At 32.9% G+C, this 262,938-nt stretch overlaps 1 protein-coding gene and 1 pseudogene across 11 annotated transcripts; both read right to left on the reverse strand.

Annotated features, from left to right (window-relative positions):
• Positions 1-42,927: 42,927 nt before the first annotated feature.
• On the reverse strand, positions 42,928-230,846 carry LOC142323129 (unconventional myosin-XVIIIa-like). Of its 11 annotated transcripts, none has more exons than XR_012756028.1 (33): positions 230,476-230,846; positions 217,629-217,790; positions 209,415-210,341; positions 204,538-204,687; positions 203,646-203,837; positions 202,434-202,613; positions 198,816-199,019; positions 196,570-196,722; positions 190,904-191,071; positions 182,667-182,820; positions 180,361-180,604; positions 179,866-180,058; positions 163,729-163,975; positions 163,250-163,412; positions 162,877-163,003; positions 158,266-158,409; positions 157,255-157,482; positions 148,391-148,519; positions 147,263-147,406; positions 145,798-145,887; positions 93,558-93,677; positions 88,301-88,531; positions 81,619-81,773; positions 80,450-80,573; positions 75,250-75,399; positions 70,775-70,940; positions 66,532-66,785; positions 64,750-64,947; positions 62,488-62,748; positions 60,978-61,300; positions 58,062-58,160; positions 53,264-53,405; positions 42,928-44,499 (listed from the first exon to the last, which is right to left on the reverse strand). XR_012756028.1 is itself a non-coding variant. In XM_075362362.1 (32 exons), the coding sequence occupies exons 2-32, from the start codon at positions 217,770-217,772 to the stop codon at positions 44,415-44,417; spliced, it is 6,147 nt and encodes a 2,048-aa protein (XP_075218477.1). In that variant the 5' UTR covers positions 217,773-217,790; positions 230,608-230,846; the 3' UTR covers positions 42,928-44,414. The 11 variants fall into 11 exon arrangements, 9 of the variants coding, with proteins under 9 accessions (XP_075218477.1, XP_075218479.1, XP_075218473.1 ...); XR_012756027.1 differs by having other exon boundaries at positions 53,264-53,411; XM_075362362.1 differs by lacking the exon at positions 53,264-53,405 and having other exon boundaries at positions 230,608-230,846.
• Positions 76,501-77,437, reverse strand: LOC142323029 (uncharacterized; annotated as a pseudogene).
• Positions 230,847-262,938: the final 32,092 nt, after the last annotated feature.

The following is a 262,938-nucleotide window of genomic DNA, read 5'->3' on the forward strand; positions in this document are numbered from 1 at the left end:
GTATCGACTAAATTTTTTGAATTTATCTTGTTATGAAATTGCGACGTAGGATAACAATATTATGTAACCCATTAAATGTTAGTAAAATTAAAATATATATATATTGTATTTAATTGAATAATAAAGTAGAATTATTCTAAAAATGTAGGCAAAAGTAATTAAAATGAAATAAAATCAATGTCACCTTTTTGTACAAACCGGTTGAAATGAGAATATATCGGCTCACATCTAAAACATAAAACAGGAAAAAATTCTATAAATATAAAATTAATAAATTTATCTATCTACTAAAATGTAAAACCTGCAAACGTAACAGATATTAATAAACAAATATTTGGCTCAGATTATTTTACAGTTTTACTTTATATAGATCGCATCCCAGAGAATAGCTCCAAAACTGCACGGGTAAAAATAACTGGTACGATGATGATGAATTTCCCCTCAAATGTGCAAAAATTAAAATGTAATTCTCCAATTACTGAAATTTTTTATTAACGTTTAGATATTCTTTTTATTTATTTACATAGTTTTGCACGAAGTATAATTTATTAATTTCCAACACCCAGTTTAAAAATCATTATAGAAGAATATACAGGTGGAAAAAGCCGGGCGATACTGGAAGATATCAGATAGATTATATCATGTTGAAGCAAAGATTCAGAAATCAATTCGTCAACTCCAAAGCATAACCAGGAACATATATCGATAGCGACCATAATTTGGTGATAATGAAATGTAGATTGGCGTTTAAAAACCTGAAGAAAAGCTGTCAGATGAATTGGTGGAATTTAAAGAAGCTTGAGAAAAATGAGTTAATGAAGATTTTTAGAACTTCGCAAGAGGTCTCAGTAAAAAAGATAAGGTAGAAAATATAAAAGAAGCATGGGAGAATGTTAAAAAGAAAATTCTTAAATTAGCAGAAGCTAACTTAGGCGGAACAAAGAGAACTTGTAAAAACCTTACATAACAGAACATATATTGCAACTGACGGATGAGCGTAGAAAGTATAAGAATGCCAGTGATGAATAAGGTAAGCGGAACTATCGACAACTAAGAAATACTATAAACCAGAAGTGCAAATTAGGGAAAGAAGAGTGAATTAAAGAAAAGTGTTCAGAAGTGGAAAGAGAAATGATCATTGGTAAAATAAATGGAGCAAACAGGAAAGTTAAAGAGAATTTGTGGTACATAAGTTAAAATCTAATTATGTATTAAATAAAGATGATACTCCGATTCAGAAAAGGCTGATGGGTGGGTGGAATATATTGAAGAGACATACGGAGGAAATGAATGAGAAAATGGTGTTATAGAGGAAGAAGAGGAAGTCGAAAAGAATGAAAAGATGATACAACACAGATCTGAATTTAATAGAACATTAAAGGATTTGAACAGCAGAAAGGCTCCTGGGATTGACGGGATACCTGCAGAATTACTGCGCAGTGCAGGTGAAGAGGCGATGCATAGATTATACAAACTGGTGTGTACTATTTACGAAAAACTGGGAAGTTCCGTCAGTCTTCAAAAAGAGTGTTATTTTCATGATACCAAAGAAAGAAGGAGTAGATAAATGTGAAGAATGTAAAACAATTAGCTTAGCTACTCATGCATCCAAAATTTTAACTAGATTTCTGTACAGAATTGAGAGGAGAGTGATAAAAGTATTAGAAGAAGATATTTGGTTTCAGGAAAAGTAAAGGGACTAAAAGCAATTTTAGCGCTTAGATTAATAGACGAAGGAAGATTAAAGAAAAAAAACTGACACACATGGCATTTATAGACTTAGAAAGGCATTTGATAACGTAGACTAGAATAAAAAGTTCAGCATTTTAAAAAATTTAGGGTTCAAATATAGATAAATAGAATAACAAGTATTAAAATTATAAGGGTTCAAGTATAGGCAAGTAGAAAAACAATCGCTAACATTTTCTGGAATCAAACTGCAGCAGTAACAATCCAAGAGCATAAGAAAGAAGCAGTAATATAAAAGAAAGTCAAACAAGGATGTTCCCTATCCCCGTTATTTTTTAATCTTTATATAGAACTAGAAGTTAATGAGAGTAAAGGAAAATTAAGATTTGGAGTAAAAGTGCAAGGTGAAAATAAAAAGATGCTACGATTTGCTGATAATATAGTAATTCTAGCCGAGAGTAAAAAAGATTTAGAAGAATCAATTAACGGCATGGATGAAGACCTACGCAAAAACTACCACATGAAAATAAAAAAGAACAAAACGAAAGTAATGAAATGTCGTAGAAATAATGTAGATGGACCACTGGATATAAAAATAGAACGAGAATAGATTATGAAGGTAGAAGAAGTTTTTTATTTGGGAAGTAGAATTACAAAAGATGGACGAAGCAGGAACAATATAAAATGCCGAATAGCACAACCAAAGCGAGCTTTCCATCAGAAATATAATTTGCTAACATCAAAAATTAATTTAAACGTTAGGAAAACAATTTTGAAAGTATATGTTTGGAGCGCAGCTTCATATGGAAGTGAAACCTGAACGATCGGAGTACCTTTACATCTTACAACATCCTGGTATAATTGCTTTGATATTGGAGGGCAAGTAAATGGGATAAATTGAGCAGGCAGGCAACGTTTGGAATATGTAAAACAAATTGTTAAGGATGTAGGATGTAGGATGTACGAAATGAAACGACTAGCACTAGATAGGGAAGCTGGAGAGCTACATCAAATTAGTCAAATGACTGAAGACAAGAAAAAAATTATTTACATCTTTCCTTAAGAAATGAAAATCCCGTTTGGGAATGATTTTTAAAAAAGTAAAAATATTAAAGATTTTTTAAATTACCACTTCCCTCTTTTAGACCTTGCAGGGTTATGTGCTTCCTCCGGCTTATACATCACTTTTCATTAGGTACATCTACTTTAAAATATTTAAAAAATAAAATCCACAACAATGAGATCAATTTTTTTTTTTTTTTATTTGGAAGAAGGATTAATTTTGATTCGGTATTTGTTTAAGAATGAGAAAGATTTTCTCAAAAGTTTTTACATCAATAATGTCAAGTTTGTAAAAGTGTCCGTATAATTTTTTACCGAACCAAACGTGGATTAACATAGTATAATGAGTTCCAAACTGGTCACTGTTTAGTTTAAAAGTTTAGTATTTTTTTTTAATGTCTGGATAAGGGTGAAGGAGTTCAATAAATTTGAAAACTGTTACTGATTATTTAAAAAAATGTAAGAAACATATCTTGGGATTGTAGTCACGGGTTAAAAAAGAATGCCTTCATATCCGATTTTCATAAAAATTTAATATAATCACTGCTCCACATATACCAAATTTCACAATAACGCCATTACACATTCTAGAAATATTAAGAAAAATAGACAACAAACACACCTAAACGTTTAGCAAGTTTAATTATTATAAGTGAAAATTGTCAGCAGTAAATAAGGTGATGAACAACGGTCCTATTTTAGATTCTGTGGAACGCCAGAAGCGGCAGTATATTCGCTGAATATATCACCAGCACCTGTAACACAAAATTTTCTCCTTAAAAGCGACTTTTTTCACTCTAATATCATTCCCGATACTCCAAATCGATCTGTATGCTGTGAGGTATATCAAAGGCTTTCCGAAAAGAAAACATATGATATCAATACAACACAATAATTAAAGCTTCTTGCAGTATTATTAGCCGAGTAACTGTTGAAAAGAAAATGAAATCAGACAAAACTTTCTCTTAGTTGAAGGCGTTAGAAAAAAACGGGTTCGTTTCCCTAAACTGTAGCAGAACAATACAGTTTTGACCTCACCACCTACCTACTGGAATAAATGGTAACGAAAAAAGTAATGGGAAAGATGAAAATATACAGACAAAAGATAAAAGGGGTTAATAAGTCAAACCCTACGAAACGTAGGTCCTTTTAGCTACATTATTTGGAAAACCCCAGCAGCCTAACCCTACAATACGTTATCAAAACCGCAAAACGTTACCGGGTCCTTGAACAGCTGGGATAGCAGTCAGCCACTCATTTCAATTAACGAAGTAGGATACAAAGATCCTATGATGATGGTAAACAACATAAATGTTTTAAAAGTACAAAAAATAATTCGAAAAAATACATTATGAAGCGAAAGTAACTAAAGTAGAAAGTAATAATAATCTCTATTTCACACCGCATGTATATATATATATATATATATATATATATATATATATAAAATAAATAATGAAATTACCTGAAGATAGTTTTAAGTTTAAACGTATAAAGTTCAGTTTAAATTTAGCGTTTATTTTTAAAATACTAATAATGAAATGCAATAAATTCATACTTTTAATTATATTTAAATATTACATTCAATTTTATTGTAATAATTTTTTTAATGAAAAAAATAACCATAAAATAAACGTAATAAATAGTAAAATTAAAATTTATTACATTTCATCTTCTTGCAAATAATATGTAATTTATTACAATAATTTTATAAGAAAGCTGTTAAAACATCAACTCGAATGTAATTATGCCTTGTGAATTATATTAATCGCTAGGTGTTTACCATCTCTGGATATCAATATACGAGTATAATAAAATTGATTCAGTTTTCCTGGTATATACTGTAGTGATTTTTTAATTATCTAGTATTAGGGCGGTGTTATAAGTGTAGGAATAGAAAAAACAATCAAGGCCATTTTTTAATGTTTCACGTAATTATATTTTATTTTATTGTAAAGGAAATACATTTAAGAAAGAAATTACATAATACTATGTAATTACTGTTTATAACAGTAAAAAGTCACAACACAAGTATAACCTACAAATAAACACGATAATGTGAAACAATGACTCCCTCCAAAAGTTAGCCGTCTTCATGTAGTTGACAGGTCTACCGACATAATAACTTGTATGACCTAAAGGCATATAAATATTACACCAGCCCAGACCTACATATTAACTCATTTAAATCTAAGCTATCGTGAATAACAGCGATTCTGAACATAAACGCAAAGCGTGAGACAATATGATACGCACAGTCTGTGGAAAAGGTTTTCTGTGTATATCATTGATAGACATCGATCGGTGGAAAAACCTATGAAAAGCAATACGACTATAGGTATAAAAATATTATTTAAGATTGGCGCTGAAAGTGTTAAAGTACAACCGTCTCCACTCCTCCATCTCTGCAATGAGAAAGCAAATGCTAATCCTTTCCGCTATTTCGACATATATCGTAAAAGAATGTTGCAATAAAGTAAACCGGTTGGACTTAATAAAAATTTTACTTCTCCTATTGTTATATTTTAAAACTTTAATTCATATACCATTAATAAAAAATCATATTTTATTTACGAAACTAAAATCAGGTTTAAGTAATTTATTTTCTATACGTTAAAATTTCAATAAAAACAGTTCAGGGTAATTTTTATTTTTAATTCATGGATATCTTTAATTAGTATTTATAATTACAGGTACTGATATATTTAACTTGAATACAAAAATAAAAAATTCTTGTACAAAACTAAAATATATACTATCAAAACTTATATGAGAAGTAAAACCAGGTTTTCCGTGCATTTCATAACTCTAAATTCGAATAAATAATTCAATTAATACAAGAAAATAAAATGTAAAAAATCCTTCCGTATCAATTTCGCTAACAGTAGCGGAAGGGTTTCTGGTTTTAAATTCAAAATTAAATAACAAATTAGAAAAATAGAGCTAAAAAAGAAAATATTACAAAATGTAGAGTAGTTGTAATTGAGCGTTGGCCTACAATTAGAAAACTGATAAGTAAAAAATAAATTTAATTTGATTGGTAAACTTTATCTAACGGCTCACCGAACAAAATTTTATGATAAAACATTTTTAAAAGAATGTTTTTAATCGTTTGAAGTCAAAGTTAGTGACTGGTGCTACAGATTTCAAATTGGTGTGAGCTAATGTAATTACTGATGGATTCTTCTTAATAAGGGAGATACTAAGAATGTGGTTTAAAATATGATGGCAATTGAGTTTTTTCATTCATTGGAAATATTCAAAATGTGATCAAATTTAGTAATAAAAGTTAAAAATATGGTAATCATTAAATAATCTTTACGGTCAAAACTAGCTTATTGATTGATAACACTGATAAAAAATTTGATAACATGTTAAAAAAACTGGTTTTCTGTTATATACATTCAATACATTGTGTCTTATTCTATTTTTTAAACTGATTTTAAATGTGCAAACAAAAATCGAATTGGAGGCAGATTTTTTTAAAAACTTAGATTTAAATAATACCAAATCTTTTACGGTACCATATGGCCTATAATTTGATTACCTTATTTAATATATGCTTTTCTTTAAAAAAAAGTCCAGCTTCTTTGTTAATCTTTGAAGCTATATATGAATTCAGCTTTAAATGTTAAATTATCTCTTTAACAAAACCTTTGTACACTAGAGTAATTAACTTCCGTAATTACTGAAATTAATAAATTACTATCGGAAAAAGCCATTTTTAAATAAGCTCAAAATGAAGTAACATATACTTTTTCAGGATTTTACTGAATAAAATTCAGTTTTACTAAATAAAACGGAAATAAATTACTTAAAATTCAGAAAAAGCTGTCTTATGTAAAAAAAAAAACAGGGAAATTTACTTATTTTATGTTTTTGTTACGAAAAAATATTAGTGAACTATTTTTTAAGAATTGTAGAAAAGGAATCAGCTTCAAAAAAATGACGTTTTCTTAGGTTTGAGGTAATCTCATAAAAAAACTTTATTAGAACTTTTATTATTAGAATAATGCTAATTAACGAGTACATAAACGTGTAAAATTCCTTATATCTAGCACTAATCAATGCCGTTGTCATCTTATACCTAAAAAAGTGTAGCATTTATTGCAAATTCTTGTCAGTTTCTAATTTGAATCCATCGGAAAATTATATAATGTAAAACTTTTTCAAACATGTTATTTATATTTCCTTTAAACAGGTTCGCAAATATTAAAATAATATTGAATTATGCAATTTAATTTTTCACGAACTAATTAAAATAATTGACTTTAACGTTAATAAATTCGTGAATATTAAGTACATTAACTTACTTGATCAATAAAATAAATAATTTAGTAAATAAACAGATAAAATATGATAACGTAATAACACCGAATAATACAATTGATAATAAACACAAATTCGGAGATGATATAGTAAATACTACAGACATCAAATTCAGCGATAAAAATATTATTAAATACGCATATAAATTTAATTTTCCAACCTTAAATAAGAATGAAATTGTCAAAAAAACTATTATCGACATAGAAAGTAATTTATTAATAAAAATTTAAATGATAATAATAAGTATTCCAATAAAAATTATAACATACAAAAATATAAAAATAAATTAATAAATAATAATGCATTTATTGTTACATCAGATAAAACCCGATGCTCCTGTTGCCATTAACAATAATGTATATGTAGAAAAACAAATTTATAGAAAATAATAAATTCAAAGAAATAAAAGATCCAACTAATAAAATTAAAAAAGAAATCTCTGCTAATATTAAAAAATGCAAACCTATATTCCAGGATGAATACACTAAATGATATTTTAAACCAATACTAAAAGCATTACCAAATATACGTAAAGATAATATGCCCATACGACCCATGTATAATTTAAGAAAATGTTTATCCAATAGATTAATAGAATACATTAATATTGAGAATAAATATAATTTAAAAATTTTTACGATCTAATAAAGGTAATTAATAAATAAATATATATAATATAACCAAATTTATAAATCTGGATATAAAAAATTGACACCAATAAAACTATAAATATAATTAATAATAATCTAGCTAAATTAAAAATAGATACTAATATAATATATGTAATAATAAATTTATGTGTTAAATATAATTATTTTAAATTCAATAATAAATATTAGCAGCTGGACAAAGTTATAAGTATGGGATCTTAACTTTTTGCTATTATGGCCAACATATTTGTAAATAAATTGGAAACACCGTTTTACAGGATATAATTAATAAACATCAAATTATCTTATGCAAAAGCTATGCAGATGATATTCTAATAATATATGATCAACAATATAATAATGAGTAGGACATAAAATTGAAGAGATTAACTCTTTAGAAAATGATATTAAATTTACTTTAAGCAGGGTCTCACTTCGCCGTTAACCGCCAGTGTGCGGTGTTTGTAATAAAACACTGACAATCAAGCATCTAATAGAAGAGTGTACCATATATGACGACCTCAGAAAGAGGTTCCGTCTTAAAAATAATATTAGTGCTGATCTAGATAATGGAAATGAAGAAAATATAGTTGCATTTTTACACGCCAGTGGACTTCTTAAAAGTCTATAAAATGAAAGTTTAAAGCTGTGATAAAAGAATCTCTAAGCGGTAGTTTGTGGTATTGATAGGTTGAATTTTTTAATTTCATGGTCTTTTGAGAACCTTATCTCAAATTTTAATATCGGGGCCCTACACACCCCGTAAGTGTTTGTGATTGTCCTTGTCTTTTATGTCTTAATGTATATTGTGAAGTTTGTGTTTTTTAAATAAAATGTAAGGGCCCTTTACACTCTTACATATGACGATCCTGATGGAGATAATAATTTCTTTTAAAGAATGTGACGAGGGCTAATGACCTTAGCAGTCGATGGCCATAAAAATTCAGGAAAAAAACAATAAAATTGATGTTGGTATATATAGAAAAACAACCAAGCAAGATACTGTAATATATTTTAATCCTTTTCATCCGTGGAATCATAAAATAGCATCTTTTAATTCACTGATTTACAAAACAATAAAATACTTAAAACAGAACAATACAAAACTAAAGAATGAAATAGATAACATTAATCACATCGCATTTAATAACGGTTACGATGCAAACTTAATACATAAATTATAAACCTAAATAAAAAATAAAATACACGTTGTTACGTTTTCACCCCCTCTTGCAGTCAGGTGCTGAGACCTAGCGGCGACTAGGGTGCCCACAGCAAACTATGGTCACCAGACCATCACGCCACTTTACGTCACTAGCTACTCCCTCGGGCACGGTAAGTAGCGTCAAGTGACCAGTCTGGACTCATACCTGATCCAAGGCGGTTGTGTCCGGATGGACTCTCTTAATTCTTGCTCGGATGAACATTACTTTAAGTTTTACTTAGCTTATGTTTGCTATCTTTAACGTTAAGTTATAAGTTACAAGTGTTATGTTACAAAATTCATTTAAACCGCCAAGACGGCGTACAATTAAACAATTCTTCAGAAATCAACAAGGTGTTGTCTTCATTCATCCGCTATGAACAAATACAGTCCACCCTCGCTCTAAAATCTACCGCAACGCTGTTAATCAAGGGCATCCCGTCGACGTCGCAACACACGTAAAGGACAAAATAAAACCACCAAGTAATAATACTATAGAAGATTACGCTAAAATAGAATATAATATAAATTATAATAAGTTTAATAAAATATTTAAAACATTTAAGTTAAAAACAGCGTATACAACTAATAATAAAATAATAAATTAGATAAATAATAAGGATCCTTCTAAAACAATAAAATATCATAACAAATATGATCTAGAAAAATAAGGAGTATATAGACTTAAATGTGAAAATTGTGATTTGAAAAGTATTGGTATGACAAAATTAAATTTAAAGAATACATCGATTGTATAAATAAAAATAATAAAGATCGATCTAACTTTGCCTAACACTTTTTAGAAAATGGACATAATTATAATCCAAACGAATTTTTTTTAAACTTGGAACACACTAATAACATTCATAAAATTAGTATATTGAAGAAATTTCATATATATATATATATATATGTAATATAATAATAAACTTATAAATGAACAAATCTTATACAATAATTATTAATTATTAGGTCAGCTAAATGATTAAATGTATACTGCATAACAATTGTAAACACGTTACTGATAAGACGTTTTTCTTTTAACGTTGACTTATTTTAACTATTGACAATCAACTGTTATGATCATAATAATTTTAAATTTTATTCTCGTTTTAATTCCTTTTATAAAAATTTATGTGCACAACAATAAAATTCATAATTAATCAATAATACCTGATGGAGGAATAATCCGAAAGCGCTTGGCGAGTCAATACTCAGAATTGTTGGTAAGTGAATACTCTATTTTTATTAAAATATTAAAAGTTTTTGTCAGGTATTGACTGCGAAATGAAATAGCGGCTCAAATATTGAAAACATTATCATGTGTTGATTATAAAGTGAAACTTTTTAATTCGTTTATAATCTTGAATCAAGAGGAGTTTAAATCACGGAGACCACTATCGTTTTCGGTATTGATTCAATACTTACAAATAATGCTTTGTACAAGTACATAGGAATCACGTATAAATTATATTTAAAATATGTGTATATGAAATAACGAAATCGAACTGGTAATCTATTTAAAAAAGCAACATAGTGATTCATAATCAACGTCCAGAAAACTAGTTAAAAAATTGATGAAACTTTTATACAAAATCTTCTTACGGTGTAAGTGCACACTAAGAAAAGATTTTTTTTTTATTTTTGAGTTTAAAAGGTTAAATGGAGTAACAATGAAATTATTTATTTTTATTATTTATTATTATTTTTTTGAATTTCTCGGTAACAGATGAATTTATCAACTTGATTATTGGTGTGGTATTCTTCGTGTGATTATCTAAAAACAAATTATAGATTTTTAGAAATTCGACCTTGAAAGGGGTGAACAAAGGTAACAAACTCTGAACAACGGTTGCAAATTTTCCCCCTTTCCGACTGATTATACTAAACGAAATATTGAATAGATTTAGGCTTGCAAATACTTTTCAGATAAATATCAAAAAACCATTTTCGAGTTTTTTGAATTTAGATTTTTTAAGGGATGCGACTGTGTATGACGTGGCGGCTCAACCGACCCAGCCATTGCCACTGTTTCTGTGTGGGAGCTGCGACTGGCTGCATCTACCATCGGTTGCTTGAGTAAAAAATATAAAATAGAAAAAAAATTAACTACGACGGAAACGCAAGTAACCATATAGTGCGGACCAACCGCGATGAGGATGATGATATCGTAATAAGATTATAAGTGGAAAAGCCCTTAATCATTTGATCGGAATCTATTCTCAAAATTCTCAGACAGTTGTAAAATTCGGAAAGCTGACATTTTGAATATTTATTATGAAAAATATTTCTTAGAAAACGAAACCAAAATTTATTTTGATTGAAAACCCCGACGGGGTTTAAAGAAAAATAGGGACTTTAAAGAGGTCTCAAGGACGGAAAAACTGGAAAATTGAAACTTGGCAGTTATTTTTCCCTTTTGTCATAAAATATCACTCGAAATTTATGAGTTTTCCTTAAAACCACTCTCAACAAAAATAAACGGAATTATGGTGTAATTGCAATTTTTTAATATTTTTTATCGTAAGAGAAACTTTAGATTCAGCCAGATAGTATTTTCATTTAGATATACCATTGTAGAATATCGGAGAAAACTAATCTCCTGTGACTTTTTCAAATTCTCTATAAAAGTGAATTGTAGTCCTGACGACGTATTTTTCGGTTCAATCCAGACAGAATTTAGGATTTAACTATAAAAATGTATCTCTAATATATGTTAAATGATTGTAGGTGACCTGATACGAGTTCAAAAATTAATACACCTGTTCTCAAGAATAATAAACATTCCACGTTAGGCTTGCTGGGGAAAGCAAAGAATGAAGTGGTTTTTCTCAGCCTTCTTTACTGAGCAATATATATTGCTGCATATCAGCATATCAAACCTATCGCTATGCCGGTGACATTCTAACCTATAAGTAACACCTTTGCCCTGCTGACTTATATATTGAAACAATATATTTTAAACACTGCTTCAATTTCAGGGGAAAATTATACATGACAGTATTATTTTTCTTTTCTTATAACCATTTTATAAATGTGAAACAGGATAAGGACGTATTTCCTAATTACTGTGGAGTTTAAAACACGTACAGGAAATTTTCTGAAAACAGTTTTTAAATGTACAGAGGAAATTATTACTTCAATTTAGTGTGTGTGTGTGTGACGGAAGGAGACAGAGAGAAAAGTCTTTCATTGACTCATTGAAAATTAATTCTTCCATTTCCTGAATAGCTAGAGAACTGAGATTTGACATATCTATTCGTAAATTAATCTTTGGCGTAAGTAGTATAAAATTAGTTTCATTAAAAATCTGTAAAGTACTGAAAAAAGGATCTCTAAGCCTAAAAATTTAATACTTATCCATCCGAAGAATGGGCACTTCAACTACTAAATATATAATCTATAAAAATATTGTATCTTAAAATTACATTACGGAGTACTCCTCGTAGGGCATCAAAGCATTTTTCTCCTTCTTTCGTTCTTCTATTAAATACACTTGATGTATTTCTAGAAATATATTTTCCCTCTCAAAAAGTTCACGCGTTTTTATTTCTCATATGTTTAATGTGTTGTTAGCACGGATTCAATTAGCGTTAAAAATGTTTGGAGAAAAAATTGAATTACAAGTAGACTGAAAAATTTATCTTTATAAGTACATAATGTAATGTCCTAAAAGGGAAGACCACAAAAATGTATTTATGCTTTGATACTTTTAATTAACGGATAATTAAGGCGCAATTATAGAATATTTTAATTGTTTAGTATCATACATATTAAACTAAATATTACCAGCAGTGAAACTTGTCCAGCAGAACTCCCTATATTACGCGCATGATAAAACGATAGAACAAATAATAATACAGAAAGATTACGCTATAATACGATTCAAAATAACGCGGATATGGTTATAACCTGCTTAGAAGAATTTTCCCTCTCCCCAAAAAAGAGCTGTTATCAGATATAAAAAAAATGTTTTTCTTCTTTTTAGTTGGTATATAGAAACGAACGTCAACTAAGTATACGTATTTTCTAATAAACTGAACAGAATAGGTAACCACGCTAATGCATTTAGCTTTGTGAAATTACCGTATCTGTAAAAAAAAATTAACTCCAAGCAAACAAAAATAACTCCCTACTTTTCAAAAAATCCAAATATTAAGTAAGATATATTCAGATGTGTTGTGTTAATGTATTAATAGCTCTAATGTTGTAGTACTTCTATATTACGTTTTGGTATTTTGAATTCAAACCGGTTAGTACAGTACTGTGTTTTCAGTTAGACTACAAAGGAAAATGATTAAAAGACAGTACAACTACCGTAGTTCACCGTTAAAAAAAAATCAATGTGAAAATGAAATTCAAACACAATGTTACGTACTGAAAAATATATACTCGTTACTGATTTTTATTTTTCTACAATTTATTTTATCCCTTAATATTTTCGTATTTAACGTTAACATTCAGTAATATTTAAACTGTGTTACAGTATTAACTAAATTGGCCTTGTATTTTCGGTTATCGCTTTATCTTTGAAATAACGCGGTTAGCCTATAAAGCGTGTATAACAATTGTCCCCGGATAGCCGCGTTTTAGCGGGGTCGTATTGTTTTTACTATAGTAATTAATTTTTATATACGTCTATTTATGATATTACTGAATTCAAGATAAGATAAAACGTTATTGAGAATTACAATTTGCCAAAATAGTCTCTTTAAGATTTGTTCATCGTTATTTAAATTAAAAAACAAATAATAATTTTAACTTTTATCATTAATATTCTAACGAACGTCACGATCCATCTCTGTCGATAACCGTAAACACTAATGATAGAACATCATGTAGGTAAGAGCAGAAGTATTGCAGTGACAAGACGAAATCAATAAATAGAAAGAGATGGGGGAATAAGAGCCATATGAAAGCGGAATAGAGATGCACAGACGAAACGAGAGACCTGACCGAGTTGCAGCAGCGTAAGGTGCGCGCGCATAAACGTGCCGACTCGTGGCCAATCAAAATGGAGGGTGAGAGAGAGGTACGAGTGAGACAAGTAGACAAAGAGGGAGAGAAACGTCATTCACCGTGGAGTCTCGTATATAGATATTACGGTTAAAATTGAGAGGTTAGGAAGGGGTTACATTAGATTTCTATATTGTACAACTCAACCTCCATTATATATACTATTCTTCCAATAAAACTGTAAAAACTGTACCCGTACACTGAAAAATAATTCTTTTTATTCTTTGTTTTAAGTAAATTATTCTCAAATATAATTTTTAAGAACATTAAGAATCTTTATTATCTAAATAAACCCTTCTATTTTTCTGTATATCTGAAATGCTTTTACCAGATTAGCTTGAGATAAAACTTCTTTAAAATACTTTGAGGCCAAAACCCAAGAGTAGCGTTAAGTAAAATACGCGGTCAAATGAAACCCGAATATAGTTCGAGCTTGATATTTAATTTTATTTTAAAATCCAAACGGCGCACTCATATTCTTTCAGTTTTTTGGGTTATTGAGTATATTATTTTTATTTAACTCAGTCCTTATATGACATAAAGACTAAATTAAAACTAACTACAAAATACATATGTGTAACGGTTAGATTATTTAGGCTTACGTTGTTTTATATATATACAGAGAGAGAGAGAGAGTGACAGAGTAATAAAATGGTATTAAATATTCATTTATTTATTTTTTACAGGATAATATTTACGATTCTAAATCATTAAAATGAATTTGTTAATTTATCTAGTTTTCGTTCCAAAATACTACATCCAATGTATCACAGTTTTTCTTGTTCTATCTTGTCTCCTTTCCTCAATGCGTGGATTAAAATCCCGGTTTATGACCAATTATAATTTAGTATAAAGTTGAAAAAAGGTGTTCTTGAAAAAAAAAAAAGGTGTTCATGAAAAAGGTGTTCTTTTAAAGTAGTATATTGTTTTTTACATTACAAAAACAAAGTAAACAGGAAAGATAACAAGCTATTTCGAACAGTTCTAAAGCAGCTGACTTTACAAAATCATATCGATAACGAACTGGCTCCATAAGTTTTCATATCCAGAATATAACATTAAAATATACCTAATGGTATCGTTTATCAGACAGTTTTAAAAGACTTGACATAATACTACTACGAGTAAACTACGGTTTCTCGAGTTACCTGAACCGTAAGAGACCGGAATTTATCGTGAAGCACAATTATGCCTTTGCGCTGAGATCCACCTTCTTGTAACACTGCTGGCTTACCCAGTCGATAAATGAGTTACAGTAATATATTATCAGTTTAATGAAAATATTATCTTCTTGAAAATCGGTAAAAACCGAACCTTTTGCATTCAAATAAATCTCCATCATGATTTCTCTAACTGATGGTCGGGTTTAGAAAACTTTCTTGAAAGGTGAGCGCGGTGCTTCCACTTCATATTCTCTTTTTTCTGATTCCAGTTCATAATGATGAATCCATGACAAATTACAATTGGTAATATTGTCCAAAATGGCTCTTTATAACATATCCAAACGTAACGTTTCGCCCTGATATCCTAAACACAACGGTTCAGTAATCTACTGCTAAATTTTTCACTATAACATCACAACGATAATAAATGATAATGCTGATCGCAAATGCTACACATATAAATATAGCTATATAAATGCAGTAAATTTTACAGCTATAATTTCTAACCGTAAACTCGTGAAGAGATATAAATAAATATATGAAATATATTAAAAAAATTACTAAACGTTATACAAAAATATTAATATGGAATTTAAAAACTTTCAGTACAGTTCTGCTGGTGAAAATAAAGAAGAAAGTTCGTAAACATACGTTTAGAAACGTTTTGTTAGTGAGTGTCAACTGGCGAAAGACTTCACCCTGATTTAGTCTGTTCTCTTAGGTCAAATTATGCTGCGGATATGAAAATAGTTCTTCGGTTTGGTTTAGTAGAATTACATTTTGTTAAGTTAACATAATTCGTATTAATAATATGTGCTGATATGTGCTGAATAATATTGTGTGCTGAAAATTGATCTTGATTTTTTATTATTCTTAAAATATTACGCAAGTAGTATTTAAATAGGTGCCTCCCGTCACGAGCCAATCAGAGAGCAGAATTTTGGCCAAATGACACGAGTCGCCATCATGGAACTTCCCCTTTTTTCCTATAGAGAATTTCCTTTACCCTCGACCTGATGGACCGGGAGAATTAAATTACACAGGAATGCCAACGTCATTATTTTGTTCGCTATAAATATAAATAATTTATTTTATTTTATTTATATATTTCATAGGTTGTTAGCATTGGTAGCACCGACGTACAGCTGTTCTGTCGTCTGCTATCAGGTGCGACATCAGAGATGAGCGGGAGAATTAAATAAATACATAATATTTAAAGCAAAAAATTAATCTGGCTATGTTTCGAACCACGTGTCCACCGGTTGACTACGGAACGCGGCTGACTGACGTCTTAAACCAACCGGCGACAGCTGCTTCCTGATATACCGAGTGAAATTTATTCTACATATGCAGTGTGCGAAATTGCTTTTAGTACCTAACGCCATCTTGTAACGTCACAATCTCCCCTAACACTTACCAACCTCCACGTCACTAATTAAGAAAAACGTCTTAAGAAAATTATGTTAAGACATATGTAAAAAATAAAGTACGGACGTACCTCGAGAATGATTTTCGTCGTCGTGAGGCGTCGCCCTGACGAGTAAATCTCTCGCGTCGAGCGTTACACCTCAAAAGGTAGTGCATGCGCGTGCGTGCATAATGGAAGCTGCGCGGATGGTTACAGTGCGAAGTTTTCCAAGCGACTGAAGAACAGCTCATGAATATGGCCTAAAAGCGAGCATAGTTTGTTTTACCGCCGTTACAATAGTACACTTGAGAAGTGCCACGACCCGGCGCCCAATCGCAGCACTCGGATTCGAATCAAGACATGCGCAGAAGCCGGTCCATTACGGCAACACGCGTGTGCGTACATGCGACCTTGAACATCATTTAACTGAAACTATGGCTTTCACACATCCCAGTCTTATTTATCCCAATAAATGTGTTTAATAAAATAATTATTATCTAAAGACTGTGTTTATATTATTTCGTGTAAATCATCACAAAACCTACGCTCGTACAGTAACAAGTCGGTTACATCAATATGCGCGCAAAGTGCTACATTAAAGTTAATAATGAAAGTTTAAGAAAAGAAAAATATATCTACGTCCAACCTTTACCACATCTCACACACTTTCTTTATTGCAATGTATTTAAATAAAACGGTTAGTGCTGGAAAATCTGCTTAAAAATTAATAAAGAATTTCTTAAGAATAATACCTAAGAAAAACATATATATGTGTTAAACACGCTCCTTTCCATTTGTAACATAATTTTACAGTGGACGAATCTAGTATCACACTATATCACGGGCCTTGGAACCGTTTCATCCAATAATACTAATAACATTTATTTAAAATAAATAAAAACAATAGTCGTACATTACTGAATGGGGGCATACATTTTTTGTGTGTTTGTGTGTGTTGTATTTGTTAATGTGTTTTAGTCCTAAATAGGACTGTTTATTATTGTTATAGATAATTAATGAAATATTCTAATCGATGAAATTGAACATATTTCACGCTGTAAATAAGTCTTGTACATTATGAAATAGATCGATGTTAAGAAATCCCTTTTTTATATTGATCACTTTCACCATAATTTATATCGGAATCTTCTTCCGTATCATATGCAACGAACTATCGTTCCTTTTGTTGTGCATTATTGGAAAAGTAACTGTCTCATCCATCCATCGGTTGCAATACGAGAGGTGGTGATGAATCTCTTTTACTTTGTGGAATATACGTTAACAGCAACAACATTTTTTTAGACCAGATGCAGTTAGTCGGTTTAACGTAATCGTTTCCAACTGCATTTACAATGAATTGATTAGTTCAAAGCCTTTATCTGTATATTTTTCACACCTTGCAAACCAAAAAATACTTTTGTCCCTTACTCAATTCTTTCAATTATTTTATTTGCTACTACTTTCATAATAATTGGTAGGAATACATTAATGAAGATCGCTATACCGATCTTGTCACAATATATATTATCGCCGAATGGCTTCGACGGCGCACGTGACTCTTAATAATCTTACAGTAGCCATGAGAAGAGCTGTTGGGTCTGGAAGCTGTTTCCGGCAAAGTCGGGGAGCTTCAACTCGTCCATTGAAGTCAGACCGAGCTTCCTCTCAGCGCCAGTTGGTTCCCTACCAGAGCATGGCATTGGTGGCCCCCAGAGCCCAGCAGTGTTGGGTTGGTGTTGGTTGTTATTCGCAGGCGCGGCCGAGGTGGTTCTTCCCGAACAAACCCACGCTGGGCCGACTCTTGTTGCTGAGTCCGCCGGTCAGGGTGATTGAAGCCCGGCGAGCTGGAGCGGGAAGGTAGCGTCCGCGTCCAGCGGCTTCCTCAGCGGGCCAGCCAGGCCTGCTGCTTCGGCGAGGATGTTGGCATCCGCCAGGAGTTCCCACGTTGAGGTGGCCAAAGAACTTCTTCTGTCTTCTTCCATCTTCTTTTTCGTCTTCTCTAGATGGTGGTCAACGATGAATTGAAAATTCCCTCTCATGTACGCTCTTTTATTGGTGCCTCAGAGTGGTGGGGCCAAAGCGCTGCTATGGTGAGAGAACTGCGCGGCGGGAGTGATGTTTGTACCAGTACGTACGTATACTGTGCGGCAAATCACATCTGAATTGCTACCGTGTTCGTCCACCGATATTAAATTAGGCATATATGTAGTAACAATATATAACAATATATAATAATAATAATAATGCCCTGAGGTAGATAATGCACACGTCCGGAACACAACATCTATGTTCCACGTACAGGGCGGCAACAGCTGTACTTACGTACATTACATATAGCTGGCTAACGGGGTTCCGAGTAAATTCCTCGGTTATGCTTTTTAAAGTTTGACCTGTTTCCAACTTCAGGTCACTAAACGGACTGGATTTTTCGGCTACCTGCAGGAAATGGAATAATAAACGATTTTGGAAATGGATTCATACCACTCTTAGAGCTGGCGATGTGGCGGCCAGGGTCAATGATATTGCAGGTGTAACGGAGACCCTTCCGTTGTCCACATGCCCCCTGCGATGGCAAGCATGTAGCAATGGTGCCCATGTATGTCGGTGCATGGGAGCTCTGAAAGCTTCGGTGAGTAGGAGCCTGGAGTCAGTGCAGAGACTGCGCATCCGCTCTCTGCCAGGACATATGCCGGTTCCACCGGAGTACCGGATCGGACCTCCAAGGTTAGTAGCCCTGGAGTGGGGGTGTACCCCGGCGGCTAGTCTTGCTACAGAAGGGATTAATGTTCATGAATATTCTTGAACAAACTAACGTGGCAGAGGGTGCACGTAAACACCCTCGTTTAGAAACCTCCGATTCGCCACAAGCGAAGAGGAAAAAGAGCAAAGAGTGTGACAAAATCAAGAAAGATGCTGATAGAATCAGTAAAGACTTACGTGAAAGCTTATTTGGCTATAGTGTACCTAAGCCAAGATTTTTAATTGTTACAAAGGAGAATGGAAACTTTCAAAAAGTTAGTCCATTCTTAATCGCAAGAGAAATTAAAAATTGTGCTGGTGGTCCCGCTAAAGAAATTCGAAAGACTTTTAATGGATTGCACGTCGAAACTATCAACGACGTGCAAAGCCAGAAAGTCCAGGCGTTGAAGAAGATAGGTGAATTTGCGGTTTCTGTTCAACCGCATAGCACACTGAACTCATCCAGAGGAGTTGTTGTTTGTCGCGATCTTCTTAATTGTACAGAAGAAGAAATTGTACAAGAAATGTCGAGTCAGGGAGTGACTCAGTGTCGCAGACTAACCATGCGAAGAAATGGTGAAGTTATTCCTTCGGCCTCGCATGTTTTAACATTTAATAGGCCGAATCTTCCTGAAAAGGTACGAGCTGGCATCCATCGGCTTGATATACGAGCATTTATTCCGCAGCCGATGAGATGTTTTAAGTGTCAATGATTCGGACACACAGCAGCTAGATGTGAAGCGCAGGAAATATGCAAATGTGGATAGAAAACACATGAGCGGGTCCCATGTAAAGACCCTCCAACCTGCGTTAACTGCAAATGGCATTACAATTGTCGTTCAAGAAACTGCCCTACATATAAATTAGAAACAGCGATTCAGGAACTTAAAACGCTTCAGAAGGTCATCATCAGCCTAGCGGCTGATGAGTTGTGTGTCTGCGGGGAGGTCCAGTTGAACGAACACCTAATGTTCGACTGTCCTGCTCTTGGGGAGGCCAGAGACCGGGCCACCCTGGAACTTAGAGGTCAGCGGGAAAACTGGCCGCTCATAAACGGCGACTCAATGTGGCGTGAGCCGCATTGTCGGACCGTGTGGGAGTTCCTCGGTGAAGTTGCGATGTTCAACCGTCATCGTTAGATTGTTTAATTTAAATGGGATTTATTGATTCCTGTAGCGTGTCGGTGGGAAGTCTTCCTTGAAATAATGGCTGCCATCAGCCAGTAATAAGCTCCAAGCGCTTTAAATGGTGGACAGGCACTAGCTGGCAAACAGCGACCGAGGCGTGGCGGCTTAAATTGCCGTCTTTTTAACTTGTAACTTTTTTAGTTTTAATTTGTAACAAGGGGTGCGCCTCCCCGATCTAGTTTTAATGTGACAAGTGAGCGGTAGGGACACATAAAGCGGGTGCTGTACGGCACCCAGCTTAACCGCTCACGCAAGATAGGAGCTCACTAGGAGCATTAGGAATAACGAAGTCGCAAATCTGTTTTGAGGCACAGTAGCCGTTTTTTGGCACGGAACATTTGGTCTATGCTCTAGGGCGACCGAATGGAGTGGTGGCGGGAGAGATGCCAGCTAACCAAACAAAACGTACACCACGACCACCGACTTCTTCTGCAGAAGCAGCGGCTGCCCCTTCCACATCTAAAATTAATGTGGAGCAGTTGCTTAACACGATGGCACCAAGGCTTGCGACAATGATTGAAAGAATCATTGATTCAATGATTGAGTCGACTCATCAGAGAAAACAAAGTAAAGATGAGAAGGCTCATCCCCGGACTGACGCCGTTGACATGAGAGACGCACCAGCACAGTTTAAATCACCAGCTAAACCTGCGATTACTAAGCCACCAACTGAAGTAAGAATAAAAAATCTTGACTTATCTAGCAAAGAGAAACGGATCACTCCGTCGTCTAGTCACAAGCTTAAAGAAATTGCGAAAGAAAATCAGAATCTACGGAAATGGAGGTACACGTTATTATTGAGAAACCACCAGACGTAGAGAATATAAAACCTGTACCAATAGAGCCTCCAAAACCGCAAAGATCAGCTTCGGTGAGAGCATCTATTTCAGCTGGACCCAGTACTGCAGTAGAGATAGAGTCCGGCTCATCCACCGCGGAGATATCATCGCTTATTAGTTTAGATTCCTTAGCAAAGATGCTAACAGCACCGACGAAACTTTCATCAACTGACGTCAGCCGCAGAACGTCACTGGCATCCGAAATAGAGGAAGACGATGCCATGTCTGAGGTCTCAGATACGCTGTCATCAGAGGTTGAGGCCGTCAGAAGAATGGAGAAACGGTGCAAGAAAGGATGGCCGAAAGGAAAGCCTAGAAAGTAATATTCTGGATTCGAAGTTAGAAGAATGTAAATTTTTGAACATTTTTGATTCATAGAAATGTGAATAATTGAACCCTTTTTTCTTTCTTTTTTTTTGAAGTGGGATGGGGCTAATGACCAAAGTAGTCGATGCCCCTAAAAACCTCAAAAAAAAAAAAAATTATAATAATAATAATAATAGGCGCATAATTACGACCTGCAGACCCAGGGTAGCATAGGCAATGAAAGAAGAGGACGTGTACAAGTACCTAGGATGCGATCAAACTATGAAATTGGAACACAGACATTAAGGAAAAACGTATGAAAAGAGATTAAAATTAATTTTAAAATCGAAACTTAATAGGGGAAATAAAGTGAAGGCAGTGAACACATCAGTACCAGTACTGCCGTATGCGTTAGGTATAATAAAATACAGTGAAGCAGAGTTGGACGAATTGAACAGACTCTCTAGAAAAATATTCTACCAAGGAAAGTCCCACCACATCCATTCATCAAAAAGAAAGATTTACGCTCCCGAGAAGGGAAGGTGGAAGAGGAGTACTCGATATTAAAAATCTATGCTACTGCCAGAACGAAAACGTTAGGGATTACTTCCATAGCAGGTATCACTCCTTCTATCAAACCATCGTAGCCGCAGACCAAATCTATACGCTACTGAACTTAGCCAACAGGGCTAACAACGTAGAACACAAGAAAGAGAGCAATGCAGATAAAATTCTAGATCGGGGAAGAAAAGAGCTGCATGGGAGATATAGGTACCGTCTAGAGCAGGAAGGAATCGACAAAGCAGCTTCAAACAATTGGCTTGTGCAAGGAAAGTTACATTCTGAGACGAAGGGGTTTATATATAGCATACAGGATCAAGTAGTAGCAACAAGAAATTTTAAGAAAGTTATTCTTAAAGAAAATATCAACAACAAATGTAGGCTATGTATGCAACAAAATGAAACAATAGACCGTGTAATCACTGGTTGTCCGATTCTGGCTCCGACGGAGTACACCAGGAGACACAACAACGTGGAAAAAATTGTACACGTAGAACTCTGCGATAGATACAAGTTAGAGTTTCAAAAAAAGCCCTACTATACTTATGAGCCAGCCTCCTTTTTGGAGAACAACAACGCAAAAGTTTTCAGGAACCAGGGAATTGTAACAGCGGAAACCCATCAACTGTAATAAGCCAGATGTAGTAGCAGTTGATAAAATGGAAAAAGTAACTTTGAAAATGGAAATTGAAATTTAAAATGGAAATAGACGTAGCCATCCCATCAAGTAACAACATCAACACTAAACACAATGAGAAGCTGCAGAAATATACAGATTTTGCTTTTGAAATTAAAGAAATGTGGAAGAAAAAAGAAGTTTATATAATACCGATAATTATATATGCAGAGGGAATAATACCATCTACTTTGCACAACAGTCTTGAAAAACTGAAGATCCAGTGGAAGACCCACGCGCTAATGCAAAGGAGCGTGATAATTGACACCTACCATGTTGCCCGGAAGGCACTTAGTCAACAATAGCAAGCCTAATCTCGTTGGTATAAATTACTCCGAGTTTAAGGAATGTCACCGGCAAAAATAAAAGCTGTGAAAGTGTCGGATAATAATAATAGTCATTCCCTATATTGTCCATTAGTAATTTCTGTAAGAACATATAATTATTAAAATCAATTATTAAATCACTGGTAAATCAAACACGATTATAAATTTGTAGTATTTCATTCTGTACCCTGAATCTGGTCTTCAGCTGATTTCTTTATGTAGCATCCTAGGTTCATAATCCATTTAGTGAAAAAATATCATCCATAAACGTTTATACGATTGTATCAGTATTTTCAAGCAGTATAATACAGGAAACCTTACACTTTTTTTAAAAACAGGCATAGTGCCTCTTCATATAAGGAGCTATGAAAGGTCAGTGGCATAAAACAATACACTCTACTTTTTGTTACTATAACTGTATTCTACCACAAAAATAATAATAATTTATTTTTATTTTTAATAATAATAATTTCTCTATACCAGAAAAATAATAATTTTATGACTAAAAGGAATTTATAATGGTATTAAAAGAAAAGTTGTATGGGATAATTAAAAAAAAAAAAAACCGTACATGGAAAGTATTATAACACTATTTACAATAGCTTTCATTACTCCGTGTCATCTTACAATCCATTAGAGCTGTTTAAAAGTTCAGTTCAAGTCGTGTTAATACTTCGGTCTTTTCGTAAGTATATACTCTTTATGAAGGACTAAAACCTGCTAACTTAACAACGAACTTAACAACTAAGAAACTCTGTGTATGTATGTGTGACACGAACAACTAAAAGTGTTACTTATAGTAACACAACAGGATAACAGATAACCTTATATAAAATCCTAAGTCCGCAAATAGATATATATATATATATAAATATATATATACTCTAGTCTCAAATATCTTAAAGATATTTATTTCATGTTAATACTTACAGCATGATGCTTACTCTAATTTTCATTATGTAGGAAAACGATTAAAATGGAGGTGTTTCAAATAACTAAAGCTTTTTTACAAAGTTGACCGAAAATACATATGTATAGGTTTCAAATGCACAATGAAAGCGTTGTTTAAAGTTATTCTATATTGTCAATATAAAATAAAACTGACGTATTCAGACATATTATAGGTTCTTTCATAAAACTAATATACATAAAAACAATGATACGTTAATGGTATACTCTAATTTAATACCGAACAATAAGTTTTATATGTCAAATTTTTTGTAGATTATGAAACTTCTAGTTGGAATTTAAGTCATGACATAGCAAGATTTCAACCAAAGTTGAACACTCACCCAGTTCGCTTCTTTAAATTAATATGGACGTTCTTCAATGTTATAAGAAAGGACATAAACTGGATATTTGCTTTAATTTTTTGCTGATTATAAAAATTTCAAGAAAAATAGAAATTGATGCTCTCTAGCTGGTGTTGCTTTATCTCATATTACGATTTCTACATGTATAAATCGCATTTTCAAACCAAAAGCCATTTTTATCCTTTGTGGTTCTGTTTGCTTAGGTCGGATCTCGTAAAATCCATGCTAAAGATGCCACGCTAGTTGATGAATCTGAAACCAAAAATTTGTAGAATACATCCATGGTATCCTTGATATGACGAGATGGAGGACCAAACTTATTTTTAATTTTTTACCTTATTTTTCTGTATACCCGGAACGTATGTCTTATTCAGTGACTTGTTCAGAAGCGAAGTGGCTAAACTTCTTATCGGATAAAGACAAGCAGTCTTATGGTTTCTTTTAAAATATAAATTTTAAAAATAAATTGTATTGTGATCTATAAATCAATCCACCTTATAGAAATTGCTTTTTTTAATGGTTAGAAAATGATTTTTTCATACTGATGTTGAAATTCTATTTTTTACAATACAAAAAAAAGAAATTATATTTTTTATTACAATATATCAGGATGTATTCTGTCCTAACGGACGTCCATCTGCAAGTTGGACACCACGTGAACTGAAAAATGTTATATGAATATAACTTTAAAAAAAAACCAAGTAAACAACCGATTTTATGTAATAAACTGGAAACACTGTAGATTGTACCATGTTCCTTACACTGATAGATAATATACACTGATTCTTTCACTATAGACAGTAGTTTACATCCTGCATAACAATTCTTATGAATATTTCACTCGTAAAATATATACACCAAAGATTTAATCAAAGTTTCATATATATATTGTATAAAATGTGTTGTAAAACTTTATTGTAAGTGTAAAATATTTTGTGTTAAAAATACCGATTGCCCAACAAGTTAAAATAAAATTATTTTAATATTAATGTAAAATGATGTCAAAAGAGTAAGATTAATTTGTTGCCATTAATAGTATTTTTTATTATATAACGCTAGCGTGACATGTAAAAGAAGACTAAAACATTTTTAAAGTATATTTATAATTTTTTTTTGAAAAAACAAAAGCATATACACATTTGTCATTCGTACATGGTTTAGTGTACTTTCATACTCCATTTTGTTACGTAATATATTTTCAATTTAAACATGGTACTACATTTAGCACCTTTAACCGATTTCATGAATTATAATTGTCTTCCCCAAAAGAATTTTTTTCTTTTAGACATTTCCCTTTCATAAATTATTTAATCCTGAGGTTTTTAATATAATAATTTTTCTAATACTCTTAAAGTAATTTTTTCAAGTATTCTAAAAACCTTTTATGTCTCTATCAATGTTTGAGTCTAGAAAATCTCTTGCTGAATAAAATCAATTAATTCTTATAATAATTTACCTAAACATTTTCTTTACATTGGTGTTCTTCCTTTGTAAAATTAAACCTAAATAAGCAACTTTATTTCTAGTTCGCTAAAATCTACCCGATTCTTATTAAAATATTTTACCTCTAGTTTACTTGGTTTTAAAAATAAATCGCAATCCTATAAATAAATCTCCTACAGTATCTTTTTAATTTTATCTAGAATATGCAGTTTTCATAATCTTTCTATTTCTTTAAATATAGTAATACTATGAATTATAAAATTATAACGGTTAGTAGTATTTTTTAAATCGTCCCGTAATTTTTTTACATCGTTAGGATTTGGTTCACTATGTTTATAAGAATATACATTAAAATAGGACTGTTATTTTTTATTTATTTTTTTTATGTACATATAGGGAAAGATAAAAGAAGTAGAGTGATGAAGGAAAATAAAAGGTTAGAGAGAGAAAAAAAGATGTAGTAAAGTAAAGTAGAGATTGAGGTCTGTTGAAATGTGTTTTCACAAGTAAAGAAATCATTCCCTTATAAGAGAGATTGAACAGCAACCTTAAAAACGTAGTCAAAGTAGGCTACACTTTAAGTACTTCAACAGTTTACTTAAAACGTTTTCAATGTGTTGCTACTACTCAGGGGTTTAATATTCGAGTAACACTTGAAGCATATTACACTAAGTTATGACCGGTAAAATATTATAAAGTCTGTAAGTTATAAAATGAAGGTAAAGTTTTGATAATGCGCTCATGATCATTCCATATAATTACTGAAAAACAATACACCTGTTTTGTAGTTTCCATTGCTCGTTATTCACAAATTAAATGATGTTGCTAAAATTTCCCAGGATTTGTTTAACACCTTTTTCAGAGATAAATTGAAATTATCATTATTACACTTTTTACCAAATTTTTTTTTTATATATAATAATTAATATATATAATTTTTTATATATAATGTTCATTTTTATTATTTCATCAAATGCAAAACAATAAAAAGGATTATTAAATAGTAAAAATTGTACAAATTTACTTAACGTTAAGTTGCCCCTTTGTTATATATATATATATATATATATATATATATATATATATATAACAAAGGGGCAACTTAACGTTATATATATATATATATATATATATATATATATATATATATATATATATATAACAAAGGGGCATATATATACATATATACTAGAATCCCCGTCGCAGCTTTACCCGCACTATATGGTTACTTGAGTTTCCCATAGCGGTTAACGGAGACAAGTGCAGCCAGTCGCATCGCACATACAGCAACAGTGGTTGCCACTGTTGCTGTGTTGGTTGAGTCGCCGGGCTGTACACCGTTGCACCCCTTAAAAATTCAAAACCCCGAAAATGGTTTTCAGATATTTATCTGAAAAATATTTGCAAGCCTAAATCTACTCAATATCTCGTTAGTATAGTCGGAAATTGGGAAAATTTGCAAACATTGTTCAAAATATTTTACGTTTCTCATCCCTTTCAAGATCGAATTTAAAAAAAAGAAGAAATTTATTTTCAGATATTAACATGAAGATTACACACCAAAAATCAAATAGATATCTTCATTTGTTACAGAGAAATTAAAAAAATCGTAAATTTCATTATTACTCCATTTTAACCCTAAACTCGGAATTTCAAAAAATCCTTTCTTAGTGTGCACTTATACCGTAAGAAGAAAAGGAATGTAAAGTTTCATCAATTTATCCTCAGTAGTCTTTTGTTGGGCGTTGATTATGAATCACTCACGATATGTTGTTTTATACACACACACACACACACACACACACACACACACACACATATATATATATATGTGTGTGTGTGTGCGTGTGTGTGTATTTTTTTTTATATTAGAACAGAAACATATTTTTATTTATATCAGTGAGATAAAGGTTGAAATTTATTTTCACCCTGCATCATCTCATTTAAAGAAAATAAATGGACATTTTGTCAAATCATAAATATTTAGAAAATTTATAGAACTTATATTTTTAAGGGTATAGAGGATGCTTGTAACAGGATTGTAATACTCCGTAACCCTATGATAAAGTTATAAAGCTGTTCCCACATTGATAACGCTGCATCTAAAGGAAACTAATTCAAGTCTTAACACTTTCATTAAAAAAAAAATAATCGCAAATATGTATGCATATATATTATATATCTACATAAATCATGCCTTTAGTGGTAATTGATGAAATATTTAAGATGTTTATCATATATTTCATTTTTCAGTTTATTTGCATTGTTGGTATTACCATTGACTTTTAGTGATAGCTAAAAGTAACGTACGAGAAAAATGTTCAGTATGTACAATTCCCTACATAAAATTCATTCAGTGTTACTATATCGCACATATACATATTTTAGTTATTAATTTTTTACTACGGCTTCAATATTTTTGTATTCAAGGAGAATTTAAAATGTAGATAAAAATACATACAATAATACAATAATAACTAGTTCTTTTTTATGCACTAAAATAAACAGCACATTAAAAATTATTTTTCTCGTCTACGAATGATTATTTACCAAATATAGGATATTTATATTCTAATTACTGTTTAATATTTATAAGATAAAAAAAATAATAATAATAAAAATCGACATCGGCGTTGCTTAATTTTTCCATTAAATAAATTGAAAGATTTCTGATCCCCTTTCTGTCACACCACCACTTTGAAGAACAGATTTCAAAATTTAATAGCGTATCACTATCATAATAAAAAAGGTTACAATACCAAATTTGAAAATGTTTGGTCCAGCTAACTCTTACTAATAATCCAATAGATGCTAACACACAAATAATAATAATGATACAGAGAGACAATAATTTAAATAAATACCTTTATATTTCTAATAAACGATTTTTTATCTTATTTATTACATTCATAGACAAAAAAAAATTGTAACCTTTCTCTAAGTGTGATAGAATTATTGTAATTGCTTTTTTGCGTACATTACAGATCTGTAAATATTTAAGAGGATATTCAAAAAGTATATTTATAAACATGCACACCCAATTAGATCTGCTTAAAAAAATTGCTATATTGTAACTACGTGTGTCGGCCTAGAAACTGTACATCTAGCAACCGAAGGACCATTTGCAGAGTTTAAAACCAACGGAATAACTACCTTTAATGGACACTCGTTTAGTAAAGTCGGAAATTTAAAGTTTTATAAAGAGGACCAACAAGAATATGGAAAGGAGTTGACAACGCACACGCAAGAGGATGTAGAAAATGTAAATAGCATTTCTATGCAGGAAATAAAAGCCAAAGTTAAACTCCCAGAATGATCTCGGCTAGAAGAGCTGCGAGAAGGAACGGAACTAATTATTAAGGGGATAAAACAAGTGGTTTATAGAAAAAAACAGATACGTATTACAATTCGAGAACTTCGACTGGCCTCTTAAAAGGGCTACATCATCTTTAGCCTTTAGCACTATCTTGGCAAACTCCTCCATTTTGTTCCAATTGTCAGCGGATCGCAGCAGAAAAAGAAGCAGATTCTCCGGATTTAATTCTTGCAGCCCTGCACGTCGTCTATGTATAGTCCATCTATTACAGTGGAACAGAGTATGTTCGGCAGTATCCGAATCCTGGCAGAACATGCAAATAGGTGCTGGTCTTCTACCGAAACGATGTAAATAATATTCGAAACTACCATGCCCAGAAAGTATTTGAGTAAGATAATAACCAACCTCTCCATGTCCTCTATCAAGCCACATGCCCAAGTCGGGTATCTCCTGGTCCAGGTAGCTTTAGTGGAAAGATTCCATCTGTCCTGCTATATGCGCCTGATGTTGGCTTGGGCTTCTTGTTTTGGCATGCTACGATACCTAAGTGATCGCTCTTTAACTAAGAGGTCGATAGGGGGAACCGATGATAATACACAAGCCGCATCGTAAGAGATGGTGCGGTATGCAGAAGTGATGTTTATAAGTGCTTGCCTATGCAGAGTTCTAATTCTTACGACATTTCTTGGAACACAAAGTGCTTTTTCCCATATAGGTGCAGCATACAGTAATACAAAGTTGAGGCAATGACCCGCCGCCTAGATGCACGTGGAGCTTCATGTCCAGCCAACAATCTTGTTAAAGCCTTTGCGGTATTCTCGACCTCTTTACATTTCTGTGCGAGATGAGGACTAAACTTTAGAGCCGGGTCTATAATGACACCAAGATATTTTGTTACTGCCACACGGACTAGTCTGCGATCGCCCACGCGGAGATTTAGGTCTCTGAGTCGCCTTCTTCCAGCCAGAAAAATATAGTGACATTTATCTAAAGACAAAGATAGTTCTCGGTCCGAGAGCCAGTTATTAACCGATGTTAGCACTTCATTACCGGTAACTTCAAGGTCACGTTCAGTTTTGGCTTCAATTAATATAGCCAAATCATCGGCATAAGAAACTATTTCCGAGCCTTCAGGTAATCTCAGTCTGAGTATTCCATCAATTACTATTAGCCAAAGCAAGGGGCCTAACACAGACCCCTGCGGCACTCCTCCATGAAGCTGATATCTAAATTTACCTTCGAGCGCCTCGACCAAAGTCCACCTATAAGTCAGATATTCTCGTTCTTGTCTTTTGATATAGGAACTAATCTGTTTGTCCGTGAGAGCTGCCATAATCGTATCCCACCGGACCGATCCAAAGGCATTTTTGATATCTAACAGAATAAGCAACGGGATTCTTCTGGTACGCCACGTACCAGATCTGACAGACAATACCCAGTTGGTAATTTTTTCCAGAGCTTGCAGCGTGGATCTGTGTTTCCTGAACCCAAATTGGTTATCATGAAGCGCGTCTTTGGACTCTAATTCTTGGATAAGTCTGTTCGCTACCAAGCGCTCGGCAACCTTTCCCATATTATTGATGAGACTCAACGGCCGATAGCTAATGATTTCTTGATTGCCGGACTTCTTAGGCAGGAAAACAGTCCGTAACTCCTTCCAGCATGCAGGGAAAGTCTTGTTTTGTACTCCATAATTGGCCACGTCAGTGATTTTCCAGGGGATTATCCTCATTAATCCTTTGAGGAGGGCAGCCGGGATTCCATCCGGACCCGGACTTTTTTTATCCTTCAGACCAGAAACGGCAATAGCGACCTCGTTTTGTGTAAAGCGTTTAGCTTCACAGTCTATTATGTCCGTATGTCCCTCGTCTTGAACAGGGAAGAGGCTATGAAGATGCAGTCTGACCGTTTCTGTAACTAGGACAGGCAAGCGGCATCCTAGTCTCTTCATTACTATTTTGTATGCCCGTCCCCACGGGTCTGAATCCAAGTCAGCACACAGCTGTTTCCAACAGTTTCTTACTAGTCTTTATTAGATGATTCAAAGTACGCCTAGCTTGGACAAATCTTTCCTTCGCCTGGTCATATGGCGCACCGCAGCCTTTGCTTTTTCCTACGCCAAAATTGTAACACTCTTCGCTGATCTGCAATTTCAGACGTCCATCAATATACTGGGTGACGACCCCCCTCCAAACTGCGGGACTCTAGACAGTTCTGTAATAATTGAATCTTGAAGGACTTGCGGCGTTACTATTCTTCCATCAGATAGGGTCCTGGCAATCTTGTTAACCACCACCTCAACTTGTCTTGGACTAACTCTAAGTCGTGCAGTGGCTGGTGTTGAAGGTCTTGCGTCTTCCATAACAAGCAAAGTTGCTAGGTGATCGCTTCCGGTTTCAGATTCAAGAACGCTCCAACTAAAGACGGAAGGATTCCATCTGCCGTCCACCAGCGTAAGATCCAGCACTGATCTATAGCCTCTTGCCTCGTAGGTATAAGTGCAGTCATTCAGGCAGATCAGCCCTGTGGTCATCATCATGTCAATGAATATTCGTTCCCTTACATCGGTATAAGAGCTGCCAGTTAAAATGGACTTACAATTAAAGTCGCCTAAGAGTATAGGTCTACTAGGTGCCCGCTGTATGACTCGCTGCAAATCGTTGATGTACTGCGCAAAGTCCCCGATATTAATGTTTGGACTTACATAACCGGCTATAAGGACAAAGTCCGGGAGTGCTACTGCCAGAATTCCCTCACCTCTATGAAGTAGGTGCCAGCCAAGACGCCCGGAGACATTACTGATAACAACATCCCCAACCGCATCAGCCCACCAGTCACCTCTGGCCGCCGTTCTCAGGTTGGGCTCTGTGGTGACTATAAAGTCAACCTCAAGATCGTTCGCAGTCTCCCCCACCAGATCGTGGGAAAGAATGCTCCTGTTGGCGTTAGATAGTATTATTTTAGCCATTATTTAGGTATTCCACACTGAACTCCTCCCGTGCGATGGTCTGTGCCGTTGCAGTCAAGGCATTTAGTGGCCTCCTTGCAGTCTCTTATCACATGGCCTTTCTGACCGCAGTTGTAACAAAGGGTTGACCTATCCGGGCCCTTACATACCGTACTCGTGTGATCAGCGGCTCAGAATCTTTGACACCTCACATTATCAGTCCTGATATAAGCCCGGCAGTGAACCCAGCCGACCTTAATTCTACTGGAAATTAACTTAGTTGCAGCCCTCTGATTGGTTATTACTGTCGCATTTCGAGTATTTCCAAAAGCCTGCCGCAATGAGGTGATTCTGAAAGACTCAGTGTCTCCAATAACAGCCGTAATAGCCTCACTTAATTCTTGCGCTGTGGTACTCTTTTCCATGTCTTTAACGTGTACCACTGCGCGTCGGTCGCCCTTAGTACGAAAATTCACTTGAAGGTCAGAAGCCCTGTCTCTCAATGTTGCGGTAAACTGAGCCGCATCTTTAATTCTGACTTCCAAGTCTTCATTTCTACCCTTGCGAAGGGACAGGATTTCCCCTGCCTCGTCTTTAAAGATCTTATCCTTTACAGTCCGGAGTAGATCAGCATACGGCTTGCTCTGTGACCGGACAACCACCACTTTGGTGCCCTCCACAGGAGGTGTTGATCGCCGAGCAGAAGCGGATCTAGAACGCGTCCTACTCTCTTCAGTCTTTTTCGGCGCTACCATCAATGCAAGCGTCTCACTAGTCCTGAACAGATAGATAGCCATCTTCTTAATCATGACACCAATAGGACCACTTGGCAGAACGAACGCCGCATTAGGGGCCCTTAATAAGATCTTCTTGACCGCGCCTAGTATACACCCAGCAGAAGCCCTGTCGCCCTCTGTCGAGTCGTAAAAAACAATATACTTATTGGTCTGAGTGTCGTATTCGTCATCCATAATGACAGAAGTGTCTACAGCTATCATTCCAGGCTTCTTGCCCTCTGCCATTGCCCCTTTGGACTTAATGATATCAATAAATTGACAGGTATCTGTAACGACCTCTGCAGGCAAGGTAATTAATTTGGCTTTAGACATTGTCCAGGCAGACCATCTCTTAGCGGTCATATCCAGAAGTTCCTCATCAGTTAGTTCAAGACTTAATATGTCTTCCTGATCTGCACCAGGGGGCACATCGACGTAGACGTACGTATCGATTTTGATACTAAAAACAATATACCAGCCAATACGGTAGCCTATTATCTCATTACTCAGGAAACTATTGTCACGCACACACCGCTTACAGGAATAGTGAAAAAGGTTATGTAATGTGGAAAACCTTTTACGTTTGATCAACAAGAACAAAAAATTAATAAACATACAGCATCACGGTAGTGGCGGTGGTGGTTGGTAACCTTGGGGGTATTTAAAACAGGCTTTTTGATCGGATTATTGTATCAGTACTACTGAACATCTACTCAGAACCATGTCCGACGATGAAACCGATAATAGGTAAAGTTGTTATTTCTTCGTCACCGTCGGTTAACGTTCCGTTAATATGGTGTAATTCATCGGTGGTGGAAACGACGTCGATTTTCTACCATTCTTCGAACACTACCACCACGGCTAACAAACTACCTATGGTAAGAAAATGGTCGTTACCAATAACATCAACAACAACCACTGTTAGCAGTAGACCTACTTTAAAAGATAGAGTATTCAGTAGGACATCACCATCACCTCGGTCAAGACCAACGCTGTTACCAGTAACAATACCTACAACTATTGTAAATAGGACATCATCATTAACTTCAGCAACATCAATGACTTTGAAGACAACTACTGTAAGATGCACACTGAGATTACAAATTTTTCTTTACCAAAAAGAACGTTAGATATATGATATGAAAATTACCGAGGAAGAAAAAGTTCATCAAAAATGGTGGGGGTAACCCCCACCAACGCTACTGCTATATAAGACAGATGTGCAGTAATGGGGATAACCCCCACCACAAATACTGTGATATAAGGCAGTCGTACGTTGTTAGACCTCACATACGCAGCTGAGCAGTGATCATGGAAGGAGTTGTCCAGTATCACGGCTTTCTCGAGTACAGTGGTGAATTTGTAGTTAAAGAACTCGCTGTCGTCCGTAAAGGATGCCGATTCTTTATTTTCGTTCTCCTTACCCGAAGTATGAGTTGAAATCCAAATACAAGCGGATGGTCGCTTGGTTAGAGAGAAACTCAAAAAATAGATTGGGATTACGGTGACGCTGTTATGAAGACGTTGTGTTCGCAATTCTCTAAATTCACACAAAAGAACTGGAGAAAGTCTAATTCCTGCGTCGATTTCACACCGATGTTCGGAAGATACCGGAGGACACCACCGAAGCAGAGTTCGAATTACATAGTAAATTGCCCGTACCACAACGTCAACGCGAGTGGAAAATGCATTTTACAAACCGGTTGTTTCTACATGGGATGGTTAAGTTATGTAAAAAGCCGTTGGATCTGGTCGGAGAAGCAGATCGTTTGAAAACACAAACATAAAACAAAGAATTGGCCAAGAATGGTTTTTACTTTTCTTTCAATGAGTTGTGCATAAGATGGTGCAACGAACTGATTAACATGCACAATTTTCCACAATGTAAGAATTGTATAAAAAAAAACATTCCGCTTTCATTCGAGTCTATTGTACTCCGAAATAGACTACTGCTGTAGAGCTCAGTCTGCTGCAAGATGCTGATGAATCCATATCTTTGGTTACAAATCTCAATTATAGTTGTAGCCTTCCATCTTGGTTTAATGTCGGGAATATTATTTATACTTGCACTGGATCACTTACAAACATTTGCAAGAAAAGGATGTATAAGAAAAAAAGAAGGAAAACAGAAAATGATATAAAAAAAAATGAGTGTTTTATAGTAGGCCTCTGGGGGAGAGATTTCACTCATGTAAAAAGAAAATCTCAACGGGCTCCGGTTGCTATCTCCTGGGTGGTGTGAAAAGGTAACAAATCATAATAGTTTTTATTTTATAAAATAGGTCTGATGATCGAATATAGTCACAGTTTAGCGATGGATGTTGATATAGCCTCATCGATGTGGTTGGTTAAAGTTTTCCCTTACAGACATGTAAAGTTGTTAAGACATCTTAACGACCTTGAAGATTCCAACCAATGCTTTTCCACATGCTGTAAGTATAAATATTGATGTAGATAGTTTCAATACAGTTTGAGTAATTTTCAAGTATAATGCCATCTACGATGAAGTTCCCAGTTCATTGCATGAATATCTGAATAGTTTTAAAGATTGACACTATAGATGGAATGTGTTGTCATGTATTGATATTGGTGGTGGTGGGGGTAAGTTATATTAGATAACCACAAAGTATAGACAATCATTCAAGGTTAGACAATGGACTGTCCACATGGCTGGTGTCTTTCTTTTCGATTGGTCCGATAAAAGATCTGACCCATCTTAAAGATATACTAACCGTTCTGTTTCCGGCTTCAAAAATTCAAGAAACCATGACTTTACCAAATACTGTACTGTTGGGAATAGTGTATAAACCATACATACAAGATATCAAAGATCAGGTATCGGATATAATCGACTGGATTGTAGTGACCGTGTGATATCTTTATATTTTTGAACAAAAAGATAAAAAACTAAACGAAACAATCACAAAGAATAGTTCCTTGAATGATTACAAGGAGATAGTTTTTTTTTTGTAAAAAATTATTGGATTTGTAATTAGTGATGGTGAAGACATTTACTGATTTGGTTAATGAATTGAGGTTTATTGCACCATATATTTACAAATATTGTTTTATGAAGCTTGTCACCTACTCTGTTCACTGTGATGATAATGATGAAAGTCGTGCAATTGATTGTAAGAGATTCGACTATTGCGGACGTGGACTACCAAATTATTTGTGCTCGTGCGAATTGATTATTGAAAACGTGAAAAACCTGCACGCTATGGTATGTGCAAATGAATATGAATTGTTATGAGAAAGTCAGTTCGCCTGTACAGTTATCGATGAAAACGAACTCTACCGGTTATTCTGTAAAATTGCCAAGGGGAATGGTGGGAGAAATATAGAAGACACAAATATCTACACCAACTCGAGAGTCGTTCAAGTATGATGATGATATCATTTATGAACAACCATATCATTTATGTACACTTTCAACGATGAAGATTGTTTTCTAAAGAAGACGCCGTGGAAAAGGTTGACCGATCTTCATATCGGTATTGACTACATATTGTTAGATATGAGAAAAGTACACACTCAGTAGAGTGAGGTTCATATTTGTGCCAAATTGTATGACACCAAACCGGATGAAATGGGTTGATTTCAAACCTATTTACCAGACATACACAAATAGATTTACTGATGATGAAATGTCCGTTGTAAGAAATCATTTGATGAAATTAACTTATTAAGTAAAGAAAGATGACGAATTCACTGAGGATTTAAAGGAAGTTTGTGAAATCCTGCTGTCGAGTGTTTGTAGGCTTCTCGGGGAGAAATATCACTTGTTAAACATAAATCTCAACATGCCATGTTACATACCTCATGGGTGGTGTGGAAATTGTAACATTTTTGTTTTAAATAATTACTTTATTTCTTAGAAGTTACTGATAAACATGTTTAATCATGTTCAAAGTTAACCGGATGTTCGTGGTGCTGGGAGTTTACAGATAGGATGAAAGAGACTTACAGAGTTTGGAGTCTAGAAAGGAATAGAAGTGCTTGTTTTACCTCTTTGATGATTACAAAAGAAATGACTGCAAATGTCATAGAATGATGAGATTTAAATAATCTAACTCTTACTGTAAACTCAATGCATGTTTAAGAGACAATAAAAAATAATTACCGTATTTACAAGTTTAGAATAATGAGAGAAAAATGTAACCTTGTAAACAGTTCAACAGATACTTATAAACTACTAAAAGACCTAACAACCTCTGCTGTGAGTATGGCCGAACAATTATAGTTCACATGGACAGTTACACAAATTATATAATCAGAAGGTAAACACAGTTGTTCATTCAGAAGTCTTGTACTTGTTCTTGACTGGCTCCTTATTCCCAAGGAAAAGTAATTTTTTACAGCACATATTTAGTAAGTCAACATAAAATCACTAATCACTTATAGTGCTGTTTTCATCTGAGTAAAGATCTTCAGAGATTATGAGTAAACATGGGCACCTAATGCCTGAAAGGGATATTGAACTTCATAAGAGTGATGTAGTGTCATAATCCTGTCCTTCCAATGGTAGATCATCCTTTTCACGACCCACTCCATTTCCTAATTTTTGATCCCTTATTATCATCGTCATCGTTGTCACTGTCGTCATCACCATCTGTTCTGTAACTCTAATTCTACCTTGCTAGCTTCTACTCGTTAAAGATATCAGGACCTGCAGAGCCCGATAACTTGTGAACAGACTCAGGGCTTTCTTTTACTGTCTAGTGACTGCAAAACAAATGTAATAGCTGAAGTACCTGTTAGTAAATCTGAGCCTTCAAATATTTCCTAAAATGCAAAATATAGTTTACAATTGTTAACAGATTTCACACTACTGTGATGGTAAAAGGAATGAAAAATCTTCCCTATGATTAAAATCATAAAACATTTTTTAACAAGGTGCAAACCCGATACATTGTGACTTGAACACATTATAAAATAAATTAATCTTTAACGACACCAATAAAGTTCATTACAAAAATAATCAGAAGGGTTAAGATAATTTCTAAAAAAAAAAATTTCATGCAAACATATGTCCAAAAACACTTTGTTATCAATTTACAGCTAGTGAAAAATTTCACTATTACAGTTCCCCCCACAGGTGAAATGAGGTCATACTGAAATTTTTAAGGCATTGTATAAGGGGTAAACTTCATGGTTTCATAAGTTTTTTTAACCTAAAAAACCAAATTAAACAGGTCCAAGAACTGTATCTCCGTAGTTTTCATGATATTCCCATCAAATAGGAAAATTTGGTGACGATAAACAAGTTCTTTTTTTAGGTTTCAAATACACAATAACATTGTTAAAAAAACGAATAAATGCATAAATTTTATCACCAAAACTTGTAGAGAATTTAATTCTGAAAAAATTGATGTAATAGTCTATGAAAAACAATACATATATAAATGTAGTGGTCTCTGAATCTGTTACTCTTTTTCAAGCAAAAACAACAAAACCGATCGAGCGGAATTTTTGCATGAACATAGTTTTTATACCTGGGAAAAACATAGGACTATTGTAATTACAAAATTTTTCCATTGTTTCAAGATGGTGGCTGTCTTAATGGGTTGCAGTAAAAACCGAATTATCTTCTTTACCAATAATCAACTTTACTACAGCCATACCACTGATGAAATCAAATACGAAGACTACTCCGTATTTGAAATTAAATTTTCTACAAAAAAAGTCCCTGTCTTTTTAGATATCTTTCATTTATCAAGAAACAAACCTTTAAAGTGCAACAGTATACAGCATTCATTCCTTTTGACTTGCCCATCCCTTCAAGTTCCTCCAGTTTCTACTGAAAGTTTGATTTTTTGATGACAATAAATAAGTCACAAGAGCAGATGTTTGAAGTAGCTGCTCTCCACTTGGAGATTCAATGCTTATCGCATGGGAAATTGTTCATGGCTTGCTTCAGAGTCTTCTAAGGAAATAATCTGTACATATATATACCAGACAGAAAAGCTGTTAATACTGTAGACAGGTGCATTCCTTAGATTATGTTGTTCCCAAACTGTTCCACAAACACAAAAAAAAATTAAAAACAAAACAAGAGAAACAAAGTACAGCCACTTCCTCATGGTGTTCGTAGGGTAACACTAAAAACCATGCAAAATACTTTTTTACTTGAATGAAGCACAGATAAACAGCTATAACTACTACTTTTAAGATGAGAGCCAACTACTCTGAAACCCGCATACTTCAGATAACTCAAAATTCAAATGTTGTGCTACCAGACTGTTGCTCTGAATAAATTACAATACACTGACAGTTTTTATAAATTGAACAGACTTTAACCTATTTTATCAGGATTACTTTCAAAAGCATGAGGATAATGAACACGGTGATGGTCCAAATGGGAAGGGTGAGCGAAGCAAACAAAAGACCAGTTAGTTAATAAATAAAAACAATACGATTAAAAAAAAGAAAACTAAAAAGCAATTCGTTTAAAAATCTGGATTTAAAAAGCAGTTCCCAAAAAACCTTTATTATAAATAACAAACAAAGTAAATATATACTTTTAATAATACAGAAAATAACAGCATTTTACATTATAATATAAGAGAACAATATGTTATAAAATAATAAATACATTTGGCTTAATAATATATATATATTTTTTATGGAGTAATATATTCAATTTAATAATTTAAAACTTTATTATACCTGTACAATACCGCATAAATAAAAAGTGTATTTCCTTGTTGGCCTCTAGTACTATGTCTGCCTAGTCATCCATCTCCACCACAAAATAGAATCTATTCTACTTCTGGGAAGCTTACATGGATTATTGTAATCATAGATGCCGATTGTTACAGAACAGTATGATAACCTTAGTATACTGTACCTGGTACCTATCAGAAATTGGGGTAATATATTAAAGCTTAATATAAATTGCCAAACCGAAAACAAATTCATCAAAAGATCTTTCTAAATATTATAAATGATACCGTAAAAAATATGATTTCAAAAGAAATTTTATTTTGTTTATTAAACAAGCCATATAAATTTATTTTTTTCATAGAAAATACTTCAATTGCATTTTCTTCCAAGATCTTTACTTCCAACAAGTTCACATCAGTACAACTGGGAATTGTTACTACTGTTAAGTAAATGCAATAACAACCACGCATAATGAATAATTTATTTTTAAATAATCTTCAATAACCAATCAAGACTAATTATATTATTTAGTTTGTATAACTAATTATACTGTACAATATTTCTAAAAGTATTGTTATTATAATACACTGCTTTCGTAATTTTATATTAATAATAATAATATGTAAACTTTTAAAGTGATCTGCTATCATATTGTTTTTTATAACATAAGCCTCTTGGATTAATTTTAGATAAATTCAGTTTTTACTATTATGATAAAAGAATGAATCAAAACTATAAAATTAATAATCATGTAGTTTTTTTGTTGATAATTTAAAAACAATTTTTACCATCTTATGATAATGTTTATTTTAAACAAATATACTGATTAGGTATCAACAAAAAATAGTAAGTGTTTAGTTTCATTCTAAGATATTTAGACTCCTTCAGGTATTTACAAAATAGTTACAGACATTTACTTTTATATTGATTCGTTTTGTTTGCTTTTTTCTATATAAACTCCACCGATATTTAAAAGAAGATTTAGTCAATTTAATTGATTTTTTCATATCAACATAAAACAGTGCTGTTAATTAAATACTAAAAATCTATCTGCACTAGTAATACTGGAATTTATGAAGATTCATAGTCCCTCAATGGGTTAATCATCCCACCCTTCAGCTCTTTCATTAACCTTTGATCCCTTCAACCTTAGACCTTAGATCCTTTGATCAACTTCTTCTTCCTTAGATGGAAACCAAGAGCATCATGTCAACTACTATTCTGGCTCAATGTGGAAAGTTAAAGAGGCAGAAAGTGGAAATATGAAATGGCTGGCCACAGCCTCCCTAGTGTGTTTTTCCACCAATAAAACACTGATATACCATCTATGATAAATATGATATTCAAACGATTCAAATGTATATAAATACTAAATGCTTTTTCACATGCCGATTCAATTCCAATCTATCTTCACAAATATAATGATATTATTTTTCAATAAAACATATTAGGATCATCTGTTCATCGTCCTGACATTTTGCAAGTCATTTTTTTCTCACCTGAATTTACAATAAAAATTGTAGCACACCACATTTATACTTACCCAAATAAATGCATCTATCCTCTGTGAGTATTCTGTAATAAAATCTGACCCCACTGAAATCCATACAATAAATTACATACCCATAAGTAAACTAAAAGGATAAACACTAAACATGATTTACTATTACACATCTTTAGAAATTCTAATGGAAAAAGACTACTTCATTGAAAAAAGAATACTGTAATGAAAAAAACTGGTAAAAATTAGTAGATTCCTTGATTATAAATTCATAAATAAGATGAAACAAAAAAATAAAACAATAAGAAAAGCGTACTTGTAAGAACTCACTTTCCAATTTGGAAAAAACCAAATGGGTTTTTAAAAAAATTATTTTTTCATCTTAAACATAAAGAAATACTGAATACAATCTACTAACAGCTGGTTTACGAGACTTAAATCTAATTCAAAACAGTACGTTATAGATAAAACCCCATTTTATTACTACCAGTATCGAAAAAACCTTCAGAATGAAAAATCATAATGTAATTATATCTGTAATATCAGCTAATACCTGAGTACAGGAGCAATATAATTAATTTCTTTAACTCTAAGTGTAACTTCTGAAGCAGTTAACAACAAAAAAAATGATGAAAAGAAAGATTTTATAAACCAGAAACTTATTAAAAAAAATACAAATTTCTTTTAAGATAATCGTACACTTGTTGCACAGGAACTTTTAGTGAAAAAAATGGTTTGAGAAATGAGGAAGTAATCAGGAATTTTCCAGAATATTAAATGGTATAGCACCATAGTAATAGATTATAACAAAAATACAAATAATATATTACAATCAGAGTGATAAGAAGCTGTTTCAAGATACAAACAACTCTGCACAAAGAATTACAACTTCATCTTAAACAAAAAAGTGATTGTCGCAAACATGAAAGCCACAGTTCTGTCTAACATGATAAGCTTCAGTATAATGAAGTCATCCCAAGGTTGAACTCTGATTGCTTATCCTTTAAAATTAGGAAGAAAACAATCACAGATACTATGGGTAACAGTACATGCGTTATAATTCATCGTTTTCCAGCGTTCTATACTGCTCAAGAATGAACGGCTGCAATATAGAGATACAATTTTTCTTTTATTCTTTAATAAATCTGAGAAGATTTAGAGACTATACTGTATAACGTATGTATGACTCTTCTTTCATTAATGTAAATTTAAAAAATTATTATCATCTTTGAACTGATACCTGATACTGACACCAGTTATCAACACCCATTTAAAATTATGACCATAAGTGTCAGAAAGCGTGATGATAATAATACATGAGTTAATAACAATAATTATAATAATATTAATGTGTCTCTGACTCATTTTAATAATATATAAATAACATTAATAAGTATTATTTATATACTTTTAATGTTATTAAGATTCATAAAAATCTCCAGTTCTACTATAATAGCAACCCCAATACTTATCGATTAAAGCTTTTACTGCACTATTCTTTTCATCATTCTACTCACTAACACAATGATAATACAACAGTTCAACCCCACATACACATACACAAAACTGTACGAAAACATTCACTTCACCACTTAACCTTCTTTTGGCAATTTTAATAAGTAGCAATTACATTATACTTCAATCATTTCACAAATATATATTATAGTGATATTTAACTTAAAAATATATTTATTATATACTTTGGACTAAATTATGGTAAGTGTAAGTTACTAATTCTTTAAATGTACGACAGTTTAAAATACAATAATTTTAGATACAACTTGGCTATATATATATATATATATATATATATATATATATATATATATATATATGCACTTCTTTTTTTAATATATATAAATATACATATCACAAAACATAGTTATTTATAATTGTAAGAATAAATGAATAATTAATGCAATTAAAATAATAACTTTTCAAATTTAAATTTAAAATAAGGAAAAACAATGTATTCAACAATTACTCTACCTAAAATTTATAATATGTACATATATAAAATTATAAAACTGGTATTAATCAGCATCACATATAAATATAACTCATGCTATGTATGCAAATGAATATACAAATTCATACATAATAAATAATTGATACTATATAAAAATACTTCTTTTCTATTTATTAATAATATAAAATAATACTTGAAATTTTTTGGTATTTTGATTTCTTATTTGTACATAGATCACTAGAATGATTCTTTTTTAACTTATTTATATTTATTCATGCACTATTTATTTTATTTATAACGATTATCTGACTAACTTAACTGTATAAATTTATTATAATCAAAATAAGAAAAAACAGCAGTAAGCATACAAAAGATAAAAACAAGATAGATAGCTTAGAATGAAAACAAAAATATAAATTTCTCTTTGACAGTACTGAGGGTGACTATAATAAACTAATATCATATAATTCCCTACAAACAATATCAATGAACATCAGGCAATTTTAATGCAAAAGTCAAGCATTATATAATTGTATACTTAACTAACTGCAGTTATTTCCAAGCAATTTTTAGTTAACAAGGAAAAATATTTAAGCGTCAATATAGCTGATATGATTACATTGTTACTTCGTAAATAACTGTTACATAGTATATCAGATAATTTTAAAGCATAAAAATGTACATATATATCATACAAATATTTTCAAATTTTCAATTGCTGTAGTTAATTTAACTTTATAGTATGCTATCGTTTTCTTTTTACTTTCTTTACATATCATGTGAACTTAAATTATAATAATAAGAAAAATTTACTATACAAAACCCAGTATTTGAGAAAACATTTTCTGCAACCTTTACATTATTCTATTATTTTTTTTTAGCAAAAATCCAAACAATTTTCATTAATTGTTCACCAAGATCAGTTTAACGAATTCATGTACAATTACTTAATTTATTTAAAAAATAAATAGGATGAACATGCTCAGTTTGTCCAAACTAAACCAAGTACAGAACCAACTGTTCTAAAAGTATTAATACATCATATAATAGCTATGTATATTATTAAATAATCTAACAATCATCAGTAACTCAGAGATTCAAATAATATATTTTCTAAGCAAAATGATAATACTTCAATAATTGAGATTACATACAGATCTTAGCTTTACCTAACAATAAAGATTTTCTCTTTCAAATTTTATAATTCCATAAAGATGTAATAAGCCGTGGTTTATTACACTTAATATGTATTTATATTATAACAAATGAAAATAATTCAAGACAAACATGTTATAGAAATAATTAACATAAATATACCAATTTTATTTTTATGCACATGAGGAGTCTTTGGTAATAATTTCATTAATTCTCTTTACCTGCATTTCTGAAAGACTTCTTTCAGCAGACTGGTAACTGCAACAAACATAAATAAAACATTTTTTTGTCACTTGAGATGATAAGATAACACTGAAATACACAAACGCTAATTACAAATAATGAAATTATTGTCAATACACAAGAGAGTAAAAACACAATCTTCTTATTATGCAATGACCCTAATAAACCCGTGAAGCGTGCATTCTTGGGTTCCACGGATACAACAGTATGATACATGGACACAAAACAACTGTATCTGTCCCTAATTGAATTTAAATGGATCACATGCCCCGACTGTAGCCATCTCAATCACCTGCCTACTGTTTTATTGCAAACATTCACACCTCTGAGTAGTACTTGATGTATACAATGCTGAGTATCACTTTGGTAAACCACAGGATATTCTCCTGCTACCCTCAACACCACTGATTACAGAAAACAACCAAAAACTGTTCACCCATAGGCATTCCAGCAGAAAATCTAACTCTAGCAAGCTCACCTTAAAGATATGATTTAACCCTACCAATGGTACTATATTGGGAGCAATAAATATTTGCCAGGAAAGAGAGACCTTATCTTTTTGAATTTAACTAAGTTTCAGGCACAGCCGACTCAATCCTGAAACTAAGTGCAATCACCTAGCAACAGCTAAATCACTGCATGAGGTACAGCAGTTGCGAACCACCGACCACAGGTAAATCACTCATTCTAGTTGCATCCATTTTGTGGCATCAAGTCGCACCTGGTGACCAGGTGCGACTTGATAGTTGCGCTAGGTAAAAGTCAACTTCAGCAAGTCACACTGAGATACAAAACTCTGATACAGCAGAACCCACCTCTATGTATAAGATTACGGCTTCTGGCCTGCTTTAAATAATAAGGACCATTACCATCTAAAACTTCAGTCAGCTGATATAGTAGATGTTTCTACATTAACTCCTAGCAAGTTGACTAAAACCAGAATAAATGAAGTTTTACCATGAATAAAAATTAAATTCCAATGATTTAAGCCGTATTTCAACTTTTTACAACAAGAATTAAATAGCACAAGTCCATTCAGAGGCTGATGTTATTTCACAATTTTCAATCTTATTTAAAAGCAAAGATCAAAATGTGTATAAATATCTGTAAATTAACAAATAAAAAATACGGGGATAATAATATTAAATAAAATAATTTAATATTAATTTACATATACTTTTATTTGTTAATAACACAGTTTTAAATTTCTATGAAAAAATTCTAATTAATTTTAATTTTGATCACAGAATTTATTTTGTAAAATCCATGAAGCCCATAAATCTGATTCAACTCTGTACTGGTCCCAGAAATGTAAAAAGAATGAATACAAAATTTTAAAGGCAGGAGTGAGCAATAACATCCAACATCAGCTTCCCCTGATACGGAGTCTTATTCTTTAAGACTTTGGTGGTTGGTATCCCCACGGGCCTAGCCTCTGCAGCTTTTCTTCTCACTACACACTGAGCTGCAGGACACTTTACACTATACACATATACAACACCAAGAACCCTACACAAATTACAACATATACACTTGCATAACCGCACAACATCCTATACTAATATTTCTTACATTTACACTCAGTGTTGTTGCAACATCTTACGAAACGCAACCGTAACCCAAGGTGGGAACTATCATGCCAATGGGTGAATGGCTCTAGGTAGTGAGTCTCGAACGATGTCCTCTGGGCACCAGGCCGAACCCAGTTGTATTTAGCTGTAACTCCAGTACATGTGCGCTCTGCTGGAGTGGTCTATTTTTTTGCAGGTACTTGTGGGAACAAAATTTCAGTTCCAACAATAAATACTATGACGGTTGGTGGTCCATCTGAAAAAACCATCAAAACTAGTGTTGTGAAGAGTCCTCGGTCAGCTTGGTCTGACGAGGACAAAAGTCCAACCGAAGAGAACTGCAAATCATTAGATCTGAATTATAAAAATATCCGATTAGTTGTTCTCCGAAATAGTCCAGAAGATGGCTCTCTCCAAAAGGCGTTGCCTTTCTTGATAAACAAAGTTATAACAGGTCCAAGTGGTTCCCTGAAGAACATCAGAAAATTATGTGATGGATTGATTCTGACTGAAACATTCAATGATGAGTAGAGTCAATCTATCTTACGTCTCTGTAATATGGGCAATATAAATATAAGTGCAGAATACCACAAAACCCTAAATACAAGTCGCGGAGTAATTTTTTTCCGAGATCAGTGAAATAGCTGATGAGCTCCGTGCCCAAGATGTTGTAGAAATGAAGCGTATAATGAAAAGGCAAATCAGAATAGAAGAACCAACAGCTTCTCTTATAGTGACTTTCAACCTTCGAGTCCCACCTGAAAAAATAAAAATTGGTTATCTTTCAGTTCGAGTACGACCTTTCATTCCCAACCCTCGATGATGTTTTAAATGCCAAGGGTATGGTCACACTACAACATCTTGCTTGAAAACAGAGGTCTGTGGTAGATGTGCTAAGGAAGGTCACAATGATGCTAACTGCCAAGAAAATGAAAAATGTGCTGATTGCAGTGGTTCACATACGCTTGATCTCGAGACTGCCCAACTTTTAAGGAAGAAAAGGCAATTCTCAGAATCTCTATCGAGCAAAAACGATCTTTTCCGGTGGCACGCAGAGAATATAAAAAAACCATTAACTCAAGGAACCTGATTAGACGTATCTTTTGATACTGCTACATCAAAACAAGTTCCTACAAATTTAAATAATCAGACGTGCGGATCCTGCAATGAGCTAAAAAACTTGTTCAGATGTTATCTAATCAAATTGCCTCACTAACAGCCATTATTTCAGAACTGACAAAGATCAACAAAAAGTCTTCCATTGCAGTTAGTGAATCCAACAGTGGGATCCCTATGAAAGTTCCTGTTCCCAAAGTTTTACCGGTATGGGCAGGAATAATCACAACGGGTGTAAGCCATCAACTAAGCAGCCTGTTAAGGGAACCCACGTAACCGCTCCCTCTGGAATGTGGTCTGCGGCATCCTAATCTGCTAAATCTATTCCTCCATCACCCCGTATACTGGAGGATATGGTTGAAGAACCAGCGGACCCCAGGGCATCAGAGTTCTTTAAAATCAAAAATTCAAAAAGAAAAATCGAATCACGTACAACTAATTTTTGTATACTTTTCTGAATTTATTTATCTATTCTTATGAACATTATTCAGTGGAACGTTAGAGGTCTTCGGTCCCGCATTGAAGATGTTAGTGTTGATGCGTTCACATGAACCATTAATAATGTGCTTCCAAGAAACGCATCTATTACAGCAAGATGCTGTAACTCTCAGAGGCTACACAAGTGAGAGATATGATTGTCTTGTAGATAGAGTGGTGGTGTTGCTATTTTCATGTGGAATGAGGTGTCGGCTTCAAGGCTACCTCTAGCTACCCACATTCCTGCTGTTGCTGTAAAAATCTCAGTCCCGTTTCAATTGAATATTTGCAATTTGTATCTCTCCCCGAATTCTGAATTCAATGTTCTAGAAATTTCAAATCTCCTCACGCAAATTCCATTGCCATCATTAATAGTAGGAGACTTCAATGGCCACCATATTTCCTGGGGCTCATCTTTCTGCTCCTCTTGAGGAAATATGATAAACAGAGTCAGACCTTTGCCTTCTGAATGATGATTCATATACATTTATGTCTTCATCACCTGGTACACTGTCAAACATCGACCTTTCCTTATGTTCACCGAATTTACTCCCTTGTCTTAATTGGTCTGCTTGTGACAACCTTCATGGCAGTGACCACAGATCAATTATTATAAACATTGGTGTCAACTGCAAAACAAATAAAAGGCCATGGAGATGGAATGTTGAAAGGCAGATTGGAAAGGTTACCATAAAGCCTTCCTATCACAGTATGACGATGGTGCAGACGCCCTAGACGATCTTTCATCTCTTACATCTCTGATACTTGAAAATGCTAATAGATATATCCCACAAATATTGGGAAACCCAAGACATCTTTCTGTTCCTTGATGGCATGATGATTGCTGAAACGCTATTAGCAATCGACGACAGGCACTGCGCAAATTTAACCACAGGCCTACAAATGAACACTTAAATTTATACCGTAAGGCTAGAGCTTACGGTATAAATCGATAGAATAGAACATAAGCATAGAGCTTATGTTCAATGCTACAACAGCTATTATTTATTTATAATGGTCTATTCTCTTCTCAAGTTTTCCCTTCGGTCTGGTCAGAAGCCATTGTCATACCAGTGCTTAAGCCTGGGAAAGACAAAGAAAGCCCCTCAAGCTACTGCCCTATCTCCTTGACAAGCGTCCTATGGAAAATATTGAACAGAATGGTCAACTGCAGGCTTACATGGTATTTAGAGAGAAATGGCCTTTTATCTCCAGAGCAGTCCGACAAGAATATTCATCCACTGACCATTTAGTGTCATTGGAAACTGCTATTCAGAACGCTTTTCTGCTACACCAGCACCTCATTGCTGTCTTCTTTAATATCACAAGGGCGTTCGACACAGCCTGGCAATCTGGTATCCTAAATATCCTTAAAGAATGGGGAATAAATGGTAACATGCTGGCTTTTATCAGGGGTTTCTTAAACGAGTTCGTGTTGGAGATTCTCTGTCAGGTAGCCTCACTTTAGAGAATGGAGTCCCTCAAGAATGTGTATTAAGTGCCACCTTGTTCACTATAGCCATCATACTGACAGTGTACAACCTCCTGTTTCATGTTTGTTATTTGCTGATGACTTTGCAGTATATATTACGTCCTGTTCAACAGCCACAGCAGAGAGACTACTATAGAACACAATATCTCACTGGCTTCACATTTCACCTGAGAAAACAAAATACATATTTTCTCGCTTGCGGGACCCATCTATTCTGCAAGTTTTTCTCAACAGAGAGCAAATTTCTATTACTTCTGATATCAAGTTTTTAGGTTTGAATTTTGACAACTGTCTTACATAGGTCAATCGCATCAAAGAACTAAGAACAAAATGTTAGATATGCTGCGAGTTCTTAGTAACACCAAATAGGGAGCCGATAGGTCATGCAAGTTGTAATTTTATTACTCTTTAGTTCATTCTCGCTTAGATTACGGTTGTATTGCCTACTCTTCAGTGTGTAATACTGCGCTGAACATAGATGCTGTACATCACGCTTCTCTCAGTCTTGCTACAGGGGCTTTTATATCAAGCCCTGTCACTACTTGTTGAGTGTGGTGAACCATCACTTTGGGATAGACGTGATCAACTTTCAGCATCTTACCTTACCCATCTAAAAGGGCAACCCAATCACCTGGCTTTTACCACAGTTCTTGCGAATTCTACTTTACAAAGATATGAGGACCATCCATGATCCACTGTACCTATGAGTGTACGTATCTGGCAGTTACTACAGGTTTTAAATATAGACATAACTGCTATTCTTCCAACGTATCCCTGTTCGTATCCACCATGGAGAAGAATTAGCCTTATAAATTTTATTTTTGATCTCGTCTTTCAGCAAACATTTCACCATATCCTTTCTAGGATAAATCCAGATGCAATAGTATACACAGATGGATCGAAACAGGATGATACCGTTGGATGCACATTTATTGTTAATAGCAGAATCTATATGTTTGGTCTGCCTAATATTACAGGTATGTTTACTGCTGAACTGTATGCTATTAATAAAGCATTGAATATCGTTAACCCAAAATACCGTCATGTTCTTATTTTTAGTGACTCGTGTAGTGCACTCCATGCTTTAGAAGATTTTTACTCTCGTCATCCTTTGGTCACTGAAATTTATAACGCAATCGCCGAGTTGAACCATCAGAACACAAAAGTAAGTTTCTGTTCCTAGCCATGTGGAAATTGCAGATAATGAACATGCAGATCTTGCTGCTAAAGATGCATGCAATCAACCTCCTTTCACCATTAATGTTGCATCCTCTGACTTTGTTAATTGTATAAAACAGTCTCTTCGAACACAGTGGCAAGAGGATTGGACGGCTGCGGTTGACAACAAACTCCAGCACATAAAGGAGTCTGTGTTGCCATAGGAATCCTCACGCAGAAAAGCTTGTTGTGAGGAAGTGGTCCTCTGTCGATTGTGGATAGGACATACAAGAGCTACACATGGTTATCTAATGTCAGCAGTAAACGCACCAATATGCATACGATGTAACTGTCCCTTGACGGTGCGCCACATCCTTGTGGACTGTGTGTATTATGTGGCCTTGCATCATAAATTTAAATTGCCCAGGATCATTCATCCAATCCTGGGCAATAATAAGGAAGTTTTAGACCAGGTGTTTTTGTATCTTAGATATATTAATATTTTACATACGTTTTTATAGTGGTGTTCTTTTTTTTTTTGTTATGCGCTTGATTTTTAATTATATTTTCTTCTGTTATCTGAGAAGGAGTCTTTTACACTCCTCTCGGAGTTTCTTAAATTTATTTCAATTTTATTTTGTTTTTATATATATTAATATAGTTTTTATTTATTTTTCAGTTTTTTATCTGTGACAGTAGTTATATTTATTTTAGTGATATTAGTTTTAAGTTTTTGGTTTTACGTTTTTTAACATAGGTTTTGTTTTTTAGTTTTCCATTATCCAAGTTGGGGCTCTTTACAGCCCTCTTGGACTTTGTTAGATTCTTTTTAGTTTTAGTTTCATTTTACGGTTTTAATTTTACGCTTATTTCTAATTTTAGTTTTAAGACTGTGATACTAGTTTTAAGTCTTTTTTAAAAAAATAAAATTTAGCTGTGATATTAGTTGTAAGGTTTTTGTATTAATTTTTTAGTTTCAAAGCTGTAGTTTTTTAGCAATTTATTTTTTTTTTTGGTTTTTTTCAATTAAATTTATACCCAGGCGATGATAACGCCATGGTGCTTTTCACCCAAAAAAAACATCAGCTTCAAAACACTCATCCTTAAATCACAAAAAAAAAAATGGGTAAGCACAATTATCAGAGATGATAAATGTGTTATATGAAGGAAATTGGAATGCAGCAGGAAATCGGACTCGTACAGTTAAGATACAAATGTATGCTACCAGGTTTCTACATTTACTTTACTCATAACTAAAAAGCTTAATGATAAAACAACGTATCACAACAACTGCCTGAAAGATAAAAAAAATTAGGGGAGGCTATTCAGTGATATTTTAAGGGATTATAAAAACATGACTCATCATTTTGAATCTGAAACAAAAGGCCAGAATATGGAATGCCTTTACTTGAATTTGACAACAAAGAGAGGTGAAAAATAGTACCATTTGCAGCAAAAGTAATGGGGATGATATTTTTTGATTCACAAATATACATAAAGGTTCAGAAATAAAGAGAACAGAAATAAGTTGCTCTTTCAGTTAAACACTAATAAAACTCCACTCTTAAGCAACATAAATTTTATAAGGAAAGACATCACTCCATGGCAAACTAATTTTCACCACTGTGCCAATCATCTCACCACCAGTGAATAAAAAAAAAAAACAAGATGGTAATTCTTTCCCTATCATCCCCCCTACTATCACTCTGGCACCTTCAGACCATAATTTTTATGGAGGACCAGAAAAGAAGCAAATAGTATGTAAATGCAACAGCAGTTAAATAAGCATTCCATATATTTCTAGGGAACTGAGTTCTACTGCAAGTGCATTTTATACCTTACAGAGCAAAGGAAAAGCATGTTGGGTATTTTTCTGTATGTGCATGCATGTGGTGCAGGTTTGTGTGTATGGTGTAATGGGGAGTTCTCCCTCTCCCTTGTTCATGTGTTGCTCGTTCAGTTGGGATGGTGAAGTGGAGATGATGTTGGTTGGTTATATTTTTTATCACAAGTTTACTTTTAGTGTACTGGTATTCAATTATGATCAGTGTCAATCAAATATAATAAAGATATCATAATTTTTAGTTACATTCAAACTGTGTCAATTTATTATACAGCCCACTTAACCATTTTATAACCAGCATCCAAAATGTGTATAAAATAAACGGCTACATGGAAAAATAAATGAAATTGAGCAGCAAATATGTCTATTATAAGCAAGTATTATCATAAAATTTAAAAAAAATACTGCATAAAAATAAGCCAAAATTCTATCAAAATCCTATTCTCATATACTAATAAATATAATTATTAATAATTAACTGGAAAGCTAAGACAAGCTATTCATGTTTTCCTTATAAACTTCAACATACAGCAAACTGGATGTTCCAAAATATCATCACAAATTTAAAACATTTAATTAGTAAACCACATTACTTTTCAAATACAAATAACAATATTTATAAGCAAAACTTAAGCAAAGTTTATTAATTCTGCTTAGCATGAAAAATTAATAATAACAATAATAAAAAAACAATTACTCCAGCTAACACACAGCACTAATTCTATTATAAACATAATAGAAAATATCTAATCAGAAAAAATACAAAATAAGAAAACATATTAAATCCCTATAAAAGCAAAGCATATAAAACCCCTGCAAAAATAAAATGCTTCACACTACCTCACTGTCCACAAAAATTAGTTAAATTACAAGGCAAGACATGTGAACATTACATCTATTACCATCTATTTTAAAACATTTATTGTAATGAACTTGACCATTACAACTATTACAACATTCCCAAATTTGTAGGTCATACACAAAAGACTTAAATTTTTTTTTAATAATAAATAAGATTGAAGTTAGTATGAACATAATTAGTACAAAAAAAGCATTAATTTTCTGTAGTTTTGCAAATGGTACACAACGTAATAACAAACTGTATTATACATAATTGCTTACACCATGATTTTAATCTCAATCAATCCATTTTCAGCAAATGAAGTCAAGGTAATCTGTATTTATTCCCACAAAAACCTTAAACTATGCATCATACATAGCTCTGGCTAAGACATCGGTTTCCCAAATTGTTTTCAGTTTTCTTCTAAAACTACACTATATTTAATCAATACACATAATAAACACAACACACAAAAACAATTAAAAATAATATTTTAAATAATTTTCAAAAATTCACGAGTAATGATGATAATCTAAAATAGATAAATATTTTCATAAAACATCTAAATCCTTAAATATGTAATTGTCAATATACCAGAAACCAATAACAAAAGTCAACCAAAAATAATATGTAATCTCCCGAAAACACAATTAATGGGACTAAAAATCCTAACTTAGTAATCATTCAAAAAGTGGGATCAATGATTGAAAAACAGTAAATCAAACTTATGTGTAACTAACATAATGGGCACAGTAATGCTGTTAAGTTTTTTATGGAAACTATAGATAAGAATTTTTTGTAAGTCTTTTTTTTATTTTAATTAGTTTTTTGGCATTTTAAAATAAACATGTGCTTAAAGGAAGCTGTTTTTAGAATATTTATAATAAAAATTAAGCAATTCAATGAAAAAAATCAACTAAAGAAGATTTAGATGTTAATGGAAAAGACGTATCTCTCACCAGCAAACAAAATGAGTCAACGATCATCAAAATTGAAGAAATATGTATTAAAAAAATTAAGTACAAGTAGACATTGAAATTCCAATTAGAAATTGAAATAGTTTTGTAATTTTTTGAGTTCTAATATGTGCCAATCTGCTTTTTCAATATATTATCAGAAGCACTGATCTGATATGAATGAAACCCTGACCAAATGAAGAAGGAATAACAACTCATATGGAACCTAAAATATATATATATATATAAATGTCCTGAGGATAGGCCCCTGACTATCAACAATAGTTTTCTGCTATTTTCTTCTTTACTCTATACTCAGTCAAAAAATATATAGGAGAATGATTAAAGCATAAACAATTTTTATCTTAACTTGGATTAAGGAAACTTAGAAAGACGATTTTAGTTTTAGAATAATATTTCAAGTCATTTAAGCAGAAAGGGAACAAATATGCAACATTTATCGCTATTAAAATATTCACCTATTTATATATGTACTAGGCCAGTAGGCATATATAAAGTTACCACAGCGAATTTATTAATTATATTAAAATTTCTTACAAGCAATAAATTATTTTTATCCTCAAACACAAATAAAACAACTGATAAGTAATAAATTGTAAAAACAAATAAATTTCCGATTTTAATCTTATTTTTAGGTTTTATAAAAGTTTTAATTTAATGCTAGTAAAAATAAATTTAAAAATAATATGAAGAATAGAAGACTGTTTTCCTCACTAATTCTGAAAAACAAGGAAGTTTATGAAAACAGATTTTATAATAGTTAAATGAAGCTGGACAAAGACTGCTGAAAAACCAAACTGCTACAGCCTAATTGTCAAGTTAAAAATTAATCATTACTAATCCGAATATTAACTATTCTTTTATACAGATTAATAAAAAATAAATTAATTAAAAAATTAATACTAACCAACTAATTTTATTATTACTGTTAACATATTACCAATAATAATTTACATTTGCATATTTGTACGTCGATATTTACTTTAATCATATTTTAAAAAAATTACACTACCGGTTTTAATGCATCTGAATGTTTCACATTGAATAGATTAGCAACTACATATTTTGCATGGGGTTCAGTCTACCTGAATGATAATATTTTTAAATTGCAAAGAGGGAAGTTAAGATTTTTGCACAAGCAAATTCAGGAATTTTTGCAATAATTTAATCAAAAAAATTTGAATAAATTCCAAATTTCTATTTTTTATAAAAAAAAAAATATATATATTATTTTATTGAAATTAATCTTTTTAAGATTCATATTATTCCTCTGAACTGTTAAATTACAGATTTTAAATTCTACTAACAAAACCCACCTAGTACAGACTACTGAGATAAGACATTTCTTACCTTAATTTTATCATGATAGTATTTTTGTGGTGGGATCCCACATCCTCAGTAATGATTAAATTAATTTTATTATATAGCACATTATGTTCGTTACAGCATTGAACATTATACCACGTGCATGATTTTATTTTAATAATGCAGCATATTGTTAATTTTTAATATTCTTCTTTTTTTTTTTTGTCTTTAGTCATTTGACTGGTTTGATGCAGCTCTCCAAGATTCCCTATCTAGTGCTAGTCGTTTCATTTCAGTATACATATTCTTATTATTTTTAATATTTTTATTTTAATGTGCAATTTAATAAAATGATTTTAATGATGACTTAAAATCCAGGATCCTGTGAAAGTACTATCATGAAAAAATTAAGGTTAGAAATTTCTTATCTCAATTACCTATACTAGGTTGTTTATGTCAGCATAATTTAAAAATATATATATATAAATAGGGGGATCATTTTACTCAAAAAATAATTTAAATTTCTACAACACAAAAAAAAATAACAGACCTGCATTGCAATACCAAATACACAGACACTCCTTTTTCAAGAGTGTTCCATTGTATATGGGTCTAAAAATTTGTCCATATAAAAGATTTAAATTTGCATCCTTTTAAAAAGGAATTTAAAGAATTATAGCAATTAAAGTGTCCTAACAGCGTAACTGAAAATTTAAAGAAATATTAACCATTAATCATTTCAGTAACAAAAAGCTTTTATTAATAACTGACTTATGACATGATAACACACTAGGCATTAAAAATCAGTATTTAAGTAAATTCATGTGAGGCATGTACGATAAAATTAATAACAAAATAGTGACAAACTCAATAAGACGGTATTTTAATTAATGTTATTTTACTATCATTACTATTATTTAAAAAAAAAAAAAAAAAAACGATATATAATGCGTACAAATACCTTTTATTATATCATGTGCATAACAAAGAGAGATCCTTTTAACAGCCATAAATATTTATGTTTTCACGCAAATAACTTGAAACAGATAGACAAACTAAGAAGCCTCCTCTACATTACCTTAACTTCATATTATGATCATGGCTCAGTCCCCTTCTAATTAACTACCATTTTTCTTTATCATTCTATAATTTGTTTTGCATCCTAGCAAAACTTTATAACAAAAATTAAAGCATATACAAAATTTGTAATAAATTTTGGGTTGCAAAAAATTTTTTTATATCTTGGGCCAGATTCTACACATCCATCTTGTGTAAAATGGTTGTATCAATATCTTGCTTATTTTGTACTTGTACATAAACTTTACAAGAAGAAAATTTAAGGTCATATATTTTTTAATCAAATACAATTTTTAAGCCACAAGCTAGATATCAGTCTTTGGTAGAAAAAAATTCAGTAGTCAACAATAAACCATGTTTTTATAATCAATTTATCTATTTGATTTTTTCTGGAAAGGGAAAATATAAAAATAAACACCTATCCTTTCTACTACTATCAAAGATTTTTCTCCTTGAAATAATAATGGATACAAAGTTGCAGGTATGACTAGTTTAGGAGACAGATCTAACAAAACTGATAACAGAGTTCCAGTAAGATAGATAATGAAATGTATCTTTAAACCTGGTTTCACAACACTTCAAATGTCATAGCATTATAAAAACAAAATACTATAAAAAGGGTAGAATGGTAACACCCAAACCGAAGTTCAATAGAGCTGTTCCTCAACAACATGCTATAGATCATATAAGCACTAGAGGTAGTTTGAACGAAGCTATTAGCACTTAGAAATTGTAACAATCTATACCAATAAATACATTGATATACAATCTGTAAATATATATAAATGTAAACATACTTATTTACTGTGGAGGTCTTATAGTATGAGTGTATTTGTAATGGTTCTGCAGCTCAATTCTGTTCAGTTTGTTTGACCCACAACTCGAGTAAATTTGAACCAAATTAAACAAAACTTGACAAAAGCTTCCGTAATCCAATGAGGAAAAACATGTATCTATTAGCATTTTTTTAAACGAGTCCCTATTCAATAATTGTTTAGAAAAATAAATCCATTTTAATGTTAAGATGCATTTCATATATACATATACATATATATGATAAAATCACTGGTCTAATGTGAAAAATATTGGTGCACTCACCAAAGGAACTTTAAGAATAACCATTTTAAGAAATAAATTCATATTTCTTTTAAAATAGAATTGTAAAAGTTTTATTCCTAATTCATGGTTTTTCTTAAAATAAAATATCTCTATGACTGACAATAGTTTATAACAGAAGAATTCATGAAGAATAAATATATTTTACTTAGAAAAAAACATCTGAAAGTAAAAATCTAAAATATAAAGAAATAAAAAGATCAGACTCAAAAAAGTGAAGAAAAAGTTAAATTATAAACATACAAACTTTTATTCTTGAATAATCAGTTAACAAGAAATAACTTTTCTTGTGACAATTACATCTCAATATTACCACGAACAGAAAAAATCTGAAAAAAATCTTCTGGAAGCACAATTCCATATAAAGAACACTATTTTTAAATATTTTTGGGAAAATATTTCAATTATTTCTAGCAAAAATATCACAACAAAAATTTTAAGTTTTAGTTTGGTAAAAATCTGAGGTCTAAGAGGTGAATAGGACATTAGGACATGTCACCATAATGTTTAAAATTCAAACATCTTATCATAGAATAGATGTTCACAATACTTATTAATAATTCAACTTTAATTCATATTAAAAGAAACAGTAATATCAATTTACCTGTCAAGAGAACCGTGACTATTACTGGAACTATGTACGTTATGATTAGCTAAATATGTGCCTAATGAGTCATCTGAACTACCTCCAGATTCAAGGTCACTGGAAAAACAAAGAAACAGAACAGTATGATACATAAAAATTACAACATTTAAATCCAAACGTGTAGGTTAAATCCAAACATATATAACCCACACAAGTTAGGTACCACATAAAAACTGTAACCTGATATGACAGAAATAAGCAAACCAAACCATCCAATATGCAGATAATAATCTGCCCTACAAGTCTGTCAACAGGAACACTCCATTAAAGATCCAGAATAGACACCAATAGTTGCAGATATCGCAAAACCAAGATGGGTAGTCTTGAGAGGAAATTTGTGTTCAGAGTTAAAATATCTCCACAATCAGACCTCCGGGTGAAGACTGTAGTCTCTGTCTAGCAATGGTTGTGAAAGTACGTGTTTTTTAGTGCTCTGTGTTGTGTGTGTGTGTGTGTGTGTGTGTGTGTGTACCTGAACAACATTTCCAGTGTCATCACCAACATACCATTAGGACATCTAGTCCAGCCAGCGATAGTGTTATATCTTTTGTCTGACCTTCCGGTCAAACCGGATAAGTTTTAGCATAGTTTACTTTAGGCTTACGACAAAGTAATTTTATTACTTTCGAACTATTTTATAAATTAAGTAGTAATTAGTATTAAGTTAATGATTTTTAGTTAAATTTTATTTAGTCATTCACTGATAGAGACTTTTCCAGATTTAACCATCCCCTTGTATTAGTAATTTATGCTAATGTAAGCCGTTATTCACTTAATTTTAATTTTTTTATTAAGTTAATTTATTATTTTTGGCATTTTAAACTTATACTAGTGTTAAAATTTAAATATAATTTTTTTTTTATTAATTTAGGCTAACGGCAACTAATCGCCCACCACTTCCTCAATCTCCATCCCTGGAAATTTCCGGTGGAGAGTTTGTAACCTTGAGAGCCCGGAAAAGGGCCAAGCGCAAGGCATTGGTAGCCGTGGACAATGAGTCCATGAAGCCAACCATAACCAAGGGCGGTCCGGAAACAGCAGCCACCACCATGGAAGTTACAGGGGAAACCCCCTTACAACCACCAGTAGAGAAGTGTGAGAAAATTCAGCCCATAATGTTGGACTGCCCTAGGAAATGACCAATGTTGGTGAGAGCCACATCTGCCATAGTCCGCAGGCGCCTAGTCACAAAGAGCACCAGGCTCTCAATAAGGCTGCAATTAAGCAGCAAAGGCGATTTCTGGGAAGTGCGAGCTTACTACACTTGAAGCTTACTACACACTTACCAGCTCCCTAAGGAGAGAGACCTTAAAGTCATGGTCCGGGATATCCCCTTTGGGGCCACCTGCGAAGAAGTGGGAGAGGAGCTCTCCTCACTAAATTGCAAATGGTAAAATAGCTTTCAGTAAGTTTAGAAATCTGCTTAAAACCAAAAGTATACCTATTGATCTGAGAAATAGATTTGCAAGACGTTTTATTTGGAATGTGGTATTGTATGGTGCAGAAATATGGAATATAATGAAAACAGAGCTCAATATCTGGAAAGTTCTGAAATGTGGCTATGCAGAAAAATGCTAGGTATCAACTGGCAAGAGAATATAAGCAATGATCAGGTCTTGATAAATATAAATGAGAGTAGGGGTATGATTAAGACAAAATAAAGAAGAAAAGCCAATTGAATGGCCCCATACTAAGACATGACTATATTCAAAAAATAATAATTAAAGGAAAGATTCAGGATGTGAGAGGAAGAGAAAGAAGGAGGATAGGAATGTTGAATGATTTGAAAGAGAGACAAGGATACTATAATTCAGAAGAAAAAGCTCAGGACTACCCCATCATGGAAAATTCAGTTTCTTGACACCTGTCAATCGATAGTTCAACTAAAGAACAAGAAGTCTGTTGCTTCTGTTTATCTTCAGCCTGTTCACCAAGGGCCTGTTCACAGCCATAAAAAATACTACATAGACAATATAAAGTAGCAAATTAATGCACTTATTTCTATCAAGAAACAATGTAATATACACATACGCCTTATTCCATACTAAGTGGGTCATAAAAATATCTTGACAATATCTACCATTATTTTTAACAAAAATCTACAATTTATACGAATTTAATATTCACTTTAAGTTTTAGATAAATAACGTTATTCCTTAGCAACTTTGAGTTGCATGAAAACACATTGCTAGTGTTACGGACCATCACACAGGTTTTGTGAGTCACTGTACTATGAACAGCTATACTTCACACAAAGAAAGCTGTTTTACATGCATTTATATACACTAGTTACACATGCTCTGCAACTGAACAATAACTATCAAATACAAATAGCATATACCCATCAAGTTTTGGATGATGTTTGACAAATCTACAATTGATTTGTTCATACAATTTTGTTAAGCTTCTGGAACTCAAGCTTTTGGTTGAGCATACTTCAGTAATAATTGAACTTGATGGAAGATGATTCAAGAAGATCAAATAACATACCAAAGTAACTTAAAAAAAATTTGATGAATCATTTTTAAGAAATAATCCTTAAGTATTTAAGTGATGACAAGCCTGTTAATAGTAATTTAAAATAATTTTAACTTGCATTACTTAACTGCAAAGTTATTTTTTAGGGTCTTAACATCTGACCAGAAATTTAGTATCTCAATGTATGCCCACATAAACTACAAAATGGTAATCTGATTTTTATTTTCATGATCACTATAGTCACTATAGTGATTATATAGTCAAATCACTATAGTCCAATTTAATTGGACTACAGTTCCTTTTTTTGTTTTTGTATGAAAACATCAGCATATTCTACTAACCTTTTTCACTACAAACGATAAAAAGCTAATATTTCAAACGCATTTCATATTTTACCTGTCAGATCCAACAACATTGGCATCTTCCATATCTCCTTCCAGTGCACATTGAAGATCCTCAATTCTTTGCATCGCTAGTCGAAGATCAAATTTCGCAGCAGCAGTTTCAGCTTCTGATGTTTCAAGTTTTTTCTCAAGTTCTTGGCACTTTGAATTATAGTCAGCTTCTCGGACCATTAATAACTGTTGCTCTTCTTTAGCTTCTCTTAATGATCGTGACATTTTACGAGTCGCTTCATGTGCGGAGTTCTCACGCACTCTTGATGCAGTTATATCTGCTTGCAACCTTTCTGTCGTTTCTCGTAATCGAGCTATTTGAATCTATAGAAAATGAATTACCATTTTAAAAAAAAATTATTTGTAAATAATCTGTAGAATATATATTTTTACATGGATTATATATTTTTAACATATTAATTCTATTTGTTTAAGTTTATTAAGAGATAAAAAACCTATGAAAAAATTAATATAACTTAATTAAATTACAGTAACTTGATATGCCAGAAATAACTTTAAAAAACTTTGATCAGATTTTCATTACTAAATGCCTTCCATACTACACAATGAAGCATATTACACAGTGCTACAATGTTACCACAACATGTACAATACTTGATCCTGCCCATAACAGAACAGATAATTTTTAAAGTAAAAAGTTTTACAATTTCATAAATATAGAGCTGTTAAAAACCTAACAACATCTGAAAACTTTTGTAAAACATACTACTTTATTCCTAGCTAATAAATATATATTGTATTAATACATTTATAAATTTTTATACAACTTCAAATTATTATAAAAGAAGGAATCCAAAAACAACAATAACAGGTCTGAAACATCTTAATGAACTCATAATAAGACAATATATTTTTTAAAACTCTCTTGTTTGTTGAAAATAACTGAAATTTGTTCAGTTGTTACATAAAGTTGTAAGAGAAGAAAAAAAGATCAGAGCCCTGATGTAAGTACCTGCTTCATTTTCTCATCAATGATCAAAATTGCTTCAAACTAATAAAAGTGTTTTTAAAATTTAACACATTTGTCTGAACATACAATACATATTTAACACAATCAAAATAGAATAAACATATATTCCCATCAAACAGTAGCACAGGTGATACACAACATTACAAATAATTTGTTAAAAAATATTTTTTATCGTATTGTTCAAAACCAGTCAAAAGCTACAATGAATTGTGTTTCCATAGCCATGTCACAAGCATACTTTGGTTACTGGGTTAGTGACTTTTAACCAATAGTTCTGTTTTAGAAAATATAAGGATTAGACTGGGCAACACCAAGTTTGAATTGCAACTTGCACTAATAAAAATAATAATAATAATTATTACTATTATTATTATTATTATTATTATTATAATTATTATTACAATTATTATTATAATTATAGTTATTATTATTATTATTATTATTATTATAACGATTTTCATAAAAGGAAACAGGATTAAAAATATACCTACTTTTAAATAAAAATAAAATTATTACTCACCTCTAATCGTGATCTTGTGGTCTGTTCAAGGTCAAGCTTGGATTCTAGTTCTTTATTTTTAATTTGTAGCATTTTAGCTGTGAGAGAAGATGAAGGATCACTAAGTGTTTCCATATTCTCGAGTCTTGAATTTAGTTCAGCCAGTTGCTCACGTAAACTAGCTCTTTCACTTTCAAGTTGAGCAACATGACTTGCCTGTTCCTGCTGTGCCGCTTGCTCTGTGGAAAGTTGTTGTACAGCAGCTCTATATTTTTTTAAGACCTAATTAAATCAATTATAACAAATTGTACTATCACAATTTTATAACACAAATAAATCGAGTGATTCATAAAAGACTTCACAACTTTAAAAGCATATAAAAATTTACTTAGATAACTTACAGACTCAGTTGAGGACTCATTTCATTAAAAAAAAAAAACACATCAAGTTTTGACTAACATAGTTCATTAGTACCGAATTTGGCCACCAGCACTGTCACCAGTGTTGTTAAAAATTGATACATTTAATGGTGCGCTTGAGGCGTGTCAAACCTCATGAATAAAAAAAATAAAGCTAGCATTGTATCTTGTATGTAACTTATATTCAATTGTATTAGATTTAATATAAGTAACGTTTTTTAAAATTGTATCTTGTATGTAACTTATATTCAATTGTATTAGATTTAATATAAGTAACGTTTTTTTTTTTGACATTGTGTTAGTGTTTAAATGTTGATGTTCTCGCGCATGCGAGCTGAAACATAATAAGCTTTGTTGGAAGGGGAAAGTAATTATATTTTTTTCACCGGCCGGCTAGTAAGCGAGTAAAAAAAGCACTAGCACTCTCACTCAGGACTCGGAAGGAGCAGGATCCAGCCATTAATATCAGCGACTGGGGATGCTGTGAACGGCAGACAAGGAACTACGCAGTAGAGAGTCTAATACGTGGAAAGATGACTACCCTTCGTGATGTAGCGAGCGTCCGACCGGCATCAAAGGGTAAATGAATCCCAACATTAAAATTATTATTTTTAAGGCAAATTACATTAATAAAACTTAAATCTATTCAAACAATCAAATTTCTAAGCGTATTTCAGTTTATTTAATAATGATCATTCAAAAAACCTAACAACATTAAATTTCAGTAATCATTTTTAGAAAACATTTTCATTTTTTTTGTGTTGTTCTTGGCACATCATCGGAGCAGGGCGAAGCGAGATTGGCTGAGAACGGCGCACGCTGTGTGTACTCCAATCATCTGCAGTAAGCTAATCAACATCCAATTTTTCGCCGAATGATTTCTTAAAACAATATTGTTTCTCTCTTACCAACGAGAGAGCTGACCATCTCTTGGTTGAAATCATGAGCACCATATTTTTCTGCAAATTGTTTTGCTTTTACAATTAAGATTCAATCACTCATAGGCGCATTTAATGTTCTTCTTGCCTCAGTGAACTGCTTTAATAAAGCGTGCTCAACATTTTCATTCTTACCATCACGTTTCCTCTTTAGGTTCACATTATCATTTAGGAGATTGCAGCTTGAAATGAAGGCTGAGAAAGTCCCAGTGTCATTGCAGCTTCTTGCTGACTACATTAAGGAAGTTTATCATTTTTTTTTTTAAAACTACTAATTTTTCATGTAAATTTAAATCCTTACATTTACATGACATGGTTTTAAAATTCACAAAGATTTCAGTATAGTACACAAAAAGTAAACAACAGACAAAATCACAAATGATCACAATGAAAGAATAGTAACATAACATTAAACATTACCAAAAGTTAAAGCACATCCAAAAAGAAAACTAAAATATTTAAACAAATATACAAATCGAACCATATGTACAGTATACACAATGTAGAAAAACAAAACGCACTAAAAGACGAATGGCTTGAACTGTACTGCACTGCACATATGTGAATTTTGTTCGCCATCCTTTACCGACAAAAATCTAGCACAGTGCTGTTTATCTTTAGCCAGCTAGTAGCGACACCATGGTACAATACACCCATTTCTTCGGAGTAATCAACTTAAACATTAAATACAAGTACTACAATAAAATGAAAGCATAAAAAAAAAGACTAAATGTCGATTCAATAAACCAATTCTTGATTCTATTACAAGAAGAAATTTACACAAATTTTCTGTATTTTGGTTTGGATTTTAGAAAAATGATTCAATAATCCTGCTCATTCAATTACCCAGTGATTCTAATAAGTGGCATCTACCGTATTTCAAATAGTTTAAAATAATAATATTAATAAACTATTGGCTAAGATACCTCTGCAAGCTCTTCCTCATTTTCATCCAACTGTGATTGAATTTGAGCACGATCACGAGTAACAGCAACAAGTCTTTCTTCTAATTCTGTTCGAGCACGAGTAGCTTCTTCCATAGAAGCAACCGCTTCAGCAGCTTCAGCTTCAGCAGTCTGTCTACCTTTAACTGCAGCAGCACGTGCACATTCAGCATCTTCAACCTAATAAGATTTAATAAGCAACATCAAAAAAATAAATATAATATCACATATTATTTTATAACATGACTTTTAATTAATAACTTAAAACCAAACAAAATAATAAACTGAAATAACAGATTAACTAAAATACCAGATTTTGTTTACTACCGGCATACACTTGTCCAGGACTCCAAATTTTGAAATCAAACTATTTTTCTTATGCTGCAGCAGTGTTCTTGAAGAAGAGCTGTATTACCGACTGAGAAAGAGTAACCACATGCTACACATTAAACAATAATATTGTGTGTTGTCATTAAAAAACTTTATTATTTGGAAAAAGAGAATATGGCAGACAGATCAAACTAATAATATTAAAACAGCTTATCTTCCAACACTGGTGTAAGGCTGGGAGACTTGGTCTATGCTGGAAAAGTATGAAATAGGTTCCAGACTTCAGAGATAATCTACTTAAGGGAAATATGAGGAAAATTAGACAGGGCAGAATTCAAAATGTAACAGTTAGAGAAGAGTTGGAATAGATTCCTCTTGTTAAACAGTAGGAAAAATGGTAACACTTAATAAGAATGAATGATTGCCGAAAGCCACAGTAGATATTTGAAGCAAAGCCAGAAGAAGGGAATAAAAGGAAAGGTAGACCACAAGTAGAATAAAAAAAATATATCAGAAAACTAACAAGGGAGACAGGAATTAAGGATGCTGGAAAAAGAAGAAAGTGCTTAGAGGCAGAAGAGAGTGCTTAGAGGAAGTGGTTTGTTGTATCCCAACATTTGAGATGTCAATGTAAGCCGACTATCAAATCGAGGATTAGAGTGATGATGTGGACAGTTCTAACAACATTATTATTATTATTATGTTTAATTAATTCTTTATGTTTCAATTATTCATTATGTTATCATTAATAACTATTGTTCTACAATTTGAAAAACGCATGTGTTTATTTAATTAGAGACATAATATGGTTGGACAACTTGAAGCTGGAAGACAAAAAGGAAAAACGTAATGGTGGTGTAGCACGTATTTATATAAATATTATTCCAAATTTACAGCAAATAACCATATTTGCATGCCAAATTTCAAATCTTCAAGTTGAACAGTTTAGCACTAACATCAAACAAATGAGTACTGCCATAAGTACTACATTAGAAATTTAGAAAACTGGCAACATATTGCAAAACTTCCTAACTCTAGTTAACCCCATAATAAGTTAAAGAGGAACTATCCCATCTCCTTGTCTAATCTTCATAAAACTGTAATACCACTTTAACAAACAAAAGATTAAATGAAATAGATGCAGGCACATAGCACATGCACACCCAGTCATATAGAATTGCACCATAGCTTTCATAGTTGGACCCAAAGTACCTCAAAAATCCAAAAATAAAACAAAAAATTTAATCCAAATTATGATGCATAATAAAACCTTCCCTTACAATATTCCTCACTACAACAGCTGCGAAAGTAAAAAAAAAAAAACCAAAGGACAAAAAGTACAATTTATACAAAAATTATACATGTATAATACTGAGATTACTTATTTAGAGATCTAATGTAATTCCAGTCAATGAATTATTACTGAAAATTTACCTGATTCCTTAATTGCCTGACAACTGCTTTATTCGAGCCTTCACCCCTGGTTTGTTCAATTGTCATCTGTGCATCCCTTAATAATACCTTTGTTCTCTTCAAATCACGTCTCAATTTATGTAAAAGATCTTGATTAGAAGTGTTATTACTACGCAGTCTTTCTTCTGCTTCTGCTAGTCGTCTCTCTAATTCATGTCTTTCTCTTAACAACCCAGTACGTTCTTCATGCTCACTTTCAAGCTGGCATTCTAAAGCTATAAGTTAACAGAAATTATTAATTTTTATTCATATATACTTCTGTAGTTTTTATTTAAGCGGACAAATAAATCTAGAATTTTTCTGCATAGAACAATGGTACAACAATTTCCATACCATAATGAGTAAGTTATATACATATATATATATATAAGAGGTGTGTGAGAAAAGTAATGAGATTGGTAATACTGCGAGCGATCTGACAACGCTGTGTCTACCAGTCTGTGCTAGACCGGTTTGTTCATCCCTTCCACATGCTCAGTACGACTTTCAACTCCATTCAGCCAACACATTATTTTTTACAGCGCCATCAGTGAAGTTGTTTTTGTTGTGTGTTACAAAAATGGAGCATCAGAATTTAGAGCAATGTTTTAAAATCTAGTTTGAGTTAAACTTGGGAAATCCGCGAGTGTGACCTTTGAGAAGTTGAAATAGGCCTATGGGGAACATTGTTTATCAAGAGCACAAGTTTTCCACTGGCACAAATCACTTTTGGAAGGCTGAGAACACGTTGAAGATCAACCTCGCTCAGGGAGACCTTCAACTTAAAAATCTGACGAAAACGTTGAAAGTGCGAGGGTTCTGGTGAGATCAGACCGTCGTTTAACAATAAGGATAATGAGTGAACAGTTAAATTTAAACACATCACCATACATCAAATTTTGACAGATCAAATTGGACATGCGAAAGGTTTGTGTGAAATTGGTGCCGAAAAACTCACAACGGAACAGAAGGACAATCAAAGAAACGTGTGCGTTGATCTTCTTGAGAGGATTGACAATGACCAAGAATTCTTCAATCGTGTGATCACAAGTGATGAATCCTGTATATTTGAGTACGATCCTGAAATAAAGCAGCAAAGCGAAGAGTGGCATACTCCATCATCTCCTCGACCGGAAAAATGATGAATGAGCAAATCAGAGATAAAAACCATGCTGATTTGCTTTTTTGACAGTAGGGGTATCGTGCATAAAGAATTTGTTCCTTCAGGACAAACTGTCAACCAAGTGTTTTACAAAGGTGTCCTTCAAAGGCTCAGGAAAAGAGTGATTCGCGTGAGACCAGACATTGCAGACAAGTGGATGCTTCATCATGACAATGCCCCATGTCACACAGCCATTTTCTTCAGGGAATTTTTGACCTCAAAACACATTGCTACAGTTCCTCAAAATATTCACCTGATTTGAGTCCTTGTGACTTTTTCCTTTTCCCGAAATTGAAACATGTCTTAAAAGGACGTCATTTTGGAACTCTGGAGAACATTCAAAAGACTGTGACCAACCAGTTAAAGCCTTCCGGCGTTGCTACCAGGAGTGGGAACGACTCCACCAGTGTATTGCTGCCCAAGGGAACTACTTTGAAGGGGATAATATTGTTGTTTGAAAAAAATAAAACCTTTAGTGAGTAAAAAGTCAGTCTCATTACTTTTCTCACACATCTCATATATATATATATATATATATATATATATATATATATATATATATATATATATACAGTACTGTTAACATATTTCATCGCAGCTATTTTTAAAATAATATAAGGCAGCATTTCTCAACCTGAGGGTCACGGTGATATGAAAGGGGAGGTTGCAAAATTAGCCCACAACTTCATATGTAAACAATAATGAAAAAAAATTTTATTATGAATATTTTATTTACATTTAATTACACATGCAAAGAAAATAAATTAATGTGATGGTTGCGTTTCTTTTTCATTTAAAAGTTTCTCCATACGTGAATCTATGTTAGAAACACACAAAAGCAAATCGTTTTCAAATGATAAAAGACGATTTCTATATGTAGTTGTTACCACAAACATAGATGAAAGACCCTTGCCCAGAGGTAAGATGTGGCAAAAGCAATCAATATTTTCAATGCTTCTGCAACTAGATTTCCATATTCACTTCGACACACAAGCCAAAACGTACCTACATTTTCAGATGTGAATTGTAGTTGTAAAGTTTTATCGGCAGATATTTCGATGAGCAGGTTGTGAATCTCAATTGATAACTTAGCAGCTGCAACAATGTTTTCACTGTCCAACATTTTTATCTTCTAGGAAATACTTTGCCAACTGAATTTTAGTTCATGCAAATGCATCTTCATGCTATCCAAACTGTGGTGAATAATAGTATCTTCTTCATCCAAACTCTTTTCAATATAATCGAAAGTGAGTGAAAACATAACAAAATGTTTGCACTGAAGGTAAATAATCCTGATATCAAGCTTCTTAATAAAAGCATGAATTTCGTCTCCCATTAATAAAATAATTTTATCATGTCCTTGTAAATTAACTTCAAGTAGTTTAAATGCGAAAATACATCAGCTAAGTAAGCCAACAGCAACATATACTGATTATTCTGTAAAAAAAAATTAAGAATGGCATTTGTTCAGTCTGGAAAAATTTTATATATTCATCTCGCAATTCCAATAACCAATAACCGAGTTAAAACTTTCCTCTGCGATAACCACCTGAATTCTGTATGAAAAAGATTTTTTTCTTTTTCCCCATTTCATAGCATAGTTTAGCGAACAGCCTATTCTGTAAAGGTTGGCTTTTAATACAATTAACCATTTTTAAGCTTTACAAAGAATTTGTTTGAGATTTTCCAGCATATTTGTAGCAAGAGCATGTCTTTGAAGGAAGTTGTGCATCCATTTCACCCTAGGTATGAGGCGACCTTTTTATTTTTTCAGAAATCCACTGTCCTTTCCAGTTATCAACTTTACACCATCACTACATACAGCAATAAAAGTTGGAGGACTGCAAAATAGTCATTATATATTTTTTTCACTTTTTGGGCGTCGTAAAATTAAAAAGGTTGAGAATCACTTATATAACGTATATAAAAATAAAATATATTGCTGCTATTGGTGCGGAGTGGTCCACTCCGCACCAATAGCAGCAGCTGGACTGGCAAATAACATAACCTCACATCAACACACACTAGCCAACCCCCTTTTATCAAGATGGCTAACATTAAACATTATATTTCTATTAGAAACTATTAAATTCTATATCTACTCACTCCTTTAGCCAATTTTAATTACAAAAACACCAAAATATTAAGAAAAATATTTACTACACACTAAATATTTTTTAAAAATATTTTTTTCATAAATAAATCTGAACAATGAGGTATTGTAATAAATGGAAAAGATGTTGAAAGTTTACATCAACTGATACTACCATAAATAAAAAAAGATGATCACACACATTTATTCATCATAAGAAGCTTGTCTTTCTTACAGACTTAGACCATCCTGGAAAAACAAGGTCATTAAATTGCATACCTTTTTCAGTTATTTACAAACAAAGAGAAAATATTTAAATTGAGTCTTTAAATGATCATTACAAACAGTTGAAACAATTTAAATCAGAAAATATTTGTTGAAATGAGCATTAAAAATGAACAGTATTAGTGTAATACAATTTCCTTCTTACAGAAAATTCTGCTCTTTTGCTATTTTTAATAGATCAATATAGAAACAATTCCAAAAAAAACACAAAAGAAAATTTGACAGAAGAAAAAGAGGGAGGAATTTTTACCAAAGAAAAAAGTATATTTAAATAATTTCAGGGGAAATTAGTGCAGAAATTTTTTAAATAATTCAATTTTATTAATAATAAATGTTAGAACATTAAACATTTATAAAACACACAGACAAAAAGGCTATTTCCAACTTCCAAAAATGTAGTTAAATCTTTAAAAAATACAAAAAGCCTTTAATAAGGAAAACAAACTACAGAAATTAAACGCTGAATGTTTTATAATATATTATAAACCTTATTAAAAACCTAAAGCAATAAATAAAAACCCAACAACATATCATACCAAACCATTTGAACCAAAAGCAATAGGTTTCCATGAAGATCTGGATGGCAGAGAGGCAAATTAATCCTGCCTATTTTGCAGATCTACATGACCCAGCACAAATGTGTTAAGTATGCAACTATAACAAAGAAAATAAAAATTAACACATACACTTAGCCTTCTTGTAAGCATTACACCTGACTTCTTCAATTTCTTCATCTCTCTGTTGTAACTCACGTCGATGCTCTTTACGCATCTGTTCAATACTCATTTCAAGACGAAGTTTTGCTTGTTCAAGAAGTTGTACTTGTCCTGCCAAATCATCCAGTTCTTCTTCCTAAATAACATGAAAAACCACATCATTAGGTCTTAAAAATGAATTCTCGTGAGTAAATAAAGAAAATTACTTTCTAATGGAAATTTAGCTGCTACTAATTTTTTTTAAAAATATTTCCTATAAAACTGTTTCATTTTTTCCTGTCATTAACACAATGAATGGCAGCTATCATCATAATCAGCATTGTAATAAGTGCTGTTACAACTGTTACTACTACATATATTATGCAGCAGCATAATATTTTGAGTTTCCTAAACCCATAATGGCAAACGCATAAAATGTTGTCCAGATTTTATTAAAAAGCATGCAGAATGGTCTTTATTTTACTTAACATTTGTTTTTTGAATTTAAACATTTTTACATTTAACAATTTAAAAAAGCCAATAAGCAAATAAAAAATTTGTGGAATTGAAAGATGACTACTTTAAGGCAAAAAAAAAATTTTTTAAAGAAGACCATATAAAAACTCCAACAAGAAATTATAAAATTATTGTGCAATCAACTAACTCATTCTGAATGCTATTTTATTACAAACAAAAGAAACATTTTAACATAATTTACCCAACCATACTCAACAGAAAAGACATAATGTAAACAACACTTAACACAGTTGCAACTCTGCTTCAACAACATTCCTGACTACACCTGGCGGAACTATGGCCATAGGCACCTGACATGATCACAGCAGTCAATATGTAAAAACATTTTTCTAAGATCTCCTATCAACATATACAATTTAAATTAATAATACAAGAATAATTTAAAAGATTAAAAAGAAAAACAATTTTATCAAGAATAAAGTAGAGAATAATATTTCAAAAACTTATACCCTCAAACATTATCTCAAATTCTAAAATAAATAGTATCTTTTAAAAACATGTTTTTTTTTAAGTTAAAGAGGGTTGAGCCCTTTTCAAAATTGAATTTTTTTTGTTATAAAACTTCTATCAACTATTCAAACTTGTGATTTACCAATTTTTAAAATACATCCTGGGCAAGTCAATAAAAAAGATGTCAAAAGAGATGTAGCATTCAACAAATAATTTAAAAGAAAAAATAGGATAGAATTCAATCTGGGGTATCATAAATAGGAAAACCAAAATCCACTAGCTTTTGAGGAAAATCATTTCAGTTGTTACATGATTTATAAAGAAGCAATTAAATGGAAAAAACTCAAATCAAAATAGTACGAGAGTAATCTGCTTCAATACTTCATAAAATGTAATGAATGATTAACTGCATCAATTTACATACAAAACTTCAATTTTTCATAAACACATCTGATGAAATTAAATCCACACTTGTAAAATATTGTATTTTTATTAGTAGCAAGCACTTTTTTGTCAATGAAGCATTATTACACACATTATAAAAATTAGTAAGACTGCTTAATATTTGCATCTTAAAATATTTAACCAAACATGAGATAAATAACTTAAAATTGATGGAAACACCAAAATTTATGAAAAAACAATAAATAAATATTAAAAATAAAAAAAACTGCCAAAAAAACATTGCTGACAAACCTTGTTCTTTTTGTTCTGGTTTAGTTTCATCATGATTTTGTATTATACTTGCAAATATCTGATTTGAAATTTTAAAATTGGAAGACTGGTTATGAAGATATAATAACATTTCTGAATAACTGTGATCTGTTAGATCGAGAGTGTATCTGATGTATGCAAAAGTTAGCCTTCAACGTACTAACAAATATCCCATTTGAATTTTGACAATTGGGCATTTGAAGAGATATTATAAGAACACCTCACTGCACCTGCCAAAATAACACCCCAGAGGCACCCTGTTTGATACTAGTTGAAGATGATTGGATTGGTCTAGCCTCACACGAGGCACTTGCATCACCTCACAACTCTAGCCTAACACGCAGTCCCCATGGAAGTCCATTATTATTAAATAGAGATTTTTTAAACAGGAATATTTTTAATTTATTTAATATTATTTTATTTAACCTAAATCTAATTCTATTACTTTAATATTATTTATTAGATTGGTTCGAATCATTCAGTTCAAACCCAGCTGACACAGTGATAAAGGCTCACAGTTCATCAAGTTTGTGCTTCAACCAGCAAATCTTTATTACTATATATATATAGCCTATGACACTCCCAGTAACGCAAGTATTCCAACGCAGGGTCATATATTTAAATCGGTTCAGCCACTGAGATGCTATGGGACGGTGGAACAAGCATACACCCTAAATACATTACACACCTTTTTGGGTAGTCATGTAATAAAGAAATATTAGCTACAAAAATTGTAATTCTATTATTTATAAGAAAATTAAATTTGAATTAATCAAAATAAAATTAATTTGAGAATGACTTTAATAATCTATTATAAAAAATGTCCAAAATAGGCTCACTACAACATTGCCCTACTCTCCTACAGGCACCAAATACAGTATTATCTATTATCCGAAAGGGAATCCTCAGCCGATATTAAAAAAAAATCCCTACAAAAGTAAATTAGTTTCATTTATTTTAATTCTTGTCCCCTGAAATTTTTTATTAAAATTAATACCGAGTGTTATAAATCACATGCAAAGACTGATCTTATAAGATGAGAAAAGCAACTCTCATTTCAAATTTAATTACAGATTTAATTTAATTTCTAAGCATAGATTATTTTTACTAATATTTTATATTTGTATTTTTATTTACTTATTATTATTTATTAGTTTTATTTATTTAATTTTATTAATAAAAGAAAGCAATTATTAATTAATATTTAGCAATAAAATTGTGGTGCAGGGCGGAAAAAAAATGGTGCACCGAGTGGCTGCACACGGCTCCCTCCACACTAGAAGCAGTTTGTTGTCAATTAATTTACAGATTATTTAATTTAATGCGTAGATTATTTTTATTTATTTACTATTATTTATTAATTTTATTATTAGAAGAAAGGGATTATAAGTTAATATTTAGCAGTGAAAAAAGGAGTTTTTATTTAGGGGAGAGAGTCGTTGGCATGCATCCAGCTGGCGCACCAAGTGGTCCACTCCGCACCAATAGCAGCAGCTGGACTGGCAAATAACATAACCTCACATCAACACACACTAGCCAACCCCCTTTTATCAAGATGGCTAACATTAAACATTATATTTCTATTAGAAACTATTAAATTCTATATCTACTCACTCCTTGAGCCAATTTTAATTACAAAAACACCAAAATATTAAGAAAAATATTCACTACACACTAATATTTCTTTTCTTAAAATATTTCTGTAAAACGCTTAATATTCTCACAAACATGAGGATATGGATGCGTTAAGGGTTCAGGGGGCAGAGTCTCCTGACAAGATGGTTGGGCAAGTGACGTGAGCCCTCACAGTAGCTAGGCTAGTAATACATAAGTAAGATGAAGCAATGCCAACAAATAAGTGCAAAAATAAAGAACATGCTTACATGATCAAACATACTACCCGACAAAAAATCATGATTTTTTTTTCTTAAATGTTTACAAACAGTATGTAAGAAGAAGCAACACCAACAAATAAGAGCAAGAAGAAAGAATATGATTACATGATCAAACATACTTCCCATCAAATAATCACAAGATTTTTTCTTAAACGTTCGTAAACAATGAATAACAACAGTAGTAATAATTATAAAATAAATTAATAAATTTCACTACCATAATTCATTCATTCAATACCATAGCAGAACTTAAAACAACTACTTTCAATATAAATAAATCAGTACTGAAAATAATACTGATTATCGATTTAGAATCATATATATAATTTTTTGTGGCCTTCAGTTATAATTAAACGTACATATATACATATTTATGTAGATTATGATACTCCCCGTAATGTAAGGATTCAACAGGGCATTATATCGAAATCGGTTTGGCTGTTGATCTGCTATGGTGGAAAAAACATACATACATACGCCCTAAAAACATTACTCTCCTTTTAGGGCAATCCTGTAAAAAACTACTTTCAAACAACATATAATTGTCAAGATCATACATTCTGCTAAAATAACTATATTTAAACATCTGATACTTTTAATTACAAAGCAATAAATTACCCAAAAATTTAAATGAATCACTTCAGAGATAAAACTACAATGAAACATGGATCCAAATATCAGATATAACTAGCACATGAATTTCCTTTTTAACAAATCCCAGTTACGTCACTTCAGTAGGAGAAATATATTGAACATTTTTTTCAGTAAGTTTTTTTGAGATCTAAAGTAAAACTGACTTTATCAATAACAGTAGAATTTATCCCTATCTTTATTTCATTATTACTAGAGTACCACTACAAATTACTGCACCTGATCTTTGACTTTACTTTCAAGCTGATGTTTAACTTTCTTTAACTGAGCAACATCTTCTTCTGTATTACCACCAAACATCAATTCTTCATGTTCCTGGGTGAGATTCAATAGTTTCTGATCTTTAAGCTCTAATTCCAGTTTAAGAGACTGTAACACCAAAAAAACAAGATTTATATATAAATTCAGTAGCAATAAAACAATGAAATCTACACAACAGTCCAATATAATAGATCCACATATCATTATGCACCTTAGTGAAAAAGGTTTTTTGTATGTTCCTCTAATACTTCAAGCTCAATTTTTCCCTGAAATAGAAATAAAACTATCGCCCAAATCTTTGCCCAAGATAGATGAAAATAAAAAAATTGTATTTGTTTTATTTTGGAATCTCTTACAATCCAAGATTAAACCACTCAGTCCTAGAACACCTATTAAAACTCTGTAGCAATTTACTTCTGCTATGACAATAATAAACACTGGTTGAAAACAAGTCACAGTAGCAAGAAGCTGACTTGTAACAGCATACTCTAACTCTAATAGTGCAACTGTTCTCTGTGAAGGTTCTATTATGTTGATATTATTTAACATCCAGTGATTCTTCAATGGTGATACACTCAATGAAATGTTCAGTTGAGGCAATGGATTAGCATACACTATGACTTTCTCACAGAAGTTTATCTCACAATAAAAACATTCTATTCAGTTATCAGCAGTTCTTCATACCACCGTACAAGTTATCAATATAATTTCAATATGTTTTTTATAACACTTAATAAACTGTAATTTTCAAACGGTTAACAAATTTAAGTTGTGATAAAATATCTGAAATATTGCCAAATAATTTGTACAAACTTAGACTAATAGTGACATAAGGTTTCACTGAGTGCAGACTTACCTCATTCTTTTTTCATTTAGATTTAATTAATTAACTTTCCAAAAAAAACCTTCCAAGTGGCTATATTAATACAAGATTCTGAAAATTTTTTTCACTTTTCACGCATTTATATATCATTAGCACACAAACATTATACGCACTTTTATTCATTTACAGAATAAACTCACAGTAGAAATGTTACTTCAACTATGCTAAATAATTGCTATCCACTATATTTTTATTGTAATGGCATAATGCCTGAACACTCACTATCTGTATTACCATCATCATGACTTTGTTGTTCAGGTGAATTACTAAAGATTCTATATAGTCTTGCAGGTTGTCTGCTTGTCACATTTCATTTTCTACTTTTTTTATGTGACTGCAGTAATTTTTCCATTGTGAAACACTGTAGCAAATGCCCTGGTTATTAATGTTCGTGCATCAACCGTTTTAAATGTGTTGTTATATTTAGCCACAAACCTTTTAATCTGACTCCATATGAACTCAACAGGATTAAATTCACAGTGATTTGGTGATGAAGAACAATAATTTTTTTCTCCTTGGCCATTTCATCAATGTCACGAGTTTGAAATTTAAGTTTAACTCTGTTTACTTCAATAAAAAATTATTTTTTCAAAGCTTCTTCTGGATAATCGATTCCTTTTGATGTAAGCCACTCCTTAATTTAACCCTTCTTTAAAGCAGTAGCGGGAATGTTTTCTTTTTTCTCCGAGTGATACAGGCCATTATCCATAATGATAATGCTTCCTTTAGGAAGTACTACCATAATGTTATCATTATCCATTTTTCAAAAGTGAGCATTTCGTCATGATAGTCAGCACTTGACTTTTTGACCAGGAAAACTAAATTGCTGCCTTCAAGAAATTCTTCATTTTCTCCAGCATGGGTTAAAACAAATCGAGGTCCTTTGGAAACAGTTTTCATTTCAGTTGAAAAGCCTGCCAATAAGGCATCTTTCATTGTTTTAATCGTTACAGCTTGCCATAATTTATTGCAAGTATGACTTACATATACCAAAGTTTCATCCAAATATACTGTTCTTCTTCCCACCTCTATATTTTTAATGTCTCTTAAATACAAATGCCACCAGCAAATTATGTCATCGTGTTCAATAATCACAAATCTTTGATTTTTTTTTCCAAAAACAAATCCAGTATCTTTCACTAATCGATAGAAAGTCCTTAAACTGAAGTTAGGACGATTACTATCATTATTTACTACTGCTAGAACCTGTGAAATGGTTGGAGGTTGATTTTCCATAAAATATGTCCTACTTATGGCACTCATTACATTATATTTTGTATATTATATTAAATAAAAAATTTGTTAAAAAGAAATATATTTATCTCTGCAGTTAGTTTTATAAACAATATTTTTCCTTGTTTTTTGTGGTGTGATTATCTGTTTGTTTTTCATTCATTTAGAATTCTAAACACAGTAGCCTGGATAAATTTAGTCCCCTCACAAGTTTTTTCCAACTATACCATGAGAATTTATTTTAAAAAATAATCATACTATAAACATTAGCTACAGTTAAAGTTTCCCCACGCTTAACTCACTTTCCTTTTTTATGGGCACTTCTCCTGGCTGAAGTCACTTTGGGTAAAAATAAATTAAAAATCAAACTAAAATACAGCATAAATGGATTAAACAATTTTTAAAGAACAGTATACATGACAAACTTGTTGTGCAGTGTGCGAAATAATACAGTCATGAAATTAATAACGAATATGTAAATTTTATGATTGTCCAGTTTCAGCAAAATACAATATTTGACTAAATGTTATTAAGAAAATGATAAAGAAATGTATAAGATCAGCCACAGCTTATAAGATAGCTACAGTATAATAACAAAGTATAAAAATATTGATTAAGGAGATTTAAATGTAAAGGAAAAGATTTCTGTACGAATCAGAACATTATAATCAGTCATTAATCACAGTTGTCAAAACCTGTCAACTAATTTATAAATACATACGTATTAAAAAGAATGACATAATAACTTGAATGATAAAAATAAATATATATGGAAATGTTAAAAAATATGAGATATCAAATGTAAATATGAGATATCAAATGTAACAACTGCTTATTTAGATAAAAAATATTTTAAATCACAATCAGGATTCTGTTTATATAATAGTTTTATCTTATTTATAAGTAACTTACAATTTAATACAAGCACTAATATTTAGCAATCAATTACAAAACTTAATACATTTAAATATACTATAAAAAATGAAGAACCAAGAAAGTTTTACTTTCCTGCAATAGGTACATAGCTACTGTAGCACACATGAGAAAATATTGGTAAAGATTTTGGGAGCAGGAATTTTCACAAAATTCAGCATTTCATGACCCCCTCTAAGCAAAACACCCACAGAAAATTCCAGAAGGATTTATATATGCAGATAGATAAATATGGATGTTGGCCTGTATTTTAATAAATATTTGCAAGACCTGAACATTAAACCTGAACTTTACCTGAACATTAAAATTTGGCTCAAACATTTCTACATATGATGCAACTGATGCCATTAAATTTTGAATTTAATCAGATAAGGTGAGACCAACTTGCAGCCATTTTAAAATTTTACCTTTTTATGGGAGCACTGTAGGAACTAGAAATTCAGTACAGCAGTAGTAGTTATATGAGTTATTAACAATACTGAAATTTTAAGTCAATCAGACTTGGAGATGGAGATATAATTATTTTAATTGTTTTAGAATTATTGTTATATACCTCCAAAACAATTACTAAAAACTAAAATTTTGAAAAAATATTTGTTAATATAAGTTGACAAAAATTTAACTTTGTTAAATTTTCACTCCTACCAGACAAGGTATACAGCTTAAAGTAATTATTTTCAAATTCAAAGTATTTCTTTTGTTTTTTGATTTAGCTTAATATTTCTAAACCAACTTAACCTTGAAGACCAAATTAGGCCAAGTATTTCTGCATACGAGATCTTAAATATATTAAGTTTTAGGCCCTCAAGGCAAGAGGCTCAGGTGGAACCCAAATTCACATTTTATTAGTTTTCTTCTAATATTATTGAACAGATTTTATATTAAAGTGATTTAATATTGAACTTAATTAAAATGTTTTCTTATACCGGAATCATACAATGGAATATTAATTTTTACTTGAGATAAACATTGCTACATTTGACGCCCTCTACCACCTAGTGAAATGTTGCCAGAATATTTAGAAATATCCTGTAGAAATTGATTTCTAAAATCATTTACTAAATTCCTTGTTTAAAATTGTTATCTGAAATCAATTTCCAAAACCATTTAACAGTTTGTTGTTTACAATTTATCTGATCAATTTTACAAAGCAATAAAAAAGTCATTAATATTTAAAAACCCTATAGCATATTAGAAACAAAAATTTGTTAATGATGAAGCTAGAAAGATTATGCAACCCTCTTTCAGATTTTTTTTAATATCACTAACATCCAGTTTATCTTGTATATAAAATTATTTGATCAATTAAAACCTATTTTTAACACTAACAAATATTTTATTTTATTTAATCACTTTCATAGTGTACACTACCTCATCACCAATACTAAAATGCAAAAACTTTATAGAAAAACATTAACTATATTTCATAAAAAAATGTTATATACTATTACAACTGATTAGTTTACCAGGAGTAAACTTTTAATGTGCAATGCAAATTTTTTTATACTGCACTAACTTTAAATGTATTACAAAAGCTTTTGTACTGAAACTATAAAAGCCTTTCAACAAGAAAAAACATCAATCAGAAAAAAGGTACATTTTTAATTTATTTATCAAATTATTTTGGTTGTAGGATGCATGCATTTTAATAAAATATCTCCAATATATATAGAATATTTCTAACAATACATTCTTCCTCTACAATAACTAATATAATAAAAATTAAAATACTCTTTGACTAATAAATATATAATCCAGAAAGGTAAAAAAGAAGAAAAAAGCTTTACTAGAGTATTATTAACTAATCAAAATAACTAAGTTTTACGAATAATTAATAACTTTTAATTATTTAAAATTCCTGAATTAATTACTGAATTATTAACCAAAAATTTATAAATTTTTATTTTTAATATTCCATAAAAAATTTACATTTTTAATCATATAAACTTTTAATAGCTAATATAAATTATTTAAATAACCATCTTAATTGTGTTTTTAATAATTTTATCACAAAACTATTTTTTTATTTCCAATTTTTATTATAAGAAAAATTTTTAATAACTTCACTATCAAAACCAAAATTGTATAATAAAAAACTAAGTTTATTACATTAATGTTTTGCTCTAGTGCATATTTATCACCAAGAATAAGCTCCTTATCACGACATGAACGTTCTTTGTTAGCTTTCTCCTGCCGCAATTCATCAGTCAGAAGCTGGAATTCTGCATCAAACCTATACAAAAAAAAAGATTAAGAAGAATAAATATTAAGTAATCAAATGAGCAATTTTCATTCACAGTTTTAATATAGCATATTAAATATATAGCTTAAATAAAATTAAATCACACCACTACAATAAAATTCAAGTAGAGATGTGATGTAATAAGTCTAGCTACACATATTCTGATTTAACTTATCAAGAAATAAACAAAAAAGTCCTATCAAAAAACTATGATCTTACTTCATTTACCATTGATCAAATCTTTTTACAACAAAAATAATGAAAAAAATTTGCAGAACTATGGATTCAGAATAAATCCAGATTGAAAAACAGATTTTTTTTTAATATGATCAGGTAGGTAAATTTCCTTTTTTGGTCTCCAAGGTAGTGATGGTTTTTACTATTTTTTTTTTTTTTTTTTTTTTTAATTAATCAAGAACCCAGCAAATTTTTTTGTTGCATTTGTTAATGAAAAACCTTAGTTAACAAGTGTTCGGTTAAAATAGTCCTGACTTAATATTATTTCAAGTTACTTGGCATTTTTTCTGGTACTATGGTTTATTAAGGATAGGATACTTATTTTTTTATATAACGTAATTTTTTCTGTTACAACTTTGATCAAATTTTCCAGTGAGATATTTCAATTAAAATGTTATTTCAATACCTTTACTGAAAATATTTTTTTTTAAACTTGAGCAATATTTGTGCTATAAAAGTTATTTTAGGTTTAAAATGATTCATTGGTTAATAAAAGCTTTTTTTTCCAAAAATCAGCATGAGTAATTTTTCAAAGTAATGTTTCTAATATTATCTTCCACAAATCAGTAACAGGATATTGTACATCATTATGCGATTAAAGAATAGATTAATCAAATATACATTAATATACCATTCCAGCAGTTCACTGCAGTAGATTTTTAAATATGAGTTAAAATAGTTGCAGTTACTACATTCCACACAGCATTATATAGAGATTTTTCTTTAATTTATACTTTCAATCTTTCATGATACGTGCAGCCTAGTATTCACTAAATTATTAGTTAAATGTATTACTAACTTTCTCTGCTTCTTCTCGAGAAGATTATTACGAGAATTCTGTTCCTCCAAAAGAAGTCGTAAATCATTCGTCTCAGCACTCAATTTCTGGGCCTTTCTTTTCCACTGTGCAACAACCTGTCGTTGTTCTTCAACTTCTTCATATGCATCAGCTAACTAAAAAATTAAAAATAAATAATAAAATCTATATATAAAATTCTAACTGAAAGAGACAGCTATAGGGCAAAGGAACAGTAAGATTGTTTTTTTTTTTTTTTTTTTTTGAGGGCAAAAAACACCTACGCGTTATCATCGCCTGGATTAAAAAAAAAAAATAAAAGAATCAAACACTAGTCTAAAAAATAAATAAAACTTACAACTAATATCACTGATAAAATCTATAATAAAACCAAAAATAAATAAAATTTGACAAAATTTTCTCGTATAACAGAAAGTCTAAAAAGAAAACTAAAGAAAAAAATGTTAAACTAGGTTAAAAACTAAAATAACAAAAATGAAATAAAACTTAAAACTAAAACAAACTATATAATAAAAAATTAAAACTAAATTTAAAAAAATGAAATAAGACTTAAAACTAATATCATTGAAAACTTACAACTAATATCACAGACAGAGAGTCTTAAAATACAATAAATTTATTACAACAAAAAATCATAAAAGTAAAAATAATAAAAAACTATAAAATTTAACAAAGTCCAATAGGGAGTGTAAAAGGCTCCCTACTCGGATAACAGAATCAAAAAAGGCTGAACCACAAGGATTAAAAAAAAAAATAAACTTATTAAAAACTCTTCCAAATCAAAACGTATACGAAACAATATCAAATTTTTTGTATAAACCTAGCACTACGCAAAAATAGAAACATCCGGTTTAAAACTTCACTATCATAGCTCAAGACACCACGGATGATTCTGGGTAGTTTAAATTTATGACACAACACCGCATAACATATGCAATCTATGAGTATGTGGCGCACAGTCATGCGGCATTTGCATCGTGCGCACAGGGATGCATGTACTCCTGACATCAGGTACTTGTGTATGACTCTCGTATGTTCTCTCCGCAATCGACACAAGACTACTTCCTCACGAGTTTTTCTGCATGAGTCCCATGGCAACACAGAATCTTTAATCTGCCGGAGTTTATTATCAATGGCAGCTGTTGAGTTACCTTGCCACTTTGCTCTTAGAGATTGTTTTACGTAATTAATAAAATCAGAAGTAGCAACTCAGATGGTGAAAGAAGGTTAATTACATGCGTCTTTGGCTGTAGAATCTGCATGTTCATTACCCGAAATCACTACGTGATTACAGACACAGTAGAAACTTACTTCTGTGTTGCGATTATTCAACTCAGTGATAGCGTTGTAGATTTCGATGATGATAGGATGTCTGGAATAAGGGTTTTCTAAGGCTGAGAGAGCACTACACGAGTCACTGCAAATAAGGATTTTTCTATACTCAGGATTAATGATATTTAGAGCCTTATTTATAGTTTATAGTTCACCGGCAAACACACTTGTAATACCAGGTAGACCAAACATATAAGTTCTATCATTGACATCAAATGCACAACCAACAGTATCATACTGTTTCAATCCATCAGTGTATACCACCGCATCTGGGTTCATATTGGAGAGAACACACTGAAACATTTGCTGGAAGACAGTAGGTAGTGTTGATTGTTTATTGTATATCATAAGGTCAAACATAAAATTTATAAGGATTATTCCCCACGGAGGATATGGGCATGGATACATTGGAAAGAATGAAGGTGTCTCAACATTTATATTCTGCAGTAGACGTCAGGTACGGACACCTACAGGTGCAGTGCAACATGGATGGTCCTCATACCTTCCTAAATTAGGATTTCTAAGGACTGAGTCAAAAGCCAGGTGATTTGGCTGTCCTTTGAGACGAGCAAAATAAGATAATAAAAGTTGGTCTCGTCTAGCCCAAAGTGGTGGTTCATCACAGTCTACAACTAAGCTTACGACAGGGCTTCATCTAAATGTACCTGTGACAAGGCCAAGGAAAGCATGATGTACAGCATCCAGCATTTTAAGCACGGTATGACGAGCTGAAGAGTAGGTGACACAATCATAATCTAAATGGGAACGAACAAAGGAATAATATAAACGTATCATACATGACCAATCAGCTTCCCAATTGGTGTTACTAAGGACTCACATCATATCTAAAAGTTTGGGCCATTTTTTTTTTTAATTCTTTTATATGTTTGACCCAAGTAAGATGGCTATCAAAAAATAAAACTAAAAACTTGATGTAAGGTGAGATAGCAATAAGCTCTCCGTTCAGAAAAACTTGCAGAATAGAAGGGTTTTGTAGCCAAGAAAAGACTACACATTTTGTTTTTTCAGATGAAAACATGAAGCCAGTAACCCTGGATGAAGCTTCAAGGTGAGATATAGTGTTCTATAGAAGCCTCTCTGCTGTGGGTGTTGAATGGGTCGCAATGTAAGTAGCAAAATCATCAACAAATAGAGAACATGAGACAGGAGCCTGCACACATTTGGTAATACTGTTTATGGCTACAAAAAATAAGGTGGCACTTCATAAACTACCTTCAGACAATCAATTCTCCAAGATGTTACTCCCTGAAAGAGAATCGTCCACACGAACACAAAACATTCAGTGATTTAAGAAACCCTGGATAAAAGCATGCATATTGCCCTTGATTCCCCATTCTTTGAGGGTGTTAAGAATACCAAATCGCCAGGCCATGTCATACGCCTTTTTTATATCAAAGAAGATAGCGAAGAGGTGCTGGCGGTGCAGGAATGCGTTTTGTACAGCTGTTTCCATAGATACTAAATGGTCAATGGAAGATCATCCTTGTCGGTAACCACACTGTTCTGGAGATAAAAGGCATGTCTCTCCAAGTACCATATAAGCCTGCGGTTTACCATTCTCTCCATTACTTTGCACAAAACACTTTTTAAAGAAATAAGGCAGTAGCTTGAGGGGTTGGATTTGTCTTTACCTGGTTTAAGTACTTGTATAATAAATGCTTCTGATCAGCCGGGTGGGAAGACATGTTAGGATAATAAACCATTGCAAATATTCAAAAGATGTCGTAGTGCCGAAGTAGGAAGGTGTGAAAGCATACCAAGGTGAATGTTGTCTGGACCAGGGGAAGTGTCATGTGAGTTTTTAGGTGCGTGTGTCAATTCCTTGAATATGAATGGAGCGTTTAATTCACCAACCGAATCACCAATGTTTAACGATAATACTTCTATCTGTATCTTGTACCTTACAAAATTGTTATTATATGACGAAGTGAGAGACACCGAGCAGAAATATTTTGCTAAAGTATTTGCCACAGTCGAAGATGATGAAAGGTGTTCTCCTTCATCAAGAAGACCGAGAATAGATTGTTTCAGTGATCCGAAAATTGCACAGATCTTTTTCCACAATAGACGTGGGAGTACTGCGAGAGATAGTGTTCACATATTTCGTCCATGACTTCCTCTTAGCATCCGAGAATACTAGACGGCATACTGCTCTAGTCCTACAGTATAAATTTAGATGTTCAGTAGTAGGCCATCAATCAGTTGTATGATTAAATATCCATAGTGCCTGTCGTCGATTCCTAATAGCCTTTTGGCAATCATCATTCCACCATGGAACAGAAGGACATCTAGGGTTACCCGATGTTTGTGAGAGATATATCTATTAGCATTCGCAAGTATCATGGATGTAAAAGAAAAGTTTGTCAAGGATGTCTGCACCATCGTCATACTGTGACTGGAGGGCTTTATGGTATCCATACCAATCCGCCTTTTCAACAATCCATCTTCGTGGCCTTCTTTTAAACTCGTGGTCAACACCGAAACCAATAATGATTGGTCTGTGATCACTACTGTGAAAGTCATTACAAACAGAACAATTAAGATGAGGGAGTAAACTCGGTAAACATATGGAGAGATCAATGTTAGATACAGTACCAGATGATAAAGACATGAATGTGTGTGATCCATCATTCAGTAAACAAAGGTCTAAGTCTTTTCTCCCTCTGTTTATCATACTTCCTCGAGTGGAACAGAACGTTGAGCTCCAGGAAATATGGTGGGCATTGAAGTCTCCTACTATTAACAGTAGTAATGGTATTTGCATGAGGAGGTTTGAGATTTCTAGAGCACTGAACTCAGAATTCGGCGAGAGATACAAATTGCAGATATGCAATTTGAAGGGGATAGAGACCATTACTGCAACAGCAGGAATGAGGGTAGCTAGTTGAATCCTTGTAGTCGACACCTCATTCTTCATGAAAATAGCCACTCCACCACTCTCTCTACTGTCTACTAGACAGTCGTATCTCTCACAGAACTACCCTCTGAGTGTTATTGGATCTTGTTATAGAAGATGTGTTTCTTGGAAGCACATGATTAGTGGATCATATGTGTGTGCAAATACTCTAATATCTTTAATGCGGGACCAAAGACCTCTATGTTCCATGAATAATGTTCATAAGTATAGATAAATAAATTCAGGAAACTATATAAATTCTAGTTGTATGTGATTCGGTTTTTCTTTTTTGTATTTTTCATTTTAATGAACTCCAATGCTCTGGTGTCGAGTGGTTCTTCAACTACATCCTCTAGTATATGAGGTAATGGTGGAGGAGATTTAGTAAAATGGGATGCCGTAGATTACATCCCAGAGGTGATGGTTACATGGGTTCCCTTAACAAGGAGCTTATTAGGTGGCTTACCGCCTGCTGTGATTATCCCTGCCCATACCGGTAAAACTTAGGGAACAGGGACTTTCATAGGGATCACACTACCAGATTTACTAACTGCAACGAAAGACTTTTTGTTCATCTTTGTCAGCTTTGAAATAGTGGCTGTTAGTGATGCAACTTGATCTGATAAAATCTGCAAAAAGTTTTTTTTTTTTAGCTCACTGCAGGATCCACATGGCTGATTACTTAAATTTATAGGACCTTGTTGTGATGTAGCAGCAGCAAAAGGTACGTCTGGTTTAACCAGGTTCCAACCCCCAAAGTCTTAAAGAATAAGACTCCCCGTAAAGGAGTAAGAAGATAATGTCTGTCTGTATTTGCATTAGAGCCATCCTGAAATCCAAATATATTTAACTTTAAGTGTTGATAAATTCAATCGATAATGATAACTAAATTAATAAAGAACATGTGGTCTACAAAAATGGTCTCTACAACAAATCAAGCTTTTCAAACAAAACTATCATTTTCACCTTCCAAATATGCAACAAACTAAATATCTATCTAAAGAACTAGCAGTCTTGTAAACAGACCTCACACATTTTGCACAAATTTAACAAATGAGCTTTACAGAAAAAAATTAATAAAGTAAAAAAGAAAAAAGTACTTGACAATCATAAGTGATTGTGAAAGATGGCAAAAATCACCATCCTGCATTAACATATAAGTATATGAATATAACTGTATTTAGTATTTGGACTGTACTAAATGTACAGCAAAGTTATTTGTTGTACATTTACTGTACATTTTGCCGTTTTTTGTGTTATCTCTGAGAAGAGCTGTTTGGTCCTGAAGCTGGTCTCCGGCAAAGTTGGGGAGTTGCAGCTCGTCCATTGAAGTCAGACTGGGTTTTCCCTCAGCAGCAGTTGGGTCCACACTGCAGCATGGCAGTGGTGGCCCCCAGAGCCCCGCAGTATTGGGTCAGCATTGGTCATCCTTTCCCAGCACAGCCAAGGCGGTTCTCCCTGAGCGATCCCACGCTGGGCTGGCCCTTGCCGCTGAGTCTGCTGGCCAGGGCGATTGAAGCCTGGCGAGCTGGAGCGGGAAGGTAGCGTCCACATCCAGCGGCTCCCTCAGCAGGCCGGCTAAGCCTGCTGCCCTGGCAGGGATATTGGCATCTGCCTGAAGGTCCCACATTGTGCTGACTAGGGAAATTCTTCTGTCTTCTTCCATATTCTTCTTCTTCTTGGTCTTCTCCAGGTAGTGATCGATGAACTGAATTCATTCTTGTGGTGTACACTCTTTTATTGGAGCCTGAGAGTGGTGGGCTGCAGTGCCGCTATGGTGGGAGAACTGCACTGTCATCTGCGCGACGGTAGTGATGCTTGTTATCAGCACGTCCGTATACTGTGCGCCAGTTCTCATCTGAGTTGCTATTCCGTGTTCGGCCACGATATTAAATAGTACATGCTTTTGTTCTTGTTTTTTTCTTAAGAACAAATTGTTGACTGAACATAGTGAGATCCTATTTTAAATTGAACATTTTAGTGTTTCAATTCTCTGTTTTTTTGTGATTTAGTTATCACCAACAGAATTTTCTGATCTTTAGAGAAATGTTCAGTAAGGTTCCTTTTTACTAGGTGGGTTGGCTGTGTGTAATGATTGTTCATAAAATCTACAATTTCATTACCAAACATTTGACAGCCTAGTGTATTACTAGGCTAAGTATATATATATATATATATATATATATATATATATATATATATATATATTACTAAATAAGAAGTTAAATAACAAATGATAGAACTCCAAATTAAAAATGGCATGAATGCAATGTCAGTTTTAATACATATACACTAATAATAGATACTATACAAATGAGTTCAGAACAGATTAGCATTAAGTCACTAGTCGCCAAAATTTAGCAAAAGGCAATTGTAATTAATTAGGTGCAAAAAAAACATCATCATTATACTTACTTTCTTCTCAAGCTGCTTCTTTAGTCCAACAAGTTGTTCTAAATCATCTTGATGTTGCTGCTGTAGCCTCCGCCGAGTGAATTCAAGTTCACGTATTGCTTGTTTATAACGTTCTTTATAAGCTCCATCTTCAACTTCATCGCCACTTGGACCATTTAATTGTCCAGATCTTGAGCATAATAGTTCCATTTCCAAACTTTCACTATTTTCCATCAATTGTCTTTTCTCTTTCTATTAAACAAAATAAACACGACAAAAATTTTATCATGAAAATAGATTTAATCATACAGTTTTTAGATAAACACCCACTTTTACACAGTACAACTGTATTTTTAAATAATCAAGAAAAGTAATTGTATGTATTGTATTATTATTAATTCACTCTAAAAATTCTAATATTGTATGTCTTGCCAATTTGTAAGATAATAAGTTTGAAATTTCCAAGTTAAATCATTCAGTGACAAAATTTTTAGTTGAAATTGACCCTTCATAATTATTTTTATTATAGAATTATAAGTGTAGAATATAATTCAATTTTTTCTAAAACACTTTATCTCAATCACTGGTTTTTACTTTCTTTTTTTTAGTGAGACAACAGTCATTCTACTTGAATTATGTTATCCTACATTCCTTCAATGTTGTCCTTGACACAACAGTCAATTTATAGAAAATTAAATAAAACTAATGAGCCTTTTGCTTTCAATACATCACGTCAAGTAATTAAACAGCATTCTAACTACAGATGAAATCATAAATAAATTTATGGGATATTGTCATCAAGAACAATATATTAGGTAAATTTAAAGGAAAAAATAATAAAATTAAGCTTAAAGTTTAAAATAATCTAGCGCTGTAAATAAAATACAACCGCTCATAGATTTCTTTTCTAGATAAGAACAAAAATTTAATTTTTATGAGAATGAAATTTACTAACAGCGGTAAATAAATAGTTTAATAAATTCCATCCTAGCGGCAGAGTACCTTACTTTATTAATTAAACATTTTTTCACTCACTAGAAATCCTGCTTCTTCAGAATAATATTTTCTTTTAAATAATAAATTTAAAAATAAAAACAAAAAAAAATAAATGGATTGTTAAATTGTGAAATAGACGTTTACTACCTCAATCCTCATGATAAAATTAATCATTCTGCTATTAAAACCTACGGTAATTACTACTTTGATACCTGATACACACATTTTTAAATTTAAATTATTATTTTTGAATGATTTATATTAAATATACTGTTATCAATCATATGCTATTGCCAAACATCAATTTTTTTACTAATTCATTAATAATACTTTCTTACTATTTTTTTATAGTGTATTTTCTGGGGTGGGGGATTTAAATTTCTCATAATCGACTTCTAATATTGTCATCTTTTCTAGACCAGAAAATACAAGTTTATTTTCAATAATACAGTTTTCATAATTTGATTTTTGGTTATTATATTTATATGCTTGTGTAAGTTTATTAAAAGTTTCTATTTGTACATTTTTTTTATATTTTTCTCCGCATTCTACAGATATCTGCTTTATTTTAAACATTACACTACACTTATTTTTATTAATCGATGTATTAATTTTTTTATTATTAGACTATAAGCAAATTTATAGTTAACATTTTTTATTAAAGGGGTATAAAAATTATTTTTCATTTCTTTTAATATTGTGAATTTACTCATTTTATTTTCTGTTTTAAATGACATTTACTAATAAAAAAAGGAATATTAATTTATTAACAATATCAGTTTTAAAGCACTACCAATGACCACATTTTTACTTATTCGCATACCTACTTAATCTAAAAAATAAAATAAAAATTATGTACAATTAAATATTACCGCTTGGAATATTTTATAAGTTTTATCAAATCATAGAACAGTGATGATACTGACAATTTTTTTTTCAACAAATGAAAACAAAACAATTTTATTGTTGTGTTATTAGTTTAAAAATATTTTTATAAATTAATAATTACTCAGATAATTATTCGTATAGCCATTAAACTTTGCAATTAAGCATCAGTAGACAGATAATACAATGTAAAAACAGATTAGAAAGTTTAGTTACCTGAATAGTGAAAGAAAAGAGAAATAATGTTAATTATGTAATACTTGCTGTTAGTTATATATACTTCAATTTTTTTTATTATTATTATTGTTATTATTTTGATAGTTATTTTTTTTTTGTTCTTGATAAAAAATAATAATAAATATTACTTCCTTTTTCTGAATGTCCTCCAATAATAGAAGAGGAGAAACATGAGTTTTATTTTATTTTATTTTTTTTTTAAATCCATTATCCTATATAGATGAACAAAAAAAAATAACTGCTACTCCTATTAATAGTGAAAGAATGTTTCCTGATGTGGAAAATTTTCAGCAAGTATTAATTTTTTTCAGAAAATTAATCAAAATTCAATGAAACTGGAAAAAAATAAATGCTTAAGTAAGAAAATCAATAATGGAGCGGTTTCTTCTTAATATGATACATAATTTAAAAATATTTTAAAAAGTCCTACATTATAACACATTTATCAAGGACCTATGAAAAAAAAAACCATATAATTTAAGTTAAAAAAAATGTGTGTATGTGTATATATATATATATATATATATATATATATTTTTTTTTTTTTTTTTGAACACAGAGTGTTCCAAAAGTAACGAGAATTTTTGCTTCTATGAAAGAATTTTATTTATTCATCTACATTATTGTTATCCCCTTCAAAATAGTCCCCATTAGATATTGTTTGTGTATAGTGTTTAGCTCTTTCAGCTATTCGCTTTTAATCTCATCTATGCTTGTAAAACAACGGCCCTTTAAGGTTTTCTTTATTTTTGGGAATAAAAAAAAGGTCATACAGGGCGATGTTTGGTGAATATGGGAGCTGGGTTATCATTACAGTGTAGTCTTTGGCTAAAAATTGACGAACAAGCAATGAAGTGTGAGCAGGCACATTATCATGGTGCAAAAGCCATGAATTGTTTCGCCACAAATCTAGTTGTTTTTTCTGGATTGCTTCATGGAAACGGCGTTGGACTTGTAGGTAATAACCCTTATTGATTGTTTGACATTGTGGCAAGAACTCATGATGCACTATGCCGTTAAAATCGAAGAACACAGTGAGCATAACCTTCACATTCAACCATACTTATTGAGCTTTTTTCATTCTTGGTGATCCAGAATGCCTCCACTGGAACGATTGAGCCTTAGTTTTGACATCATATCCATAAACCCATGTTTCATTACCTGTTATGACACATTTCAACAGTTCTGCATCATTGTTGATTTCATTTAGCGACTCCTGAGCAACTTCCATTCACTGCTGTTTTAGTTTGAAATTCAACAATTTTGGAACAAATTTTGCTATCACATGTTTCATACCCAAAACGTTCGAAAAGATTTCATGGCATGAGCCAATTGATATCCCGTCATCAGCGACTTCTCTGATTGTGATTCAGCGATCATTCATATTCATTTCTTTCACTTTATCCATGTTTTCATTGGCTGTTGATGTGCTGGGGCGTACAGGACACTCGTCATCTTCACGACCTTCTTGGAAACGCTTATACCACTTGTAAACCCTTGCTTTACTCATACAGACTAACCAAAAGCAATATTTAACATTTCTAAAACAGAGCTACACTTTATTCCATTCTTATAGCAAAATTTAATACAAATTCTCTAATCCATTATTTATACAAATAAAAAATCACTGATCATACCAAAACATGTGTTATCCTTTTGACCGCTGACAACAGACTAAATATCCAATATGACTAAAAATGTACAGATACTTTTCAGACATGTTTACCAATACAACAACAAAAAAATCCCGACAATCAGACTAATATAACCCGTGAAATTTCAAAATCCTTGTTATTTTTTGAACACACCTTATATATATACAATATCTGTAAATAAAGTAATGAGACTGGTTCCCAAAAAGTTTTTATTTACAGTGCAATTATAAATGGACTCAATCACCTTCGAAATAATTCCCTTGGGAAGCCACCCAACACTTCAAATGGTTTTGGTTTTCCTACTCTTCAGAGCAGTGTTGGAACTCAGAAACCGGAATATCCTTCAAATGGTTGATTACGTTTTTTTAAATGTTTTCTACTGTTCCAAAATGGTGTCCTTTGAGGTGTTTTTTAAAGTCAGGAACAGGAAAAAGTCGCAGGGACTCAAGTCAGCTGAATAAGGTGGTTGAGGAACTACAGGAATGTTTTTTTTTTGCCAAAGACTCATTAATTGAGAGTGCAGTGTGACAAGGTGCACTGTCATAATGCAGCATCCAAATGTCTTTGATGGCTGGTCTAACGCGAGCTACTCTTTTCTGCAGTCTTACAGGAATTTCTCAGTAAATATATTGATTTACAGTCTGTCCTGTAGCCAAAAACTCCTTATGGACAATGTTATTACTATCAAAGAAACAAATTAGCATGGTTTTGATTTTTGATTTGCTCTTTTTGCTTTTTTGGGATGTGGTGAGTTTGAAGTGTGCCACTCCTTGCTCAGGCATTTTGTTTCTGGGTCATATTCAAATATCCAAGATTCATCACCAATAATAACATTTTTTTAGAAAATCAGGATCAGTTTCAATTCACCCTAGAAGATCACGGCACACTTCCACCTGTTGTTTTTCTGTTCAACAGTGAGGTTTTTTGGTACCAATTTTGCACAAACTTTTTTCGTGTCCAATTCGTTTGTAAACTTTTATGGATTGTGGTACGGTTCAAATTGTTCTGCAATCATTCTCACAGTTAATCGTCGGTCATACTGTATCAAGTTTCTGATTCACTCAACATTGTCATCACTTTTTATGTTAACAGTCTTCCAAAGCATGGATCGTCCGAAACTGATTTCCAGCCATCTGAAAATGCTTTAAACCACCTAAAAACTTGGGCTCGTGACAAAGTGTCATCTCCATAGCCGTTTTCAATTTTGAAAACGTTTCAGTAGCATTCTCACAGAGTTTAACACAATACTTGATTGCACAACATTGCTAATAATTAGTAACACTCATTTTTGTAAACCACAACAAAAACTCATTTCACAAAAATTTTGTTACGTCTTACATGGCAACAATACACTAAAAATATTAATACCTAATATAAATCAGCTGTTCATATAATCATAAGTTTACTAGTAACTTTACAGTGTTGCCACTTAGGCTGCCAAAAAAAAACTAGTCTCATTACTTTATTTACAGACCTCATATATATTAAATACATAAACAACAAACCTGCATTTCATGAACTTCTTTTTCTAATCTAATTCTTTCTGCAGTTTCTAACTCTAAATGATTTGATGCCAGTGTTGCACAAGATCTTTCTTCTGCTAAGTCAATCGCAATTTCATTCAGCTGCAAGAAAAATTAAATTTTTTAAATACAAAATACTCTGAACAGATACTTCAAATTCCTATGCTTAAGATTTGTTAGAAAATAATAAATTTACTTTAACACTATATCTATATAATTTTGTTACTACATTAAAAACATGTGCAACCCAAAACTTACCAAAATTCACTTCTTTCATGAAAACTGTATAATAAATTAACTTGTTAAACTAGATGACATTGTACATATCTACTGACAACCACTCTTCGGAAAATTATACCGATTCATATGAATCTGATGTCATTCTAGTACAATTCTTCTCATAACAATCAATAGTCTGTTTTATACATATTTGATTAAATAAAAAATAACATACATGAACACAACAAATAATTTTAAATGAAATATAGAGATTTTTATTTGTTATAATTATGGTAGTCTGTGAAGTACAGTAAAAAAGCAACTATACCACTTAAATCACATAAATCTACTTTTCTGTATCTCTTTATTATAAGTAATTGGAACTATTGCTCCTCACATCCAAATAAATAGTACGATCAGCCATTTTATAGAGCACAGCAGCATGCCATGATGTGGAGGTACACAAACTGTTGTATCTGATTTATGTGGGGATACTTTCATCATCATTTTTATATAGTAAATTTAATGAAAAGTGGAATATATTAAAAAAAACAACTAAATACAGCCGCATTTACTAACTAAACTAAACTAAATACCACATGTATTTGATAGATAATGTAGGTGTCAGAAACTTCTTACTCTTTTAAGTTTAATTATTTTACTATTATAAATCAGTTGAAAAATTAACAATCTACTTATTTTTAAGCACCTAAACAGCATAAAATATAACAAGTATATTAAAGACTTTATGAAAACATTTGTGATGTTTATTACAATATACTATCATTAAATTCTGAGATGAATTAACCCTAGAAGGATCTAAGTCAGTAAAAGTGGGATTTATTTCTAGTCATATAAACCAATGATTATAATTAGAGATTGACTACAACTATTCTGTGCTGCTCTCTATCAATTTTCTGTATAATAATTAAACAGAAGAAACAATTTTTTTTTCAACATAGAAATATATAAGCAGTGTCCTTATGTCAACTGTCAACTTGTGTCTTATGGTTGTTTAGTCAACTTTAATAAGAGTTATTTGATTATAACAAACTATAATTACCACATTTTGTTCTATATTTGGAGTCATGTTCAGCAAATACTGATCATTATTTTTTTTCAATGTAATCGTTCTGTATAGTTTAAATCCTGAATTTATTAAGAAAGAAAGAGAGTGTGGGAGGGTGAGATAGGGAGTGATGGAGAGGGGAGAGAGAGAGAGAGTGAGAGAGAGAGAGTTTGAACATTAATAATTACACTTGTCACATTTTGTATAACAAGATATTTTTATCAATTTCTATAAAAATTATGGTAAATAAAATTAATATTTTGAAAAAATTTATGTTGCAGACTCAGAAAATAAACAGTTTTGTTTTTATTATTTCAACAATTTATTTATAATATTTCAGTAAATCACACTTTCTGAATAAATCAATGTACTTGAATTAAATCAGGTTACTAAACAAATAATGAGCAGGAGTAATACACAGTCTGAAAAACTAATGAATCAAACCAACGGCACACAACACACAATCAGAGAGACTTACCGGAAGTAAATAATGTGAGGTAAAAATAGCCTGAAAAATATCACAAAACCATCAGGTATTTAACTAGGAGGATTCAACATGCTGTGACTGTTCTTCAGTCATTTTTTTAAACAAAAAACCGAATGTAATTCACTTGATTGACACCATAGAAACTTTACCTTCTTTCTTAAAAATGAAAATGAGATTTAATGAAGAAAAATTTGATGCAAATGAGAAAACACAAATTACAAGGAATTACTTATGTACTACAGAAGAAAATCCCATATATCTTCAAGTGAAATAAAAGAAACTGATGTTGGCATCCCTAAGCAAACTACTTGAAAGAATAAAAGTGATTAGGAATTTAATGAGCCATAATCTTTTTCTTTCAAATTTCAGGAGATTTGGATTAACTCATCCTATCACAATAAATACAGTCTGTACTGTACATTCATAGTTAGACTAAATGAAAGTGATTAGCATAACATTTACATCAGCACTACAAAAACAAAACAACTTTACAAAATTATAAATACAAATAGACAAAATTTCAATTCAAAAGCTACTGAAAGAATTATAATCACTTTGTAAAATCATCAAATAATAAGTGTAAATTTTTTTTTCTAATATAATTTCTTCCAGCAGAGACTACGGCATGTGCAACTTATTTTCTAGGGAACTACTGGCTCAATAGTTTATAGTTTGGGTGGATACTTCCACAAACAGCATAATTTTGAGATACATTTGGAAGCCTAACCTCTCTCAGATGGCTCTTCAAAATCTGGAAAAAAAATAATCTGCTGGACAGCAAAGTCAGGTATAACAAAATCATTTATCAGTAAGTAACATGTGCCCCCACATCTTGGGTAAAAGTATCCTCAACATCCCCAAGAATTTTAGACAGGATAGACATCTATCCCCTAAATGGGGTATTTAACCATTCCTTCATGTCAGGGTCATTTGACTTCTTTTAACACTCTTCTGTGAGCAAATCATCCTACTTTCACTAGCATCTGCTTTCCTTGCAGGGAAGAAATGTAGCAAAGAATAGATTGCACACATGACCACCGGTTTACGGTAGGTAGAGCTGCTTTGGACGAACAAAAGAATACATATTTGAATAAGCCCGGGGCCAGATGCTATCCTGGCAGCGATTGTGCAAGGATTTGTTGAGGCGCACCCATGGACAGTATTGGAAGTTATGAATGGCGTGCCGCTTCCCTGATTGTTGGAAGCATGCGCGGTTGGTGCTAATTCCAAAACCGATGCAGGAAAATCTGATGCAGGAAAAGAGCTTAAGTATAGACCGATTAGTTTGCTAAATGTGATGGGAAAGCTCCTGGAATGGCTGCTGGCTGAGACGATAAGGGCCGCAGTGGATGCGTCTGGTGGCTTCTCCTACAAGCAATTTGGATTCGTGCAGGGGAGATCAACCAGACACTGTTAAATGGGTCCTGAACTGGGCACAAGGCAAGGCAAGGGGGATCCTGGCAGATGAGGAGGACTCCCTTTGTAGTCCTCCTCGACGTAAAGGGGGCTTTTAACAGCCTACCATGGTCAGCTGCCATTAGCACATTGCGAGAAAGAAGTATAAGTAGGGTACCTTGTAGCTTGTGTTAATGATTACCCGCATGGGTGACATCTGGAGGTTATAACTGAAGAGGGTCAAAAGGAGTTGGAGGTATATAGGGGGTTCCACAGGGCTCTGTTTTAGGTCTGCTTCTGTGGAACCTGTCATACAAGAGCCTCCTGAATTTGGAGCTATAGGGAGATTCCCATATCCTCGCTTACGTGGATAATCTAACATTATTGGTGTCTGTAAAAACACAAGAAGAGGTACAAATCGTTGCTAATAGGACAGTGGTAATGATAAACAGATGGCTCTCTGACAGACATGATTCAGGAAGACGATGACACTGGCAAATGCAAAATCAGTGATATAGTTATATCCATGAATGGGGTCCGAGTAGACATGTTGAGGTGTGTTAAACACCTCGGCTTGTGGTTGGATCGCTCAAGGGTGTTTACCGCCCATCTGAAACAGGTTGTTGAGAGGGCTGAGTCTGCTATCAGTAACCTGAGCAGACTACTAGTAAGAAGGTCGGGCCCCAGACAGAAGAAGAGGCAGATGATTCTGTCAGTGGCTTTGTCAATCCTTCTCTACATGGTACTCCCTGGAGGGATGTGTTCAAGAGCAAATGGAATATGATAAAACTCTTCTCTTTCCAAACAAAGGTGGCTATAAAGGTTATCACCGCCTACTGCATGGTGTCTACCCTTGTGGTGGAGGTTTTCGTGGGAATTATGCCCATACACTTGAAGATAGCTCAAACAATAAGAACTTTTGAGGGCATGAATAAGATGCAAGCCAGAAGACTCACGATGAATGACTGTGGGAGTGGGATGCTGCGCCTCTGCAGAGGGCTAGATGGACCAGAAGGCTTATTACCGAAGTTGAACCATGGATCGGAGGGAGCATGGCAAGCTGGACTTCTACCTAGGCCAATTCCTCTTGGGCCACAGGGATTTTGCTGCTTATTTATTCCAATTCCGCAGAAGACAGTCTCTACAGTGCCTTTTAAACACGCTTTCTTCATATGCTGTAAGTGGCAGCAGGTCAGGAGGAGGCCAATGTGTTGGGACTGACCCCAGATAACTGTGTAAAATATATGCTTAGAGCCCGACAGGAATGACACACTGAGTTGAAGTTTGCAGCAAAAATACTTAAGAGGAAGGAAGCAGACTCCAGAACTTGGGGTGACATCTGAAGATGGCCGAAAATGGAAGCTCAGGAAGAACAGAGGACCCAGAATAAAGTTCTAGATTAACAGGTGAAGAAATAGACCAGATGGTGAGGGGTAAAGGACAACCCTCTGCGGAGCCGTGGTTCGTCAATCATGGATGGGCCACAGTGATGATGTACAGAGACTCTAGATTCCCAAAGCCCAAAGGTACCTCCTGCGGCCATGTAATGCTTAAATTGCATGGCTAGCCCCAGGGGGGAGTTGGTGAGGTGATTAAGTTTAGTTGGTAGGGTGCAGGTACACACATGCAGCCCACCGGGTTGGTAAAGTGGTAAACGCGTCTTCCCAAATCAGCTGATTTGGAAGTCGAGAGTTCCAGCGTTCAAGTCCTTGTAAAGCCTGTTATTTTTACACAGATTTGAATACTAGATCGTGGATACCGGTGTTCTTTGGTGGTTGGGATTCAATTAACTACACATCTCAGGAATGGACGAACTGAGAATGTACAAGACTACACTTCATTTACACTCATACATATCATCCTCATTCATCCTCTGAAGAATTATCTAAACGGTAGTTGCCAGAGGCTAAATAGGAAAAAAAAAGGAAAAAAAGGTACACACATGCAATTAAATAACATCTAGTAGAACCTGTTGTGAATCCGACACTGCCCCCTCAGGGGCGTATGTAAATGGTATTCCCGCACCTCACCGTTTAAAAAAAAAAATATTGTGTAAGGGTAACTGCTTATCAATCTATCCAGGAACCTTTTCCAATCCCAACGGCTAAATAAAAAATCTAGACCTAAGATCGAGCCACTAATAAAATAAAACTGGAGACCACTTTATCCCTTTTTATACGAGGGTTATTTATTTTTCAAGGTCCATTCGGTTGCGAAATAAAAACCCGCACAAAAATCGGATGAACCTTTGCGCATATGTGATGCGCAGCATCTCTAATATGGCTTCAATCCGCGTCACTTCGTTTAGTTCTGAACACACAGCTAACACGTAAACATGTCTACAACAATAGTGTCTCCCGCCAAGTGTGAAGTGCATGCGATAATTCGATTTCTTCAGGCTGAAGAGTGTAATGCAGCGTAAATTCATCAATGAATTAGTAATGTGTATGGTGAAACTTCAATGAGTGACAGCAAAGTGCAACAATGGTGCAGGAACTTTAAAGCAGGACGTGCAGATGTTCATGATGCAGGCGGTCAGGGAAGGAAGCGAGTGTCAACCGATGATCTCGTTGAGCAAGTGGATGAGGCAATTCGAGAAAATCGTCGTTTCACAATTTCTTTATTGAGTGATCAGTTTCCTGAAATTTCAAGGTCAGCTCTCTACATAGTGAGTGAGAGACTTCAGTACCGCAAACTTTGTGCGAGATGGGTTCCCAAGATACTGTCCGACCATCACAAAACAATGAGAATGGACGCCTCCCTAACGTTTCTCCAGTGCTACCACAATGTAGGAGAAAATTTTTTTAACAAAATTGTCACAGAGGACGAGACATGGGTCCATTTCGAAATTGAAGAAACAAAAGAACAACCCAAACAGTGGATATATTCTCATTCTCCCAGTAAACCAAAGAAGTTCAAGCGAACCTTCTCCAACAGAAAGTGAATGGCTACTGTGTTCTGAGACCAGAATGAAGTTCTCTTGGTGGAATTCTTGGAACGTGGCACAACCATCTGCAGCCTCATACTGCGTGATTCTTCAACGTCTATGAAGGGCAATTCAGAATAAGCGGATAGGAATGTTGTCATCAGGCATTGTCTTTCTCCATGACAATGCTCGGCCACACACTGCAGCTGTAACAAAGAAGCTCCTGCAGCGTTTTCGTTGGGAAGTGTTTGATCACCCACCATACAGCCTGGACTTGGCTCCATCCGACTTTCACCTCTTTGCTCACATGAAACGCTTGCTAGGAGGACAACATTTTGGCACAGACATCAAGCTGCAGACCAGCGTAGAAACATGGCTGAAAACACAGGCGGCTCCGTTCTATGACGAGGGTATTGGAAAGTTGGTACCATGCTACGACAAATGTCTAAATCGGAGTGGCGACTATGTAGAGAAATAGCGTAACTATGTAAGTACTTGTTACAAATAAAAAATTTTTTATTTTCACTGTTGTTTTAATTTCGTGACCAATCGGACCTTGAAAAAAAAATAACCCTCGTACATACATACTAAAGTACCCATTTTAAATTTCCAATAACTATTTAAAAAATAATAGTTAATAATATCAAAATAACTTTATAATTGAAATGCATATGTTCTTCACAAGCATGAAGCTGCATGGCACAGTGCCATAAACTACTCTGGTGGCTTCATATGCAGTTAACTCTAAAAAAATATTTATTAAATTTAGAATGAATTTTATGTTGAGACTCTGAGCAATAAACATTTTCAATAAACGAATTGTGTCAGACATGACTATTTTATAGCCATATAGTCATTTCATTGTTAATAATAAAATTGATAAACAATTTAACAAATCAAGATTAATAAAAATTGAAACGATAATAATTAATTAAAACTTGTTTATATATTGGCTCCTAATATCAATTTATTTTAAAACTACATTTCTATAATTTTTTTTTTATAATCATTCTACTTTTATCAATGTTATATAATTATATACAACTTTTTAAAAACCTATAATCAAGAATTATTTAAAAATTACAATATTTAGAGAGCACTACAATCTTTAACAAAATAACATCTGGCAACAACAAACAAATGTACTAACAAAAAGCCTATAAGGAATGTTTAAATTTTGTAATTGCCTTTAGGCCTTATTCAGTATTACACACACTTATAACAAACCATAACTTCTTTCCTGCAATATTTTTTGTTACTTGTTACAGTATCTAAACCCATTTACAGAAACTTTTCAATAGTAAAACATAAGACTTAATATAATAATAGCACATCATCAGAATTCATGTGTTTATACAAATTACATAATCACCCAAGGAAAACCCTCCAAAGTGATTCACTTCAACTAACTGCCCAAAAAAGAAATATCAAATTACCATTACATAATAATACAGAAATTTATCATTACATTTAACCAAAAAGAAAAGAAAAAAAATTGTGAAAAAAACAACAAAAAAAAATAATAAAAATAACTCATCTGACTTTTACATAAATGAAGAGGATAGAATTACCTTATACTCTATTTCGGTCAAAAATTAATACCGTAGAATCATGTGTTGTTAAAATTAAAAAATGTGGCAATTCATAATAAATTAAAAAACTTTAGTTAAAATTTGATGTAATCAATTAATTCAATTAAAAGAAAGTTCTAGCTCCTGAACATATTGACTTTTTTGTATGTACATAAATATATATACACACTAAAGTACATAGACTTTAGATATTTCAACTAACTTAAAGCGATTATTCCACAAATCTGAAGAAATTAACGTAAATGAAGAAAAGTAAACAAGACAGTCAGCATGCAGGTAATGGACTAAAAGGGAAAGAATAAGTGAGATAGAACTCTAAAAAGTTTATATTTTGTATTATTTGAGGTAATTTTATAGAAAATTCTACAATAATTTAGTAATGTATTTACAAAGATCCTACAATCCAAGTACAGTCAGTGAAACCAAGTAGGATCTTAATCTATGCATACTGTACAACAAAACATGAAAATTTCTAAGCAAAAAGGTGTTTCAAGGGTACTAAAAGGATGTTACTGAAAAGAGAATACAGTAACACATTTTATTAGGTAGAAAGCATTTAAGTCTAGTTAATTTGCTATAATATTATTATTTGAGTAATTACAACCTTTTTAAAGTTTTTATCTGTTTGGAAATATAAAATTGAAAGTAAATATTTGGTTAATTTTTTGTATACTGTTACTATGCAATATAATTCAGTAATTAAATTATATAGTTAAATATTAGTAATGCTATCGAATATATTTTTAAATGTTAAATTATTAAGCTTAATTTGTTAACATAATCAATCTATTAACTACTTAATTAAAATAGACTGTTAAATCCTTAAAGTCAAGTTTGTAAAGTTCTATGAAGTTCTATATCGATAACTGTAAAGCTGTATTAACACCTATAATCTACTCGGTTTAATTTGTACAGAAAGTAGGTACAAATAAGCTTTTAAATTGTTATAATAATAACTGTTAATAATAATCATTTTAATAAATAAAACTGTTGCAAATACAAAATTAATTAATATTTGTATCTTCAGACACAAAGAGTTCACAATTTATTAAATTCTCCAGAACCCAGTACACTCCACAATAATAAGTAAAAAACTTTTTTTTTATGGGAATTAAGAGGTCTGGCAGTCCTGCCTATACCAGATACCAAGATTCACTAACTCTTCAGGTTCTGACCTCAGCACAGTACAGAGAACACAGTGGGAACAGATCTAACTCCCCGTCCCACTAAAACTATTAGCAACCAAAACAAAACGGATTAAGGATAATGAAAAGTGCATTGTGAGAAAATTCAAACTATCACCCTAAAAGTTAAATTGGGGTTGTATACAATAATGCATATACATATATTTTAGGTTTAATTTTCTTAACATTTGGCACCATTTGTATTACACAATTTATATAAAAATAAAATATCCACTTACCCACAATTGTGAGTATTAATTATCCAAGTGCTTTCAGATTATTCCTCCATCATCAGGATTACTGATTAATTATGAATTTTACAGTTGTGCATATAATTTTTTATAAATAGGAATTAAAATGAAAATAAAATTTCAAATTATTATGTTCATAACGATTGATTGTCAATAGTTAAAATAAGTCAATGTTAAAAGAAAAATGTCTTGTCAGTAACGTGTTTATAACTGTTATGCCACATAATTTTAATTTTAAATTAAAAAATTTCATTGCCATTTTCTGTTGTTAATAGTTTAAGTTTAATTTTCTTAACAGTTGTCGGGCATAACAGTTGTAAACATCTTACTGACAAGACGTTTTTCTTTTAACGTTAACTTATTTTAACTATTGACAATCAATCTATGAACATAATAATTTAAAATTTTATTTTCATTTTAATTCCTATTTATAAAAATTTATATGCACAACTGTAAAATTCATAATTAATCAGTAATCCTGATGATGGAGGAATAATCTGAAAGCACTTGGATAATTAATACTCACAATTGTTGGTAAGTGGATACTCTATTTTTATATAATAAATATACATATATGCATTTATGTATATATTATTTAATGCGACCAGAACCAAACATTAACAATAAACTAAATCATAAGCATAAATAAATTATTTAGATTTAATGCAGGAACCGGTGGTTAATACCCAAAATATAACTCATCTTAAACTTATAACTGCACAGCATAAGCCACTCTGCCACCCATCCTAATGGAAATCATATTTAGTGCACTGTAACTTTAGTGAGCTACTACAGCAATTTTCAAACTTTTTTCACCTATGTAGTCCTCAGCAACATAATTTCTATATATTTTACTGATCTTATTAATTAAATTATCTATGATTAATATAACTGCTACTATTTCAAAATTATTTGTTTAAGCTGGAAATAAACAGGCCAGTAATGAGATTACACAACAAAAAAAAAAACATTTCCTGTAATTTACTTCTTTGTGTATTTAAGGAGCTATGTTTAATGTTTAACTGATTATTAAGGCATTAACCACTGCCGTTCCATCTTCATTTTGCTCTTTTTTTCTTACAAATACTAAGAAATATTTACAATGTTACAGAAACACTGTAAGAAATGAAATTAACTGTATACTTAACTTGGACGTACAAAATTACTTATAAATTTTTCAATTTAGGCAGGATATCTTTATATTGTTTATAAAGACAGTATAATTACAGTGTTTATATTATTCCAATGACAATAACCCTTCTAGATTAAACCCTTTTTTGTAAACCCTTTTGATACATTACTTAACAAAGAAATAAAACAAATGGAAGGTGAGGTTCCTGTTCGATATGTAAAATGCTTGGGCAATATGAACACTATGCAGTAAATTCATAAGTCAGTTATCTCTAGTGAAGTAACATCTAATACGTGGTATCTGTAAAACCCAATTCAAAACTTTCAATCGGCTGTTGAATTTTAATGATTTTGTTTATTCAATAAATTCATTTTCTTCAATATTTTAAAGGAGCCCTGCCACAAAAAAAATTTAATAGTATTCCATGGTGGAACAGTAGTGTATCTGCCTTTCACCCGTAAATTTTTTAATTCAAATTCAGTTAGGTAAGGCATTTTCACATGCTAAAAAAAATTGATCTATCATTACAGATAACTGCAATCGAATTAAATACATTTGATGACGAATAAATATTGACCCTTAGAAAATGATAAAAGTAAATTAATATCTTAATGTAAATGTCTGGCTAATGAAACAAACAATTACTGTAAGTTTCTAAAACAGACAAGAAATCACAATTTATTGTCCAAAGTCTTGACCGAAAAAGACCTCTCCGGTAATCTCTTGACTTTGTATAGTAACTGTTAGCAGTATTTAATAAGTCAAATTCACTATCCTGTTACCCGATCTTCATTAGGGGCTGTACATAATAAATAATTTAAAAAATTAATTTATGTTTTATTTAATAAATTAATTAAATAAATAAATAATTAGGGGGTGTACAAAATAAATTTAAAAAGCTAAACCATTGCCACTTAAATTACAATACGCACAATAATTTAAAATTATTAGAAATTATACAATTCAAGTGTTTAAGGTTACAGCACAAATAGGCCATTATGCCTAAGTCTGTTTTGAAAAATTATATAAAACACAAAATTCATATGTTTTACATAAGCAAATTATTAACAATGTAAAAAAAGCGTTCATAAAACAAGAAAAATATGGAAAGAGTAACTACCACTCTTACAATATTCAGAAAAAAATTATAAATAAAAACCTACACAAAAAATGTTATATATACCTCATTTCTGTACAACAACTGTGATGATGAACAACAATCATCCCTCGTATCAAATGCACTTGAACCACGCGAATAATATTTATTTGTTGTATGGTGATGATTTTTAAGGTAAGCATCACTGCTACAACTTGTACTTCTTTTCCAACGCTCATCGACATGATTAGTTTTTTGTAAAAATTCTGAAATACGAGCAGATAAAATCGAAGGTATCATTGATTTCCTCCATGAGTTATTTGATTTTGAATATGGAGATTCTGATTTTCCACCTTCAGACTGTCTTCTTGTTGATAACGGTTTATAAGACCATTTTAATTCAGATCTAGAAACGGATGCAACTCTATCTCTGTATACTGAAATCGCTCTACTTCTTGATTCGGTTGGAGAAAATAAAACGCTAGGGAGTTCTTCACTTCTCCTATACAAATGTAACATTGTTGATGATGATGGCAATAAAATCATATTTTCACTCGATCCACTCATATTTAACAATTTTTTTTTAGTTAATGATTTAATTCAGAAGTGATGCAAAATGATGATTATATATAATAAAATGCAAAGCATATGGTAATAACAAGAAGAAAATTTTAGCACTGTAAAATATTAAAAAATTTTATTAAAATGAAAGCAGAGATAACTCTATTTCACTTTAACTACAAATAAAAAAATTTCAGATAAAACATAATATCAAATAAACATTTATAGAACTGACTAAAGTGAAGAATTTCTATAGAACGAAAAAACGTTTGGCTGCCCACAGAATGGGAAATTACAAGAACTGATATCAATAATTATTTATAAAAAATATTCAGAATGATTGAGAACAATGAGAATTCAATATTAACAAATTTTATAAATTGTTACAACAAAAACTTAGGTATGATAAAATATCTAAAAAAATGAACTTTCCCTTAAATATAAGCATCTCTAGACATTCATCTTAAGATTTTACAATATAAGGGAAGTACACGGTAAGTTCAATGATTCTGATCTCGTACCGATTAAAGGCCAACAACACTATTTGTTAAATAAGCCTTTAGTCTATTGCAACTTGTTTTTAATATTTCTAAGATAAAAAGGAATATGAGAAAACATTTTCCTAAGTTTGATTAATCTATGGCCAACCGAAAAATCTCACACTGAAACAGAAAACATAGATAATAAAATTTTAAATGAAATAATACGACATAATACTCAAATATCTAATGGTAAGTATATGAAGTTTAATGCTGAATGAAAATAAATGAATTTAATATGGAATATGAATTTTTGAATGATGACAACATTTTCAAAATAGAAATAAAGCATAACACATGTTAACAGTCAACACAAAAAAATTTCTCAATGAACAGTTTAGAACAAAGATGAGAGGATTTGTTAAACTAATGTAAATAAAGGACTATACTTAACAGAAAACATTCAAAAGCCGATCTCTGTAGAATTATAGCAATGTAACAAATGCAATATGCTAATGAAAATACTATGAAAGTACACAGTAAGTAAATCCATATGATAAATTATTAATATTTTAATTGTTAAATAATCACGAAGTATTAAATTGATTCTTAAAATAGAAGAGGAGTATACATTTAAACAACATATAAGTGTTGTAAATACTTATTTTTAAGCTTTACAGCATTTTTTCTGCTCTATAATTCATCTATGTTTCATAGGCCCCAGACACGACAAATTAATGAAGTTACTTTACAAAATAATTTACAAAAAAAAAGTTTATTCCTATTAAAAAATATACATTTTCAATAAAAATAAAAAGTAACTACAAGAAGCATATTGCTGATTACTCTTAATTTAAAAATATAAGGTATTAATAATCAATAAATGAAATAATGACAATAACTCATGTGGCACAAAGTATGAACATGCTGTATTATTTTTACAATTTTTTTTGAAGAAAAGTATGGTATTACTTCAGTCACATGAAGGAGTGAGGATGAAAATGAATTTTTTTTAAGTTTTGTGTTATGAGGAGTACAAAAATACCATTCGCTTAAATTCTGGTTTCCTTATATATTTATTTATAGGCCTATGTGTAAAATTCTGTGGCAAGAAAATCTCCAAAACTATTAGATCAATCTCATTGAAATTTAGATATGCTGTAGTAGTGTACCTGACGTTGTACATGTGAGAATTTGATGAAGATTGATTGAGTCGTTCTTGAGTTATCCTCAATTTATTGTCAAAGAGATTTGAGCAGGGCAAGTTAGAAGCTGGTTCATTATGATATTGCAAGTGGAACGTGGAAACAAAATAAAATAATGAAAAGTCTGTCTTCTTTCACAGAACTGCGCAAGATTTTTTAACTACTTTTTTTTTTAAGTTATTGAAATTTCTTAATGTTATCCCTCTTACCACGGGCAGAACTATACAACAGTCAGAAAAATATACACAGAAATATAACTGTATAATAAAAAGCAACAAAATCTGTTTGTGTTGACCTCAGGAAATATATGGAAGAAAAGCAATCATCTGTTCTGTAAAACTAGAATACACTCTTTTACTTGATTAGACTGGCTACATAATCTCTGAAATATATAAATGAACAAATTTTGTAAATAGATAAACATGTCATCTAAACAATTTTTTTTTTGAAAATGAAAAAAATATGTAAAGTTAACCCAAAGGGAAAAAACAGATACTATTTTATAGTAAACAGAAATCAATAACAAAAAAGACAACAACAATTTTTAAAACGCTTTTTTAAAATAAATTTAAAATTAAAACCACCACTAAGTCAAAAAAAAATTAGTTTTATTATATCGTTTAAAAAAGTAATACATCTCTTGATAAAATGATTAATTAACTGTAAATGAACCCTTTCATAGATAGAGAAGTATGAATGAATGGGTGAAAACATGTGTCGATGTACAAGCATATGCATACAATTAATCCTGCTCATAAATGGTATAAATGTTTTTACATCCATCAAAATTAGACTAGAAACATGACAAAAATTTTAGAGCCTAAATATATGTTATTTTCAATGAATTATCAATTCTTGAAATGATCGATTAATAATAATAATATATAATTAACAATACTACCAATATATAATAAAATTATTTTACATAATCAAACAATAGTATAATTATTGTATAAATAATTCATTTTATTTTTATTACTGAAGGTAAATTTTTATATAAAATTTTTTAATAAATCTAAAATAATAAAACGATATCTGATACCGAAGTGTTTTATCAGATATAAAAAATTAAAATATATTAAGTATTTTTAATACTTAAATATAAAAAATATTTAAGTTAAAAAATTTATTTGAATACATGAAGAAAAGCAAAGACACGCATATTACACAGAAAAATAATACATTTTTAACTGGAATATAAACAATTACAAAATCCAAATATAAAAACAATCACCGGACTAAAAAACTAAGAAGCAGGCATGAAGAAGAAAGACAAAAAGCGACTGGCCCCAGTTGAGGCAAACCCCCTTCTTTTCTCCCTCTAGTTACATTCTGGCAAAATACCAGAGCATCAATCTACACACTTGAGCAGTGCAGCATTGTATTTATTGTTAGAAAGACTAAGAGAAATAACAAGGCTTTATCCCTTTTAACTGAAATACTGTCAGTCAATATAACTACATAAAGACATATTTAATGTGTCAAACATATGAAAATTAAAAAAAATAATAATAAATACTTTAAAAGTAAATACTTTAAAAGTAAATACTTTAAATAATAAATACTTTAATACTAATGTTAAAAGTAACATCTAAAAACGTCATACGGTTCCTACACACATAAATAACACACATGTCGGTGTAACCCATACTTAAAAAAAAATGATCGATGAACATTATGTAAAAAGAAAGATTGATGTCAAAAGAAATCTGTATTAAAGTAATACTTAAAAAAATACTATATAATTATGTTAAAATAATTTTTGATAATGTTAGTCAGATATTATTCAAAGATTTTTTGTTGGTGCAATGAGAAGTAAATATTACCCAAGAAAGCATTTATATTGAACTATATTACAAGATATATATATATATATATATATATATATATATATATATATTTATATAAATAATTAATAACAATCATCTTTAAAATAATAATTTTGTCTGCTAATATTAAAGAAAGTGCATTATAAAAAATATTTCTTATTTAAAAAATAATAACATCCTAATGAGAATAGTAAACTGTATCTTCTTACAACTTATATTCCACTCAACTTCTATCAACTTATCCTCTATATCGTACTTAACATGTCAGATATTAAGAAAATAAAAATGGGAGAGCATGAAATATGGATAAAATTTCAAACACTGGAAAAAGTTAAATAATAATAGGTCCAACTTTCCTCTACATGGGTGACCACACATGTTGTGATAATTTTAGTTGTGGCTAATGACCGTAGCACGGAGATGCAACATAAAATTAGAATACATCTAAAAACACGACAATAAGAATTGCTCAGATGCATTTAAAAATAACACCAAAATACTTTAAGAGCCGAACAAAAGATTTTCTTTTAAAATCTGAAGTAACACGACTCCTAATGCTTGTTTATTTAGACACTTATGCAATAAAACAAAAACAGCAGACAGTAATGTTTCCTAGCATTTGCAAAGTGATTAGAATTTAATCCCTCTACCAGAAATAAAGTTTAAACTATACACCTAAGAACTACCAATGTTAACTTCTTTCCTGAATTACTTACTTATTTCTTATATAAAGATAATATAAAACATTTTATATATTTATCAGTTAGAGCAGTAAAAAAAAGATAAAAATTCACACACACACACACACACACACACACACACACACACACACACACACACACACATATATATATATATATATATATACTATATGTACATTCACACATATCATAATGCCAACCCACTGTCATGTACATAGTATTAAGCCCTACAAGTAATGGATTAATTTTATTAATCACAGGGACTGTCTAGATAGTAAACATAATTACTTTAAGAGAAAGTATATCTTCACTTGTTCCTTTTGTACCTTATGTGCTTTACATGCTTCACAGCCATAAGAAATAATATTAACACCAAATTAATACACCCTTTCTATTAAGAAACAACACACTATTTACACCACCTCTATTGTATGCATAAAACTCTATCCTAACACATCAGAAAACATGGTTAATTTTAGACTTTTTATAACAACGTTTTAGACTGTTTGACAAAAAAATTAACTTTATAAAATACTAAAATTTACTTATAACTTCAGTTATAAAAACTGAAAAATATTTTCACCTTGATGACAACACTTTATTTTTTAAATCCTTTCAAATCAACACATACTTTTTAAAAATCTCTAATTTTTTGATTGATGTTACTATTGCCCATTCCAAACTAGTGATAAAAAACCAAGAATTATACCTATCTTAACAATGCCTCATTAGGAGCAAATAATTATGAAAATAAAAAAAGTAAAAAAAATAGTAACTTAACAAATAACTTGATGGTTCTGCAACACCTGTAATAAATCATGGCTCACCATCCCGGTATATGAAAGGTGTGAAGTAAATATATGTTATATAAACAATGAAGACAAAAAACTAGTGTTAAAGAACTAGTTCCTGGTTTTTAGATCACCAATTTAAACAATTAACATAGTTGCAAATCATTCTGTTTTCATTTCTTTTTGGCTATTGACTGTGACAGTCTGCCACTTAATTTTTTTTTAAATGAATGAACATACTTTTGTCTTATTTTCTTCAATCTGATAACACCTCATGTGAAAAAAATAATATAAATAAGTGTTTAATAAAAACATTAAAAAATCTTAATTTATAAAATATTATATATAGAGATGTGGTGAAGAGAACAATTTCTGTACATATTATAAATTAGAAACAACCTCACCATAATGATGCTTCCTTCATTAAAAAAGGGTTGCTTAATTTTGATTCAATATTGAAACACTCAACAATTCTTAAAACGTTGATTTTCGAGGTGATTTTTTTTTTAAATCGGTTAAAAAGTATAATGTTATAAATTCTTGTATTTTTGTTGGTATTATTTTGCAATATGCTAACAAATGCCCACGAGTAGAAATTGTACAAAGTTTAAATTTCCTTCAAGATATAGCTTATTTTTCTGCATCAAACCAGTCACTTGACTGGTTTGATACAGCTCTCCAAGATTCCCTATCTAGTGCCAGTCATTTCATTTTGGTATACCCCCTACATCCTACATCCCTAACAATTTGTTTTGCATATTCCAAACATTGCCTGCCTGCACAATTTTTCCCTTCTACCTTTCCCTCCAATATTAAAGCGACTATTCCAGGATACCTTAATATGTGGCCTGTAAGTCTGTCTCTTCTTTTAACTATATTTTTCCAAATGCTTCTTTCTTCATCAATTTGCCGCAAACCCTCTTCATTTGTCACTTTATCCACCCATCGGATTTTTAACATTCTTCTATAGCACCACATTTCAAAAGCTTCTAATCTTTTCTTCTCAGGTACTCGTCCAAGTTTCACTTCCATATAAAGCATGCTCCAAACATATACTTTCAAAAATGTTTTCCTGATGTTTAAATTAATTTTTGATGTAAGCAAATTATATTTCTGAATGAAGGCTCGTTTCGCCTGTGCTATTCAGCATTTTATATCACACCTGCTTCGTCTATCTTTAGTAATTCTACTTCCCAAATAACAAAATTCTTCTACCTCCACATTCTTTTCTACTCCTAATTTTACATTAAGTGGTCCATTTTCGTTATTTCTACTACATTTCATTACTTTCGTTTTGTTCTTGTTTATTTTCATGCGGTAGTTCTTGCATAGGACATCATCATCCTTCATTGTTCATTGTTTCTTCTAAATCTTTTTTACTCTCAGCTAGAATTATTATATCATCAGCAAATGGTAGCATCTTTATCTTTTCACCTTGTACTGTTACTCCGAATCTAAATTGTTCTTTAACATCATTAACTGCTAGTTCTATGTAAAGATTAAAAAGTAACGGGGATAGGGAATATCCTTGTTGGACTCCCTTTTTTATTACACCTTCTTTATTATGTTCTTCAATTATTACTGTTGCTGTTTCGATCCTGTAAATGTTAGCAATTGTTCTTCTATCTCTGTACTTGAACCCTAATATTTTTAAAATGTTCAACATTTTATTTCATTTTATTTCGCTTTGGTATCATGACTACAACATTCTTTTTGAAGTCTAAAGGAACTTCCCCTTTTTCGTGTATGCTCCATCTATTTTATCAATGATCATTTCTCTTTCCAGTTCTGAACACTTTTCTTTAGTCCACTCTTCTTTCGCTAGTTTGCACTTCCTGTTTACAGTATTTCATAACTGTCAATAGTTCCTTTTACTTTCTTCATTGTTAGCATTCTTACATTTTCTATCGATTAGCTGCAATATATCCTCTCATATCCAAGGTTTTCTACCAGTTCTCTTTGTTCTGCCTAAGTTCACTTCTGCTGATTTAAGAATTTCATTTTTAACATTCTCCCATTCTTCTTCTACATTTTCTACCTTATCTTTTTTACTCAGACCTCTTGCGATGTTCTCATCAAAAATCTTCTTTACCTCCTCTTCCTCAAGCTTCTCTAAATTCCACCGATTCATCTGACACCTTTTCTTCAGGGTTTTAAACCCCAATCTAAATTTCATTATCACTAAATTATGGTCACTATCAATGTCTGCTCCAGGGTAAGCTTTGCAGTCGACGAGTTGATTTCTAAATCTTTGCTTAACCATGATATAATCTATCTAATACCTTGCACTATCACCTGGTTTTTTCCATGTGTATATTCCTCTATTATGACTTTTAAACTGGGTGTTGGCAATTAATTACTTTGTGCAAAACTCTGTAAGTCAGTCCCCTCTTTCATTCCTTTTGCCCAGCCCATATTCACCCATAATATTTCCTTCCTTGCCTTTTCCAATGATTGCATTCCAATCACCAACTATTATTAAATTTTCATCCCCTTTTAGGTGTTTAATTGCTTCATCAATTTCTTTGTATACACACTCTACCTCATCATCATCATGGGCGCTTGTAGGCATATAGACATTAACAATCGTTGTCAGCTTAGGTTTTGATTTTATCCTTATTACAATGATTCAGTCGCTATGCATTTTGAATTACTCTACTCTCTTCCCTATCTTCTTGTTCATTACGAAATCTACTCCTGCCTGGCCATTATTTGAAGCTTAGTTAATTATTCTAAAATCACCTGACCAAAAGTCGTTTTCCTCTTCCTACTGAACCTCACTAATTCCTACTACATTTACATTTAATTTATCCATTTCCCTCTTTAAATTTTCTAACCTACCAACTTTTTTTTAGAGTTTTAACATTCTACGCTCCAACTTGAGGAATGTTATTTTTAATTTTCTGGTAACCCCTTCCTTAGTAGTCCCCACCCAGAGATCTGAACAGGGGACTAGTTTACCTCTGGAATATTTTACCAAGGAAGGCGCCTCCATCTTTGTTACCACAGGGAGTTACATTTTCTTGGAAAAAAAGCAGCTGTAGTTTTCCATTGCTTTCAGCTGCACAGTACTCAGAAGATTGAGCGATGCTGATATGGCCATTTAAGTCCTCCTGAACTACACCCCTAACAACTACTGAAAGAGCTGCTGCCCTCTTTCAGGAATCATTCCTTATTCTGGCTCTAAACAGATACTTCTCCAGTATGGCTGCTCGTTCAGTCCAGCTACACTGTATCACTGAGCATTCAAGCCACCTCACCATCAGCAGGTCTCATGATTCATAGAGGGATAAGATATAGCAACAAACCTTAATATCTCCTTGACCTGATACTTTTCTTTTTCTTAATTTAGTTGCACAAATCCTCTGATTGATAAGGCACCCTTTACTGATAAAATGACCATAGGTCTAAACTATCCTACAAAATAAAACCAAACTGATGTCAACTCATATAACACATACAGACATAAAAAATAGTTGCTCTGCTGGATTTCAGATTCCAGCATGTGAACCAAAGCAGCAGCTGAAACGAATTCCATGTCACTGTCCAAGGAGAAGGATTAAATATACAGAAAGGGTACAGAAGGGGTGGAGGGTAGATTAAACCACACACTTGATCTGGGATGATTGGGATAATGACAAATTTTAGATGATTAAAATACTATTGGAAAGTAATATTTTCTACCCCCTCCCTCAATGAAAGAGACTTTAAATTACAGCATTTTTACCCAGGATGATGATAACAATATGTTACTGAACAATGATTTTGTTTTAATCAGCTTAATATCTACTGCTAACAAAACTTATTGTTAATCCAGTAATTATCGAGGCACCTGTGAACAGGCTTATTTTTCAAATAGGAACACTCCCAACCACCCACAAAAGCGTGTAGCATATGAAACTCTACCTGATGGAATTAAAAGGTTTTTAATGGAGAATATAAAAACATAACTAAATGAAAATATTTCCTTTACAAAGAAATATTTTATACAAAAAGTTATCTAATGAAAAATAATGCTCTTTCCAAAATGTTTTATACAAAATTTTCCCAGATTTAATGATCTTTTCATGTGAAAATACATTAAATTGTTCAGATTTTTTGTCTATATATTATTTTAATCCAGCATAGTCTAGCAACGTTTATATAACCTTAGTCTTTTTAGATCTTTAAAAAAATATCACATCGATACTGATACAATTATGTTAAAAAAATTTTGTATAAATAAAGCCAACATTTTTATTTCAATACTATCATTTAAAAACATTTTAATCCATGATACACTAAATCAAATCTTCATTTTTTTTAATAACTTAGTCCTTAAATAATTTCATGTACTAAGTTAATTAAAATTCAATATTTAAAAGCATATAAATTAAAATGATAAAATGCAAAGTTACAAATATTATACAAAAGTATTAAAAATATTTAGAACGTTTAATATGATTTTAACAAAAATCAAAAAGAAACATTGTAAAATTAATTGCACTGATGTGCACATATGCACCTAGTTAAACCGATAAATCACACATATGAATGCTTATAAAAGGGACTAAATGTGTACATAGATAATTAGCCGTATAGTGAGGAGCAAACACACACGTATTACGTAGAATAATTTGTTTCAGTGTCAGAAGAAATGGCACCGATCTATTCACGGCTTTGGATCAGGAGTTAAAAGACAGAAATAGGTCAAGAGGTATGCCTAGATCAGCGAACCGGGATTGGACTGAGGAAAGACTGACAGTGAGCCTAGTCTATACCGGCTCCAGCGATTTATGTGGTCTGTCAATCATTTATGTGTTATGTGGTCAATCAGCCTGCATCTGGCAAGTGGCCAATCTAATATCAGATTATATATAGCATCCTGCCAATTAATTTTTGTGAGCTACAGCTGCGTACACTATTAAAATCTTTTCTGGACCACAGTTAAAAAAAAAAACACTTTATTTAAAATTCCACAATTTGAATACGTTAACACAGTGAAAATTTATTTAGTCAAAGAATATTATAATAAATAACTGTATAATTAAATTATAATTAAAATAATATATTAATTAAAATTACCATAATTAAGAAACCTTTCTTAAAAGATCACAAACTAAAAAAATATAAACAATTTTAAACATGTGCACACGTGCGCGCGCGCGCACGTGTGTGTGTGTGCGGGCGTGTGTGAGACGAGTATAGCTTTAAAAAAACTTAAAAAAAGAATCAGTAGTTTTTTAGGAATTGTAAGTTAGTTTTTTATCTTTTTCTAACAATCCTAGTTTTACAATGACGTAATCACAATTTAAAAATTAAGCATAAACAAGGCTATTACCCTGAACAAGAATAGTTTTATAAGTTAATTGAATCATACTGGGAATTTGTAACATCTCCTTTTTTCATTATTTTAATGATACTTGAATCTGCTATTTTTGTATCAGAAAAATTGAAAAAATATTTTTTTTTAATAGAGGGTTTTAATTTTGTAAAAATTGAAATTATAAAAAATAGTAAATACTTTAAAATCATTTTACAGATCATTAAAAAAATAGTAATAAAAATTATTAGTTTCGTTTCTAAAAATAAAAGTGTTTGCTATGTATGCATGTTAAATTTTATTTATATAAAACTGTACAAACAATCATATACAAACATACAGAAATTAAAATTAATTTTACTAATAAAACTTTGTTTTTAAATAATTGTTATTTTAATTTTATAATCTTTTATTTACTGAAACAGTTTTGTGTTGGTTTTTAAGATTGCCATTTATCACTTATTAAAACAAATACATCAAGAAATTAATAATAAACGAATAACTGTCCAGATATCAAAATACGTTTTGGCACAGGAATAAGGCTGACATGAATTATTTTCATATCATCCATCCCTCACAATAACTAAAAAATGGTAAAAGTGTTTTTTGAACTACAAATTAAAATTATTCCACAAAATATCCTTTACAGTATCAATAATACAATTTTTTTTTGTGGGCGAAAAACGCCATGGCGTTATCATCGCCCGGATATATAAAATTTTATTGAGAAAAACAAAAAAAATAAATAAATTGCTAAAACACTACAACTTTGAAACTAAAAAATTAAAACGAAAACCTTACAACTAATATCACAGCAAAATTTTATTTTTTAAGATACTTAAAACTAGTATCGCAGTTTAAAACTAAAATTAGAATTTTTTTTTTGCGAAAAATACTTTCGAGTTATCATCGTCCGGAATAAATGTTGCATAGAGAACTAAAATAAGCGTAATGTAAAACAAAAATAAACATATATAAAATTCAACAAAAAGTAAAACTTTACAAACTCCGAGAGGGGATGTAAAGGGCCCCTTCTCGGATAACAAAAAGATTAAGAAATAAAATTAAAACTAACTAAACTAAAAAAAAAAAAAAATATATATATATACCTAACATAGAAACAAAAATATTAAAAATGAAATAAAAACTTAAAACTGATATCACTAAAAACTTATATCTAATATCACAGTCAGAATTTTAAAATAGGACAAAATTTATTTAAAAAAATATAAATATAAAAAATAACAACAAAAAACAATATAAAATGTATATAAATATAGAATTTCGCAATATCCGAGAGGGGTGTAAAGGTCCCTCTCGGATAACAGAATAAAATAAAAAACACAGAAACATAAAAATAAAAAATAAATCAAACACTAAAAACTTTTATCAGAAACAAAAACTATACACCATAATATCAAATTTTAGATATAAGACTAACACGATGAAAAAACAGAAACACCCGGTCTAAAACTTCGTTATCATTGCCCAAAAATTGACGGATATTTCTGGGCAATTTAAATTTACGACGCAAAGCCCTTAACGAATGGAATCCACAAGAATGTGTGGTGCACGGTCATTCGGCAACTGCATCGTGCGCATAGTGGTGCATGACCTGCTGACATCAGGTGCTCGTGTGTGACTCTAGTATGACCTAATCGCAATCGACAGAGGACCACTTCTTCACGACCAATTTTTCTGCATGAGGAGTCCCAAGCCAACACAGAATCTTTAATGTGCCGGAGTTTGTTATCAACGGTGGTCGATCACCTTGCCACTTTGCTCGAAGAGACTGTTTTACATAATTAATAAAGTCCGAAGTAGCAACACGAGTTGTGAAGAGAAGGTTGATTACTAGCCTCTTTAGCAGCGGAATCTGCACTTTCATAACCTGGAATTCCCACGTGGCTAGGAATTCAACAGAAAGTCACTTGTGTGTTGCGATGATTCAACTCGGCGATTACATTATAGATTTCAGTGATTAACGGATGTCGATTAAAAATGTTGTAAAGTTTGGAGTGCATTACACGAGTCGCTACAAATAAGGATATGACGGTATTTTGGTTTAACGATATTCAATGCCTTATTAATAGCCTAAAATTCAGCAGTAAATATACCTGTAATATTAGGCAGACCAAGCATGTAGGTTCTGCTATTAAGAATAAATGCACTTCCAACGGTATCATTCTGTTTCGAACCATCTGTGTGTTACGTCTGGGTTTATTTTGGAGAGAATATGGTGAAACCTTTGTTGAAAAACGATAGGTGGTGTTGCTTGTTTCTAGTGTGCTAAAATCAAAAATAAAATTTATAAGGTTGATTTTCCACGGAGGATACAGACAGGGATACGTTGGAAAAATAGCAGATATGTCTACGTTTAAAAGCTGTAGTAACCGCCGGATACGTACACCCATAGGTGCAGTGGATCGTGGATGGTCCACATATATTTGTAAATTAGGATTCGCAAGAACTGCGGTAAAAGCCGGGTGATTCGGTTGCCCTTTAAGGCGGGCAAAGTAAGATGCTGATAGTTGGTAACGTCTATCCCTAAGTGATGGTCCACCGCACACAACAAGATAGTTGGTCACACCTATCCCAAAGTGATGGTTCACCGCAGTCAACAAGTATGCTAGTGACAAGGCTTAATCTAAAAGCCCCTGTAGCAAGACGGAGAGAAGCGTAATGTACAGCATCCAACATTTTCAGCGCGGTATTACGCGCTGAAGAGTAGGCGATACAACCGTAATCTAAGCAGGAACGAACTAAAGAGTAATAAAATCGCAACATACATGACCTATCGACTTCCCATTTGGTGTTGCTAAGAACTCGCAGCATATCTAAAATTTTGGAACATTTCGTTTTTAGTTCTTTGATGTGTCTGACCCATGTAAGACGATGGTCAAAAACCAAACCTAAAAACTTGATATCAGAAGTGATAGAAATTTGCTCTCCGTTGAGAAAAACTTGCGGAGTAGATGGGTCCCGCAATCGAGATAAACTACACATTTTGTTTCCTCAGGTGAAAATGTAAAGCCGGTCACCTTGGACCAAGCTTTAAGGCGAGATATTGTGTTCTGTAGTAGTCTCATAGCTGTGGCTGTTGAACGGGACGTAATATATACTGCAAAGTCATCAGCAAATAACGAACATGAAACAGGAGGGTGCAAAAAATCAGTAATACTGTTGATGACTACAGCGAACAACGAGGCACATAATAGACTTCCTTGAGGGACTCCATTCTCTAAAGTGACGCTACCCGATAGAGAACCTCCAACACGAACTCGGAAAGTTCGGTCATTTAAGAAACCTCTAATAAAAGTCAACATGTTGCCTTTGAGAGTGTTTAGGATACCACGTCGCCAGGCCGTGTCGAACGCCCTCGTTATATCAAAGAAGATAGCGATGAGGCGCTGGCGCAGCAGGTAAGTGTTTTGAATAGCAGTTTCCAATGACACTAAATGGTCAATGGATGATCGTGATCGACCTTGTCGGAAACCGCACTGCTCTGGAGATAAAGGGCCATTTCTCTCTAAATAACATGTAAGCCTGCGGCTGACCATTCCCTCCATTACTTTGTATAAGACGCTTTTCAAGGAGATTGGGCGGTAGCTTGAGGGGCTTTCATTGTCTGTACCAGGCTTAAGCACTGGTGTGACAATGGCTTCTGACCAGACCAAAGGGAAATTTTGGTTCTTCAACCATAAAGTTGAAGGTTTTCTCTCAACTTCAAATTTTTCATTATTAAATACTGGTACAAGAACCTTCTTTAATGTTAGAGATGGTTCTTCATCCTGCATGATTTAGCTTTTGCTAGCGCTGCTATAGCACATAAATTAGACTGGAAAGTAAATGAAGATTTACATGGAAGAGATAACTTTCCAATCGTGGTGTCATTAAATACACCCGTTAAATTATATGCCATACATAAGAGATGGTTTTTAGCAACGCTAATTGGATTAGCATCACTAGAGATGTCCATTTTCAAAACCGAACTGGAGACATCAATAACGATCTTGAACATGTGACAAATGTCATCACTGCTGCAGCATCACGGCACATCCCTCAAACTTCAGGAATGTTGCAACGTCCACCTGTTCCTTGGTAGACGGATGTTGTACGTGAAGCTATTAAGAAGAGAAGGGCTTTCAACATTTTTAAGAAAAGCCCTACGAAAGAAAATTTAATAACATTTTAAAAATGCAGGGCTAGCGCCAAAAATTATTTTAACTGAAAAAAGAACCGCCTGGCAAAAATACGTATTTTCGATAACAAAACAGACAACTTCGGCAGAGGTATGGAGCAAAGTCAAAGCGGTATCCGGTGGATCTACTTACCACCAGGTTACCTGTATCAAAGATGGAGCAAAGCTGCTTGACTCGCCCTCAGACATAGCCGAGAAATTTGCGAGTCACTATGAAGCTGTCAGTGCAACCGAAAATTATGTTGACTTTAAAAAACACAAAGCTGTAACTGAAAATGATACATTGTTTGATACTCAGACTAATTTATATTAAAATGAAGAATTCACTGAGAAAGAATTCAACCATGCTTTGAGCAAAACAGCGAACACTGCCGCTGGTCCAGACAACATCCGATATGAAATGATCAGAATGCTAGATGTCATTGCAAGGAAGAAAATACTAGAACTCTGTAAACAAATTTGGATTTTTGGTATATATCCACGATCGTGGAAAAAAACGATTATAACTCCTATTTTAAAGAAAGGGAAAAATCCCTTGGATGCACAAAGGTATCGACCTATCTAGTTTACTTACACTCTAGGAAAAATTTTACAACAAATAAACTTTCGACTCATGTGGATCCTTGAAAAAGAAGAATGGATTTCACCCCATTAAGCGGGCAATCGTAAATTTCACTCCACCACAAACCAGATGAATAACGTTGAAAATTTCATTATTGAATACTTTATAAATAAAAAGCATTGTGTTGCTGTATTTTTCGACTTAGAGAAAGCCTTTGACATGACTTGGAGATACAGTATTTTAAAACAGCTACAAGATTGGGGAATAAAAGGAATACCCCCGACCATTATTAGGAGTTATTTAGAGGAAAGATAATTTTGAGTTAGAATTGGAAACGAATACTCGTCGCTCACAAAGTTAGAAAATGGTGTACCACAAGGATCGCCGCTTAGCGGAACTTTGTTCACAATTGCAGTGAACAAGCTTATTCTCGCTATACCATCCGATATTGGAAGAAGTTTATATGTGGACAAACTTGCGATCTCCTATGCCAGCAGTAAAACCGCTGTGATTAAATACAAGCTACAGATGGCTATTAACAAACTTGTCGAAGTAGCAAATACGAATGGATTCCGGTTTTCAACTGAGAAGACTTGTGTGCACTTCACTAGGAAAAGAACGGCAAATAAAAGCCCAGTTTTGATAATGTACAGTACAAATAGTATTATCGAATATAAAGAAACAGTTTGTTTCCTAGGTCTCACTTTGGACAGATATCTTTCATGGAGTGTGCATATAACAGAGCTAGAAACTGAGTGTCAAAAAGCCCTAAATGTCATCAAGTGTTTGTCAAATCTGAATCGGGGCTCTGATAAAGAAGTATTGTAGAGACTTTACAAAGCAGCGGTCCAATCTAGAAAAAATTACGGATCAATAGTGTATAGCTCAGCCAAAAAGTCTCATCTTAAGAAACTCTACGCGATCCATAATAAAGGAATCAGGTTTACTACAGGAGCTTTCCGTACCGGTCCGATCGACAGAATATTGTCAGAAGCAGGAGTTATGCCGTTGAACTACAGAAGGGAAACAATCCTGCTAAGATATGCAGCTTACGTCTTGGCCTCCCCAGGACAAATAAATTTTGTTTCTTTTTATAAACAGTTTGGCTGAACAATATCGGAAAAGACCCACTTTTTGGAGATCGGCTGGAATAAGGAGAATGGAGATCTGTGGAGGCTACGGTATTGATCTGATCTGCTAGTTCTCCCGGTCTCCAGAAGAGAAGCCCCAGCCACCGTGGTTGATGTCTACGGTGGAGGGCCGTGAAGCAGGGATTGCCAGACGTTCATATTCCAAATGCTTTTCGACGACCGATTGCAGAATTTAAAAATGTTACCCGTGTATTCACCGATAGGTCGAAGACTGAGAACGTTGTCAGAAGCTTTAGTTATTAAGCATTAGTCATATATGACGAATCAAACTTTTGGGGCTTATACACAATAGCCAGCGACTACACAGCAGAGTTATACGCAATTCAGTAAGCTCTTCCTTATGTATTACATTACAACAAAGAGAGAGTGCTTCTCTGCTGTGATTCCTTAAGTGCCATCACTGCTTTAAGGAGTGGCTTCACGCAAGATGCACTTGTTCAGGATATATTGGCAGCATTTAGAAATCTTAAAGATAACTAAAAACAATGTATCTTGATATGGACACCTGGCCACGTCGGTATTCCTGGTAATGAAGCAGCTGATAAAGCAGCCAAACAGCAAACAAGTCGATATTCCATTAGTTCGACTGGATGAGCTTAAAATCTACAGTAAACAGGTCATAAGAAAGGAATGGATAAGGAGGTGGGGTGCGCTTACTACGAGGCTTAATTGCATTAAGAATACCCCGCTTCAAATTAAAACAAAAAACCATCTAACTCGTCCAGAACAAGTAGCCCTTACAAAACTTCGACTTATATGCTAACAGGAGAAAAGACTCCAATGTGTGAAAGCTGTGACGCATATCTCACAGTGAAACATATAATAGGAGAGTGCACGTTGAATAGAGACCATAGAATGAGGCTCAATCTAACGGCAAACTGGCCCACGATTTACCAAATAATGAGAAAAGAAAATGATCGAGTTTCTCAGAGGAAGCGGTTTATTGGAGCTATTAAGATTTATTCGTTATCATGAATAATTCGTTGAAACCAATTTGTGGTTGTGTCTTAACGTGATTTTATTTTCTCCAGTTTTGAGCTTTGAATATTTAGTTTTTTTTTTTTTTTTTGAGGGGGAAAAACGTCTACATAAATCTAAATCATCGCCCAGATTTTTTTTATAGAAAAAAAATAAAAGAAACTGTCTACTCTAAAAGATGAATAAAACTTACAACTAATATCACAGATAAAATCTAAAATAAAACCGAAAGTAAATAGAATTTAACAAAGTCCTAGATAGGTGTAAAGGGCCCATTCTCGGATAAAAAAAAGACTAAACACTCAAAAACATAAAAACTCTAACATAAAATTTAAAACTAGGTTAATATCCAACATAAATATAAAAAATAAAATAAGTTAAAAACAAAAATTAAAAAAATGAAATAAAACTTAGATATCATTAAAGACTTACAACTAATATCACTAAAAAATGATATCGCAGACTGAGTCTTAAAAATACAATAAATTTACTAAAAAAAAAAAAAAAAAAAAAATATTAAATTTTTTGTATGAACCCAGCACTACGCAAAAATAGAAACATCCGGTTTAAAATTACATTATCATTGATCAAGACAACACGGAATTTTCTGGGTAGTTTAATTTACGACGCAATGCCGCATAACATATGCAATCTACTAGTATGTGGCGCACAGTCATGCGGCAGTTTAATCATGCGCGTAGGAGTGCGTGCCCTCTGCTGATATCAGATGCTCGTGTGTGACTCTCGTATGTCCTATCCGCAATCGACAGAGAACCAACTCCTCACGATAAGATTTACTGCATGAGGAGTAAATCTCCGCTGATCTTAGCGTGTCTTGAGCCGTCATGACCCCTTCTTCCAGGGGGGTGGGGCGTCTGTGGAACGCAGACGGAGGCCCGGTAAGAAATGTTGGTCCTCTGACCTTAGCGTGCTGCGCGCAAGAGTGAGATCCGCGAGGATAAAGTACCAGCGCTGCCCCCTAACGGGGACCATCGTTAACCACGTGCGCGCTGAGCGTCTTCGGCTCTACCGGCGTGCCCGTAATGAATACGTTCACGCCATCAAGGAAGCCAAACTCAAGTTTTGGAAGGACTCCAGGAGCGAGTTGCAACGCGATCCCTGGCAACTTGCAAAGACTTGTTGCAAGCCATTTGCACGTGTTGTCCAGTGTTCGGTGCGGGTTTGGTGGTCGTCACCACACATTAACATCTGTGGCGACCTACCAGGCGATCCTGGATACTCTGTTTCCAGATGCTCCGGAGGGTGAAGCGGAAATCGGCGTTAGGGCGGGTGAAACACCATTCCCAGGCGTTCGGACCGTGGAACCCGAAGATACAGACCGAGTGGTTTCTCGAATGGCATTGAAGAAAGCACCGAGGATTGACCAACTTTACCCGGATATATTCTACCATCTGCTGCCTGTCATAAGAGAGCCGCTTGGCAGACTGTTGTCGGGGTGCCTAAGCTGGGGCTGCTTTCCGGCTTGCTGGAAGGTGGCTTTGGTGAGGGTGCTCTTAAAACCTGGAAAGGATCCTGGTGAGGTCAGCAGTTATCGGCCCATCAGCATCTTGCCGGTCCTCGGTAAGTTGCTGGAAAGGCTGGTTGTGGAACGGATCTGGGAAAACATGCTGCCATGCCTCGCGATGGAGGCATGGCACCTTGAATGGCACACCACGACTAAGGGAAGATCCTTGTATAGGTTTATACAGGATCTGTGGGGATGGTATGCCTCGAATTCATTTTTAAGGGCAGCGGGTGCCCAAGTGCTCACCAACCATGTGGATTTGAAGCAATATCTGTTTCGGTTTCGCCTAGCCGCTGATGAGTTTGAGTTGTGTGTCTGCGGGGAGGTCCAGTCGAACGAGCATATGATGTTCAACTGTCCTGCTCTTGGGGGGGGGGGGGCAGAGACCGGGCCACCCTGGTACTTAGAGATCAGGGGGAAAACTGGCCGCTCATAAACGGCGAGTCAGTGAGGCGAGAGCCGCATTGTCGGACCGTGTGGGAGTTCCTCGATGAGGTTGCGAAGTTCAACCGTCATCGCTAGAGTTTTTTAATTAATCTGGGTTATACTGATTCCTATAGAGCCACTGTGGGAAGTTTTCCTGAGATGATGGCTGGCCACCGGCCAGATACAAGCTCCAAGCGCTTTAAATGGTGTACAGGCACTAGCTGGCATACAGCGACCGTGGCGTGACAGCCTAAATTGCTGTCTTTTATTTTATTAACTTTAATGACTTTTAGTAATTAGTAACAAGGGGTGCGCTTCCCCGATCTAGATTTAGTTTGACAAGTGAGCGGTTGGGATACATAAGCGGGTGGTGAATAGCACCCTCTTTAATCCGCTCACGCTGATAGGTAGCTCACTAAGAGCTTTTAGGTAACGAGGTCGCTAAACTGTTTTAGAGGCACAGTAGCCGTATCTCGGCACTGACGTTTGGTCTATGCTCTAGGGCGACCAAATGGTGCCGGGAGAAATGCCAGTTAACCGATTACTGCATGAGGAGTCCCACGGCAACACAAAATCTTTAATGTGCCAGAGTTTCAACGGTAGCCGTCCAGTCACCTTGCCAGTTTACTCTTAGAGATTGTTTTACATAATTAATAAAACCAGAAGTAGCAACTCAGATAGTGAAAGGAGGTTGATTGCATGCGTCTTTGGCTGCGGATTCTGCATGTCCATTACCCGGAATCCCTACGTGGCTAGGAACTGATCAGAAAATTACTTTTGTGTTGCTATCATTCAACTCGGCGACTGCGTTGTAAATTTCGATGACGATAGGATGTTTGGAATAAAAGTATTCTAAGGCTTGGAGAGTACTACACGAGTCACTGCAAATAAAGAATTTTCTAAACTTAGGGTTAATGATATTTAGAGCCTTCTTTAAAGCGTATAGTTCAGCGGTAAACACACTATACCAGGAAGAGCAAAATATAACTTCATTCATTAACAAACGCGCAACCAACGGTATCGTTTTGTTTCGATCCATCAGTGTATACCACTGCGTCTGGGTTCATCTTGTAGGGAACACACTGAAAAAACTATTGGAAGACATTAGGCAGTGTTGATTGTTAATTAAAAATCGTAAGGTCTAAAATAAAATGTATAAGGTTTATTCCCCACGGATACATTAGAAAGAATGAAGGTGTCTCAACATTTATATGCAGCAATAGACGACTGGTACGGACACCTACAGGTGCAGAGCAACGTGGATGGTCCTCATACCTTCCTAAATTAGGATTCCTAAGGACTGAGTCAAAAGTCGGGTGATTTGGCTGTCCTTTGAGAAGAGAAAAATAAGATAATAAAAGATGGTCTGGACTATCCCAAACTGATGGCTCACCACAGTCTACAAGTAAGCTTGCGACAGGGCTTAATTTAAATGCACCTGTTGCAAGCCAAAGGAAAGCATGGTGTACACAATCCAGCATTTTAAGCACGGTTTGACGAGCTGAAGAGTAGGCGACACAACTATAATCTAAACGGGAACGAACAAAGGAATAATATAAACGTATCATACATGACCGATCAGCTTCCCAATTGGGTGTTACTAAGGACTCACATCATATCTAAAAGTTTGGGACATTTTTTTTTTAAATTCTTTTATGTTTGACCCAAGTAAGATGGCTATCAAAAAATAAAACTAAAAACTTGATGTAAGGAGAGATAGCAATAAGCTCTCCGTTCAAAAAAACTTGCAGAATAGAAGGATTTTGTAGCCAAGAAAAGACTACACATTTTGTTTTTTCAGATGAAAACATGAAGCCAGTAACCCTGGATGAAGCTTCAAGGTGAGATAGTGTACTGTAGAAGGCTCTCTGCTGTGGGTGTTGAACGGGTCGCAATGTAAATAGCAAAATCGTTAACAAATAGAGAACATGAGACAGGAGCCTGCACACATTTGGTACTACTGTTTATGGCAACAGAAAATAAGGTGGCACTTAATACACTACCTTGAGTGACTCTAATCTCTAAAATGTTACTACCTGAAAAAGAATCGTCCACAAAACATTCAGTGATTTAAGAAACCACGGAAAGCAAGCATACTGCCCTTGATTCCCCATTCTTTGAGGGTGTTAATAATACCACGACGCCAGGCCGTGTCCTCCGCCTTTTTTATATCAAAGAAGATGGCGACGAGGTGCTGGCGGTGTAGGTGTTTGTATGGCTGTTTCCATTGACACTAAATGGTCAATGGAAGATCGTCCTTGTCGGAAACCACACTGTTCTGGAGATAGAAGGCCATGTCTCTCCAAGTATCATGTAAGCCTGCGGTTTGCCATTGTCTCCATTACTTTGCACAAAACGCTTGATAAAGAGATAGGGCAGTAGCTTGAGGGGATGGCTTTATCTTTACAAAGTTTAAGTACTGATATAATAAAGGCTTCTGACCAGCCGGATGAAAAGAATTGTTCGGAGAATAAACCATTGTAGATATTCAAAAGATGTTGTAATAAGTAGTACGGAAATAAATATACGGCGTAAAATTCAAAAATGGCGTACGCCGCCATCTTCAATCAAGAATTCAAGATGGCGGTGGTCGGCCATTTTGGGTTTGACGTCAGTGACGCCATAACCTGTCGGTGTTGGCAACTTGTTTTTTTTTTTGTGTCAACCTGGTTATATAAGTGTATTAAATTATTAAAGTAATATTTTGAAGGATGGTGTAACAAGTAGTACGGAAATAGGGGTACGAGATCCAAATCCAAGATAGCGGACAGTCCGCCATCTTGGAATCCAATATGGCGGCGCCCGCTAACGTGGAATTTCCCTTTTCCGTTTCCCTGTGGGATTTTCCCTTTTTCCCTGTGTAAATTTACCTTTTCTCTTTTTCCCCGCGAAAATTTCCTTTTCCCCAGTGGAATTTCCCTTTTCCCTTTGTTCGGTTTCGAGATAAAAATGTTGGATATAAGTTGCGCGCATGAGAAAAATGTTGGATATAAGTTGCGCGCATGAGAAAAATGAAATATATATATATATATATATGTGTGTGTGTGTGTGTGTGTGTGTGTGTGTGTGTGTGTGTGTGTGTGTGTGTGTTGTGTGTTGTGTGTGTGTGTGGTGTGTGTGTGTGTGGGTGTGTGTGTGTGTGTGTGTGTGTGTGTGTGTGTGTGTGTGTGTGTGTGTGTGTGTGTAAGTGTAAATAAATAGTTGGACATACCACGAGGATGATCCTGATCGTCGTGGCCGTTGCCCGAAAAGCGTCACCCGCCACTCCAGAACCCGGCTTGTGAACCAGGAGGCGGTACTGCGTGTGTATGCGTGCGTGCGTTGACGTAGCAGCACAAGTTGTTGACAGTGCGAGGTGTGGCGCGCGACTGAAGAACAGCTGACAAACATGGCCCTAAGGTTGAGCTAGCGGCTGCGACACTAGCGCTCCTAGCGGCCACCGGTACAACTAGTGAAGCAGTATCAGTTGTGTGTGCGTGTATATGTGTGTGTTTCTGTGTGAGTGTGTGCGTGTGTGTGTGTGGGTGCGAGTGTACAGACTGACACCCTACCGACCAATCGCAGCGAATGATTCAAAGCGACCGCGCATGCACAATATGGATAAAAGCCCTTCGTATCCCCCTTCGTTGACCTTGACGTCACACACACGTCACGGCCAATAGGAACACAACCGCGTTAACGTTAACGTTGCATGTACATAATGATGATGTTACTACATTAACATAACGTTACATGTACATAACGATGATGATGATGACTGTTACTAAGTTAACGTAACGTAAACGTTACATGTACATAGTGATGATGATGACTATGATGGATTTGTAGAAGAAAAGGTAGAGGGGGTTACCCCCACCACGTCTACGATGATATAATAAAGAGATTAAGAAAGTTACATTTGACCTCGCTTTCGCAGTTGAGCAACGGTCATGGAAGGAGTTATCGATTATCACGGCTTCCTCAGCAACCGAGGTGAGTTTATAGTTAAACTCGCAGTTGTCAGTGACAGCGGATGCTATATGATCATACATTTTCGTTCACCGTACCCGCGCGCTGAATTGAAATCGAAATACTGGCGGATGGCCGGTTGGTTAGAAACTTTCACAAAATAGATTGGGAGTACAGTGACGCTGTATACAGCGAGAATGTTATGAAGAAATTTTGTTCAAAGTTCTCTACAATATACACAAAGAGGTTGGAGAAATCTGAATTTTTGCGTCGATATCATAACGATGTTCGAATGATACAAGAGGACGCACCAAAGCCGGATTCGAATTACATCGTAACCTGTCCGTACCATAAACTACATCCAAGCGGAAAATGTGCGTTACAAAGCTGATGTCTCTACATGGAGTGGTTGAAATTGTGTAAAAAGCCGTTTGATTTGGTTAGAGAAGCGGATCGTTTGATATCGTTTGAAAATACAAACGTAAACAACAAAGAAGAATTTGACAAGTACGGTTTTTACTATTCCTTCAACGATTTGTGCATAAGATGTTGGTGCAACGAACCGATTAACTCGCATAATTTACCACAATGTAGGAATTGCATCAAGCAAAACATACCGCTATCTTTAGTTTATCGTACCTTGAACAGGGCTGTCGCGTAGATCTCAGTCTGCTGAAAGATGTTGACGAAACCACATCGTTGGTTAGAAGTATTAATTATAGTTGTAGCCTTCCATCTTGGCTTAATGCCGGGAATATTATTTATGCTTGCTTTGTGGATCAGATACCATCATTCGCAAGAAAAAAATTTAAAAACAAAAAATCGATATAAAACCGGTTCGAGTGTTGTATAGTAGCCTCTAGGGAAAAGATTTCACTCATGTAAAAAAAAATCTCAACGCGCCGCGGTTGTTACCTCCGGGGAGATGTGGAAATGCAACTGGTAAATAGGTACAGTTTCAAGATGGATGTTAATATAGCCGCATCGGTGTGGTTAGTTCGTTATTTTTCCTATCGTCGTGTAAGGACTTTGCGACATCTGATTAAAATTGTAACTGCGGCGTTACCGCACGCTTTGAGTACTATTGATTTACAGTTCCAATACGGTTAGAGTGGTATTCACGTATAACGCGACCTATGATGAAATTCAGACGGTTGCAAGAATATCTCGATAGTTTGAAGACAAATACTGTTGATGGTATGTGTAGACGTCGTATTGGTTCTGGTGGTGGTGGGGATAGGGTATGTCAAAAAACAGGTAATGCAACAGACGTTCATTAAAGGTGAGATGACGGAAAGGTCCGCATGATGTCTTTCTTACCAGGGGGACCGATAGCGGACCTACCTCATATAAAAAATATTCTCGACGTACTGTTCCCGACATCAAAATGCATTAATATTGGTTTTACCATACAGGACTAACGTGGAGGATATCGAACGCGAGGTACCGGGCTTCATCGATTGGATTGTTGTGAGCGAGTGTGATACCCGTATGTTTTCGGATAAAAAGTTAAACAAGTTAGACGATAGAATCGCAAAGAAGAATGGCACGTTGGACAGTTACAAAGACGCATTGATTCTGTGCAAAAAGTTATCGGATTTATAGTAATGATTATCGGGAAGACGTTTACCGAATTGAAATCGGTTACAAGATACATGTGTAAACATTAATTTATGATGTTTATCGAACACTGTGATGATGACAAATATGTCATTAATGCAATCGATTGTTATAGATTCGACTATTGCAGTCGAGGGATACCCGAATACCTGTGCTACTGCGAATTAGTTATTGGACACATGATAAAAGGTAAAGCGCGATTACGCAAAAACAAATTTCAATTACTATGGGAAACCCAAACGTTGTCGTTATGTTGCCGAGTTATCGATGAAAACGAACTCTACCGGTTATTTTCTAAAACATTTACGGAAAGGAGTGGTGGTGGTGGTGGGGGAAAGGTAGATGACACAAGTATCTACCCGCAGTCGATCATTCGTGCGTGAGCTCTGCCAGTGTGATGTATGCCTTATCGTTTATTAACGTTTTCAACGATCAACTGTTTTCTCAAACGGTCACCACTGAAGAGGTTGACCGACCTTCACATCGGTATTGACTATGTATTATTGGACATGAGAAAGATATATACAACATACGATGAGGTTCGCATTTGTGTCATCTTATACGATTCTTTTTATTCTGTCAACGAATCGTATTGTTTTCAGCTATTATTACCAAGAAGCTATACAAACAAAGACTATACTACTTTACCGAAGACGAAATGACCGTTGTACGACGTCATTCGATGAAGTTAACTTATTACGGAGTAAAAGATGACAAAGACGACAACGGTGGTGGTGGTGTTACTGAAGATTTAAAATTAACTTTATAAGACACGGTATTATTTGATGAACTTTGTAACATGATATGTCGTTTCTTAGAATTACACGATTTACACTTTGTGTAACATGATATGCCGTTTCCGGTTACTTGCGCTATTAAACTGGTGAGCGAATGCATAGTCGTTTCTTAGAATTACACGATAAACACTGTTCAGATATGTTGAAGGTTACTCGTAACTGATACCACTTTATTGTAGACATTGTAAATTTATCTCATTACTAGTTAAGACCTTGAAGTGTTAACATCGTTGTAACAGCAGCAGTAGCGGTAGTGTTATGGAGGTAATTAAGATGTTGTGGTTGGTAAACCATAGTAGCGATGTGTTTCAAATTAAAATACAGTTATGTATACATTGTTGATCTTAGCCGTCATGTTTTTGATAAAAGACGGTGATAATGTAATTATAAAGATGTTCTTTGATGCGATGAATGATGATGTTGAGTTTTTTATGGTGACTTTGAATGTGGGGACAATTCGATTGGTCTTACCGGCAGTAACGAAATAGTATTTTCTGGTTTATACGGTGGTTAAAAAAATAAACAGGTAAAGGCCTTTAAGTTAAATGATTCCGTGATATGCAGTTGGATACGATTACTTTAAACCGACTATCTACGTCTTGTCTAAAAAATAATGTTGTTGCCGTTAACGTATATACCGCAAAGGAGCGAAGACGATTCACCACTTCTTGTATTGCGACCGACGGATGGAGCTGCTCGTGATGAAACTGATTATGTTACCGATAATGTACACCATTAACCTCAACAGAAACAACCGCTGCTTGTTACATGAGATACGGAAGAAGATTCTGAAATAAATTACCACGAGAGTGATCGGTTTGAAAAGGGACGGTTTTAGAATCGATTTATTTCATAATGCACAGACTATTTAAAACGTGAAGTACATTCACTTTCATCGAGGAGCAGGAAGAGGAGGATATTTCTTTAACAGTATAAATACTTAAATAAATAAATAAACAGTCCTTTTCAGGACTACAACAACAACATATTACACGTACAACATAAACTTCGAAACACACATTCAATTTATTATATACAAAACAAAAAAAAAACACTTTAAACCCCCATACAGGAAATATGTACGAACTATTGTTTTATTTAAATTGATAGTTTTAACAAATGCTATATGTAGTGGTTCCAAGGCTCGTTACATGATCTGGTAGTAGATTTATCTATCAGGTTATGTGACAAATGGTGAGGAGAGTTTAAGAAATTAGTTTGTTTTTTCAGGGAATACACAATCTTTAAAAATACAGAATTTTCTGATTTCTCTGAATTTCTGTTCAGAAATGTTCAAGGTTGCCCTAACTGATACCACTTTGTTACCAGACACCATGAACGTAGCTTCAACGTCGGTTTGGTGGTGCAATTTAGGCGGTTGTGTTCCTATTGGTCGTGACATGTGTGTGACGTCAAGGTCAAACAATAGATAGACTTTGGTTGTGTATGGCAGGAGGTTTTCTGCTTACTTATACTTTCTAAAAAAAATTGCATTTAACCGGTTACAACTGACTTGGTGAGTATTTTCACGGTAGACACGATTTTAACTCGTTGACAAAATTAAAAAAACAGTTGATCAATGTTTTATTAGAATTCGTATTCACACTCCAGTACGGATGCGCCGACTCGAATTCCAACGTCGCGATTGGTCGCGACAGAGCGTGGCACTTTTGGCGCGAAACGCCACCCCGACCTCAGACCGCGACGTTGAGACCAACGAAATATGGTGGGTATTGAAGTCTCCTACCATTAACGATGGTGATAGTATTTGCGTGAGATATGAGATTTCTAGAGCACAACTCAGAGTTCGGTGAGAGATACAAATTGCAGATATGCAATTTGAAGGGGATAAAGATATTTACTGCAACAGCAGCAATGAGGGTGGCTAGTTGAATCCTTGTAGCCGACACCTCATTGTTAATGAAAATAGCCATACCACCACTCTCCCTACCGTCTACTAGACAGTCGTTTCTCTCACAGAAATACCCTTCGAGTGTTATTCGATCTTGTTTCTTTGGGTGTGTCTAGATGTGTTTCTTGGAAGCACAAGATTAGTAGATCAGGTCCGTGCGCCAGTACTCTAATATCTTCAATACGGGACCGAAGACGTCTAACGTTCCACTGAATAATGTTCATAAGTATAAATAAATTCAGGAAGCTATATAAAAATTAGTTGTATGTGATTCGGTTTTACTTTTTTGTATTTTTGAATTTAAAGAACTCCGATGCTGTGTGATCGGGTGGTTCTTACACCATATCCTCCAGTATATGAAGTGATGGTGGAGGAGATTTGGCAGAATGGGATGCCGCAGATGACATCCTAGAGGAGACGGTTACGTGGGTTCCCTTAACAAGGAGCTTATTAGATTGTTTACCGCCAGCTGTAACTACTCCTGCCCGTACTGGCAAAACTTTGGGAACAGGAAATTTCATACGGATCCCACTGTTGGATTCACTAACTGCAACGGAAGACTTTTTTTTCATCTTTGTCAGTTGTGAAATAGTGGCTGTTGGTGATGCAACTTCATCAGATAACATCTGAACAAGGTTTTTAGCTCATTGCAGGATCCGCACGGCTGATTATTTAAATTTGTAGAAACTTGTTTCGATGCACCGGTAGCAAAAGATACGTCGGGTTTAATCAGGTTCCTTGAGTTAATAGTTTTTTATATTCCCTGCGTGCCGCCGGAAAAGACAATTTCTGCTCCGTAGAGATTTTGAGAATTGCCTTTTCTTCCTTAAAAGTTGGGCAATCTCGAGAGCGAGCAGTATGCGAACCAGTGCAATTAGCACATTTTTCATCTTCTTCGCAGTTGCGTCTTTGTTGCCTTCTTTAGCATATCTACCACAGACCTCTGTTTTTCAGCAAGATATTGTCGTGACCATACCGTGACATTTGAAACATCGTTATGGGTTGGGAATGAAAAATCGTACTCGAACTGAAAGATAACCAATTTTTATTTTGTCCGGTGGGGCTGGAAGGTTAAACGTCAGTACAAGAGAAGGTGTTGGTTCTTCCTTTCCGTTCTGCCTTTTCATTATACGCTTCACTTCTACAATACCTTGAGCATGAAGTTCATCAGCAATTTCGTTTATATACATTTCCTGAAGGTCAGGGCAAAAAATTACTCCCCAGCTGGTATTTAGGGTCTTGTGGCATGTCGCACTTATGTTTATGCCGCCCATATTTCTGAGACGTAACAGGGAGTGACTCTGCTCATCATTCAATGTTTCTATCAGAATCGTTCCGTTTTGTAGTTTTCAGATGTTCTTCAAGGAACCAATAAAACCGGTGACACACTTGTTAATCAGGAAAAGGTGAGATCTTTTAAAGGGAGCCACCCTCCCGATTATTCCGAAGAACAAAACAAACATTCTTATATTTGACATTAGAATTTATTATATTCTCTTATGCAGTAACATTATCCTCGTCAAACAAAGGTGACCGAATCCTTTTCACTAGACTAAAATTGGTGTTTTTTTCAGATGGACCACCAACCATCATAGGATTTATGGAACTGAAATTTTGGTCCCACAAGTACCGGCGATATAACGGACCACTCTAGCAGAGCACACGCGTACTGGAGCTGGAGCTAAATAAAACTGGGTTGGCCCTGGTGCCCAGAGGACATCGTTCGAGACTCACTACGTAGAGCCACTCATCTATCGGCACGACAGTTCCCACCTTGGGTTACTGTTGCGTTTCGTAAGATGTTGCAAGGCTGCGGTGCGTTGCACCTGCGCGAGCCGCTCCCAGTTTCTTGCAGCTCTTAATGCCTGGGCCCACACTTCCGACCCGTATAACAGGGTGGACTGCACCGTGGACATCAGCAATCGCCGTCTGCTGGCCTTCGGTCCGTCGACATTCGCCATGAGCCGGCTGAGAGCAGTTACAGCTCTAGCAGCTTTGTCGGCGGCTCTCCGAAGCTGCTTAGCAGAGCTGAGTTTCCAGTCAATCATCATACCGAGGTACTTTGTGGCCGGCTTCGTCTCGACAACCTCCACCCCGACCCGTAGAGGAGAAGGGTGTCGATACGCTTCTTCTACAAATCTCCGTTTTGCTGAGGGCTAGAGACAACCCATGGTCGTTCAGCCGGACACCGACTCTGTGCATGGCTCGGCTAAGCCTCAGTCGGGCGCGTTCCGTCACAGTCTACGACAAACAGCGCAACGTCGTCAACGTACCCAGCGAAGACAGAATCTTTAGGCATCTCCAGCCTCAACAAGCCATCATAGACGGCGTTCCAAAGATCGGGGCCGAGAATCGACCCCTACGCGCCACTGACGTGATCGCAGTTCTACGCCAGCCTGCCGCGGTTCCTCAGGTACGCGTCCACGATTCTGAGGAGGTATTGAGGCACATGGAACGAATGCTCCAGGGCCCGAATCATATCGCTCCAACGTGCGGAGTTGAAAATGATTTTAACGTACAACGTAACGAGAAGAACCACGTCGCGAAAAATTATTGTGGTCTCTGCTCGCCGCACTACCTCAAAAACCTCTGGAATTGCATCTAGAGTCGACCGACCCTACCGGAAACCGTATTGGTTGGGTGACAGGCCACTGCCTGAAACACCGCCGCAACCAGTCTTTACTTTAACAGCTTCTCCAATACCTTCCCAGCTGTGTCAAGCATACATAATGGCGGTAGGAGGACAGCGACTCTGGGTTTTCTTTGCCCTTCGTAATCAGCTAAAGACGCGCGGTCTTCCATCTAGAAGATCCAGCCTTCAGAGATGCATTATACATGTCTAGAAGACGGGGCCATCAGCGCCCCACACGTTTGAGCACCTCAGCCAGTATACCGTCAAGACCAGGGGAACTGGAGACGAAAAGAAACGTGTAGGTTTAAAACCAGGCATATTGGTTCAGTACCAAAATATTGGGTTATCAAGAGAGTAGACAGTGATTTTTAAAAAACAAGTTCTTTCATGATAGGTCGTTCCATCACGAAAGCTGATGGAGGACCGGTAAAAAAAACACGGAAAACTGCAGTAAGACCTTTTGTAAAAATCTGTTAATGATGTCCAATCATTACGATTATTAAAAGCAACGAAATTTGGAGTCATGGACTTTGAGTGATCTTTTCATGGTACTCTAAAAACCTAGAAAGGCGTTGTCGTGTGCAGGGATTTGTTAAACTGCACTGAAGAGGAGATTTTCGATGAATTTCACAATCAAGGTGTTGTTCCATGCTGTCGCCTAAACATGCGTCGGAATGGGAAAGTTCAATCCTCCGCATCATATGTGTTAACATTCAATAAACTTAAGTGTCCACAGAAAATGAAGGTTGGACATACGTCCATTTATACCAAAAACCTGTGCGTTGCTTTTGGTGTCAGTGATCCGGGCATACGGCCGCACGTTGTACAAGGAAACAGACTGGTGTGGTGAGCCGTTACACCCAGATGACCCATGCAGGGATCCTCCTACCTGTGTCAACTGCCACGGACACCATTCTGCGAGGTCTAGAAATTGTCCAACGTACAAACAGGAAGTAGCTTCCTTCGATGCAAGAAAAATTGTGCTTGCTATGACACATAAAACAGCTTTGTATGGGCAAGTTACGACTGCTCCTGCGGCTTCTACAGCTTCCATAAAATCAAACGATGTGCTTGAAGATTTGGCACCAGCCCTAGCTACGATGATCGAACGAATCATCGAGTATAAAATAATGAGACGCCCATCAAGAGAAATTAGTCCGAAGCCTATACAGAAGAAAGTAGATAGACCTGTTGAAAGTAGCACAGTAAAACAGAAATATGTTCTACAATTTAAACAGTAAGTGAAAAGAAAACTGAACCAACCAAAGGAAAGGTACAGAAAGTAAAATCCCCCACCGAGAGAACAGCAAATATAAGAGTTCTGATTTTGGAAAAGAAGGATTTTAAGAAACCGACAGTTGAACCTTCGAAACCACAGAGATCATTACCAGGAAGGGCGAGACAATCTACGGCCCCAAAAATTTTGGCTGTAAGTGCATGCAGTATGGACTGCGATGTACTTTTGTCTGCGCAATCGGACCTGGTGTCATCCGAAACCGAGAGCAGGAGATCCTCCAAAACTTTCGGCGGGGGAACAAAACACTCCATCTCAGAAGACAAGAACGTCATGGATGTCAACATTGAGGATGGAGAAAAGAACTAAAAAAGGATTGTCGAAGAGAAAACCGCGGCGATAAAATTAAAGGAAAACTTATTTTATATTCTATGGATAATTTATAGATATGTATTTTTAAATAAATCTTAGATACATTTACTTTTGATGCGAGATATGAAGTGACAAGAGCCCTTTACACTCTTTTCATAATTTATATATAATAATAAGATATTGACGTTTTAGAATGTTGTATTGAATAGTTTAAATTTACTGACGTTTTGAAAGAAATGGTTTTTTTTTTTAAGTGGCAAGGACTCATTACACCCTTGCCATTTTGTGTTCTTTTGTATTTTAGTCCTACGAAAATTCAATGTTTTAGATGATTGTTTTGACAAGACAAGTTTTTGACTATGATCCAAGTGTTTTATTACTGGGAGGGAATAGTACCCCCTTTTTTTTCTTTTTGTTATGGATGGGGCTAATCACCACCGTAATCGATGCCCCTTAAACTATTATTAATATTAAAAAATAATAATAATAATGCCCTGAGGTAGATCATCCCCACGTACGGAACACAACATCTGCATACCACGTCCAGGGTGGCAACAGCTGTACATACGTATATTACATATAGCTGGCTAACGGGGCACCAAGTATTTTCCTCGGAATGCGTTTCTTTTGTTTGACCTGTTTCTAATCTTCAGTTAGCTAAGATGGATTGGATTTTTTGGCCACCTGCAGATCATGGATAATTAAATGATTTGATATGGACTTACACCAGACATAGAGCTGGCGATGTGGCAGCCAGGGTCCATGTTATTGCCGGTGTAACAGACCCTTCCTTTGTCGACATCCCCCCTGCGATGGCATGCCGGCAGTAATGGTGCCCATCCATGTCGGTGCACAGGAGCTCTGAATGCTTCCGTCAGTAGGAGCCTGAAGTCAGTGCAGATTGCGCATCCGCTCTCTAACAGGACATATGCCGGTTCCACCGTAGTACCAGAACGAACCTCCACGGTTAGTAGCCCTGGAGTGGTGGTGTACCCTGGTGGCTAGCCTTGCTACAGAAGGGATCAACCGAAATGGAAACACTTGAACAATCAAACGTGGCAGAAAGTGCACGTAAACACCCTCGTTTAGAAACATCCAATGTGCCAGAAGTGAAGAGAAAACATAGTAAAGAATCAGATAAGATAACAAAAGAAAATGACAGAATAAGGTAAGACTTGCGTAAAGTTCAGTTCAGCAACAATGCACCAAAACCTAGACGGGTGATAACGGGATAGAATGGAAACTTTCAGAAAGTCAGTCCATTCTTGATTACCCAAGAAATTACGAATTGCGCTGGTCATCCCGTTAAGGATTCGCAATACTTTTAATAGTTTGTACGTTGAAACTGTAATTTATAGCCAAAGCCTAAAGGTTCAGGCTATAAAGAAGATCGGTGAGTTCCCTGTGAATGTTTAACTACACAGTACACTTAACTCATCAAAAGGAGTCGTTTGCCATGACCTTCTTATCTGCACGAAGAAGAAATAGTAGAGGAGATGTCGAGCCAAGGAGTGACTCATTGTCGCAGGTTAACCATGAGGAGAAATGCAGAAGTTCTTCCTTCAGCGTCGCATGTGTTATCCTTCAATCGACCAAATTTGCCTGAAAGAGTACCTGCTAGAATTCATTGTCTGGATGTTCGTGCATTTATTCCACAACCCATGCGTTGTTTCAAATGTCAGCGTTTCGGACACACTGCAGTCAGATGTGTAAGACAAGAAATCTGTGTGTGTGGAGCTGAAACTCATGAAGGCAAACCATGCAAAGATCTTCCTGTTTGCATTAACTGCAAAGGGCATCATATAGCTGTTCAAGAAACTGCCCTGTATATAAACTGGTGATGGCAATTCAGGAAGTTAAGATGCTGCAGAAAATAAGTTACCCTGAAGCTAGGAAAGTCATTAGTAATAGAACTCCTCGACCAACAACATATGCCGAAGCAGCTGCTGCCCCTCCGTTATCCAAAGTTAACGTAGAGCAGCTGCTTTCCACGCTTGCACCAAGTCTTGTAAATATGATAAAAAGAATATTCTAAACAAAAATTGATACTAGTCAGCAAAAGGAAATAATTACTCCTGCAAAAATTCATATGCAGATGGTTGTTGGTACTGAGCGCCCACTAAAGAAAGAAACAACAAAGCCCGTGATCATGGGACCACCAACTGATGTGCTTAAAGACAAAGTAACATCTGATAAAGCCAAATTCTTCACTCCTTCGACCAGCTATAGGGCGAGGGATGGTGGGATGATGGTGCAGAAAAAGCGTGAAAGTAGTCTGATGGAGGTACAAGTAACAATGGAGAATGTACCAGATCTAGAAGTTATTGAACAGGCACCTACGAAACCTCCAAAAGCCCAGAGGTCATCAAAGGACAGTACAAGTGCTTAGGCAAGCCAAGTATATCACTAGAGATTGAATTGAGTTTGGAATCAATAACATCCATGCTGACTGCTCTGTCTAAATTATCATCACCAGATGTCAGCCGCAGAATATCGTTGATATTCTGTCATTAACTATGACATTATATGTTCAGACATAAAAAGCATGTAAGTGACAAAAATAGGAGAAAAAATTAAATGTGTCACTACAAGTCGGCAATAGGAAGTTTGTTATATGCAGAAAATACCATCACTGATAGAAAAAATATTCACAGGCAAGAAATTTTTAAATTACATTTTTATGATTAACGGAAAAAATAAATTACTGAAACCGATACTGTTACATCCAGGTTTAACCACATTTCAAATTCTATATCACACTACTACATATAAAAGGAATGAAATGTTTCAATGATTCATATACTATAAAAATCGGTGAAGAAAGATAAATGTAGTCTTTTCAGCTATTGAATCTGAATTTAAAGAAAACTTTAAAAGCACTATAACAGGAATCAGTTGATATTAAAATTAGGGGCAGTAAGATGTGAATCTTTTACTCTTAAATTTACCACAATTTTTTTCAGTATTCAACTTAACAATAAGCAATTAAAGATAATCTAATCAATTTGCCCTTTTATAAACCATCACAAAGCCCCTGTGACTTACCAACACAATCAAATAAAGACTGTTAGTCTTATGTGGTAGCAGTATTTTAATTTTGTAGCACATCATTTATCTGGATACTCCATGCTAACTAGTAACTAATAAGTAATGAATGATTAGAGGAAAAAACTAGCTCATACCCACAAATTTTGGGTGAGGACCCTATAAGTGTTACTTAGGCTTTGTATAGCAGCTTATGTTTGCATCAGGTAGGTCAAGCTAATTTTCAAGCAAATAGCTATAAAATAGAAACAAGAAAAAATAATAAAAAAGAAAAGGCTATTTGTTTTTAAATTATGACGAGTATTTCAAAAATAAAATTGCATGGTACACAAGGTAAATCATGAAAACTTCTTTCATTAAAATAAATATTTTTAAATCGCACAGCATCTGTTTAATAATAAGTTAGATTTTATGAGCTCAGTCATAAAATTGTTACAGAGTACAGCACACACGTGTTATAAATAAACAGATGTACTATAAATAATACTCATACAACATTCCAACCAAATATTATAATGCATAAAGTATTTTTAAAAGAATGAAAAATAACACTGAGATTAATAATAAGAAACTATAACACATCATAATCTAACAATAATAACAGTCCCTATTGACAAATAAGTAAAATGACAGAAATCTCAAAAAAGAGATAAATGTTGAATGAACTTAATTACATTCTAATGGTTATTAACATGTTAATATTTCATCCTCCTGCTAGCCCAGGTATAGCTCTGATTTTTTAATAATGGCACGTAGAAGATATTTTTTCTTCTATAAATAAAAAACTATATACAAAATTTTGAACAAAAAAAAGTCATACAAACTTTCTTCTTTTATGACCATGAGAATGCCTACCGCTACGGTTTTAAAAGCAATTATTCCAGCTACTATTACAGACACAAACCATATATTAGCGAATGGCAGTGACAAGGCTGCCATTCACTAAGGTTCAATAAAGAAGCAGCTTCCTGATGGCTTACAGAACATGACAGCGTGGTACCACAAACAGAAACCTAAACCCCCAAGGACTTGTCCAATGAAGAAGGAATAAAGGATAACAAAAGGGAGGAATAATGAAGGGGACAATTAACTAACAGAAGGACCGTCAATCCTCAAGGTTGATAGAAAGCAATTTGCTCTTATCAAAAATACACATTTAACAATATCCCACAAACTATAATAACTATAACCTTCAGTCATTTACATATTAAACTTAAGACTATTCTTGGGTTTAATCTGATACGGGTAATCTGATTGGGTTTAAAAGTGATATGCATACCAAGTCATCCAAACAAGGAAAAAAGTACTGTAAGTTATTAATTTTATAATAAATTCTGCATTATGTTATTGGAAAAGCATGTGCTACAATATTATAGCAAAAATATATATATTATTTTACTGAGGTTAATCTTTTTAAGATTCATATTATTCCTCTGTAGTTATATTAAATTCTATAAAATAAACCACCTAATACAGAATATTGAGATAAGGCATATATTGAATTATTTTAATCATGACTGAGGATGTGAGATTCTGCTCAAGTACTTTCATGAAAAATTAAGGTAAGATATGTCTTAGCTTAATATTCTGTACTAGGTGGTTCATTTGAAAGAGTTTATATATATATATATATATATATATAGTTGTGAGCAAATTAATCAGAACACAGGGAATTTTTTGTTTATTTCTATGTTGTGGCTACACTGCTTGACCAAACCCATTCTTTAAGTTGTCTGTGTAATGTGACGTTATTGTTTTATGGTTATTATGTTATAAATAGTGTTTTGTGAAAGTTTATTAGATTTTTTATTACAAAATCATATTTTTGTATTTTTTGTTCTGTGTATGTCTTGAATATATAACAACAGACATAACTTAAAGAAAAGTGTTTAAAAATTGTTTATGAGTACATCAGTATGACACATCAACAAACAGCTTTTGAGTGTGGTGTTGAACTAGGGACAGTAAATGCTATTTTAAAACAATTTAAAGAAACTGGTTCCTTTTCACCTCAAAGGAAAGGTAAATGTGGTTGTAAAAGAAAAACTACTCCAACAAAGGATCGGTTATTAGTGAGAAAGAGTACACTAGAAACTATTTGCTATGGACTGAAAATTGAGAATTAGCAGCCAGCAGAATGGATTTACACGTGACAATTTACGATGCGAATTTCTTGCAGCTGGATGGAAAGCTTGTCGACCAAATAAAAAACAGCTTTTAACATCAGAAATGTGCTCTTGTGGACCAAAGCAATTGCTAACTGGACCAAAATAGACTGGAAAATGTTACGTTTTTCAGATGAGTCACATTTTTATGTTCAAGGGCAAAGGGTTCCATATGTTAGAAAAGCATCACTTGAAAATATATCACCAGCTAGTATCCAACAATCAGTTAAACATAACCAGAGAAAATTGTTTTGGGGTTGTTTCACATTTGAAGGCCTTTTTTCATTACTTGCAGAAGATGATATGTTGAAAAGTGATGGATATATCAAGATTCTAAGGAAAAGAGTTGTGACACAGCTTCAAAACAAATTCCCACTAGGCAACGGATTTCGGCAATAAGATTTGGTGTCATGCCATACTACCTAAAAAGTGGAAAAATATTTTGAAGAATGAAACATTAAAGTGTTCCCATAGCTAAGCAACTGCCCAGACTTAAACCCAATTGAAAATCTTTGGGCAATACTCAAAAAACAACTTTCAGAAATAGATTGTACCACAAAAATTGATCTCATTAAAGCAATAATATCAGTACGGTTCATAATGAAGAAATCAAAAAAGTGTAGTGCACTTGTTGAAGCAATACTAAATCGAATCAAGAAATGATTAAAAATAAAGGAAAACATATTAGTTAATAGGCATTCACAAATTGAACAGGTATGATTTTTTTTTTTGTAAATTAAGTTACTTTTAATTAAATAACATCTGTGTCTGGACTAATTTACAGGCAACTAATAAGTATATACATACTACAAGAACATACAGAAAAATGGTACTAGAATATTTTCTGTTTTGTGTTTTTTTACAGTTGTCTAGTTCTCTAGAAACCTGTTCCTGAATTATACAATATATATTATGCACAAAAATCATATTTAACCTAAAGCAAGCCAAAGAAGTCAAATTTACTTCATTTTCAATTTTATATAAACTTTAGAGTATTTACCCATTATGCGAGTGCCACCAGTATTTTTATAAATACTTCACTAATAATCAGCTCCATGTGAATTAAACTAATTTTTTACCTTCAAAATTAACATCAATTTCTTAATACATTGGGAGGCTTCACCCAACTCCAAACCAACCTAATTATTAATATCATGATATAATCACTCTTACCTAGATCCAATAAAATTAACTGATAAGGGCACTATTGAAGGGTGAAGACCCCTAATATAATAAACAAGTAAAATTAATTTTAAATAATAATAATAATGTTTGTATTTACAGTCTATTAATATATTCAATTTAGTATGAATATCAATGTATTTATCAAAATACTTATGGAACATGACTAATAATAGGAAATACACATTTAATAAACTTATTATATATTAAGTTTATTAATAAACTTTGCTCACATAAGAGCATAAACTCAGTTATCAACTAATATATAACATGTTTTTAAATCAGGCAGACAATAAAAGAAGAATATTGTACAATATGAGGGCTATCCAGAAAGTAACTTACATTTTTGTATAAAAAACAACAGCTGTTGGAAGAAGAGATTTATTACATACAATTTGAAAATACATCCTTAAACAACTTTTCTAACTAGTTGCCAAATAAACTGAGCTACTCATCAAATCTGCGGATGAGAGTGTTTTGTATCTCTTCATAAAAAATTCTGGCACCTGGTTTTTCAGCCACTCAGTGACATCTTCCTGCAGCCCCTTGGCATCATCAAAGCAATTACTTTGCAGCCAGTTTTTCTGATTAGGGAACAAATGGTAATTGCTCGATGTCACATCCGAGCTGTACAAGGACAATTGAAAATTTCCCATCTGAACTTTTCTAAAAGTTCTGAGTACAGTGAACTACGTGCAGAGAACATCATCACAGATGAAGAGAATCCCAGAAGTTAACATGCTGTGTTGCTTTTTGAATTGCTCTCAATAGCCTTATTAGGGTCTCACAATACACTTCTGCATTTATTGTAGCACCACGTTCCATGAATTCAACAAAAATTAGTCCTTTTCTGTCCTAGAAAACTCTTATTTGAAAGAGATTTTGGAAACCATAGAGTGCAAAACTACAGTATCCTAACTTTTTTGTCACAACTTCATGCAAAAAGTACATGAAATTTTCAGAAACTGAAATGAAAGCTCTGTAACGTTCTGTAAAGTGCTGATTAGCATGAATTTTTTCATAGACTTCTGCTATCGGTTTGTTAGAATGCTAGGCCAGCTGCATCATTTTTCATCCTGAACATTTGAGCAGCCATTTTTAAACACGAAACACCACTGCTTCACTGCACCTTCATTCATTAAATCTTTCTCCTAAACACCATATAGTTCCCAATAAATCATGTAGGTGGCTAACGACCAAGGCAGTAAATGGCACTTTAAATATGAGGGTTATTTTTTTTTCAAGGTCCGATTGGTCACGAAATTAAAACCACAGTGAAAATAAACAATTTTTTATTTGTAACAAGTACTACATAGTTACGCTATTTCTCTACATAGTCGCCATTCCAATTTAGACATTTGTCGTAGCGTGGTACCAACTTTCCAATACCATTGTAATAGAACGGAGCCGCCTGTGTTTTCAGCCACACAGTTCTGAAGTCTCTCACTCACAATGGTGTAGAGAGCTGACCGTGAAATTTCAGGAAACTAATCACTCAATACAGAAATTGTGAACCCACGATTTTCTCGAATTGCCTCATCCACTCGCTCAATGATATCATCGGTTGACACTCACTTCCTTCCCTGACCGCCTGCATCATGAACATCTGCACATCCTGCTTTAAAGTTCCTGCACCATTGTCGCATTTTGATGTCACTCATTGAAGTTTCACCGTACACATTACTTATTCGTCAATGAATTTCAGCTGCATTGCACCCCTCAGCCTGAAGAAATCGAATTACCGCACGCACTTCACACTTGGCAGGAGATGCTATTGTTGTAAACATGTTTATGTGCTAGCTGCGTGTTCAGAACTAAAGTGATGCGGCGTGATTGAAGGCCATACTAAAGACACTGCGCAAAGGTTCATCCAATTTTTGTGCGAGGTTTTATTTCGCGACCGATCGGACCTTGAAAAAAAAATAACCCTCGTATAATAACAAAGTATACATATCAATAACCAGAAGGGAATTTTTATTTCTATTTTAAGCAACACAACAATTTATTTATTCCAAATAATACAGTAATTTTATTTTTTCACTATTCTGATCAAGAACCCTTTTTTTTCAGTTACCTTTACTGGTAGCATTATAATTTTTTTGCAACTTTAGGTAAGATTAAAAATTAAGCAGATATTTATAAATGAATCGCTAAAAAGAAAGTAATAATTTAGAAACAAGCATTATTAAATTTTAATAATGATAATAAATATATTCTACGATATAACCACATGAATAAATAAGTGTAACTCACCTTTGTCTCCAACTTCATATTTTCTTCTTTTAATAATGCTCTTTCATGTTCAAGCTTTTCCACTTTAGAACGTAGATTTTCTACTTCCTCCTGAAAGAAAAAAAAAAAAATATATATATATATATATACATATATATATAATATAAAATGTATATCAGCAGATAAGAATTAAACAAAACAAAAAAATATGAATACAATTAAAAAACAAATGAGAATGAAGGAAATTTTTAAAGAATAAAACAAATGATTTACATATAAGGAGTAAACAAAAAACTGTAATAGTTTAAAAACATTCTAAAAAAATAAAATTTCTTCAATTAATTGAGCAACATAAAGTAATGTATAAAACATTACTTTACATTTAACAATCTATCTTTTAGAAGATGAGGTTTAGAGATTTTTTTAGCTTCATTTCTATTTTATAAGCACAATTTAAATGAAATTTTTTTTCTACTAAGAGCTTCAATCATAAAAATGAAGTGAACGGCACAAAAAACTTTATTACAATAAATTGTCATATGTGTATATATGTATATTATTTTTCCATAGTCATCGTTCACAGTAAGACACTTAATACACCATTCTACCAGCTGTATTATTACATCATAAAAAATAATTCCTCCAGTGATTTTAACTGATTAATTACATTTTCTTTCAGTTAATTGTTTACAGATTTCTGCAATGCAAGCCATTATTATAAATGGAAGAAAAAGGTGTAATAATCGCTAGGTTCAAGGTCAGGACTGTATATACAGTAGATATTTGAAGATCTCCCTACAAGGACACTTTAATTCTAAAACTATTTTTGTAATGGTATGTAGTTGAACATGGTCGTACAGAGAAAATATAATTTTGACAGAATCTCATAATTTTTGTTCTGAGTAGCAAATTAAAGTTGACAGCAGCGATAAACTTCTCATCTAAATGTTCCTGCTTAAACTTCTTGGGTCTTGGAGATCATGAATACAACCGTTGCATTGATCGCTGCTTTGTTTTAACATCAGCATACAATATCCAAGACTCATCTCACCAAAATTGTAGTTAAGCAGTTTATCTCCGTTTTGGTAGCACTACAAAAATGTTTTATCTGTAGCAAGACGATCTTTCTTATGTCCATCTATCAACACTTAACACTTTTGACACTCAGCTGGCACACACTGAAAATAAGCGATTCGACCTTTACCTTCAGACATAACATTTTTTTTTTTTTAACTGATAAATTAATCATCACATAAGATTACAAAACAGCTTCTATGCAGGAATATGAAAATAGAAATTTGTAGCGTATAAATGACATGCCTGACTGGGATTCGAACCCGAGACCTCCAGATGAAAGGCTGAGATGCTACCACTCCATTGCAGAGAGCAGAGATTTGGTTCATAACTTCAAAAGTTTCTTTATGGATTTCAAAAGCAAATTTGTTTCTCACAAGAGTAATAACAATAATCATAATAAAATGCTTACAGTCTTTTCTTGTAATTCCTCTTCTGTTCGATGAATATTTAACAGCGGAGTAATTTTAACAAGAAGTCTCCACCATGACCAATTTCGCACAGAAAGAAATTTTCTAACATTACGCTGAATACACTTGACAGCCAATTCTTGAACCTGATTTAACAAAAATTAATAACTATTATTTTCATTGAGAAAAAATGTATATAAAACAGCTTAATCTTATTAACCAAATAGCAAAATATATTACAATGAATAAGATGAAGGTTTTCCTTTAAATTGTAAATAGAACCCATGTTTCCATATTAGATTAAAAATATTACTTAGAATTATTTTTAAAACAAAGTTATTTGGTTTTTTACCATCTAACAGCCTTTCTTTTAGTTTTGTAAATGGTCGTGAATTATTTACTGCATATGTAAAAAAGAATATATTCTGCAACAGAACTTTAACTGCTCTTTTTAAGAAAAAATTGTAATGTTATTTTCTTATTCATCAGCAGTTTATATACCAGACTTCAATCTCACAATTATTTTACTGAAATTAATCTTTTTAAGATTCATATTATTCCTCTATACTGTTAAATTATATTTAAATTCTATTAATATAAGCCACCTAGTATAGAATATCGAGATAAGATATATGTTATCTTAATTTTATCGTAAAAGTACTTCCATGGGATCACACATCCTGTCATGATTGAATTATTTAATTATGCTGCATATTAAAAAGTTAAAAATTAAAAATACTAAAAGCATTACAGTAATATAACACCTAATTCAATCATGACAGAATGTGGAATCCCACAAAAGTACTTTCATAATCAAATTAAGTCTTAAAATATGTCTTATATCAATATTCTGTACTAGGTGGTTTATATTAATAGAATTTAAAATATAATAATCTCAAGATATCTATTTTTCATCTTTATATGTCTAAAATAGTTTCTAATGAACAATTGTTTTTAACATATTCAAGAGAAGAATAAATAAGTTTTAATTAAAATGTTAATACTTTCATGTTTAAATAATTGAACAGAAAATTGAAAATTAAATTTTTTTGACTTTAGCAACCCATACATGCGCTTGGTTATTAAAAATTACAAATACATAATAAATTCTTCTACCCAGTATATTTTACCTTCCTCTGCGCAAGCTGTTTGCGAGCCAGAAATCCACGACAATGAGATTGGAAATGCATAATTCTGCTAGTCAATTTTTCATCTCTTTGAGCTTCTATAAGTGGTAAAACACCATATCGAAAGAAAACCTGAAATTAAATCAATAAATGTACAATAATTTACAGTTAGTGATCATTCCGGTGCATCAATCATTTATACACACAACTAACAGTTATATACCAGACTTTAATGCCATTAGTCTCAAAATTATTTTACTGAACTTAATCTTATTCCTGTGTACAGTTAAATAAAGATTTATAACATATCATTTTAAAATAAAATTTTCAATCAACTTTTATTATGCAAAGGATTGGGAAATACTATCAACATTTTTTTTTAATTTTTCCTAGAAGTTATCAATTTTACGACCTTAAAGTATGTTTTACTAAAGTTTAAACATTATTATTCATCCTGAGCCATAAAAATAAAACAAAACATTATTCCTTCAAGAGGCAATCCTGTTTTTAATTAAAGTTTTTAACTAAATTTGAAAAATTTATAATTTAATTTTAATTTGACAGTTTTTTATTTTTAATAACATGTATTTTCAGAAGGTAAATGCCAAGAAAAAGTTTTTCTTTAAATATTTTAAATAAAGAATAACCTGAATTTTTAACAGGAATACGATAAATTAATCCTGAAACTTAAAAGACAATTAACTAAGCTATTCTTACACAATACCTTAAAATAATTTGTTTATCTGCTATTAACAAATGGAAATAAACAGTTTAGAAGACAAATTAGAACAGTTAATTGAATAGTAAAAATGCAAAGTAATGAGCTAAATACACTTTGATAATTTAATTTTTTTTTTTAAGTAAGAAATAATGCACATGAAAAAATATTAAAATTCATTACATTTGTCACTTTGTATGTATTCAAGACAACTCTTTTAAAATTTACTCTATTATTTAAATTCATACACTATTAAATTACATTTATTTACATTTTATACAATTCATTTATTTTTTTTTTATTTTTTTTTTGAGTTAACTCATTCATGGCTTGGAATATGATGGCCATCAAAATGGTTTCACTGGGATACAACAGCTGACTTTCATCATTATAGTTCATGCATTACTTGTTTCAGGACAGCTAGTAATGAATATCTAAATTATTTGTAGTAATTCACATTTACTTTACAAAATGCAATAACTTTGTTGTAGCTTTTATAGAAAGAACGGTTTTGCCAATCTTTTTTTCATTTTTCATGGCAAATGATGATATGATGCACTTAAACTTAGGTATCTTTATTAATCAATTAGTAAATAATAATAAGTAATTTTCATCAACAATTAACTCATTCTTACATTTATTCCTTAAAAAATAAAAAGAACGATATTTACTATTAGGTGCGATATCAGCTTTTTACTTTTCCCCTTATTAAAGGAGAAGTATGGAGATCATGTTAAAATGGGGTATTGGGTATTTTTTGCAAACCTTTACATTTAAGGGTCCAACTATTTCATATACACCAAAAAAACATACATACATATGTATGTATGTGTATACCTATGTAAATATGTGTCTTGTACTGCTTTTGGGCTTATACCTCAGGTTGACCAAATAGATTTTTCCAATTTGGCTCAAATATCTCTACATATGGGGCACTGACATTTTTTTTTCTCAAAATTCAATAAGGGGATGGGAGATATCACAAAAAAGCCAATATCGATCTTCTTCAGAGGCATTTTATAGAAAATTTTATGAAAGCTAACTTGTTAAGTAAAATGCACATATAAATAATAAAAAAAGTGTTTTCAAAGAATCAACCTCCATCTTTTAAAATTGAAATATATGTTTTTTTGTTCTTTTGCTCTACCTCCCTTAGGTTTAAATATTTTCAAAAGATTTTTTGTAAGTTCCTTCTATATACAGCCATCAAGAAATATCTACAATTTTTTTAAATTATAGACTCCAGACCTAAAATTCAGACCTTTTCTGCATTTTAATTTTGTATTTTTTAAACCATAAAAAATACAATAAAAAAAGGTTGAATTTTATTAATAGCTGCAGGGTGTGCCGTAGGCACGCCTCTGCAGCTACGCCCTTCGGATGGGTTGCCCTGGCGGGCGTAGCCTCAAAATGGGATTACTAGCTGTCTAAAATTGATTACCTCTTGTTCAAAAAAAAATTTTTTTTGAATGATGAAAATTGATATAACAAAAGTTAAATTAAAAATTTAACTCTACAAATTGATACTAACAAATTAGGATTTTCTGCTAGTGATTGGTACATTCCGGTGCCTACTTTTTGGTTATAGTTTATTATTTTACGAAGAAAAACAATCACAAAAATAAATACAAAATATGTAAAAAAAAAAAGACTAAGAAGTAGAAAATAAAAAAAGCTTTTTAAAAACCACTCTAAATTAAACACACTAAAAGGTAAAAAATAATTTTAGGATGGTATTTCAGAATGGATTTGACAAGCTTTGATGGTGATATGTAAGATTATGTGAAAGTCATAGCTTCAAATTAAAAATCTGATGTTTTTGCCAATTTTTTTCTTATGCATGTTTGCACCCAACTCTTTAAGCCATTCATCATGTATAAGAAAAAATTGGCAAAAACATCAAATTTTTAATTTGAAGCTATGACTTTCACATAATCTTACATAACAACATCAAAGTTTGTTGTCAAATCCATTCTGAGATACTGTCCTAAAATAATTTTTTACATTTTAGTGCATTTAATTTAAGAGTGGTGTTTTAAAAATGTTTTTTACATACTTTTTATTTTCTACTTTTTAGTTCATATAATATAAGAGTGATTTTTAAAAAGTATGTTTTTATATATTTTTTATATTCAACTTTTCAGTCTTCATAAGTTTATACTTTACAGCTGCACTAGTGCACAAGTTTGAGTGTATTTAGTGAAAGATCGGATCGGCATGTTTTAAGGTGGGTGAGTGCAAACAAAACATAAGGCTAAACAATTTAATTTCCAGATAACCAAGATCCAATTGATCAAGAGTGTACCCAATGCATTAAACAGTTAACGCTCAACCTGCTGATAGATATCGCCGTTTGAATTGTGAAAATTAGACAAGCAGTTGCCGAGATATTACGGTGGTACACCATTGCACCAATTCCCAAATTTCCGAACAACTCCCCAAGGGCACTTGAAAATATTATCATTCGATGGGTACCACTGGAAGCAGACAAAGTATTGTCAAGAGAGGTCAAAAAAAAATTTCAGAGCACTAGGACTGACCGTTTTCAAGATATTTGCGATTCTCAAAATTCAGATCCGGTTAAAAAGTACTAAATTTTCCCAAAACTTTGATATATATTTCCCATATATCATATATATATATGGTATATCGATATATAATAATATAACAACTATACAGCTGACCACCACCAGTCATGTACTAACAAATTGGGATTTTCTGCTAGTGATTGGTACATTCCATGCTAAGCTAAGGGGGTTGCGCACACAAGCACACATACAAATGTCTTAGTAGGGTAGAATAAAAACAAAAGTTAGACCCTTAATGTCTGATTTACAAAAACTTTCTGGCAAATCCAGAAAGATTTTACAATGAAAAACCTGTGCAACATATTGTATAGCTTAATCAGCACAGCCAGGAAACACACGTACTTTTCCAGTTTTTTATTTATTTTTTTTTTAAGTTATAAAACTTTATTTAGTAATTTACTAGTATATTTACTATGCCATAATTAACTTTGAATATTATTACCAGTTTATAATCACGTTATTAATTTTTTATCATTAAAATCATTATATAAATAAAAAAAAAAACTAAAAATAAATAAATAAAATTTAATTTAATTTCAACATTAAATTCATCATAACTACTTCATTAATTTTTATTAAATGTTATTTCATTCTATGGACAAACACTCATGAAAATAAATATCACATTTACGAAAATATTAATATAAAGCACTTCAAATGATACAAAAATCTATTTATTAAAATTGAAATATCTACCTCAATAAAAGAAAATCATTAGTTTTGGCAGCAGTGAAGCAATAAATTCACATTTATCAGCTCCCTAAAAAACAAGAAGCTGAAAGGTTGTCTACAGGGGACTCCCTTTTGGAGTAACCTGCGAAGAGGAGGGAGAGGAACTCTTCTACTTTGGTTATGAAAGTGACACTGGTCAAGAAAACTGACCAAGAGGGAATACAGGGAAACTCCTACCTGTCTCATCACTTTAAAGTGAATGTCAGAACCCAGGAAGATCTACGACCTGGACATTTATATTTTTGTAAGGTCAAGGTGACTGCTCCCCCAATATTGCAGGTGCTAAAAATGTGGGCTCTCATTGAAATACTGCCGCATAGGAAAATTCTTCATAAAATGTGGTAGGGTGCATGGCACAGCATCATGTGCCAAAACATGAGAAGAGCCTGCCTCAGGTGCAAATTGCAAGGGGGTCCACCCAGCCAATTACAGGGGCAGCTCTTATTATAAGGCACAGCTGGCCCAACAAAAGAGCACTTCGAAACCTGTTAGGACTGATGGGTGAAACTGGGCATGGGTCTCAGCGGGGTGAAAGCCACAGCCTGACCACAAGAGGCAAAGCCTGCCAAACTGAAGGTAGTGGAAAGTACTGCAGCAGCCCCCACACCACAAGAACCCCAACTACACCAGTTCAACCCATCCAGCTCCTGAAGCTGAAGCAGAAACATGCCCAAACACAGGGTTAGAGGATCGCTGAGCCAAGGAGATAGCCCAACAAGGTGAGAGAGGTTTCTACTCACTGGTAATCCTGGCAAAACAGCTGTAAAAGGCATTGCCAAAGGTCACAAGCCGCACCAGCAGGAAAAGGTTTAAAGTCACATTGACACCTGACCAAGGACCAACACCAGGACCAACTTTCTATCTCAAATGTCCCTCAGAGATGTAATGCTTGATATTCTGGCAGTCCTACCCCCCTCTTACAGGAGGAAAACCTCAAGGCCTCCTCCAGTCACCAACAGAATGCCTGATGGACCTACTACCCTGTTATGGCTAGGATGACTTTGCGTTTGCTGTAGTGGAACATCCACGTGGTCACAGGCAAGACCAAAGAACTATTTAGTCTTGCCGAAGACCTCCAAATTGATTTGATACTGCTAGCAGACATGGATCTGAAGCCAGACAAATCACTGACCCTTCAAAACCTTTTTTTATAGGAATGATCGGGCAATACCATGTGGATATCCTGCTAGCGTAGGAACTGCTATCCTCATCCACAGGCAAATAATGCACATGCAGGTTGAGATCCTAATCGTCAGAATGGAAACCTGCATAAATGTGCAGTATGTGGGCATGGTATACAGACTGATTTTGGCATAAAATAGGCTGAACTCGATGGTACCCAGTGACAAATCTTTGCTGTGCTGGAAAACTGGGATGGACGTGTAGTGCTCATGAGTAATCAACCAAGCCCATCTCCCATCTCCTCCAGCATTAGGGCTGTGAAATAAGGTACATGTAGAGAAAAAGTCAACTTACAGATGCAGTACCTCCCCTTCCTTTTATTTTGTTTCAGGTCTGTTACAGAAGCTAGCTGACTATAATGATCACACCAACACGGTACCTTTTTTGGCCTCATAATTCCCCCAAAACTCTTCCTAGATACACAAGCATCTAGAACAGATGTTGCATGTTTTCCTGCTGTATATGGAACATGCAAGGCAATCACTCCACCCTCACATATGAGAATGTTCTACTTATATAAATTGTAAGTCATCCCATAATCCTTTATCCTGTTTTGAGTACATATTGAAGACCACCAGAAGACAGCTACAATGATGGAAGAAGAAACCCAACCATCACCTGACGGAAGAGCAAAGAGATGTGCACTTTCTCCTGTGTTGCCCTTTTCAGGGCTCACAGGTCTTTCTAAGGTTACAGTTGTATTTATTTACAATCAAAATACAGAAAGGTCAGGCCAAAGAAGAAATAAGCAGGATCTACATCTCACAACAATCTCAGCTCAGCCCCAACTTGACTGATGTAAGACGAAGAAGATGGCAAGAGTGAAGAAGAGTCTATAAAACCTAAATTCACCAACCATCCTTCTATCCTTCAGCTTACAATTCTGGCCTACTGCTAGCAAATGTGACTTCCTCCCATGCGGCGAGTGCATTGCACCCTCCAATAATAACTAGGTCCCATCAGATGCATGCCTGCTAGACCAAAAGGCACTAACATTGAAAGGCCTTCAGAGGACAGACTGAAAGGGAATCACACCAGGAGAAAGATGCAATTACCTTGGCAATCTCCCAAGGATAAATTAAGCAATGATATTTCAAATTGATCTGTAAGGAACAGAATGCAATCCAAACTCTGTCCACAAGCAAAATAAATATATAACCACCATTAAACAAGCAAATATCCACCCAATATTAAGAATGACCTAGCAGCAAGGGACTGATATCCAGCCTATGCAATAAATAGCGGATATGTATCTTCTGTTTTCCATGTGTTGTGTTCGGTTCCATTCCAAAGAGTTGAACATTATCAAACTTTTTTTTATAATTTGTTCATAAATGTTTTATTTACCATAAATTTAATAGAATTTAAGATGTAAATAGAATATATTTGCTCTGTCAATCATTTTTCACAAATATATATACATATACATATAATTTTTCTAAAGTCAATCTTTTCAAGACCCATATCCCTTTGTACTAATATGTATTACATATATAATCCAACTTGATCCACCTAAATACACAAATTAAAAAATAAATAAGATGACACTTACTTTACTTTTTCATAACTTTACAATAGCGCTTTTGTGGCAACCCACATCTTCAGTTGTAATTTTTGTTTTATAATTTTTATATCAAACTACATGTTAAACTTGAAGACATTTAAAATATATATAAAACGTTTTTGATAATATGTATAATTTCATTTTTTCTATCAAATTAAGATTGAAAATTAAGATTTAAAATATAAAAATTTTTATTAAAACTCACAATTTAAAACTTTTTTTTTAAATATATAAAAACTTAAATTATATGAAATTAAAAACTACATATATAAAATATGACATCAGAATTGATAAAATTAAAATAAATAAATAGGATAAAATATATTATATGTCTTGGCTAGCCAATGTTATAGTAACTATATGGATTTAATGTAAATTAAATTAGATTTATGTACTACCATTATTTTTATCTGAATAAGTGCTGCCATCTACTGCGGCCCTTACAAGTGTGTCATCTTCATATTCTGTTTGCAAGTTGATCAAGTTGAATTTCCTCTTATATATATAATATTTCTCCAAAATGTCTAACCTTTTATTATTATTTATATTATATTTCTTAATTTACAAATTGGTTTGAATGTCAAAAATAGTATATTTATTGTTAATTAGGGTGTCAGCAACATTAGATAAACCCAATTTTCCATTTTTATAGTGTCTAATACATTCAAGAAATCTGGTTTTAAAAATCTACTAGTTTTACCTACAAAAATGTGGTCACAGTCATTACAATTTATTTTATAAATTCTACACAATTGCATAAATTATATGAATTAGTATGATTACTATTTTCTAAATGTTTTATTATATATTTGTTTTGTACGCACGTTTAACAGTTAACAGTTCATATCTCACCTGTAAAATTATACCATATGTATGTATAACACCCCTAACTAAAGTTTTTTTCAAAATTATTTAGATGCATTCAGTACTGATTGCTGACAAGTCATTTCCAATGGTATCACTTAATCTTATAGATGAAATAAACAGAAAAAGTATGAAATAATTCTGCATGTACATGTTAATATATTATTTACTTCTGTTACATTTTCTACTTTTAAGAATTAGCTATTATATCTACTTTATTAAACTAAACATATGTAGACATGTTGGTCAGATTTTACAAAATATTAGTTTACCTAATTATATATAATTTTTTACATTATAATAATTTTAATGTTCGATTTCACTTTTAAAGTAAATGTTTAAATATTTTTATTTTGAGAAATTATTACATCATTATAAATATGAATAAAAATTGAGAGTAAAAATGATCTAGAGGTTGAAAGATCAACAAGTTTTGCTCTAGCTATTTAGCGGTTCTTTGATTAATATTGATAATCAATAAAATAAGCTAGGGAAAATATATTTGAATTATTTTTTAAAATAGTATTATTTCTAATAATTAAATACAAACACACAGACACACATGTGCGTGCACATATACACAAAATATTAGTAACTATATGAACCCTTATCAATAGTAAAATATCCTTCTATTTTATAAAAATTGGATTGTCTCCTATCTAACCAAATAATTAAATGTAAATTAATCCTGTCAATATGATCAATATCCAATTACAATACAATTATACAATTATTCTAAAACATTTATACCTTACTTTATCACAATTTTCGTAATAATTAAGATTCACTGATTAGCTTGAAAAAACATCCATGGTTAAATCTAAACCAAAACAATTACTTCCTTGCTAAACTATAAACAAAGGTTTTTTTCTCTAATTTAAAACAAAACATTTTGTAAAACATCCATTTCTTTTGTTATTATTGCATTCTTCTAGTATTTACATACTGTAATTTATTTTTTTAATAATTGATTCTGTCATATTAATAAACTTACAATTACTATTTTTGGAACTGTTGAAGTGCTCCAAAAACATCTTTAACAACTATAACGTATAACATAATTACATTTCAATTTTTAATTAGTAAATAAACTATATAATATATGCACTGAAATTCAAAACAAACTTTACAACAAATTATACAAGAAATATATTTGTAAAGAACTTTTTCTGTGAGAATATTATGTTTAAAATCAATATAAAAAATAGAAATGTATTACTCTGCTCAATCCAAGTCGATAGGATGATGAATCAAGATCAAGGCTTTCTAGAATTTTTTCTACAGCAGACCTTTCCTCGGCAATAGTTGAAGGAGTTGGAGTGTTATTACTACTACTAGAATCACTAGTAAGAAGACTAAACCGACGTCGAAATTCTGATAGTGATAATGATTTTGGGAAGCCTAATTTATGAAGTCTAACAACAGCCAATATCTGAGAGCCTCGCAACTGAAAAAAAAATCATATACAACTCTTCCATTAACAAAATATTAATATTAATACAGATGTAATGAATAATTTAAACCTAAGTTTCCACCTGTAAACATCATATAATCTTTTATTAATGCTTCACTCATTCTTACTCAAAATTGATCACTAAACGTTGTCAATTTTATAAACACTGTAAATTTTATAAACATTAAACATAACTTACAAATAGCCTGTACGGTCACTTACTTAAGAAGCCAATTATCAATAATAAACAACATATCCAGCTGATCACCTAATCACTCAGGATTAAATTTTTCATTAAACTGACCAACAGTTCTTTTCATTTGATTAACTGCCAACAATGAAGAAAAAAGACAGATTATTTTATTACTATATACATTTCAGCACAAACAGACTACACATTGCCTGTGATTAGACCCATAGGAAACAGGCCTAAAATTAGTTTGAGACAAGTCAACCAATTTTTCCGATATCTAATCTAACCATTGGTAAGCAGTATAACTAAGTCATACCAATAGATTAACAGATTCTGAAACTCTGTACAAAGAAATATTCTGGTCATCCTCAAATTAAAATGGAAGTAGATATTAGTATACTCTGGAACTGATGCAGGGCAGAGAGAATTCAGGTCTTCTGAGTCAATAAGATAGATTCTGGATTAAAAATGTTCCACCCAATTTTAAATGAAACCTCCTAATAGTAGGTATAACAAATAGAAAAAAATCTTAACATGGTATTATAAATGTTTTACTATAATGTAAAAACATAATAGTAACATACCTGAGACCTAACTAAAGGTATATCCATTAGTAAATCAGATGATAAACCAGATCTTTGTTCTTCAGTTGATGTTAAATAACCATGTGGTAAGAAGCAATGAACAAATTTTAACTTAGTTTTACGAAGAGTTTCACATAATCCATCCTATAAAAATAACAAATTATCATTAATTTAAATTAATTAAAAAAAGTGAACTACCAAATAAATTAATTAATTAGATGAAACTATAGTATGATATAAAACATTAGTATAGAAGAATGCGCTTGATCAGAAAATAGATTAAGTAGCTTTCAAAGTTTACAGACAATTATTCTAGACACAGATAAAATGGTATGATAAATGTTTCTTAAACATAACTGTAAAGTTAGTTTTTAAAATACAGATAATCTGTAATTAACACAAGTAATTCTTCCTGAAAACTTTCTGAAATCAAACTCTGTAAACTACAAGACCATTGCATAAAAGTAAATTTAATTGAATGGCAATTGATTTCAAGATAGGAAATCTTACAGCAGGCAAGTTTATTAAGTAGAATTTTAATTATCTTGTTCTTACTACATAGTATACACGTCTAATTAATTCAAGTTTTTTTATTGGAATTTCTAGTTAAGAAAATTATGTTACTTTTCATATATCTATGCATATATATATATATAGTCGTGTATGGTGTGCGGTGTGCGTTCTGCGCAGCTCGATCAGGATATTGAGAGGTTGTTGACAATTTATAATGTTTATATAATTATAGCTTATTGATTAAACTTATTCAAACAACAACCAAGCAAATTAATAATAATGATGATAAATACAATAATGATAATAGTAATAATAATAATAAGTGACAATAATAAAACAGTTAATGAACACAAATATTAATACAGTAATTACAACCAAATAATAGTCAGGATAATAGTGGTAAACGATAATTACATGACATCAAACAAAATATAATAAAAACAGTAAGCATGACATAAAAATAGAGAAAAATACATAACGTAATCAACAAAGATAATAATCAAAATTATTGCATGTAATAACAACACATCAAATAGTAGCAGTAACGTCTATAGTAAGTGATAAATACAGATTATACGTAAGAGAGTTTAAAATAAATAATCGTTGGGAATTTATTCCAGGTATATAAACAGAAAACTAGTATTCAGGCCCATTAACAAAAAAACTGCTAGTTTTAACCCTTTTTAACCACTAATCTTACATTAACAAACAATCTTATAAAATTCACTTGCAAATCCCTTTTATTGTCTATCTTAGCAGTTTATATAAATGAAGTCTATTGCATTATTTATTTTGGATATACACTTATAGTTTTACTTTAACTCACCGATAGTACTTTCTTGGTTACTGAATTACTCATGGCGTTACCTTAATTGTATTGAACTGGATACTCTCCTCGCTGGACTGTCTCACACACTCGTCTAGCAGACTCACACCTATGACTCTCCACGCTGGACCATCATCGTATGTCTCGCAGACAGCTTCACAGAACTCTCTGCCAAACTCACGCAATTCACAGCCTCTCCTCGCTGAACTTCTTACAGAACTACCCTTGCGGGACCAACATCATAACACCTTGCAGACTGGTTCACGGATTTCCGCCAAACTGAACTCTTAGCTGGTCTTACTGCCCTATTTATACTGTTAGCCTCTTTACCTGTAGGATTGGACCCAAGTCAAAGCATGAGAAGAGTCGGCCAAGGCTTTGTTCCCATAAATTTCAAGATTTGTCTCTTCTCACTGTACAACAGGTGTGCATTGTGTGTTAAGGGGTAGTATAACAAAAGACAATTGTAAAACGGACCAATTCTTGACAAAGAGAGTTGTCCTTTTTGTTCTTTTCAGGATCCTCCCAATTAAATAATTTTCTATTACTTTTATACTTGGCAGGATCCATTATTCAGGCCTGCTATATCGGTCTTGTTACACTATATACATATATACACCAGCATGTATACCTATGCATATGTTCATCATTTGAAAAAAAATCAAACACTTGCTAAGCACAAATAAATAATCTCTAAACTTAGTTTAGCTGACATAAAATTATAAGTTCAAATTTCACTTGAATGTAATTGCAACTGCTACTTGTATATTCTTCTGCTCCAAATGTTACTTTTTCTTTGCAAGAATGTATTTAATAGTTATTAGACAAATAATGCAATTCAATGATTTACTCAAATATATAAAAGGCTGTCTAAAAAGTATTGAGCCTTCGGAGGCCAAAACTGAGAATATATTTATTGTTAATGAAAAATAACATTATGAAACCACATATGCATAATTTTTTTCAATGAACTTCTGCAATTTTTCTGGCAACACCATAATCCTGTTGCTATAAAACTTCTGTGGTTTCTGGTCAAAAAAATTGTGACACATGGTTTTCACAGGCCTCTTTTGAAACTAACTTAACACCATTCAGGGAATTCTACAGAGACCAAAACAAGTCTAACGGAGCAGGTCTGAGCTATACGGTGGATGCATTAAAACCTCCCATTCGTCAAGTTCTCTCAATTTCTGATGGGTCATTAAAGATGTATGCGGTCTGGTGTTGTCAGTGAGGTATACAACGCCCTTTTTGTTGACCAGTACAGGCCATTTCTTTTAGATTGGTAGATGCAATCACACTAATTGTTGACAGCACAAGTCTGAGTCTCCATTCTGCCTGACAACAGCAGCTCGTGATGCACGATGCCCTTCCAATCCCACCAAACGCACAGCATAACCTTCCTGGTCGTTGGTGTGGGCTTTGCCACAGACTCTGGAGCTTCTCTTCACTTTGACCTTGGTTTTTTTTTCACATTGTTGTCATAGGTTATCCACTTTTCATCAATTGTGAGCAACTGCTTCAGAAATGACATTTTTCCTTTATTGATTGCATGGACAAAAAAAAATTATCATGCAAAGTTTAATGGAGTTAATACAAACAGTGATCAGAATAGAGACGATCAAAAATTAATCACTATTTTCCTGTCACAGAAAAATGCTTCTGTTATAAAAAAAAAAGGAGGGGTAATCTAAATATTTTCAATTCTGACCAACCAAACTTCATTGTAAATGCATAAAAATTAGTAATGTGCAGAAGACAATGTTTTCAATGCATTACATATATCAAGATCCTAGGCAAGATAGAGATCTACAAGGATCATTCAAATATCAACTGAAATTTGGAGCATAGCTTTATTGATATTAAATAAAATTACAAATAAATTACCTTATTTTTCTAAATAGTTTCATTCAACAAAAATACATTTTCTCCAATGGATAGAATCCAATGGAATCTCCCTGATTCCATAAAAAAAAACACAAGATGGCTACCCCAACAACCAGCTGCGCACATAATGGTAGACTGTGGCATTATCTTTGAATTTTTCTCCTCCTAAAACTTCTTTTAGCAAACCAAACGTGACAAGTGTGGGCTGTATGGTAAGTGTTCAAGGGTGTCCATTGAACTTTAACAAGTTTATCGTGAGTCTCAGCTGCAGTATGCAGTCATATGTTATCATGAGTAGGATGTTGCAAATCAGTTGCCCTTCTCTTGCTTTCTAGGGTATAGTAATGGACCCACGTTTCATCACAGGTCACAATACAGTCCAAAAATGCCTCTCCTTCCTCAAAGTGATTCAGAAGTCACTGATAGATGTCTTTCTGGACATTTCTCTATGCCTCAGTGAGAAAACATGTTACCCACCTCGCCAATGCTTTGTTGTATCCAAGACTGTCTGACAACAATGTATGTACACACTCCCAACATTTATGCCTACCTCTGACACAATTTCAGGGGCAGTCACCTTCTGCTAGGACACAAATGACCTGAATGTTGTCATAATTGATGCTGGTCTGCAAATGACGTTTGTGACTTGTTCTTCACTGCATCACGACCACTTCATAATTTTATGGCCCGATCAAATACCCGAGTTTTTGAAAGGGTAGCATATTCTAACTGTGTCTGGAGTTGAGTCAAAATTTCAGAGGATTTCACACCTTCATTGACAAGAAATTGGATTATAATTCCTTGCGTAACAGACTATGGTTCCTCCTACTCAGACATTCTGCTACTGACCTATGGGCTTGGTTGGCCAGTTGCTTCGCTCCACACATATCCAACTAATTACCCACAGCATCCCACCACACTTTGTTGTGCTCTTCCTCAGTCTACATGGCAAAATTACGCTTTATAATTGAATGACCCTCGTAACTTAATCTACTTAAGTCCACCTGTGGTTTGATGACCTCCTTCCTCCATTATTGTCCTTTCATCACTCTTGATCCCATCTTCCTTCCATAAATAAGTAATGAAGGAATTAAATCATCAGTAATATTTGCTACATCTTCGGTATCACTAGCATCATCTGGCAGCCATTTTCTTATAGAACTTAATAAGAAAGAAACTTTCTATGTGGGCTTATTCCAAAACTCTGTTTCCTATATAGGAGTTATAAAGACTCAACTGAAGGGTCTTTTGAGTAAGGTCAAGGCCTCCTTCTCCTCTTATAATGTATGTTTTGTACATTACATTTCTATTTTATATTTAAACTAAGTCAATCTATAGCATAATCTAAAAACTAATAAATATTTAAATACAGAATGTAAACTCACCACTGCAAATTTAATTTGTAATGAGACTGACTTGCGCTTTATCCCAGCAGCAGTACCAGCTCCTGTAGCAATAGAACTATGTGATCTCTGTCTTGAACCTTCAACAAATAACTGTCTGACATCTTGCCTGAAAAAATATAAGCACAAACTGATTAAATAAATTTACTCAAAATATGCAACATTAATATTTTTAATGAGCCAACAGTAAACGTACTAAAAACCCTATACGAAAATTAAAGTATTCATGAAAAAAGTTTTTCCTTTTTATAGAAACACTTTGCATAAGTTTAAAAACTTTCTGTGTAGAACAAGTCTCAGAATGTTGAACCCCTAGCCCTTTGAAGAACATAAAATAACTTAATTAAGAAATTACCTGATCGATTCATGAAGCATAGTAGCAGATGATCTAGTAGCATAATTCTCTTGCGATTCCCTCAACCAGCCGACAGTTGAATAAACGACTGGGCTAGTACTGTGAAAATGATGAATTACTATTTCATGCTCATTAGGTCCACGTCCTAACAGTCTCTGGAATTCTGTTACAAAATAATCATTTTTTAATGAAAAAAGTGAAATTATTACAGTAAGACTGTCAAGTAAAAATAACTGCAAATATTTGTTAATCAGGAAGAAAACATAGTAAAAACTATGTAAGTATCGTCAGCAAAAGGTGATTAGGATATAAATTCTACAACTCCCATACCACTTTCTAAAGTAATAATTATTAATAAAATACTATAATTTATCATATATTCAAAAAACAACACATACAGTAATAATACAAAATGGACAAGTTAATAGATCAATGATAGATATTTGTAAGTAGTGTAGTATAATAATAATGAAACTAACCTCTATCACCATAGACTGAAAATATTTTTTCCACAAAGGTATTATCAGTAGATGATGGATTAGCAGCAACTTCATCTAATAACCACAGTATTCCAGTTCTATGATCAATCGCTTGACCTAAATCAGTTTGTGAGCAACGCATAACATTGACTGCACTTTGGGTAGACCTATTCTGATCAAATATTTGAACAATCTGTTTTGGTTTACAATCCTCAATTTCATCTAATGCTGGTATTTCAATCTGTTCCTGTAATAAAACAATTTTTTTAATAAATTCAACACGCTGCAGGTAATATAAAAAACTCATTTCTTAAATATTATAAAACATAAATACTTACATTTATTTACTAAGTACCCAATACACACATAATGAAGTTAAGTCACCCCACATTTTACATTGTCAGTATTAGTTATTAGATCAACAACACCATATTTAAATAAGCTCCAAGTAAAACATTACATTGAACATCTACTAAAATACAATACAAAAAAATAAATTATAAAAACAGGATCTTAAAATACTTTACAAACTTTTTGCAATTAGAATATGTTGCAGTCAAAATTTGAAACATAAAATTCAACTACTTAAGTCAAAATGGAACTTCAAAGTTGAACTCTATTCCAGTGATTCTCAATCTTTTTAGCTCCACAACTCCCAAAAAGTAAAAATATATATTGAATATTTTGCGATCCCCCAACCCCAACCCAATGAAATCTAGTTAAAACTATTTAGCTGCATTGATAGCAATGGGTATGAACATACACATATGAAGTATACAAACACGAGCAATTTACAGGTTCCAACTTGATGTGTACGTCCTCCTTATAATTTATCTACTTGTATAATATTCGCTGTGACAGCATCATGTTGGAAAATGCATACGATATGTTTGAACACATCATGCTCCCAGCAGTACAAAAGAGGCATAAGGGATTGCAGAACATCAGTTTAGTTTTGAATTCGTAGCATGTGTCTGGTGTCTTTATTTAAGTTTTTCAAAGCGTAGTTTCATTGAAAATAATAATAACTGAGGTTTCAGTTTTTTAGTGTGTGGTCAAACAGTGTAACTGGTTTTTTTTCTGAAAAAAATTCTTATGAAAAATGGATAATTTGCGAAAAAATAAAAAGAGACCTCAACATCCAGTGAATCAATCATTGTACACGATTGTACAACAGTTATTTAAATTATGGTTTTAACTCATTTGATGGAAAGCCACAGTACATTGTTTGTTTTCAAGTCCTCTCCAATGAAAGCATAAAGCCATCAAAATTAATTAGATTCTTGGAAACAAAACACCCATATCATAAAAGCAAACCTTTGGAATTTTTCAAAAGAAATTTACATACTTTAAGAAACCAACAAGCTTCTACTTGTAAATCAAGCCATACTGATAAAAGTACCCTTGAAGCATCTTATCTCGTAGCATTGTAACTAAGATGTCCAAACCCCACAATCACAAAAAATTCCATGTCAAGTGGACCAGGGGTCCCCAGTCAACCATCTCCATACTTCATAAAATTTTGTATGGACATTCGCTGTGGTCTTAAATGCCATTTTACCAAATTGTAGCTCTATATCTGTTATTGCTGATTTTCTGTGATCTCTTGAAAAAAGAGTACTTACTGGTAATTCACGCGTACATGCAAAAAATTCTAATTTATAATTAAATTCTGACTTATAATTTTGAAGGCAATAATAAAGCTATAGATTCGAGTTATAATTCTTTGGTAAACATTTTATGTTAAATTCAAATATGTTATTCACAAGTTTCTTTTAGCGCCTGGTTTTGAGATATAACAGCTGAAATTCAGCTAAAACATTGTGATATTTTCTAAGCCAAAGTCTGAGCTAATATAATTCTTTATCTAGTAGTTTAATCGGAACGAGACTTTGTAACCTGAAAAAGGAGATAATTATGTGTAACATCCTAGTTTCAAAGCAACTGGAGTCTTATGTCAGGAGATATTCATCATCAGATTTGGTCAAAAAGGTTTTAGCTCAATCTTTTACCTACCTTTGAGAACTTATATCTCTGGTATATCTTCTTAGATTTTGCTAGTGTTATAATAGAAAGAGACACTTTTAAACTACAAGATCCATGCAGTTTGTTTTTTGACCTGTAGTTTAAAAGTAGCAGAAAAAACAGTTGAAAGATAATGTATCTTTCACACAGGGAACAAATGTTTCATAATGTTTATAGATTAAATGAATACTCTATAGTAGAAAGTAATTTTTTATTAAGTAATATCATCCATTTTGCTACCTGTTAATACAAAGTTGTTAACTATTAGCTGAACCTTGCCTCCTAGTGAATGCAGATGAAACAGTTTCAACTAATTATATCTGCTATGGCAAGTACAAATTTTTTAAACATTTATTACACTAAAATCATAAACAAAATGAAATACAATTGTAGTAACAGTAGAGTGCAATAAAGTATTCCACTATATCATAGAACACAGTAGCTTCAAAATAAAATAAAAATATTAAATTAGTCAGAAACGTTTTAGCACAATACTTTTAATTCCACTTCCGCTTAAATTGTTTCTCAATCACAGACAGGATGTATTCTGGATGCATATATTGTCGACCTGATGATGTCGTTGATCGTGCTTCAAGAGTCGCAAAAATGTGCTATTTTGGAATCCAGCAAGTGTCCCTTCTAGGGAGCCAGTGATAAGAACAAGTTGCACCATGAGTGTGTGCATAAAACTAATGAGGGCATTATGTTCTTCAAAAGACATATCACATATATTTCCAATCCACCAAGCATTGTCATACATGCAAGCCACATATTGGCCTGGTTGCAAGCTGGTAAGTGATATGTGTTAACTAGGTTTATCAGTTTCATAAACATCAGCTTCAAATACTGAAGTATCATTTAAGACTGTTGACTCGGATTTTAGCTTTGCTAAGTGGCTTAAACTGGTGGTTTTCTCTTGTTCCAGCAATTGTGTGACCATTATTAAACCGGCTTTCCTGTTCAGGTTGGATTCTCTCAACTTCTCCTCTTAGAATAAAAACGAACCTGATTCTTAGTATATTTTCTTTATAAAATTCAAATAAGTTTCTTGGTGTGAATATCTGGTTTTCTATACGTCGCTGAAAACTGGCACATGCTGCTAATCTTTTTGTAGTACCTCCAATTCAATCACTAGGTGATTTTTTGTGGCTAGTACCAAAGAAGTTATCTCAAACTCTTCTTCATGGAGGCACAAATTGATAAAATTCTTGTATTGAGCAGCAGAACCATCACTGAAGTATTATATATGCTTTATTTCAGTCACTGTCTTCAAGTATTTGATCAGTTCAGTCAAAAATATATGAACAGCAATGATATCATGACACAGACAATTACTGACCATGCAAATACTAAGATTCTGAAGCTTGTTTTTAATGCAATAAACCATGAATGGATGCAGTGTAGCTTGGCTGTTTTTCCAATGGAATCCCTATGCAGCATCTAGCTAAACAAATGAATAGTTCCCAGCAAAACCCATCAGGATAATGGTATGATCATCATTTAAATTTTCCTTCAGTTGTTTTAAATATGAACTTTGATTTTTTGAAACAAAATGGTGACTAGTCAGGCAAAAAACCTTTAACGAAAGTTCTTCAACAAAATTTCCACAGTCACCTGTTACATCTCAACATGTCTCTGTCTGTATGAATCCACTGCTTATATTCTATTAGTTCCTCCAAGTCAAAATCTTTAAGTTTATCTAATAAATAAGTCTCCAATCCAGTTTTTCCAGGACACTGTTCACAATGTTGTAGCATGCAATCCTTAGATTCTAAGCTGCAGACAGTTTTCTCAATCAATACCTTGTAGTCATTCTTGATGGATGTTGCAGCTATCATGAGCTTAAAATTTTGATGAATGGTACAAACACAAACTGTAATGCACCACTTTGACCTAAGTTCACAAAATATTAGGAAGCCAATTTCACGGCGATAATGTGTGCAGCTATGAACATCTCTTTTAAATTTCACAGAAGTAATGTTTCTGCATGTGGACTTTTTCACCATTGATCCTAACTGAAACAAAATCCTTCTTTCCTGGACAGATTCGGGAAAATTCATCTTCTTCAAAACATTTGCGGACCCGTTGTCTAATATCATCCTTCAACTTTTTTCCTCCTTTTTTTTTCTAGTGTCGTCAAAATATCAACTTCAGATTTGAGCTTCCTGGCCTACCTCACCATTTACATTGAAACATGGAATTCATAAGCTGTTTTTTTTCAATACTCCAGCTACTGGATGCCAATGTCAAAATCTGAACTTGTTGTGGGCGAGCTGAGATCAAAAGTTTGGCTTTGAGCTCTTCAATCAGGATATTCAGATCTTTCATCCTTGACACTGCTTACTCTTTAATCTTTACATTACATCAGTACACTCAAACCAGCAGCAATTGCTGCTGTAGTAGCAATAGTATCTTGTGCTTTTCTTACCTTCTGCTTCAGGTAGCCTTATGAATCGCGTTTGCTGACATATTTAAGCTTCAAAGGAGATATTCCAAGTGGTGACAGTGAAGCACTCATTCTTCCAGAAGCCTCTAGCATTTCCACATCACTAAATTCTGATTCTGGTTGATCATCCTTTGGCTGAATCTCTCTTTTAATCAATTCTTGCCTACATCATTGGCATAACTTTTGACCTGGCTTGAAGTCATAATTTGTTAAAGTATTTAATCAGTCAGCAGAATCAATATCAATAGGCTATAATCCTTTTCTGGCTTTTTGCGACTCTTTTCCAAATGGATTACAGCAGTCCTGTAGAAATTCAAACTTCATCAGCAAAACAGCTTTATAATAGAAACATATGTCAGCATCTTCATTACAACTAATTCCAGATCGCCTTTGTAAAAGTTCTTTGTCTATTGCTGATAGTTCTTTCACAACCAACAAAAAAGCTTTTCCATTATTAAATGTTAAAGACTTGTGGCATTCAATCAGGCTTGCCAAAATTGCAGGAGCGAAGAACTTCACTCATTTTAAAGTAATTCAAAACACAGTTGGAGATAACAAAAAATGTCACAACTGATCACAGAAGTTACTCACTAACAACTATGCTAATTTACAAAAAGTTGATGTTTATATACCCCTTCTTCAAAAAGACCATTCTAGATTTTTAATTTTCCAGAATATTCCAGAAATTTCTAGAATGTTTTTGAGAATGAAGTTTTTCAGAATATTCCAGAACTTTCTATAATGTTCTGTAGAATGGAATTTTCCAGAACATTCCTGAAAGTGGATTTTTTCAGATCAACCTAGAAAGTTCTACAATAGTCCAAACTATTGTAGAATTTTCTACAGTTGCAAATAGATTTTCTGGAACAATTTTTTTTAACATATTGTAAAGAACATTCTTTTAAAAAATTTAATAATATTCTGAAGCATTGAATATTTTTCCATCTTCAGCTGTTTTAATTAACTAGAAATGTCCACAGATTAAAAATTTGTCACATGCAAAAGATTAATTATCTTTAAAAAGCTTTCTTACCTACTATAAGACATGGGTCAAAAAACAAAATGCATGGATTATGTTATTTAAAAGCTGCCCTTTCCACCTATTATATAAAACTAACAAAATCTGAGAAGGTACACCTGAGATATAAGCCTTCAAAGAGGGGACAAAAATCATGATAAAAAACTTTTGACCACATTTGGTGATGGATTTCTCCTGACATAAGATTCCAATTGCTTTGAAACTGCAGGATCCGACACATAATTATTCCCTTTTTCAGATTGCAGTCTCATTCCAATTAAAGAATTAGACAACAAAACATATACGCTCAAACTTTGACTTCCAAAATGTTGCAACAAATTTTTGACTGAATTTCAGCTGCTATTTCTCAAAATGAGATTCCAAAAGAAACTTGTGACTAACATATTCAGATATAGCATAAGAAATTAACCAACAATACCAAAATTCGAAACTGTATCTTTATTATTGTCATCAAAATTGTTAGTCAAAGGTAACAATTTTTACATGAGTCAACAAATTATAAGTACCCCTTTTTCAAGAGATCACAAAAAATCAGCCATAGCAAATAAAGAGTTACAATTTGGTAAAATGGCATTTCAGACCACAGGGAACTTCTACCAAAAATGATGATATTTGGAAAATGTAAACTGGACAATTTTCAAAACTAGACCACTTGACAATGAATGACCCAAAAGTACACTCGAAGCATCTTATCACATAGCAATAAGAGTAGCTAAGAGCCCAAAAACCAAACAATTGCACAAAACTTCATACTGCCTGCTGCAATCGATACGGTCAATGTTTAAATAGGTGTGGAGAAGCAAAACAATCAATAAAAATTCCACTTTCTAATGACACAGTATCAAGGTGAATCAATCATATGGCTGTTAATTTTTACAATCAGGTAATTCAGCAAGTGACTTCAAGTGAATTTTTTAGAATTCAATTTGATGAATCAACAGATGTGGCAAACATTTCACAGTTCTAATGTTATTGTGAGATATGAATGCGATAGGGACAGATCAATCACAGAAAATATGTTATTTTGGTCATGCATCAGGACAATGTCTTTTTGATGTTTTTTTATGAAGCTACAAAAACTATAACACAGACTGGACAAAATGTATTACAGTATGTAATGATAGTGCAAAGGCGTTAACAGGAAAGAACAGTGGATTTCTGAAAAATTAAAAGATCATGTTATACCAAGGGTAGAATGGATGCACTGCTTCCATGCTCAAGCCACAAAAAATAAGCCAGAAAATCTCAACAAATTTTTTGTAAAGCTGTAAAAATGGTTAATCTTATTAAAAGTTGACTTTTACAGAGTAGGCTGTTTGCTAAACTATGCGACGAATTGGGTAAAAGGAAAAACTCTCTTCTTTTCCACACAGAAGTCAGATGGTTATTGTGGAGGAAAGTGTTAACCAAGTTATTGGAAATGTGAGGAATTAATAATACTTTTCCACAATAAACAAATGCCATTCTCAATGTTTTTACAGAATAATGGGAATATATTGCTGTTGGCTTACTGAGCTGGTGTATTCTCACACTTAAATGACTTGAATGTGAATTTACAAGGGTGTGATAAAAACATTTTATTAATGACATACACAGTTCACGTTTTCATTAAGAAGCTTGATAACTGGATACTTTCCTTCAAAGCAAAAATTTTGATGTTTCCACTCACTTCCAATTGCATTGAGAAAAATTTAGATGAAGACACTATTATTCACTACAGTTTGGATAGCATGAAGATTCACTACATGAGCTAAAAATTCAGTTGGTAGAATATTTCCCAGAAGATAAAAATGATTTCTCAAAGAGATGGGTATTGAGTCCATTTAGTGAAAACCTTGTAGCAGTTTCTAAGTTACTGGTTGAAATTCACAACTAGCTCATCAAAATATCAGCCGATAAAACATTACAACTACAATTCACATCTGATGATTTAGATATGTTTTGGCTTTCTCGTTGAAGTGAATATGGAAATTTAGTTACAGAAGTATCAAAAATATTAATCCCTTTCACCAATCTTACTTTTGTGAAAAGTGTTTTGAGTCCATGATTGCGCTAACTAAATATAGGAATCGTTTTTTTATCACTTGAAAACTATTTACTTTGGTTGCAACCCCCCGGTTGAGAATGCTGCTCTATTCAATCAAAAACAAGAAAAAATAAAAATAATTATTTTATTATGTGAACAAAAATGTAAAACATTAAAATTCATAAAAATGATAATGAAAAAAAGGAATAAAAAATTCAACAAAATAAATGACATAATACAAAATAATTAAAGAAATAAGCAAAATTAGAAATACTACAAGAAGAAAATAATAATAATAAAGGGTCAGTAGAAAAATTATTTATTGAATAAATAAAATTACCACAAGTAAAGGACACCACAACTTTAGATAATAATAAAACACAATATAAATTATGTTAAATTAAAATTTAATAAAAACAGTAACAAAATTAATAATATACACAAAATGTCAACACTAAAACAAGTTACACTATCAATAACAATAGATTTAACTGGCAGTAATGTTAATGATAAACATGCAAAATAATTTTAAACATATTAAGTAAAACAAAAGCAATGGACATTTTAAAGAAGAAACACTGTAATATTAAATCTATAAGAATGATTAATTAAAATTATCATTTGATATCAGGACAAAGGACGCATAATAGCCATTAAATAATGAAATAGAAAATTCAAATTTTGTTAAATTATAAATAAGCACCAATATAACCCCAAAACGTTTATGGATACCTTACATGTATCAAATAATCATTTTCAAACTAAAAATCTAGAAAATTATTATATCCATTTTTTACAAATAATAATAAATAAACACAAGAAACAGCTTTAAGGTGATATCTATCATACAGGAAGGAGAAGAAATTGAGAGATTACTTTGGTTTAGCAATGTAGACATATTTGTAAAGTGGTAAAATTTAAAAGCTTGTTTATCATTTGACACTTGGATAAGGGTCCTGAACTCAATATATCATCAGTTATTTAATACCAATTAATAAACATGGAACAGTGCTCAGGTGTGCATCATGGTTTCTGTGTTACATCATTTTATAAAAATGGTGACTGAGACAAATGAACGAGTTTATTTTACAATTGGTTCAATATTCCATATCATGAACAAGTACTATCTGTTCATGCAATTAACTCATGAGATAAAGAGCTTGAGGAAAGTGGGTTTACATTAAATCTAAAACGTCAAGGAACAGCAAAACATGTTAGAATGCCAAGAATATTGGCAGTTCAAACTGCTATTACATGCAGTCCAAAACATCTGCAATTAAACATGCATTAGCAATGAATATCAGTGAACCATCAATCCACTGAATCTTACATAAGGACTTAAGTTTTCACCCCTACAAAATTTAAAGATGCTGATTTTGTTGCTTGCATGAATTTTTGTCAAGAAATGTAATACCATTTACATGATGATGAAAACTTAATCCACCATATACTTATGTCAGATGAAACTCATTTTCACCTGAATAGCTACATAAATAAGCAGAACTGTACATACATAAGCCACTTCAGCAGAAGCTGAAGATCTCAGTGTGGTGTACACTTTCATCATCTGGCATTAGTGGACCGTTTTTTTTCAAGACCATCAATGAAACGCTAGGCAAGAATTACAGTTCGATTTCAACAAATTATATGCTTCCAACAAGATGGTGCTATAAGTCATACTGCATGTGAGTCTATTACTGCTTTAAGAGAACTCTTTTTGAACCATACAAAATCAATAAATGGGGACACTGTTTATCCAGCTAGATCTCTTGATCTGTCCACATGTAACTTTTTTCTTGGGATTTGCTGAAGAGCAAGGTTATGACAAGTGACCACAAACATTAGTGGAACTAAAACTAAAAATTCAAGAAGTCGAATGCATTATACTGGCCATGTTACGACAGTAATGGAAAACTTCTGATTAATTCTCATAAAAGTGTGTAGATCACAATGAAGCCCACCTGTTCAATGTTATTTAGAAAAAATAAAATGGCAAGTCTTATTTAACAGAAAACTGTACAAACATTGATGTTAAAAGTATACTTATCTAAATACTAGTTTTAAATTTTCCCACTTCATTGATGTATCCTTTATAAGAGATTATGACTACTGAAAAAGGAACTTAAAATGGCAACAAGTAAAAGAGAGAGAGAACAGCCCCAAGTGATAAGGTTGGAAAATATTAAGTTCAAGATCAAGAATTTGGAAATCTAATGATTTTATACAAGAAGGGCTGACCCCAAACAAAGATAAAAGAAAGAAAAGAAGAGAAGAAGAAAAAAAGAATAAGTAGTTAAAATTTGAGAATTATATATATATATATATATATCCAATTAGTTTTATATATATATTATATATATATATATATATATATATAGCATATATATAATATATATATTAGTTTTATATATATATATTATATATAAAACTAATTGGAATTATACAAAATTATTTGAATCATTTTAATTTTCATGATGGTAGTTGTTTTATTTTCATTTTTATATTTTATCTTACTTTAAATCAAACCAACATCAATTTTTAATACAAAGAAATTGATATATTATAATTTACTGAAATTTGGTATAATTTAAAACAAGAATTCATCAATGTTTAATTCTTATGTTAACATCCTGATAACCTGAGTGTCAGATGTAATAGAATCATTTAATTAAATCTTCTGTAACGATAAGCTTTTCTACTACATCTAACATAAACAGTGAATAACAACATAATTTGAGGCTTCTACAACACCTTAAACATTCCAAGGGGAATTAAAATGCAGTATATTGTCTTCTCCAAAATCAAGTACATTCTGAGTTCCTTTTCTATGTAATAATTTAACTAAATCCTTCAAGAATCACACATTGAATAAAATATAACAAAAAATGAACAGCAAAATATATGTCCTTGCTTTTGCACAAGGACAATAATCACATTTCATCATATCCGCAATCAGTCAAGTATGTTTGAACCATAACTTGATCAAATGACTGTTCTATATGCTTATTCAAACAAAGAAACACAGACCTTCAAACGTCTACTAACATTTTGTTATATACTGCACCACAAATAACTAATACCTCCAGAAAAATAAGCTACTCTGTCTTGCTTATTGTCGCCAAATGGCTTTAACGGCACATGGCACTTACTAACCTTATGGTAGCCCTGAAAAGGGCTGTTTTTGTCTACGATTGGCTTCAACAGCTCGTTGTAATTGCTAACCTTATGGTAGCCCTGAGAAGGGCTGTTGTCATCGAATGGCTTCAACGGTTCATAATTCATAACCTTGTGTTGGCCCTGAAAAGGGCCATTTTTTGCATCAGCTCTGAGAAGAGCTGTTGGGTCCAGAAGCTGGTCTCCAGCAAAGTCGGGGAGTTGCAGTTCATCCATTGAAGTTTGACCAAGCTTTCCCTCAGCAACAGTTGGGTCCCCACTGCAGTGTGGCAGTGGTGGCCACCAGAGCCCCGCAGTGTCGGGTTGGCATCAGTCGTCCTTCGTCAGCACAGCCGAGGCAGTTCTCCCCAAGCAATCCCACGCTGGACCGGCTCCTGCGGCTAAGTCCACTGGCCAGGGCAATTGAGGCCCAACAAGCTGGAGCTGGAGCAGGAAGGTAGCATCCACATCCAGTAGCTTCCTTTGGCAGGTCAGCCAGGCCTGCTGCTCCAGCAGGGATTTTGGCATCCGCCAGGAGGTCCCACGTTCAGCCGACCAGGGAACTTCTTCTGTCTTCTTCTTCTTGGTCTTCTCCAGGTGGTGGTGGTCGACAATCAATTGAAAATTTACTCTCGTGCACACTGTTTTATTGGAGCCTGATAGTGATGGGGCTGCATGGTGGGAGAACTGCTCGGTCATCTGCCTGGTGAGAGTGATACTTGTATCAGCACGTACATATACTGTGAAATCACATCATTGCTACCATGTTTTCCCACCAATATTAAATCTTTATATATAAAAATGTTAAGTTCGTTTATGTACGCTTCAAAAACTCAAAATGTTCTGCACCGATTGAGCTCAAATTTTAGCACGATATATAACCCGCATCAAAGATTGTTTTTATCTATTTTTCGCATCAGTTACATACCTGTGATCGCAAGAAAACAGTTTTTTTAATGGTCAGCTGTGTACCAGTGACCGCGCCATCTGCCAGCAGCGAGGGGAACACTCGCCATACTGGCTAACAACAACCACAGTCACATGTGAAACAATACCTGTTCCCAATTACATTGTTTATTAACAAAAACAAAAAATGTATCCACTTGCATCTGATTCAGATTATTATACAATCTGAATTAAATATTCACTTTACTTTTGTACTTTTGTGTGATCGTGTCGTGATTGAGCTGCGTCTTTCACCAAATCGTAAGTAGAGGTTATGTTTTATATGAGAGATGGTCAGAAAAAATATTAATTTTTTATAATTATTATTTAACTATTTCATTTAACTAACATTTTACTTATTTATTTAAATTCATGTATTTAGTTAATATTATTAATTTTTTGCCACTTTTCAATACTGTCTATCTTGTGTCTCATTGTTGTCAAGCTGCAACTATGAGAACCATCAGAGATAGGTGAAAAAAGTTTAAATAAATTTTTTTGGCCTTTCCAAAATGAAAATTTTCATTATTAAACTTTTTGTCCTTTCTGTCACGGTTTTCAACCTAGAGCTGTGAGGGCCATAAGAGGTTATAATCTTATCCCTTCCTTCTAGTCCAGTGAAAACCGAAATAACGCCTCGCAGAAAATCGAATTTGGGCCGTCGCACTCGCCACACAAAAGGATCAAGAGGACGGCTTTCAAATATGACTGAGGAAGAGCGGGCATCTGTACGAGAGAGGAACAGACTAAGCACCATCCAGATATGTAACGTGGAATCAGCAGAAAGACGAGCAGCCAGGCTTGAGGATGCACGATTGCAAGCACGTCAGTCGCGTTCTGTAGCAACAGATTTGGTTCGTTCTCAACGGAATGAACGCGACAGGGTGAGGATAGCTGAAACACAAACCCAAAGAACAGCTGATCTGGATCTGCAATACAATCGTCTTGTGTTCCGATACAATCCAGCTGTTGATTATAGTTCAAGTCGGCATGTTGTCATGGGCCAAATGAGTCATGTCTGTACCTACTGCCAGGCTCTAAAGTTTAATAATGAAACAAAAGGGATGTGTTGCGCTGGCGGAAAAACCAAATTGCCTCAACTTGATGCACCACCAGAGCCATTGAAAACTCTACTTGCTGGATCTACCGCTGAATCGAAGCATTTCCTATCGAACATCAGGAAATATAACTCTTGCTTCCAAATGACGTCATTTGGTGCGGAAATCTTGACGACTCAATTCATGCCAACTTTTAAAATCAAAGGGCAAATAAATCACAAAGCTGGCTCCCTGCTCCCGTTCCCAGATAGTGACCATAAATTCCTTCAAATGAATTTCATTGGTGATGATAGAGATGAAGTCGATGCATGTTGTGGAATACATACCATGCTAAGAATATCCATTATTTCCCAGCTACAGAAGCTCCTTGACAAAAGGAACAATTTGGTGCGTTTGTTCAAAACGGCAATTGATATGATGCCATCAGATACCCACACGATTGTCATTCATGCAGACAGAACGGCCGCTGGAGAACATGTCTGGAGATATAATGCTCTAACTATAGACGAAGTAGCAATTGTCTTAGTCAGAGATCAGTTCCAACCTAGAGATATTGTTCTCCATCGAAGAAACGATCAATTGATGAACGTCGCACAAACTCACCGTTGTTACAATGCTTTACAATATCCAGTTATATTTTGGGATGGTGCCGATGGATATCATTTCAATGTGAAAATGATAAATCCTGTAAATGGTGCAGAAATCAATAAAAAGTGCAGCTCAATGAACTTTTACGCATACCGCTTAATGATTCGGAGGAACAAGGACAATTATATTTTGAAATGAATCAGTTGTTTCACCAATATATTGTGGATATGTATGCAAAAATTGAAATGGAACGTTTGCTATTCCTCCGTTTGAATCAGACTAAACTCCGCTCTGAAGAATACATTCATTTGCGAGATGCAGTTGTGAATGATGGTAATACAACCAACGTTGAAAAGCTAACTATGTTGCCATCTTCATACATAGGCACTCCACATCACATGCAAGAATACGCTCAAGATGCAATGTCATATGTTCGTCATTACGGGCGTCCAGATTTATTTATCACTTTCACATGCAATCCAGCTTGGGACGAGATACAACAGCTGTTACTTCCTGGGCAATCACACGTGGATAGGCATGACATCATAGCACGTGTTTTCAGACAAAAGCTTAAGTTGCTGATGGATTTCATTGTGAAACATGAAGTGTTTGGATATGTGCATTGCTGGATGTATTCAGTAGAATGGCTCTACGATAAAATAACTTAACGATAAAGTATTCGTACGACGCAGACGAGGGGAGCCAGTCGACGGTCAACCTGGCATTTTCAGAGAAAATACAATTGGTAGACTTTATACAGTGCATCCCAATCAAGATGAATGTTTTTTCCTTCGCATGCTATTGGTAAATGTGCCTGGTCCTAGATCTTTTCAGCAATTGAAAATTGTTGATGGCGTCACACATGCCACTTTCCGCGCTGCGTGTCAAGCTCTGAATTTATTAGAAAACGAACAACAGTGGGATATATGTATTAATGAGGCGTGCAACATTGCACATCCAAACCAAATTCGCACATTATTCGCAATTATATAAAGTTCTTAGTCAATTGGGAATGCCAGCACCCACCCAAGCTGCGATTGCTTCATTTGATGTGGATTTACGCCGTGAACAGAGTTACAACTTTGGTGATCTTCAGTCATATGTCCAACCAAACATTCACAAATTAACGCGTGAACAAAAAGGCATTTATGATCACATAATGCAAATGATAAATGACGGAGTTGGGGGGACCTTCTTCTTGGATGCGCCAGGAGGAACTGGGAAAACATTCCTCATTAGATTGATTCTAGCAACGATTCGATCAAAAAATGACATAGCCTTAGCTCTTGCTTCATCTGGAATAGCTACGACATTGTTACCAGGTGGAAGGACTGCGCATTCCGCTCTGAAGTTGCCATTAAACATGCAAATCATCGAGACTCCCACGTGCAATATTTCCAAAGCATCCGGTATGGGAAAAGTATTACAAAAATGTAAACTCATTGTTTGGGATGAATACACAATGGCACATAAAAAATCGCTTGAAGCTCTTGATCGATCGTTACGAGATTTGCGTAGAAACGTTCAACCATTCGGGAATGCTTTGATATTGCTCGCAGGAGATTTTAGCCAAACATTGCCTAATTTCTCGATCGACACCAGCAGACGAAATAAATGCTTGCCTGAAATATTCAACACTGTGGCAACACGTACATACATTGCAGTTGACTATGAATATGCGTGTCCAGTTGCAGAATGATCCATCAGCTGAGGTATTCTCACGACAGTTATTGGACATTGGAAACAGACAACTGCCAGTCGATGAGACATCTAGAAGAATATCATTTCCTGATAATTTTTGTAATTTAGTAACATTGAAAGAAGAACTGATCGAAAAAGTATTTCCTGATATTCAAATTAATCATAGAAATCACGATTGGCTCAGCGAACGAGCTATCCTTGCCGCAAAGAATAAAGATGTCTATCAACTTAATAATGTTATTCAATCCAGCATTCAAAGTGAGGAAATTACATATAAGTCGATAGACACTGTTGTGGAAGCAGATGAAGTAGTTAATTATCCAACGGAATTTTTAAACTCATTTGATCTGCCAGGGATGCCACCACACACATTAAAATTGAAAATAGGTGTGCCAATTATCCTGTTGCGGAATATTAATCAACCAAAACTCTGCAACGGCACACGACTTGCAGTTAAGAAATTGATGAATAACGTAGTGGAAGCAACGATTTTAACGGGGCCTTTCAAAGGTGAAGATGTCCTCATTCCTCGAATACCCATGATCCCGACCGATACAACATTTCAATTTGAAAGATTGCAATTCCCAATTCGATTGGCATTTGCAATCACAATCAATAAAGCTCAAGGTCAATCTTTAGAATTGTGTGGTTTAGATTTAGATGCGAATTGCTTCTCACATGGACAACTGTATGTTGCGTGTTCCCGAGTCGGCAAACCAGATAGCCTTTATATCTACGCAGACAGTGGAAAAACAAAAAATATTGTATATCCACAAGTATTGCAAAATTAAACTTCTATGAAACGTATGCTTTGTTTTGTTTCTCATTTCTCATCCATGCAACTACAATGTGCCACAGCGAAGCGTGGCAGGGTACAGCTAGTTAGGCATATATGTGGTAACATTACAAAATCATTACTGATGATTATATTTTTTTTTTTAAATAAAATCTTAAAAAATCTATTAACTTTAATCAGAAGGACATATAGAATTGGATTTATAAAACTGAAATCAGCTAGCAACAAAGATGAAGACCTTTACAGGAAAAAGGAACAAAATGCATAAATCAATAAAAAAATTAAATAATTTTACCAAAAGCACTATCATTTACAATATTACTCTTAATTTAATACTACTATTACAAACCAAAATCATACCTGACTATACCTATCCCTAGGTGCCAGTAAGCATGATTGATAAAAAAGGAGGTGAAGCCTTTCAGATAAATAATTATTACAAAAATCAAAAAGGCCTGCCGTCCCATTTACTCCATTCATACTAGCATTCTGAAAACCAGGATAATCCACAATCAACAGAGAACAAACAGAATGCACTGGTATAGAGATGCTCCTGCAATGAGTTACAAAAATACAAACATGTTACATACAAAAGAACAACGAAAACATACACATATTATCAACAAATGTGATTATTTAGTAAAGTTAAATGAAAATAAAGTTATTACTATTAAAAAAAAAACAAATCAGAATTACACAGCCAAAAAATTTCTACTTTTATTCTACTATACATTATGATGTATTATTTCATTAAAAAAAACTGTAATAAAAATACATAAAATAAATTGTCTACTAAAAATTCACTGTATCAAACTAATCATAAACAGATTGTGCAGTATGTAATATAAAAATTACCTGTTAATAAGAGCAGCCACTGTATTTAAAAGTTCTGAATAGAACCCAACCATAACTGCATGTAAAGAGTCAGTAACAGATGGTGTCTGTTGCTGCAGTTGTTGCTTCTGTTGCTGCTGATGTTGATTTTGTTTTTGCTGCTGCTGTAATATTCGACCGAGACCATCTACACTGATTCCAAGAAGCTGAGCTGCCCATTCTGCACTGCTTGGATTCTTAAAATGCCATCTACCACTTGAAATACCTTTTATATGAGTTAAAAGTAAAAAAAGATGATAATAAATAAATCATAAAAATTAGTTTCTCTTTTATTTTTAGAAATAATAACAATATCAATAAATTAATTATGAAATAAGGTAATTAAACAGGAATAACCAATAAAGACACATATTTCAGACCTTAGATTAATATCAGTCCTGATTTTTAACTACTTCTTATATAAATTATTTAAATAGTAATGACATTTCTCATATAAAAAAAAATTTGATCACTTCTGTATCAAAAAAAGGACTATTTTCACAAAATATTTTGAATTTTAACTTTTTTTTAAATTAACATAGAAGTTAAAAATGAGAGACTCAGGTTGGCTTTAAAATGAAAATATATCTCTTAAATTATAAATTAGTGGATTATGTTAAATTAGTTTATATGAAGATTCATTTATTTATTTTTTTTAAATATGTATATATGCATCAGAAAAACTGAAAAGCAGAGTGGCATAAATTTAACAACATTAATTCTGAAAATGATAAAACTTAACTTGAATTGACAAATACACGTAAAACATAAAAAAGAAACAGTAATAAGTATGCCTGCTGACACATTCTAAGGTATTTTACTATTAGTAGAATATGGTATGCAATGATATTCAATTATTCTATGATTTGCTATGTAGGATTAATTATGTAAGTCATCTATGATTTTTGCAATAAGAAAAATAAATACACCAGTAAATATATAAGAATAAATAAAAATCAATTTCTTCTATGAAAATCCAAGTAAAATTTTTAAATATAATTGATTTAGCAAAAAACTGAATCTGCTACATCAAAACTGTGAACAACAAAAGACAAAAATACAGTTATTGCCTTCGTTGTAATTTACTTTATATTAATTTTTTATATACCAATCCATATACATAATGTAATTAAATGAAATTAGGGCCATACAATAATAACAATATATATTTTAATTGAAAGTTATAAATGTGGTCGATGGAAAAGGGACTAACGAGATTACTTAGCATCAATCTAATATGTACAAAATATACTCATAAAAGTTGGAAACAAGAATTTCTTTAGTCCAAATAACATCCCTAGAAAACCACTTTGGAAACTAAATAGAAGGAAAACCCAGGTAGAAATTACTTTAGTAATCACATTCATAAGCAAGAAATTAATAATGCATGCCATTTTTTGTGTAAGATGATTTAAATTACAATACATTATTAGACACACAAGTATAGTATTTACAATACTCAGTTCAACAATTTTTTTTACATCATATGTAATTCAAAAACTTTCCCTTACAGCATCGCAAGCTTATATTTCAATGTCTATCAAAAGATTACAGATAAAATTTTTATTGATTATCACCTTTAATTTTTACTTTCACAAACTGACAGTGTTAATTGTTCCCATTTATAAAACACGAGTTGATAAAATAATTTTTCTTCTTATCCAGTATTTTGGATCTGATGAAGGATCATAGTCTACAAACTTGTTCTATTGCTTTACCACTTCTCCCTTAACAAATTCTATCTCTACTCCCCTATTTATAATACTCTTCCTAACTTTATCTAGCCACTTTTAATATATTTAGTGTTGCTACCATAACATATACAGCAAGAATGACTTGGCAACAGTCTGCCACCACATAGGCTACAGCACAAACAGTATTTTTGTAGATTATAATATGGAAATAAGCACGTTGGTATAAGAAATATATGGCATTATAGCATTCAAAACAGCCCAAAATTATGCAAGAGTATAACAAATAGAATAACATAACCAAATATACTTTCATAACCAAGTTATATAAGTATGTTAGGAATAGAGTAGCATGCACCCTACAATGATCTCATAAAAGAAATTGTGAAAACATTAAGGGGGTCAAGAAAAGAAAATAATATAGGCAAACATTCTAACTACAGGTTCTAATGTGCCTTGTTCAACTTAAGAAAATGAAAGAACCAAGCCACCAAACACTGATCTAGACATGCAATATTTATAAGAAATAAAATTTGAATTCTTTGAAATATTAAATGAGAGCATAAAAATAATGATGGCATATAAATAATTACTTACCTTTTATTGCACCAGCTGAAGACAGATGCATAACAGCAGCAACAACACACCAAATGGCTTTTGCTTCAGATTCTGATATACCTAACTCTTGTAATAATCCATTAAGAGAAATAAATCCCTGTCTCAACTTCTGTTTTTCTTCTGGTTCCAGTAACTAAAATAAATGTGGAATTAAATGGAATATTAGCAGGTCCAAATAGGGAATATGTTTTTTGAAGGAAATAAACCAATAAATTTGATACAGACTTCTGCAAAATAATCTATCTAAAAATGTACATCATAGATTAGTACTGTGTGGCACAAGGAAACTGGAAATTTTGAAGTAACTCTCACAAAAGTAAAAAAAAATGAATTTACAAGTTTTATTGTTGAAAACAAGTAAATTACATTTTACCATTTACAATTACCATTAAGTGTCCCCAGAACAAAAAATTTCAATTTCTAAAAACAATGTACATAAGATAATGACCACCTGAATATATGCATTCCTGGAAGTGAATGCTGAGATTTTACATGGCACTTTGAAACACTTCCATGGGAACTGCAGCGATTTCTTCTCGAATCCTCTTTTTCAACTCAGCAATTGTTGTTAAGCAAATGGTGTACACTTTACTTTTGAGATGGCTCCACAAGAAAAAAATCACACACTGACAAATCTGGTGATTTTGGGGGCCAACAAATGTCACCAAACTGTGAAATTACATGGTTACCAAAGAGCTGTCAAACAGCTGCCATTGACACTCTGGCAGTATGGGCCACGGCTCCAACTTGCTGAAACCAAGGATTATGAAGATCAGGAAAGTTTTGAAATTGTTCTGCTACAAAAGTTTCAAGCATATCAACATATCACTCAGACGTTATTGTCGTTGCATTCCCTCTCATCCTCAAAGGAAGGCCAATCACAACTCGCATTGATACAGTAACCTTCTGGCTGTGTAATGGTCGTTTATGCAATTGATGAGTCTTCCAGCTGCAAAATATCTACAATTCTGCTTGTTTACATTTCTGCTGATATGTCTGCTAAAATTGGGGTCATCATTAATCTTTTCAATCATTTTATCACAGAATTGTTGTGTCGCACCATGTAGTCTGATGACATCAGTTCCTGTACAACTTGAATTTTGTAAGGGTGAAACTTCAAATTACCGTGGAATAATCAGCAGACCATTGTTTGGTTTAGTTGCAATGTTGCTGTTTCCTTGCCGATCATCACAGGCTCCTTCCAATTAAGGCCTGAACTACTTCAATTTCTGAGGTTCATTCAGTTCGTTGATCTCCTGGTGGTTTTTTTTTACAGCTGAACCCGTCTCATCAAAATTTTCAACCCATGCATTGATAACGCGGCAAGATGGAACACGACCATGATATCCTAAATTGTATGACGTCAAATTTCCATTGCTCAGCAGTCACACTGTCACCATTCTTGTAAAATGCCTTCACAACAAATGCATGTTGCACACTAACCCACTAGCCACGATTAATAAATGGCAGATAGCTGTGTACAGAAGGATGCCACTCCCACCTTTCTAACAACTCCTCAAGGCTGTCACTACTACTTTCAAAATTTCCCGTTTCCCTGTGCCACCCTGTATATTTATTTATTTATTTATTTATAAGATTACAAAATATTTGGCTATAACACAAATAAGACCTCAAATAAATAAAACAAACAATAAAAAAATACATAATATTTATTTCCATAGAGATGGCAATTCTGGAATTCACATTAAAAGTGAAAAAGAGTTCAAAATGACACACTTAAGCCAAACATGTTCAATGGATTTACATTTCACCCTTTAACTTGAAGAATTCAACTGTTATTATGCATTAACAAACACCTAAAGATTGCTATTTATAAAACAGAATATTAAGCTAGTTCAGCAAAGGAATTTCTGATGTCCACGAAAGTGTTAGAATAAATTTTAAGAATTGAGAAAAAATTTACTAGAACTAAAATACAGAAAAGTAATGGATGGCTTCAAAAAAAAAAACTATAATAAATGCAAAACAGGAAAGTTTAGTAGAAATCCTTGGGTAACAAAAGATAAATTAAAACAGTGAATGTACACAAAAAATATAAAAAATACCAAGTAATGAAGACAGAAGATGTTACCATATAAAACTAAGCACAGTCATTTTTTTATTAACAGTAGAACTTTCCTTTCTGTTATGCCCAGGATAATACAAACAAAATATAATATGTGAAACAACATAAAAGGATTTGATGAAAGAAAGATATTTTGATGTAGAAAAAAATAAATAGGATGAAAGTATAAAAGTGATAAAAGAAAAATAAGTGAAAATTTTTAGAAATGAAGCCAAAGTGTATATCAGAGATACAGATGACAGATGAACGACTGCTCTTAGAAAGAGAAAGATAACACAGATAACAGATGGGATTACACAAAGGACAAAATTACATGATTAAATTGAGGTAGAGGAAATAGAAATAAATAATGGTTTTAAAAAAGGCTCTTAATCTAAATCTGATACAACTCTGACAGATTTAAACAAGAGTTTTTTTTTTTTTTGTCTTCAGTCATTTGACTGGTTTGATGCAGCTCTCCAAGATTGCCTATCTAGTGCTACTCGTTTCATTTCAGTATACCCTCTACATCCTACATCCCCAACAATTTGTTTTACATACTCCAAACGTGACCTGCCTACACAATTTTTCCCTTCTACCTGTCCTTCCAATATTAAAGCGACTATTCCAGGATGCCTTAGTATGTGGCCTATAAGTCTGTCTCTTCTTTTAACTATATTTTTCCAAATGCTTCTTTCTTCTTCTATTTGCCGCAATACCTCTTCATTTGTCACTTTATCCACCCATCTGATTTTTAACATTCTCCTATAGCACCACATTTCAAAAGCTTCTAACCTTTTCTTCTCAGATACTCCGATTGTCCAAGTTTCACTTCCATATAAAGCGACACTCCAAACATAGACTTTCAAAAATCTTTTCCTGACTTTTAAATTAATTTTTGATGTAAACAACTTATATTTCTTACTGAAGGCTCGTTTAGCTTGTGCTATTCGGCATTTTATATCGCTCCTGCTTCGTCCATCTTTAGTAATTCTACTTCCCAAATAACAAAATTCTTCTACCTCCGTAATCTTTTCTCCTCCTATTTTCACATTCAGTGGTCCATCTTTGTTATTTCTACTACATTTCATTACTTTTGTTTTGTTCTTGTTTATTTTCATGCGATAGTTCTTGCGTAGGACTTCATCTATGTCGTTCATTGTTTCTTCTAAATCCTTTTTATTCTCGGCTAGAATTACTATATCATCAGCAAATCGTAGCATCTTTATCTTTTCACCTTGTACTGTTACTCCGAATCTAAATTGTTCTTTAACATCATTAACTGCTAGTTCCATGTAAAGATTAAAAAGTAACGGAGACAGGGAACACCCTTGTCAGACTCCCTTTCTTATTACGGCTTCTTTTTTATGTTCTTCAATTGCTACTGTTGCTGTTTGGTTCCTGTACATGTTAGCAATTGTTCTTCTATCTCTGTATTTGAACCCTAATTTTTTTAAAATGCTGAACATTTTATTCCAGTCTACGTTATCGAATGCCTTTTCTAGGTCTATAAACGCCAAGTATGTTGGTTTGTTTTTCTTTAATCTTCCTTCTACTATTAATCTGAGGCCTAAAATTGCTTCCCTTGTCCCTATACTTTTCCTGAAACCAAATTGGTCTTCTCCTAACACTTCCTCCACTCTCCTCTCAATTCTTCTGTATAGAATTCTAGTTAAGATTTTTGATGCATGACTAGTTAAACTAATTGTTCTGTATTCTTCACATTTATCTGCCCCTGCTTTCTTTGGTATCATTAGTATAACACTTTTTTTGAAGTGTGACGGAAATTCCCCTTTTTCATAAATATTACACTCCAGTTTGTATAATCTATCAATCGCTTCCTCACCTGCACTGCGCAGTAATTCTACAGGTATTCCGTCTATTCCAGGAGCCTTTCTGCCATTTAAATCTTTTAATGTTCTCTTAAATTCAGATCTCAGTATTGTTTCTCCCATTTCATCCTCCTCAACTTCCTCTTCTTCCTCTATAAAACCATTTTCTAATTCATTTCCTCCGTATAACTCTTCAATATATTCCACCCATCTATCGACTTTACCTTTCGTATTATATATAGGTGTACCATCTTTGTTTAACACATTATTAGATTTTAATTTATGTACCCCAAAATTTTCCTTAACTTTCCTGTATGCTCCGTCTATTTTACCAATGTTCATTTCTCTTTCCACTTCTGAACACTTTTCTTTAATCCACTCTTCTTTCGCCAGTTTGCACTTCCTGTTTATAGCATTTCTTAATTGCCGATAGTTCCTTTTACATTCTTCATCACTAGCATTCTTATATTTTCTACGTTCATCCATCAGCTGCAATATATCGTCTGAAACCCAAGGTTTTCTACCAGTTATCTTTATTCCGCCTAAGTTTGCTTCTGCTGATTTAAGAATTTCCTTTTTAACATTCTCCCATTCTTCTTCTACATTTTCTACCTTATCTTTTTTACTCAGACCTCTTGCGATGTCCTCCTCAAAAATCTTCTTTACCTCCTCTTCCTCAAGCTTCTCTTAATTCCACCGATTCATCTGACACCTTTTCTTCAGGTTTTTAAACCCCAATCTACATTTCATTATCACCAAATTATGGTCGCTATCAATGTCTGCTCCAGGGTAAGTTTTGCAGTCCACGAGTTGATTTCTAAATCTTTGCTTAACCATGATATAATCTATCTGATACCTTGCAGTATCGCCTGGCTTTTTCCAAGTGTATATTCTTCTATTATGATTTTTAAATTGGGTGTTGGCAATTACTAAATTATACTTCGTGCAAAACTCTATAAGTCGGTCCCCTCTTTCATTCCTTTTGCCCAGCCCGTATTTACCCACTATATTTCCTTCCTTGCCTTTTCCAATGCTTGCATTCCAATCTCCAACTATTATTAAATTTTCATCTCCTTTTACGTGTTTAATTGCTTCATCAATCTCTTCGTATACACATTCTACCTCATCATCATCATGGGCGCTTGTAGGCATATAGACGTTAAACAAGAGTAAGATAACAGAAATAATTGATAAACAACTACAAATACAGTTTTGTTTTGATGAAGTAGCACTGAATAAGGTGTACAAATTATTAACAAAATTTATGAAGAAACATTAATATTAAATTTTTATGAAAGACCCTCAGACTTCTATTGAAACATTACTTTTAATATACCCAAAAAAAAAAAAAATACAGAACTATGAATGCTAATAAACTTTAGATTAAATGTCTCGTGCTTCTAAATTACTACTTAGATTTATTCAATTATTATTGTTAAAAGAGAAGAGTTGGATGGTCAACTTATTGGAAGACAAATTAGAGGAAGACCAATTTATTTCAAGAAAAGCAAGGGTACACAAAATCGATTTATCCCCTTGATTACTTTTATCAAGACAGACTGCAGAAAAATAAAGCTACCTTCATGACATTTATGAAGGTAAAAAAAAAGTTGATAATATAGAATAGACTACTATGCGGTACCAGGAGGGGGGCAGCCACAGGTGAAGGTTTAGTCAGTAGTGCATAGGTACACATATGCACTTAATAACATCTTGCGGAACTTGGTAGTGACCCCAACACTGCCTAGGCGTCTTGTAAAAGGGATTCCTCCACCTCACAAGAAGAGGAGTTACTCATAATTTATTTATCAAGAATTTAATATAAAACCAGAAAAAATGAAAGAACAAGTACAATACATAAAGGAATGTGACAATAATATCTACTATCGCTATTATTCAATTTATACATGAGGAAATAAAATGAAAAGAATTGAGGCCAGAATATCAATCCAAAGACAAAAAAAAAACACTAAATATTTGAAAATGATATTGTTATTTGGCCTGAAAATAAAAATTTCATTAAATAATTAATTTAATGATAATAAATAGTCTAGAAAATTATATTCAAGCAGCAGATTATAATTATTCATGAAACTAATTTTTTCAGTTTCTGCTTTGGATTTTTACTTTGCACTGATTGCTTTGACAAAAATCTCTACTTCATCAGAATGTATAAATATGGAAATTTTACATAAGTGACAGCTTTGATGTAAGCCATTTTATATTAGTGACTGAAATAGTAAACACATCTCTATATATTTTTTTTATTTTTTATTTATCTTTTAATCTGAAATTTCCATATTCATGTTTCCAGAAAGGAGCCCTTTACAAACTCCTCGACATATTTAAAAATGAGAAATAAAGCAGCAAGTAAATGAAAATTTTTTTTTATTAATAAATTGGATTGATTCAATGCTAAAAACAAATTTAATTTGAAAGAAAACAAGAGAGAAATAAAAGTAGTGAAATTATAAAAAAAAGGAGAAATTAAATATAAATGCAGGCAATCACAAGAGAGCAGAAGCTGACAATTTTTTTTAATTCAGTTAACAAAATTATAAAGGAAGAAGAAGTAACAAAATCATTATAAAACAGCCTTGCACAAGCCATATTGTTTTCACACAGAACAAAATCTACTGGTATCAAACAAATTTATGAATTACAATAGAAATTCTTTTAATATTTATATAGGACATATTGTTTTACAATAGCAATAGATGAATATACAAAAACTGGACAGAAAAAATATGGGCTTTAGAAATGCAAAAGTTTTAAGATGAATTGTTTAGATGAAAGATGTGTAGGAAATTCTATCCAAAAGAAGAACAAGGTTGATAGTCTAATTAAGAAAGCTATTCCAAAACTGACTTTTTTATCAAAACTGGCTGATAAAATTAAACAAATTGTCATAGCAACACAGTGCACATGCAGTAGCCAACAGCAGTGCACATCTTTTTAAAAGCTCACCTACCTTCCTCTACATTCAGTACTGGTAAAACAAAATTTGATGAAGTATAGAACCTGTCATTGTGACTTCTTGAATCAAAAGGTATACAATGTTTTTCACAACTCCAAGGGCATACTCCAATATCTATATTGTTTACGATAATAATCTTACTGCTGCAGTTAGAAGAACAAGTGGACACATACTTGTCAACCTAACAAGCTGAAAAAATTAAAGCAGGAACTATTAAACTGAAAAATAATGATGCAGTATCTTAGGACACAGAATTTTCCTGACAGTATTCATAGATCATGGGATCACAATATTTACAGAAGTTTAGTGTTAAACATTAAAGTATCACAAATCAATCTGAGATAGCATAAGGAACTCATAAAGGATGTTGTTTTGAATGACAAGGCACATTCTCACTCCAATCTTTCTGCAGAGATTGCAGGAAGGTTTCACATGAATAGTTCAAGTGGAAGATTTTCTACCACCCTCCAACAGCTCACATTTGGCATAAAGTAATTATTATATCTTCATCAATATGAAAGTCAGGCTGATCAACCAGAACATTGAAATAAATGAGGAGGAGCTCATATATGGATTAAAAATAAATGGCTGGATACCCTGGCAGCAGAGTTCTTCAAAAGGTCTTCCCCAGAAGTCAATGTTTTGGTGGAATAATTGCTTTAATGTAACTGGCGTTTTTTTAGAAAATTACTGTAGATACCTAGGAAACTAATTAAAATAATAAAATCCTTTTCTGTTCTTTATTTTTCTTTCCACAGCCAACTGAAAGTTAATTTTGGAATAACCCTCATGATAAAACACGCAGGTTAAGTTAATTTGGGTATAAAGGGAAAACTATACAGAAAATGATTAAAGACATAAAAGTATATAAAAAAATTTGAGATTAGATATTAGTACAGAATACAAGGGAGAAGTGAATCAAAACAGTAAATAGATGACAAATTAAGAGCTGTAAGAGTACAGATGCATTTTTTATCATTATTAGAATGCACCACTCAAAACCAGTATGAAGATTGTACTGTCCACTTGCAAGACAATAAAAGCTAATGAGTGAAGTTGTAATGTTTTTTAACAATAATTCCTTTAACCAGCCTTTCCACAAACATATATCTGAAGTAAATTATAAAAGGTAAAACTGAAAGACCTACTTCTTTAAAAGATGATGCGATTAAACACAGATATTAAACTATATATGCACATATGTTTCATTACTTTAAAAGCAAGAGTAGCTGTCATTAAATCCTGGAAACCATAGCTGACATACTTTAGACTCAATTATAAGTACAGGCAGCCATAATAATTATTTTTTTTAGAAAAACAGATCACGTTAAAAAATGTTTACCTTATTCAATTGAGTGGTAAAGATGTTATCTTCAGGAAGATAATTGAGAAATAAATCTCTATGAAGCGTGCCAACATCAGCAGCACCAGCAAGCAATTGATAGAAAATATGAAACGATAATTCTCCTTCTGGCTGACGAACTACACGCCATTTTTCACACATTAATATCTGCAACAAATCTATTATCATTAACTGAATAAAGATAAAAACATAATTATCGATAATTCTGCAGATCAACATATATTTACAATAAAAGAAAGTGAGGTATACAAATAAAACAAGAAGTCAAACGAAGAAGCTAATGCTTTGCCGTGATAAGACACAAAAGCTATTTTGCAAAATAACAAAGTTTAACTGTCTTTGGTAAAATTTTAATATAATAAATGTAAAGAGAACATATTATTTCATTATTTGTTATAATACTTGCAGGCAATTTAAATCAAATTGTTAAAACAACAATTTTTTTTCCTTTTTAAGTATTATTGACAGCCAATATAAAATTCTAAAATTTAATTCTGAATCAGACGATTATGATCTGTTCACTATAAAATTCAATAAACTATTAGAATACGAAAGAACATTTTTTGAAGTTCAATCTGAAATAGAACTGCACAAAGATGCATAGATAAAGATTTAGAGGATAGGGACATATATGATAATATTTTTGATAAATTTAAATTAAAACATAAAAAAATAGAAAATCTTTTCAAATTTTCAAATGCAATCGAGTCAAACAAAATAATTGACAAACCCAATCAAATTACATTAAAACCTATAGAAATTGAGCCCTTTCACGGTGATATGAGATCATGGCATAAATTTTTTGATCTTTTTAATAGTTTAGTTAGTTTAGTCCATAACCGCAAGGAATTTTCCGATGTTGAAAGATTTTATTACCTTACAAATTTTTTAAGAGGTAATGCTTTAGATGTAATAAAAAATGTATCACTAACATCTGAAATTTATGAAACTGCCATAAACTTGTTTAAGGCTCATTATGACAACAAACGACTAATTGCAGCTAAACATGCTATGGAAATTATTAATCTGAAACCATTAAAAGAGGAAAATTCTGAAAATTTATCTAAATTCATTGATCAAATTAATTCAAAAATTAATGCATTAAAGAATCTAAATATTGATTATTTAGAATTTATTATAATAAAATTAATTACTCAAAATTTAAATATAAATACTTTAAGAGACTGGGAAAAACATTGGAAAATAATGAATTTCCAAGGTTAGAACAACTCATTTCTTTCTTAGAATGTAAACGTAAACTACTTGAATCCACTGACACGATTCAATGTAATGAAAAGGTACAGCCGTCTAATGTAGGTTTTAGCGGCAAAAAATATGATTATTCAAATTACAGTTCTAGTAAAAATGTATTTTATGTAAATAATTCTATGTGTACATTATGTAAAACTAGCAACCATCCATTGTATCGATGTGAAAAATTCTTAAGTTATAATGTTAATGAAAGTTAAAATTTTATATTTCAGAAAAAATTATGTCTTAATTGTTTAAGTAAACAGCATATTACGAAAAAGTGTCAAAGCAATCGTAAATGTAAAAAATGCTCACAGACGCATCATACGCTTATTCAATTAGATAAAACGCTGCAAGAGCCAGCAATTAAATCTTCTAAGCCGAATCAAGCTCCTTCGACTAACTAATAGTTCATATTGTATTTTAAAATCAGAACTTAACAAGTCTGTTTTACTCACAACAGCTGTAGTTAACATTAAAGATAAAAAAGGTAATTTCATCCAAGCCAGGGTCTTACTTGATTCCGCTTTGATGATTTCATTTTGTACTGAAAGGTTTGCTGTTAAACTTGGGCTTCAAACCAAACCTGTTTTGATGACGATCACAGGTATTGGTAATGTTGTCACGAAATCTAAGCTGTGTTGATTTAAAAATTAATTCTAGATATGAAAATTTTAATTTTAATTTGAAATGTCATGTACTGCCATCTATTACAGGTCTGTTACCTAATGATTTTGTAAACGTAACTGACTGGGAAATTCTTTCTCAACTTTTTCTTGCCAATCCTCATTTTTATATTCCTGGACAAACGACATTCTCCTAGGAGCTCAATATTACCTTTCATTGCTTAAGCCTGTTCATTTAACTCACAATTCTAATGATACCATACTTCAAGAAACTCACCTTGGTTTCATAGTTTCTGGTCAAATCCCTACTAAACCTAGTAAGCGGAAAAACAATTCAAATTCAATATTACTTTTTGTTAGCAATGAACAGCTTTCCTCTCAATTAGTCATTCCTGCCAAAGAAGAATCAGAGAGGGAACCAAAGAGGAATCTTTCTGCGGAAAACATTTCTTGGAAAATACCTTTCGTGATGACAAAGGCAGATTTGTTGTATCTCTTCCTCGTAAGGAAAATTGTACTTTAGGAGATCCATTTGCAAATGCCAAACATTTTTTCAATTTATTACAGCATAGATTTAAGAAAAACACTAAACTTAAGGAAGATTTCTTCCATTTCATGAAAGAATATCAAGAATTAGATCACATGCAACCTGTAGATTCATCTCAGTCCAAGATTCTACCTGAAACCTTTTATTTGCCTCACCATGCAGTATTTCGTGAATCTTCCATCACTACCAAAACAAGAGTAGTATTCGACTAGTGCAAAAACATCAAACAGCCGATCACTCAATTCAATTCTTGCTACAGGTCCAGTAGTATAACAAGATTTATTTTCGATTATAATTAGTTTTAGAACTCGCAGCTACGTGCTATCAGGCGATATTCCAAAGATGCATCGACAAATTCGCATCAATCCTCAATATTTTCCATTGCAAAGAATCCTCTGGTACGATAATAATAACTCATCAGTCATTCCATACAACTTACAAACAGTTAGTTACTTATGGTTTAGCACCTTCAAGTTTTCTTGAAGAAAAATGTTTGATCGAAATTTCCAATCAAAATGAAACCTCTTTTCCTCAAGCTTGCCAAGTAATTAAGCAAGATTTTTATGTCGATGATCTGCTCACTGGTTGTACAAATCGATCAGTTGAAACAATTATACAATGATGTTTAGTTATTGCTTAACAAATACGGACTTTCACTATATAAATACCATTCCAATGTTCCAGATATGTTTGACAATTCTGATTCTTTCATCAAATTAGATAAGGATGGAAATATCAAGACACTTGGATTATTTTGGAATCCTCAAGGTGATGATTTCATTTATCAATTCAAACCAAAAGATAATAATACTTCTTACACCAAACATTCTGTTTTATCAATTGTTTCTTCATTGTTCGATCCTTTGGGTCTACTTGCGCCTACAATCGTTCCATTTAAAGTGTTCATCCAAGAGTTATGGTGCACTAGCTTTCAATGGGATGAAGTTCTTCCCTCTCTGCTAGCTGAAAAATGGAATTCTCTGTACTCTCCACTCAAATCTTTAAGTAATTTTAAGATTCCTAGATTAATTAAAATTATTTTTAGTATGAGTTATCAATTGCATGGATCTTGTGATGCAAGTAGCAGCGTATATGGTGCTTGTCTTTTCATCAGATCTGTTGATAGTAATGAACACGCTGAAATCCACTTGCTGTGTTCAAAGTCTAGAGTTGCGCCTGTCAAAAAAATCACTATTCCAAGGCTTGAGTTGAACGCCACTCTTCTTTTGTCTCGTTTATTTAATAAGGTTAAGTGTATTTTAGGTATAAGATTTCATTCAATCCACTTTTGGTCGGATTCTCAAGTGGTACTTTACTGGTTATCATCGCTTCCTAATCGATGGAAGGTATTTGTCGCAAATAGAGTTTGCGAAATTCAAGAGCTAACTAACGAATGCTTATGGAAGCACGTTCCTTCAAGGGATAACCCCGCCGATATCCTCTCACATGGTTGCATGCCGGATGCATTAACCTCGTCACAACTCTGGTGGAATGGTCCGTTTTTTTCTGAAGGAAGAGGAGAACGCCTGGCCATCCAATTCGCCTAACATTTCTATGATTTTGCCAGATTCGCTCAAGGAAGAGAAGAAGTCTAGCAAAACTAATGTCTTTTCAGCTGCTCTTCAAACTACAGAAGCTGTAGAACTTTCAAAGCCATTTTCTTCGTTGACAAGAACATTAAACATATTTTCACAGTGTTGTCGCTTCATTTATAATTTAAAAAATTAAAATAATCGTATATTGTCAAATCTTTCTCCGGAAGAAATCAATTCCACTTTGGAAATACTTATCCATCATGGTAGATGGCATACGTCTTATCCAATTCCACTTACTCCTGGACATTTTTTAATTTTCACTCCATTAACTTCGTTACCTGACCCTGATTTCTCAGGTATTAACATAATTATTTCATGTAATATTCTTTGTTTGTATATTAAGTTTCATTTCATGTATTGTATCACAAAATTATAATTAATGAAATTATAACTGGTGGGCGGTGTGTTCCAATCTGTGACGAGCTGTCTGTGCTGCACTCTACTATGTACTAGCACTCACTAGCAAGTCTGTTTCGTACATTATATTCTCCATTAGAATCCCACTCAGTGCGGTCGCATTATTCATTTTGTCCAGATGGACAATTGAAGTTAGTTATATTTTCCATTAGAATCTCGCCCAGTGCGGTTGCATTTTTCATTTCATCCAGATGGGCAATTAGTGTTAGTTATATTCTAAGTTAGAATCCCGTACGGTACGGTCATATTTTTTGTTTCAGTCCGGAAGGACGCTTAAGCTTAGTGATACCTGATATTGTTCAAGTATATATATATTAGTTGTAATTCTTGATAATGTCAAGTAAATTTATGTGTAAAAAGAAATTAAACACGATTCATCAAGAACAACAAGGCATTGTTTTATTTTATTATCATCATCTAACGTCAAAAAATACAGTCCACACTAGCTCTAAAATCTACCAGTATGCAATTTTCAAAAAATTTTAAAAAACAATTCCTTTTCTATCTATCTTAAAAGTGAAAACTTAAAAATTGAAATAACAAAAACAGTTTACTTATTATAAAATTTTAATACATACAATTGTAGTATGGAATACTTAAATTTTATACATATTTTCAGATAATTTTGACAAAATTATTGGGGAAAAAAATCAAATTTAAAATACTTATCACTACTATTTTGATTTTTTATAATACCAAGTTCTTACAAAAATCCATTCGAATAAAAAATAAAATCTGTCTAAGAATTTGCTACACAAACAGGCAAATACATTCACACATACAGACCTTCTACAAAGTATCTGACTAGGATTTTTATCACCTGAAATTAATTTTTTTTTAATATCGATTTTCAAGAAGTTTTTGAAACAAATTATTAGTTTGTTTAATATTGTGCTATACTGCATAAAAAAAAACCACACACAGTAACATAGGCAAACTAGGGCAAAATTTGGAAGAAGGTATAATTATATGACTTCATTTTATTGGAGTCAACTGAGAAAACCAAATAGTACATACATAATTTTCACACATCACACACTTATGAACTATATACATAAATATAAAGATTAAAGTAAATTTTTTTTTATTCATTATCAGTGGTAAAAAGGTGCAAGTGAACCTCTTTTCAAACTCATTGCTTTTCTGTAGCCAACACAACCTTCTTACAACTATCATAAACCTACTTATAACAGCCGATTTTTACTGTACCTGTATAGATGCTGATACAATCTGCCCAACGTGATCATGATCAAGTGTAAGTGTATGCATTAATCTAGTGGCATTATTATTCAGTTTTGTACGGGCATGCCCAAAAGATTCAAGTAACGACCAAATGGCATTCAATTTATCTAAACTGAGAACCTACAAAAAAAAAAGAAAGAATAAAGTGTCTTAAATAACTACTATAACTAAGATTCTTCAATATACAAGTATTATATAAGAAGATGCAAAACAATAAAAAAGTTATTTTACATATTCCATGTATAAATAACATTAAGTTAATGTATTTACATATTATTGAATACAGAATAATTTCAGAACAGAGTAACAATACAACAAAAATAAACATATTTAGATTTACTGTTAATATTGTTATTTTATCTGAAATTAAAAATGAGTAATAAGAAATAAATACTGAATGATATACTCATTATCCATGACAAAAAACTCAATTTATGAATAAAACAAAATAACGAAGTGACAGAAGGTAATCTAATGATCATTTCATTAAGATAACACAAATCAGAAGAAACAAAGTTTTGTTATTTAGGTAGTAAAATTACGATAGTGAACTAAGTAGGAAAGACAACAAAAGTCAAATAGTGTAACCCAAGTGAGTTTACATAAAAAAAATAAATTTGCTGTTTCTAACATTGTTTTAAGAACTAGGAGACCTTTAAAAAATATTAATACGGAATATGGAGTTTACAATTCTATGGTAGTGAAACATAGGTATTAGAAATGCCAGATAAGTAAAGAACAGAGGCTAATTACACTAGACATTATAGATGGCATTACAGATGATGAACATTAAAGATTAATTAGGTTACTAAAATTTCAGATCAAACTTTAAGACAAATCAGAGAAAATTGAAACTAGGAAAAAATCTTTGTCAAAAGATAAAGAGGAAGAACAAAATAAAGATGAACCATACTTTATGGCATCTAGGTTTAGTTATAGCAATAAAAAGAACAGAAATTAAAAACTAAAATGGAAGGACAAGACTGCATAAAGCAAATAACAAGACATAAAGTGAAGGAAATAGTAAGATAATAAAATTAATACATAACCGAAAAGAATAGAAAATTATGGATACAAAAGAAATAATTTAACTTACAATAAAAGTGTTTTATTACAATAGGTATGCACATCACTAAAATCAAAACCACTTAATTTTTGACACGATAAAAATGCTGTTTTTGGTGGAGGGGAGAGCTAAACCCAAATAATTGAAATTTTTGTAAAGCATCTAAAATTATCTTAAAAGATTTATGCATTACGTCAGATATATTTTAAAACGTAAAAAAAGTTTTGGAAAGAATCTACCAATTGCTTAGTTATGATACTAAAAGAAAATTTATTTTATTTTTTGAGAAGAAAACATGTACATATACAACACTTCAGTAAAATTAATTTTTACTCACCATACTAAAAACCTAATTCTAATGAATCATTTTTTTTTTATTCACTACATTGCATATTCTTCTGTAGCTATACAAGCTGTTATACTATGACTGAAAGCAAAATAATTAATTAAATATAATCCTAGTTCAGATGAAGACATAATAACCATTGTATGCACTCCTAATTCACTGAATGATTATCCTCAATATCAACGATTCATAAAAAAACAAATAAGCTGTTGTTAGTAATTGGTAGAATTTTATGTAGAAATATATTTAAAAATCATTCAGTTATTATAGGTCTAATTGTTATGAGAAATGAAATTAGTTCTGTTTTATGCTGGATATTACATACCTCACACGCGCACGCACGCATACACACAAATATATATTTATTTCGTTTCAACTGTGTGTCAAATTTACAATTTGAAAAGAATACAGCAATTAGATCACACACAATTACTGGAGAAAACCTACAAGAAATATAACAGAATGTTGAGAAAGAAGCCTGTTGACATTTACATGGATACAATAGTCAATAGGAAAGAACATGATGCAAATGTCAATAGAACAGATCAGTCTATGTGTACAGCTATGTTTATTAAAGTGTACTTATTAAGTTTTTACACCATCTTTGCACGTTACATACTTGTAAACCTCTTCCTATATGGATGTCACAACAAGTGTTATTTCATTATCTTACAATGAAAAATATGATATTAAAGGATAAATATATACAAATCTACCAGAAATCACGTGTAATCAAACAGATGTATGAAAACTATATAATAGGTTGTTTTATTCTGCTCCCAAAGGATTAAAGGCATTTACCTTATTGGATGATCCTGCAGCCAAAACAAGATAATGCAATGTATGCCGATAGTTAACAGTTTTTCCACTAGCAGAATGACCAAGGAAGATGACAGAATGATCAGATCGGCTTGAAACAGCATTACGATATACTGATTGAGCAACTGCATAAATATGGCCAGGCATTTCTTCTTCAGATTTCCATCCGAAAAACATCTGTGCAACCTACAATTTTATAAGAATATTCACATGAACAACTAAAGAGAACGTTCAGCAGAATTATACAAAAAATGTATATATTTTAAACAAATAAATCTGAAAAGAATCATCAGCAGTAACAGAAATTTTCATTAAACAATTATTTTATGAATTAATATCTTAACTGAAAAAATAACATCCCTTAATTCAATTCTAATATAGTAACAATTATCACACTGAGATCTTAATACAATTTCTGACAGATAAAAATTATTATCTTTTATGACCGCATAGGATCACTTTAGTCAGTTCATTAACAAAGTCTATTCAATGGAACTGTTTGGGCCTTGCAGTCCTCCCAGTACTTTTTCACACGTTCCGATCTTTTTGCCCTTCTAGTGTTGAAAATGTTCATGTTGTGAGTTTATTCTTGTGAGTGTGAAGCGAATGTTTTTGTTCTTGATTTTTTTGTTTAATTTTATCTTAATCTGTGGTGTCTTCTGGTGTAAGGCCAATTTCCTTCAGATCCTCTCTTATTTCTCTGATCCATCTGCATCCTGTCTTGGTGTTTTTTTGAGTCAAGTTGTTCTGTACTAGCCGTTTCAGAAGTCTTGAATCTTGCATCCTCATGATATGTCCAAAGAATCCTAGCCTCCTCTTAAGCATGGTATCAATGATCGGTTCTAACTCTTTATACAAGACTTTGTTGTGCATCCACCACTGCCTGTCTTTCTGGTACTTTTTATTGATGCAGGTTCTTCCAATTCTTATTTCAATTTTCTGGAGTCTGTCTGTCTTTGATTACTCGTTAACATGAAAGAGTGTTTCTGCTGCATAAGTGGCTTTATAACTGTTGTAATGTCTATTTTTACATCTATTAATAGGCATTTTTTATTGTAACTGTACCAGGTTAATTTTTGAGCTTTAATTTCTTTCTTCTTATACAGATTGAGATTTTTTCGTTTAGGTTGTTTGTTATTATTTCTCCAAGGGGTATTTAAATTGGGTTACTATTTTATATTTATGTTTACTTCTTTTAATCGTGTTGGTTTTGGGGGCATAATTTCTGTCTTTTTGAATGATATTTTGAGGCCAATTTTATTTGCAATGTTTTGAAGTTGTAATATCTATGATTTAGCTTCATCGTTGTAATTTTCTAGCAGTGCCAATTCATCTACGAAACCAAGAGTTTATTTTATTTTTTGGCCTATTTTTACTTTTGGCAGGCATTTTTAAGCTATTTCCTCATTATATACACAAGGTCTGTCTGGAAAGTAATGTCATACTTTTAGTGTGAAGCGACTGTACAGTGTAACAGCAACTGTAGATTGTAACACACTCTAACATCCGCCGGGATCGATGGTGGTATAACTCAATTACCAAGCAAGTGCTTGCTCAGTTATCCCTGAGCTCTCAGAGGTGAAGGACGGGCGATTTCGTAAACCTTTGTTTTGTCTCTTGTACAAGTCACGATGCAGCGCTCACTGGAACAAACATACGCGATCAAGTTTTGTGTGAAACTCAGCAAGTCTGCAGCAGAAACATTTCCAATGGTTCAACAGGCTTATAGGGATGAGCGTTTATCAGAAAGACAAGTCTACAGATGGCACAAGGCGTTTTTGGAAAATAATGAAGAGATCAACAACAAAGCCCACCCCATCAATCTCTTCAAACAACAAAAATGTGAAAAAACGTTTGCAAAGAGACTGTCGAATGGGTGTTCATTTAATGGCCGACATATTAAATATTCCAAAAACTATCATCCTCGAGATTGTGACCAAGGATTTGCATATGAGAAGTGTGTACAAAGTTCTGTCCAAAGAATTTTGACCAACAACCAAAAATCTCACCAAGTAGAGATTTGTCAAGATGTTTTGGAAATATGTGAAAATGATCCTCCCTTTGTGGACAATGTTATCATGAATGATGAAATGTGGATATTCCAGTACAACCCCAAAACAAAGAGGCAAACTACTGAGTGGCACACCTCGGCATCCCCTCATCCCAAAAAGGCTCAAATGAGCAAATAAGAGATCAAGACGATGCTTATTGTGTTTTTTGACATGAGGGGGATCGTCTACCGTGAGTTTGTACTTCCTGGGACAACCATTAACTCTTAACTTTTACGTAGAAGTCCTCAAGAGACTGAGAGCAAGGATCTGGCACGTCAGACCAGATATCAGTGCCGATTAGAAACTTCACCATCACAACGCGCCAGCCCACACTACCTTCACTGTGACCAGCTACCTGGCCAAATCTAATGTGGCAATGCTGCCTCAGCCTTGGGACAGTCCCAACTTGACTCCCGCAGACTTCTTTTTGTTTCTCTGTTTGAAATTCTCCCTGAAAGAGTGACAGAACAATTGACAATGTGAAAGCAGCTTGTGAAATGGCTTTAAACACACTTCCTGAACAGGCCTTCAGGATGCCTTTGCAGATTGGAAATATCACTGACAAAGATGTATCGACACAGGAGGACAAATATTTTGAAGAATTTTAATGTAAAGGTATTATTATTCTTATTATTGTGTAAATATATGCTTTTTTTTCACAGTTGCAGACTTGGTGCCATTACTTTCTGGACAGACCTTGTGTGTGTGTGTGTGTGTGTGTGTGTATATATATATATATATATATATCATTAATAAATTGACAATAGAAATGAAATATATTAATACAGCATCTATCACTCAACAGACAAGGAGTATTGAAAAAATTACACATAATTTAATTTCCAAATTTTGGACAATTAATACTAATTACAATAAATTACAAAGCAAATTAATAAACTCTGTTTAACAGACCATCACTTAATTGAGTAATGCACTTGCTATATTCTCACGTAAATAATTTTGGATCCGAGATTGTCATAATGAATTGCAATCTCATCGTTCCACAACATCTGGAATGGTCTCAGACTGTAAAAAGCAGGAACTTAAGAATGTAATGTAAGGTAAAGTAGTAAAGTCAAAGGAGGATTAAACTGCCAATGACCAAAGTGTCAAAGACTAGTTCTTATAAATCACACATGTTTAACAACAATGGGTGCAGTTTTCTGCGCTGCTGACATTTATTAGTGATTAGTTAATAAAACAATCAGTGCCATTTAAAATTTATTTAAGAAAATAGTCTTGTCACTTGTTCACACTACAAAGGCTATTATTAAATAAAACCCAACAAACTGTAAGCATACAACACAATCATAATTATAATTTACATTAACTCTCATTCAATAGATTGATCCTACAGCAAATTATTATAAAAGAGATATAAATGAAAGTAAGCATAAACAATACAATGGGAAAAAATGTTTTTGTGACTTCCTTGCAATATAAAAAATACATATATTTTGCACATCAAAATTGAGATCATATCTTAGGAACTTCAGCAATCACCATTAGAATAAGCAATAAACAAGGCTTAATTTAAATTTACACAAACCTTTTCAGAATATAATGGAGCTAATGGTGTGACTGGATTCATAATTATTACTGACTCTCCAGTGTATGTGTGAATAAGATTTCCACCATACCGTTGTCTTAATGTATGCAATGCACTCGATTCATTTAAATAACGTAATAGTGAGAGATCATCTACTCTATCCAGCTGTGGTGGATTTGCCTGAAATCAATCAATTTTAAAGAAGATACACTTGTATATACTTTAATTTTCACTAACAATCTACACAATAACATTGAAATTTTGTCCCGTACATTTTTTTTTTTTTCAGGGGCAAAAAACATTTTTATGTTATCGACGCCCGGAATAAACATATAACAAAGAAGCAACTAAAACTAAAACTAAAAATATTTAAAAAAATGAAAAACTTACAATTAGAATCACAGCAGAAATACTTATAACTAATATCAGTCAGAATCTTAAAAATAAGAAATATTTTATTTAAAAAGAACAGCAAGCATAAAAAGTATAAAATTAAAATAAACATAAATGAAATTTAACAAAGTCCAAGAGGAGAGTAAAGGGCCCCTTCTCAGTTAACAAAAATATTAAAGAACTAAGATTAAAAAAAAAAAAATATTAAAACTAAATTAATAAAAAAAAAATGTAAGCACTAGAATAAAATATAAAACACGAATAACAAAATAAAGTAAAATCAAAAATTGACTCTTGATTTCACATGGTAAATAAATTCAATTTTATGAAGCATATTGATAATTTATAGAATAACACAACTGATCTAAAATTTTTATATCATTGCTTAGGATACGATGAATTTTTTTCAGCAATTTAAATTTATGTCACACGGCTGCAAAATGTATGCAATCCATAAGGATGTGGCACACAGTTACGCAGCAGTTACATTATACACATAGCGGTGTGTTTTCTGATGACATCAAATACCCGTGGGTATCTGATATGTCCTAATCACAATCGGTAGAGGATCAATTCCTCTCTGTAAATTTTTCTACATGAAGAGTTCCATGGCAGCACGGTATCCTGATGTGTCAGAGTTTATTATCCACTGCAGCAATCCAGTCACCTTGCCACTTTGCTCAAAGAGTGTATTTTGCACAATTAATTAAAGTCGACAGTAGTAACAAGAGTAGTGAAAGATGGTTGACTACATACACATAAACCCACATAATTTTATTTTAATAATTATAAATGGATCAATGAGAAAATTTTAATTACCTTTTCAATGTCATCTTCATCAACCATTATCTCTTCAGAAGGATTTTCAAGAGATACTATAACTTTACCAGATTGTGGACAGTGAGAATGTTGTTTAACTAAAGAGAAGCCAGCACTATGTACTAACCAGACACGTTCGCTTTCACTTTGTAGCCATGTTCGCTCTTGTGCCAACTGCTCTTCTGATTTAGCCTGTAGAATTTTAGAAACAATAAACACACAATCACACTATCAATTGATTTTTAACATACAAATGTTTGGATCAGTTTGGAATCACAAATAAATTGTTATAAAGTTTGTAAACAATATCTCATCAATGAAATAAACTCAAATCAAATTAAGATTGCTGAAGAGACATAGTTTTACTATTTTATGCAATAAACATTCTGCTGTAAGACTTGGTTTCACAAATGTCACATAACAGTATACGGTATAATTTCCTGATTTGTCATATATTTTCATTAAATTGAAACATTATAATCATAATTGAAAGTTATAAGTCAGTGAAAATAAAACTTATCTTTATCTTGTAAATTTTCATAACCTTAAATTATAGTCAAGGAGTAATATAAATCTGAGTAATACAAACAGAAGCAATAAAAACTGATGGAACTGTATTAAAACTTCATAATCAGCAGCCTGCCCTATTAATTCTCTGTCCATGCTGTTATTATCAATTAGCATAAATGTTTATTGTTGAAGAAATAAATCACTATAAATGGATTACTATCTTTTTAACAAGTCTTCAAGGGTTTTTTTTCTTTTAAAATAATCACTAAGTGGAATATTTTTTTTAATTTACTTTTTTTAGTAAAATCATTTCAGACTGGAAAACTTGGATCAGCAAAATTCAGATTATAAGAAATGAACTGTAACTAAAAATAACACTTACCATTTTTTCAATAAATCTTGAGCTTGCACTTCTTCTAATAACTAGTGCTAAATCATCTGAAGACGACTCTCCAGAATCAATTTGGCCAGGCGACCCACTCATTACTTTAAGATATCTACTAAGCTCACTCAATTCAGGTACTGGTTGAACCTTAAAATAAATTTTTTAATTAAATTCAATAACTGTAAGGAACGTACAATAAATAAAATTTACCTATAGCAGAACTCATTATTTATTGTGTGTAACTTTAAAGTTAATGTAATATTCGTGGATTACTTTTTAATTTATGCTTATTGTTATTACATCATTAATTTAGATTTGAAGATAGCCTGCCTTTGCCCATTAAATGTCAGTCACTTGGGATCTTTTTATGACTCCTTAATATGAATGGAGCCCCCTCCACCCCACCTTAGAAAATCTCACAGAAAGAGTAAAGTACACCTGACATATTTATTTACTGTAATAAGCTATACATTAAAAGTGCAAGTGCAGCAGTGACATTCCCATTCTTCTAACATATTTAACTAGTACACCCGAAGTACGTAATATGGAAATATTAGCTAGTACTCCTATCATGCAGTCAGTGGTGATGCTAGCCTCTGCTTCACCTGGAGGGAAGACCTCTAGTAAGCACCAAAATACCATATTTAAATGTACAACAACACAACCACATTCATATAAATACAAAAAAATGACATTTTGAAGGAGAGTTGAGTAATAAAATGAAACGTAACTGATAATTTCATAAACTATTTTGATTCCTTTTATTAATTATTCATATTGCAATTCATACATCTGAATTTGATATACTATATTATTTCTTTCATTTACTATTTATTTGCATAAATTATTAACAGAGTGAAGTGGGTTACTGTTTTAAATTAATTTTTCTGGGATTTTATCTGCTTGTGTTTTGTAATGCAGATAAAGCTAAATAGGTTTATCCAATTTTCAAGAAATTTTGCAGTAAAGTTACTTATTAATAGCCAGGATGAAAAATCTGTAATGATTTTTCATAAAATTTACTGTTTAAAAATAGTAGCCAGTACAGCTGTTTGAAAAACTCTGACTGTAAGCCCTTTCTGAATACTAAATTAACAATAACATATATTTTGATCACAAAAATACTAAGCTTTTATTCATTTGTCAATAAGGGAGCCAATAGAAAATTATCTCTTTTAAAAAAGCAAATTATTTACAAATTTAATACGTATTTACATGTGGATACAATACCATAAGTTAACAAATTTTCACATTTCTAATAAATTTATATGATGAATACTCCTATACAACTGAAAGGGTTTATATTAATTATAACCAAACTGTATTATTACAGATGTTATAGTTATAACATCCAACACAGAACTAAGATCCCTTTACAAGTAAATTTTCACTTTAACTACAAGTTGCTATTTGCACATTAATTACATCGATAAATTAAACAATAAAGAGGTTATAAAATTTCTAAATATAAAAAAACATACAAATATCACCCTCATACTTTCACATCCACTAGCAATAATCAGAACAGTTCCCCAAATCGCAAAGCAATTGGCAGTATTTAAATGTTAAGCAATTGATCACTAAATATTATAAGTCTAAAGGGAGCGTAATTAAAATACAAAAAAATAAAATGTAGAAAGATGAAAATAAACCAATTTTTTTATAGAACATGTGTATTGACCATGAATTCCTGACATATCCAATTGCACCAAGTGATATGATGCATTATCGATTACTATGGTGCTACTTGAATTAACTTTTTTTAAAAGCATTTCTTTGAACCATTTTACGAATGATTAAACTGTTACACTATCTTTTTGAAGTTATTGCATAACAAAAACCGCTGAAACTAACCATTGACTAATGATTCTTGAAAAATATTAAACATTCTACAGTAAATAAAAATACTATGTAGAAAATGTACAGTTGTATATACAGACTAGTGTAATTTCTGGTAGTTACACGTACTAAAACGTACGTAGTAAGTAAAACGTACTTAAAAGTACGTTTTATATTATTGATGAAAAATGCTCTGCAAGTACAAGAAGAGTTAAATACATCACAGACACTCTCCACTCAGTAGCCAGTCAACAAATATAGTTGCCAAGAGTGTAGTAGTTCTATCTGACACCAATGGATTGACGTATGTATGTGTTACTATGACCAGAGCAAACACCCTTCCACCATTTCATTGATAGAGAGGGGTGAGCGAGAGGGAGTAATAGGGGTGGAGAGGGGGAGAGTGAGTGAGTGTGTGCATGCATGTGTACTTCAATGACCAAAACCAAACTTTAGATAACATTAGTGTAGTCAATATTGGTTATAACAAACTTGAAGATATAAGGAGTTAATGATACAGTCAGATAGCTCATAATGTGACTGTTTTTTATAACAGTCACATCATGTAATTCAGTGTAGACTGTAACTTCAAACAACGTCACTGAATAAATAAATAAAAAAACAATAGTAAGTTTGTTACTCTTAGTATCATAAATATAATAAATTGTGTTTTTAATTTATTTAATGGAACATATTTTTACTTAAAGTAATAAATTTTTAGGCGTAGAAGATTACTATAATACAGTAAGTACTTAAAATAACCTTTTTAATTATTTTACATTCCTGACTTTCGATTCATTAATTAAAATATAAACTTGATAAACAATTACTCACAAAAGACCAGTTGAAATTTTTTACACATTTGAAGAAATGTTGCACTTATGTTTTTACTTCTTGACTACCCCAGTTTCACAATTAGTGTAGAAAATAAATGTATATGCCAACCTTATCTTTTAAACCAACCTCAATTAAAACTAGACCTTATAAAAATTATTAACAAATAGTTTGTTATAACTAAATAATAATAAAAAGTATTGCAATAACTCCTTATAAAATAATCTGCGATACATTTTTATAAGTTTTTGGTGCAAACTGTTTATTAAGGAAAATCTATCTACTGGTAACATTAACTGCAGTTTTTCAATTATTAATATTGTTTCCTTTGAATTGTAAAATTGGTCCACTATAGGAACATTTTGATGTTTCTATTTAAACCAGGCTAAAAAAATCTTCTCAAAATCCTAACAGATTATCTTATTTTCTTGCCTTGTATTTTTGCTTCAATTTTTTTGTTTTAATTATTTTTCTAAATTGCAGTAATACAAGGGAATATCAAAAAGTTTAAAGATCAGCTCTGTTAATAAGAAATTATTTATCTATGGGTATGCACTGTCATCTATAAAGCAGTAGCACAGCAATACAGCATTCCCAGCATTCTTGCCACTGCTGAAATGTGTCCTAGAAGTCCACTTTTCAAAGCGTGGCAAGTACCCCTACTGCAATTCATGCTGGATGTCTGTAATGGTGTCAAAACAGCTTTAAGCTAGCCTTTAATCTGGATTTTCAAATGCGGGTAGATGGTGAATTCCACAGGAACCAAATCTGGAGAGTACAGCGCATATGGAAATGACATCATGTTGTGCCTTGCGAGAAACACACGTAAGAGCATTGTCATGGGGCATTCAGTTTTTCATGCGCCACAGTTAGTCACTCTCTTTCTGAACGTCCACCCTCCGCCGCATTAAAGAGAACTTGCTATTGATGGACTGACCACTAGGCACAAATTCTCAATGCACCTTTTGACATTTTCTGGTGTTGAGCTTGTTGAAGGTTTTGCTAATCTTTCATTGTCTTTCAGTGATGTTCTTCCATTCTTGAAGTGCTTGTGCTACTCAAAACATCTCATACAACTCATGGCAGCATTGTCATAAACTTACTGTGCAACATCTCAGTAGCAGATTTGCAGTTTCACACAGAATTTCATGTTCGTTCTTTATTCAAACTTGGTGTTTATGTTGGAATCATAACAGTGGTAACACACACGGTCAAAATAGCATGAGCTGCACAGCTACCGATGCACACTGTACATGTCTCTTCGCACACTAACTTATGAAGGTCAGTGCACCATGATTGTGCATGCACCCTTGTGGTGCCATCTGTTGGCATATTACAAAACTAGGCTCAAATTTTTTGATACCACCTTGAATAGTCAAACTAGATCTTTTCATCTCAATAGATCTATTAGATTTTTTACTTAACAGAAAATAATGTTCCACTTCTTTTTACTAGTAGATTGTATATATATTTTTTATTGCTTTTTGATACAATTAAAACATTTTAAATAAGAATGCAAATGAAAAACTTATAAACAGAAAATAAACTCTTCAGAATGAAAAACTAAATGTATCAAACAAATGCTATTTTAAATAAAAACAGAAGAATAAAAGAAAATGTTCAAAACTAATCACTCTTAATTAAAAAAAAATAGCAAAATGAACATTGTAAACTGCACTCATTAAGATGGCATTCTATAAAATAAGATGAATAAATTTACATAACCATGAACTATGAAACAAACTATGCTATAAACTATGAAACAAAATTTCCAGGGTGAAATCAAATACCACGTGAAAAAGATATTACAAATAAGTGATAGCAAGTAAGCAAATAAGTGATACAAATGCAGCAAGTATTTCAGTTCCTTATTAACAGCTACAATATCATTAAATTATCAACTATACCTGTCCATACGTGATTAAATTTTCTTCATCAATTAACAACTAACACACAATGCTTTTTATTCAAGCATTCCTGAATAAAGGAATGCTTTATTTAATCATTTGCTAGTAATAACCAATAGATAGTAATCATGTAAACTTTACAAAACAAAATAACATAAAACCTGTAAAATAAGTAACTCAATCTGCTTGCTGTAATAATATATTTTTATAACCAATCATGCAGTAAGCAGTATACAATGTATATATATAATCATAAAAAATTAAAATTTAGTTTTCAAAAAGTCATTCTCTTACCTTAACTGTTACAGATGGTCCGGAAGACTTAATCATTTCAATAATCTCTTCTCTAGCTTTATCACTAACACTTATTCCATTTACTTCGAGTAACCTATCACCAGGTAATAATCCAGTCTCATAATTAGTTTGAAGATACACAGATGAATTATTAGTTATCCCAGGTTCTGCTAATACAACGGCACTAAACTGACAAACTCCACTGCCTTTAGACCAACGGTCGACCACAACTACACGTCTTAATGAAAATCCAAAATCACATCTAGGTGGTGGTTGTCGATGTATTGTGAGTTCCCTAGGTTCTGGAAGAACTACCGGTTCAATATCTGGTAATGGAAGACCTTTTTTAAAAAGGAGTTCTTGTCCTGATTCTAATGGACTTAAACTAAATGGTGGTGTAGTAAAACTGCTATTATTTGTTGAATCGGTAAGACTTTCAATACTGGGTGATTTACTAGTTACTATAACAGGAGGGGTCAACATCTGTTCACCACTGCCCACTGAAGATGAATCTCGCCACCTATCACATCTATCAACAACGTCTAATGAGTTACCGGATGCATTCTTAGCTTCAGCTATCTGAGTGATATTCTGGTAAGTTATCACTTCATTTTGTAAAGTATTTTGAACGAGTGTTGAATCATCTATATTACAAACACTATCTTTTCCTCCAGAAGAAGGTCTTGATGAACTCTGCTTAAGTATCCCTCTTTTAGGTGGTCGAGGGGGTAATGTAGGCGGAGGTAATGAACGCTGAGATGTAAGACTGGCTTCAGAACTATCACTCTGGGTTAAATTATCTGTACACTTTCCATCACCATCTCTATTGACATCAGCCAAAAAATTTGCACTATAATCAGCTGTAATACCACTTGGTAATTTTTCTTTTTCTTTATGACGCCCTCTTATTTTTAATGACCGTCTGACCTGAAAAAAAATATAAACACTTTTAAGAAACCAACTTTTTTTAAACAATTTCCCATGAATAACTGAAAAAGGTAAGAAAAAAATTATTTAAGTCAATATATGACAGAATCGTACATGTAAATTCATAATGTCATCTATAACACACAATGTCATCTATAACTAGCACACTACATTGGTCAGGCTAAATCAAAGAACATGAAAAACAATGATTTTTATAACCAGAAAAATTGCTGACTTCTAAAATTCATTAGTAGCCACAGTTTATTCCTTGTTATTAATTTATGAACTGTAGAATCATTTAAAAGACCAAACAATTTTTAATTACTGCATATTATGACACCATACACTCATGAACTGTTAAAGTAGTTGTTTCTCAATAACTGAACAAATGGTTAGTATAAAATTCAGCAAAGATATTAATCGCTACTCCTAATAAATGTAAATCTTAGTCTATTTCACGAAATAAGATTTTTCTTAAACATTAACTTCACTTATGATCTACAAAGTGTACACACTTTGTAGATCATAAGGAGAATTTTATATTTCATTTCCATTGTTTACATAACAATATTTAAAATATGAACAATATTAAAATTAAATGTTCCTGCTCAAACTTTGTTTCCATTCCCTTAAAAAAAAATGTTATACTATACTTGATTTTTAATAGCATCAATCATGACAATCCAGCAACCCAAAATCCAAATGTCATTAAAAATGTGCAAAGTTTGATAATGGAAAATCTTCAGGCGACTTCAAAAAGCTGTAAATGACACTGGAATTAGAGATGGTTTGGTACACATTTTTTTAAAAACAATTTGGGGATGCATACAATGGCCCCAAATTCATGCCAAAACTGCTTCCTCTTGAACAGAAAGAAACTGATATTACTAGGACATGCTGAATGCACTAACTGTGATCCTAACTTCCTTATGACTGTGATAATCTTGATCCTATGGATACAATAAAAAATCCAAGAAGCCAAAGAAAAAATAAGACAAGTAAGGAGCAAAGTGAAAGCAATGCAAACATTTTGTCAATTACCATGGAGTTGTGCATCACAAATACACAAGAGAAAGCCAAATTGTCAACAAACAGCAGTATCTAGAAGTTTTGTGTTGTCTTCGTAATGCAGTTCACTGCCAGTTCAAGATCAGACTTGTGGAATTACATGAGTGGCAGTTACATCACAATAACATGGCCATCCATTCACTGTGTAATCCAGAATTTCTTGGTCATACACAGAATTCCTCAGATCTGCCAGTCTCCTACAGATTTCTGATCGTCCACCGAACTGAAGATACCCCTGAAAGGATCCTAATTAGATAGCTTGGAGGACAATGATGAGCACAGTAGCACAGCTATTCATTCAGAAAACTAAAGATTGTTTCCAGCAATAGGACTGCTGAGTTAAATATGTGGAGTCACAAGAAGACTACTTTTAAAAGGAAATAGGATTGCAAGCCACTAGGTAAGCTATTTTTTTTACAGGCTGTCAGATACTTTTTAAATTGATCTCATATTTTGTGTTACTACAACTTAGAAACTATGAATACAATTAAAATTAAATTAATAAATATTCTGTAAACAGGTAAATTTTATTCTAGCAATTTTATCACTTTCAGTTACACAAATAAACTCTGTAAATTTTAATAAACTTAGCAGAACATGGATGTAAATACATGATTAACACTTTTTCCTCACAAACTAGTATAAAAACATACTGAATCAGTGGTTCTATAATTTTATACTGTATTTATACTGTAAGCACATTCACAAGCATGAGCATATGTATGTGTATGTATGCATTCATGCATAAATGCTCACACATGCACACACAAATATTTTTAACTCTAAAAAACTACAGTGAATACAAAAAAATTATCACAAAATACCATAGCTAAAGAGCTAACATAAGTATTATCAAATAAATCTCTATAGACAAAAAAACAAACAGCAGAAAACTTTAGGAAACAGAATGATCTTATGATTTATTGACAACTTCATTGTAGTTAGAAGGTAGCATCTATAACCTATATATACACAGGCATTTACCGAAAAATTTACCACAAAATTGAAATCAAACAAAATGTATGAGAAATACAAAATTTTATGTCAATTAATACTTTTATTTAAAGATGAGAATTAACAAACGGATTTACTGTAAAAACAGTTTTAAATGGAAATTTAGAAAAATGTTAATTTTAAAAGCATAGAATTATTTTATGGGTCAATCCATTTGAAGTGACCCAAAGGTGGTTGCTTGACCAATTTAAAAAAATTGAAACTTACCCACTTGTTTCCTACATGTCTCAAGACCTTAAAACTACTTTTTTTAGATTTCTTTTAAGTAGTTTACCTGTAGCGGCCATTGTGCACACCTATTTTTGTGATTGTAAGGGTTTACTGAAAAAATCATAACTAAAAAGCTATTGGTCCTGGAAGAATGAAACAAAAAGTAATTTACTCATATTTTCTCAAGGTAAAAGACTGGTCCAGTGGTTTATTTACCTATCTCTCTTCTTTGTATGAGAAAATTACCAATAAAATTAACATAAACATGAAATAATAATAAACATGAAAAACAGTGAAATTTCTCTTTTGGTGATTTTTTTCAAGAGGCAGGGATGGGATACACAGTTTGAATTTACTCTTATATTTAGGTATATGTTAGTAGTTTTACCATAAATAATATTAATGGTGATATAGTTACTGTAAATCTTTATGAACTTTTGAAAACTAATTTTTTTTTTAAATTCAAATTTTGGCTTCAAATAACTCTGATGGGGCTGGTGATATAAATCTCAAATGTGTACAACTTACAGTGTTTTTGTAGATGTTTACGGCAAATAAAAAGGGTTCTTGTGTATTGTACTAATAGAAAAGTTATAACCTCTCAAAAATTATGAAAACCCTGTTAAAAGCGATACCATTTTGACTCACTAAATAAGTGCTCCAAGGGGTTTCTTGACTTCTTGGCACTTCAATATTTTTATACTTATTACTGTAGTTGAAGTAGTTTGAACCATTCATCTGCAGTGTTCATTATAACGGCGCTTGAAATCATTTCCAGTTGTCAAGAAAATTTATGTTACAACATGCTCTTTATGCTTGTTGCATCACTTAGATTTGCAATTACAGACTGGTCAGTCTGACATTAGTCAGTGACCTGTTCACATCTTTACAGTGTCTCTAATGTCATCCTTTGTTTGGAAGTGTTTATTAAATAAATAAGTTTTTCTTGATAATATTATATTTGCAAATTTTAAAATCAGTTAAATTTTTTCATTATTTTCTAGTAATTTCACATAAAACAAATGAAGAACAATGTTCCATAGGAATTTATGTGAATGAAAAGTGTCATAAAACAGTGTATGGTACAGTGCCAAAAGAACTCATTAAATTGTGAATTTAAAGATGAAAACCTACAACTTATTTTTTTACGTCTTAATTCAGATGTCACTAGTAGTGTTTGTAAATATCATGAAAAAAAAGATTTTTGTCAAAATTCAGTCACCTCTTTGGACAGTTCTGTTGTGACCATTTGAGAACTCATAAAAAAACAATTAAGAAAAACATAAGATAAATAACATTAGAGCGATCTCTTAAAGAACACATTTTTCCAAATTTAAATTTAGTTCCTGGAGAGTTTCTCTGTGTTAACTGTTTCAAAAGTATTTTTTCTCAGCAGAACAAAGAACTATATGAATGCAAAGACCAAGAGCAATACATTGCTCCACATCACAATATTGAACAACTGGATGCTGCTTGTAGCATTTTGGGTGTTTCACCTCCATCAAAATTGAAAAAAATTAAGCACAGATCAAAGGCCATCAGCATTAAAATTTAAAATAAACAAGGTATCTGAAAAATTAAAAAATAATCTTGAATTGTGTTTTGACTCAAAAGTTTCTGAAAATGAAAATCCAACTCAATCTTCTTCACATAAATAAAATGATCTTATTTTAAAACTAAGATAAAAATGTGTTCTTGCTTCTAAAGAAGATAAGGTTAAAATTATCAGTTTACTTCCCCAATCATGGACCAGCTCTAAGGTAATATCAGAGTTCAATGTGTCTCAGCATTTGGTTAGACTTACTAGAGAATTAGTTAATGAGCAAGGCATTCTACCAGAGTTAGGTTAAAGATATACAACAGGAACTAGTAACATCACAATTAAAAAAGTTGTGTTATTTTATGAAGATGTCAATAACAGCAAACTGTGTCCAGGTAAAAAGGATTGTGTACCACGCGTGTTGTTGATGGTGTCAAAGTGCATAAGCAAAAGCACCTTGTTCTGATAAATGAATTGTATGTCTCTAAATGTGAAAACCCTCAGGAAAAAATTGGAAGATCAAAGTTCTGCGAACTCTGTCCAAAATTGCGTATCTTGGCTGGTGCACCCGGGACTCATAAAGTTTGTGTCTGCCCCCATCACCAGAATATCAAACTCATGACTGATGGTCCCAAACTTAATGTTGATTATAAGAACTTAGTAGATATCTTTGTTTGTGACAAGGATAATGACAGATGTATGATGAATATGTGCACCAAATGTTCAGGTAAGCAGGCAGTGTTTGATGTGCTCAACTTTTTTGAAGAGTATGATCTGTTGCCAAATATAATAATGTACAAACAGTGGGTGACAGCTGATAAGACAGAGATGATTACTGTTCTTCAGACCAAAGATAAGTTTTTCGAATTGTTAGAGGAAAAATTGGAAAAGCTGAAAACTCATCATTTTGTGTCAAAATCTCAAGTTCAGTTTTTCAAGAAGAAAAAATCAGAATTAGGTGAAAAAAAATGTTTGGTGTCGGCAGACTTTGCAGAAAACTTTTCATTTCTTGTTCAAGATGAGATACAAAGCTTCCATTGGGTCAACAGCCAAGCCAAAGTTCACCCTTTTGTGTTCTATTTCAAGGAAAACAATAAATTATAATATAAAAGTGAGTATTTTAAGTGATCACTTGAAGCACAATACAGTAACATTTTATTGCTTTCAAAAACTTTTAACAGACCATATCAAGAAGTACATCAGAACATTATTAAAAAACTCATCTATTTTGCTGATGGTACTTCAAGTCAGTATAAAAATAAAATGAATTTTGCTAATGTGAGCAGTCACAAAAAGACTTCGACTTTGAAGCCAAATGGTACCTCTTTGGATCAACCCATGGGAAAAACGCCTGTGATGGTGTGGGAGGAATAACAAAATGAGAGGTGGCAAAGGCAAGCCTACAAAAACCATTAAACAGTCAGATACTAAATGCTGATGAAATGTATTAATTCTGTAATCAAAAGCTGAAAAACATAACATATTTTTTGATTAAATCAGATGAGATCTAGCTAAGATTTCAAAAACTCTAAAAAACTGTTTTGACTGCTGTGAAAGAGTTGTTGGTACTAGAAGTTACCACAAGTATTTTCCTGTGTCAGAATGCATTGTAAGAATGTAACCTTACTTCAGACCTCAAGGACTATGAAGATCATCCTGTGTCAAGTATTGTACCACTTTCACTTAAGGAAAAGATTCTATTTCTTGTGTGTATGACGACCAGAGGTGGATAGAAGTGGTAGATATTATTAGCCTTGAAAATGATGATATGCAAGCTTATTTTTTCCAAGCTGGACCACGTACATTATTTCAAAAGGCTGAACAAGACAAAGTGTGGATACCGATCTGCAAAGTCCTGAAAAAGTTGGCATCACTTGAACTAACTAAAGTGACGGGTCGTTCTCACACAATTTCAGGAGAATTATCAGAAGAGATACCACAGCTGTTGGTTAACCACCCTAAAAACTTTCATTGATACAAAAACAGGCTATTTCATTGAAGAATAATTAAAATTTTGCTACAATTTATTTTTTCTTCGATAGTGTTTACAAAAATGAATAAAAAAAATAAAAATAAATTCTTGAAAAAATGTGTACACTACTCATTGAAATCTTAGCTTGGGTACATTTTACAAGCATTTTTGAATCAAAAATTGTATTAGGTTACTGGTATTAATTAAGTTATCATTAAATTACGACCTGTCATTAATAAATTTAAAAAAACTATTTTAAAAATATTGAAAACGTCAACTTCAACAATATAGGGGCCAAATACATAAAAAAGTAAAGTGCAAAGAAGACAAGAAACCCCTTTGAAGCACTTATTTAGTGAGTCAAAATGGTATCGCTTTTAACAGGGTTTTCATAATTTTTGAGAGGTTATAACTTTTCTATTAGTACAATACACAAGAACCCTTTTTATTTGCCGTAAACATCTACAAAAACACTGTAAGTTGTACACATTTGAGATTTATATCACCAGCCCCATCAGAGTTATTTGAAGCCAAAATTTGAATTTTAAAAAAAATTAGTTTTCAAAAGTTCATAAAGATTTACAGTAACTATATCACCATTAATATTATTTATGGTAAAACTACTAACATATACCTAAATATAAAAGAGTAAATTCAAACTGTGTATCCCATCCCTGCCTCTTGAGAAAAATCACCAAAAGAAAAATTTCACTGTTTTTCATGTTTATTATTATTTCATGTTTATGTTAATTTTATTGGTAATTTTCTCATACAAAGAAGAGAGATAGGTAAATAAACCACTGGACCAGTCTTTTACCTTGAGAAATTATGAGTAAATTACTTTTTGTTTCATTCTTCCACAACCAATAGCTTTTTAGTTATGATTTTTTCCATAAATCCTTACAATCACAAAAAAAGATCCGCACACTATAGCAGAAATGACTACCACAGGTAAACTGCTTAAATAAAAAAATCTAAAAAAAATTGTTTTAATGTCCTCAGACATGTAGGAAACAAGTGGATAAGTTTCAATTTTTTTTTGAATTGGTCAAGCAACCACCCTTGGGTCACTTCAAATGGATTGACCCCCACACGCTTCAGTTCTTAAAAATTAAAAAAAAAAACCCGATTTGCCAAATTAATATTTGACAGCGTCCGCCAATATTAATTTAACATTTTTTTTAACGATGAAATAATGTTTTTTTTAAAAGAGAGACTAAAGTTGAAATTTGACAGAAAAATAGTAATTACAGATGATTTTTTAAGGTAATTTTCAAGTCTGCCACTTCAATCCACATGTTACACCTTTCTGACTAAAGATCACTAAACAATACTGAGCCAGTTACTGTATAAATAAGACTGCTAATTCACAATGATTTACCAAACAAGAGTAAGATGCTACAAACTACTAGTTATACGTTATTATGAAAAGCAAATTAATTTTCTGAAATGGAAAAACCTGAAAGATATGTATAATACATACCTCATCCAATCGTAACAATTCTTCAGCTGTCATATTTCCACGCTCACGTTTCTTATGCTCCTTCAACTCCTTCTTTTCTTTTTTCCTCTTTTCTTTTTCATCTTTTTCAACAGAATTTCCACCTTTTTTCATAAAACTAAACATCCTTTTAAACTCCTAAGTCTACTGAAACAAAGTAAAAATTGTTTATAACTGAGAGTCCGTTTAAAAACTAAAAATTAATCTGTTTAAAATTAATTTTACCAAATTACAGATATTTAAGATTTGTATAAGTCTGTTCAGCTCATTCTAAACTGAAGCACAAAACAAATTATTTTGTTGTAACATAGATCACAACCTACACAAATTAATATGACAAAGAACACAAATACTGTAAACATTATTACAGAATATCATTTACTTAAAAAATTCTTCCTTTAATAAAATATTATAAGACCAAAAAAAGATTTGTCCAAAAATGTCAATAGTTAGCATAACAAAGAAATTATGAGTAGATAAATAAGACAAATATTATAGTTAATTTAACATCTTATGCTTCTAATTACTAAATAAAACAATCTACATATTTAAAAGTGAGCAAAAGAGACAAAGAGTAATAATGAAGACCAAATTTCTTTCAGAAAAAGCATGGGAATCAAGAAGCAATTTCAACCCTAAGGCTTTAAAAGGCAGGTTGAAGAAAAACAAAGCTATGATATTTGCAGATCTTCAAAAACCATTTGATATAATATAATAAAAAATTTTAAGAAAAATAAGATTGAAATACAAAAAAAAGAGTTGGTGTATAATTCTGATACTCCTTCAAGAATCAGGTAGTTATAATAGCAAAAAAATATGAAAGACAAGCTATAATATTCAAGAGTGGCACAATAATGCCCTTCACTTTTTAATCTATATATGAAAACAAAATAAAAGCAAAAAAATGTTTGATTAGAGCAATAATACAAGCAAAAAATAAATACTTTTACAAGTTCTGATGATATTGTTATTTTAGCTGAAACTGGAAATAAATTGAAAATACTGATGGAGAAATTCATTGTCAACATAAATGAAAGTAAAACCAAGTTAATTAAATAGGATAGAAAGGAGAGTAATAAGGAATTAAATATTATGATAGTTAATGATAAACCAGAAGTCACTTTTCTTCTTTTTTTATTTAGTTAGTGCAATTACAAAGCATGGACAAAGTAAAGGAAACCTGTACAACCTAGGAAAGCTTTTATGAACAAAAGAAAACATGTTGATATCAAACAGAGATTTAAGAATTAAAAATAAATTCTCAAAAATATTTGTTTGGACTGCAACATTCACGGCAGCAAATCATCAACAATAGGAAAACCAGTTAAAAAATTAAGTGGTTTGATAAAAGGACAAAAAATGAAGACGTTTTATTAGGATGGATTATAAAATAATTGAGAAGTTTCTGACAATCTTGTAAAAAAACAGTAAGGCTTGTGGGCCATGTAAAAAAAATCAATCAGTACTGATGGATACTTACTCGTATTATTTACTAGTATATTTACAAACTGTCTATTGAATATCCAATAGATTCCTGATCAATCTAGATTTATCAGGAAATCAATTTCTTGATGATTTTCAAGAAATTTCAATTTTTGGTGGTACCAAAATTTAAGGAATGAAAACATGGTTATTACTATACAATAATAATAAAACAACAAATATAAAGACATTCAAAGGAGTAACTAGATAAAATGCTAATTTAATTACTTTATCCTACGTAATCACTTTTATTGTAAATTTTATGCAGTCATCAAAGTCAGCAAGTTACATGTCGTAATGTATCTGTACTAAAAGGGTTACAGTAATGTATTGTTTATTCTACTCACTTGTACAACTCGCACATAACTTTAAACTACTCTGAATGTAAAAATATATCTCCAACAACAATGTGCTTTACTATGTTGCCCTTGAGAAATAATAATATTATGCAGCATGATACCAAAATCACTGATTTCTGTACATCACTGTACAAGTTTATAAGTACCAATGAGTTTTTTGTTACAAGACAATAATAGTAAGTACTCGTAATAATATTATAATGAACTATCAATACATTCAGCAAGTAATTCTGGTGTTCCAATGATCTTCTGGTAAGTAGATGATCAGCACTGGTTGAAATCACACTAAACAGGAGTGTCAGGAGCAATATGCTGAAAGGCATGGTTATATCCAAAAAAAATGTTATTATAGTTCATCTTGACTGAATACTGTTTTCTACAAAATTGCACAAAAATTTTAATTTAGTTTTAATACTAAAACCGTTTTCTTTTTCCTATTACATTTACTCTATTGCTGAAAACTATTAATTAAACAATATTTGGGCCAATTATAGGACTTCATAATTATAATTTATCGAAACTGAACATAATGATTAATTTGTTTCTATAGAGATGAACATAATCATTTATTTTATAAACAATCCATATCCTGTTTGAATTTTCCTTCTGATAATAATTACTACGATATATGCAATGCAAGGTAGGGTGCATGATAAGGAAACGAAATGACAACTTTCTGATTCGACATCACTGACACCTAACAACTACTGGCTAACAGATTTCATAGATATAACTTCCTTTTATATTAAAATTTATACTCTTTATGGGAATCATCTAATGATTATAATTTAATTTAAAATTTAATTAAAACTCTTATTGTGATAATAACTTTAGTAACACTGATAGACAAAAAAAGTTTTTTGATGGTTTTCCAAGTGTGATACCATTGCTTGAATTGCTTTTTTGCATACATTATAGATCTGTAAATACAATTGTTCTATCACCCTTAGTTTTAAATTAATTATGCTTCAAAAAAAATTAAGGGAAAATATAGTTAAAATCTGTAAAATTTATAATTTTGCATGGCCATACTTGTATTAGAATGATTTTGCTGATGCTTTTCTTTTATAAATAGCCTCAGGCACATCCCGAATTAATGTCCAACAGTAATAGGCTCGCATGTTAGTATTCCATTTCCCTCACCAAAACGTCTTGGTCGAAACATTCACCATATTCATCATTTACGTCTCCGAGGTTGTCTGGGAAAAAATCCAGATGTAATTGGAGGAAATGTATTTTCAAAGATATATTACATCCCATAGCTCTGTATGAAGTAAGAAGTTAATTAACAATATCATGGTAATTGTCAGATTTCTGTTTGCCGAGAAAAAAGTTTGCAAACGTCTTTAAATGAAGCCCACGCTGCACCTTCTACATTAATTAACACAGAGTTAAATACATCATTTGACCAACTCTCTTATTTAAGGACAACAAATATTCCTTCTTTAATTTTTCCTTCACTTACATTCAGGAATTTCTGCCTGATGTACTAAAATCCGGGACTATCCTTCTTCATTCTTTTACAAATTTTTTCATTAGTCCTAGCTTGATATGAAGAGAGAGTAAAAGTATTTCTTTGGGTTCAACTAAAGGCTCGTGAATAATATTTTTCCCATTTGGAGTTAAATTGTCTTGTTTCTTCCACTCTTTGATAACATGTTTATCCCTGGCTTGGCTGTCCCATTCGCAAAGAAAACACATGTACTTAGTACAGCCTAACTGCATGTCTATCAAAATAGCTTTCAAATTACCACATATGTTCCAGCTATGTTTTTTTATAATTTATTTTTTCAAGAACATCTTTCACCACATCATATGTCTCTTTCAAATTAATACCATAAGTGATGGAATCAAAGGATATTTGTTGTGTAGTAGAACCACTTTTAAATGTATACTTAGACGAATCTATGAAAAGGCACCAGTCTTCAGGTTTATGAACTTGTCCTGGTGCAACATAAGCTCATCAATATTTGTGCAATACATCAAATTTTTTTCATCAATAAAGTACTGAGAAAGTTCTTTTTGTCAACTTCAAAGCCCAAAATTTTTGTATTTTTTTGAAGTAAATTCCAACCTTGCAGTCTTGATCCTAACAGTTCAGCTTGATTTTTTGATAAATTTAAATCCTTAACCGAGTCATTTAATTCACCTTGTGATATAAGATGTGGCTTATTGGAAGAGAATTCAAAATCAAAACCATTGTTGTCTTCTTCAGTACTGCCTGATTCTTCATCACTGCTTTCGAAACACACATTCACAGGTAGCTCAGGAACTGGAATAATTTCACTGTGAGGTACAGGCCTGATTGCAAATTGAAATGAAGGACATTTTACGGTATGTTTAATTTTTTAGAAATTCCAGACATAACTGTTAAACAAAAGTAATAATCGGTTACACGATCCTTTGGTTCACGCCAAACCATAGGTACACCATATGGCAAAGCCTTCCGTGTACCTTTCAGCCATCCTCTTAAATATACAGAAAAATTAATGCATACTAAATGAGGAGCCCACATCTTATCCTGAATCTTACACTGAAAGTACAAATGATATGCTTTTTTAATTAAAGGTGTAATGTTTTTTCTATTTGATTTTACAGTAAACTCACCACATACATAACAAAGGGCATCCATATCATTTACACAATTTCAAGGCATTATGACACTGCACTGTTAACAAACTTAAGACAGCAATAAGACTGAACAAAATTCATTCATTCCTAAATCCGTGCTTATTGCAAACAACACAACTGTGTTTTCAGCTACAATACAGTAGACATTAACAATCATTGTCGGTTTAGGTTTTGATTTTATCCTTATTAAATTGATTTTATCGCTATGCATTTTGAAATGCTCTACTCTCTTCTCAATCTTCTTGTTCATTACGAAACCTACTCCTGCCTGCACTTTATTTGAAATTGTGTTAATTATTCTAAAATCACCTGACCAAAAGTTGTTTTCCTCTTCCCACCGAACCTCACTAATTCCTACTACATCTACATTTAATCTATCCATTTCTATCTTTAAATTTTCTAACCTACCAACCTTTTAGACTTCTAACATTCCACGCTCCACATTCATGTTCAGCATTTTAAACCCCAATCTACATTTCATTATCACTAAATTATGGTCGCTATCAATGTCTGCTCCAGTGTACGCTTTGCAGTCAACAAGTTGATTTCTAAATCTTTGCTTAACAAGGATATAATCTATCCGATACCTTGCAGTACCACCTGGTTTTTTCCATGTGTATATTCTTCTATTATGATTTTTAAACTGGGTGTTGGCAATTACTAAATTATTCTTCATGCAAAATTCAATCCCTCTTTCACTCCTTTTGCCCAGCCTGTAATCACCCACAATATTTCTTTCCTTGCCTTTTCCAATGCTTGCATTCCAATCTCTAGCTATTATTAAATTTTCATCCCCTTTTATGTGTTTAATTGCATCGTTAATTTCTTCATATACACACTCTACCTCATCATCATGTGCTCTTGTACGCAAATAGATATTAACAATCATTGTTGGCTTAGGTTTTGATTTTATCCTTAATACAATGAGTTTTGTCACTATGCATTTTGAAACACTCTACTCTCTTCCCTACCATCTTGTTCATTATGAAACCTACTCCTGCCTGCCCTTTATTTGAAGCTGTGTTAATTATTCTAAAATCACCTGACCAAAAGTTGTTTTCCTTTTCCCACCAAACCTCACTAATTCCTACTACATCTACATTTAAGCTATCCATTTCCCTCTTTAAATTTTCTAACCTACCAACCTTTTTTAGACTTCTAACATTCCACGCTCAGACTCGTAGAATATTATTTTTTAATTTTCAGGTGACCCCTTCCTTAATAGTCCACAACCGGAGATCCGAACAGGGGACCAGTTTACCTCCAGAATATTTTACCAAGGTGCCTCCATCTCTGTTACTACGGAGAGTTACATTTTCTTGGAAAAAAAGCAGCTGTAGTTTTCCATTGCTTTCAGCTGCATAGTACTCAAAAGATTGAGTGATGTTGACATAGCCATTTAAGTCCTCCTGACCTACACACTTAACAACTACTGAAAGAGCTGCTGCCCTCTTTCAGGACTAATTCCTTAGTCTTTAGGCTTACAACAGACACCTCTCAGATATGGTTGCACCTTCGGTCCAGCTACTCTGTATCATTGAGCACTCAAGCCCCCCTCACCAGCAAGGTCTCATGATTCATAGAGGGAGAATACAACTGTAAATTAACAAAACTTTATTTTTTCGCTTATATACATTTTAAAAACCTACCCCCATACAGGGGGATGTTTGCAAAAGAAATGCTGGAATATTTATTGTCACCTGACCTTAGTAACCGTGCAAAATTTCATCAATCGGTAATGTTAGGAAATATGTTAAATTAATGATGCTAGATTTGAGGACAAACATGGAAAAAAATTGAAAAACATTGTGAGTTAAAATAAAGCTAGTAAAGATAGCCAAACATATGGCTATTGATAATCAGCTAAATGATAACATTAAAACAATGTGTAGGATGATTAAATATACAAATTTCTACAAACATATATAAGCAGTGATCACTGATCACTGCATGTTATGAAAGGAAATTAACTGACATATCACTTACAGTATAGTAACATTTTTTAAACCTAATACAAGTAAAAGGCATATTAAGTTTTTTAAACATAATAGAAAACAGCAAAGATTCTATAATCTTTTACTGATTTTTTTTTCTCAATGAGTCTGAGAAATACCATTACATACCCCCTATAAATGGGGGAGTGTCGGACTCACACAGGTTTGGCTAGATGTAATTAAAGGCCTATGTGCACCTGCACCCTACCGACTAAAACTCCTTTCTCACCATTCCTCCACTCCCAGGGCCTGACCTGCAGTCAAGCATTACTACACCCCGAGAGGTGTCTTTGAGTTCAGGGGTTCAGGAGTCCCCGTGCTTCATCGCCACTGCCCATCTATGCAAGCACAGACAAACGGCAACTCCACAGAGGGCTGTCCCTCTCCCCCTCGCTCTCCAGTCAGTTTCTTCACCTCAATGTTAGAAGTCTTTTGACAAGTAAACAGTCATCATGACTCATCAAACCTCCCCATTATTCCATATTAGTCTGCACCCTACTCTCGGAGTTCAGCTTCCTTCTTTTTGATAATACAGTGGGCAAGCTGCTCAACCACAGCCCAATCTTCTTTCCCACTTAGCATGATGTTAATAATATTATCTGGTGTAATTCCCGTAAGCCCCAATTGTTGCTTTGTGCTCAACCACCATGGGCACACGTTGAATGTGTGTTCGCATGTATCCAAGTCACCACAATACACGCATAGGGAAGAATCCCTGCTTTTATATCTATGGAAATATCAATTAAACACTCCATGGACTGATAATATCTGGGTCAGGAAGAACCCAACCTCACTGTGGTTTCTAGTATACCATGGCTGCAACCGTGGAATGAGTTGTCTTGTCCATAGCACTGTGTTTGAGTCTTCCAAACTCGCTTGCCATTCCCTAATCATCATTGTCTCCTCCTTCCGCATTCCACTACAAGTTCTTTTTAGCTGAACAGCTCTGAAGTACACCAGGGGAACCCCTGAAATGGCCTCAACTGCTGGGCCGAAGATTGTTCTACATGCAGACGCAATCTTGATAGCTCCTCTTCTGTGCAGCAAGGCCACCTTTTTTTTGGTTTCTCTTGATATCCAAAGCATCAGCCCAGACCGGCACCGCATATAAAAGGACCATAGTAACAGCTTTAAGGATGAGCTTTCTTTTGCTCATAAGCTTTCCAAGAGTAACTATAGCCTTCTCAGCCTTTTTTGAAGCTCCATTAAATGTATTGTAAAATTGCGTGCCTTGTCAATGTAAACTCCAAGGTATTTTACACCCTTAGAGGTATTCACCCTGAACCCGTCAACATGATCTCTCTGATTTTGCAACGACCCACCATCGCCAGGGCTGAAGTTTTGTGTGGCGCCAGTTTCATGCCTCTTGCTTGTAACTAATTACTGAAAATCCTTATTGCTCCATTTGCAGAAGCTTCAACCTCAAACTCAGCATGACCCGCAGTGAAAAGAGCGAGATTATCTGTTTAGGCAATCAAAGTATTGTTCTCTAAGAGCTCCTGTCGCAAAATATCATCAAATGCCAAGTTCCAAAGGATGGGGCACCAATCCCTGCGGGACCCCTCCACCCGGCTGAAACTCGACATCACCCTCTTCCATAGCCACGCTAAAGGTCCTGTTTAACAGGTAGTTATTGATGGAAGCCAAAAAATATTCAATAATGCCTCTCTTCCTGATTTCCTCCAAAACAATCCACCAAAATGCATTTTGAACATCTAATAGGACGACCAGCGGGATTTGCCTTGTTCTCCTAGTTCCCGCTGCTCGATCCTTAGCCCATTCAGTAACTCTGCTTATTGCATCAAGGGTGGATTTACCATGTAAATACAAATTGCTGTGGAGAAAGTCCCACGCAGTCCTGTATTTCTTCTCTCATCTTTCTGCTAGCATACACTCATAGACCTACCCCATGGCATTGAGAAGACAAATCGGTCTAAATGTGGACTCCTGAGCCCTTTTATCATTGGGAATCAGGACCAACCTAACCTCTTTCCAGGCTCTAGGAAAGCTACATTTTGTCAATGATTTGACAAAAACATTTACAAAAACAAACTACATTTGTCAATGAACCACCTCAAGAATTTGTCATGGGTACTTTTCTGCTAGTCTTTTAATGAAGATACCCAAATCACTGTCAGACCCCAGGGCTTTCTTAAGATGTATTCTCATGACTGCCCACTTAAGCTCATTTATGGAAAATTGTTTTTCTTTGGTACAGAAAATTTCAGTATGTTCTGGTTCATCAGTCAGAAACAGCTTCAATACAGTTCTTAAAGTTTGTGCCCTGGATATGGGGCCAGGAGGGCCCCCAAATCTCTTCATGACAATTCGGTAGGCCCTCCCCCACAGGTCCACCTCAAGTCCATCAACAAGATTTAGCCATACCTTCTTATTGGCTGCCTTGATCTCAGAGCACAACCTGCATTTAGCTGATCTATATACTGCTCCAGCCTGCTCTGTACATCCTGACTGTCTTCCTAATCCTTTGTAGGAATCTCCTTACCCTAAAATATTCTTTTTGTAAGGCAGCAATTTGACTCAACCACCAGCACACTTTCCGCTTATTTCGTAAGATTTTAAGAATAAACTTCTGAAGCTCATTCTTAACAGTGAACTGAAAGTCATCTGGGTTCCATTAAACCATTTCACCATGCTTTCCTGCAACAGAATCAGCAAATTGATCCACCTGTCTTGACGAAGGAGACCATCTAATCTAGGGCTTCTTTTCAGTGGTAAGTTCCTATCAGTCAGCAGAGAAAAAGCAATAGCCTTGTGGTCACTATAAAATTCCTCAGCTACCAAATGCCAGTTAACTATTTTGTGGACACAACATGCAAAGACAACAGTAATGTCTAATGCAGAACCCTGCTTAGTGACAAAGGGGGTGTTCACAATCACCAAGTCAAAACCCCTAACATTGTTAACATATATCCTCTAGCTATAGAACCACGACCTCCAAACTCTACGCACACTGCGTTCATACCCCCAACCAGGATAACCAGCTTCGAAGTGCCCTTAATAAGGTTCTCAAGATCAGTAGGAAATTCCTGTAATCTGTCCACACCAGAGTCAGGGGAAATACAACCACATAACCACATAACCACAGACTAGCAGATAATCTGACAGTTCAGCTGCCACAAAACCAAATCCTTTTACAGAGTTCATGATCACATACCTGCTCGAGACGATTCCAATAGCGGAGTCCCCATCCTTGTCAGTGAGCCAGTCAACACAAGTAATCGATCTTTGGTTTGGCTCCAAAACAAGAAGGAAATCCACCAAAGTCAACAGCTGACTGCCAAAGCAGGTCATGTTCTACCGTGCTTCTGTTAGCATTAAGGTAAAGACATATCATTTCCTTTGCTTACAATCCCAGCTCCCCATGCAATAACCAGTACTATCACACACTATGCAGCGTGACTTTTCTCTGCAATCGTACTTCTTGTGTCACAGGCCTCCACAGTTGTAACATAGCTTGGAAGTCGAGAGTTTCAGCGTTCAAGTCCTAGTAAAGTCAGTTATTTTTACACCAGTTATTTATTAACTGGTTATTTATAACTGACAGCAGTCAGTTATTTGAATACTACATCGTGGATACCGGTGTTCTTTGTTGGTTGGGTTTCAATTAACCAAACATCTCAGGAATGGTCGAACTGAGACTGTAAAAGACTAAACTTCATTTACACTCATACATATTATCCTCATTCATCCTTTGAAGTATTATCTGAAAGGTAATTACCAGAGGCTAGACAGGAAAAAGAAAGTTGTAACATAGCCCACGTCTGTCTGTGCCCTTACATTCAGCTGCAGAATGGCCTAACTCCCAGCATCAGAAACAGGAAGTATGAGGCTTCCTGGTTTCAGCACAACTCCTTATTCTGCCTTCAGCCGTCAGGCTCTTTGCCTCGCCCATTGGCAAAATCACAGTGGCATTCTCTGAATTGCCATAAGCTGGCCATATTGAGGAAACTCTGGCCGAAGTGAAGCCCTTCAGTACTTTCCTGACCACAGTCTCAACCTCATTGGCTGACAACTCCGCATCAAGATCCCTAATATACACTATGGATAATCTCAATGCTTCTTTTTCACCAGCCGTCGCAGTAGGTACAGCAATCTTAATATGCTCCTTAAGTGGGTGGGGTACCTTTTCTCCATCCTTTAAAGTTTGACCACCATGTCTTCTCCCCTACCCTTTCTTACAGAATGTTGCCAGCCAGGTCCTCGCCTAGCGAATTCTTCACACACCTGAGCAAGTCAGCATAAGTAGCAACCATAGTAGCTGAGTCTCCTTCTTGTTTACTTTAGGATCCACTTCTGCAAGAAATAAAGTAGCCACTATATTTGGCCTCCTGGTCCAGAATTCTAGCATCTTTCTTACAGTTAACCCCAACTTTCCACTGGTAGTCATGAAAACCATATCATGTTTCTCCACCTCCTTTAATTTATTTAAACCCATGATTAGGTCAGCTACCACCTGTCTACTGAGTCCTTCAATTACAATAACATAACTGTCGTCTCTGTGGTCAAGGTCATCATCTTCCCCAAGGATAGCTGCAGAGGAGAAATCTCTTATAACAGTGCCTGAGGAAAGCTTTCCGCCATTTAACTTCTTTCTTGCCCCAGGTGCCACACTGCACATGTGAGTGGCAAATTGTTCGTTCTTGTCACCATTAGAATTCAGCACAAAAATCTTCACCCTCTCATTTTCCTGGGGGTAACCAGATTCAACCAACACCTTTTCATACACTGAGGTAGGCTAACTTTTATCAATCGCATCAATAAGTTCTTCTTCAGAACCAGCATTTACTAAGTGCTTCAGTTGGTCGATGCCTACTCTGAAGGTTTGCGTATATTTGTCCGCAAGCTGAGGTTTTTTCTCATCTCCTCAAACTCTTCAGCAACACCAACTGCCAGATGCTGAATCCTCTGCACAGCTTCCTTAATAAGTCCCTTGGACGAGGGGAACGATTTACAATCGTCATTAAGCCAATGAATACAGCCCTTATAACAAAAAAATATATAATTCCTCACATATATGTTAAATTATATGCTTCAAATAAACACCAATCAGGAAGGAATTTCATTAATTAATAGCGATTCTATAATATAATGCAATGTTATAAAGTGTTCATTAGTGCTACAATACAACAGGGTTTGAGGATTCTGGCCTATGAAAGTCTGCTCCATTTAAAGAAAAAGAAATAAAACCCCACCCTCACTTAAGATCAATTTATACATGAACAGAACAAGTTCCATTCTACTGCAAGAAAATTTATTATAACAGCAGTTTTGAAAAGATAAAAATCAGAGAAATATGTACAGTAAACAAGCCTTATGTAAAAAAAAAAAAAATTAGATAATCAAGTAATAATTAACTAAATAAAACATGAAATTAATTTTAAAAATATTTCCATACATCCACATCCATGTGTTTTTGATGCATCATATCAAGTACAGAATACATTTTCCCATTATTTCTTGAATAGGCTAGTCCAAAAATTAACAAAAAAATAAAAATAAAATAAATCACTGCCACATTTTACCCTTTTCCCACAACCAGATGTTCACAGATTTATATATTTATAATAAATACATAGATTGTCTGTAAAAGAAACGTTAATAGTTTTTTCTGGTACAACCCACTTCATATATGACAACATAATGCAGGATTATTCATTTTTACAAACAACCATCACTATTAGTTACCATAGTCAACATTAAATTTTCTATGAAACAATTATTGCTGATAACTGGGTATACTATAAGATAAACAGCACAATGGAAGTTTAGTCAATGTTTACTTTAAAATAAAATCTTCACACACAACAAACTTACCAAGAATTAATCAGTCACACTTAAAATCAATATATGAATGATACTATTCCGGTACATTTTTAATTTACCCTTTGCAGGTTTACCATTAAAACTGGTAACATAGTCAATTACAACAAGCTAATTACCAACAGAAGATTCAGGAGCATTATCAGTACTCACTCAGCCTAACCTTAAACCATTATTTTAAAAATTATAATGAAAATTAAAAATTTAATACAATAAATAAACTATTTAAATGATAAAATATTAAAATTTCTCTGTCTCAAGGAAACTAAAAGTGGCATTTTTCATGACAACTATTATTTGCATATTTAATAAGTTCACCATAAATCATATTTAACCAGTCACAAAATAACAACACCATAATATCACTCGATAAGCAACGATTCGTAAATCAAAATAATTAAATAATATACATATTTTTAACGGTAAAATACTGCAACTAACAGTAACGGTAAGCGCAACTTCTTTAAAAGTAGAACTACCGCCCTACAAACGAAACGTCAACATACCTTAGTATACACGTACCTTGATAGATGATTTAACGGCATAAATTTGATTGGCATGTCATGAAAGCAGGTTGAAAAACAAATTAACAAAAATTATATGTAATTTTTACGCTATAAATCAAATATAAACGATATTGAAAAAAATTCTAACCATGAAACCTTTTTATGGCAAATAAACGACCTTACGCATGATCGTATTTGCACGTAACCCGATAAAATTTCTAAAGAAATAAAACTATGAACACCATCGAATTGAATTCATCAGTCTTCAAAGGATGCTCGAATATAAAACTATAAAATAATCGTATGATTCAATCTATACATATATCACTTCTCTAAAACACAAGTGATATTCACCACCTTTGGTATTCACTAATGCAAACAAAATTATTTCACTACAGTAATGCCAACTACACCTACATGTACGCGTAAAGAATGAACTGAATGTACGTATCAGCTTTACAACTTATTTCAGATAACTTATTGCGAAAGAATATAATGCAACGGTATCCAAAAATTCCTACATAAAAATAAATTGTTGATATCAATAAACGTATGTGTTTTTCAGACTTTTTAGCAGCTAACTCATGGAGTTTTTTTCTTTTAATGTTCTATATCAGAAATGAAATTTGTTTCATTGTAATTAAAAAAAGAATTTCAACATCACCATTTAAAAATGTACTACTGATTGTGAGATTAATAGAACTTGATATGTTAGTGCTCATCTTTTTCACCGGAAAACTTGAACTTCTTCAGAATATGCTTAACTTTCCTTTCTGTTAAGTGTACTATTCAAGCATTATTTTAATTTATATTATAACTTTATTAAAACAGCCTCTGGCAAACGGATCTGCTGTATGTTAATGAAATGAGTATATGACCTGGGCATGTCCTAATTAATGGTAATCACGTTTTTTTCAGACTAGACGGAAGAAAGAATTCTATCGGTGTCCATTTTACTCATTCCGATCCTTGCATTTCACCCCATTTACATTTCTTTCAATCTTTATTCTTAAACTATGCATTATCACCATTAGCCAAAGTAGTAAAGGATGAACTCGAGGGCAAGTTTTCTGTACTTAAAACTTTGATCAAAAATTCCTCTTGAAATAAAACAAGAACAGAAAGTAGATTGTAAACAAACTATCTCATAAAATATAAAGTACTTTCAGTTTTTATTTACAACAAATTACCAGTATCATGATAATAAAATGCAAATATGGTGTTGGTATGTAGCAAACAAATAAGTTGTCCAGATGAGTTGACATACCCCCCTCAGTTTACCCAACTTAGAATGCTTGGTAAATTACAAACATATGATTTTACATGTAACACTTAAATCCTTTAATAATACATGTAGGAAAAGAATTAGTTATAACATAATTTATTTCAATTATAGAAAGGATTGTATGAAGGAGTTGAATAAATACAAAGGTCTTGGACTTAGAATTTTTATTCATTTTCTTACCCTATCAATTATCTAGCAGTACAGAGAGCATCTGGCAACAATAACTTGCAATTTATCCCTTATAATAAAAATAAACATAATTTTCTATCAGTAATATTATTTTCTGTGTTTATGTCCATGACAGTTGGTAATTTTATTCATTTAAAAATTTAAATGTTTGCAACAAAAATGTCATTTACCACATAAATATGAACATATTTCTCCCATGAAAGACATTTTATCAATTTTAAACTTCAGAATTCAAGCCAACATTTTCAGCTGGTGCACTGTTTTGATTATTTTTATATTTGTTTTAAAAATAAAGAGAATTTGTCATTTCTTAATTTTAAATCAGCAATTTTTAAATCATGGACTGTATCTAAGTTTATCTGCTACTATATAATGAGTGAATGAAAATGTTTACCTAAAGAGATTATTGATATATCATCTTTGTATGTAATAGATTCCATAGTAAACTACTTTCCACTTCATAAATATAAATGAGATACAAATTTTTAGCTTTTACACCCCCTACACTATACACTTTATCCCGATGGAACCATATACCAGTTTTTATTACCTAGCTTTCTCTGTATGAAAACCAATGATGAAAGTTAAAACGTGAATACTGAAAGATGTTATAGTATAGTATTAATAATGGGTTTTTCAAATGGCAAATGAAAAAAAAAAAAAAATTAAACTTTTTATTTTAATTAAAAGTACACTACATATTCAGCAAAATTTCAATGCAAAGAATAAATTAAATTCACACAACTACTTAGCGGAGTTTCTAAAGTGCAGAAACATTGATACAATTCCTTCTTATAACCTGTTGCTTTCATTACACCTTGAATGTTTCCTTTCTGGTCAATGTTCAATTGACCAGAAAGGAAGTGTATGAAGGTCGATGGAGTAAGGGTGAAACGCTAAAGTAAACTAGCTCCTAGAAACCTATTGCTAAATAGCTGTGCATGAAATTTTCATTTAGAGTGGTGTTAGCATAAAAAAATATACCTTGTAAAACTCCCCAAAATATCTGCAAAACCCATTTTATATGAAGTAAGGGGTAGACTATTTTTGGGTGAAATTTTTAGGTAGCGTAGATTTCCTTTGGTTAAAGGTCAAAGGTTGCCATTGTTTTGATCAATAATGAGATAACTGTTATCATAAAAAAACATTTCTTGTTAGTCTAACAAAGCAATGATGTGGGTCCTGGGAAAGATGATAAACCAAATCTCTTACAAACTGATAATTCACAATAACTGGAATATCTCTGGGACTACCACTCTGCAACTTGAAGGGTGTGATGTAGGTATAAAATGCCAACACCTTAAGCCACATTTAATAAACCATTCTCATAGATAACTAATGTTAAAGAATGCTGGGTGAGATTTACATGTCTACAATGTACCAATTGTAGGCATTTTTAATATCTAATGACCACTGCAATTAGAACCATTTAAACAAATAAAGCTTGTGTAGGAAAACTGTTAAATTAAAAAACATTATATTTTCGGCAAACAAATTTTGGAGGGTCTGTTTAGATATGAGCATATAAGAAAAATAGTAAATACAAAATTCAAATCAAATTTATTATTTATTAAGGAGATTTTTATTTAATTATTAGATACAGGCTCATTCTTAGGATTACCTCTTCTGAAAAAATAAAAATTTTCAAAGTCCAAAAAACAGCTTTTCATCTTACTTATACATTCCTCCAAGAGTTATATCCAGACTACTGTTTATTTAATTAAAATTACTTGCAATTCCTAATTTATTCTTTTTATGAAATTGTCATTTACATCAGTAAAGATGTAGCTTTTTCCAGTTGTAAGATTGCTGATCAATGCAAAACCCAGTATAAAGAACTACTCCCTGTACGTAATACCTGTCTGCAAAAAAGCAATTTATATATGGTTATTAAACAAAATAATATGCTACCAATTAGTTTAAAAACCCAGTCTTTTTTCAAAATCCTTTAAATTAATATTAAATTATTTTGTAAAATATTATTTTAACCAGTTTTGAGTATTAGTACAGTTAAATGAATAATTTTTACTTATTTTTCTGTTTTTATTTTTCATGTTTCAGCGTTTCTGTAAATTTATTAACAAATCACCAGAATGCAGCTTTCTTAGTTTCATGTATCATCATAATAATTTATTATTAACAAAAATATTATGAATATGCACATTTGTCTTATACTGCTTGAAATGTTTAATGAAAGAGGCTTTCTGCCTTACACATTTTTTTTTATATTTAAAAAATGTAACAATTCAGAAATTACAAAACCATCATCACAATACAAGATAATTAATCTACAAGAAACTTAAATATGTATGTAAATATGTATGTAGGTAGGTATGTATGTAATACGTATGTAGGTAAATATGTATGTAAATAAAGATGTACCGCTTGCAGTGATATGTAAAAAGTAAAACATACTAACAGAATTTTTTTTTTTTATATTAATGCATCTTCTTACTATTAAATGAGTTTGTCCATTTTAAAATTAAAATGTGATCACTTGCAACTTTAGTGTAATTATTTGAAGTAAGAACTAAATAATCTACTCAAATTGGACTACATTTTTTAATGAACACTTTGGGGGTACTAGTATTAACTTGCTTTCACATAACTAAGTTCAATCAGATAAAAAAAAAAAATTGTTCACTAGTATTGATAAAAGATAAAACTTCACTATAATACAGTCATTAAAGCATAGTCTTACTAGTTTCATAATGATACTAAAAATTTAAGACATTCAAATAACTAACAAAATAGATATAAAATATAATTATAAACACAAGGATCGCAGCTACAGCTGCGACATTTTTTATTTACTATTTTTAACAAACAGCTAAAAGAGGAGTCTTATAATTCAAATGGGTGGGAGAAATATGATGTTAGTATAACGGATATAGCACACAATAGGATCACTCTTTCTTATTGGAAATATGAAACCTCTTTTCAAATCATATAGACTCACTCATAAAACAGCTTAAAAAACAAAGCCATCACTGTTAAAATACAAAGAACTCTTACAAAAACTGAGGATTTTTATCTAAGAATCTATAGAATTTCTGTTTTCTAAATTTATGTTCAAGTTTATAAAATATATGTAAGATTTTATGTTTATTTATTGATTATTATTTTATTTATCAAGTTTTTCTAAACTGAACAGCAGAGACCTAATAAAAAAGATTACTTCATTTTAGTAAGTTTATACAGAAAATCGTTATGCAAACCAGGAGGGTACATGTAAATGGAACTCATTTTCTATTTATTTTTATATAATTCCTGATTAGAATAGAAATCGTTAATGATACCTACTAAAATTATACCTATAGTAGTTTACCTATTAATGATTTTATGCGTAACAAGATTTATTAACACGAGGAACTATTTACTAAACATAAAATTTGTAACATTGTTATAAAATCCTGTACTGTTCAATTAAACTTTACCTGAATATAGAGAACTATTTAAAGCATGCTCACAAATGTTTTGGTTAGATAACAAAAAAAAATGTTGTCCAAAGTGTAAGTAGAACAGGTTAATTTAGAATTAAATGTTTAGTAAAACTATTTTATTCATAACCAAAGCAAAATTATTCATTTGTCTAAAAGACACGGAAACATTTTTTTTTTTTAAATTAATCTTCTTAGAGTATTAGTCTGCCACATTCTTTATACAAGTAACAGTTAAATAGTTAAAAAGCTAAAGTTAAATATTTTCAACTATATTATTATTAATTTTTTATTACAAACTGAAAGTAGTTCATTTTTCAGCTCATGTCCTTGAAATGTAAATCATAATCACACGTGGTTCATCTTCATCAAATTTATTTTTAAATTTAGATCATAATGTTTTGAGTCCCTCTCTGGCAATCTTCAGTGACCAGTCATTAAAGATGACTGCCACAAAAGCAACTGAAAATATTATTAATCAAAAATTTTTAAATAAATTTAGTTGTTGAGTTAATTTTGTCATTTAGAATTAACAATTTTATACGGGTGTCATTTTCTGTATTGATTAACATATACAAAAACATTGAAAATTTAAATATATATAAAGATAAAAATTTTTTAAAGCAATGAGAAACAAAAAGATAAGTAGACAGTTTTTTGTTTTATTTAAATCTGATAATCAAATTTATAATTTCACAAAAAGAATTAACACCAAGAAACTTAAATGTTTAGTTTTCCTCATTTAGAATCGTGTGTGGGTGGGTGGGTGGGGGGGGGGGGGGGGTGAACATAGAACAATGCAAGTTAAACTGTGTTGCCAGGAGCCACTGAAACATTAGGAAATATTAGTAAATATATACAAATCATATTTTATTTCTGAAATCATTTATCCAGTTAACCAAAACTGAACTGAAAACTTTTTAAAAAAAGGAAAAATTTTTAAAACAAATTTTAAAAAAGAAAGTTTTAAAAACTTTTATGGCTATAGGTTACTTCTTAATATTCACTGTTATTTTGTTTCCAAACTTATTCTTGTTCTTTACTTTATGAAAAAAAAAAAAGAAGACACTGGGGCTAAATAAAAATCAAATCTGCAGTAAAATTTCATAGTAATAAATAGTTTAACTACAGACAAAAAACAACTGCAGATGAGATTGCTGACAAAATAGCATATTTATGTCATATCTATACAATAGTATATATATATATATATCATATCTTATATGTATATAATAGCATATTTAGCTATATCTATACTATTATATAAAGAGGAAGAGAGTATGTGTTTGTTCGGAATAAACAAAAATACTATTCAATTAATCGCAACCAAATTTTTACCCATGTTTCTTGGCATAACTGAAAAGGGTTTAAGATATATTTCGTCTCAAAAAATCTCTAAAAATATATATATACTAGTGGAGATTTGCCAGTTGAAGCACAAATTTGAATGAATTGAATTAATGAACTGTGAGTCTCTACCACTGTGTAAGATGGGTTTGAACTGAATGATTCAGATCAATCGAATGAGTGATATTACAAAAATAACAGAATTAAATTTACATTAAATAAAATAATATTAAATAAATTTCTGTGTAACAATAATTGGCTTCCTGTGGAGACTGCGTGTGAGGCTAGAGTAGTAAAGTATGCAACCACCTCATGGGAGGGGGGGCAATCAGCACCATCAACTGGTAACAAACGGGGTGCCCCTGGAGCATTGTTTTGTGGGAGGTGCAATGGGATGCTCTTATATATCTCTGCAAACAATTGTCTGATTTTCAAAATTCAAACAGGGTATTTGTGACTAGGTTGAAGGCTAACTTTTGCATGTACCAGGTACACCCTCGATCTAATAGTTCACGGTTATTTGGAAATGTGTGTATATATATATGTGTGTTTATTTGTTTGTTTGTTTGTTTGTTTGTTTGCTATCCATCATGCAAGAACCAAGTGACTGATTAATTTCAAATTTGCAGGATACATTCACATTATTCTAGGAAAGGTTTAAGGCATTGACCAAGGCCCTAGCTCCCTTGAAGGTTAAGATATTAAAAATATTCATTATTTCTTTGCCCCCCAAACAGGGTGAAGTTGTGAATTAAAGATATTTATTAAGGGAAAATAGATTAATCCTTTTACTTCATTATTATATTTCTGCCACCATGGCAAACAAATAAGTTATGAATTTTTCATTGTCAAAGGTGTATGTACTTTAGCTAGTTACTATTATTCTATCTTTTGTAATTTAGTTTCTTTTCCAGATTTCTATAAAGCCTGAATGCTATAATTATTATTTATCTGCATTATTCTCACAACAATGAGGATAATGTACAGTTTGGGGGTCCAGAGGGTGAAGCCATCTGGGTAGATGGGAATAGCAACCGAAGCAAGTTCTGCGGGTGCCTAGGGTGCCGGTCCCTCTGGAAAATTGGGATTGGTGAGCATAGCAAACTCTGTGGCCATGGGCTGGGCTCCTTGACCCTGGGAGGCCCTGAGGAGCCCCTGAATTTGCTCCAGGATTTGCCTGGGCTGACCTAAACCCTGAAGGTCCAGGTTTTGGTTAGATGGATCAGCTAGTAATTTATAATACCACTACTCTTCAGTTTTTAACAAAATGATCACATCAAGCGAACAACATTCTAAAGCATAATACAATACTAGTATAACAAATTTACACAGTATTTATAAAGAAAGCCGCTAATATTAATAATAATAATACTCAAATTAATAATTTTAAAAAATAAAATGGAAAAACAAAATGAATGACAAATTACATTTAAAAGCTTTAACTACAGTTCATCCATAAATATTATATTGTAGGATCAATTTATTGTACAATGCATTATTTATTTACTTTTTTTTACATAAGCTATTCTAAACAAAATCATTTTTAATAATCTGTTTACGCTATATATATATATATATGTGTGTGTGTGTGTGTGTGTGCATTATAATTTTTTTTTCACTTGTTTTTCATAAAACCCTAAAATAATGCATAAAGTATACTGATGAATTAAACAATTAATATAATTCATTATTATATTATTTACCTGTAATGAAGGATTACTGATGGCTGTTTACCAATTATAATGGCTTACTTACTGTTATTTAATATTGAGATGATTTTTTTTTTTACTTTGTAACACTATTATTTTTGCCATTTGTTATAACAATTACAACTTCAAAATATAAACGTAGTTATTTATAAAATAATAAATGATTATAAATATTATGTATAAAAGTAAGTTAAAAACATGTCTAATATTATATCTGAAATTATTAGTATATTAAAAACAGAAACGTAATGAGTATGATCAAATAGAAAAAAAACTGGTCATGGATAAAAGACAAATGTAATTTCTTGGAAATATGTTATTTACTTACTCAGATTTTTATTGAAATAACTAAAGTTATGTAAAAGAAGTAATTAAAATTATATAGGTAGTTTTTATTCAAATGCTTACTATTTGAGAATTGCATATTAAAATTTTGCAATTCTGACTGAAACATCTAGATATAAGTGAAATTTTAATTATTATGGATGAGTTTCACTAAAAAAAAATAATTTCTGGAGCATTTATTGGGCAGCTGGCACATGTGGCACCAGAACTGGGGAACTTGGTGAAGTTATAACAGTTTAGTACTTAACAACATAAAATATGCTGTATGTATTAAGTGAAAAAAAAAAATTATAACTTAAAACTAAATACTGCAGTATATTACCAGCTTAAAAATAAATTATACATCCACTTTAAGATTAAAATTTCATGACAAAACACAGTAAGTTGTAACATAATATAATGAGTTTAACAAACATAATAAAATAATAGACTGAGGTAAAAATCAACTTATTTTTGCTGTAGAAAGTATAATTATGCAGTTAAGTAAATGAAAGACAATTCAGCCATAGCAACCCACCGGGTTGGTCTAGTGGTGAACGCGTCTTCCCAAATCAACTGATTTGGAAGTCAAGAGTTCCAGCGTTCAAGACCTAGTAAAGTCAGTTATTTTTACACGGATTTGAATATTAGATCATGGATACCGGTGTTCTTTGGTGGTTGGGTTTCAATTAACCACACATCTCAGGAATGGTCGAACTGAGAATGTACAAGCCTACACTTCATTTACACTCATACATATCATCCTCATTCATCCTCTGAAGAATTATCTTAACGGTAGTTACCGGAGGCTAAACAGGAAAAAAAAATTCAGCCATAGTGTAATAACCCACCGGGTTGGTTTAGTGATGAACGCGTCTTCCCAAATCAGCTGATTTGGAAGTCGAGAGTTCCAGCGTTCAAGTCCTAGTATACATTTTACATGGATTTGAATACTAGATCGTGGATACCGGTGTTCTTCGGTGATTGGGTTTCAATTAACCTCACATCTCAGGAATGGTCGAACTGAGACTGTACAAGACTCATTACATTCATACACTCATACATATCATCTTCATTCATCCTCTGAATTATTATCTGAAACGTATTCCAGATGCTAAACAAGAAAAAGAAGGTCTTGAAAAAGCTATAGTGTAATAATAAAATTTTATACAATTTTGCTTTTGTGTTAATAAAGATTATTAATCCTTTCTCCAAGATAGAAATATTTCAATCTACACTAATTTTATTTCTCTGATTTGTAGTTTCAAGTCCTATAATTCAAAATATGTAAACATCAATTTTATAATATTATTGAGAACAAATTTATAAGAAATTTTAGCAATCTACAGGGATTAAAATCATCTGCAATATATCAGTTCATTTTCAATCTTTATATCAAAACCATTTTCAATAGTTAAGTCGGTTCAAAAACGGTTCATGACGATATAAATTTGATAATTTTCAAAATGAGTTATTCCTGAATTGCTACCGAAATCTGTAATGGTCATGGACAACTACCGTGCCACATGTTCAAATAAATCCAGCTTCTAATTCGAATTCAAAAAACAAGACATTATCGACTTACTCATTATAAACAAGATACCATTTTCACATGAAATGTTCAAACCTGACTTGACCAAAGTGATAAAACTACATAAACCGCGATTTAAAAAGTACAAAATAGATTCTTTGTTTGCTGAAAAAGGACATTTTGTTTGAAAACAGTGATTTTTAGGTGATAATCTTCAGATTACCACCTAAAAATTACATCGCCCGCAAGAATTTAACACTCAATTTAGAATAAAAAATAGAACTAGCGAAAGAAAGAAAGAAAGTGCCCAACTGTGGAAAATTTTGAGACAAATTATTTAAAACTTGAACCGATGTTAGACGAGATTTCCAAGCATTTTATTATAAAGTTACATGAAACTGATTTCAGTTCCAACAGTTTCATTGACGACAGCGATGACGAAGAGGAGGACATACTGAATGGAGTTGAAGAGATAGTGTACTTTGGATATAAATTAAATATGTTGTGTATTAGGTAATGTGTTAATTTAGTGAGTTTAGTAAAAATTGTTTACTGAACCAACTTAGAAACTGTGTAATATTGATTAATTTTGGAATTACGGTAAGTCGTTGGTTTTTTAATAACTTAATTTTTAATATTACTATTAACCTCACAATCATAATATTTGGAACGATTTTTTTTTTTCATTATTTTGCTGACAAATTAGATTCTACTGACATCAAACGAGTTAAGATTTACGAGATGATTTACAGCGTATGTTTTATTTAATACGTAAAGGGGCGTTAATTGTTCAGTCGGACATTCGGAAATGATTCTTAAAAATAAAAATAATCATAAACTAATGTCACTGTTCACGATCATATTAGAACTTAAGACAAAATCAAAGACAAGCTTTGTTTTACTGAAGTAGATTTACTATTAGCTACTGAAGTGTTATATATTCGGGACATAAGGAACTTAGCGAAATTATGGAGCCGAATGTTTTTAACTACGATTGTAGATGAAGGTTTGCTCTCTGTTTTCCTGTCTGCAGATCGAAACTCTCTCTGTTACTGGTTCGAGACTTAGAGTTCGCGCACTTATACGCCACCACTCGCCAAACAAGCTGTAGTCATCAAAAGACTAATTATATATAAAATATTTTTTTTGCATTATGATTGTTATCACTTCTCACAAAGGTCTCTGTTTTCTGAGTTTTACTTTAGTTTTGTTGCAGAGGTTAAAACTCATCCGGAGAAGATTCTTCGGACACACCGTGAAGGAAAGAGGGAACAGAGTTCTTCGTCTGCCTCTATATTATTTTTCCTGTTCTGTTTCTGACTGTTTCAGGTACCACAACGGGTTACGGTCATTCCAACCCAAACTTCTACCCGATCCGCGACTCGTCATTTGAAGGCAGCTGTTCATTAGGTCCATTAACATTTTTATAATCCTGGGAGGCCGATTTTTTTCTTTTTAATTTTAATCTATCCAGCCCACGGGCGTCCCATAACATTCTGTGTAATAAACACATCTCACCAGCCTGGCCTTCTGGCAGTCAGACTCTTAAGAAAGCCTATTAGTGAGCTGTGTCGCAGTTAGATGTTTGAATTATTAATTTTTTAACGTACACATACCGTCATTAGGCCATGTAATGTCACTTGTAATACATGGCCAACAAATCGCTTGTGCCATGATTTTCATAAACCATCCTTTCCTCCTAAAGTAGAAAGAAGAAGAGCAGAAAGAATGAAGAAGCTTGTTCTCTCGCCTTCTAAGTTCTCTTCAGAACTAGCGGTTTTTCAAAGGTTAAAAGAAGAGAGGAGAGACAGATCACTTCCACTATCCCCAACCTCTTTCTTACCCAATATCACTGACCAGGCTAAGCTTAGCATGTACCATGCTAGAACAGCCCAACCGGCCCACACTCGACTGTAACATAGTTGCAGTAGAGTACCACATAAGACTAGGCTCTAAAATCGTTTACAGCACCCACCCCTTACAGAAAGGTTTTCAATAATTTTTTTCCCTTATTACAAGGCTTTCTCCCCACTCTGGAAAAAAAAGGGAATGCATCATGGAAGATAAGCTTACAAGCAAAATGTTCCATTGAGTCCCTGCCACCAAAAACTCCTTTGGATTGGAATGCAGTTCAAAAATTTACATAAATCATGAATATCAGCCATTTTTCTATTTATTACCTGCCAGCTCACTAGAAAGATACAACAGCAAAGGACGTAAATCTCTTTACTGCAGTAGGCAATTTACACTCTCTCATATCCGTGTGTTCCGTTCTGTTTCATACAATTGTGTAGGCCAGAAGAGATACAATTTATGATAACACATATTTGAGTCGGTCAGTGTGAAATTTTAATTGATAGTCTGTTTCATTCAAGTTAAACATATCATGCTCTAATAAGGAATTCTGACTTTATTTCTTCTTCATAATTTTTTTTTACAGATTTTGGCAACATATCTGCAGAATCCATCTGGAGGTAATGACAACCTGTCAGAGGTATTGGATTCTTGGTATTTATATGGCTTGATGGGAACATCTCTACCTGTGGAATTACCCTCAGATTGTTTCTTGCACAGTGGCTGTATTAAAATCCTAATGTAAGCTGTATAATTTTTTAAAAATCTTAATTTTGAACTCTGTTATTAAATTAAATAAAAATTTCAAAAATAATTTTTTGTTTGACAAAACGGAACAGTAAACGGTTCGAGAATGTTGATAAATAACTGACATGTATATACTAACATATCGATCAGTCTCAGGTAAGATGATAAACTGGATTCCCCTAAATTATGGTTTATGGCAAAAAAACTTTCTCAGGGAGTAGTGTCACAGAAATTGAAAGGTATGAAATAAGGAGAAAATATCAGTGACTGAAACCACATTTTATAATTGAATTCATCATAGGTCACCAAATTTAAACAATGCTGAGTTCAGTTATACCACACACTGTTGGTATTTATTGTTAGCTAATGAACTTAACAGTTATGAGTATTCAAATGTATTGAAAAAAATAATAATTCACAAATAAATAAAAGATATCAGTAATGATAACATACTATGAAGAGATACAAGACATAATTATTAATTATATAAATAAATTATAGCTAAGAGATAAAGGTAGATGTTAGGAGAATGGGTTTGGAAGAAAAGAGAGTAATTCAAGAAGACGGAGAGAACTAGAATGTGGTCTCGTCCAAATCAGGTTATGTATTTGCTTTTTACACTCAGGATATATCAAAAAATGTATTTTACATTTAACAATAATTCTGAAAAAGGTTTTGCAGTTTCTACTAATTTCCTACATCATATATATCTCAGTTTAATATACTATTCCTTTAGTGTATAATAAAAGAAGTTATATCTTAAACATAAGACAAGAGTAGTTTTAACTTAGTTGTAGATAATAAGTATTAAGGGAAAAGGAAATATAAAGAAATAGTTTAGTAGTTTGGTGTTTTATTAATCTATCTTCATTGTTTCAATTGTTCATTTACTTGCCACAAAAAATAATTATTTACAATTTAAATAATTTTATAAGTCTTTCTCCTATTAACCATTACATCTGAATATAAATTGTTGTTACAATTTTTTTTAGAAATAATTGAAAACTGCTTGTGTTTGTTCATATAATGTGTTTTAATTTCATAAATGTATGACTTTTAATATGACCCACCTTAATTAACCGACAAGCATTTCAATATCTTTGCATCAGTTCTTAAATTCATTTTACAAGAAAAAAGTTAAGTTATATTGTGCAAAATAATGTGTTTAAAAATGGCAGTTTTACATTTCTTGTTTTATCCTTCTATTAAATGTTAACACACTATAAACCAAATATCTAGATTTCAATGAAGATTGAAGTTTTGTTTTATGTATGCTAGAGGCAGATATGAGCTCTAATGAAAAATATTTATAGCGTCAAGCTTTTTTGTTTAAAATAGAAGCAATGCAGTCCATTGACCATTGAATTATAAATGCATTACAGGATGCAGCCTTTTACTTCATCATAGGTAAAAATATCTTTCGGAACAAAAAGCTAATCGAAACCCATTACATATAGAATGTACTCACTAAACTAAGGCAAAATTCCAGATTTATAAAAAGTAATGCTCAAAATTTACTAAGTTCTACATTAGATTGCTCGAGACAAAAATATACTTAACAAGAGCAGTTAACTTAGACTCAATGTTCATAAACTCCCTCATAGAAGCTTATTATGAATATAGTAAACAAAATACTATTTATTCTACTTATCAACAAAATAGCAACGCTTGTAAAATACATAATACAAAAAATTATTCATTTAGTTGAATATAGTGAAATAAACAAAATACCAATATACTAAATAAATTAATACGGCCCTAATCTAATTGTTTTTTTTTTTTTTTTTGCTATATTCTAAATGTATGTCTTTCTGATTTTATAAGAGTAACAGAAATAACATCATATGTAATTGAAAAAAAATTTATAAAAGCAAAATTATTGCATTATATATTTTTCTAGTTTCATTCAGATTTTAAAGATTAAGGTTGTTAGGGAAGATAATACCTAGTTCATCCTATAATGAAACCATATTAACTGAAATTAATAAAATTTAATTCTTGAGTAAAACAAAAATTAAAATGTATCAGAGTAAAAATGTACATTAAAAAAATATTAATGTGGTTCTTTTTTAAAAAAAAAAAAGCCCTGAAATGTCATCTTACGAGTACAATGTCAGTAGTAAGTAGATCCGGGAATGACACATCATAGACAGCTAACTATACTGCTAAGAAATTTAGAATTCCACCAACACAATCCTAAAGTATAGAATATTAGTTATATAAAACTGTAGGAGTTTAATACAAAGGAAAGGGGAACATTGTTTTTGTTTTAAATCAAACAAACTTACATATCTTCAGAAATTATCAGTATCTGCTATAAACAAAACTTCAGGATGAAAAACTCCCTTTCCCTAATACCATAACTAAAAGGTTGAAAATCTAAGTTTTTTAAAACATCAAGTCCCATGGTTTCCTTAATGCAGTCTTAACTTCAAATCTATAGTAATTCCACACATGGATTTTATTGAGGGTTCTAATAAAACATATCTTTACAATGTTAATTAATTTGGATACTCTGACCACAGGAATGACAATAAACTGTCCAGAGGCAATCCCTCTGTGAATAGAAATCTCCTTTCACTATGTTTTCCTTTTCCCTATATTTCATCTCTTTTTTCTTGGATGTTTAACTTTAGAATTGTATCAGCCGGCGCCTAATAACTATCATGTAGCTACGAGGTGCGACAATAAAGTAATGAGACTGATGTGAAAAAAATGTTGCTTACCGTTTTAGTCATGTTTAGTGTTGTCTCCTTCAAAGTAGTTGATTGCACACACTTATTCCAGCGCTTCTGCCATTGATGGTAACATTTCTGGAACTCATCTTCTGTAATATCCTCCAAGACCCTCGTCACAGCTTTTTGGACATCTTGTGTTGTTTGAAAATGGTGTCTCTTGACCGCCATTTTGACTCTTGGAAATAGAAAAAAGTCGCACGGAGCGATATCTGGTGAATAAGGTGGCTGTGGTAGTACTGAAATTTGTTTTGAGGTTAAAAATTGCTGTACTGACAGAGCAGTATGGGATGGCGCATTATCGTGATGCAGAATCCAATTATCAGCAATGTTGGCACGGACACGAAGAACTCGTTTATGAAGTCTTTCTAAAATTTCTTTGTAGAAATATCGGTTAACTGTTTGTCCAGGCAGGATTCACTCTTTATGAACAATTCCCTTGGAATCGAAGAAGCACACAGGCATGTATTTCACTTTTGACTTTGACATGCGAGCTTTTTTTGGTCTGGGTGATCCCTTTGAGCACCATTGTGAACTTTGGCGTTTTGTCTCTGGATCGTATTGAAAAAACCAACCTTCATCACCAGTGATAACACGGCTCAACAAATCTGGATTGATTTCCGTTTGCTCTAACAGATCGGCTGCCACATTTTTCCATGTTTCTCGCTGTTGTTGTGTGAGATTTTTGGGGACCATTTTTGCACAAATCTTTCTAATAACGAGATATTCTGTTAATATTTGACGAACCGTTTCTCGATTGATGTTGAGTTCTTCTGCAATCATTTTCACGGATAATCTTCGATCAGATCGACATCTGTCCGTGAGGTTGATGGTCGTCCACTGCGGTCTTCATCTTCAACATTCGTTCTGCCTTCACTAAAAATTTTATGCCACCGAAAAACTTGAGCTCTTGACATAACCTCCTCTCCAAAAGCCTTCTGAAGCTTACCATGAGTTGTCGTCGCGTTTTCACCCAATTTAACGCAAAAAGAAATGGCATACCGTTGCGCAATATTTTGCGGTTTCATTTCTGTGATGAGAGACACAAACACGTGTTCACTTATTACAGCACAACTCACGACTGAGCAGTTGTATCAATGTGCCGCTTGGACTAGAAGTAGTTTATAGAGTAAGGTCAAAGATGGTGTGCATACGCAAGCTGCAGGGTTGCCACATCTTGCAAAGAAAATTCAGTCTCATTACTTTATTGTCGCACCTCGTATTTCTTATTAGAACAGATTGGGTCATGAATCTGCATTTAAGATTCTCTGGAGGTCTTTGTTTCCTATTCACAAGTTGCTAAAAAGATCAACATAATTCAATCTAGTTATTTTATCTACCTTAACTATGTTTGAACAGTGTACCTTGTTCAAAGTCTGATGACAGAGTGACTAGAACTGACACACAATTGAGAATGTTGTAGCTGACAATCTTTTTTTTTTGGAAAGGCATTTTGATATAATAAGTTTTTCTGACTTTTTTATAATATTAGAACAAATTATAAAGTTAATCAATATAGTTTAATCATGTTTTATCGGATGAAACAAAATGAATGAAAAAGGATGGAAGATTACATACTGAGGAACAGAAAACATAAAAAAGTTTACACTTAAGATCTTTGTACCATCAACATAATCAAAACTGCAATAAACAAACAATAAAATAATTTAAAGTTAAAAGCTACTATGTATTTATACAGTTAAATAGATACAAACATAAGATAAATAGATTTAAACATTTTATTTATGGATACTCATTAAATAAGTAATTTTCTAATAAAAAGTAACAGATTTTAAATATTGATGTAAATTTCAAAAATTTAAACAGGTTTTAGCATTGAGGCATTTAGTTCATTTTTTCTCAGAAACCTTTACAGACATAAGTAAAATATATTTATATTGGTATTAAACACCACCAAGTTTTTAATTTTTTTTTGTACTGGGAAATTACATATGCATCAAAAGATGAAAAACCTTTTTCCAACTTCAACAAAAAAGTAATGTTAACATTGGTCAACATCTAATACTTATTTTATACAGTTTCCTGAGAAAAATCTTTTGGTTTCCTCTCAAATAATTGTTCAGTTTTCAACATGAAAAACAAATGTATATCTAATAAAATCATTACCTGAAAAGCATACTGATGTTAAGTATCCCAGTCTTTTAAAGTAGGGGATCCATACCTAATTGAATCAGTATAGACCCAGGTAATGAACAAGTGTGAAATCTGAAATCAAAATGAAAGTAAAAATAATCTTAGTATCTCAAAAATTTTCTGTTAGGTCCCTGTTTTCTTTAAGTAAATAAAAGGTCATCTAATTCTATGTACCTCAGATCTATATTTGAGCTACAAATTTAAAAGACAACGTAATTTAAGAATGCTCGCTACCAGATAGAAGTATGTATTTCCATGAAGAACATATTACTCTTACAATAACAAGTGTTTTATTAATTTATAATTTTTTTCATCTGGGGACCTGGAGGTCAGAGGATTTTCAACCCTTCTACTAATTACATTTATATTAGCATTCCCAGAATTATAAAAAAAAATAAAAAGCTTGTTGTATATTATGATATAATTTGAGATGTATTACATTGGTAATACATAATAACTGTATAAATATTACATTAACAATCTTTGTGGATATTCTTCTTTCGAAAGGAATGTGGTTAAAAATTTACAGAATTTCATAGAATTTTTCATTGAAGTTTGAGACACTTCCTTTGTAAAATCTTGGAACAATAAAAAGAGAGAAAAGGAAATGTCATAAATGTGTAAAACATCTAGTATAAAACAATCTAGAGAGGTGGATAATTAAGAAAATGTGGGGAATAAAGAAATGAGGTAGTTCTTATGAAGGAAAATTAAAAGGGGAAAAAATAATAATTTCAACTAAAGAGTGGGGAAAACATTATTTGGAAAGGTTATATTATGAGAAGAAATTATCCTACAAAAGTTCTATTACAAGTAAAGCAAAAAGTGAAAAATGAGAATAACAAAATATAAAAATAATAGTAACACATGATTTAAAAACAAATAGAAAGTATCAAACATTTAAAAAAATTTCAATAGTATTATTGCTATTTTAGAATTGCACACTGCTCAACACTTTATAATGACAAAATTTGTAATGAAAATTACCAAAAAATAATAAAATATTATAATATTTGTATAATTACAATTACACAGAATTTCTACTTCATTACAAGAAATAAATTCAATTACTTATGGAATACAATTACAATTACCTATGGTTGTCAGTTATGATGATCTCATTATCAATCAATTATAAGTTTTGAAAATAATGGAATAACTATTAGGTTCTAATCCCTAAGAATCCCTGAGTCAATTACATAAAGTGTTTCCTACTTACAATTTTAGTGTTAGGAACAGGACAGAATGCAAGGATGTCAGGAATTTTATCCTCCAGTTTACTGCAGATCATGGACATCAGTCCATTGCTGGTGAGTCCTTCTATTAATCTGGCAGATATTTTATTTTTAATGGTGGTTATATATTCATTTTTAGTTTGGTTTTAAGATGGATGGAGTTTGGGATTGCATTCCGAACCTTTGTAGATTATGTTTGTAAAAAAGTATCTTTACGTGGCTTATTCCTTGGAAAAATAACAAGATATTTGGATCTTTCTCCTGGTGCAATTCCTCTTCAATTTACTTACTGAGGGCGTTTTGGTCTAGTAGGAATCTGCCTGATGAGAGCCCTAGTTTTGTGGAGGGTCAGATGTACTCCTTTCACAGAGGGAATTGCACATTGTGTCTGTAGGCAGTTGCCTGACTAATTATGTTGTAAGATGAAGGAAGCTTAATGTTAGCGGGAAGCAGAATTTATTCACTTTAATGCTCTTCTTTAAAACGTTCACTAAAATTCATCTAACATGTATCACACAAAGCATTTCCTCCTGTAGACACATTAGAACCACATATAAAATTTCAAAGCATTTTCTCATAAATTTTATGCTTTAATGCATATTCAACAAATAAATACTGAGTAATTGCTTATCATCATGAAAAAAGAAACCCCTATGAGTTTTTTAAATTCATTAATCAGCACGATGAAACAAGTTAACTTTACATTACAGTAAGATATATACAGTTTTAAGAATGCCACCACTTGCTTCTCAAAATAAGTCCAATATAAATAGCAAAATACAATTCCTATTTACTATACATCTTACAATAGCTAATAGAAACTAATACAAAATCAACAATAAGATAACGATTAAACAATTCACAATTCACTTAATGCAAGAATTATTAACATTTAATGTTTACAAAGTGAATTACCTTAAATTTTATAAATGAATATTGTCACTTTCACTCCTGTTAAAAAAGAACTCAGGGAACAGCTTCTTGTTTTTAACCATTGACAAAAATGGAATACTCGTGATGCACCCTTTGCTTGTTTGTACACTCATTCCAAACGCTCTCACACAATGTTATCATGTTTATCGTAAACTGTACTCGTGTTTATCACACACTGAACTGAAATCATCCTCCTCTGGTCCCTGGTAGTATGTATATCTCCTGACCTTTTTTCCCTGTTTAGCCTCCAGGAATTACCGTTCAGGTATTACTTCAGAGGATGATACGTATGAGTGTAAATGAAGTGTCGTCTTGTACAGTCTCAGTTCGACCATTCCTGAGATGTGTGGTTAATTGAAACACAACCACCAAAGCACACCAGTATCCATGATCTAGTATTCAAATCCATATAAAAGTAATTGTCTTTACTAGGAATTGAATGCTGGAACTCTCGACTTCAAATCAGTTGATTTGGGAAGACGCGTTCACCACTAGACCAACCCAGTGGGTTAGGCCAGGGGAGGCTACCAAAGCGTTCCTGACGTCTAAAAGGACCACTAATGTGATCCTCCTTCGACGCCAGGAACCACTGGCTCGATCTGTAAACCAGTTAAGTACATGTCGCAACGCATCAACCGTGGACCTGCCCTTCACGAACCCGTACTGTTTTGGAGAGAGTCCACCATTCACCCCCAGATCCACCAATAGTCTCTCCGCAATCAACCTCTCAAACAACTTCCCAGTGCTATTCAATAAAGAGATCTGCCGATACGAAACCCTGTCCAGTTCGTTATCGCTCTACTCAGGTGTCAGTACTAAGCAAGCATCCTTCCAGTAGTCTGGAAAACGAAGGCCCTCAAGGACATGGTGAAAAGTGTCAAGCACAAGTCAGGATATCTAGTCACCAATTTTTTGGCAATCTTTCCAGGGACCAGACCTGGTCCTGGACTTTTAGTAGGGTGCAGTCTGGTCACAGCTACCTTTAGCTCTTCAATTGCAAACCTCGAATTCTTTTCAACCGGGATTTCATACCATACGGACTGTACAACCGGAAAGAGTTCCTCGACAGCACAAAGAGCCCCCTTGCCAGAAAGAGAGGGACTGGCCGACCGAACTGGTCCATAACCAGTTTATAGGCATCTTCTAGCTGTGGTCATGAATTACCACGAACTAAAAGGAGACAGTCATCGGCGAAAGCCTGGGCCGTGACCCCTTCTGGATATGTCAATCTCGGAAAACTGTCGAATACCTGGTTCCACAGCAGGGTACCGAGAACAGAACTCTGCGGGCTTCTGCTGGTAAAGGATTTTTCAACAGCATCCAAGTCAGCAATCAGCTCATTCCAGGCCCTAACCTTAAGTTCTTTATCGCTGCGTTTAGTGCCTTCCTTGCCTTACAATAGTCAATCCGCAGTCGTTCATTTACCCTGGCGTTTCTTTTTGAATCACGTTGCATCCTTCCCCTCGAGGCAAGTGCGACCGCCCTCTTATCAACAATGACAGGAGACCACCAGTGTATCGTACATTTTCCTGGACCGTCATTTTGCCCAACACGTCGACAGACCTCTTCATGGCACTCAGATAGCAGTCTGCAGTACCAGTACCACACTTTGCTGTTTTGTTCGGTCAAGCGTGTTAGTTTCCATTGTCCCGCACCTTCTGCACTTTTCTATAATTCTTTTCTAGAGAGAATTCTTAGCCGTTTCTTCTAAATTTCTTTTTCTTCATTTTCTCTCTCTTTTTTGTTGCTGGAAGCTTCTTTACCCGTAACGATGTGTCAAGCCTGACGAAGTGTACTTAGCTCTTACTGAATATCTTCACTCTGTTCACCGCAGGAGCTAACCGTATAATAAACATCATTACTCTCAGCGTAAGCTATTTTTAACGATTCCACTTGTGTTTCAGATGAATTTTCTGTAAAAAAAGAAAGACTGGAACAGCTACAGTCAAACAACAAATTAACGTATGCCTTTCTACTGGAAACAATATAATTTATGTACATCGCTTCCACGCAGTTGGGAAAACCTATATGATACATTTGTATATCTTTATTTCAATAAAACGGTTTATAAAACCTGATTCTATTGTGTATAGAGCTTTTACGGGTTCTTTATATCTGCAGGTAAATATTCATTGAGTCGGACTACTGCGCCGTTCTTTTCAGTCTCTGTTTAATTTAATCTTTATACTCTTGTGTAGCAGTGTCGGTTTGCACAACAAAATAAAACAACACATCATTGTTCATTTTTTATCCGTACGACAAACTAACAAAATATTATAAAAGTGTTGCTCTCTCAACAAAAAATGAGTTTCTGAAAATTAAATGTTCAATTATAAATTATTTTTATTACTCTTTAGAATGAACTTACGCTTTTGTACGTTCGTTAAATGATATCTCTACATTAACGATTCAGTTTATTCATTAGGAAATTTTAATTTACTATACAGCATGAAATAAATCATTAGAAGTAGACGTTCAGTTGCAGTTTCTCGAAATCATTATGTGATCCCCTATTATTGTAAAAAACTAAAATCATTATACAATCGAGAACGGCAATAATTTTATTCAAAAACAGTGGATGGCATTCAAAGAATGATCAAAGTAGAATTATACGGTGTAAAGATGACGTGACATACTCCGTATCTAAACTCGACAGATGTAAAAACGTAAATAAAGGTAGTCGGCCAAATAACGTAATGAAATTAAAAAAAAGAAAATAAAGAAAAACTCTCTCGATTCCCTCGAGCAGAAAAAACATATACAATCACCACACAAAAATGTGCGGTGAAAAATTTGTTGTATCTTATTTATTCACTATTCCTACTGTGGTGGAGGGGGGGTGTTATCCAGACTTTGGAAAAACCGTTGATTCACTTATATAGGTTAATACGTAATATTTAAAAAAAATATCATATGACTGCTAGTTATTACTTCCCCTTAACCTAAACACATTTGTTTAATACACCGACATATAGATGTAGGTTTACCGTGAATTTATGAAATGTAAGTTATATTTTTACGCTGTACAAAAATAAGTTGTCACTAATGGGAATTGCAGAACTAGTTACAAACCTGTTATAAAAACGAAAACCGGATGACTAGAGGAAACGTATTCGATTCCTGATCCATCAAGGTCAAATATAAATGCAAACATTCGCTCTAAAGCCGTAATAAATGACAAAAAAAAATTAAATAATTTCCTCTTTAAAAATTTTAACAGATTTTTTTACCATACATGTGTTACGTAAAATTAATTACTTTACAAATAGGCTACATGTTATTCCATTTTCCCGTTAAATATACTTTTTTATGGAGAAAAAATTATTTAAAACCAAATAAAAACTTAAAAAGCACAAATTAAAATGAAAAAGATATGTATGCAGGATGTAATAACTGATCGTGAACATTCTACCCGCTAATTAATTCATTTATCGGTTTTATTTAATTAAAAACTACCTTATTTCTTTATTTTCAATACATCTTGTTTACCTTTACTTGACAAAGGATTAAGCTTACTAAAATTTTTACCTGTTACATATTAAATCGTAGTTTCTAAATATATAAGTAGGCATGTGTATGTTTACGTAGATGCGTATACTTGATATAAGAGGGAGATGCTTATATATTCTTCTAGTGTTAATTAAAATAGTGAAAAATAAGATGAAATAAGATTTTTTCTCTTTATAGATATTTCTTGATAAGGTCGAGTTTTATTCATTACATAAATCCTGTTCGGTTAAAATACTAATATTTAGTATTAATACTAATGTATAGTACGTATTTATTCTACGCTAAAACACGGAAATTTACATTGTCAGTATTTAGAAAAACAATATTGTAATTTCTTCAGAGCAACAGTTTGGTCAGGGGACTCGAAACTGAGTTATTTGAAAAATGCGGGTTTCAGAATAGTCGGCCCCCCATCTCAGAAATAATAGTTATAGCTGGTTAAAATTGTTATTATTAAGATAATAATTATTATTATCTTTTCTGCTAAGATCACTATAGTTTCTATGTTTAGTACTGCCTACCTTAGTTAGAATCATGTTTTTATCATTTGATGAGGCGTTTCAAAATCACTCCATTGTCAAAATTTATTATACTCTAGTACGATAAGTTTGATAAAGTCTAAGTACAATTTCTTTTGACAATGGAGTGGTTCCGAAATACCTCAACAAGCGACAACAAAGTGAAGAAGAAACTTAGGTAGTACTAAACATAGAAATTATAGCCGGTTACCCGGCCTTCATACGGGTAAAAAAAACTTTTTCTAGCTTCTTAGCGTTACCATACAAACACCACGAGCTGATGGCCATATTTCGTTTCTCTTTTTGTCTATTTTTGTTTTTGTTTAAACTTTTTTGTGTTTTTGGCGAAAGAGTTTGGGAATAACACATCAAATCTAAAGAATGGATAACCGTTCAATATTTGCAACTTCCACCTCACCACTTTCAAGAGCGTGCACGAAAGAGTGAATTTCTAATTCATCATCGACCACCACCTGGAGAAGACCAAGAAGAAGACAAAAGAAGTTCCCTGGCGATGCCGACATCCCCGCCGGAGCAGCAGGCCTGGCCGGCCCGCCCAGGGAGCCGCTGGACGCGGACGCTACCTTCCCGCTCAAGCTCACCGGGCTTCAATCGTTCAAGCCGGCAGACTCAGCAGCAGGAGCCGGCCCAGCGTGGGATCACTTGAAGAGAACCACCTCGGCCGCACCAGCGAAGGACGACCGACACCGACCCGACACCGCGGAGCTCTGGGGGCCACCATTGCCACGCTGTAGCGGGGACCCAACTGCCGCTGAGGGGAAGCTCGGTAAGATTTCGATGGACGAGCCGCAACTTCCCGACTTCGCCGGAGACCAGCTTCCGAACCCAACAGCTCTTCTCAGAGCTAACGCAAAAAACGGCCCTTTTCAGGACTACCAGAAGATTATTAGTTACAACGAGCCGTCGAAGCCAATCGACGACAACAACACCCCTTCTCAGGGCTATTACAACGTTATTAAGTGCCACGTGCCGTCGAAGCCATTCGGCAACAATATATATATATATATATATATATATATATCAAGACCGGTATAACGGACCTGAGTAATGGAATCTGAGAAACGATTTTGGGTGAGACCTCATTAGGTGTCACTTGATTAGCCGAGTTTTAAGCCATTGCCCGTCCTAGTAAATCAATTAGATTTCAAATAATTGCAGTTTTCGTGTTTTCAGTATTTTTCTTATCATTTTATAATATAGAGAGGATGAAGTATTTTATGGTACTGTTCTTATCAAGGTTTATCATGGTTTCTCCTGATGCATCCAAGAAAATGTTGGAGCAGTTACTTTCATTTTACATCGTTCGTAAATAACGTTTTTATTAAATAATAAAAAACATTACAATAGCAAAAAAATCAAAATGACGAAAAATAATGACAAAAAATTGAACTAACAACTATATAATAAATTGTACTGTGTACTATAAACAGTACGTTGTTTACATTAACATTTATTCTACACTTATTTATTTTTATAAAATTTCCAAAAATCCTATGTCTGCAATAGTTTTTTTTAAACAAAATGTAAAAAAATAATAAGAAAATAAATGTTAATATAAACAACATACTTTTTATAGTACACAATGCAATTTATAATGCAGTTGTTAGTCCAGTTTTTTCCGCTAGATAGTAGCGTTTCATTCAAAATAAAAATGTGAGCACATACAACAAACCTATGCACCACCACTCTTGTTAAAGAGATTGTTGTGTAACTTCCACTCTTTTTAAATTTATTCACAGTAAATTTTGTTTTTAGAAATTTTTCACATTACCAAAAAAGAATTTGGTTTTTATTTACATTTAATGATTACTTTTCTGACAAATGAAGTAATATACTGTTACTAAATAAAAGACGAATTTTTCTAACTTTTCTCTGTTTTATTCGATGTAACTTAAACCATGTTGTTCAAAATTAAATTCTATTCAAGTTTTGTTTAAAATTTCTACGGGTTTAGTATGCATTTAATAAAGTTATTGTACGTCAAACATAAAAAAAAACAGTTTTTTACCTCAATTTATTGCTTTCACTCCAGATTTCTCAGAAACTACTTCAAATACGGTTCTGGGACCTAGTTTATTCGATTTTTCACGTCAAAAACCACAGGAAATTACTAATTTTGCACCTTAATTAACGTCCTAAAAATTTCTGTACGATTTCATTCACCGGGGTAGCTGAAATCTGAGAGAAGTTTTTCACTAGCCGTAACTCACCGACGAAGCACTTTACGATATGAGTTTATCTGAACTTTTTTCTATTACTTTCAAGAGTAAAACAGGTTATGAAAGTCCCGGACGAACTTCATGATACCTTCTGAATTTGAAACAAAAATATGATGGTCTATCAAAAACGTTGGTATGATAAAATTTTTATCATGAAAACCATGATACCGATTTCTGAATTTTAAAAAACGCCTGAGCTGAAAGCAAAAGATACTACATTTGCGCGATACCAAAATGACTATTTTGAGAAATTTTAAAGCCGGATTTTTCAAAAATGTTTTTCTCATTCCTTCTTAATTTGTCACTCTTCAATTAATCTTCTACAGCCTGCTGTAGGACCACATTTAAAATACCTTCAATCTTTCACCTTTCTTTTTTTTCTTAGCGTCATGTTTTGTATCCTTACAGAAGTTTATACACCAAATTTAATATTTCACAAGATGATTGTCCAAATTTAACTTCATATTACTAAACAGTAACTGGTTTTTTCTCTCTTTTCTTGTTACTAAATATGCTTCCTTAGCCGTTGCTATTCTTGCTTTATTTCAGTTCTACTTTTGCAGTCTTCTGTTAACATCATACTTAAGTATCCGACTGTTTTACTTGTTAGCTCTTCCGTCTTTATATCACATTCATTGATTTATTGTTTCCTGTTCTCACTACTTTAGTCTTGCTAAGGTTTTTTTTTATTCCGTATTCTGTCAAAGTATCTTCTAATTTCAAAATCATCTCTTAAATGTTCTATGTTTTATCTTTAAAATAAAACGATGTCGTATGAAACCTTATATAATTTATTCTTCTTCCTGCTACAGTAATTCCTTTATCTTGTTCTAGAATAATTTTGATAAAACTGAATATTAAATACGAACGGTGATAGGTAGCACCACTAGTGCTATAATAGCAGTACTGCGTCAATAGTTCTCCTAGCTAACGCAAGGAGCGCGAGTGTCGCAGCCACCACCTAGGATACACCATCTTGAATCGGCCATGTTGTGACGTCACAAGATGTTTGTCTTGAGAAAATTGTCCTAAGAAAAATATCTTGAGAAAAACGTCTCGTAAGAAAAACGAAAATTAACTTAATTAGTATGGACGTACCTCAAGGATGATCCTGGTCGTCGTGGCCGTTGCACCGACAGGCGTCACCCGCCATTCCAGGACCCCAACGTTGCTTGTACACCAGAAAACGGTGGCTGCGTGTGTGTTCGCGTGCGTGTATTGACGTAGCGGCGCAGAGTTGTTGACAGTGCGAGGTGTGGCGCGCGACTGAAGAACAGCTGACGAACATCGTTTAAGGTTCAGCGTCCTAGTTTGAACGGCCGTTACAGTGGTATGCGGGAAAACGCCACACCCTAACGACTAATCACAGCGCTTGCATTCAAAGCGGCCGCTTATGCGCAAAACGTAGACCGTTGTTGTTGCCGCCACCACCACCGCTGCAGCCGTTATACAAGTGTGCGTTCGTGCGGCCCCGAACGTCGTCGTCACCTAACTGAAATACAAATAAAACAAAAGTCCGCTACAAGTCAAAAGAAAAACCAAATCAGTCTTACATTACCGTATGATGGAGTACAGCTTTGTTGTTGAATTTCCACACCACCCAGGAGGTAGCAGCCGCGGCGCGTTGAGATTTTTTTAGAGTGAAACCTTTCCCCAGTAGGTCTAAAAAACACTCGTACAGAATTAAAGAAAAGAAGAAACAAATCGCATTTAAAAGTTAACTCTCATTTATGTATGCGAAATCTGTCCTTTCGTGCAAGTTTATCATTACCCATCATCTTCGTTTGTTGTTCATCACATCGCGTTCTTATAATGAAGTATCATGAAGAAGAAGAATATGTTTCGCATAAACTGTGTTACAAGTAAAAAAATAAATAAATAAAATTTATTACCGGTCAAAAAGTCACATCGAATCTAAATAATCATAATCACATCCACCACCAAACCGTGCTTTTAGTTTCATCGCGTTCGTAACAGCGTATGGAGCAGCCTTTTCAGCGATACTTTTACTCGTTTTCACGCGCGATCGGCTAATTTACGATCGGCTGCCGCTCTTTTCTCGTTATCGCTGTACTTATCGTACGCGATGTCGTGTTCTTTACATGCAGCGTCCGACTTGTTTACACCCGGATCGCCTCTCTTTAATCGTTTTCTTAAATTCGTTCCCGGTCCGCAGTACTGATACCTTGGAATATGTAATTCTACCGGTAGCAGATCGACACCTTTGTTTATCACTTTACCGACTACCTGCTTGATGCCTTTAAATGCCTTTTCACCAATATAAGATCCTAATGCTCCTGCAGTTAGAGTTGTTTACAGTCCGCCGCCTCGTTTAAGACTGGCGATTCGTTTATTTTTCACTTTACCCTTACGGATCCTGTTACCGATAATACGTTTTGACCTCCTCACCCTTCCCATATTGGAGAGAGACTGACCTATTTATGGCCGTGCACCGACATCCCTCGAGAGCGGGGAACGACTTTGCTTGGATCTACGATTTTCGTTCCTCATTCTTAGTCAGGTAATCCTTCACTTCATGTCCGTCATCCCTCGGTGGATTCGTTTTCGGGGGGGAGGAGGAGGATAATGAGGAAGGACTTTATTCGAATCCGTTACAGGAAAGGGTATTTTATTTTTATTTGGATCTATTATTGGTAGACGTATCTCATTCTTACACAGATCCTTTTTTCCCGTATCTGTATTTAGATCTGTGTTTGATTGGTCTTTTTGTAATTCATTTTCCGAATCATTATAATCAGACCGTTGATTGCTCCGTGTTCTAACATTGTCTAGAACCTGCAGTTCATTTTCGTCATTGGGATCAGTTTGTTTGTTTAGCACCCTACCATTGTCTAAAAGTTGCATAAACGCGTCTTGATCGATTTCTTCAAAATGTGGGTCCTCTAAATAATGCATTATATGTCTGTAAAATCTAAATAGATATTCAACGTAACCCTTTGTAGTTAGATCTGATATATCTATCGGTATCCTGGCGTTGGTAATACCACTTCCTTTAGCATCTACTTTTCCATCTTTGCTTAACAAAAACTTTTCATCAATACCTTTTTTAATGTTATGCTCCCTAAGATACACATACCGCTTTGTGACAAGATCCTTTGCTCTTACCGCCTCTCTAGAATTCATCAAAACTCTTCCTTTCATGTCCACGATAGTCTGTTCGCCAAAAGGTGAATAGGCTTTGTGTAAATAACTGAGGTTAACGACATTGGTCTTGTTGACAGGATCACCGACGTCACATAATCGCTTGTTTGAAAACGATAGACCGTTGTCCGTCGGTAAAACCGTTGGTATGTATCGATTGACCAAATCGCTTTGCTTTACGTACATCTTGTTCGCAAAACCGAAAGTGGAAGCATCATCGTCCTCAAAGGCGCTTCCCACATTGCACAACCTTCGTTTTCTAATATTGTAATTTCAATCGGCGGTTTTGTCAAATGTTTCGATGATCCGTGTAGGCGGCGGTCTGTTACCGTACGATCCATCGCGAAAACGTCCAAACGTATCGATACTCATCGTTAGACTGATTAAAATAAGATGTTCTACCTCCCTTCTTTATGAATCCGCCTTCTTGTAGCTCTTCTATAATAGAAACTATTTCATTATTATGACCAGTACGTCTTGACGCCACCAATAGACGAAGTCTATCGCAAAGTTCGTTCGGATTGTCCCAGTACACGTAATCCGGTCTAACTGTTTTCTTCGCCCTCATAAGTAGCTCTGACCCGGTTACGGAGGGGCTATCGTTGTCTTGGCTTTCAAGTCGCCGCCTAGGGAACAGTTCTTTAATAATATTATTGTACTTGAAAGATCTACTTGAAATTATGCGTCCGGTAAGTTGACCTTTATCCGCTTCCGTATGTTCTAGTATTTTTCTAAAATTGTGTAAATCCTTAAGTCCTTAGTATAAGTAAGTAAGTCCTTAGTATAATCGACTGGTTTATTCAGAAATATCAATTGCTCTAAGCCTTCGGTTCCATTAAACTCTTTATTATTTATAACAATTTTGTTTTCTTTGAACACAACATCCTGTTTTCCGATCACCCAACGGTCGTTTACATTTTTCACTCCGTACACGTTGTCGATTTTCTTATCTTTATCCGTTACGACCAAGTCCAAGTAACGCTTTACACGATCACCCGGTGACGATGGGTGTACAGGTTTAACTAATCGTTGTTGTTGTTGTTGTGGTGTCTTAAAAAGTCTTCTCATAACCGTCGGTGTAGGTACACCACCCTCCTGGTCCATCTCCTGCTTTATTCCTTCTTGTTCTTCATCCTCCTCCTCCTCCTTCACTTTTGTTTCATAATAATGTTTTCTAAATGATTCCTTAAGATCACGTAACGGTTCGACAATAGGTATAAATGTTTTTGTAGTACCTCATCTCTCCATTATTCCCTGGGTAATACCAAAATGTTTCCTATTAATCGATTCTCGTATTCTATGGATTTCCATTACCACCTTCTTCGGCGAGGTAGAGGATGATGAGACATCATACTTGGTCGACATCATAATAACAACAGATTATATTCCACTCACATATTGACCTTATTTCAAGAGATCTAAAGAATACTGCGTGTCTTTTATTTGCTCGTAAAAACGTACAACATCGATTAGAGATGTTCATACTTAGAGGTCGTTCTCGTCTTGCCGCTGCCGCCGTTCACAATTCGCGGTAATATTGCGTAACACCTTGATCAATAGAAGGAATTGACAGTTTAGTACTAGCATTTCTAACACAACAGATCTTTTTACGTTACCAACCCACACGGGAATATCAAATAAGGGTAAATGATGCTGACTGTGAATTGCAGCGGATTCTTTGGCGCAGTCATCCAGAAGAACCAATTAAACAATACAAATTAAAAACTGTGACGTATGGTATCACTCCGGCTTCATTTTTGGCAGTTAGAAGTGTACATCAATTAGTTAAGGACGAAGGTCAAGAATTTCCTTTGGGATCACAAGCTCTACAACGAGATATGTATGTGGATGATTGTCAAAATTGAAGATGCAAGTAAAATTCAAAATGAATTAATTGAATTGCTCCATAGGGGACGCTTCCACCTCAGAAATTGGTGTTCCAACTCACCTAGTTTATTGCAAAACGTTCCACAGGATGACAGGGAAACACAGCTGCCTTTACAATTCGGTAGTGAAGGAAACGTAAAGACATTAGGAATATTATGGCACCCAGCTACCGATAAATTTCAAATTTCCTTTAACATTGCTAAAGAGAGAGCTTCATAAAGAGAAACATTCTTTCCTCCATAGCAGCTATATTTGATCCTCTTGGTTTAATTTCTCCAATAACAATTCTATGTAAAATCTTTATGCAACCACTTTGGCAGGAACAACTTGAATGGGATAAGGAGCTCCCGTGTGAATGCAAAACGAATGGAAATCTCTGTTTTATAATTTATCAGCTATTACTAATTTACGTGTCGTCAGATTTTTACTCTCTAAAGGTTCTCCAAAGACAATACAATTGTACGGATTCTGCGATGCTTCTGAGAAGGCATATGGTGCCTGCATTTATTTACGTACCATTGAGTTCGAAGGAATAATTACTGTTAAATTATTATGTTCAAGGTCCAGAGTAGCCCCTCTTAAAAAGGTTTCGTTGGCACGTTTGGAATTTTGTAGTGCTGTAGTTTTAACTTGTCTGTTTCGTAAGGTTCACACAATCATCGATATTAACATCAATGAAGTACATTTTTGGTCATTTATACCTCCACGATAACCCCTTATGGGAGGTTTATGGGAAGCGGCAGTAAAATCCTTCAAATTTCACTTTAAACGAATTGTTGGTTTGGCTAATTTAACTTATGAGGAAATGATTACAATAACCACACAAATTGAAGCGTGTCTCAATTCCCGTCCTTTATTGCCTTTTCAAATGACTTATCCTATCTCTCTCCTTCTCATTTCCTTATTGCTGATTCTCTTACTGCAATACATGAGCCTGATATTACAGAAGCGAAACTAAATTCATTATCTCGATGGCAACGAATGCAGCAACTGCAGCAGCACTTCTGGCGAAGATGGTCCAAGGAGTATCTTAATTACTTTCAAATTCGAACCAAGAGGATAAGCACTCAATCCAACCTTCTGCCTGTTATGATGGTTGTTATCAAGGACGATGATATTCCACCGCTAATGTGGAAGTTAGGAAGAATCCTACATATCAACAAGGGTGATGACAATTTGGTGAGAGTAGTGACTGTAAGGACAGCAACTGGTGAACTGAAAAGGAATATTAATAAAATTTGTGTTTTGCCTATTTTAGACAATCAGTAAAGGGGACATTATAACTTATTATTTTTCTATTGGCAATATTTTCCTGTTGAATTTTCTATTTTTATTACCCTGTACTTATTATGTAGTTAATATTTATATTTGTAAATCTTTTGTATTTTTTATAAATATCTATAGGAGATATTTAGGTGGGGAGTATGTTCAGCGTGTTTCTACTGGATTGGTTCGCGCCCTGCTGGTTCCGGGTTTGGCCGCTTGGTTGGCTAGTACTAGACACTCGGCTGCCCGATGTGCTAGCGGCAAGTCGTTACTCGAACGATAGGAGTTCGGATATTATGTTTTTATATGTACTTGTGTGTTAATAGTAATAAGTGTTTGTATTATTATAATAAGATTTTGAGCAATTACGCATTTATTTTATTTATTCTCCCGACGGATGAACCACCCGTTGG

The sequence above is a fragment of the Lycorma delicatula genome, chromosome 4 (assembly GCF_047948215.1).
Source record: "Lycorma delicatula isolate Av1 chromosome 4, ASM4794821v1, whole genome shotgun sequence".
NCBI classification, from domain to species: domain Eukaryota; kingdom Metazoa; phylum Arthropoda; class Insecta; order Hemiptera; family Fulgoridae; genus Lycorma; species Lycorma delicatula.

Excerpts from the sequence above, each read along its gene's own strand:
- LOC142323129 (XM_075362362.1), bottom strand. The coding sequence starts at position 217,772 with ATGTTTAGTTTTATGAAAAAAGGTGGAAATTCTGTTGAAAAAGATGAA. Across the intron at positions 182,821-190,903 it reads TTACCACTCAATTGAATAAG|TTACTGGAACCAGAAGAAAA; the intron begins GTAAACATTTTT and ends CATTTATTTTAG. Across the intron at positions 70,941-75,249 it reads AAAGTAAAGTCAAAGATCAG|GAAGAAGAACTGGATGATTT; the intron begins GTGCAGTAATTT and ends CATGTTATTTAG.